The sequence below is a fragment of the Marmota flaviventris genome, chromosome 4 (assembly GCF_047511675.1).
Source record: "Marmota flaviventris isolate mMarFla1 chromosome 4, mMarFla1.hap1, whole genome shotgun sequence".
NCBI lineage: Eukaryota > Metazoa > Chordata > Mammalia > Rodentia > Sciuridae > Marmota > Marmota flaviventris.
Genome location: NC_092501.1, coordinates 86,956,087 through 87,244,444, shown reverse-complemented (window position 1 = coordinate 87,244,444; position 288,358 = coordinate 86,956,087). Strand labels below are relative to the sequence as shown.

At 35.6% G+C, this 288,358-nt stretch overlaps 5 protein-coding genes, 2 long non-coding RNA genes, 1 other non-coding gene and 1 pseudogene across 14 annotated transcripts; 4 read left to right on the top strand and 5 right to left on the bottom strand.

Moving 5' to 3' along the window:
• Window positions 1–21,902: 21,902 nt before the first annotated feature.
• Sap18 (Sin3A associated protein 18) lies at window positions 21,903–28,956 on the top strand. Its single transcript, XM_027941555.2, has 4 exons — window positions 21,903–22,066; window positions 22,256–22,365; window positions 26,837–26,959; window positions 27,330–28,956. Exons 1-4 carry the CDS (start codon window positions 21,938–21,940, stop codon window positions 27,484–27,486), a joined length of 519 nt encoding a protein of 172 aa, XP_027797356.1. The 5' UTR covers window positions 21,903–21,937; the 3' UTR covers window positions 27,487–28,956.
• A 2,714-nt stretch (window positions 28,957–31,670) lies between these two features.
• Window positions 31,671–52,976, bottom strand: Ska3 (spindle and kinetochore associated complex subunit 3). Its single transcript, XM_027941547.2, has 9 exons — window positions 52,767–52,976; window positions 46,299–46,360; window positions 46,031–46,196; window positions 43,466–43,877; window positions 40,995–41,077; window positions 38,567–38,652; window positions 36,442–36,645; window positions 34,356–34,483; window positions 31,671–33,092 (listed from the first exon to the last, which is right to left on the bottom strand). The coding sequence occupies exons 1-8, from the start codon at window positions 52,867–52,869 to the stop codon at window positions 34,358–34,360; spliced, it is 1,242 nt and encodes a 413-aa protein (XP_027797348.2). The 5' UTR covers window positions 52,870–52,976; the 3' UTR covers window positions 31,671–33,092; window positions 34,356–34,357.
• LOC114097587 (uncharacterized) lies at window positions 36,585–49,650 on the top strand. The gene is made up of 3 exons (XR_003583604.2): window positions 36,585–38,115; window positions 38,593–38,722; window positions 49,423–49,650. It is a non-coding gene; the product is annotated as an uncharacterized lncRNA (long non-coding RNA).
• A 34-nt stretch (window positions 52,977–53,010) lies between the features above and the next one.
• Mrpl57 (mitochondrial ribosomal protein L57) lies at window positions 53,011–53,927 on the top strand. 2 transcript variants are annotated; one of them, XM_027941548.2, is made up of 2 exons: window positions 53,011–53,106; window positions 53,324–53,927. In XM_027941548.2, the coding sequence occupies exon 2, from the start codon at window positions 53,329–53,331 to the stop codon at window positions 53,635–53,637; it is 309 nt and encodes a 102-aa protein (XP_027797349.1). In that variant the 5' UTR covers window positions 53,011–53,106; window positions 53,324–53,328; the 3' UTR covers window positions 53,638–53,927. The 2 variants fall into 2 exon arrangements, with proteins under 2 accessions (XP_027797349.1, XP_027797350.1); XM_027941549.2 differs by having other exon boundaries at window positions 53,021–53,106; window positions 53,321–53,927.
• A 4,499-nt stretch (window positions 53,928–58,426) lies between these two features.
• Window positions 58,427–137,492, bottom strand: Zdhhc20 (zinc finger DHHC-type palmitoyltransferase 20). Of its 4 annotated transcripts, XM_027941550.2 has the most exons (13): window positions 137,224–137,492; window positions 105,654–105,680; window positions 101,627–101,730; window positions 96,625–96,745; window positions 86,857–86,926; window positions 85,671–85,703; window positions 84,799–84,919; window positions 77,768–77,900; window positions 71,899–72,025; window positions 67,338–67,424; window positions 65,825–65,940; window positions 63,849–63,925; window positions 58,427–62,076 (listed from the first exon to the last, which is right to left on the bottom strand). In XM_027941550.2, the coding sequence occupies exons 1-12, from the start codon at window positions 137,339–137,341 to the stop codon at window positions 63,888–63,890; spliced, it is 1,095 nt and encodes a 364-aa protein (XP_027797351.1). In that variant the 5' UTR covers window positions 137,342–137,492; the 3' UTR covers window positions 58,427–62,076; window positions 63,849–63,887. The 4 variants fall into 4 exon arrangements, with proteins under 4 accessions (XP_027797351.1, XP_027797352.1, XP_071467437.1 ...); XM_027941551.2 differs by lacking the exon at window positions 63,849–63,925; XM_071611336.1 differs by lacking the exon at window positions 105,654–105,680 and having other exon boundaries at window positions 137,224–137,243.
• On the bottom strand, window positions 68,050–68,151 carry LOC114097661 (U6 spliceosomal RNA). The gene has a single exon (XR_003583614.1). It is a non-coding gene; the product is annotated as a U6 spliceosomal RNA (small nuclear RNA).
• Window positions 70,728–71,612, bottom strand: LOC114097599 (large ribosomal subunit protein eL30 pseudogene; annotated as a pseudogene).
• Window positions 137,493–158,391: 20,899 nt separating the features above from the next.
• Window positions 158,392–270,093, bottom strand: Micu2 (mitochondrial calcium uptake 2). Of its 3 annotated transcripts, none has more exons than XM_027941592.2 (12): window positions 269,857–270,093; window positions 229,548–229,689; window positions 206,119–206,150; window positions 205,801–205,876; window positions 198,200–198,247; window positions 197,057–197,139; window positions 184,391–184,456; window positions 167,603–167,700; window positions 164,194–164,365; window positions 160,689–160,797; window positions 159,947–160,104; window positions 158,392–159,057 (listed from the first exon to the last, which is right to left on the bottom strand). In XM_027941592.2, exons 1-12 carry the CDS (start codon window positions 270,064–270,066, stop codon window positions 158,953–158,955), a joined length of 1,299 nt encoding a protein of 432 aa, XP_027797393.1. In that variant the 5' UTR covers window positions 270,067–270,093; the 3' UTR covers window positions 158,392–158,952. The 3 variants fall into 3 exon arrangements, with proteins under 3 accessions (XP_027797393.1, XP_027797394.1, XP_071467434.1); XM_027941593.2 differs by having other exon boundaries at window positions 197,057–197,100; XM_071611333.1 differs by lacking the exon at window positions 198,200–198,247.
• Window positions 270,094–270,192: 99 nt separating this feature from the next.
• On the top strand, window positions 270,193–283,406 carry LOC139705371 (uncharacterized). The gene is made up of 5 exons (XR_011707242.1): window positions 270,193–270,315; window positions 278,065–278,132; window positions 278,566–278,685; window positions 279,464–279,547; window positions 281,501–283,406. It is a non-coding gene; the product is annotated as an uncharacterized lncRNA (long non-coding RNA).
• Window positions 283,407–288,358: the final 4,952 nt, after the last annotated feature.

Sequence of the window (288,358 nt, the reverse complement as noted above, 5' to 3'; positions counted from 1 at the left end):
CATCCTTGAAGCCCTGAGTTCTATCCACAGCACCGTCACCCCCTGAAAAAAGAAAACTCCAAACCAAAAATCATTGTCCTATTTGTTCTCTGTCAAAGGTACCCTGGTTTGAAATTAAACACATGCACACTGTGTGTACATGTATCCCCACTGGTTAATGATGGGGCTACATTCTGAGAAATGGGTCATTAAGTGTTTGTGTTGTGTGAACATCATGGAGTATACTTACCCAAACTGGAATAACTGCGATTCCATAGGTAATATAATCTCATTAAATCACCATTGAATGTGTGGCCTGTACTTGACAGAAACAGTCCTTATGTCACTGGTTGCATATACAAATGGGTGTGCTGTTTATTTTCTGACTCCTTGACCCAAATGTCCTTACCACAAGGGCAGAGAATTTGTCCTTTTTTAAAAAAAAAGCCTCTTAAGCATATCATGTAGTAAGTTGCCGTAGTCCAGCTGGGCAAATAACCGGGAGGTGACAAGCAACTTGAAGGTTGAAACGGGAACTACTTTATTGCGAGTGAACTCAGCAGGAACTGAGCGAGAACTCAAAGTAGCGGGCACCCGAGGTAGCAGGAGCCGCTTCTCTGCCAGGCAGCAGAGGTATATATACTTAACTAATTACACACAGCTTAACTCAATTAACACCATCTAGATACAGCAGTCAGCCAATAAGGAATCCTCATCATCTTAATGGCTCGCTGGAGTTGCTTCACAAACCACTCCTCCTGGCAAAGTGCCAGGCACCATCTTGACTTGATTTGCATCCCCAACATCTCCTCCCTTTTGTTTTATTAAACAACAAGTATGTGGCTTAGGGACCATGTCTGTTTTAGGTTGTCCAGTACTACATATGGTCCTTACCCGTCATTGGATGGTCTGACCTCAAATCGTCAATCTCCTGTCTTAGGTTGGTACCATTGTAATTGGATCTTACCCATCTTTGACTACGGGCCCAACACACTTAGCCATACTTGTGGATAACAACCATAGTGGTTTTTACACCATAAACAACCTGTTACAAGCGGAAGGAAGAGGATACAAGATGCCACAATATCAAGCCATTGACGGCTGCAAGTGAGAAACCCCTGGAAAAACTGTACCACCGATGACACCATCAGCAAAGATACCCTGTTACGATTACAATTTGTTGTATTAGTTCATAATGCATATAAGTGATACACAATCCAGGTAAGTTCTGTAAGCAGCTCAAAGCAGAGAAGTCCATTAATATGTCTATTTCTTCTCAAAACAAATCAACTGTTTGATTGAGCATTACTTGTTGAGTTACATTATTCATTGATGCATCAGTTTATACAGTTTGTGTGATAGCTATTGCAGAAGCTGTCGCGGCACCAGCAGAAACAGCAACAGCTGTGATGATGGTAGCTGTAATTCCGAAGTCTCATTTAGTTTTTCAGTAATACTGGAAATTCTTCTATTTTTGTCTTAGGGTAGGAATTCTGGCAATAATGGCTAAAGAAAATTGTGCAGTATTCCACCAAGCATTAAGAAAACAATTTTCTGAATAATTTAGTACATTATTCTGAACAGAATTATTAGATATGAAAAGGAAAGGTGAAAGTAAACAAACAGATCTGTTAACCTCCTTTTTTGTTCACATATTAAAACAATACCCAATTTAAATTAAACTATTTAAATCACGTGAATAAAATATATTTGGATCCAATTTTTTCATGAGCACTCCTGATATATGGACATATGCACATACAGACACAACGCATAACACAAGTGTGCACACATAACACAATAGTAAAGGCCTTGTAGCTTTTCACAGGTGAAATCTGCATTGCAATGTTTAAAAACTCCACAGTTGATTAAAAAATAAAACTGATCAGAAAAACATTAACCTAGGTCTGTATGAGCTCAAAAAATAAAATAGAAAAATTCTTCTTGTAACTTGCATATGGGTTTGAAAGTATTCCCACAAGTAAGCCTCAAGGTTTTTTGCATTTGAAATAGGCCTTAATGCGAGGATGTGGGGAAAAGGGTACACTTGTACATTGCTGGTGGGACTGCAAATTGGTGCAGCCAATTTGGAAAGCAGTATGGAGATTTCTTGGAAAGCTGGGAATGGAACCACCATTTGACCCAGCTATTCCCCTTCTTGGTCTATTCCCTAAAGACCTAAAAAGAGCATGCTACAGGGACACTGCTACATCGATGTTCATAGCAGCACAATTCACAATAGCAAGACTGTGGAACCAACCTAGATGCCCTTCAATAGATGAATGGATAAAAAAAAATGTGGCATTTATACACAATGGAGTATTACTCTGTATTAAAAATGACAAAATCATAGAATTTGCAGGGAAATGGATGGCATTAGAGCAGATTATGCTAAGTGAAGCTAGCCAATCCCTAAAATACAAATGCCAAATGTCTTCTTTGATATAAGGAGAGTAACTAAGAACAGAGTAGGGACGAAGAGCATGAGAAGAAGATTAACATTAAACAGGGATGAGAGGTGGGAGGGAAAGGGAGAGAGAAGGGAAATTGCATGGAAATGGAAGGAGACCCTCAGTGTTATACAAAATTGCATACAAGAGGAAGTGAGGGGAAAGGGAAAAATAATACAAGGGGGAGAAATGAATGACAGTAGAGGGGGTAGAGAGAGAAGAGGGGAGGGGAGGGGAGGGGAGGGGGGATAGTAGAGGATAGGAAAGGCAGCAGAATACAACAGACACTAGTATGGCAATATGTAAATCAACGGATGTGTAACTGATGTGATTCTGCAATCTGTATACGGGGTAAAAATGGGAGTTCATAACCCACTTGAATCAAAGTGTGAAATATGATATATCAAGAACTATGTAATGTTTTGAAAAACCAACAATAAAAATTAAATGCAATGCTTCTCAAAAAAAAAAAAAAAAAAAGAAAGAAATAGGCCTTAATGGTGCTATTATTCATTAGCCTCCAGGTGTGAGAACCATTGTCGCAGATGTAAAGATAGCTAAACTGGAGTTCTGGATATCAGCTGTTATGGATTTTGAGCCAAATAATCTTCTTTTTGGTCTGTAGAAATCGCTTTAGTTAGTCTCTCTGGAATCCAAACCGGCTGCTGTTCTCCCTGTGGAAACACACAAACAGACCCCCGAATCCAGACAATCACTGGGTCAGGACCTTTCCATTGTCCAGTTAGAATATCCTTCCAAAGTACCTTTGGCTTATGTACATTTTTTGGACACATGTGCCTTTCCACAGCACTAAGTCCTGATGAATCCAAATTTAAAAAGTTTAACGTAAAAAGGGTTATGTTAAGTTTATCTTTGGGGGATTTATATCCCTTCCCAATTCCCTCTTTTTGTTTTAGTAAGTACATTTTAATAGTTTGATGTGCTCTTTCAACTATGCCTTGTCCCTGTGGATTATACAGGATTCCTGTTATCTGAGTAATGCCAAATGATGAGCAAAATTGTTTAAAAGAAGCAGAAGTATAGCCAGGGCCATTATCTGTTTTTAACTGTTTTGGAATGCCCATAGTGGCAAAATTTTTTAAACAATGATATATAATATCTTTAGTTTTTTTCTCCGGTATGAAGGGAGCCCATTAAATATCCAGAAGAACTATCAACTGTAACATGCAAATATTTTAATTTTCCAAATTCTGGCAAGTGTGTGACGTCCATTTGCCATATATGATTAGGTATCAGTCCTCTAGGATTGATTCCAAGATTAACTTGTGGTAAAAAGGTCACACAATTTTGACATTGTTTTATTATATGTCTAGCTTGTTCCTTAGTTATTTTAAAATGCTTTCGTAAAGTATTAGTATTAACATGAAAGGATTTGTGAAAATTTGTAGCTTCTTCTAGTACAGAAAAAATATGTATGTCATGTGTTGTTTTATCTGCTAAATCATTGCCCAAACTAAGGGCTCCAGGCAATCCTGTATGTGCCCTGATATATCCTATAAAGAATGGATCTTTTCTGTCCCAGATTAAACTTTGTATAGCAGAAAACAAAGAAAAAACAGTAGAGGAAGGGGAAATCCTACCAGCATCTTCAAGGGAATTTATAGCATTAACTATATACAAACTGTCAGAAAATAAATTAAATACGGAATCTTTAAACATTACAAAAACTTGTAATACTGCATTAAGCTCTACCTTTGAGCTGATTGTTTGGGTACTAAAAATGTAAAAGCTTGATCAGGGGTAATTACTGCTGCTGTACCATTATTTGATCCATCAGTGAATATATTTAGAGCATTCATGATAGGTGTTTTTCTTGTCATTTTTGGAAAAATTACAGGATTTGAGGACCAAAAAGACAACAAAGGATTAGATGGTAAGTGGTTATCAAATGAAACATTAGATTTGCACATGATTATTGCCCAAGTATTTAACTCATTAGCTAACTCATCAATTTGATCCATAGTATATGGAGTAATATTTTTATTGGGAGAAATTCCAAACACTCCCTTTGCTGCTTTTATTCCTTTGAGTATTAATTGTCCTATAGCCTCAGGATACCTAGTAAGAATAGTGTTAGGAGAATAAGATAAATGTATCCATAATAATGGATCTTCTTGCCAAAATACTCCTGTAGGAATATTTTTTGTTGGTAGTACAATAAATAATAAAGGCAAACTTATATCAATTCTATCCAAATGTATATTTTCCATGTATGTTTCAATGAGTTTTAATGTCTTTCTTGCTTCAGGCATTAACATGCGGGGTGAATTTGGATCTGATGGACCTTTTAGGATATCAAATAAAGGTCCCAACTCTCCTGTTGGTATGCCTAGATAAGGCCTTATCCAATTTATGTCTCCTAATAACTTTTGAAAGCCGTTAAGTGATTTAAATTGATCTACTCATATTTGAATTTTTGGTGGACGAACCATGGTCAAGGATAATAGAACTCCTAAATAATTAATCGGAAAGTTTAATTGTACTTTATCTATTGCTATCTCTAGATTATAATTTTTTAATAAGTTTGTAAGTGTGGCATAACATTCTAGCAATGTGTTTTTATCTTTGTGTGCCAATAATGCATTATCCATATAGTGAAATATTTGTAGTTCAGGATTTTTATTTCTAAGGGTTGGATTGCTTTGTTAACATAAATTTGACACATAGTTGGAGCTGTGAGCCATCCCTTGAGGGAGTACTTTCCATTCATCTCTCTGAGCAGGACCTTTATGATTCAGCACAGGTATAGTAAATGCAAAACGTGGACTATCCTCAGGATGAATTGGAATTGAAAAAAAAAACAATCTTTAATATCTATAACTAAAACATACCAGGTTTTTTGCAAAGCAGACAATTGGGGAATCCCCGATTGAGCAGGTCTCATAATAACCATCTCATTATTAATGGCTCTTAAATCTTGCAATAATCTCCATTTACCAGATTTCTTTTTGATGACAAAAATGGGAGTATTATGGGGAGATACTGAAGGTTGTATATGTCCCTCCACTAATTGTTGTTTGACCAGGTCATGGGCTGCTTGTATCTTTTCTTTAGTCAGGGGCCACTGAGGAACCCATACTGGCCTTTTTTTTTTTTTTTAAAGAGAGAGAGAATTTTTTTAATTTATTTTTAGTTTTTGGCAGACACAACATCTTTGTTTGTATGTGGTGCTGAGGATCGAACCCGGGTCACACGCATGCCAGGCGAGCGCGCTACCATTTGAGCCACATCCCCAACCATATACTGGCCTTTTTGATTTCCAAGTAATTTTTATTGTCTCAGTGACCCCTCCTGAAAACCCAATCCATGTCTATCTGTTTTTTGATCTATTTGTATTGGTGCCACTATACCTTGTCCTTGTTCTCCTAATCCTTTTCCTTTCCTAAAACCTTGTCTACCCATAATGGTGGGTGCATTTGAATTGATGTTATTTGTTAATGTTAATCCTAATTAATCTAGAACATCTCGTCCCCATAAATTTATAGGAAGATGATCCAATACATATGGCTGTATAGTTCCTTCACATCCTTCAGGATCCTTCCAATCTAATACCATCGCACTTCTATGGGGATTAGTTGCCATTCCTAGGCCTCGAAGAGTTTGAATGGCTTGTTGTAACGGCCAATGTTTTGGCCATTCTTGAGGAGATATGATACTAAGGTCTGCACCTGTATCCAGTAGCCCATTAAATTCATGTCCTTGAATATTTAGTTTTAGCATTGGGCAAGAATCTAAATTTAAAGACAGCATAGCCCAATCTAAACCTGTGGAGCCTAATCCCCTGGAACCTCTTTCTACAGTACGACTGGAAAATTTATCATGTAGGCTGGGTATTATTAATAACTGTGCTATTCTATCTCCTGGTGAAATTACTGATATACCCCTTGGAGAACTGGCTATAATTTTTATTTCCCCTTCAAAATCAGGATCAATTACCCCAGGACTTATCATAAGTCCTTTTAGAGTAGAAGAACTGCATCCTTTAATAATAAGCCTACTGTTCCTTGGGGAAGAGGTCCTTTTACCCCTGTGGGAATGATTTGAACTCCCATCTCTGGAGTTAGTACTGCTCTGGCAGAGGTGCAGATATCCAACCCTGCGCTCCCTCTGGTTTGTCTAATGAGGGATCTAATGGACAATGTGTCCTGGGCACTACCCTGATGGTGTTGCTGGGTTCCTCCAATGCCCTGTATATTTGTGGTCATGGGCCCTGGAACATTGGGCCCCCTGTTCGTTTTTTTGGCAATGGAGTCCAATGTTTTCCTCCATGATATCGTGGGTAAACACCTGGTCCTTGTCCATTTCTTGACAATGGAGCACCCTCTACAGTAGTCTGAGAATTGCACTCATATGCCCAATGTCTCCCTCTATGGCATCGTGGGCAAATACCCAGTATTCTACCTCTTTGATACCCAGTTTTGTTAAACCCTCCTCCTATGGGGCAACTCCTTTTAAAATGTCCTGTTTGTCCACAATTATAGCATGTTTTTGGCCTGGCACCTAAAGCCTGTTGTACTGCAGCTGCCAAGACTTGCCCCTGTTCATTAATGTCTCTGCATAATTTAATATATGTGTTTAAATCTCCATGTTTCCATGGTCTAATGGCTTCCCTACACCGTCTATTGGCTTGTTCGTAGGCTAGCTGTTTCACCAATGGCATTGCTTGTTCTGCATCCCCAAAGACTCTGGTAGCTGTTTGTATAAGCCTATTTACAAATTCAGCATAAGGTTCATTGGTTCCTTGTATTACCTTAGATAATTGACCTTGTAAATCTCCATGTCCTTGTAAAGTTTTCCATGCCCTAACCGCAGCTGAAGAAATTTGTGAATATATGTCAGGATCATATCCAATTTGTTGCTGCTGATCCTCATAAGGTCCCTCTCCTAGCAACATATCTAGATTTCTCTTAGGATAACCAGCTGCTTCATTTCGCCTGGCCGTCTCCATACAAAATTCCTGATTGGCAACCTTCCACAGCAAATATTGTCCTCCATTTAGCACAGCTTTGCACATGCTAGCCCAATCCGCTGGCATCATATTCAAATTGGCAATGGACTCAACCATACTTACAGTGAAAGGGGACCATAGGTTGTTACAGCCTCTTTCAGCTGCTTCACAGTTTTGAAATCTAAAGCATGGTGAATTTGCTGCCCTTCCTCATTCTGAAATACAGGGCATGCTAATCTTCGAGGTCCTGTCTCAGGATCCCATCTATCAACCATAGGGGTTGAGGGCCACTCAGCATATGTTGTCTCCATAGGTGGAGCTGTTGGTTGAATACTTATGCCCTCTGGTGATAGAAAGGGGTTAGTAGCAACTTCCCATTGTAACTTCTCCCCTGATAGCCCTTCCTCCTCTAAACTTCTTTCCCTTGTTTGACTAACTCAAGAGACTTCCTCTTTTACTTGATGTAAGATGTCTTCTCCTAGACTAAGCAAACAAGATTGTACCAACGTCCATAATGGTAATGTGCCAACTGGCAGAGTTCCTGGGCTTTCCTTTTCTATCTTTTTAAAATCTTCACCATGATGGTCCCATTGTGATATATTTAACAACCCCTCTTTAATGAACCATGGGCTACACCTTTGTATCGTCTTAATGTATGCCCTAACTGTTCTTGATTTTACTGAGATGCCTACTTTCTCTAGCAATTTACTTAACGCCCTTTCAGTTTGGTTCTTACTAATTTTTAATTCCATATTTCCTTGATGAAGATACCCCTCACTAAGATAATGCAAAACAAAACCGAGACAAAACGAACCAAAAATGAAACAAAAATTCATTATATCAACCTTTCTATCCTCCTGAAATGTCCATCCGTCCTCTCTCCCTATCTGTTCCTCAGACGCAAATAGTTTTTCCTCAGATGTGAGCGGCTTTTCTTCTGTCCCACCCATCTCCAGGGACAGGCAGCTTGAAACAAAAATGAAACAAATCGACATAAGAACACACTGCCCCCTGAAATGGTCACCCATCTTCTTGCCCTGTCAGGAGTGAGCAGCTTACCTTGTCACTTACTCCTAGGCATGGAGGTTCCCTGTACGGGCCACCATATGCCGCAGTCCGGCTGGGCAAAATAACCTAGTGGTGACAAGCAACTTGAAGGTTGAAGCAGGAACTACTTTATTGCGAGTGAACTCAGCAGGAACTGAGCGAGAACTCAAAGTAGCAGGCACCCGAGGTAGCAGGAGCCGCTTCTCTGCCAGACAGCAGAGGTATATATACTTAACTAATTACATACAGCTTGACTCAATTAACATCAGCAGTCAGCCAATAAAGAATCCTCATCATCTTAATGGCTCGCTGGCGTTGCTTCACAAACCACTCCTCCTGGCAAAGTGCCAGGCGCCATCTTGACTTGATTTGCATTCCCAACAGAAAGTGCTGGAAAATATTTATTTAAATAAGTGTCACATTCCTTTTATTTGATCTTCACAATAATCCTGTAAGGTAGCTATGTGTCTTTTTTTTTTTTTTTTAATCATCTCCATTTTTCAGAGAGGACATGAGACTTGTCTCCAGTTAAAAGAAGAAAGAGCCAGTCTCAAATTAGTTTCTATTTCATTATTTTTAATACCCTTATGGAAAAAAAAACCTGATATTCTTTCTGCCATACTGTTCTTTATAGATGTTGAATATTTGAAGTCTACTGAGATTTTAAAATAAAAGATCGTATTTTTTTCCTTTGAAGTGTGCACTTCTTAGCAAAATAGCTAAGCACCAACTTCACTTATCACAATGTCCACATAGACAATGCCCACTGTACAAGCTGAGACCTGCACATTTATTAGATTAAAGTGACAGTGCACGTGGAAAGAAGTGGATGGAGCTGGAAATGAGTGGCAGGATCAGCATCACTTGCTGATGTGTTGGGTACAAAGATGAATGAGAGGCATGAAGTCTGCGTTCCTGGGTCTGCCTGTTTCTTCACAATAATTTGAAACTTTGTTTTGAGTCACTGGTTGGCCTCTTGTTTTTGATTGATTATTTTTCATGAAAGCATTATAAATTCTAGAGCTCAGCAAAACTCTTAGCTCTGCCTTTTTGCTTCTGATACTTGCAGTGTAGAAGAGAGCCCATGTGGAATGCTTAACTGCCCAAACAGATAGGTGCAAGCTTTGACTTAAAGAAAGAGTATATTTTTTGTCTAATAATCTTAGATTTTTAATTGTGGTGATAGTGTTAACTACTTTTAAATTAAACTGTTCGATAAAATGCAGACAATGATACTAAGATTATATGGGAGAGAAAAGAAATTTTGACACATTTACAAAATTTAAAAAATTCATATGAAGTACAGTAAGCATACCTAATTTTCTTACAGCACAACTCTTGTCTAAAGATTAAAAGTAGACTACTCAGGAGGCTGAGGCAGGAGGATAGCAAGTTTGAGGGCAACCTGGTCAATTTAGACCCTTTTCCAAAATAAAAAGAGCTGGAATATAGTTCAGTAATAAAGCACTTGCACAAGGCCCTGATTCTATTCCTAGTACTAGAGAGAGAAAGAGGAGAGAAGAGGAGAGGGGAGGGGAGGGAGGAAGAGGGGGATAGGGGGAGGGGAGGGACAGGGGAGGGGAGGGACAGGGGAAGGGGAGAGACAAAGTGGAACTATGCTTCTAAATACTGGAATTAATTTCACAATTATTTGATGAGATTCACAATATAAATTGTACTTCAGGAAAAATGTAGTAAAACAGATTTTGATTCAGCAAATGAATGTTGATGAATAATCCAAATTACTTTTTATGATTTCTTACACCTCATTGAGTTGAAACTCATGAGCTAAGAAATATTCTCCTCTTTTATTTTATTAAAGAAATTATAGATGGGCTGGGGATGTGGCTCAAGCGGTAGCGCGCTCACCTGGCATGCGTGCGGCCCGGGTTCGATCCTCAGCACCACATACAAACAAAGATGTTGTGTCCGCCAAATAAATAAATAAATAAATATTTTTTTAAAAAAAAGAAATTATAGAGAATTGATATGGTTTTTCCTTTAAATGTTTGATAGGATTCAGCAGTGATTCCATCTGAGCCTGGTGCTGTTCTGGAAGATTTTAAACTATTGATTCAATATAGACCTATTCAGATTACTTTATTTTTATTTTATTTTATTTCTTGCAGTACTGGGGACTGAATCTAGGGTCTCACAAATACCAGCTAAGCCCTCAGCACCTGTATCACCTATTATTCGTGTGAGTTTGTATGCTGGTGTAGATTTTTTCACTGGTGTACTTTAAAAAATATTACCTTTTAATTTCTTTTTCTTTTTGGAAAGTTTTAAACTATTGATTTAATATAAACCTATTCAGATTGCTTTTCCTTTTCAGTGCTGGGAATTGAACCTAAGGCCTCACACATACTAGACAGTGATTTATACCCCCAATGCTTACTTTTAAATTTCTAAAGATAAATATGTATTTATTATGAAAAATTTGGAAAATATATTTTAAAAAGGAAATTACAATTATCTATTATCCTCTGACTCAGAGGAATTGGCTAATATTTTAAAATATTTCCTTCCAGAATGCCTGCATGTGCACGTCTTTAAAACATAGTTGAATTACTTTATACGTAATATTTCATCCTGCTTTTTCACCTAAGATTCTATTGTTCTGCTATTGATACAGTTTTATTCATTAAGAACTCTTAATAAACATTTCCTTTATTAGAAACATCAAGTTACATCTCTGTTTCAGTTTTCTCATTTAATAATAGTCCCATCTGATAGGTTAGTTGGGGAAATTAAATGAGATAATACAGGCAAAACATGCAGTAACTGCCTACAGTGTAGATTGTGAAAAAATGATCACAAATTTTTCTCTGCTTTGCATGTATGCCCTTTTGAATTGTGTCCCAGCTATAGCTCCTACCAAGAAATGGTCTCCACTTTTCTTGGCATGGCTTGTTCTGACCAATAGAATGCTGCAAAAGTGAAGTTGTATAGCTAATGAAACAAGTCTTTAAGATGCCTTGCAGCTTCTGCTCTCACTTTCTTGAAACCCTGAGGTCATAATGTAAGAGGCAATTATCCTCTCTATCCCACCCCAAGTTAAGCTTTCAGATAACTATATTTGTATGAAGGAAGCCAAATAATGTCAGCAGACCTGCCTAGCTCAGCCAAGCCCAAATAAAATGGCTACTGTCTTAAGCTTTCATATTTTCAGATGTTTTGTTACACGGCAAACAAAAAACCCTGAAACAGTGATCAATAAATATTCACTATTATTATTACTATAAAATTTTTAAGATGAGAATATGATACTGAGATCATTATGTTAACATACTAAAATGTCTTTAAGTCATTTAACACATTTTAGTGTCAAGTAGATATAAGGCAGGTCCTTAGAATCTTATTCATGACAGTCAATATCAATGTCACAAAGACATCTATTCACATTCATTTCCTAATCCCAAAGAACTGCAAAATTATTGCACAACTTTCTTCATGTGCAGCCTTTGAAGCAGGGCCAGAAAAGCCACCCAAGCCTTCCCAACAGTTGTTCTTTACAAATTTAATAGTTAAATGCCTAAAATAAATAATTTCTATTTCAATTGAATGAATATGCCCTCAGTATTTTGCAATGACTTTATTTGAACATGCATGATAATGAATTGGCAAAGGTTTTAAATAAGTAATTATGACAACAGTGATTTTGTTTTTCAGGAAGATTTCATGGAATCAATTAATCACAGGCACTGAAGGAAATCAGTCTTTTAATTTGACTCTCTGGCCTCATTTCAAAAAGAGAATCTAAATGATAATTTCTACATGATGGTTATAATGGCTCTAAAATTTCTAATTGATTGATCAAGAATTCATGACCCAACCCAGGCACAGTGATTCATGCCTGTAATCCCAGCAGCTCCGGTAGCTGAGGCAGGAGGATTCCAAGTTCAAAGCCAGCCTCAGTAATTTAGCAAGGCCCTAAGCAAATTAGGGAGACCCTGTCTCAAAATAAAAAAATAAAAAAAGCTGGGGATTTGGCTTAGTGGTTAAGCACCCCTGGGTTCAATCACCAGTACCAAAAAAAAAAAAAAAAAAGGAGGGGGTGTAAATCAGGCCTAATTTTAATGTGCCTGTACTCTCAGCTACTTGTCTGCTGAAGCAGGAGGATCACTTGAGCGTGGCTAGAGTTCAAGACCAGACTGGGCAACACAGTGAGATTCCATCTTAATCATAAACAAATAAGGGGCAAAGTGAAAGACATTTCAATTCTCTGAAAAAGCAATATGACCCCTCATTTAATTTCTTGAGTTAAAATGTACTATAAATAAGAACAACTTAAGAAACCGGTTGCAAAGTGGATTCAAAATCTTACACTTTAGAGTCTATTTTAGTGGGAACAGCCTAGTAATTTAATCCATGTGTTCATTCATATTCTTTAATAGATGTTCACTGAGTAACATCTATGTGCTAGGCTCTGAGGACTGGGCTAGGAGCCAGGAGGTGCAGAGGTAAGAACCTCTACTCTCTTAGGGAGCTTACATTCTAGAAAGGGAGACTGACAGTAAGTAAATCAAAAAGGCATACTATGAGAACTATGTGGGTGACTGCTGAGAGGTAGAACTTTACCTTAAGGAAACCGGGAAATGCCTCTCTAAGGAGAGGACTTTGGTCATAATGTGAATGAGGACTGAAGGTAGGGCAAGGGTCTTCTTGGGAGGCCCTTTCAGGCTGAGGAAGTGAGAGTGGGAATGTCCTAGGCTGGTAGATCCATGAAGCTGCAGAGCAGTGAATTCTGGAAATGGTATGGCAGAAGAGGAGGACTGAGGGGTTTGCAGAACCTTAGCAATGAAATTGCTTTGTTTTGCTAAATTGCAATGGGATGCTTTGAAAGTTTTTGATCAAGGAATTAGGAATTTAAAGACACTACCCCTTCAGCTAGTATGAAAAGCTTTATAAGGGTGACATGGAAGACCAATTCGGAGCATCAGGGCCAAGTGTTACTTACAGTGCCAATGCTAACCAGGCATGTTTGCTCACAGTGGAAATAGAGAATTCCTAGGATGATAAAAAGCAACCTATCTTTGAAGTAAAAATCATCTACCAGTAGGCTTAATTCATCTAGAAATATAATGAGAAATTACATATTTTTTTCTACTCTTGGTAACAAGCAGATGCTTTCCCGAGACTGTTTATACACACACCTCTTTCTGAAACAGAACTCCATCAATATTGTGCTTATAAATTCTGTATACTCCATCTCCCACAGATATACTTTAGGCGTGTCATTTTAGGAATTTGAAAAGTTTTAATAATCACTCAGAAAGTGTCAAATATATAATCCATAACTTCTATTAAGAATCAGAAAATTGGGAGGCTGGGGATATAGCTCAGTTGGTAAAGTGCTTGCCTTGCATACACAAGGCCCTGGATTCAATCCCCAGCACCACACACACACACCCACAGAAATAAAAAAGAATCAGAAAATTGAGAGTAGGAAAGACGGTGGAATGAGATGGACATCATTACCCTAAGTACATGTATGAAAACTTTGTGTACAACCTCAGCAATGGCAATGCCCTAAGCAACTTAGTGAGGCTCTGTCTCTAAATAAAATACAAAATAGGGATAGGGACGTGCCCTCAGTGGTTAAGTGCCCCTGAGTTCAATCCTCAGTATCAAAAAAAAAAAAAAAAAAGAAAAAAGAAAAAAATCAGAAAATTCTATGAATGATATATATTCTGTGGCAAGGGTTGTAGCTCAATGGTAGAGTGCTTGCCTAGCGCATGTAAGGCCCTGGATTTGATCCTCAGCACCACATAAAGATAAATAAATAAATAAAATAAAGGTATTGTGTTCATCTACAACTAAAAAAGTTTTAAAAAATATATTCTATTAAAATTTACACAGAGGGCTGGGATGTAGCCCAGTGGCAAAGCGTCTGCCTTGCATTCGCAAAGCCCTGGGTTCGACCCCCAGTTCCAAAAAAGACAAAAAAAAAAAAAAAAAAAAAAAGAGCCCCACCAAAAAAAAAAAAAAAAAAAGATAAAAAAAAAAAAACTTATACAGAGACACATTTTACATGGTATTCATGAATACTTTTTTTCCTGTAGAGGCACTTAACCCCTGAGCCACATTCTCAGCCCCCAGCCTTTTTTAATATTTGATTTGGAGACAGGGTTTCCCTGAGTTGCTTAGGGCCTTGCTAAATTGCTGAGGCTGGCTTTGAACTAGTGATCCTTCTGCCTCAGCCTCCTGAGCTGCTGGGATTACAGGCATATGCCACTGTGCCTGGCACCATCCTTAATCTTAACAATGCCAAGCTACTAGTGACTGACTGAGGCATAGTATGTAAAATTTCACACTATATATTTATGATTTTTAATTAAGATAATCTCCCTTTCCCAATTTATAATGTTCAGACATGTAAAAGAGGGAGTAGTAAAAGAAAAGTGAAGAAAGTTTGATGGCTTATTTTCATATACTTTAGAAGTTCACTTTTTTAATTTTTAAAATTATGATAAAATTTATAACGAAATTTATTATTTCAGCCACTTCCAGGTGTATAATTTCATGGCATTAAGTCTATTCACAATGTTGTACAACCAACACCATAATCCAGATCCAGAATTTTTTCATCACCTCAAACACAAACTGAAAGGCCAAGGCTCATCGTCGGAGATTAAAATGCACACACAGATAGCAGTGACAAAGATGAAGCACCTTATTGCAAGCTGGTGCTAGCTTATATAGAAAGTGAGAGTCAGTTATCTTAAACCAGGAAGCTCCCGGGGCCAATCATAGTAAAGGTCGGGTCATCACCTACGGTGCACACACGTCCGCCCTGCATAAGATTCATGGGGGGCACGAACTGTCCACGAGTACGGAAGGCGGGAGGGCCAATTAGAAAATTTTCAAAATAACTTGTTATCCGCCCACTGGCAACTTGCCCGCCGCCATGTTGCATTAGGGGCTCCTTATCTGAAAGGCCCGGAGAGTTCTCAGGGAGACTCCCAACACAAACTCTACTCATTAAGTGGGAACTTCCCACTTCCCCCTTTGACCCCATCGCCCTTGATAACCTCTATTCTACTTTCTGTATATATGAGTTTGCCTATTCTATGTGCCTCTGTTCTTTTATGTCTGGCTTATTTTACCTTGCATAATGTTTTTATTGAAACATAATATTTGTACATCTTTCTGGGGTAAGTCACAGTCATTTGATGCATGTGTGATGTGTAGACTGTGTGATGATCACCAGGGTAATAAGCATTTCCATGTCTTCAAACATCAATCATCTTTATGTGTCAGGATTTTCATACTCTTCCTTTCTAGTTATTTTAAAATACAGAGTGTTTTAACCTGTAATTACTCTACCATACTAAAATAGTGATTCCTCCACTCTGTTTTGGTCCCTCATTAAACTTCTTTAAGCCCTCCCCTTTCCCAGTGTCTAGTGACTGCTATCCATTCCATTCCTCTGCAAGATTTGACTTACTAGTTTCTCACAAATGAGAACATGTGTTGTCTTTCTGTGTCTGACTTAGGTCATTTAAAATCCATGTAGCTACAAATAGCAGAATTCCATTCTTTTACAGTCCGTTTTGTAAATATAGCACATTTTATTTATCCATTCATACATTGGAAGGCATTTGCATTAACTCCATAATTTAGCTATGGTGAATAGTGCTGCAGTAACATGGGAGTACAAGTATCTTTTCTGTAAAATTTCATTTCCTTTGGATATATTCTCAATAGGGGAATTGGTGGATCATATGGTAGTTCATTTTTAGTCTTTTGAGGAGAAATGGCTTAACATTTTCAAAGTTTATCTGTGTTGTAGAATGTGTCAGAATTTCATTCCTTTTCAAGGCTGTATAATAGTCCATTGTGTTTGTGTTGTTTCATCTGTTGAAAGACATTAAGACTGTTTCTACCTTTTAGCCCTTGTGAATAATGCTGCAATGATCACTGATGTAAAAAATATCTGAGTTCCTGCTTTAAATCCTTTGGGGTGTATACTCAGAAGAACAATACTTTTCTATTGTTGTAAATTCCAAATACTTAAAAATTCCAAAGAAAATTGGAAAAGGTACATATATTTAAATATAATTTGTATTCAGAGTTGATCCAAAGAAGCCAAGTAGTAGACTGAGGGATGCTGATAAGCTACTCTAACCATTCTAAAATATACCTGCACTGGGCTGGGGATGTGGCTCAAGCGGTAACGCGCTCGTCTGGCATGCACGGGGCGCTGGGTTAGCTCCTCAGCACCCATAAAATAACGATGTCGTGTCCACCGAAAACTGAAAAATAAATACTAAAAAAAATTCTCACTCTCTCCTCTCTCTCTCTCTTTAAAAAATACAAATTAAATAAAATATACCTGCAGTTCTACTGCCTCAAAGGATTGGGAAATTCCATTTTGATAAGAACTGGTTATTTGGAAAGGTCCTGAAATGAGAACTTATATCTAAGAAATGAAATCTTCCCAGTAAAAGTTTGCTAGTTTATTTTCAGTTTCAATGTTTTTCCCCTAATTGATTGATTAGAGTGCCCTCGTGTGTCTGCATGCTAGTACTATGGAGGTTTTGACAAAGATTTAATGTTAGAATCACAGAAATGAGAAGGGAATTTAAATATCTCTTTTAAAAAGTTGAACACGTCAGGTCGCATCCTAAGCACAATTTAAAAAACAAAAATGTTTGAAGGTGATCTAAATTGAACATCAAATAATGTCTAAAATGTATAGTTACAATTTAAAGAATGAAAAACCATATCCCTCCTGAGGGTGTATTTCTAGTGTCTTAGAAGCCTAAAATGCCCTTCATTACATTGAATTATCTGAGCTTATACTTCAAGATAACACTAACCTGAGTTTCATCTTTCTCTTATTTCCCTTTATAGTTTTATCACTTGTGGCTTTTCCCCCCCTAAACAATATTTCGGGGAGTTCTCTTTTGTGTATATGTGTGTGTGGTACCATGGATTCACTGTGGTATTGAACCCAACAGCTCTTTGCCCCTGAGCTACATCCCCAGCCCTTTTTATTTATTAAGTATTTTGAGACAGGGTCTCCCGAAATTGCCTATGCTGACCTAAAACTCACAATCCTCCTGCCTCAGCCTCCAGAGTCTCTGTCACCATGTTTGTCTAAGTTTTTTTAAGGTTTGCATGAATTGAATCCTATTGTATGTATTCCTCTAGGATTTTCTCCTTTTATTCTATCATTTTAAAAAGTAATGTTTCATTAATTCACCTTTTTTTTTTTGGTACCAGGGGCACTTAACGACTGAGCCACGTCGCAAGCCCATTTTTGTATTTTATTTAGACACAGGGTCTCACTGAGTTGCTTAGGGCCTACCTAAATTGCTGAGGCTGGCTTTGAAATAGTGATCCTCCTGACTCAGCCTCCAGAGTGGCTGGAATTACAGTCGTGTTCCACCGCACCTGGCTCATTCATTTACTTTCAAATCTTTAAGACAGTCCTTGTATGATAGTCCTTGATAGTTTCTAGTTGTCATGAAGAAATGTTAGAACATTATCCAAAACGTCACCTTGTGCTTATAAGCAACAATTTTTGTAAGGTATATGAGAGAAATTCCCTTTTCTTCGTGTTCTTGCTTGTCAAACATCCTCGTTTTGGCCAATCTAGAAAAAAATGTTGTCTCATTGTGGTTTGAGGTTTGTGAGGTTGGGCATTTTTTCATATCACTTGTGTTTAATCTTCTGCGAATGCCTGTCCATGTCTTTTGTCAATTTTTCTACTAGATTGTCTCTTCTCAATTCATAAGCATTACTTTTTCTTTGAGGGGACTATCTTTTTAGAAAATAGCAAAGTATAGCATTGTGACAGTAAGGAAAACACAAAAATCTGCTCTTTAAGAGTAATTTTAATTCACACAACTATGTAACCACCACTTAGTTTAAAAAACAATATAATGTTGCCAAAGCTCTCCACTTGCCTCTTCCTTATCATAATACTATTTTACTATTTTTAAGGTTTGCATGAATTGAATCCTATCTTCTGAGTCATCATTCTGACTTTTGTGGTAATTATAATTATTTCATTACTTTTTTAGAGTTTTATCATATGAGAATCTTCCTGAACAATTTATTTTAGTATTGCCTGTTTTTGAATATTATAAAAATGGTTTCACACAGTATATTCAGTTCCTTCTCCTTCTCCTTCTCCTTCTTACCAGGGATTGAACCCAGGGGTGCTTAACCACCTAGTCGCAACTCCAGCCCTTTCTTATATTTGAGAAAAAGTTTCACTAAGTTGCTTAGGGCCTCGCTAAGTTGCTGAGATTGGCTTTGAACTTGAGATCCTCCTGCCTCAGCCTTCCAAATTGCTGGGATTACAGGCATGTAATCCTGTGGTTTGAGGTTTGTGCAGTTGGGCATTTTTTCATATCACTTGTGTTTAATATTATACACACACACACACACACACACACACACCTGGCTCGCAATATATTCGTTTGTCTTTGGTTACTCATATACACCATTATGTTTCTGATTCATGTTGTTTCATGCACCAATAATTTGTAAATTATTGTTCCTTTATAGTATTTCATTATTGTTTTGTAGTTTTGTGATCCCCCCCTACCTTTTTACTAGAGATTGAACTTAGGGGTGCTTTACCACTGGGCCACATCCCCAGTAATTTTCATTTTTTATTTTGAGACAAGTTCTTACTATGTTGCAGAAATTGATCTTGAACTTGCAACCCCTCTACCTTAGCTTCTCTGGTCAGTTGCTGGGATTTCAGACTGGCACCAGGCTTATTTAGTAGGTTTTTGTTTTTTGGTACTTGGTATTGAACCTAGGGATGCTTTACCACTGTTTTAGTCAGCTTTTTCACTGCTGTGACCTGACAAGAACAATTTTAGGAGAAAAGTTTATTTGAGGGCTCATGGTTTTAGAGGTCTCAGTCCATAGACTGCCAGCTCCATTCTTCAGGACTGGAGGTGAGGCAGAATGTCATGGCAGAAGAGTGTGGCAGAGGAAAGTGGCTCAGATCATGGCTAGGAAGCAGAGAGAAAGACTCCCCTCACTAGAGACAAAATACATACCACAAAGGCATTCCCCCCAATGACTAACCTCTTCCAGCCACACCCTACCCCTTCAGTTACCACTCAGTTAATCCCTATTAGAGGATTAACTCACTGTTTAATTTAATTCACTCATAACCAATAATTTCACCTCTAAGCCTTCTTGCATTGTCTCACACATGAGCTTTGGGGGGACAACTCATGTTCAAACCATAACAACCACTGAGCCACATCCCCAGACCTTTTTTTGTATTTTATTTAGAGACAGGGTCTTGCTCAGTTGCTTAGGGCCTTGCTAAGTTGCTGAGGCTGGCTTTGAACTCGCAGTCATCCTGCCTCGGCCTCCCAAGCTGCTGCGATTACAGTGTGCACCACTGCCTGGCTTTCATTTTTTATTTTGAGACAGGGTCTCCCTAAATTGCTGAGGACCTTGCTAAATTGCTGAGGATTCTCCTGCCTCAGCCTCCAGAGTTGCTAGAATTACAGGTGTGTACCACCACACCCAGTTTGTTTGGTATAGTATGCCACAGTTGAGTTATTGCACTGCTAATAGACATGTGGCCTGTTTCTAGATTTTTGTTCTTGAGAACTATACTACTAAGCACATTCTTGTAATGTCTCTGGATACACTTGAGCAAGATTATATATATATATATATATATATATATATATATATATATATATATATATATATATATATATTTACACACACACACGTGTGTGTATACACACACAAAGGAGAATTGTTAAAAGTATGCATACTTCAACTGTACTAAATAATCCCAACCTACTTCCCAAAGTGGGTATACCAGTTTACATTCTGACCAGCAGTATGTGTGAATTGTTTCATCTATCAACAGTTGCTACTGTCAGAGTTTCTAATTTTATGCCAATTTTTTGGGAATAGTTTTAAACCAATTAATCTCTATGGCTTTAATGTGAACTCCTGATTAATAATGACCCTGAACATCTTATATGTTTATTGGTTTTGGGGACTTCATTTTTAATGCACCAGTTCAATTATATGACCCATTTTCAACTGGGTTGTCTTTTTCTTTAGTTCTTACCTATTCTGGATAGTAGCTTTTGTCCATGACATGGCTCACAAACATCTTCTCCTGCTCTGTGGCTCATGATTTTCTCTCTTATGATGTATTTTGAAGGTTCAATTTTTCTTTTCCAGTTTTTTTATTTTTATTTTTTTAGTTGTTATGGAGCTTTATTTATTTTTATATGGTGCTGAGGATAGAACCTAATGCCTCACATGTGCTAGGAAAGACCTTTACCACTGAGCTATACCCCCAGCCCTCTGATTAATGAGTTTTGGAGCATATATTCCTACCCATAGGTTATGAAATTTTAGAAATCTGGGAATGGAACCACCATTTGACCCAGCTATCCCTCTCCTTGGACTATACCCAAAGGACTTAAAAACAGCATTCTACAGGGACACAGCCACATCAGTGTTAATAGCAGCACAATTCACAATAGCTAAACCTTGGAACTAACCTACATGCCCTTCAATAGATGAATGGATAAAAAAATATGTCATATATTCACATTGGAATATTACTCAGCAATAAAAGAGAATAAAATCATGACATTTGCAGGTAAATGGATGGAGTTAGAGAAGATAATGCCAAGTGAAGTTAGCCAATCCAAAAAAAAAACCCACATGCAGAATGTTTTCTTTGACATAAGGAGGCTGATTCATAGTGGGATAGGGAGAGAGAGCATGGGAGGAATAGACAAACTCTAGATAGGGCAGAGGGTTTGGAGGGGAAGGGAGGGGGCATGGGGTAATTCATGATGGTGGAATATGGTTATCATTATCTAAAGTACAGGTATGAAGACACGAATTGGTTTGAATATAATGTGTATACAGCCAGAGATATGAAAAATTGTGCTTTTTACATATAAGAATCGTAATGCATTCCGCTGTCATTTATAAAAAAAAAAATTCCAGTACTCGCTTGAATTTCTCTACATGGGGAGAGTCCAGTTCATTTTCTTTCCCAGTACAGACTTTCATCACCACCTACTGAAAATCATATTCTCCCCACTCTCTGCAGCGCCTCTGATCATAGCCCAGAGGTCCTTATGAATCTGTCATTCATTTCAGAAAGATCGACTTTTTGCTAAGGCTGTTGCTGTTAATGCTTGTAATGTTCTTAAGTGTTTTGGGTTCGTTAAGGTATTCATCATTGTGCATGAAAACACCACTTTCACCTTAGTCCATTGGTGAACGTTCAAAGTAAAAAATAGCTTGCCAACTAACCGCAGAGACACAATCAGAAACACTTCCCCCAGAGGCTCCTCCTTGTCCCAGACCGCGCTCTCCTTTCCCTAGGCTCAATGCGCAGACGCGCCAGTCTCAGGTTCCCGCGCCGCACAATGAAGTGCGCCTGCGTCTGGAGACGCCCCGCCCCATTCCTGGCGCTGTATAAAGCCTCGCGCTTCTCCTCGCGAGAGACTTCGTGCTCATGCTCGCTGCGGGGGTCGGAGGTCAGGGCGAGCGTCTCGGGGGCCGAAGAAGGAAGATGGCGGTGGAATCGCGCGTAACCCAGGAGGAAATTAAGAAAGAGCCAGAGAAGCCAATTGACCGCGAGAAGGTGAGGACCCCACTTCTGTGGGGTAAGGGAAGAAGTGAGGTGGGCCCGGCAAGGCATAGAGATGCGGCCTGTGTGCGGAAGAAGGCGGTGTTTTTGCTCCAGGGGCAGCCGAGAGGCCGCAACGCCTCCTAGCTCCGGATTCACTGCTGCTGTTTTAACTTTTGCCCTTCTTTTTCCTTTCTCCTCGAGACATGCCCGCTGCTGTTGCGAGTCTTCACCACCAATAACGGCCGCCACCACCGAATGGATGAATTCTCCCGCGGAAACGTACCCTCCAGCGAGCTGCAGATCTATACTTGGTGAGCTCTGCGGGGGTGGGGTCAAGGAACCTCTGTCTCCAACCCGTAAGGTTCAGCCTTTGCTAGGGAACAGCTGATTTTCCTTAATCTAATTTCTCATTTCCACATGGGGCCTTTAGGGTGACTCTCAGAGGTTTTGACTGTAAGGTAAAAGGGGATTTGTGCATCTTGTAGTTTATATGATTAATATTGAAAGTTTGAGGTTGCTGAAAGTTGACAGAATATTACTATCAGCATTATGGCTGCCTGGTACAAAAAACGATGTTTAGATCATTAAAATGCAGTAGCGCCCTCGAGGGATTCCCTTGAATAAATGGTGTTGCATGGTAAGGTGATGATGTTGAGCGATATTTGTTATGCTCAAAAATCGTTTCCATTTAATAACACTAGAAATGTATCACCACCGAAAACCTAGTGATATCTGACCTGGAGTTTAGTGGAAAAGCTTTTTGGTGTGTTTAGAGAAAACTGGCACCCAGATGTTTTATATCATTATACCTCTCCTGTGCCCTAGTCCAGAGTAGGACTTTACTGTAATCCCGTAATTGGTGCATGATCTGAACAGTTGGTAACATTTACATTTTTGTGCATCTATCACTGCTAAAACGTTTTCCTTCCGACAGAAAGTGTATTTATTAAGCATTAACTTTCTGTTACCTCTCCCCCAGCGCTTTAATCAACTTTCCATCTGTGTGAATTTGGCTATTTTAGATATTTTATAAATGGAGTTATTACAATGTTTGTCATTTTGTGACTGGCTTATTTCCCTTACATTGTTTTTAAGGTTCATCCATTAGAATTTCCTTTTCAAGGCTTAATGGTATTCTGTTGTTATGTGTACCCCATATTTTATCTACTCATTTGCTGAATGTTCAGTCTTTTTTTGCAGTTGTAAATGCTGCTGCTCATAAACATTGGTGTATAACTATGTGCTTGCATCCCTATTTTCTATTCTTTTAGGTTTATACTTAGGAGAGCATTTTTGGAAGAGCTTGTTAAATTTATGTAGTATTATGATTCTTTTACATCAGTGTCATTTAAGGGTAAAAGTTCCAGGAAGGTTCATATAACTTAACAGAGAAGAATTACTCAATAATGGCTTTATGGAAAACTTTTTTTCCAAGATGAAATTTTTTCCAGTAAATAAGGTTTCTAAATTTCTAGGTACTGTGTTGATGTTATAAAGAAAATACTTCCTTTCCTTATAATGAGTTCAGTTTATTAGAGGAGCATGTCATTCCTCTGTATCATATAAAATAGCATAGTATTTGCATAAAATCTCCACACATTCTTTGGCATACTTTAAGCGATCTTTAGATTTTATAATACATAGTGAAGTTTAAATGCTATGTAAATAGTTGTTATAAACGGTTGTTCAAAGACTAACGATGAAAAAGTAAGTCTGTGTTCAGTATAGGACCAAAATATTTTTCTGAATATTTTCGGTTTGTAACTGGTTGAATTGTGGATGTGGAACCCACAGATAAGAAGGGCTGACCATAAAGTAGGCAGTCCCAAGACCAGGTAAGGAGAAATTGGTAGAAGAGGATCCCAACAGAGGCAGTGCTGTGTAGAGTTTAAAGAACTAGCCAAACACCACAGAAGTAGTATATTTCCTGTGCTAGGTGCTCATTAAACAGGTTATTGGAAGAGAATTACACTTTTCTGTAAGTCATAGTTAAACCAGAAAATCAGAACCAGTAGGAGAGAGAGGTTAAGAGGATTATTGCGGAGAATTGGCTTAATTGACTGTGGGGGCTGGCTAGACCCCTGGGGCATTAATTTGTAGGGCGGGCGCTCTCCAGAAAGAAAGGCTGAATCCTTGAGTATGAACATGAGCTGGCATTGGTTTCCATAGCCAGAATTTCTTAGGTCTATTCTAAAGGTCTTTCTACTGATTGAATCAGGTCTACCCAGGTTATATAGGTTAGTCTCCCTAGTTTGAAGCCAACTAGTTATAGCCTTTAATCACACCTACAAAATATTTCACAGCAACACCTAAATTGGAATTTGGTTGAGTAATTGGGGGGCTATAGCTTTGCCAAGTTGACACATAATACTGAGCCTCACAGTCACCCAGCAGACATAAGCTCCAAGGGAGCACTTTGGCATTCTCTATCTTTGTCCTCAAACTTTAGACTACTAGTTAGAGAGTAATACATGGCACTTCACTTGTTCCTCTGAGAAGATAGGCCACAGAAGGTGGAAAGCTGTTCATGTTGTCAGAAGTTATAAAAGATGTGAACCATATTCCCCAAGTTGATTGTAAGTACTGTGACAGTATAGACAATGTTTTAGAAGGAAAATGCATGATTTCTGGTGTATATGATTAGTATACGCTGGGTGTTCAAGTCATTGATACAGAATAACATCCAAATATCAGGTTTAAAGAAAAGTCACTCCCAAGACAGGGTCTGACCTCAGAGTTTATGCCAACTTTGGAGTTCACTGGGGACAAAGTTAAAATGACCAGAGTTAATTATGATTATAGAATAGACTATGGACTCAGACAAATTAAAATAGGCTACAAAATTATATAAGAGGAAGGATAACTATGAATAACTGTGAATTTTTATCTGAAGTTTTGCCTACTGCTTCAATTTGACTTTATTTTCTTCTGGCAAAGTAAAATTAATTTTTATTAAAAGCATCATGTTAGCCCAGCATGGTGGCTCAACGCCTGTAATCTCAACGGCTCCTGAATTCAAAGCCAGCCTCAGCCGAAAGCTAGGCGCTAAGCATCTATGAAATCCTGTCTCTAAATAAAATACAAAATAGGGCTGGTGATGTGGGAAAGTGCACCCGAGTTCAATCCCTGGTGCCCCCTCCCCTCAAAAAAAGCATAATGTTTATAGCATGAATTATATTTTTGTTTTATCTCAGCATTAAAACATGCTTGATATCTTAGGAATTTTTTTCCTCTAACACTATAATATGTATATGCATGAAGAATGCCTCACAATGATGTTAATATTACTCGTTTTTTTCTTGATTGAGATTTGGAATATAATTTATTGCATATTTGCAAATGCCTTTTTCTCTTCTTTAAACAATGGGCACATATCAAGTTAGGAAAGGCAGTCATGCACAGCTTCTCCCTGCATGGCTGCAATAGTTTGGCCTTGTCTGAAAAAAACAAACTTTGAAAAACACAGATGGGTTGGAGGCAACGTATATAAGGTTAAATAATGAGGTTGAAATTAAGCAACAGGCAGGGATGGAGGAAAAATTAGATGTTGATCTGTATTTAGGTAGAAAAAGAACTGTAACAGGAAGGCGGTGGGAAGAATTGAACAGGCTCAGGATGATGACCTGGCATCTAAATGGGTGATTTTTTTTTTTTTTTTTTTGTACTGGGAATTAAACCCAGGGGTGCTTAAAATCACTGAGCCACATCCCCAGCCCATTTTTGTATTTTATTTAGACAGGGTCTCTTTGAGTTCCTTGGGCCTCACTAAGTTGCCGAGGCTGGCTTTGAACTTAAGATTCTCTTGCCCTAGCCTCCTGAGCTGCTGAGATCACAGACCAGCACCATCATGCCTGGCAGGTGATAGTATTTTTGATAGGAATATCAGAGAAAAAGATGTGTTTTGGGGAGAAGACTATTAAGTTCTTTATGCAGATATATTGAGAAAAATTCGGGAGCAATAGAAAATGGAAGATGATGTGGTCATCAGTATAGCTGAAAGCCAGTGCTTTGGTGTGGTGGTGATTTTAGAGTACAGAGCTAAAATCAAATGAACTATTTGATTTGATTTCCCTGCTTGATGCTGTACATCATAGTACTCATTCTTCACAAGTGTCCAGTGTCTTTGTGCCATTTTCTAGCATTCTTCTGGCATTATTGTTTCAAGTCCCAAACCATTTTCCCACTTGTCATGGAAGAAAACAATATAAAAATGTATACTGGATATTTTTTATTTCTAAGATGCTTATATATAAAGATTTTTCAAGAAGGAAAAAAACCACCACACATTTTTACGAAAATGCTTTCTTAGTACATTGATTCTAAAATGTTTTCCAGTTCCTGAGATTCTAAATGTGGAAGAGTACATGTTTTAGAAATGACAAAATACAATTATTTTGTGTATTTGAATTTGGACTAGCTGCTTTTAGATAGGTAAATCACTGAATCAAGATATTTCATAGCAATAGAAGATAGCATATGAACCTCTTAAAATCTCTTTTAGTATACACTTATTTATGTGTATTAGGCAAATGTTCTACCACTGAGCTACATCTCTAGCCTTAAGAGTCTGACTTGACTTGTCAAAAACAATATTGAGCTAGTATAGGGAATATTTGAGAGCAAATAGTATTTTTAACTGCTTTAAAATTAACTTTTAATATAAGACACTGGCATTTTCTAACGTAAGTCCCAACTCAGACACATGTAATAATTCATTGTCATTATCCTTGTTCCGTTATTGATGACTAATCGTACGTAATTGTCATTTTTAAAAAAATTCAGGATGGATGCAACTTTGAAAGAACTAACTAGTTTAGTAAAAGAAGTCTACCCAGAAGCTAGAAAGAAGGGAACACACTTCAATTTTGCAATTGTTTTTATGGATCTTAAAAGACCTGGCTATCGGTAAGTAATTCCTCACTTTTAATTCTATTTTTGTTGTTATTGATAGACTTTTATTTTATTCATTTATTTTTATGTGGTGCTGAGGATTGAACCCAATGCCTCACACATGCTAGGCAAGCATTCTACCACTAAGCCATAACCCAGCCCCAGTTTTGGCATGTTTTTACAGATAGGGATAATTCCTTTAATGAATTCCTTTCAGCATTGTGGGAGGGAGAGTATTTATGTTATCTTAATATCTGGTTTAGCTACATTAGTACTTTAATTTTTGAACTGTTACAAGGTAGAGCAAATTGAATCCCATGTTCAGTTTTGTAACACATACTCAATTGATTTATGGTCCAGTAACAGTTGATTTCTTTTCCTGCAGAGTTAAGGAGATTGGCAGCACCATGTCTGGCAGAAAGGGGACTGACGATTCCATGACCTTGCAGTCCCAGAAGTTCCAGATAGGCGATTATTTGGACATAGCCATTACCCCTCCAAATCGAGCACCGCCTCCTTCAGGGCGTATGAGACCATATTAAATTATATTTACTATCTCTCAAATTTATTTTTCAGCCAGTTATGTAAAATAAACTTACATACTCTTTCCTCCCCTGATTTTTGCCATTAAGCCTTTAAATTCTAAACAAATTGTAATGCATCTATTTAGAAGTTAGATTTGGATACACTATGGGTATGGATATTAATAGAAAGTCTGTATGTTTCACGCCTCTGTAAAATATGAAGAAAAGTGCTCTTAGCATTATGTGTACAACTGTTAAATATATATGTACAATCAGTCTGAATGTGAAAGTCAATGGAGGCATGGGAATAGGGTTTCATCTCTTATATGAAGTTTATACAAAGTAGTGCAGGCGGCTATTCCCAAAGGTGAAGAATAAAAATACTGAGATTATGAAATTTAGCATGAGTTTGGGCTGTAGACTAAGGTATGCAGTTAGAAAAATGACCTATGACAATGAGGCAGCAGAGGCTTTTTGGAATGGTATGAGCTTCAGCAAATTGAAGGAATTGTGTTGGAAGACATGGCCTGCCTTGGTTTGGGTGCTAAAGAATAGTGTTATGGTGAGGATTTATATGCTTTAAAATGGAGGCTAGGACATTGTGAAGGCAGGAGCCAATATCTTTAAGATCTGAAAAACTGAGAAAGGGACAAAAAAAGAACCTCTTACACATCCTGTGCTGGGGACTAGTGTATGATTTGAGAGGCATTATAACACAGTGATTAAAACCAATGTACAAAGCATTTAAATTCTGATTGTACCAGTAGCTCTGCAACCTTAGATGAATTACTTGAATCAAGTGGGGGGGGGGGTGGCTGGTGGTGGTTTTTAATAGACACACTAGTCTATAGGGTTATGAAAGTTAAAAAAAAGACCTAGGATAGTGCTTGGTGGATTAGAAACAGTAAATACTGGTTATTAGCCAGAAAAAAGAACTTAGTTAAACTGGAAAATTATCTTAATGCACTGTTTCTCATTTTGAAGTTTATGAACTAGATAACAATGTGTAGAAAGCCTAGTTATTTTTAGTCTGACAGTAGAAAATTGAAATCCCCAAATGATAAAAGTGCTAAAAATGTGCAAGTAGTCTCAGTAAAGTGAGTTTTATCTTGTGCATACAAAATAGTCATTTAAAATCTGATTCTGTCAAATTGGTGTCCCTGTTACAGTGAGTCAACATTTTCAGATGACTAGATCTTAGTGGTTCTTTGCTGTAGCTTACTCCAAACCCTTAGCTTATATATTCATTCAGACTAGATGGACTGAGTTACTCACCTTTTGGAGAATAGCCATGAGTATCTTCCTGTTTGTGGGGCATGAAAGGGGGGATGATTTACTATTTAGATCCAAAGGGTGGGAGTAAGGACTTTCAGAAGCCAATTTTTTCATATGGTGTGATCTCTTATCTTACAAGGGCTCTCCTGTTAATTCATGTTATTTTCCCACTAGTTTTAAAATAAAGTGGTTTAGTTGGTTTGCCCAATTCTATTCTTTGTTGGTTCCAACATGAAATTTTTCCTTTAAAGATTTCAGTCTTTTGGGGGCTAGGGATGTGGCTCAATGGTGGAGCACTTGCCTAGCAAGTGTGAGGCACTGGGTTCAATCCTTAGCATCACATAAAAATAAGTAAATAAAGATATTGTGTCCATCTACAACTAAAAAATATTTTTTAAAAAATTCAGTTTTCTACCAAAAGCATAAAGTTCAAGAATATGCAGTGAGTTTGTTATTGGCTATACTAAGAATCAAGGCTTAGCCCTTGTTTTCCTTTGACTTTGCTAAGAAGGTATGGTTTTAAGTAGTAACTGAGCTATTTTCTCAGAAATAGAAGTGGTTACCATTACAGCATCTTTCTCAGTTCTTTAGTGTCTTTCCTAACTGCCGCAATTGCTTATAGGTTTTCAGAGTTGAAATTTTTCCTTTAGAACGTGTGAATTACAGTATGCGACATTGCCCATGTCTTTTCAGTGTCTAAAACTGGAATGGTTATGCCCATGCTCATTGACTCAGGTAATGTTTCAGAGATCAGTTGTGTGTGCATGCATGTGCATGTGAAGGGCAAGTATGAGTGGGGGGAGAAAAAGTGATTAAACTGTTAGGCCACCTTGAAAAAATTTTAAACTCTTGTTATTCTTTAATAAAGAGCCAAACTCAGCCAATCTATTGTGTTCAATCAAACACAAGTTCCAAACTTGGTTTTTGTGAAACTAAAAAGGGAACACTCTAAAACCAAGCTTGTCATCATAATTATGATTTTTTGTGCTTAGCTGTGCCAAATACTTAGGGAACAACTTTAACCAAGCATTATCTCATTTAACCCTTACAACTGAGACACAATGACCATATGGGTTCCATCTTAGAATGAGATTGATGCCTACTTCAATATCTCCAAAGTAGGTAGCCAACAACAATTTGGTTGAAACTTTTCAAGAAATAAGTGTTCTTTTACAGTTTCTTTTATCCTTAATTCTTTAGTCTGTCTTCCACTCACTGACATGGTTTTTGTAGTGGAATTATCTTCAGTGATAAAATTCTGCCAAGATAGTCATTGAAAATAAATAGACCCGCTTTATTCGACTTTTATACAAACCACAAATCTCTTTTAAGATATCCAGGGTTTCCAGAATGAGTGGAAGAATAGCCAAATGACATCTGTCTACTTTGTTTTTTATTGATTAGAAACAGACCATTCAACGGGCGTTTATTGTACCTGTTAGTGCATGTTCTCTTGTACAGTAAGTTTATGACCATCAATTGTTATCAGTTGACATATGTGGCATCAGGGCCTTCATAGCCACCTCTCCAACCATTGTTCCTATGAAATTCTGCTTTGGTTCCACAGTAGGAACTTTAGTTGTTTTTCATCAACCTCACAGCCACTATAGCCAGGCACCCACCTGCTTAAGGGCTGCCCGCCCTCCCCATCTCCAACTTCCCTGCCTTTGTGGGTTCTGGGTCAGTAAAATGAATTACTTCTGCTGGGTCACAGCTGCTTTCTCTTTGCTGTTTTCAGTATTTCTATCCCCTTCCTTTGTGCCTTTGGCTGTTCAGACTTTTTAACTCTATAATTAAAATTACCCCAATTACAACCAACTAAGACAATCTTAACAGAATTTGATGAAATTAAAGCAATTTAAATTGTGAATGAGGTGAACTGCCTTAGGGATTTTTAAAATCTGAATTCTGAATAGTAATTATTGGGAAGTGGCAGAGAATTTACAATACTCCTGAATACTCTAATCCCTATCCTCTCGGTCTTTCCAGTAGCGTGACTATCTTAGGTACCAGGTGCTGTGGACCAATTACACAGATCAGATACAGATTTTTCTTTCCTCAGAAAAAGGTGGACAGAAAAGTGTCATGAGAAACATTGCTACTGAAAGTAGGATAACAAAGTATTCTGGAGATGACATTTGAGCTTGTCCAACTCCTGAAAGACAGGTGGGAATTATACTCCAGAATACGGATACAGCATGAACAAAAGAGGAAATGAGTTTATGCAACCTTATGCACTGTTGTCGGTTCAACACAAGGAGGTAGGAATGCCAAATGTACAACTTACTGTACATCATTCTCATCCTGATCAGGATGAGAATTGGAGTAATGGCAGAGCGTTAAGGTACATCTGAGATTAAATTGGAGATTATCAGGAAGACCTGGGTGGGAAATGGGAAAGAAAAGTGAATCATTAAAGCGTCAATTTCCTCATCTGAAAAGTAAAGTGCCTGCTTCAAATTTAAGAATTAAATAGTAATTCAATTATTACTCAGTAATTGTTTAATGTTATCACTAATTCATTCAATAAACATGCTAGATACCAGGGTAATGAACAAGGTCCTAAGACTCATATAAAGGTTGTAATCTAGCAGGGCAGAAAACATTAAATAAATGTATATTCAAATAAATACTACAAATTCTACCAAGTAATGTGAAGGCCAAACAAAAACAGGTGTTAAGAAAAAAACTTTTAAAAAAGGGGAGAAACTGGGGGCTGTGACACATGCCTGTATCCTAGTGCTTTAGCAAAAGCAAGGTGCTAAGCAACTCAGTGAGACCCCGTCTATAAAACAGGGTTGGGGATGTGGCTTATTGGTCCAGTGCCCTTGAGTTAATCCCTGGTACCAAAAAAAGGGAGGGACTCCTTCATAGTGGCAGGATACATAAAGTTTTTGATAAAATGACATTTAATCTGAGACCTGATAAACACATCATTCACAACTCTCTTACAAGTTTGAAATAACCAGAAAAGTTCAGCTAGTTTAATCATAAGGACTTTTATGGATCATTTCACTGAAAAGTCCAGGGGTAGAGCTAGCTGGTGTTAGCTTGGTTGACCATGGGGGTCCTCACACCTCATTCTTCTTGTTAGGGTCTTGTGTAGGGTTCCATGCTTGGCAGGCTGTTTCTGTAGTAAAAAGCAGCTCCAGGTGTTCCTCTACCTCCAGTGTGAAGACATGTGCTTGAAAGATCCCAACATTTGAAGCTGGAAGCATCACTATTCTAAGTAACAAGCTAGGATCATGGAAGGTAGTAAAGATTCAGAAAAAAATAAATTTTGAACAAAATAAATTTGAAGGCCCAAGGCCATCATAAAACAAATGCAGCTCCCTTACAGGCAAATGCCTAAATCTTTTTTTTGCTCATTTTTAAAAAGTCTTTATGCTCCATCTCTCTCTCTAGTGGCACTGTTTCTCTTCCCTTCATTAACAAGACCTCAAAGGAGCAGTCTAAAGCCATTGTCTATTTCCTCACCCCTGTCCTCTTAGATCCACCAGACTTCCCTCACTAGTACTCCACCAAAATTACTGTTAAATCAACTTTGCCAAATCTAGTGATCAATCCTCAGTTCTCTTGTTATTTGACTTGAGTAAAGTATTAAAGTAGTTGACCACTTTTCCCAACCCCCTTATGCTGTATCACTCTGCCTCTTTCTACTCTCTTTCTACTGCTTCCTCCTTCATCAATCTCATCTGGTTCTATGGATTGTTACATATAAGTAGTGAATGAAAAGCTGATAATAAATTTCAGTTATCAGCATACATAAAGTGCACTAGAGCAGCTTTACCTTGAAAATAATATTTTGAAAACTTACACTATATTTAGCAAAAATCATACTTAAAACTATAGCAATTCCTGGCCAAGAAATAAATCAGGTTTTAGTGACAATTTTCTGACAAAATTAACACAGGTCAATGTCACAGGTCTTTCACATGACTTTCAAAACACAATTATAAGAAGGCAATTTTACCATATTGAATTTCTTAAAGCCGAGCCTTTCAAGCACCTAGTCATAACTGTCAACTAATTTCAAGTTTTTAGCTGATCTCCAAAGTATGGTAGGTCCTACTTTCCTGTTGACTATAATTTGAAAAGTTCTTTGCTGTTTTTAATCAGATGGATCTTGAGCTTGATGGATGGGGCAGTTTGAATCTGCTAGGTAGTTTTAAAGGCTCCTGTGGCCCTAGCCAATGGTACATAGGAGGCCTGTGGGCCCAGGTCCAGACGTTGGAACCTTCCAGAGAGTGAGGTTCAGGATCTGCTGAGTGGCCAAGCTGGAGAGTAGAGCTTGAAAGGTCAGCTGCCATGTGATAGAGGAGCTGATGTGAGAGAATGAAACCAAAACCCTGTAAAACACGGGAGAAGAGAGAAGAAAAACACTGTAACAGTAGTGAATGTCTGACTTCAACTAAGACTTCCTTCCACCTTCACTGATGACAGTGCAGTTACCTAACCTGGTAATTTCCCTCTTTTTCTAAGTTTCAACTGTGTTTCTGTTATGTGCAAATAGCAGTAGTCTTAAAAGAGCACTGATTAAACAAAAGATATAAATGACTTTGAGAGTCACGAGATGACAAAATGGTAACAGCCACCTGGCCATAAGAAGATCAGGGGTGATGTGTAGCAAACTAGCATTTACATTTCTAAAATTACTTGTCCTATACCCTGCTATTACTTAGTCTATTCTGGTAGATTAAGTGGGGCAACTTAACATCAGTGACTGAACTAACTACATATCAATCAGACTCATCTTAAACCAAATCAAAATTTCATAAAAAGCATATAATGACATAAATGTCCATATTCCTCTTTAATACTGATCAGTTTTTAAAAAGGAAAGAAAGAGGAGAATTAATAAATTGAGTCCATCTCTGCTTCTACCTCATTCTGTTCAGTTTCTAAATTGGATAGATCCACTAGAGATTCTACAAAGATATAAATAAACATTAATAGCTTCCAACAAGACAGATGACACAACACTGTGGATGCATATTTTAATAATTATAAGAGAGTTTGGGATTAGATTCCCACTGATATTATCAAACTTGATAATTTGGGAATCTGAGATTCAAGAATCACAAATTCTATGTCAAAAAGACAATGGGCTGGGACATAGCTCAATTGGTAGAGTGCTTGCCTTGTATACACAAAGCCCTGGGTTCAATCCCCAGCACCACATACACACATACACACACACACACAGTAGAGACAAGCTATTAGCCTAAACTAGCGAATATTGATTCTGAACTATTTTTTAAAAAAATTTTTTTAGTTGTAGTTGGACACAATATTTTATTTATTTATTTTTATGTGGTGCTGAGGATCGAACTCAGCACCTCACATGTGCTAGGCAAACGCTCTACTGCTCAGCCCCAGCCCCAGCAACTATTTTTTAAAATATTTTTTTAGTTTTGATGGACACAGTACCTTTATCTATTTATTTTTACATGGTGCTGAGGATTGAACCCAATGCCTCATACATGTGAGGCAAGCGCTCTGTCATCAAGCCTCAATCCCAGCCCATAAACTATTTTTACTATCATTCTATGTTAGTTTTAAAATGTCCTCTCAAATAATACATATTTTCTTTAGAACAGTAGAATACTCACTTTCACCAGTTTTCTTTGTCGCCAGCATCTTGGGTATTCTGTCTTTTGTATTTGAGGAAACCTCTCCTGGGTGGCACTGCCTTCACTGCTACTGGAGTAGCTAGGTTTGAGTTGTATTTTGACAAAATCTAAAACAAGCAAATTTTTTTTTTCTGTCAAGTCATATGAATAACATAACAAATATAGAAAATGTTAGAAAACATTCAAGAAAAGCCATGGAAAATTAAAGGTTATTTAAAACACTTATTTAGCATGCCTGCAGACATTCAACAGCAATGAAAACATTGAGATATTAGAAATTTAACTGGATGTAAAGGTTTGAAAGACATTATCCTCATTAACTGAGGATAATGCAACCAATACATCCCCAAGAGCAAGTAAGCCTTTACAAGCTGAAGCTGTTAGGGAAAAATCTGAAACAATGTTTAAAAGAAAGCTCATCAGTTATAAAGATCATAAAAGGAAACTCTGAAATGTCAGCATCCTTTTCCTACACAAAGAAGTGACATTAAAGCTGGGCATGGTGGTGCATGCCTATAATCCCAGTGACGTGAGAGGCTGAGGCAGGAGGATCACAAGTTCAAAGCCAGCCTCTGCAAAAGTGTGGTGCTAAGCAACTCAGTGAGACCCTGTCTCTAAATAAAAATAGGGCTGGGGATGTGGCTCAGTGGTCGCATGCCCCTGGGCTGAATCCCCAGTAAACTCCCTGTCCCCAAAAAAGAAGTGACATAAAGGGGTTGGGTTTGTAGCTTAGTGGTAGAGTGCTTGCCTAGGATATTGAGGCACTGGGTTTGATCCTCAGCATCACATAAAAACAAACGAGTAAAATAGTTATTGTGTCCATCTACAAATAAAAAAATACATATTATTAAAAAAAGAAGTGACATTAAATACAAGGCTTTGTTCCTTTCAAATAGAATTGAGAAGAATGAACCATGGGAACATGCTATACTCATTCAACTATTGTAGGTATTGCCCAGAAAAGCAGAAAAGACAGGATAAGAAATAATTAAATATCTTATCCTGGGTCAATTCTGATGACATTTGGTTATTTTCCCAAGTAGCTCAATTCTGATGACATTTAGTTAATTTCCCAAGTGGTTATCCTTCTTATGGCTTTTCTTAAGCCAGGAACCTTTCTAGAGTAGTTACTGAGACTTCTATGTGCCAGCTGGGCATGTTGGTGCAGGCCTGTAATCCCAGTGGCTTGGCAGGCTGAGGCAGGAGGAGGACTGCAAATTCAAAGCCAGGCTCAGCAGCTTAGTGAGACCTTGCCTCAAAATAAAAAATAAAAAGGGCATGCGGGCGTGGTGGCACATGCCTGTAATCCCAATGGCTTGGGAGGCTGAGACAGGAGGATAATGAGTTCAAAGCCAGCCTAAGCAAGGTGAGGCGCTCAGCAACTCAGTGAGACCCTGTCTCTAAATAAAATACAAAATAGGGCTGGGGATGTGGCTCAGTGGTTGAGTGCCTCTGGGTTCAATCCCTGGGACCAAAACAAACAAAATTCACGTGCGTAAGCAATACCAGCCAAACACTGTTAAAGAAGAGGATTGTCAAAGAAATCAGACTGGTTATTTAGTACAGTTGGCAGTTAGAAATCAGTAGTAAGACTAGTGGCAAATTTACATTCAAAAATCAGATATTTACATGTAAACCAGTGTTTCTCAAGCTGAGGCCCAAGAAGCCTCAAGTTCAAGAAACTGATATGTAATTAATGATACCCTGCTCTGAAGAATTGAGGGTGAATGACATTTCTGACTTTGTCTGCAACACTTCTAATGGAATAATGGTCAGTGTGGAAATCATAGCTGAACAATATTGATAAGAATACATTTCAAAGGTAAAGAGAAACATGCCCCATTGGTATAACATCCCTAAAAATGTGGGAAGCTCATTAAAAATATGGGAAGTCACTAGCTTATACTAAGCTCAGAAACCAGGTGTTCTTAGGAGGGCCTATCTGCCTAGAATTTAGATTGTGTCAACACTAAAGCGCCAGCACATTAGCCTAATGACAAGACAGCTTACATGCAGTTTCAAGTCTTTAATATCAGAAAAAAATAAAATTGTCTTAAAAAATAACCTGGAGAATATCCTCTGGAATTGCAGTTATTTCTGGGGGTGTAGGTGTTCTAAGTAGATTCTCATAAGAAGAAATTGTAGGAGAAAAGGGATCCATAAAATTCTCAAAGCACTCATCTGATTTTAAAATTAGTGGAGTGTAATCTTCAACTTCCACATCATTTGATGAATTATTTATTTTTGGTAATGGATAATTTGTGGATACCTAGAAAATAAAAATAAATCATTGAGTTATAGCAGTAATTTAAAAATTAAACAGTGATAGTTCTGTTGGGGTCCCTGAGTAAGCCCCCAAATGACCCTCTTCTTCTATAACTCTGTTCTAAACAAAACCGAAGAAGACAAAGAAATGGCATAAGCTGGACAAAATACCATCTTCGTTACCAATAAAAGAACCAACGTAAGAACTAAATGGAATGTTGGCTAAACTCCAGATTTAGATGAAATGTTGCCATTTCAGGCAACACTAAACTGGGCCAGATGAGAATCCTAGCATGATAAGCAAGTGTTTCCACACCCCCTAGCAAACAGGCTCACCCCCAAGAAGAAGAAAGCAGATATGAAGGAAGCTCAACTTGCAGTTTTCATGCTAAATTAACTACCTGGGTAAATTACTCCATCTCCCCAGGGCCAGAGTTATTAATAAAAAAAGAAGTTAAGATTCTCAGGTCAGCAGGGTGCCTTCCACATGAATAGAAACATGAGAAGTAAATTCATTGTAAATGGCAAGTGCCAGCAGACAGATAACCTGACACTTCAACTGATAACCCAGCACTGCGTTTGTCTACAGCTGCACTGGCCAATATTTAAGTCACAGGGGCTAAATAAATATAAATTAACTAAAATTAAACAAAGTCTTAAGAAATTAAAAATCAGTTCCTCAGATCAGTAGCCATATTTTAAAGCCCCCCAAACTACATGTAATTAGTGGCTACCATATTTAACATCATAGATTATAATTTCCATCACTCCAGATAGTTCTGTTGGATATCCCACAACAGTAGTGGTCGTCTAAAATACTGGTTGTCTTAAGTGTTCATACTGACTCTAAAGAATAATAAGGTTGCGGGGCTGGGGATGTGGCTCAAGCGGTAGCACGCTCGCCTGGCATGCGTGCGGCCCGGGTTCGATCCTCAGCACCACATACAAAGATGTTGTGAACTGAAAAATAAATACTAAAAAATTCTCTCTAAAAAAAAAAAGAATAATAAGGTTGGGCTGGGGATGTAGCTCAGTGGTAGAGCACCTGCCTAGAGTGCGTGAGGCCCTGGGTCTGATCCCCAGCACCACAAAACAAACAAAAATAATAAACTGATGTGGTTTGATTATAATAAATTTGTTACCTAGAAAAATTTGGAGAGGAAAAAAAACCATTAAAACACTCATAAACCTGTTGCCCAGAGAACTATATTTCTACTCATTCATTTTTCTTAAAATATATACATCAATGTGTTGTATAAACAACACATACATGTAATTTTTCATATGATTAAATATTTCTTGAAAATACTCCTTAATCTGTTTTCATCTGGTTTTATGGAGATGCCTTATTGAGTTCTTCTTATCTTTCATTTGATATTTTAAATTGTTTCCCTTTTTCGTATTTCTTCCTATAACTTGTTATGAATCTTTATCCTAGGTGGCTTTAGGACAAATTCTGACACATGATTAAAAGGTATAATTTTTTTTTTAAAGTTCTTGATCTATGCTGGTAAAACACCCTCAAGAAATACATTGTAATCTCTCCTGATTTATCTAAGTTTCTAAAGTAGACTGAAATGAGAACCTCTTGGGAGTCAGGAGAGGGTTATCAAGGAACACAAGGAATCTTTTAGGGATGATGCATATATTCTTTTTTCTTTTTTGTGTTGGTAGTTTTATAAATGAATACATGTGTCAAAATATAATTCTGTACTCCAAATATATGTAGTTTATTTCATGTCAATTATTCCTTCCTAATGCTGATTTAAAAATAAATAAAAATCCTATTTCTCTTTAAGGAAGGAAAACAAAAACCTAGGTTTTATGTGAGTTAGAAAACAAACAAAAACAGACCGTTGGAGTCTGGAAGTAGTATCTGAGTCATTAGGAGAAAGATTAGAGCTTTCAATTCTATAGGCATTTACCACAGCTGTGCTGTTCTTTGTGGAAGGAATTTTCAAACCAGGAGTGCAGAATGTAGGTGCCAATGGGGAATTTGTGCACTCGACATCTAGAAGACACACAAAATGTTCATGAAAATGAAGATTTGAAAACAAACAGAAGATTTCAACTTTTAAATTGTAAGTATTGTCAATATAATTTGTGCTTTTGTGTGTGTGTGTGTGTGGTGCTGGGGATTGGAATTCAGAGCACTGTGTCATTAAGTACACCCCCCATGTGCTTTACTATTATTATTTTTTAAATATTTATTTTTAGTTTTAGGTGGACACAATATCTTTATTTTATTTTTATGTGGTGCTGAGGATCAAACCCAGTGCCTCATGTATGCTAGGCAAGCACTCTACCACTGAGCCACAACCCCAGCCCCATGTGCTTTATTATTAATAACTTTAAAAATGTAAGTGTAATCTAAGCATGGTGGTACACACCTGTAATCCTACAAACTCAGGAGGCTGAGGTAGGAGGACTACAAGTTTGAGGCCAACCTCAGCAACTTAGTGATACCCTATCTTAAAAAATGGGCTAGGGATGTAGCTCAGTGGCAAATCACCCCTAGATTCAATCCCCAGTATTAAAAAAAGAAAAAAGAAAAAGAAAGAATGCTCAGCAGGATATTAAACACAATATTGAAGAAAAATAACTCTCAATCTAGTGATCTTTACCCAACTAAATTATCATTCAAGAATGAGTTTAAGCCAGGAGTGGTGGTACATGCCTTTAATTCCAGCAGCTGGGGAGGCTGAGGCAGGAGGATTGCAAGTGCAAAGTCAGCCTTATGAAAAGCAAGGTGCTAAGCAATCAGTGAGACCCTGTCTCTAAATAGAATACAAAACAGGGCTGAGGATGTGGCTCAGTGGTCAAGTGCTCCTGAGTCCAGACACCGGTACAAAAAGAAAAAAAATATCAGTTTAAACCGGGTGTGGTGGTTCACATCTGTAATCCTAGCAACTCAGGAGGCTGAGGTAGGAGGACGGAAAGTGCAATGCCAGCCTCAGCAATTTAGTGAGAACTTGTCTCAAAAAACAAAAAGTGTTGGGGATATAGCTCAGTGGAAGGGTGCCCCCTAGGTTTGACCCCCCAGAACCCCCCACCACATACAAAAGGCAAAAACCCCAGCTAAATCCATAAGAAGTGAGTGGGCTATAGCAAACAATGTAAGCTATAAATAAACTACTGCATTTTATTAAGTATGGGCTATGAAAATGTTAATAAAGATACTCTTGTGGGATAAAAACAGGGTCAAACCAAAATACAATAACTTTAACAAAGTTCCCTTTAACTAGATTACTTTTTTCTATTCCCCCAATAAACACATTACCTCTGATTTACTACAGGATTTTAATAAGCAGTCTATTCTTTAATAAATCCATTCCACTTTCAGGAGTTCTTCATTTTCTAAAATGTTTACATACTTCATTGGGAATTGAGTTGAGCTATAAGCTACTATGAGTCAGTTATATTTTTTAAACCTGTTTAAGTGAACAGTACTTATTAATTTAATAACATAATTTAATTACATGTCAGTGAAATTAGTACAATAAGAACTTTTCTGAAAATATGTCCAAAACTTTGGAAAGATCTGATAAAGACATTTTAAAACTCTACCAATAAATTTGGTATAGATCAGACAGCAATAAATAATTATTCAGAGAAATCATAAAACTCTAGGATTTATTTTGTATTTTCTTTTTTTTTTAAATTTTTATTGTTGGTTGTTCAAAACATTACATAGTTCTTGACATATCATATTTCACACTTTGATTCAAGTGGGTTATGAACTCCCATTTTTACCCTGTATACAGATTGCAGAATCACATCGGTTACACATCCACTGATTTACATATTGCCATATTAGTGTCTGTTTATTTTGTATTTTCATTAAAAAAAAAAAAATCAATGTTTTTCTGGGTTCAATCCCTAGCGCACGCATACACACACACAAAACAAACCTGCATGAATATTTTATTTAAGTTATTGAACCATTTAAAAAAAATTTGAAATGATAGCTGGTGTATTCTGGGTGTGATTTATGTAAGAAAGATAATGTATAACTCTAACCAATAGGTTCAAGCTAGACTAAAAGAAAAAAAAGTACTACGGCTCTATATCAAGATTGGTGAAAGAATACATATGTCTTAAGTTAAAACATTAGAAACAAAAAAGCTGACAAATACTAAACATAATCCAAAATAATATTAAAAACACACCAGAAAATTTTATATTTCTCTTGCATGAAATCATGCTTACCCTGAATGGGATGGTATTTTTATAAAATTCGATATTACAAATTAAAAAGATATGGAAAACTATAAAGTGTCTAAGGTGATAGAACCATTTCTTTTTAATACTGTTTAAGTTGTAGATAAAAGTAAGCTTGATGTTTGCACTCACCACTTTTTTCCAGCTGCTGAATTATGGGGCCAGGAGTAACAGAAAAATTATTGGTCATGGGTTCTCTTTCTAGGGTCTTCTCACTGGTGTGGTTCAGAGGGAAATTATAAAGTAAAAAAAAATTAACATTAAACCTCTGGGATAAAACTTAATTCTTATTACATAACATAAATTTGGACTAGTTCAGTTCTCTTTTATGGACAAGATGCCCCATGGAACATTTTTCTTTCTCTTTTATTCTTCTATTGGGGAATAAACTTGGGGCATTTGACCATAGAACTACATCCCCAGTCCTTTTTCTATTTTTTATTTTGAGACAGTCTTTCTAAATTGCTGAGGCTAGCCTTGAACTTGCAATCCTACTCCCTCCTAATTCACTGGGATTACAAGTATATGCCACCCTGCCTGGCCCTTTAAGAAAATGAACAACAAAACTATTTAAGTATCCATCCACCCATACACTCGTCCGTCCGTCCATCCCCATGGTTCAAAAGAGGTTAACAACCTCTGACTTAAAGGAAAGCTATAAATTCTCATTACTTCAAATAAAGGAACTGCATACTTCATAACTTCAAAATCATAAAGTAGAACTTTACAACTAGTACACAGATACAGATTAAGAATTTGTTGCCAGGCACAGGTGGCGCATGCCTGTAATCCCAGCAGCTCAGGATGCTGAGGCAAGAGGATTACAAATTCAAAGCCAGCCTCAGCATCTGGAGAGGTGCTAAGCAACTCGGTGAGACCCTGTCTCTAAATAAAATACAAAATAGGGTTAGGGGTGTGGCTCAGAGGTCTAGTGCCCCTGAGTTCAATCCTTGGTACCCACCTCCCCCTCAAAAAAAAAAACTTGTCATTTTTTTTTTTCAAGACTAAAATTACTGGTAGATCAAGTGTATTTTCTTTGATTGTTTAATATATAAAATTGCTACTTCTACTTTTTAAGCAAATATTTACTTTTGATCTACCTATAATTTATTTTGACATGAGGTAAAAATTACTTGATCTTTTCCCACTTAACCAATTATCCCAGAATAATTTACTGAATAATCTTTACTTCAAAAATACCTTTATTATATATTTATATTATTTTGTCCTTAGATACTGTTTGCTATTTTTTTATTTATATTCGACAGCAGAATGCATTACAATTCTTATTTCATATATAGAGCACAATTTTTCATATCTCTGGTTGTATACAAAGTATATTCACACCAATTCATGTCTTCATACATGTACTTTGGATAATAAAGATCACCACATTCCACCATCATTAATTACCCCATGCCCACTCCCTTCCCCTCCAACCCCTCTGCCCTATCTAGAGTTTGTCTATTCATCCCTTGCTCCCTCTCCCTATCCCACTATGAATCAGCCTCCTTATAGCAAAGAAAACATTCGGCATTTGGTTTTTTGGTATTGGCTAACTTCACTTAACATTATCTTCTCTAACTCCATCCATTTACCTGCAAATGCCATGATTTTATTCTCTTTTATTTCTGAGTAATATTCCATTGTGTATATATGCCATATATTTTTTATCCATCTATTGAAAGGCATCTAGGTTGGTTCCACAGTTTAGCTATTGTGAATTGTGCTGCAATAAATATTGATGTGGCTGTGTCCCTGTAGTATGCTGTTTTTAAGTCCTTTGGGTATAGACCAAGAAGAGGGATAGCTGGGTCAAATGGTGGTTCCATTCCCAATTTTCCAAGAAATCTCTATACTGTTTTCCATGTTGGCTGCACCAATTTGCAGTCCTACCAGCAATGTATGAGTGTGTACACCCCACCCCATCCTTGCCAACATTTATTGTTGTCTGTATGCATAATAGCTGCCATTGTGACTGGAGTGAGATGAAATCTTAGAGTAGTTTTGATTTGTATTTCTCTAATTGCTTGTGATGATGAACATTTTTTCATGTATTTGATGCTATTTTAATCAGTGGCGTGTTCATTGTAACTCACATGGTTTTAATTAGCATTTCAACACTAATCACATCCAGATCTTTTAAATCTAGTACTGAATTCACATTAAGCTTCAAATTATTATTAAAATATTTAAGAGGAAATAAATATTTACAGGCACCTCAAAAATCAACATGCACACACATTGCCTTTTCCCACAAGCTGCAGGTATTCTTACCTTAGTTGCTTTCCCTAGCATCATCCCAAGGCAATAAACCAGAAATCTGGGGTTTATCCTAGACCCTCCGCTCTAACCAAAGCAATCACAAACTCTTATTAATTTTACTCCTTTAATTTTTTCTCCTTTCCTATTTCCATAAATATCATCTTTTTTCAGGCTTGTATCATGATTCCTTCTATGTAGCCTCTCATCTAAAGAAACCAACAGTTTGTAGTTCATTTTAAATGAAAAACGTTTGAAACATTGCATCGAGGACAAAAATTAATAAATACAAAATATTTAGGAAATAAAATTAAAATGTACCTTTTAATAAAGTTGCTTACCTTTTAATATTCTTCACATTTTTAAGTCCCATTGTATAATCTTCATTTAAACACAAAGTATGTTCAGAGATACCAAAATGTTCTACATTAAGAGTTATACACTCAAAATCATCCATTTTTAGAGCACATTTTGGAGTTTTTAGTATTTTAACTAGTGACTGACTGGTAGGTGGAGTTTGAATTTCAGGCTCTTCCTTATGGTTGTTTACTACCTGTGGAGGGTTTGGTAAAACTTGGGATATCATATATCGCTCAAGTCCAAAATCCGAAAGTTGTGGACTACGTGGAATCTTCTTAGAAACAGAACTGCTTGGAACAGAAGGATCAAACATATCATCCTTCACGTCAGGCTTTTCAAAATTCTCACATTTAGCCATCTCTTGGGTAGAGTTAGTGAGTTCTTGCTCACAAACTAGGAGGAAGAATCAAAGAGGTAACATTCTGGTAACAGCAGAACAGAACATCTTAAATTCTATTTCATGGGCTGGAGTTGTGGCTAAGTGGTAGAGCGCTGCCTCGCACGTGCGAGACCCTGGGTTCAATCCTCAGCACCACATAAAAATATATAAGTGAAATAAAGGTATTTTGTTCAACTACAACTAAAAAATAAATATTAAAAAAAAATTCTATTTCAATTATCCCTTCAGTAATTTTCTGGTATGTACCTCTTACTCATATACCATTTTGATCATGTATTAGAGAGGGAAAGCAAACTAAAGTGTTAAAGATGAAAAATCAATACTCCCAAATTAAAGGCCAATTTCCTTCTTCGATTAATGTGCTTTACCAGTTTTTCTTAATATATTCTGACACCATTCTATCATTAATTAGTGTGAAATTAATTAAGTGTAGAATCAGCTCTCTTCTAGATTTAACACAATGTATAGTGGTATTTTAAAACATTAATTTTCAGATGCTTAAATTAAAAAGGAAAGGCTACTACACAAAAATAATTTTATCTTATTTCAGTCTGGAACACCTTTATCAAAAAACCCAGTTGAGAAGATAATGGGAGAACATTTAAAACATACATACTATCTCAACCATCTATAGATTTTATACTATGATTACATGGCTTCTGAATCTTGGAAGAGTTTCTCATTCACTGAATTCTGTTCTGGTTTGTGCTTTCTGTAAATTCTAAGAAATGTTACAAGAGTTGCCAAAAATCTGTTGTATTTATCACAGAGCTATCATTGATAAGATTAATAAAATAAGACCATCACCATTATTAATGCTTAATCAATGATAGAACTATATTCCCATTTCCCAAGGGAGGAAAAACAATTCAGAGAAATTATTCAAGGTCACATGTTATACTGGGAGAGCAAATATTTGAATGTGTGGCTGTTTCACAAGAAATACTTTATACTTTGTATTATACCATATGCACTACTTAATACACCTTCCAAACATATCCTCCGATTTTTTTTTTTTGACATTGAACCCACAGCCTCATACATGCTAAGCAAGTACACGTATGAACTGCATCCCAATACATATTTACTGAATTTAATTAATGTTTTATTTATGTACAAAGACCATTTTTTTTTAAAATATTTATTTTTTAGTTATCGGCGGATACAACATGTTTGTTTTTTTTTTTTGTATGTGGTGCTGAGGATCGAACCCGGGCCGCACGCATGCCAGGCGAGCGCGCTATCACTTGAGCCACATCCCCAGCCCCCAAAGACCATTTTTTAAAAGAATTTTTTTGTTGTTGTAGATGGCCAGCATGCCTTTATTTTATTTGCTTATTTTTTTGTATGTGGTGCGAAGGATCAAACCCAGTGCCTCATGCGTGCTAGGCAATCACTCTGCCACTAAGCCACAGCCCCAGCCCCTACAAAGACCATTTTATTACAGAAATGAAGACAATGAAGCATATTAAAGTTAGTCATTTGTTCATCTAGAAGTATGAGCAGAACAATAACAGCTAATAATTGAATGATGGACAGGCCAGGCATTGTTCTAAGCAAATTTTATGTCATTTAGTCTTTACACAATGCAAACTCATAAAGCACCCCTGCCTTACAAATGAAAAACTGAGACACAAGGTTAAGTAATTTGCCAAGATAATACAGCAAGTAGTGGCAGAATAAAGATTTGCACTAAGGTAATTTGGCTACAATGTGCTATACTACCCTGCATTAGAATTTTAGAACTAAAAAAGGACTTTACTGATTTATATAGCCAAAATCGCTCATTAGATAGAAAAGGAAACTGAACATAGAAAAATGAAATAGCATGCTGTAAAGTTTCTCAGCTATTTATTGGCAGAATCGACTAGAAATTATTCTAAGTTGTACTTCTTCATTTACAAAGGTCAGAGGTCTTTCATGTAGCATGATGCTGGTTCTCATTTAGCATGGTGAAAAAGAGAGCAAAACCCATTTTTCTATTGTGTCACTGACCAGCACATAATGAGTACTGAATAAATGTTTATGAAATGATATTCATATAATGGCAGACATAGAACTAAAAATTATGGCCAAGCCTACAGTTGTTATCATGTTGCCTTTTTAAATACTAAGCCATATTCTATAAAATGAAAGTCAAACAAACCTGAACTTTCCTTGACACGCGGATTATATCCATACTTCTGGAAAAACTCTCTTATTTTTATGATATCCGCTGAATTTTTTTTCATCAATATTTTTGCTGCCTTTATGAAACCAATGTTTTCTTGACTTTCCAATCTTGCTTTATCAAGAAGAATATTAACATCATCCTTTCATGAGGAAAGAAAATATATTACAATTTCTCTAAGTTCTACTTAAGCTAAAAAAAATTACCACAGAAATACAACAAATTAATATCGTAGGATTAATACCTTTAAAGTCTGGACTTCTGAATGAAGATCATGTAAAATTCCCACTGGATAATCATCAGAGTCTTCAATACATGTTGAAAGAAAAAAAAAGTTCAAGAAATACAAGAAAAATAAGGAAGAAAAAATTAAAATAAAAAGATTAAATGTAGTTTCTTAAAATCCTTGTAGATATTTACTTATAATTTCTCTCTTGTCAACTGCTAAAAAAAAAAAAGACTATTCTTTAAAACCTTTATTGAACCATAACATAATACAGCTGTAACAAAAAATCTTAAGTATATAGCTTGAGGAACTTCACAAATTGTTAGCTGGATAACCAGCCCTCAGCTCAATAAATAAGAAAAGAAGAGAAGGGGAAGGGAAAGAGGATTACTAAAATTTGACAAGCCCACTTTTAGTCCCTCTCTTCCCTTGTTGAGAGCCATAGACAACTCAAGATGGCACTTTGCCAAGAGGAATGGTTTGAGAAGTAATACCAGCGAGCCATTAAGATAACGGAGATTCCTTAATGACTGACTGCTGTGTCTAGATTATGTCAATTAAATTAAGCTGTGTATAATTAAGATGATGAGGATTCCTTATTGGTTGACTGCTGTATCTAGTTTATGTTAATTAAGTTAAGCTGTGTTTTCAGTTGTGCATATATACCCCTACTGTCCTACAATAAAGCGGCTCCCGCTCCTGCTGTATCAATCTTCAAAGTTCCTTGTCACTCACCCCCCCTCCCCCAACCCGGTTACTTTACTGCAGCCAGACTGCAGCAGATGGCGGCCCGTCTGGGGAGCCCCGGGACACTTGGGGGTAAGACGGGAGCAAATCTGCTCATCCCTAAGCAGATAGGGTGAGAGGAAGAATGGCCATTTTGAGAAAAAGGAGAGGATTGATACAGTATATTCGTGTCTTGTTTTGTCTTGGTGTGTTGTATTGTCTTTGTGACGAAAATATGGAAGGGGTGTTAAGTAAATTACTAAGGGAAGGAGGCACCCCAGTGGAACCAAGGGCAGTTAGGACATACGTTGATAAGGGCCCAGGAACCTCTAGTCAGGAAGAGGAAGAAGGTTCAGAGGAGGAAGGACTATCAAGAAAGGAATTGCAAAAGGCTACTACTGAATACTTTTCGTTACCGGAGGATGCGTGAAGCGGCGCAGTGGCTGCTGAGTGTGCGAGCTGGTCACAGCACAGCAAGGACTTTCCAAGCGGGAGCTGGGACCCGCCCCCCCTACCCCCCACAGCGGAGCGGGACACCACTGCTGCAGCCCAAATCCAGACCTGACCCGGAGGCACGGTCTCGCAGGCTCTTGCTCCCTGTGCCCAGTGGCAGTTTGAGTCTGGGACACTCCCTGGGGCCGTCTGGGGCTGCCCAGGACACTACAGCCATGGCTCGGGGCGGGTTCCTCATCACCCCCCTCCCTTACTTTGCTGCAGCCAGACTGCGACATTCCCCCCAAGGGTAAACCTTACTCTGAATTCTAAAACCATGAAGTGTTTTACCTGCTTATGAACTTTCTTTAATGAACTCAGATAATATGTATGTTTTTGTGATTGTCTTTTTTCATTCAACATTTTACATGACATTCCTCTGTTCTTATCTAATCCATCCATGTTCGTTGCTAAACAATATTCCACTCTACAATATATCTATTCTATTGTTAAAACTATTATGAATATTCTTGCTTTGAATTTTTCTAGAACATCTTTTTTAAAAAAATATTTATCATATGGTTCTTTAGTTTGTTAATTGCAGTGTTTGGGATTGCGCGTGCTAGGCAAGTGCACTACCACTGAGCCACATCCAGCCTTAGCATGTCTTTGGGGTAAAGAATTGTGCATATATTGGCAACAAAGATCTAGAATATGTGCTGTATTATGGGTTATACATATATTTAATTCTAGTACATAATGCCAGATGGTTTTCCAACTTGCTGTTACCATTTACACTCCCAACAGCAGTGCATGCCAGTTCCAGTTTTTACACATCTTTACAAACACTTGGTACTTTCCTCTTTTCAATTTTAGTTATCCTAATAGCTATGCAATTGTACTATATTGGGATTTAATTTTCATTTCCTTGATGACTAATACATTTGATGCTTTTTCATATACTTAATGACTATATGAAGATAATTTGAAGTAAGGCTTGAATTTTTATATGGTATTATCTGCCTTTTTCTTATTAATTTGTAGGTTTTTTTGGGGGGGTGGGGGTACTGGGAATTGAACACAGGAGCACTTAACCACTGAGCCACATCCCCAGTCCTTTTTTTTTTTTAAATTTTGAGACTGGGTCTTACCAAAATTGCTTAGGGCCTCGCTAGATTCCGAGGCTGGCTTTGATCTCACAGTCCTCCTACATCAGCCTGCCCAGGCACTGGGATTACTGGCACATGCCACCATGCCCAGCTACTCTATACATTTTGGATATAAGTCTTCTGTCAGAAACATGTATTATAATATCTTCCACTCTTTCCACTCTTTACATTGCCTTTCCACTCTTTTTTTTTTTTTGTACTAGGGATTGAACTCGAGGGCACTTGACCACTGAGCCACATCCCCAGCCCTATTTTGTATTTTTATTAGAGACAGGGTCTCACTGAGTTGCTTAGCACCTCGCTTTTTTGCAGGCTGGCTTTGAATTTGCCATCCTCCTGCTCCTCCTGAGTGGCTGGGATTGCAGGCATGCACCATCACGCCTGGCTTCCACTCTCTTAATTTTAATAATGTGTGTGTGGGTGGGGGGGGCAGGGTTGCTGTCAACTAAACAAGGGGTCACACACTAATTAGTTAAGCACTCTATCACTGAGCTATATCCCTCCTTTTTTTATTTTATGAAAGGTCAAGCTAATTGGCCAGGTTTGGCCAAGTTAGCCTTAAACCTGTGATCCTCCTATCAGCCTCCTAAGTAGCTGAAATTACACACATGGGCCACCATATATAATTTCTTAATCCTAAAGTAGTCCTATTTGCCGAATTTTCCCTTTATGATGAATACTTTTTGTTTCCTACTTTAAAAATCCTTGCCAATTATAATACATGTTTTTTTCATGTTTTCTTTTAACAGCTTTATGTTTTTTTCTTTTGCATTTAGAGTTATAACCATCTGGAATTTTTTTTTTTTTTTGTACAGAATACAGTAAGGATCAAGATTCCATTCTTTTCTTCTATGTAGATAACCATCCAATCAACCTGACACTGCTTCCTCAAGACATTTTTGAGTTGGGAATGTAGCTCAGTGACAGAAGACTTGCTGAGCATGCATGAGGTTCAATACCCAGCATTGTGTAAAAAAAAAAAAAAGATATCCTGTACTCACTGCACTGTCTCTTTTGTCATTAATCAGTTGGTCACATAGTGATTAAAAGTAGTTTTTAAAAGAACTCTATTTCTCTTTTCCGAAACACATTCACTTTGATGATCTCTTTCTTTAGCTGTTAGGAGTTCCCAATTTTCATTAGGGAAATGCAAATGTGCAGTGGCCCAGGCCTGTCAACCCTGATACTCTTGAGGCTGAGTCAGGAGGATGCTGAGTTTGAGGTTCGAATCTAGCTTATGCAACATAACAAAATCCCCTTCTCAAAAAAAAAAAAAAAATCCCAAACAACCCCAACCATGATGAGATTCCACTTCATACACACTAGAGTAACTACAATCAAAAAGACAGATAATAACAAATATTGGTGGGGATGTGGAGAAACTGTAACCCTCATTGCTGATGCAAATGAAAATGGTGCAGCTACTTTGGAAAGCAAATTTGCCTTTCTTCATAAAATTAAATATAGGATTACCATGCAATTCCACCTCTAGATATATATATATATATATATATATATATATATATATATACATATATATATATATATATATACATATATACATACATATATATACATATATATATATATACATATATACATACATATATATACATATATATATATATACATATATACATACATATATATACATATATATATATATACATATATACATACATATATATACATATATACATACATATATATACATATATACATACATATATATACATATATACATACATATATATACATATATACATACATATATATACATATATACATACATATATATACATATATACATACATATATATACATATATATATACATATATATATATACATATGTGTATATATATATATATCCAAAAGAACAAAAAAATGTGTTCATATAAAAACTTGCACATAAATTTTTTTTTTTTTTGAGAGAATTTTTTAATTTCGGCGGACACAACATCTTTGTATGTGGTGCTGAGGATCGAACCGGGGCCACACGCATGCCAGGCGAGCGTGCTACCGCTTGAGCCACATCCCCAGCCCACACATAAATGTTTATAACTGCATTATTTACAACAGCTTGAAATAAAAACAACCCAAGTCTGATGAGCAGATGAACAAAATTTGGTATATCCATACAATTGAATATTATTCAGCAATAAAATGAAATACTGACACACATTACAACATGAATAAACATGGAAAAATTATGCTAAATGAAATAAGCCACTATTTCAGTCACAAGAGACTACATGTTATGAGATTCCATTATATGAAATGTTCAGAATAAGCAAATCCAAAACAGAAAATAGATTAATGGTTACCTAAAGCTAGTGTGGTGGGTGGGGATATGGTTATGGGGAAGAATGGAGGCATGGAGGATTGTTTTGGAAGTGACAAAAATTTAAACTTTTTATTATGACAGTTGCACAAATCTGTGAATATACTAAAAATCACCGAACTAATTCTTTTAGAGTAAGTTCTATTATATGTAAAATGACATCTCAAAGATATTTAATAGTCGATCAATTTGAGTAGGGTGTGGTGGTGCATGTTTGTAATCCCAGTGACTCAAGAGGCTGAGGCAGGAAGATACCAAGTTCAAGGCCAGCCTCAGCAACTCAGTTGGGTCATAAACTTAGCAAGACACTGCCTCAAAAAAAAAAAAAGAGAAATAATAAAAAGGAGGCTGGGGATGTGGCTCAAGCAGTAGCGCGCTCGCCTGGCATGCGTGCGGCCTGGGTTCGATCCTCAGCACCACATACAAATAAAGATGTTGTGTCCGCCGAAAACTAAAAAAAAAAAAAAATTAAAAAATTCTCTCTCTCAAAAAAAAAAAAAAATAATAATAATAAAAAGGTTTGGGAATATGGCTCAGTAGTTAAACACCTCTGGGTTCAATCCCAGGTACCAAAAAAAGTCAGTCAATTTGGGGCTGGAGGTGTGGCTCTGCACTGGGTTCATTCCTCAGCGCCACAGAAAAATAAATAAAGGTATTGTGTCCAACTACAACTAAAAAAAAAAATAATATTTTTTTAAAAAATCAAGGGCTGGGGTTGTGGCTCAGCTGTAGAGCGCTCACCTAGCATGTGCTAGGCCCTGGGTTTGATCCTCAGCACCACATAAAAATAAATAAAATAAAGGTACTGTGTCCAACTACAACTAAAAAATAAATACTTTTTAAGAAAGTCAATCAATTCAATGATTCATCAATGTAATCATAAAAGGTGAAATTGTGATCATTTTCTCTAATTACCACAATTTCATGTTTTCTATAATACATACCAACAGTAGTCTTGAGTGCTAGTGTTTGTGTTGGCAATATAATTTACTGGGGAAAATACAGACGTTTATTGTAACTGTGGACACTACAGGTAAGACAAAAGTCACTACACATGTATAAAGAACAATGCTAAATAGCTGCATTTTAAAAAAGAAATTAACTTTTTACATGGTTTTTACTGATAAGCACAAAACACGACTTGAAGGCACATCATGTATAAATGTGTGTACATTTATGAGCTCAACCTGGCAATTTAGGATTTTATTCATAAGGGCTGTTCTCTCTTTTACAATAATAGTAACTAACATAATAACAAGCTACTTTCATCACATGAGAAGAACACTACAGTGGGTTGGGGTTGTGGCTCAGTGGTAGAGTGCTGGCCTCACATGTGTGAAGCACTGGGTTCGATTCTCAGCACCACATACAAATAAGTGAATAAAATAAAGGTCCACCACCAACTAAAAAAATAATAATTAAAAAAGAACAGCACTATGGTTATCCATGGAACTAAAACCGGACACATCTATGCAATTGAGGAGCATAAGAATAAATCACGTCCCATAAATAGTTCAATTATTATGTGTCCATTAAAAAAGAAATCATAAATGTGGCACTTGCATCCCGCAGAGCTATGTTAACGACAAACGTTGAGCATTTCGATAGACGCAGCATCCGCACCGGTATCTCTCTCCAAGCACTTCTAGCCACTGTCAGTAAATAAGCTCTTCGGTCAATCGGTACATTTTTAGTAGCGGGTACCCTTCCGGCCGCCGCCCGGGGCCGGTCCGAGTTGCGGCGAAACTCACCAAATGCGGCTGAAAAGCGGAGACCCTCACCTGGCATGGCCTGCCCGCCCGCCCGCCTCACTTACCGCTTTCCTCTCCGTCCAGGGCTCGCTGCAGCCGGGCCGTCTCGCAGTCTAGTGTGCTGGCCAGAGACCGCAACTTGCAGTAGAAGCTCTGGATCGGGTCCATGGGTGAGGGCAGAAGAACAAGAACCTAGGCGCCAGCGGATAAACCTACGCTCCGGATCCGTCCAAACCCGCCACTAATTTGAATCTGTAAATGCCGGAAACGTCCTTGCTTCTGCGCAGGCGCAAAAGTCTTCTCTCGCGAGAGCTGAAGTATCACGAGAAGGTCCCGGGTGACCCCGAGAGGCTCACGTGCTTCCATATAGCGTTTGCTGGCCGCGGCAGGGGCGCCAAGTTCTTGGTGAGTGGCTGGGCTCTATGGGTGCGAGGAGAGGCCTTTTCCTCCACTTTAGACTGTGGTTCCTGTCGCTGTATTGCGGGGGCGGGGGTGAGTGCGCATTTTTGGCTGCCAGGACTAGAATCGCCCGTGGCGTGTGAGCCCGGATTGCGAGCCCTCTTCTCCTCTGGCCCGGCGGTCTCCAGCTTGTGTCTCTAGCTCTGTGCCCTTTCCTCAGCAGACACCATGTTCCTCACTGCTCTTCTCTGCCGCAATCGCATTCCTGGAAGGCAGTGGATCGGGAAGCACCGGCGGCCGCGGGGGGTGTCTTTGTTGGCGAAGCAGAACATGATCCGTCGCCTGGAGATCGAGGCGGAGAACCACTACTGGTTGAGCATGCCCTACATGACGGCGGAGCAGGAGTACGGCCACGCCAGCGTGCGCAGGGCACAGGCTTTCGAGGCCATCAAGGCGGCCAACACTTCCAAGTTTCCCCCACATAGATTTGTTGCAGATCAGCTCAACCATCTCAATGTCACCAAGAAATGGTCCTAACCCTGAGCCATCATCTGCCCTGTCTTTACCTGATCCTGGAACAAAAACCAAGCAAAAAAAAAAAAAAAAAAACCCTGTAGTTTCTATGTACATGTGAGACTTCAGGCCAGAATCTTTTTAAAACAAACAAACATGAGCTTAGTCAAAACGCCTTGATATTTAAAAAAAACCTAATCACTGACCTAATGTGTTTTGTTTCTTTAACCTGATAGGGAGAGATCAGGGATTTCCTGAGTCATTAATGATATAAACTATTTTACATGGAAGCTTAATAAAACTACAAACTATGATTTGGGGTCTTGGCTTCAGTGGATCTGATAGGGCTTTATTGTGCAACAATAGTTTGTCTACCTTCTGTCAAGAATAGTTGCCTCAACTTAAATGGAAATACGTGCTTTTCCAGTTAAACATACTTTAAAAAATAAATAACATGCTCTTAAAATTAGCATTTTCTGGTCCAGTACACACCTGTAATCCCCTGTACTGGGAGGTTGAGGCAGAGGCCAGCCTCAATAATTTAACCAAAAATAGAGGAGTGGGGGCTGGGGATGTAGCACAGGGGTAAAATGTCCCCTTGGGCTGGATATACACCTCAGTTGGTACAGTGTTTGCCATGAATGCACAAGGCCCTGGGTTCTAATCCCCAACACCACATAGACACATACACAAATCACCCCTGGACTCAAACCCAATAATACACCTCCATCAAAAAAAAAAAAAATTTTTTTTTCTTCTGGGATTTAACTACTAAAAGTAGACATTTAATTGGGGTAAAAGGTATTTATCAGGATTGTTGTCATACCATATCAACCACCAGTTAAAGATTTTTTTTTTTTTAAGTAAGCTTTTTTTCGGAGTAAAGGTAACCCCAAAAGGGGGGGATGGGGGGTGGGGGGTTGGGGAGGGTATAGTGGTGCATGCCTGTAATCCCAGTGGCTCAGGAGGCTGAGACAAGAGGATTTAAAGCCAGCCTCAGCAAAAGTGGGGCACTAAGCAACTCAGACCCTATCTCTAAATAAAATACAATAGGGCTGGTGATGTGGCTTAGTGGTTGAGTGCCCTTGGATTCTCTCCCCAGTACCAAAAAATAAAAATAAAGTCTTCCTTATAAATTTAACCAAAAAGTATACAAAAATATGTTCTATCACATGAAAATAGAACATACATTATTTAATATACACTATAAACAGCAATGCTAAATAAATGCATAATTAACTTCTCCCTTCTATTTACTCAGTGAAAAGTATTGTTAGATGTATTTTATTTATATTTATTTTAATTAGGTATATACAATAGCGAATGCATTTTTGATTCATTGTACACAATTGTAGCACAGCTTTGCATTTCTTTGGTTGTACATGATGTAGCGTAGTGTCACACCATCTGTGCTGTCATACCTAGGGTAATGATATCTATCTCATTCCATCATCTTTCCTGCCCTCATTTCCCCTTCCCGCCATCCCTCCCCTTTGCCCAAAGTTTCTCTATTTTTTCCATGCTCTCCCCCATATGGATCAGCATGTACATATCAGAGGGAACATTTGGGCTTTGATTTTTTGGGATTGGCTTACTTTGCTTAGTATGATATTCTCCAGTTCCATCCATTTACCTGCAAATGCCATAATTTTATTCTCTTTTAGTGCTGAGTAATATTCCATTATGTATATGTGCCACAGTTTCTTCATCCATTCATCTACTGAAGGACATCTAGATTGGTTCCAGTTTAGTTATTATTGTGAATTGTGCTGCTATGAACTTTAATGTGGCTGTGTTACCATAGTATGTTGATTTTAATTTCTTTGGGTATAGACTGAGGAGTAGAATAGCTGGGTCAAATGGTGGTTCCATTCCAAGTTTTCTAAGGAATCTCCATACTGCTTTCTGTTAGGGTTGCACCAATCTGCAGTCCCACCAGCAATGTATGAGTGTGCCTTTTTCCCCACTTGATTAATGTTATTTTTCAGAGTGGTTTAGCCCATTAGACAATCTAAGAAAATTGAAAATATTGACACTATTTCATGTTGGGACCTCTGCTGACCATGGAAGTGCAATCACTGGGGAAAAAGAAATCCCCAGTCTTGTGATTCTGGTTTTGTGATTCTCCATGTACATGACAGTTAGAGCTTGAGAAATGGCTTCCATATACGTGCCTGAACGGCCCCAAGATATGGCTTCTGCAAACATAAAGAATAACTCCCCAGCAACGGGGCACACATATCTAATGGGGTATTGTTTCTATAACTGGGGTAACGGGGCTGTTTCTGTAACTGGGGTGCCTAGGCTACCCCAACCTGGGGGACTCTCCGATCTCTGATTGGCCCCTGCTTTTGTCCCCCCCACCTTCTCCTCTATATAAATCCTCTCCCTCTGCTTCTCAAACTAGCCTTCCTTTCTGTATAAATCCCCCAAAGTAGGGTTGCTACAGAGGTTATGTACAGTAAAAACTTTGACCCTTATTGCCCAATTCCTTTTTTTAAAGTTAGATCATTCTATACTCTTACCAAAAATGCTTCTATGCCTACAACCTCAGCAATTATTCTAAGAAAAAATAACCTTAATTGCTTTCATATATTTATTTAATGAAAGTAAACATCTTTTCATATGTTGTACTACTGATAATTATTTTTTTGGTGTGAATTTTGTTCATTCTATATCCACTAAAGTAATTATTGTGGTTTTGGGGATTAAACCCAGGGCCTTACACAAACTAAACATTCTGCCCCTGAGTTATACTTAGACCCTCATTTTTTATTAGTGTACTGTTTTTTTGTTACCAGCATTATACACCTTTCTTATCCCACTATAAAAGACTTTACCCTTATTTTCTTGAAGTACCTTTCATCTTAAAATAATTAAGTTAGTGAGCCATCTGGCATTGTTTTGAAGTACCATTGTGAAAGACAAGGAGCTCTATTTTTTCCCAAATGGTTAGCAGTGGTCTGGCATCATATCTTTTCTTCACTGTTTCTTTTTAAATAGTATGCACATGGTACAAAAAGGAATATGGAGAAACAGAGCCTTTTTTTTTTTTTTTTCTTTTTTGGTACCACGGATTGAATTTAGGGGCTATTAATCCCCAGGCCTCTTTAAGAAAAAATAATTTTTTTTTGAGACAGGGTATTCCTAAATTGCTTAGGGGCTTGCCAAGTTGCTGAGGCTGCCTTTCAATCTGCAATCCTGCCTCAGCCTCCCATTGTTGGGATTATAGGCATGCACCACCCTGACCAGCTAGAACATGGTCTATTTCTGGTTTCCTTCTTTGGGGGCAACCTTCTTCATATTGACTGTATATCCTTTCAGATATTTAATTGCACGTACAACCATAAATTAAGGTGAGATATATATGTCATTTGCAATCTTGTTTTGCTTCATACAGTCCTGCGATGAATATCCTAATATAAAATACAACATATCTATACAACTCCTAAAAGTAGAATTGAGGTGTCAAAAAATATGGACATTTGAAAACTTGATGAATGTTGCCAAACCAAAGTGCTCTCCAGAGACTGCACCAACATGAACAACTACTAAAACATATGAAAATTTGATCAATTTTTTTCAAATTTAGGAAAATTTTGTAGGTTCTGGAACTTACTTTATTGAGAACCTAGGAACACTACAGGAAAATTTAATAGATATGAAATTCATAACAATTCCTTTCTGATCTTATGTTCATTTTGTGCGTGGCTACTACAAAACAAATCAGTCTTCAAGAATTTATTGTAGTTCACTTAAAAGTATGTATAATAAACAACAAAGTGAAATAAGTAATAGAAATACAGTGTTCTAGGTAGCACTGAAGGTATTAACCTGGCTTAGAGGCCAAGAGGAAGTACAACAGAAGGTTAATAGAGAGAGAAATCCTGATGAAAACAATCTCCTTATATTGAGAATAGAGAAGATAGAGGGTTTAAGAACCACAAGTGATGAATTACTGAGTATAAACATCACCTAAATCCTATCTCCTATCTGGTGGAAGGCACTGACAAGGTGGGGTCAAACACACTAACATTAATGTTACAAATTTGTTAAAACACCCATAAAAATCTGTTGTATTGAAAAACTTAGTTCCCATCCCTGTAAATTCTGGAAGACATAGTAAAACATATATATAAGAGAACAGCATTACTAATTGCCGGTGGGGCTCCAAAAAGCCAGTCTATAAGAAATGAGAAAAGTAAAGCCATATTGATGTTATTTAATGAAAGTAAACATCTTTTTTTGGTGTTAAATCAGGCTTTTGGCCATTTAGTAGTTACTCCTCCTCTCTAGTCCCAAAATAATGTTTTGAATGGATGGAGTAGGGAAAGGTTGGTTCATCTCTACTGGCCTCTATTGTTCTTGTGAACATTTTGAAATTTAACTATCCTGAGAACTGGGAATCAGCTCAACCTCAGAGCCTTCTGTTTTTATTTGTCCGTCCATATTAGAACTGAAGGGAACCCAAACACAGATGGCATAAAAGAATAAACAAGATAAAATCTATTACCTGGCATTTAGCCACGACTCAATAACTTCATAGTGATGTGAAGATACTCAAGATCCTAAAGTAACTTCTGAAATTATGATTAGTAAAAGCTAAATGAAACTCTTTAGGTATTAAATTAAACTAGTAAATACAACTTTATTGCACCGTGTACATATCATCTTAGAGGAGGTTTTCCTAAATTATTAGTCTATTTCTGTAAAATACTATAAGATTTTCAAATTGACCAAAATAATAATTATTTTTCTCATCTGGCAAATACCACTTTATAACAAAAACAAACAAAAAACTCAAAAACAAGACTGTATATATATTTATTTATTTATTAATAAAGTAAATATGATTTTTGAAAAAAATTGTTTAATTGTTCTGCATAAATGTTAATGTAGGTTAGGCCATCCAAAAGACAGAGTCAACATTAAGTAATGGTCCAGGATTATACAAATGAGAAATAAATACAAGGTTTATGGTTCTTCATAAGACAACCAAGGTAAACTGTATTTCAAATTTGTTTCTATAAAAGCATTATTAAAGATCACTTTTAAAATAGAGTCCATCTTTTCTTTTAAATGGGCATAGACTCATCTGCAATCATATACAAATATAATTAACTTAGCTAGTAGCTTTCTTACTCTTTTATTACAAATACAATTCCTTGCTTCTTTATGCAACCCAACAAAATAATATAGAGGAGTCATCAGAAAAATATGGACTTTCTTCATCTACACTGCATTTTAAATTGAAATTGAAAAAAATACAGTTTAGATCATTATGAAACATGGATTTCAGATTTACAGACTACCTGTATCTAACAGGTTATTAGATATGGTCTTTATTTTGGCTGAAATGCAAAAATATGATTAATTTCTTAATAACACATTATTTAAAAATATTTTTCATTGACAGCAGTGCTAGTCCTAAAACAAAATGTAAGTGAAACTTACATGTAAGTTACTGTCTATTCAATGCCCCAAATATGCAGGTCCTTTGTGTATACATTTGCAAGACAACTGAATGGAGAATCTCACATCTGATCATCTTAAATGCTCCTGTAAACATAGTCAAAATTTGCTTTCTAATAGAAATAAAATTCAAGTAAACACTGTATATTTGATTCAAACTCATCTTACAATTATACTCACTTGTGACACACTGGATCATAACCATTGAATATGTAAAAAGTTTTTTAAAAAAATCATTTTCATGTAAAGATGCACTAAGCTGTGTAAACATGTTCAACCACTAATATACTGCAGCTGCTCTTTGGTTTGGCATAATGATATTTTGTCAGAGGACTCAGGTATCAAATCTTCAAGTAAGTCTGTGCCCAGGTAAACCAAGACTCCTAATTTGTTTTTAATGGCAATGGCAAGACCTGAAATTCAACCTTGTTTTTCCTCAGTATCATCACAAATGTTCAAGTGTTTGAAGGATGAAAAATAGTAATAATTAGAAATTTTGGCAAGGCTTCATTTTGACCTTTCTCCTCAAACAGTTGATATCAGTAATCAATACCAGTTGAAATACCAAAGAGGCAGCCTTTTCCTCGTTCCTATACCACTGGTAGGCTCTTAATGAATTGTCAGTAAAATGTATGAATAAATTCAGCTAGATTATTTAGAATATGGCAAAATGTTGGCTGTAATTAAATCAAAGGTAACTACAGTAAAAGTCTTAAACTGAAAATTTCTGAAAAGGTGTTTGTTTACTATGCTATTAAAGATATTAAATAACAAATGAGAAGAATTAAGAAAGATTATAATTCCACTTTTAAAAGTGCCTGAATAGGTTAAAGGGGAAAATTAAGCTTTTGCAATTGTTAGCCAGGTGCATGCAAATCCTCTGATCTAAATATAGATATACAAAAAGGATCAGAACATTTCTGAAAATAGTGAAGTACAGATAAACATTTACTCACTCTTTATAATATACAAACCACCAAACTGACATGTTCTTGGTTGGTAACTGATTTCTCTTAACTCTCATTCTAGTTTTCCAGAATTAAGATTAAAGAATTGAAATGAAGATAGAAGAAACCATATTATAGGACTCCAAAGTGTTTTCAAAGCTTAATTCTTCCTTTGGTCTAAAGGGGAAAAAAAATTACTTTTTAAGATTTAATAGCCGGTGGGAATTAAGCAAATCCTTCAAACTATAATCTTGGAACATCAGCTATAAAATTTATGCTAGATTTAAACAGTTATCCCTAGTATACTGGTTAACATTAGAAGAAACTGCTAAAATATTTGTTAGAGGGATGAAAAACAAGGTTATTTTGCAAAATCAGGCATTGCAGAATGTTAGAAATCATCCAGTCCAAAATATTGAGGACCCATACTTCCATTTTATATATATGGAAATTACAGCCTCTGATACTTACTTAAGCTGCTAAGATTTCTCTCTACCCACCTACTGGAAGCAACCAATCATTTCAAGGATGTGTATCTGATTCAATAGTATAAATGAGAAGTAACATTTCTACATTATCTTTTAATATGATATTGTACTATTCTCTAGAATACAGCAATTCATGTCATTTAAGTTAAGATTTTAAAAGGAAAAGTGTATCTGGCGAGAATAAACTGCTAATAAGAAGTCAGATTTAAGATTTTGCAGTTAAGAGTAGAATCCACTTCTCAGAGACTGGGACTTTTAAATCACTACTCAGATTTAGAATTTCTTCCTAAAAGCAGTATTACTCTCAAGTATTGTTCCTACTTTATACTTTAAGTCACTGTTTATAAGTTATAGGATCACTATAAAAAGTTTCAAAGAAAAATTTAGTTATTACTTAAATTGAAATTTAAAAGTCAACTCAACAGCATGTTTTATTCTCAATACATTTAGCACTGAAAAAGAAAAAAAAAAATTTTTTTCCCAGTACTGGCAATTGAACCCAGGGCCTCATGCATGCTAGGCAAAAACTCTACTACTGCACTAAATCCCCAGCCCTTTTTATTTTATTCTGAGACAGGGTCTTGCTAAATTGCCTGGGCTGACCTCAAACTTGCAATTCTCTTGCCTCAGCCTCCCCAGGAATTGGGATTGGGTGTACTAATGCATCTGGCTTGAAAATATTTTTCAACACCTTACAGTATCCTGTCTACCTTTTTCTTTATTTTTCTTTTAGCCACTTCCATCTATCCCTATTGTGCCCAACTTTTCTATATCACAAATACCTTTGTGTTTCCCCTACCCATATAAATAACCCCTGACAGTTCAACAAAAAGTAATAAAAAAAGCATTGTACCCAAAATATTTCTTATACTTCCAAGATTTTTTTAAGCCTTTGGCATATACTATACTACATGGTTGTACTAATGCTTCTAAGCCATCAATAAATTATCCCCATGAATTCTATGTTCTAAATGATTAGATATCTGAATCATTCTGAGTGTTATTATAGCCAACAATAAAAAATTTTATTAAAAATGTTGAAAAGTATAAAATAGTAATTATAAATTAGCAAATACTCAATAAAAAAGCAGTTATTTTCTTTCTCTTATACAGTACAAGCAACAGTAATTTGGATATTATTCACTTTCAGCCACCATTTACCCTAGATATACTTCATTTAAGACAAGTTTTTAGTTTGTGTTTTTGGAGTGAGAACCTATCTGAATACCAAGAAATAATTCTAATATTGTAATTCAGATATCAAAAAAATACTTATGCACATAAGTGATGACAGCACATATTATAGCATGTCGTAACAGGTATTATTTCCAAAGTAAAATCAAGTCACTTTTGAGCTGTGAGTCAATGTTGCACAAATGGACACTTAAAATTAAGGCATCATTCTGCTTGTAGTGCTCCTGTGGATCCAGCGAACTGTACAAAGGCTTCCTTTTTTAAAAAATATATCTTCTGTTATACTCAAATTATTTCATTCCTTTGATCATTTTCTTGCAAATAAAATTGAAAATATCAGTCGACAATGTGTTTTTATACACCTATGAAAACAGAAACAATTGAATTAGTTAAAATTAGATTTTTTTATTTCTCAAAATATTAAATGGCTCTGTGGGCTAAGATATAAAGATGATACTATTATAAGATAGGAAATAAATTCTTTATTGTTACTAAATTTGTTTATTTTTTAATTAAAAAAACTTTTTGGTACCAGGTACTGAACCCGGGGTACTTAACCACTGAGTTACATCCCCAACCCTTTTTATTTTTATTTTGAGATAATATCTCACTAAATTGCTTTGGACCTTGCTAAGTTGCTGAGGCTGGTTTCAAACTCTGGATCCTCCTGCCTCAGCCTCCTGAGTTGCTGGGATTACAGTTGTGCACCACAGTGCCCAGCTAATGTTACTAAAGTTTTTTACTTTTTTTTTTTTTTTAGTTGTAGATGGATACATTTATTTATTTTTATGTGGTGCTGAGGATTGAACCCAGTACCTCACAAATGCTAGGCAAGTATTCTACCACTAAGCTACAACCCCAGTCCCAACGTAACTAAATTTAATAAAGATTTTTTAATAAACAGTAAGTAGGGAATAACCCTTTCTTTTCCTAAGGAATCAAGATTAACAGAGGGGGATTCTTTTTTAAAAAATTATTTATTTTCGGGCGGGGGATGTGGCTCAAGTGGTAGCACGCTTGCCTGGCATGCGTGCGGCCCGGGTTCGATCCTCAGCACCACATACAAACAAAGATGTTGTGTCCGCCGAAAACTAAAAAATAAATATTAAAAATTCTCTCTCTCTCTCTGGACTCTCTCTCTTTAAAAAAAAAAAAAATTTATTTATTTTAAGAGGGGAATTCATCACTTCCTGATGTTAACATGGGAATCATCAGATGAGGTATCTACCTTCACCTCTTCAGAGTTTGCTGTAGATGTGGGGAAGTTCCCAGAGTGTCCATTAGAGAAACTTCAGCTAGTGACTCTCAACAACCACAAGTTTCAGTCAGTATCCTGCCTACATTAAGAAACAATGTAGAAGCAGTACTGAGCGCCTCTCCAGGAACAAGGGCTGTTTCATAGCTACAGCTTTTGGTACAAGTCTATGTTTGCACATACACTTTAGTTCCTCTTCAGACCACAGCCTACTCTGCCCAATGTGACACTCTGCCAAGCCATCCCAAGCTTGTGATCTCATTCTGTCCTAGGTCCTAGGCTTCAGCTCTACTTGTGGACACAGGCACCAGGTCTGCTGTAAGGACCTGATTAGCCTCTGATGAGCCTGAAATCAAGTAAGCTGATGCTCTGCTAGTTGAGACTCCATGTGAGATACCTTTGGAAAACTGAACTGCTGGAAAGGAACTGGTAGTAACTGTGCACAGTTGTCCTAAGCAGTAAATTTGTGGTAATTTGTTACACAGCAACAATCTGTTGGTGTGTCTTTATAAAACTAAATAAATAACATCATGAACATCTTAAATCTTTTTCAGCCTGTAATCATTCTTCTCTGGATCAAATTGTGGGCAAAAATCATCTTTAAAAAAAAACTAATAAGGTACTGTTTACTGAAAAGTTAGTTGTCCACATACCAATCATAAACTATTTCTATTTTTCCTTCATTTATCTCTCCACCAAATGTTTTTTTCATTGTGCTAGGAGTAGTAAGAGAAACGAAATTTTGGCATATGTTACCCTCCAATCTTTTCTATACTATTGTATTGATATAATGAAAAAAAAAAGCAAATGTTTTGAGGTTATGAAATATGCAAATATAAACTACATTTGCTCAAGGAAATTACCTTTATACTGTCTTACCTTGGTTTTATCAAATGGTTAGTTATGAACAAGTGGTACTCAATTTTCTATTGCCACTGTAACATGATTATTTGTCCCTGTAAGCACATAATTATATATGACATGAAAAAAATATTAAGTTCCTGGCTAAATGATAAAATTGATTACAGTAAAGACAAATATTATGTAAGCACTAAATATGTTTATAGCACAAACCATTTGCCTTCTCTACACGGAGAAGTGAATAAAGAGCATTGTGTCAGAAGTCTAGTTTCATATTTAGCCCCATAGTATACAACGGCATTAAAGATGTTAAGCAGCAATAATTTAAAAGTCCATAAAATGAATTTTTCCACTTATACAAGATCCTAAATAAGATTCTAAACTTACTAATTTAAGAAAATGTTTAAATGCTGCTAAAAGCCAAAGAAATACTTCTTTCTAAAGAAGATAAATTCTGACAGCAAGTTTTTAGTATTATTTCCTAGAGTTGGTACAAATTGATTTTAAGATCTCAAACTTTTTTTTTTTAACAGTGCAGGAAGACACGACAATATTATTATTCCTATTAAGAAATACCTCATGCCGAGAGAAGGAAAATTGCATGGTAATGGAAGGAGACCCTCAGGGTTATACAGTGGAGGAGGTAGAGAGAGAGGAGGGGAGGGGGGAGGGTGGAGGATGGGAAAGGCAGTGGAGCACAACAGACACTAGTATGGCAATTTGTAAATCAATGGATGTGTAATTGATGTGATTCTGCAATCTGTGTATGGGGTGAAGGTGGGAGTTCATAACCCACGTGAATCAAAGTGTGGAATATGATATGTCAAGAAATTTGTAATGTTTTGAACAACCCACAATAAAAAATTAAAAAAAAAAATAAAATAAAATAAATGCTCCATTTATTCCCTGGAAAAAAAAAAAAAAAAAAAAAGAAATACCTCATGCCGAGCATAGTGGCGCATGCCTGTAATCCCAGTGGCTCAGGAGGCTGAGGCAGGAGGATTGCAAGTTCAAAGCCAGCCTCAGCAAAAGCAAGATGTTAAGCAACTCAGTGAGACCTTGTCTCTAAATAAAATACAAAATAGGGCTGGGGAATGTGGCTCAGTGGCTGAGTGCCCCTGAGTTCAATCCCTGATACTGCCCCCCCCCCCAAAAAAAAGAAACACCTCAGACATGTATTCAGCTAGTTAAGTAAACCCAGATCTGATTAAAAATCCCACTTCAATTTTATCAACTACTCTATAATTCATGAAATGAGTCATTAAGAAAGGTTAAAACAAGAGGGGGGAGGTGTAGCTAAGTGATAAAGCACTTGCCTAGCACCTGTATGGCCTTGGGTTTGAGCCTAGAACTATATAGAAAAATAAAGCACATTCAGTGTATCTTTTCTTTTGTGGGGGCGAGGAGAGTGTTGGGGGTGGAACCCAGGCCCTCATGCATGCTAGGAGAGTGCTGTACCTCTAAAGGTACATCCTAGTCCCCATATTCCTTTAAAATATTTTTGAGACAGGGTCTTGCTAAATTGCCTAGGCTGGCCTTGACCTATAGTTTCTCCTGCCTCAGCTTCTCAAATAGTTGGGATTACAGGTGGGCCTTACCACACTGGGTCCAGTGCACTCTTAAAGAGTACTATAATTTTTAAAAATTAGTTTCAATAAGTATGAGCTAGAATCCTGAATAATAGTTATTTAGAACATTATTTGAAATAGCGTATGTCAAAAGGACTTTCCACACTACTGAAGAAATGTGTGGTTGGAAAACAAAAAAAACAGCTGAATGCAATAAAAAACATTATACCTGCCTTTCTCTGCCCCCTTTCCTCACAGAAGCCGCCAATAAACACAAACATCCCATTTATAAGACATTTTATTACAGTTTCACATTTCAGTATTTCAAAATATCACATTGTTTTGTTTTTTTCAACATTTATTAAATCTGTTGCTTTTCATTTGAACCAAATAGGTGAAGCAGTGTTTTCAGGTGAGAATTATTACCTGATCTGACAACACCTTCTTCAGCTCCATTCTCTAGCCATTGAGATTCATTGTCCAACAAACGGTTTTTTGATTCACTAAGTGGTCTGATAGGAAAAGGTTGATTTGAGCCAATACTGAAAAGAGGAACAAATAACTTAGTAAATTGTTTAATGCTAAATTAAGGATACTTAATAAATTAATAAGCAGCATATTAGTATTCCTTCTCCTAAATATGTGAGGGCAACTCATGAGATCTCAGCCATCTGAAAAAGCCACCTTGAAAAGGAAAATATGCCCACGGACCCCCCCACCCCAATGAAATGGCTCTCTGGACCCAAGAATCTGTATTCTAAAACTGCAAATGAAACAATTAGACAAAAGAAAAAAGCTTCAGAGGCCAGTCTGAAAAGTTTTAACACTATGTTAATCAGGTGCCATAAGGTAGTATGAGGACAGGTGAGGAGCTATGTCTGTGGCCAGTACAAAAAAATTACCTGTCATTTCCCAAGTTTTCTGCTTTCTACCTCGCCAGTTTAGATCTAAGGGGAAAAAATGATTTAGTGATTTAGCGTTGACTTATTTTTCTAGCTAAGAGAACCAGGGAAGGAGGGGAATGGAGGAAGGAAAGGAGGAAAAGGAATAAAAATTTATTTGGTGTCTGATGTGGGCCAGAGAGTGTGCTAGACTCTATAAATGTGTATGTATGCACATCATTTTGACCCTTTCAGTAACCCCTGGAGGCAAGTCTCATTATCTTCATTTTACAGAGGTGGAAACTGAGGCTCAGACAGTTTCAATGACTTGTTCAGAGACTACAATAAATGTTAGAACTCTAAGTTCTAAGGCCTTAGGTTGTAGGTTCTAAGGCCTATGTCTTCTAATATTAATATGTTAGCTTGGAACTTATGACCCCTCCTCCCCTATAATCTATTTCTGTCATAAATATGGCTCAACTATTTCACTTTGGCAGAATTTTCTCTAGATTCTTTAAAATTTCATTTAAATTGAACTATTTCACGGAATTGATGAAAATTTGCTTACCATACAAATATTATGAGAAAAAATTCCTTAAGATGAATAAGAAAAAATTGTTTGAATCCTCATTATTTTGATAGTATAGCTAAAAACCTACTTATCATAATAAAATGTAACTAGTATAATGACTAATTTCTTTGAAGAATACCTCACTTTTTAGGAAGATGCACCATATTTACTTGCTTCCTAGTTTGCCCAGACATTTCCAACATTTTGTGATTGTCCTAGTTTAAAATTTTTTTTTTCTTTCAGTAGTGGGATTGAACTCATGGCCTCACATGTTCCAGTAAAGAGCTCTATCACTGAGCCACATCCCCAGCCTGCATATTAGGCACATATACATATTAAACTTCAGTTAAAAACTTTAAATAGATTTTTTTTCTTATCTATGGTGGCTTACTGGATTATTGTTGTATATATTCATAAGATATGTATGTATAACACAAGTATACAGTTGTTTAGCAAAAAAAAAAACTTAGGGACAAAAAAAGCACACCTTCTGGAATGTTCACTTTGGCCTGTAGCAGCTTGTTCTGGATCCATCCCAACAAGGCGAGTTGGAAAACTGCAACCATCACCCAAACTGCATAATGAGAAACAGTGATAACCTGAATCATATTAAGTTATTCAAAGTGGTCAAATTTAATGTCTTTCAGGAGCATGGGAGAAAGAAATGTTCTTTTCAGAGAATAATTCCTAGGATTTCTAATTTAGAAGGCTTCTACCTCTAATGAAGGCTCTTTTCTTTTATAATTTACACATAGTTAGAAATAATCTACTAAGATCTACTAAAGATCATGATGCCTAGTTTACACCTCAAACAGAACTATTCAAGTATGTGGATAATTGAGTTTTCATTATAATCATTTAAGACATCATCCAGGCTAAATGAAATTCAAGATATAAGTTCCACATGTTTATTCATTCAACAACATTCATTAAACAAATATTTAGGGCTGGGGATATAGCTCAGTACTGAACTCCTTGAATGGGTGAGTTCCTGGGTTGGTTCTCTAGTTAATATTGAGCACTACAAAACAATAAAAACCCCAATGTCATAGGTATCTGTTGAATACCTATGATATTCTGGGTAATATTTTACACACTAGGGTTATAACAGTGAACAAAAGAAAATCTCTATCTTCAAGAAGCTTACAGCCAAAAAAGGTTAAGTTATATCTTACTTTCACTTTTTTTTTTTTTTTTTTTTTAATATGGAGCTTCATGAATTTGTATGTCATCCCTGTGCAGGGACCATGCTAATCTTCTCCATATCATTCCAATTTTAGTATATGTGCTTAACATACCACAACTGTATACAACAGAGCAAAAAAAAAAAAACTTAGGGACAAAAAAAGCCAAGAGAGAATAACTGGTAAATTTGCCCATAGTCTTAAACAGCCAGAAACGGGACAGCATACAACATAACTTTTTAAAAAACAGAACAAGACTGTGGTCTCAGAAAGAAAAAAAAAAAAAAAAAAAGAAGTGAGTCCCAGCTTTTTGCCAGAACCTCAGCATCAGGAGGGGAATCCAAGCAAAGTAAGGTAGTTATATTGCATTGAGGTAACAGAGATAGGAGCTTTGAGAAGCCAAGTGGCAAGAATTTATAAGACATAGCTGAGAAAGAGGAAGACACACAGAGAAATGGCTACAGATATATCCACATACTGTACTTGAATCTTTTGATGAACAGTAAGCTACACAGGTGAACTGGGAAAAGAACATTGGGAAGTGTAAGTTGAACAGATTCACAGTTTCCACAAGGAGGCATTAAAATTGACCAGCCAGAATACAGAGATCTCACTGAACACATGGTTTTGAAAGAAACCCCACCTTTATTATAGCATTAAACTAGCTGCAGAGAAAATGCTATGCTGGATCCATCCTAGTGAAGCTTAAAATAAACCTCAAAAATCCCAAACTGAGCCTGACATGATGGTGCATGCCTGTAATCCCAGTAGCTTGGGAGGTTGAGACAGGAGGATCACAATTTCAAAGCCAGCTTCAGCAATTTAATGAGGCCCATCTCTAAAGTAAATACTAAGAAAAAGGTCTGCAGATGTGGCTCAGTGGTTAAGCACCCCTGGGTTCAATCCCCAGTACCAAAACAAACAGCAACAACAATCCCAAGCTGAAACATAAGTACCCACCTGCCAAAACAAAATTCAATTCTTTATACAGACAATAAAATCTAGATACTCAGCAAAATAGCATTCAAAATGTCACCAGCCAATAGAAAGTTACTAGGCATAAAAAGCAGCAGAAAATGTGATCTCACAGCTAAGGGGTGGGGTGTGGGGTGGAGATGCAAATCAATAGAAAAGAATCAGAAAATCAGCAATTTCAGTGAAAGACTTCAAAACAGTGATTATAAATGTGAACTTAAAGGAAAAGTGGATACACAGAAAATAAATATGAGATATAAAAAAGAACCAAACTGACATTCTAAAGCTGAAAAATGCAACATCTATAATGAAAAAGTTATTGGATAAGTTTACCAACACAGTAGACAATGTAGAAGAAGAGATCCATGAATTTATAGATAAAACAAGAGAAACTAACCAAGATGGAGCAAACACAGAAAAGAAGATGGGAAACAAGGATAGAACAGCAAATCAGAAAATGACTTGTGGGTCACTACAAAGCAATTTAACATATATATACTTGAGAGTAGGAAAAAAAAAGCTGTTGGGGAAAGGGAATAAGAGTGCAGTAGGCAAAAGAATAAAACCACACAAACAAAAATTATAAAACTACAACAGAACAACTAAAGACATAATCAATAAAAATTTTCGAATCTGATGAAAACCATAAATTTACAAATTCAAGAAGCCTTAAAGATCACTAGGTAGAATAAACACCAAGAAATATCATCATGTTCAAACTGCTTAAAACCAGTGGGGAAGTTAAAATTTTAGAACCATGGGGATGTGCTGACAGTAATTTGCAATTTGCAGAATAAAGTAAGAGGTTGGTTGGGCAGAAACCATGCAAAGCAGAAGATAACAGAAACATATCTTTAAAGAAAGGGAGGAAAAAAAAAACATGAATTCATTGATTAGAGGAAATAACAATTAGTCCTGTTCCAAACACTGGGAATAGAAAAATCTTGAACACATGAGACAATTCATAAAGTAAACAAAAGGAAGTAATGAATCTGAGTACATAGTAATAAGATCTATAAAAAATGAAACATACAAAGATGGAACAAAAATGTACATTAACTAAGCTGTGGAAAACCCTTCAGAATAACTCATATGTAGTTGATGTTGCTGCAGTAATAAGAAAGAAGATAAAAGAAAAAATGGTTAACAATTTTTCCGATATTGATGAAAACTACAAAACCAAGGCAAGAAGGTCAACTAATCCAAGCAAAAGAAACACGAAGAAAATTAAACCAAGGTTTGCCATAATCAAACTTCATCAAAGTAATAGCAACCAAAGAAAAGACACATTATATAGAAAGTGAAAAAGTAAGAGTGACCACAAACTTCTCAAAAGAAAAAATGCAAGTCAGGAGACAGTGAAACAACATCTATAATTCTATCAAGAAGAAATGTCCTTCACAAATGAAATCCAAATAAGTCATTTTCAGCCTCACAAAAAAAGGCAATTTGGTTAATTAAGGAAAAACCCTATGACTCAAACCAGTCTGCCACACTAATTTCAAATTTCCCTCCCTTTTCTATAATGTCTTTGGTATATAGATGGCCTAAAAGAGCTGGGAATTACAGGGAGAAATGAAAATTCAATCAACTTGAACATATTTTTCTTTTACCCTTGAGGTAAAACTGCATATGTGTTTGGTTTTCTTTTTCTTTTTCTGAATGAAGTGTTTTTAAAACAAGCTCTGCCAAGTTTTATTAAAGAAAAATTTTAAATGTTTTACTTTTCACCAGTCTGTTCTGGCATGCTTCTAATGATATAAGAATCACCTGGATCAATGATAGACAGTGTGCACACTCTGTAGTATTTTCCACATGCTGTGCCCAATTCAATATTATTGCCACTGTAGTGATGGACACCAGTTTTGGCCAACATGGCATAGTACTCTATTTCAGATTTCATCAAAGTGGACAATTGTTGGAGAGGATGACCAATTTCGCTTTGCCCTGTCTGATCATCTTCAGAGTTTGCTTGTAGCCCAGTACATACTTTCCTCTTTTCAAAACAAGATGGAGCCGAGAGTTGATCGACTCTAGAGACTTTTTCGTCTTTTTTGTGGCCACTATCTTCCTGCCTTAGATGTAGGAGGGCCCCCCACCAAGAGCAGCCATCAAGATGGCCAGAGAGCTAGAAAGGAAGGCGTGTTTGGTTTTCTTTAAGAATGAAAAACACATAATTCACATCTGTGATGGAATCTTTGTAGCTATGGGTGAGAGGTGTAAATTCTTAAGATTCTTTATTTTAGTTTCTTTCTTTTGATTTTTTTTAGTTGTAGATGGACACAGTAACTTTATCTTTATTTATTTTTTATGTGGTGCTGAGGATTGAACCCAGGGCCTCACATATGCAAGGCAAGCACTCTACCACTGAGCTACAAATCAAGCCCATGTTTTCTTTTTTTTTTTTTTTTTTTTTTTGATGCTGGGGATTGAACCCAGGGTCTTGTGCATGCAAAGCAAGCATTTTACCAACTGACTATATATCCAGCCCTTCTTTCTTTTTCAGTTGTCAGTTGACCTTTATTTTATTTATTTATATGTGGTGCTGAGAATCAAACCCACTGCCTCACACATGCTAGGCAAGCACTCTGCCACTGACCCATAATCCCAGCCCGCAGTTTATTTTCATTTGGAAGGAAAAAGTGATTCTTATTGTTTTACAAGTCATCTTTTTTTTTCCACTTACCATTCAAATATTTGTTCAAACTTTCCTTTACTGTTTATCTAATAAAAACATTTTATATGCAATCAATGTATTTGAATTTTCATTTCAAGGCTTGTAAAAATGTCACAATGTATTATATTCTCTGAATGAATCTTAAGATATTTTACCAGAGATATTGATTACACAGACTCCATAATTTCTCAGAACTACATTTTATAAATTACCTTGTAAATATTGGAAGTAACCAATATTTCTTTTCGTCACCAAAGACTTGTCTCCAGTTTTTACTGTATCCAAGAGAGAAACCATGTGCATCAACTCCATATGAAAATGTGGGTGTACGAAATGATTCTGTTAAAAGAAAAAAAAAAAAAACTACATATATACTAATTAACGTATTTAAAAAATTATAAAATAATATAATTATTTGTGTTTTTGACAAGAAAAACTAAAACTTCAACATAAAAAACTATAAATACCATTTAAATAAACACTTGAAGCAATTAAAAGAAAAACTAGAATAATATGAGGTGAGAGATATGGCAATTATCCTAATCTGATCATCATTATACTTTTCATACATTTATTGAAATGTCACACTATATTTCATAAATATACAATTACTATGTGTCAATTAAAAATAAAATTTTTTAAAAGATAAATTTCTGAAACTTATTTGGGAAAAAGTACATTTTTCATCAATCATATAAAATAACATGTCAAAATATAATTATCTGGTATTACTGAAAAATCTAATAAAGTATGTTATATCTTATTTTACTTGACTTCTATTTTTAAAAGATACTTCCAACTTTACTCACCATTTATGAACTTCTTAATATGTTCCTGATATCACAGTATCAAGTATTTGGGACTCAAAGATAAAATGAGACAAAATTTCTATCAAAGAACCTACAGTCTAACAAAACTACATGTGAGAAGCACTAGGGACACAGAGTTCCCTAGGGACACAGAGGTGAAAGAACCCAATTTTATCTAAATAGGGACCTATGTGGGTCTTGAGGGGTCTTGATAGAAGAAGGTGAAAGATGGAGATGGTGGCACTTGATCATGATTATCTTGAAAACCAAGTAAGGGAATGAAGCAGAAGGTGGTTACAGACCATTATTTCAACCTTGGTTGTAAAGTGACATAGAGTGAGGTCTAGAGAAAGATAAATGTTTTATGAGTTTTACATTTTTAAAAACATAATGTGCTTCAGCATATTTTATAAGCTAAGGATAATGAGAAGAAGCCATGGCACTGGGAGAAACTGATGAAAGAGTAAAATTGAAGGAAAGGATCCCAGAAGAGATGAGAAGGCATTTAAAAATTATTATTATTTTTTTGTATTGGGGATTGAACTCGGGGGGCACTCGACCACTGAGCCACATCCCCAGCCCTATTTTTTTTGTATTTTATTTAGAAATAGGATCTCACTGAGTTGCATAGTGCCTTGCTTTTGCTGAGGCTAGCTTTGAACTTGCAGTCCTCCTGCCTCAGCCTCCTGAGCTGCGGGGTCTAAAGAAAAATTTTGAACAAGAGAAAAGACATCTTTCCTCAAAAGTTATATGGAAAGTGACAATGAAAGGAGAAATGTCTGTAGAAGGCTAGAAAGGTGTGAAGACAAAGAGTTCACTTATGACTTCTAATTTTTCTGCGAAGGACTAACAAATGGGTAAGAAGAGTAGGAAGAATGGTGATAATCTGGAATTATATCATGGGTAACAGGTGAAGAACCTCACCAGAAATGCATGACATTACAGTCAAACAGATTTGAAGGTTCCAGTGAGATCTGAGACCTTCAATCTGTAATTATAATATTTTCTATGGAATTAAGGTTTCTTTGATCTGTCAACAGTCCTGTTTATCCATGTGGATAAAGTAGATGGTTAGAAAACCCAGGTCATGGATTAGCAAAGGAATCATGGGAGAAACCTAGGGACAGAAGATATAAGAATGCTGTGAAGAGTTGCTGAAGTCATTTTATCATAGGATATAAAATGGCCAATGGTAAGAAATGAAACTAGAAGAGAAAGAAAAATCTCATGAGAAGTGTTGGATAATGGAGCACTCAGTAACAGAAAAAAGGCTACAAGATGGTAGTCAGAAAATGAAATACTGAAGTTTAAAATTTCATATTCAGAAGTTCTTCAGTTCCATGTGATTAAAAGGTTCGATGTGTGCTTTATGGGAATGAGCAGCCAACAGAACTGAAGAGATTACTTTGCTTGTTTGAGATAACAGCATTAGTTTGAATATAGAAATTCATTAAATATGGAAAAATGGCTTTGTGGTGGGTAAGTGACAATTATGATGAAGGGCATAGATGATATAGCAGAATAAAGTACTCTCAAAAACAGAAGAATAGGGCTGCGGTTGTGGTTCAGTGGTAGGGCACTTGCATAGCATGTATGAGGCACTGGGTTTAATCCTCAGCCATCGCATGCAAATAAATAAATAAATAAATAAAGGTATTGTGTCCATCTATAATCAAAAAAAAAAAAGGACAGAAGAATAAAAATCTGGATGAACAGTAGAACACTAGCCAAAGACACAGGGTTTGGGAAGATGAGACTGTGAAGAAAATGGTATGCTAAGGCAATGTGTTTTTCAATGTGTGGTCATATAATCAATTTAGTTGATTACAAACTAGATCACAAAATATGAGTGCTATGTACGTAGTTCACATTAATGACATTTTGTGAAATTCTTGCTTATTTATATAATTTTAAGTATTTTATATATGTACTAAGTCAAGATATACAATGATGTGTTTCTTACTGTGGTCACTGACAAAAAATTTTGAAAAGGTGTCACTTTAGCCCTGGCCACCAATGGTTGAGAGGCAGAGCAGGGGTACCCTTGGTAGCCTTATGAACACAGTGCTGCAAATGGTGTAGAGCCCGAAGCTACGACCTAAGGCCTGCATTCAGCCCCAGGTCCACTGTGCCGTGCCCACCACGGCCCTGGTGGCTGAGGGTGGGCGCCGTCTAGATGCTGCACATGGGACCCACTCTGCCTCTCATGTGTAAATTCCCTGAGGAACATGAATGGATAACTACAGAAAATGGTATTGGAATAGTTAGGAATCAGCATTTTGGCACAGGAAGTTCTGGGAAATATTTACTGTAGTCTGCCTGAAATTGGAAGAAAACAGAAACAACAAAAAGAGTTTGGTGCTTTGAAAAGTGTGAAAGCTGCCAGAGAACTCTTTTTCCTCTATCAGAGAAGAAATTGAAATTAATGAGGCACCTGAAGAAAATCTAGAGTTTGTGAACAAATCTTAGATAAAGATGACTGGTTGATGAAGATAATACTGAGTGACCCTTCAGAACTAGATGACCTACTGAGTGAAGAAGCATATGAGAAATATGTAAAATCTATTAGAGTGAAAATGGTACCCCATTACTTCAGCATAGTTGTCTTAAATTAGTGGTAGAGAAAAGACTTAAAAAAGAAACTACTCTTAACACTGTAACTGGAAAAAGATACCCTGAACTTACCAATGACTGCACATAAACACAATTGTATCATTTTTACAGATCTTTATGATTTTTAGAGTAGGCTTTTAGACTCTGGTATCAAAATTCACATAATTATCTGTGATAAAAACTACTACGGTGGGCTGGGGTTGTACCTCAGCGGTAAAGTGCTCACTTAGTACGTGTGAGGCCCTAGGTTTGATCCTCAGCACCACATATAAAATAAATAAAGTAAAGGTATTGTGTCTAACTACAACTAAAAAAATAAATATTAAAAAAAAAAAAAGAAAGAAAGCATGTATGTGGCCTGGGGCTTTAGTTCAGTGGTTCCTTGCCTAGCATGTGTGAGGTACTGGGTTCGATGCTTAACACCACATAAAAATAAATAAAATAAAGGCATTCTGTTCATCTACAACTAAAATAAAAGTATGTACATCAAAGATAATCTTGTTATAAGTCTTCTATAATATTGTAGCTTGCTTATATCCACTCCTGGATTTGGGTCAATATACTTACTGATCTTTCCCACTGGAAAAAACTGGGAATGGAGGAAAGTATTTGTTATATAGTGTCAAAAGAACAATACTGTCTTAATTTTATAATATTCTGCATTTGCTGGTGTTATTTTTATACAGTCAAACAACAGGTTTGCAGCAAAATAATAAAGAAATATTCAACTTCAAATAAATTTTTTGAAAAAGATTATTCAGAAAGAACAGTGAGTTCCCTGGAAATTCCAATCCCTCAAATACTAAAAGGATGAGAAATGAAACAGGCTCAGTGAGAGCTGTAGCAAATTAAACTGTTCATTCCCCATCTATTAGCAGTTGGCTACTATTAAATTCTAAGATGTGCTTACCACTACCAGATTTGTCAATTTTAAAAAGAATAATTCTGGTTTTCTATGTGAAATCACTTAGTTTTTAATTAATATGGGGGTTATAAACTCTGAGCTTTGCATGTAGGCCAACTCTGTCATCTCTGATTAAGGGTAAGGCAGTATGAAGAAGACCAATAATTCTTCTATGAAGAAGACCAATAATTTAGTTAATAAATATAAGGAAATTTAGGGCTGGGGATGTGGCTCAAGTGGTAGCGCGCTCGCCTGGCATGCGTGCGACCCGGGTTCGATCCTCAGCACCACATACAAACGAAGATGTTGTGTCCGCCAAAAATTTTAAAAAAAAATCTGTCTCTCTCTCTCTCTCTTTAAAAAAAAAAAACAGAATGAGAGAGAACTGTGAGTCTTCCATTAAAAAAAATATATAAGAAAATTTATTTACACAGAAAAGGAATGCAGACATGATGGAACTGGAAGAGAATTCAACAATGGAGGTTGAGCTGGGGAAGAAAGGGCAAAGAAATCCTTACAATTGAAGACCACTGAAACTTACATGACCCAGTAACATAATAGATTAGAATGATCTAAATGCTTCTCTAAAATCTCTGCTCATTTTTCCGTATTAAAAACTATTTCCTTCTAATTCTCCTCACGGAGGTGAATTATTACCTTTGGACAATCAGATAGCATATGGTCTTTATTTTTCTATGAAACATTACAGAAACCACTATTCTTTGTCTTGGTATATTAGTAGTTACATAAATGTTTCAATTAAAACACATTAGGGGGGCTGGGGTTCTGGCTCAGAGGTAGAGTGCTCGCCTACCATGTGTGAGGCCCTGGGTTCAATCCTCAGCACCACATAAAAGTAAATAAATACAATAAAAGTATTGTGTCCAACTACAACTAAAAAATAAATATTAAAAAAAAAAACACATTAGGGTGGCTGAAATGCCATCTCCTTTAGTTAAAAATGTTTGTCCAATTACTTGAATACCTCACTGAATTCTTCCCCAATATTCTGATTTTTAAAAATAAGCCAAAAAAAAAAAAAAATGCTGATACTAGTGATACAGTGCATTAAGTTTCACTGACAACTGACACAAAGATGGAAATAATGACATATCGAAAACACTATTCTTCAGCTTTAACTACAGAACATCTGCCAGTTAAATGTGTAATTGTGAGGGAAAAATATAAAGAACATATGTGAAATATGTTGTTGATGAGTTTTAGCTAAAAGGTAAACTGTAATTAAAAAATGTTTTGGCTCTCGGTGGATGAACTTCCTTTAAGCATGAAAACTTTGTCTATCTTTCATTGATTTGTTTTTGAAAAGATACTGTATAAATGCAGGAGGTAAGTTTTTTTAAAAAAACATTTATATTTTAGAAGTAGTCGGACACAATACCTTATTTTATTTATTTATTTTTATGTGGTGCTGAGGATCGAACCTAGGGCCTCGTACGTGCTAGATGAGTGCTCTACTGCTGAGCCACAACCCCAGCTCCCAGGAAGTAACTTTTATTAAAATTTATAAAATAGTTTTATACAGAATGCATTACTGAAAGTATATATAAAAATCAATTTTACTTCTTCATCCTTCAACACAATGATCCTTCATATTTATTATATAATAAATGGATCCAATCAGTTTACTTAAACACAAAATTATTTGATAATTCTTTTACTCTCCTTCTCTAGATTACATATTCATTTGTGGTCCTTTTCCTAAATAGTTATAATAATTTATTTTAGCCTACTTACCTATTGTTGTTCTATTTTTTCCAACTAGCCAGCAGTGGTAGCTGAAGAGTGAAAGAACGCTGATGAAGAACATTGCAGACACAAAGAAAAGAAAAAGTACATGGAATTTTGCACGTGTATCTGTCAATTCATTCTGAGGAAAGAAAAAAGAAAAGTTTGAGGATACTGAACCTCTAAAATGTAATGTATAATGTATTAGTTCTGCCTACAGATTGTTGAATGTATCAAAAAGCCAGATATGAAGGATAATTAAACAGGTAATATATATTCCAAAACAATAATTGCAAAAGCAAAGAATTGGTATTATCAAAGCAGGCTGCTTAAATGTGATGTCAGAGAGAGTCATTTAAAAATTCCTCCTAAAAAAAAATTTTAGGAATACTTATAATAAAATGAAAAGATGGACTCCTCTACCCAACAATTTTCTTTTGTACTTTATATATTTAACTTTTTTCAACATCCAGAATGTACAGGTAAATACTTGTACATTTATACTAAAATATTTATTATTTTAATAATACTGTAACTGAAACTAATTGTGATATATTTAAGTTTATTTTTATGCTTCTATAATCTGTTTTTGGAACACCACTTTGAAGGTGCCCATACTTTTAGCTGCTCTGATTCCTACCTTTATAGGAAATTGAAATTTTTCATAAATAAATTTACTACAAGGAATTAATGACTGAAAACAGTTTCTCTGTTTTTCCTTCTTATAGTTTCATGAATTTTTGGGGGTGGTACCAGCAATTGAACCCAGAGGCACTTTTTATTTTGTGAATAGGGTCTCACTAAGTTGCATAGGGCCTCACTAAGTTGCTGAGGCTGGCTTTGAACTTGCAATCCTCCTGCCTCAGCTTCCAGAGCCGCTGGGATTACAGGCCTGCGCCATCATGCCCAGCTCTCAGCTACATGCATTTTAATAGAAGCAAAGTCTTAACCTAGAAGAAATTAGCATCTATTAATAGGAGGAAGAGGAAACCTTTAAATGCTATTAATTCTTAAAATGAAACTATAGGCAAAACACCTTCTCAATCAGAACAAAAGGCTTCCCCTTTTGATTTGAAAAATAACATGAAAAAAGTTATTTGCATTATTCTTTTTCATAAGTCTTTTTATTTTTTTTCATGTGTGCTGGGTATTGAACCCAAGGCCTTATGACACTCTATCACTGAGCTATATCTATATCCCCCCAATCCTTCATTATTGTGATATTTCTTTTTTTTTCCTGCCAAAGTAATCATTTTATCTTTTAAACATATTAAGTGATTCTTCTATCTTACCATGTCATGAAACAAATTTTTATTATATACATTCACTGTAAATGTCATAAAAGAGATCATGAGAATGTCATGGCAACAATGTGTTTTACCTTTGGACAATTGTCTGTAGATTTCCTGCGGCAAAGCTTGTATAAATAGAGACAATGTATTAAGAAACCAATTTTTATACAAACACTAGGTTTTATAAATCCTGTAGGTTTTAAAGGGATTCTAAGATGTTGCTCGTAGTGTTGCTCTCTCACAACATTTTCTCAAAAAACACAAGAGAAAATATCAAGAACACTTAGTTCTTTAAGAACATTTCAGGTACCCTTTAGATATGCACTTTTCCACTCAGTGTTTAAAATAACAGAGATTTGTCTAGAGAGAATAAAGCCAAAATATTTTTTTAAATATATATTTCTTTAAACTTCTGATTAACAAAAACTAGATGACTTCTTACCACCTTTGGTGCTACTATCTTGCTGTGACTGTGTTGACTCTTGCCCTCTACCATCTGGTGTCAGCTCAGTAATCAGAGTGACCCTTTTACAAGTCAGATCATGTCATTCCTTCTGTATTTTATCAGAGTAAAAGCCATGGTCGTCTTAACTTTCCAAGGCCCTTTCCCTTGGCCCACGGCTCACCTGAGCTTCCCCTTAGGTGCTTATTCTACTCCAGCTACATACAATAGTCTCCTTGCTGTTGCTCAAACATCCCTCAAATTTGAGGAAACTTAAGTTCCCTCAACCTGAAATGTCCTTCTCTCTGAAATTCACGAATCCCCTTCAAGTCTTTGCTCAAATTCTACTTTCTTAATGAAGCCCACCCTATGTTTCTTTAAAAAGACGTAATTTGCCTATCACCTGCCCCACAAACACAAAATCAACAGATCCCTCACTCTGATCTCCTTTTATTATTTGTTTCCCTTTTCTTAAAAGTAAGCTCTAAAAAACTATGATTCTTTGTTTTTTTCACTTACATATCCCAACTTCTCAGAAAACTGGCACAGAATAAGTACTAAATAAGTATTTGCTAAATGAAGAAAAAGGTAGATTTAAGTTTACTAGTATTTTTTTCTTATTCATGATTAATATTAAAAAAGTATCTCTTCTTTTTTTTTTGGGGGGGGGGATACTGGGGATTGAACTCAGGGGCACTTGACTACTGAGCCACATCCCCAGCCTTATTTTGTATTTTTTAAATTTAGAGACAGGGTCTCACTGAGTTGTTTAATGCCTCACTTTTGCTGAGGCTGGCTTTGAACTCACAATCCTCCTGACTCAGCCTCCTGAGCTGCTGGGATTGCTGGCATGCACTACCAGGCCCAGCCCTAAAAACATTTCTTCTTAAATAACTGCTATTACATTCAAATGCTACTGAATTTTCTCACAGACAAATATGAAATTATGCAATTTTGACTTTAATTATCTGGCACTGAATCCTCTTTAAATAGGGACACTATGTATGGCTAATGGGTTGTAAACTAAACAAACATGCCCAGCAAAGCAGGACAACAGAGGCCAAAATCTGGGTACTAAGACCACAGAGTTGGGATTGGTGCTCTCCTTAAATCCATACAAAGGTATTTTAAGTGCCAACAGCCTCTGGTTTTGTTTCCTGTGAGAGGATCAGTGCTGGGGATCTCAATAGTTCTATCACTGAGCTATAACCTCAGTCCAACTCCCTGGTTTTAAATACCCAAACTTTAAAAGGCTAATGATGTTTAAACAAAAATTCTTCTTAAATTTATTAGATAATTCCTGGAAACATAATTGTGCTCTGTGACTCAGGGCTTTAAATATGTTGACTACAGGGAGCAAGTAGACAGTGGATGCTGGGATGGACAGATCCAAGTGTCAATTCTGGCTTCCAATACTACTAAATAAGTGAACTTGGGTAGTTACTTAACTTCTCAATCTCAGTTAATAACTCTGAAAACCATAACTGATCCTCTGTATTAAACCACTTTTCTTGTTCTCTGTATTCCTGATGCTTTGCCTTATTAGAGTTTTGCTGACCTGGGGAGAGACCACCTTCCTTTCATATGCAAACTAACTAATCCAGAGCCCAAATTCCCAACTACCTCCTCCACCAGGCTACAGGGGGCAATACTCCTCTGTCCCATTTTTCAGGGCCAGGTCTAAGACAACTAGAGATGGCCAATCCTAAATCTGTTTTTGGCATTCCCAGAGAAACCACAAAACAGGTTCTGGCCCTCCCTCTTTATGCCTCCTAAATAACCAGGCCCTGAGAGGCTTCCCATCAAGGTGTGCCCTCTTTTGAAGACTATGAGTAAATAAATATCTTTGCAATGGCAACTGGCTCCTGATTTATGGGCCTTACTATACCTAAATTAAAAACAACAACAACAACCCAAAAAAGCCGCGCATTTTAAAACATCTTCACAGGGGGCTGGAGTGGTAGAGCGCTCTGTTGGCCTAGCCCTGGCCCTGGGTTCGATCCTCAGCACCACATAAAAATAAATAAATAAAATAAAGGCTTTATGTCCAACTACACCTAAAAAATGAATATTAAAAAAAAAAAATCTTCACAGGGTTTTTAGAAAGAACAAATGTGAAAGAACTTTTTAAACACAATAATTTCCCCTTCAAAAATCAAAGATTTAATTGTAAAAGTGAAAACAATAAAAAGTACCAGAAGAAAACTGGTGAATTTTTGCATAAACTTGCACTGAACAGGCAACAGTGAGAAATCATAAAAAGGCCATATTTATAAAAAAAAAAAGAAGAAATTTAATTTTGATTAAAACAAAACAGCAGATATCAACAAAAAATGTGGAAAAAAATATTTATGACATGGGGTAGAAAAAGGATTAATATCTTTAGACATGCTTCATTATTCTCAATGAATCCTTTGTGATACCTTGCAAATATCTTCTCCCAGACTTGCCTTTTCACTTCAAGAGCAGCTTTTTTTCTTTGCTGCACTGGAAAGTGAACCCAGGAGTGCTCTACCACTGAGCATCATCCCCACTCCACTCTTTTTTTTGAAACAGGATCTCACTAAGTTCCTCAGTCTGGTCTTAAACTTAGGATCCCTCCTGTCTCAGCCTCCTGAGTGGCTGGGGCAACAGGTATGAGCTACTGCATTTGGCTTTAAGAGCTGCCTTTTTTTTTTTTTTAATATACCTTTATTTATTTATTTTTATGTGGTGCTGAGGATGGAACCCAGTGCCTCATTCAAGGTGAGCACTCTATCCCTTGAGCCACAATCCCAGCCCCAAGAGCTGCTTTTTAATAAAAATTTATTTATTTATTTATTTTTAAGGAGACTGGATCTTGCTCTGTTGCCCAGAATGACGTAAAACTCCAGGACTCAAGCAAACCTTCTGACTCAGCTTCCTGAGTAGCTAGGACTAAAGGCATCTATGGTGCCTAACTAAAAGAAATTCTTAATTTTAATGGAGTTCAATTTATACATCTATTCTTGCATGGTTAGTGGTTCCTATATTCTATTTAAGAAATGCTCATATACACCAAGATCAATAAGAAATTATTTGCTATGTAAATATTTGAACCTACCAGAAAACAATGGGCAAAGAACAAAAAAGAGATTTCACAAAAAAGACATGCTAATGGCTAGTAAACACATGCTCTTAGGCATATGCAAAATAAAAGGAGATTTTATATTTTGTTCATAAATTAGCAGGCACTAAATTGAATAAAGGGAGAGGATAAAGATGGAATTACAGGACAGATATGGCTTAGGAGTAGTAACGCTCCAAGGCACAATGAATTGGAAAAAACAAATTCAAAGACATTTACTGAATGTTTTCTAGCTCATCAAATATTTATACTAATTTAATCCTCACATCAATTCTATGAGATAAGTATTACTCAAAATTTTAATAATAAAAAAAATAAACTAAAGTTTAATTATTTTAACTGGCTAATATTTACTGAACATCTGCTGTGTGCCAGGTAGTACTCTATATCAATGAATGGAGGAAAAAAAAAACAAACACCTTTTTTTCTTTTTGGTATCAAGGATTGAACCCAGGCGTGCTTAACCATTGAGCCATATCCCCCCAACACCCTGGGGGGGCACTTTTTTTTTTTGAGACAAGGTATTTAAATTGCTTAGGACCATACTAAATTCCTGAGGCTGGCTTTGAACTTTCTATCCTCCTGCCTTAGCCTCCAGAGCCACTGGGATTACAATTACAGATGTGTACAATTACAGGTGGGTACCACAGTACCTAGCAAGGCAAAAATACTTGCTTTCATGTATCTTAGATTATAAAAGATGTTTGTATTTAAACTAAGCCTGTTTCTTTTTTTAGTATACTACTTTGATTCTATGTTTAATAATGAAATAACAAAAATTCAAAGATGACATTAATTTTCCTACCCCAGCAATTGATAGGTTTATATAGGTTTTGTTCCCATTATGTCAGATAAACATAGGAAGAACAATGTAAGAAAATAACATGACATTGATTTGAGACATCTTCATCACGTCAATGTTTTAAAAAATAGCAACTAGAGATTGCTAGGAACTAGGATTCAGCAGTGTTAAAGCTAGGGCTGAGGTGTGACTGTGAATGCCACAGAAGTACACATGACCACCAGGAACAATTAGAGATAATCAAGAATGTAGCAGCTAAGGATGGAACCTACATTTACGGAAGCTGAGAGAAAAGTGATATAAATAATAGCGAGAAAGTCAGAGGTTTAAATGAAGGGAGAGAGTTTTAATGTATTTTAAAATTATTTCTAAATTTTAATAAAATAGTACATGAACAAACAACAACAACAACAAATCAAACAATGCTAAAAAGCTATCACTGGAAAATAACAGTTTTCTACAGCACGGACAACAGGCAGCACCTTTACACATTTCTGGCATTTCCCCCCACCCAAAGAACATAATTAAATACTTTAAAATATTTAAACTTTATTAATTATTTTAATTAGATTGCTATCTGTACATTGCATACAAAATTTAATGGAAAACTGTAAAAACTATGTCTCTCTTCCTTATTGTCCTTCCAGAGGCAACTATCATTAGCAACTTTATTTATTTATTTATTTATTTTTGGTGGTGCTGGGGATTGATATGAGGCCAACACTCTACTAACTGAGCTATATCCCCAGCCCCTATTAGCAACTTTTTAATGCTTTCTTTCAGAAGACAGTATATGCTTATATTTATTTTCATATATAAATGGGAGCATACTGAATGTGTTCTTTTGGGGTCTTTTTCCCTCCATATAACACATCTCAAAGATCACATCATTTGTCATAAAGAGCTTCTTTATTCTTTCTTAAGCTATACTACATCCTCTGTATAGATACATAATAACTTAATTAGTCCCCTGTTGATAAAACATTTGATTGTTTTCAGCCATTTGCCATTTTTAAAAATGGTGGAAAATTTATACAGATAGGAAGCATGTTAGTGGGTGCCTGTAGCTGAGGATACCACTTTTACTGTAAAACTGTAATAAGTCTCATTAAGTCCAAGAAAGGCAATTATTTCCTTAAATTTGATATGCCTTTATTACAGTGTGGTTAAGTACAATTTGGATTACTAAAAGAAACTCACTATTTGTGGTGTAACGTACCTTTACTTATGAATAAATGTGTATAAAAAGGTAAACTGTAGCCTTGCCCTCTATACCATTATAAATTCTAGCTAGTAAAATTAATTATATCTACTTATAATGAAGAATAAAGTTATTCTTTAGAAACCCAACACCTTAAAAATATTTAATATATGTTTTAGGATAGAAAAAAGACTTACCGTCCAAAATTTTATAAAGTACTCTAAAACTGATATAGCCACGTAAAGGCAATATATTAGGGAATACAATAAAAACAGCATGAAGAATTTGTAATTAGAAAATCCCACACAGTTATTCACCCTAGAAGAATAAAGAAAGTCACACTATAAAAATAAGACAAAACACAAATTCATAGAAATAGAAAGATTCTAGAATGGAGGTTGTGAAGGGGAAGAGGGTGAAGGAAATGGGGAACTGGTTAATGAGAACAGAGTTGCAATTTTATAAGATTTAAAGTACTGGAGACTGTACAACAAGGTAAACACTACTGAAATATCTACTTAGGTATAACATGTTACTTTCTCACTTGTGAATAAGAACTAAATTCTTTCAAGTGGTTAAGACAGTAAATTTTATGTTATGTGTTTTTTGCCATAATAAAAAAAAGATAAGTCAGAAAACTTAAATTATTATTACTTGGAAGTAGCCATTTGTGAAGCAGGAAGCAGTATCTTAACTATGGATATGTGTTTTTAATGAATTCTAGAAGAAATACAGGATTTTAATGTTAATTCTTAACACACCAATATTTGGGGGTTAATAATATTAAAAAATATTTTTAAAGAAAAATATACAAATAATGTCCCTATGCATATAGGCAAATATATAAATAGATCAATCATAATATTTATAATTAAATTAACATTCAAAATATAAAATACTGGGGCTGGGAGTGTAGTTCAGCAATAGAACATATTTGGTATGCATGGGACCCTGGGTTTAATCCCTAGCACCAAAAAAAAAAAAAAAATTTAAAATAATCATTCTAAAAATTCTCTCCTCCCACCTTTCCACCCTCTTATGCCATTTCCTCCATTTTTTTTATACATACCAAGGACAGTGATGATCCATCTTAAGAATACATCTAAGAAACAAATAAACATAAGAAAATCCATGCAGAAAAATTCCCTATTTTGTCATAATTTTATTTTATTTGACTTAAAAATTTCCCTTTAAAACTGTATCTTAGAGAACCAACAGAGAAACATCAGGGCAGAGATAATTTCTGGTATGGCTACAAGTACTTCTATGGTAAGAGGTCATAAATTTTTTACACTGGGAAGTAAGCTGAGAATATCCAGTTACACTGTATCACATTAAATGACATTTTACAATATATCAAAATGCATTCTATTGTCATATATAACTAATTAAAAAAAGAAAAAAAATAACATTTTAATATTCAGATCTGAGGAAATACTTTGATTATTAGAGAAGTCCAGCTTGAAAATTTGCTGAAGGAGATAAAATGGAAAACAGATTATCCCTTTGTTATTTAAACATCTGCAGGTCATAAAAATAAAACTTTAGAATCAAATATGTAAAAACATTAACAGTGATGGGCTTAGACATGGTTATTTTTTCCATGTTTTATAAAACCCCCAATTTGCCCTTCTACTGGGATACATATTTTGTTTATATAAAATTAGACTATAGATCATCTCAAATAATACAATAAATGAGTAATCTAATACCTAGAAAGTTAAGTAGTTTGTCTAATTAAAAGTAAAGATTAGTGTGATTCCCATTTAATGATCTTTCTTTTAACATATCACCTTCTCACTTATGTATTAGAACTAAATTCTTTGAAATTTTTCTAGTTAAGATGTTAGGATGATAACTGAAAACAATTGTTAAGTTATTTTGGTGGTTTTTTAGGTTTTTAATATCAACATCAATTTAAAAAAGAAAAGAAAATAATCAGAATAATCTTTCAAATCCAGGAAATAAAGTTTCTTTCTCAAGGGTATTATCAACTATTTGCTCATCAATATTACCTTAAGCACAAGCATAGAAAGCATACTTAAAAAAATCCTATAAACTAGACATGAAGCATATCAAAAATTACTTCTAGGTATATTCTAGCTTATATAAATATTTTTGTTAGTTCTCTGTGCATAGAAAATAAAGGAAGAGGATGAAATGCTTAAAGTATAAAATATGAAAAAAGTTCCTACCTCTCACTGTCACCAATATTCAGTGCTAGGTTTAAATAAACGCAAACGAGGAACACTTACTTGTCACATGCTGAGCAGTGATGTGCCCGATCAGGTTTAATCAACTGACATTTTTCACAATATCTGATAGCTACATGAAAGAAAAGGAAGATGCTGAAGAAGGCACGAGCTTAACTAATTTGAACACAAATCTTAACATTTTAAAATGAAAAACTTCGGGAAATCAACAACTAATAATTTTAACCTAAAGTAAAAATGGACTGGAAAATTTCTCAAATGAAAATGTCAAGAAATAGAAAAGAACCTCAAAACTGTGTTATCCCAGCAGTTTTCAAATTAAAGTAAATCCAAAACACATGTTAAATGCAGAGGTAAGCAGTGCAACCAGTACAAAACTCAGATTTACTAAGTCCTAAACCCAGTGTTTTTCCTACTATACCACAATGTCTAAGGTAAAATATCAAATTTATATTATAAGGCATTCTATGGAACTTGGGTCTTGAAATTCTGAAACAGCTTTAATTAAAAAAATATATTTTTTTTTCTGTCATCCCTACTTCCCCAAACAGAGAATACATTTTTAAGAAAAAACTGTTTCCCACTAAATTCTAATATATGCTACTATTGCCCAATTCATACATTCATTCATTCAAGATACTGAGCACCTTCTAGCTGCCAGATATTGTTCTAGGCAAAAACTCTGCCTTCCACCATAAACATACATTGGAGAAAAGATAGCCTCTTCAACAAATGGGGCTGAGAAAACTGGAAATCCATATGTAGTAGATTGAAATTTAACCCCTATTGTCACCCTGCATACAATTCAACTTAAAAGTGGATCAAGGACCTAGGCATTACACCCAAGATTCTGCACCTACTAGAAGAAAAATAGGTTCACCTCTCCATCATGTTGGTTTGGGAAATGATTTCCTCAATAAGAGTCCTAAAGCACAAGAAGTAAGATCAGGAATCAATAAATGGGATGGTATCGAACTAAAAAGCTGCTACACAGCAAAGAAAACAATCAAGAACGTGACAGAAAAAAAAAGAATCTTTGCCACCTGCACTTCAGATAGAGCATTAATCTCCAGGATATATAAAGAACTTAAAAATTAACACATACACACACACATCAAAACAAACACACAAACAACCCAACAACAACAACAACAACAAAAAACAACCCAAGGGGGCTAGGGTTGTGGCTCAGTGGTAGCGCGCTTGCCTAGCATGCGTGAGGCACTGGGTTTGAGTCTCAGCACCACATACAAATAAATAAAATAAAGGTGCATCAACAACTAAAAAAAAATACTTTAAAAAAAACCCAAATGACCCAATCAATAAATGCACAAAGGAACTGAACAGGCACTTCACAGAAGAACTACAAATGGTCAACAAGTATATGAAAAAATGTTCACTATCTCTAGCAATTACAGATATGCAAATTAAAACTACACTTGAGGGCTGGGGATATGGCTCAAGCGGTAGCGTGCTTGCCTGGCATGCAAGTGGCCTGGGTTTGATCCTCAGCACCACATACAAACAAAGATGTTGTGTCCGCCGAAAACTAAAAAGTAAATATTAAAAAAAATTAAAAAAAAAAAAAAAACTACACTGAGATTTCATCTCACTCCAGTCAGAATGGCAATTGTCAAGAATACAAGTAATAATAAATGCTGGGAAGAATGTGGGGGAAAAGTGGGTGCAAACTGGTGCGACCACTCTGGAAAGCAGTATGGAGATTCCTTAGAAAATTTAGAATGGAACCACCATTTGACACAGTTATCTCACTCCTTGGTTTATACCCAAAGGATTTAAAATCAGCATACTAGAGTGACGCAGCGCCCTCAATGTTTACGGCAGCTCAAGTCAACAAAAGACAAGCCATAGAACCAACCTAGGTGTCCCTCAACAGATGAATGGGACCAAAAGCATTATACAGATTCAATACAATTCCAATCAAAATCCCAATGACATTCCTCATAAAAACAGAAAAAACAATCATGAAATTCATTTGGAAAAATAAGAGACCTAGAATAGCCAAAGAATTCTTTAGCAAGAAGAGTGAAGCAAGAGGCATCAAAACACCAGACCTTAAACTATATTATAGAGATATAGTAATAAAAAAATGGCATGGTATTGGCACCAAAATAGACATGTAGACCAATGGTACACAATAGAGGACAAAGAGACAAACCCATATAAATACAGTTATCTCATACTAGACAAAGGCACCAAAAACACTGGAGAAAAGACACCCTCTTCAACAAATGGTGCTGGCAAAACTGGAAATCCATATGCAGCAAAATAAAATTAAACATCTACCTTTCACCTTGCACAAAACTCAACTCAAAGTGGATCAAGGACCTAGGAATTAGACCAGAGACTCTGCACCTAATAGAAGAAAAAGCAAGCCCGAATCTTCATCATGTCAGCTTAGAACCAGACTTCCTAACAGACTCCTAAAGCATAAGAAATAAAATCAAGAATCAATAAAATGGGATGGATTCAAACTAAAAAGCTTCTTTGCAGCAAAGGAAACAATCAAGAAAGCGAATGGAGAGCCAACAGAATGGAAGAAAATATTTACAATGCGCACATCAGAGCATTAATCTCTAGGATATATAAAGAACTCAAAAAACTTAACACCAAAAAAATCCCAGTAGGAGCTGGGGTTGTAGCTCAGTGGCAGAGCACTTGCCTCGCACACGTGAGGCCCTGGGTTCAATCCCCAGCACCACATAAAAATAAAGATATTGTGTCCATCTACAACTAAATAAATAATAAATAAATAAAAATAAAAAATAAAAAACCCAAATAATCCAATCAAAAAATGAACTAAGGAAATGAGCAGACACTTCACAGAAGAAGAAATACAACTGATCAACATATATATGAAAAAATGTTCAACATCTCCATCAATTAGAGAAATGCAAATCAAAACTACTCTAAGATTTCATCTCAGTCTAGTCAGAATGGCAAATATCAAGAATTCAATGCCCCCTCCCCCTGCGCCTGCAAGGTAGGTGGAACTGTGACCACCCACAGAACAGGCCAAGTGGCCCGCGGAGGGGCAGAGCTGCCAACCAGCCCTGCAAGGTAGGTGGACCTGCGACCCACCGGCAGAACAGGCCCAGCAGCCTGCTGAGGGGCAGAGCCGCCCCCTGCGCCTGCAAGGTAGGCGGACCTGTGACCCACCGGCCATTATGAAGTCAAACAACAACAAGTGCTGGCGAGGATGTGGGGAAAAGGGTACACTTGTACATTGCTGGTGGGACTGCAAATTGGTGCAGCCAATTTGGAAAGCAGTATGGAGATTTCTTGGAAAGCTGGGAACGGAACCACCATTTGACCCAGCTATTCCCCTTCTCGGTCTATTCCCTAAAGACCTAAAAAGAGCATGCTACAGGGACACTGCTACATCGATGTTCATAGCAGCACAATTCACAATAGCAAGACTGTGGAACCAACCTAGATGCCCTTCAATAGATGAATGGATAAAAAAAATGTGGCATTTATACACAATGGAGTATTACTCTGCATTAAAAAATGACAAAATCATAGAATTTGCAGGGAAATGGTTGGCATTAGAGCAGATTATGCTAAGTGAAGCTAGCCAATCCCTAAAAAACAAATGCCAAATGTCTTCTTTGATAAAAGGAGAGTAACTAAGAACAGAGTAGGGACGAAGAGTATGAGAAGAAGATCAACATCAAACTGGGATGAGAGGTGGGAGGGAGAGGGAGAGAGAAGGGAAATTGCATGGAAATGGAAGGAGACCCTCAGGGTTATACAAATTTTCATACAAGAGGAAGTGAGGGGAAAGGGGAAAATAATACAAGGGGGAGAAATGACTGACAGTAGAGGGGGTAGAGAGAGAAGAGGGGAGGGGAGGGGAGGGGAGGGGGGATAGTAGAGGATAGGAAAGGCAGCAGAATACAACAGACACTAGTGTGGCAATATGTAATTCAATGGATGTGTAACTGATGTGATTCTGCAATTTGTATACGGGGTAAAAATGGGAGTTCATAACCCACTTGAATCAAAGTGTGAAATATGATATATCAAGAACTATGTAATGTTTTGAACAACCAACAATAAAAAATTAAAAAAAAAAAAGAATTCAAGCAACAATGGGTGCTGGTGAAGACATAGGGAAAAAGATATACTGATTCGTTTTTGGGGGGACTGCAAAATTTTGCAACCACTTTGGAAAGCAGTATGGAGATTCCTTAGAAAATTTAGAATGGAACCACCATTTGACCCAGCTATCCCACTCCTCAGTCTATATATACCCAAAGGCCTTAAAATCAGCATACTACAGTGAGGCAGCCACCTCAATGTTTATAGCAGCTCAATTCACAATAACTATACTGTGGAACCAACCTAGAGGCCCTTCCAAAGATGAATGGATAAAGAAATTGTGGTATATATACACAATGGAATATTACTCAGCATTAAAGAAGAATGAAATTATGGCATTTACAGGTAAACGGATGGAGTTGGAGAATATCATGCTAAGCAAAGTAAGCCAATCCCCAAAAACCAAAGGCCAAATGTTTTCTCTGATATGTGAATGTTGATCCATAATGGGGGGGGGGGGTAGGGCAAGGGAAGAATGGAGGAACTTTGGATTGGGCAGAGGAGAAGGAGGGGAGGGGAGGGGAGGGGAGGGAAGTGGGTAGGAGGGAGATGATGTAATGAGATGACATTATTATCCTCTATGTGGGTATGACTGCACGAATGGTGTGACTACATCATGTACAACAAGAGAAATAAAAAGTTGTGCTCCATTTGTGTAAAAAATAAAATTAAATTTAAAAAAACGATGAACAGATAAAGAATCTGTTGTATACATACACAATGGAATACTACTCAGCCTTAAAGAAGAATGATATTATGCCATTTGCTGGTAAATGGATGAAACTGGAGAATGTCATGCTAAGTGAAATAATAGTCCCCTCGAAACAAAGGCCAAATATTTTCTCTGATATATGAATGCTAACCTACAACAAGGGAGGGTAGGGAGGAGAAGAATAGAAGCTCATTGAATTGGATAAAGGAGAATGAAAGAAAGGAAGGGAGTATAGGGCTAGGAAACACAGTAGAATGTATTGGACATAACTTTTCTTTGCTCATTATGAATACACGACCAATGTAACTTCACATTATGTACAACCACAGAATGGAATCCTAATTGGAATGGGTTGTACTCCAAGTATGTAAAATATGTCAAAAATACACTCTACTGTCATGTATATCTAAAAACAGTTACAATAACAAAAATCTCTGCCTTCATACAATTTACATTCTGTAAGAAGAGATGAGGAGCCAGGTGTGGTGATACACACCTGTAATCCCAGCAGCTCGGGAGGCTGAGGCAGGAGGAGTGTGAGTTCAAAGCCAGCCTCAGCAACAGCGAGGCACTAAGCAACTCAGTGAGAACCTGTCTCTAAACAAAATACAAATAAAGGACTGGGGGTGTGGCTCACTGGTTGAGTGCCCCTGAGTTCAATTCCTGGTACCCCTCTCCCCCCAAAAGATGAGGTTTAATGAATAAGTTAAAATAAATAGTGCATTAGATTGTGATAGCACAGAGAGCACAGAAGAGGAACGGTAATTTTAGAAACATCTGAGAAAACTGAAATTGAAGTGAGTTCAAAATTGAAAAGAAACATATTAGTAAGTGAGACATATTACTATCTGGGAAAAAGGGGATTCTAACCAGAGCCTGAGGCAGGAACATGCTTGGCCTATTTGAAGAAGAGTGAGGAATAGAGATGTTCATCATAGCATTGTTTTTATTAAAACAGAAATAATTTGATTTAGGAAAATGGTTAAGCATTTTTTATGGGATATCCATACTGTGAAATACTATGCAAACAAACATTTTCCATACAAAATACATTTATTTTCCATTAAGGAAAACATAGCAGGCTCAAAATATAGTCACTCATACTAAGGGTTCACATACCAAAGAGAAAGGCCAAGTGAATAATAAGCTCAGGATCAGAAATCAAGTATCCTATTTTCCCTTTCTCCTATATCCTCCACTAAACAATGTGACATTGTGGAAGTTTTAAAATTAACTGGGCTCTGGGTGGGAATAAATCAAATAGATCTTACAAAACAGGGATTGATTATGGATTTCCAAGTCTGAATTGAAGTGAAAGTTCTTGTCAAGGATGGCTTAGAAGAATGATAATGCCAAGGACAGAAATATAGCAGAATTTAGGTAGGGTGGGTGGGGGTAAAGGGTATTCCTTTATTCATTCAATGAATATTTAGAGAATTTACATGTGACAAATATCACTAGATGGCTGGGGGAAAAGGTGAACAAGTCAGACTTGCTTCCCACCCCTATGAGACAGCTAAGTTGCTGAGGTTGGCCTCAAACTCACAATCATCCTAAGTAGGTTTTAAATGGATGAATTTGGTTTTACATGAGTTTGAGTTTGGATAACAGGTCATGTAAGAACAGCTATCCTTAGAAAGATGGAAATATAAGAATGGAACTGTAGTTCAGTGAGCTACAGATAACTGAATTCAAAGGCACATGTCAAGGTGAATATGAAGTATAAATAATGGTTGCTGGATTCTGTGGGACAGAAGTTTGCAGTTCTCCACCTGCCCCCTGAAACAACAGAAAGAATATAGCTAGATCACAGGGTGTTCTGTAACATGTAATCCTTGTGTGTAGCTGCAACTTCACCCTTTGCCTGGCACAAAGCCAAGGTTTACAATGTTTGTGTTAGTATAAGATGCCTGAATTTGTTCTAATTAAAGAAGAAAACTATTAAATTATGAGGCACAATAAATGAATGATCACAATACTGTAGTATCAGAACTCCATGATTAAAAGTTATAGCTGAAAGGACAGTACAGAAATAAGAATAGGAACAGGGCAACCTTGAGAAGTAGAACATAAAAACTGGGAAGAAGAAGCATTTAGGACTCATTTCTGAGTAGATGACAGTATGTCCATATGGCTCAAAAAAGTACAAAGAGGAATTCAGTGCAAAGTCCCTCCTATCCCTGAACTTGACCCACAATTGCCCTTACATGAAAGCAACATCAATAATTTTACTAATCTCTGGTAAATGAAAGGTCCATTTCCTTCAATATGCATTAGGTCTATAATAAGAAAAAAGAAATTCCTTCAGAGTTTGGAATTCTAGACAGTAAAAATGTAGTATAAAATAGTATTCAAGGGAGTAGATTCCACTGAAAGTCAGAAGAGAGGATATAAAACCCACTCAGGGACTTTGGCCACCTTACTATGCCTTATTTTTTTTTTATCTCCAAAAAGGTGTTGTGCAAGTACAACACCTCTCTCAGAGTTGTTAAAGTGCTTAGCACAATTCTGGTGTAATAATGGGTATTATTTGGGCTAGAAGAAAGCCATTATATAATTAATAAATAAAAAGTGGTAAAGTTTTAAAAGCAAAGTTTTAGTGTTGATGGCTCTTTACTTTTAGAAGTACATGTACTTCTCTGAAAACAGATGATCTTGTTATGAACAGGATTTTCTGAAAACTACACTTACCCCAAATTTGCCTATGATCTCAGGGATTCAGAACTATAACTGCTAATAATTATTGTAAACCATATTTTTCAGAATTAAATGTAAAAATGTAGCAAAATGTAATTAAAATTTGAGATAATTTACTAGAAAAATTTCTGAAAGTAAAATCTGCTGAAAATTTATTATTACACACCAAGATATATACTGTATTTCACATACATGAAAAAGCTAGAATTTGATCTGCAGTCCATGTTATTATTATTTTTTATTTATTTTGGTACTGGGGATTGAAACCAGGGTGCTTTACCACTGAGATACCTCACATCTTTTTATTTTGAGACAGCTAAGTTGCTGAGGTTGGCCTCAAACTCACAATCATCCTAGTTCAGCCTCCTGAGTTGCTAGGATTACAAGCATGTTCCACTGAGCCTGGCTTCAACTTTTTATCCTATACCATAATATATTAGTTATGTAAAAGGGACAGTATTTAAGTGCATTTAAGTCAAATATCCCCTTCTACAGTTTTAGCACTTTAAACATCCTTGAGTCATAATTTGTCATAGCTACACAAAAGTAAAGATTCTTCTAGTTCTCCCTAGAGTTAGAGCACCTGGATTTAAATCTCTGTTTCCCCCCCACCCCAATATACAGTCTATATGACTATTATAGTTTGGATATAAGCTGTCCTCTTAAAATTTCTGTGCTAATCCAGGAATATTAGAAGATAAAATTATTGGATCATGAGAGTTTGTAACCTAAATAGTCCATCCTAGTTTGAACAGACTAACTGGTAGTAATTGTAGTGAAGTGGGGCATGGCTGAAGGTGGTGAGTCACTTGGGATATGCTCTTGAAGGGTTCATTTTCCCTGTGGCCCTTTCCTTTTCTGTTTCTCAGTTACCACATGCTGAGCAGTTTGTAGTTTTCCTCCATCATACCCTTCTGCCATGATGTTCTGACTCACCTTGGGCCCAGAATTGATGAGGATTTGGCTGACCATGGACTAAAACTGTGGGCCAAAAATAAACATTTCTTCCTCTAAATGTTCTTCTCAGTTATTTTGGTCACAGCAACAGAAAGCTGACTAGCACAATGATCTTGAACAAGTTACTTCAACTCTCTGTCTTGTATGAATTCAGTTTGATGATACTGCAGTCATTCTGAGTTCTAACTACCATGACTACCTCAGAGCAACTCTAATTGGTTTTCCTGCAGTTTCCATCATACTATAAATAGAAAAAAACATTAGTAGTATGTAAAGTTTTACAACTGGTCCAGGTGCCTGGAATGTGCCTGACTCTTAACATTAGCTTAAGATAAACTTGGTACTTTCCACCTTGGATGAAGTCACTTTGGCACAGACCAATAATACAAAACCCCTCATTCTTGACCCAACCCGTAGGGATCCACTTGGTATTGCAGCTACCTAGGACCATGCTTCTGTCACTTAAATTCCCCAATAAACTGCAATCTGGATCTGCAATCCCAGATCTGCCTGTTTTCTTCAATCTTGTAGCACCTTGGGACTAGTACTCATATAGTGGGAATAGGTTGTCCAGAAACAGTGTCTTAGCTTCTTCATCTGCAAAATGGGGACTCTGGTATCTACCTTATAGGGCTATTGTGAAGTATACATGAGTTCATATGTGTAAAGCACTTAGAAAATTGTCAAGTTTTTAATATTATCTAGTATTTGAACCAATTGATGAAGTATATAATACAATTTTTTTAAACTTTATGCATTTAAATGATCAGCTTGGCTACTCAAAATAGACTCCTATCATGAGGCTAAAAATCGTAGAAAAGGACACTGCTGTAACAGGCATGTATCTCAATGGAGACAGCACTGCAGAGGAACTCATAGTTTCATCTTAGAAGACCAGCTTTTATAATCTTGAGTAGGTTTCTTCCCCTTCATATTTTTTACTTCTCATTTTTAACACATTCCCTTTTTGTTTTTCTTTTATTACTCGGTGATGACACACAATAGTCAAATTCAAATCAGAATTTCTAAATGACAGTTTACTAGGAATAATAACTGAAATTTTTAGCTGTGAAGATTGAGTCTGGAGGAAAAGAATAGAGAAAATATTTTACATTAAAGTGAACACCTTAAAAATTGTATTACTATATTCATATATTCATCTATATCTGAAATACAAACAGAAAATCTTATTCCAGCAGATATTGCTTATGGTAATCATTATATATCCACACAATAGTTAAACCATAAAACATATCCTGTAAAAATAAACACATTTGAAAAATCATTTGGAAAGGAAAGCTTAAGACCGTTTTTCTTACTTCTTGAAGCTGATGTGGTATAGATAGGTAAGTCTCTTGCTGCTCTTCTCAAAATTTGTTGTTGTCTTTCATGGCTGAATTCCTTTTCATAACGCTCCTTGTCAGAATTGGACAAGTAGAACTATAAAAAGAGAAACAATTATCAACCCATCAATATTGTGTTTCATCAAGAGAAAACTTACCTTCAAACTGACTTTCAAGTATATTTTAATAAAACTACATAGATTAAAAAATATTTGCCTTCCCTATTAATAATGGCAAAGAAAATAAACACACTTCTGCATCTTTGCTTTTTATAGATAAAAAAATTAATTTCCTTCATCAAAAAGGCTTAGTACACATTTTTTTTAATTAATAAAAACTTTGCTGTTTAAAAGTTACTGTCAAGAAATTCTATATTTTTGGAAGAATTATTGGCATGTCTGACATTAAAATGCAGGTCTTCTGTGTTCCATTCTAGTATATTTTCCTCTATTTTGCTAACATAAAGGTTCTGGGTTTTTACAGATTGTTACCAGATCTAAATTAATAGTATATTTTATGAAGTAGAAGAGTCTATTTTAGATTACCTTGCTTGGCTTTCACAATTAAATGAACAGAACAGAAAGCAGTCAGAAAAGATTCACATGACCCCCCCCCCCCCAAAGACTTTAGAGACCACTTATCAACCACCAACTACAAGGCAGGGAGCTTCAGACATTTCTGACAGATTCATCTGGTCTTGAATACTTTTGGAGATAGAAAGAAAATCATATGGTATAATGTTAAAACTATACTTGGAAAGGAAAGGGTCTGATCAAATTTTAGTTTCCTATAAAATCTCAATAGACTCCCCTGGAGGAATCCATTCCTAGACTGTGGTAGTATCTCAAATCTCCACTTGCTACATCTTCTTCCACTTGACAACCATTCCTTCTCCTTAATAATTAAGGATATAAAATTTAAATCAAATGAAAATTTCTAGAGATACCAGAATTTTAATGGAACAAAACTAAAATTAAAATAGATTAGACTTTTGAAATTGCCAAACATAATTCAAATTACAAAATGCCATTACTATCTTAAATTCAGAGTTCAAATGGTTCCATTTAAATATGTGTTAGGCAATAGCTACATTATGAAACCAACCTAGGTGCCCTTCAAAAATGAATGGATAAAGAAAATATATACACAGTGGAATATTACTCAGCCATAAAAAATGCAATTAAGGGCTGATGTTGTAGCTCAGTGATAATGCACTCACCTAGCATGTGTGAGGCACTAGGTTTGATCCTTAACATCACATAAAAAGAAAGAAAGAAAGAAAGAAAGGCATTGTGTCCATCTACAACTAAAAATATATTTTTAAAAAATGCAATTATGGGGGCTGGGATTGTGGTTCAGTGGTAGAGCACTCGCATCGCACGTGCGAGACCCTGAATTCAATCCTCAGCACCACATAGAAAAATAAACAAGTGAAATAAAGGTGTTGTGTCCAACTACAACTAAAAAATAAATATTAAAAAATGCAATTATGGCATTTGCCGATAAATGGAGACTCTCATGCTAAGTGAAATAAGCCAATACTCCAAAACCAAAGGCCGAATGTTTTCTGATATACAGATGCTAACACATAATAAGGAGAGGTAGAGAAGCATAGAAGTATTTTGGATTAGACAAAAGGGAATGAAGGGAAGGGCAGGGGAAGAGAATAGCAAAGGCAGTAGAATGAATCAGACATTACTTTCCTATACTATATATGAATATGACCAGTGTAACTCCATATCATGTACAACCACAAGAATGGGGAGTTTTACTCCATGCATGTATAATATGTCAAAATACATTCTACTGTCATGTGTAACTAAAATGGTACATATGTAGTACTGATATGGTACGGTACATAATACTCAATACCCACTGACTAAAAAAATTAAAAAAAAATGTTTTATAACTTAAACTTTCCTAAATATTTATTGTTTTTTTTTAATATCCAATCAATTCCCCTAAAGCCAAATATTCCAAGCATTGCTGTAACCTTGGAGATAACAGTGATTAACACCAATCTCATAGCTTTATAATTACTTCTAAGGCACCATCTCAATCAGCATACTGTAAACTTAGAGAACCTTAAATTCCTGTTCTTGGCTGTCACTAGGGCTTTATTTGGTTGGTTCCCGAGAACTAAATAATTAACTAATTCAACATTTATTGAATCTGACACTAAGCGTCAGATTGTGTATGGGGGAGGTACAGTGGTGAATACAATGGAAATACCATCCTCCTCACAGAATTTACATTTAATAAGGTGATAGATGTAAGTAAAGAGGCAATTACAGTGCCAGATGATAAGTTCCACAATAAGGTAAATGGAAAGTGTAAAGTAGAGCCACCAGATAAAATCTTGGGCACTTATGTAGAGTGCATAAAAAGGCTTAAGGTCTGGACTGAATGCTAAATGGATGAAAAATGCCAAAATAACAATCAAAGAGGAATACATAACTTTAGAGAGTATTTATTATGTGGTAGACATTGTCTTAAGAACTGTACATATCTAGATAAATACACATATATATAACTAATTTATTCAATTCTTACATTCTGTGGGGTATATATTACTATTACCCTCATTTACAGAGGAAATTCAAATTCATACAGCTAGAAAATGGCAGAGGTACAAGTTAAATCTGGACAGTTTGGCTCCAAAATTCAGAGTTCTCAGCCTGTACACTATACTGCTTCTCCAAAGTCTTACAAATTGTTTTCCCTTTCAATTTCCTATTTTCTATAATGGGAACTGTTTTCTTTTTACACATGCTATGTTTTCAACAGCGACAACTACTAGTAATTGATAAAATTAGATCCTTTTAAATTTAGAGTTAAGAAATGGATGGTATTTTGTAATTTAAGTTTAAGGATTGACTAATAATTACCAAAATGTCTAAAAAATATATTTGAAAAACCACTTGGGGCTGGGGATGTGGCTCAGTGGTAGAGCACTCAACTAGCATGTGCGAGGCGCAAGATTCAATACTCAGCACCACATAAAAATAAATAAATAAAGGTATTGTGTCCAACTTCAACTTAAAAAAAAACAAAAACCTTAAGCTCAATTTATGGCTGACTTTAACTCTTAGAGCAAAAGTAAAATAAAAATACAAGCTAAGGACTATGTTTTTCTACTAATATTGAACGTACATATAACATTATATACCAGTTCTATTCCTAGGGACCTATATAAAAGAACTATAATGTATATTTTCCATAAGACGTGTACTAGGATATTTAAAGAAGCCCTATCTGTAATAGCCCTAAACTGAAATCCTCCCTAAATGCCTATCAATAGGAGACTTAGCAAATAAATTTGTATTATATACCACAATTAAACAACAAACAATAATGAAAATAAATGATCTACTACTATACGCACCGACATAGCTGAATCTCACAAATAAAATGCCAATGAAAGAAGCCAGACATACAAGCATATATTACCATGATACTATATATATACTATAACATGATTCTATTCATATTATGGACAAAATCAGGCAAACGTCATCTATGCTATCAGAAGGCAGAAGAATACTTTCTCACAATGTGGGTGGCTGGAAGGAAGCATGAAGTGACTGATGGGGTTCTGGGAATGTTCTGCTTCTTAGAGTTGGGGATTACACAGGGGTATTCAGTTTGTTAAATTTCATCACATACACTTATGACATGTATACTTTTCTGCATATATGCCCTCCACTAAAAAGTTAAACAGAAGTTGATACTATTTTTATATATTTGGATATGATTTTTAATGAATTGAAAAATTTAACATGCAAGGAAACAATATTACCATCATCATCTAATATCTGAGTACTAATCATGTGGCAGGTACTATGTTAAAATTTTTACTTGGAAAAACCTCTCTTAATCCTCACAAACATTCTATAGAAATGGGTATAACTGTTAGCTCCATTTACTGATGAGAAAATTGGAAACTCAGGGAAATTAAGTAATGTGCTAGAGTACAAAACAAAGTCAGATAATTCTAACTCTAGAGAATATATTAACCATTTTGCTATACTAAATTTTCAGTGAAGAATTAAGTTGGATACATCAAGCCAAGAGAGAGCCAGGCACAGTGGTGCATACCTGAAATCCCAGCAACTTAGGAGGCTGAGGCAGGTGGATTGAGAGTTCAAAGCCAGCCTCAGCAATGGGGAGGTGCTAAGCAACTCAGTGAGACCCTGTCTCTAAATAAAATACAAAATAAGGCTGGGGATGTGGTTCAGTGGTCGAGTGTTCCTGAGTTCAATCCCCAGTACCAAAAAAAAAAGTAAGAAATATTCGAAAATGTTTATCTATATTATATTAGTTCAAGTGGAACCTCTAATTGGGAGGAAAAATTAGTCATAGTATGGTGTGCCAAGCAAGAGCCTAAACAACTTTTTCCTATAATCAAAGTACTTTCTTTAGTTCAATGTATTTATTCATGCCTAAGAAAATGTAAATAAATGTGGAGGGTTTTTTTTTTTTTTTTTTCCCCTTTCTTTTTTTTGGACCAGAGATTGAACCCAGGGGCCCTCAACCCATGAGCTACAGTCCTAGTCCATTTTATTCCTTATTTTGAGACAGGTTCTCACTAAGTTGCTGAATCTGTCTTTGAACTTGCTATCTTCCTTCCTCAACCTCCAGAGCTGCTGGGATTACAGGCATGTGCCACTATACCCTGGGTTAAATTTCTAAAAATCAACTCTACTTCCCTACTCAATTTTATGACTTTTTTACTCAATAACATAATGTATTTAAGATACCACAGCATGTGAGGTAAGTATTATTGCAGCTAAGCTATGTCAGTGAATGGTATCTGAGAATAGGTTGATGATTCACATTCACAGTACAGAGTTACCAAAAAATTTTATGAATGGAAACAAAACAAATGCATTATGTACAGTTTTAACATAGGTAACACAAGGGAAAACAATTCCATAATCAGTTAAAGCATTTGGTAATTTACCAACATTAAATTTACCTCTTTGGAGGGGATAGCGGGAGACGTGAATACTGTCATCCAATAGGACCACACAAACATAACAAAGAACAGATGGAAAGCCACAAGGTAAACAACGGTCTTTCCTGGTAAATAAAAACAAATAACATTTCATTGAATTCAGGTGAAAACAGGAAAAAGCATTACATTAAAACACAGTATGTGGGTCAGGAGACCTAATCCAATAAAAAATTTAATTAAGACATACTAAAACATCAAATATATAAACTCTTTTATCTTTATGATGTAATATTATATTTGAAGAAATATTCTGTTCCTGAATTTAAGGACTATCAGACTGGTTTACAAATAAAGACCACAGCCAGAGAAGAGATTTGATTTTATAAAGTTGCTGAGGATTTGAGCTAAAAAAAACTTCATTTATTCGCTATATTTCAGTTCTCCCTAAACAATAATTTTAAATGACTTAAACATTATTTAAAATGATCCATCACTATAAACATTAAATCCAAGGAACTAAAAACTGAAAATAAATAACTTATAATCCCCAAGAATAATAAGTAAAATTGAGTAACTTAATCCCTGTATTATTTGCAAAAAGTATTCTAAATTTCATTTTGCTGTTCAACATAGGCTAATAAGAAAACTTTTTAGTCACTCTAAATTTCTACCTTAACTGTTTCCCAAGTTGATGTAACATTTCAACATCTTTATCTCCAAATGTTAACTCGATGATATAACTTCTAAAGCTTTTTGTTGTGTTCTGGGAGTTTTTCTATTTGAAAGAAGTAGAACTAGTTTACAATAAGCAAGAGCTATGTACCAGGTAGCTGAACTGTTTTTCAGTTTGTAATGCAGCAACACAAACCCACTGAAGATAACAAAGTATAAAGTGTAAAAAGTCTGAAATTCTACTCATTTTTAAAGTTCAGATCAAATAGTATTTCTTCCACAAAAAAAGTCTTCTCCATTATTTTCAGAATTCATAGTTACGCTGCATTTTTCCAATCCCTTTCCTTAGACTTCAATTAAAACCCCTTTTGAATAAAGTTAATTGCCTAATACTGATGAACAAATATATGCAAACACAGTAGTGCCTGGTACATAATAAATCCTCAACAAATACTGGCTGTTATTATCATTACTGTCCAAGTATCTTAATTCTTATTATAAAGCTAACACATATTATAAAGCTAGCACTGACCTTCCTTTTCTTTTAGTCTGAGATTATTTTTCCTTATATTTTGGTTTTAAATAATGTTCGTTCTTTTTAAATTAAAAAATAATAAAACTTGACAACCTTATTAGAACCCAGCCTTTTTTTTTTAATTATACTGGTTCATTTCAGAGACTGGACGCTGGGGTCACACAGCTAATTGATGCAGGGACCCAAGCCTCAAGTAGCTCCCCGTATCTTCTGGGTAATCAGTACAATTATTTTCAACTCTAATTTCTTCTCACTGTTTTCACTGCCAGTGCCTACGCTGCCCATCTCATTTGGATTGCTGCAAAAGTAAAACTGGTCTCCTTGCTTCCTGTCTCTTGCTTACATCTTCACGGCTAATGCTAAATGTGTTGCTCTAGTTTCTTCTCCCCCTGGACTCTGAGAATTCCTGGAAAGTAACTCCATCTGCAGGGCCAATGCATCCTAATAAAACTCTGGGATTTTATAGTCACCATATTCAACTTCCGCTACTCAAATAATCATTCCAACCAACTTAGAACACATATATTGTATGCTTTGTTTCCAATCCTCACAGTAGTCTTTTACGATATTTTTTGAGTTCATAAACAAACAGTGAGGTTCAGAGAATTTAGTAATTTGTGCAATGTCACTTATTTACTAAATGATAATGCCAGAATTCAACCCCATATCTGTTTGATAAGAATCCAAGGTCCTTTTCATTGTCATCCCTGAAACAGAATTCTCCTCCACTTTTTTTTTTTTTTTTAACCATTATCTAAATGGTCATTCTACTTCTGAGCCAACATTTGCCGCCAAAATAAAACTCTAACTACAACTTCCTTCTATTTTAAAGTGTGCTCTTTTCACTTCTGCTATTATTATTATTGACAATGAAAATTCTGGCTTCTCAAAATCTGCATTTCTCTATGCTTTCAGCACCCTCTAGCCCAAACCAAAATATAATGAACCCAAAGGACTCCAAATCAGCATTTTATTTGTTTTTTCTTTGGAAAAACACGAGGGAGCTTAGGCTTCTATTGTGACACCAACTATGAGGCCATTTATCAATTTACTCTGCATGTTATCTTCACATAGTTTATTTTTTGCCTGGCCCCCATATTCAACCAAGCTTGTCATTCCTCATTTAAACACTGTTATATAGCTTAAAGATAAATAGCAACACTAAGGTCCTCAAACTTCTTAAGCATTTACTTACAACTAAGACAGGCATGCAAAAAATATTCTTGAAATATTTTAACATTTAATATCTTTTTACATATTTCTGCTCTATAGGACAATAAAGCAAACAGCTTACTTTAAAATATATTAATTCTCAGTTAAATAAAAAAAATAGATATTAAGTCTGTAGTACAATGTTTGGAATATAGTAAGTATTTAAAAGATGGTAGTTATTAAATTATAACCAAGTAAATATAATATTCTTTATTATGTTAAAAAATGATAGAGACCAATGCTTGTAACTGAGTTCAATTCATGTGACTGTTAATAATTACTTGTATAAGCTATTGGTTACAAATAATAAATAGGGTAAAATTTTTGTTAACTAAGCATGTTAAAGCTCAAAGAAAAAATCTGAACTTATCAATCAAAAGTCTGGGTTCAAAAGTCAACCTATAATTGAATTAACAAACATAAAAGTTTATAACAGGATTCTTTAAGAGACATGGTAAAAATAACCCATACTTTCAATATATAGGAAATAATTCTGATGTAACCGATAGGCCTACCAAGATGGACTCTGTTTCTTCCGTTACTGAAAAATTAGATTTAAGGGCAAAAATTTGATTTATATGCTTAATATCTAATTATCTCCAGTAACAAGAATAAATCTTTATTCATAATTTCTAACTGTCCAACTGTTTAAGAAATTCTGTTTTTTTCTATTAAAATCAATTTTTATTTTGAAATTTGATCCTCAATGGATTTCTGAAGTTTTCTTTTATTCTGGCAAAATTGTAAGAAAGGATTTTTTTCCCTCTAAGTATTGTCTCTTTGATTATTCATTATAAAAACTTTAATTTCTTTGACTCATAATACAATTTATATCTCTTTGATTATTCATTATAAAAACTTTAATTTCTTTGACTCATAATACAATTTACAAACTTATTATTATTATTTTTTTTTTCTAATTGGTCTATTCACTTGAATCATGCCTGCATCATCAAGGAACAAAATGTGCCCTTCTGAATAATCTGATGCAGGATTTCTCAAAATTACATGTGTATGGATATCCCTTTGAAACCTTATTAAAAGGCAGAATCTGATTTAATGGATGTGGAATAAAGTCTGAACTGCTTCATTTATAAGCTCATACATGATGCTGATATTGTTTTATAGATCACATTCTAAGAAGCAAGGATCTTGGCAAAACCTTAATTGTTTATGTGACTCATTAACAATTTATAATCTTAAAGCATGGTTATTTTACTAAATATCTTTGAGTTGGAAAGTGCTATTTTCAACAAATTTGTAAGCAAGAATACCATCAATGAGATTTAGTCATAATAAAAGCAGAATTCCCTCTCCTCAACTAAAATTCATATTAAGAATTTAAATAGAGAGTTCTGAAGAACATACAACACAAATTTCAAAATTTACCCAAAGAAGTTTGAGTTCTAGGAGCCTTACAAAATAATGGCTATCTCAATTTATACAAATAATACAAAATGAGAATACACCGAGTGGGAATAAACCCAATACTGCATCTCCTTTAATTACTTAAAATTTAAAGATACAAATTTTCTTTTTGAAAAGCAAAAATAAGTATTCATTACTAAAAACTATGAGGAGTGCAATTAATATACTATAAGTCTTAAAATAATACTATAAGTGCCTTACCAGTTTCTTCATTTCCAGAAATAGTAACTAGAATAGAAGAAAAAAGAGTGAATATACTTTAAACATTTTGTACATAAATTTAAATTCAAGTTGAATATTCATCTTAATATCATTTTCATAAACTTCAAAAACATTAAAATAATGTTCAAAATTTTTTTAATATTTATTTTTTTAGTTTTAGGTGGACACAATATCTTTATTTTATTTTTATGTGGTGCTGAGGATTGAACCCAGTACCTCATACATGCTAGGAGAGCACTCTACCACTTGAGCCACAACCCCAGCCCATCAAATTCTTTATCATCAACATTACAGTTACTTAAGAACTTTTGTCAATTTTTTGCAGGGGGAGGGTACCAGGGATTGACTCAAGGGCACTTGACCACCGATCCACACCCCCAGCCTATTATGTATTTTATTTAGAGACAGGGTCTCACTGAGCTGCTTAGCGCCTCAAAATTGCTGAGGCTGGCTTTGAACTTGTGATCCTCTGCCTCAGCCCCGCAACCACTGGGATTACAGGCACACGCCACTGCACCAACTTAGAACTTTGTTAATTTTAGGTGCATTAACATAGTTAATAGCTGTGACATTTTCTTTAGCTCTTTGCTTAATGAAACCTTAAGAATGAACAGAACCATCCTCTATGGTACTCATAACTTATTCACTAGTCTGTGATGCACCTTACCAACTTCTTTGTGAAGGCTATATTCAAGATAAATTTCCTTTTTAGGAAAACTGATGCTTGGCTGGGGTTGTGGCTCAATGTACAGCACTTGCCTAACACATGCGAGGCCCTGGGTTTGATCCTCAGCACCACATAAAAATAAATAAAATAAAGGTATTGTGTTCAACTACAACTAAAAAATAAATATAAAAAAAGAAAACTGATGCATATTAATTATATTTAGGGGTACACTGCAATAATTTAATACATATTTATGATGAAGAATGATCTCAAATCAGGGTAATTAGCATTTCCATCTCCATCTTCTTATACATTTATTATTTCTTTGTGTTTAGAGCCTTCAAATTCCTGCTTTACAGTTCTTCATAAAACATATAATAGGTTGTTGTAAACTATAGTTATCATATTGTGCTGTAAAACACCAGAACTTCTATCTAATAGTGTTTTGGTATCTGTTATACAATGTTCCTCTCTTCTCCCTCCCCTCTACCTTTTCTAGCTTCCAGTAATTACAATACTACTTTCTTCTTTGAGATTAACTTTTTTAGCTTCTACATGAGTGAGAACATGTTTTATCAAATTTCTTTTTTTTAAAGATCTTTATTTTGTTCATTTAGGTTTTTTTTTTTTTTTAAATTGTGGTACTCAGGATGAGGCATTCTAGGCAAGCGCTCTACCACTGAGCCACAACCCCAGCCGAGACAGACAAATTTCTTTTTTGACAGGAATAAAAAGTAGAGGAACTTATTCCTATAATTTTTAGAGTATTTTCTCTGAACACCTAAATACTTAAGAAATTAAACTAGGCACAGAAAAGTTAATTTATTATCTACCGCTTTTATGCATTTTCCATCTTGTATTACTATTTTTTTTTTTAAATACCAGGGACTGAAAACCAGAGGTGCTTAACCACTAAGCCACATCCCCAGCCCTTTTTAATTTTTTATAATTTTGAACAGGGTCAAAATTAAGGCTGGCTTTGAACTTGTGATCCTCTTGCCTCTGCCTCCCAAGTCATCGGGATAACAGGCTTGTGCTGCCATTACTGGTTGTTATTACTATCTTGATGAATACAACTGCAGTCTAACCCTGACAACTCGGGAAATTACTATTTTTTCTTTCTTTCTGGATGGTCCAAAGTTCTAATGATTCTAAATCTATTTTAAATTTGTCAATTCTTCTTTAGTCCCTACCAATGCCTTCCTCAAATGCAACAGCTATAGCATCTTCCCACTATCAGTTTAATACACCCTTACCACTAGCAAATAGGATAGTTTGAATACTCTTCAATACCTGAGTCACTTTCAGAATAAAGTGCAAAATCTTCAGGGTAGCAAACATTACAGGTTTGCCATAATCTCTATTGCTTTAGTCTCATTATGCCGCACAATTTTATTTTCTATTTTGAGCAATTTCCTGAAGATATCAAGCAAGTTTACACGTACAGTGTGCTATCCATTTTCAGGGCTACCCCCCACCCCCAATATTTTATTAGTTGTTGGTGGACCTTTATTTATTTATATGTGGTGCTGAGAATTGAATCCAGTGCCTCACACATGCTAGGCAAGCACTCTACCACTGAGCCACAACCCCATCCCCTTCAGGGCTCATTTTGAATACTACCTCCTTTGTAAAACCTTCTGGAGTCCCTCTTTAGGAAAAAACACTCCTTTGTATCACCACTGTTCACTCTTCCATGTCAGGCACACTTTATCACTTTACCATACCATCTCTCTCACTTTTCTTTCCCCCCAATTACTGGTGACATATTTGTCTCACTCTACTAAAGAACTAAAGTGTGGAATCATACAGTAGAACAATAACAACCCTGGAACGTTATAGTTCCATCTCATAAATAGGTAAACAAAGGCTCAAAATAGTTGAATGATTTGCCCAGGGTCACAGAGTATATTAAGTGTGGACATGATTTGAACTAAAAATTTGTTTGCACTTGTATTTCCTATAATGTCTCTCATTATTATTCCTTATCTCAATGCCTGATGCACAATAGCAATGCTTAAGAAATGTTTATTGTTTCAGGTACAGTGGAGCACGCCTGTTATCCCAGGGACTCAAAGGCTGATGCAGGAGGATTGCAGGTTTGAAGACAGCCTCAGCAACTTACAAGGCCCTAAGCAACTTAGCGAGAACCTGTCTCAAAATAAAAAGGGCTGGAGATGTAGTTCAATGGCAAAGTGCCCCTGAGTTCAATCCCCAATACATAAAAGAAAGAAAGGTTGGTTGTTTGACTGCCTCAAAATTCAGTTTTGACTAAAATCTCTTGATAAAATTAGAGAACACAACTATTTCCTTAACAAAACAAAATATATCTACTTCAATCCCAAGCCAGCATAATTTATAACACTAAAAAAATATTCCTACTAAAGTCAGGTACAAGTTTTTGATTACTTTTTTCTTTTAAATGATGTTTTAATTCAGATATCTTAGATTTGTCAGGCAGGGCCTGGGATAGTTAGATCTTATGTATATCATTTGTATCCCATACAGCATTTCCTACCAAAGTGTACACTAAAAACATTATCATTTCCTTACTGGTATAAAAACTGAAAAGAAAACAAATGTTATCACATTGTTGTTGTTGTTGTTTTTGGTATAGGGGATTTAATTCTGGGGCACTTCACCACTGAGCCACATCCCCAGACCTTTTTATTTTCTATTTTGAGATAGGGTCTCATTAAATTGCTTAGGGCCTTGCTAATTTGCTACGGCTGGCCTCAAACTTGCAATTCTCCTGTCTCAGTCTCCTGAGTCCCTGGGGTTATAGCAGTGTGCCACAGTACTCCGACAAATGTTGCAACTTTTTTTTTTTTTGAGGGAGAGACAGAGAGAGAATTTTTTTAATATTTATTTTTCAGTTTTCGGTGGACACAACATCTTTATTTTTTATGTGGTGCTGAGGATCGAACCCAGCACCCTGCACATGCCAGGCAAGCGAGTTACCACTTGAGCCACATCCCCAGCCCATGTTACCACTTTTGGAAGCTAAAATAAGTTTATTTCTTGCTGGTCAAAGAAAATAAATTGAACAACTATTATAAACAAGAGGTCATAGTGTACAAAATCTGATATGCAGAATCAACACATTTCCTATCAAAAATCCGATAAGCAGAATCAACTCATTTTCTACTACTTGCAATCATTAGAAGTGACAGTTGATCTTAAGTTTTACTTACAAAGGTGTCTAAAATATAAAATATATAAATGAAAGAAATGAGCAAGACTTACATAGGTAAAAACATTTTAATTCTTCAGAGGGACACAAAATAAAATGTAAACAAGTGGAAAAGTAATGTTCTCCATAGGATGAGTCATCATTCAAATGTTAATTGTCCCTTAATCTGCTTTTTCACTTTTTTTTTTTTTTTTTTTTTGCATCGCTAGGATTTTTTGCAAACTTTTTTTTTGAGAGAGAGAGAGAGAGAGAAAGAGAATTTTTTTTAATATTTATTTTTTAGTTTTCGGCGGACACAACATCTTTGTTTGTATGTGGTGCTGAGGATTGAACCCAGGCCCCACGCATGCCAGGCGAGCATGCTACCGCTTGAGCCACATCCCCAGCCCAGCAGTGCTAGGATTTAAACCCTGGTCCTCATACATGCCAGGTAAGCACTCTACCACTAGGCTTCATTTCTGGGCAAATCTTCCCTAATCATAAGTTTATCCCAATAAAGATTTTTTAAAATAATTTGATGGACTCTAAAGTTTATTTGTTTAAAAAAAAACTTGCATAAAGAAGTAGGAAAATGCTGAGTACAGAGAATAATGAAGTAAGACTAATCATGCCAAATACTAAAGCATGGGCTGGGGTTGTGGCTTGTCTAGCACGTGTGAGGCCCTGGGTTCGATCCTCAGCACCACATAAAAATAAAGGTATTGTGTCCAACTACAACTAAAAAAAAAGTATAGTCATGTGGGGCTGGGGCTGTACCTCAGTGGCAGAGCACATGCTACTGGGGCTGTAGCATGTGTGAGGCACTGGGTTTGAGTCTCAGCACCACATAAAAACAAACAAGTAAAATAAAGGCATTCTATCCATCTACAACTACAAAAAAATAATTTAAAAAAGTACAGTCAAGTGTTGCTTAACAATGGGAACATGTTCTGAGAAGTAGCAATTCCAGTGTTATGTAAACATCGTAATATAGTGTTTTAATACAAATCTAGATAACACGGGTCAATCACTATGTGGTCTTTTGATGTAATCAAGAGATGCAATAAGAGCCAGGTACAGTGTTTCATGCCTATAATCCCAGCAGCTCTGGGAGGCTAAAACAGGAGGATTGTGAGTTCAAAGCCAGCTTGTCTCTAAATAAAATACAAAAAAGGGCTGGGGATATGGCTCAGTGGTCGAGTGCCCCTGAGTTCACGGCCCAGTACCCCCCCCAAAAAGAGAGAGAGAGAGAGAGAGAGAGATGCAATAAGGTCAAGGTGGTGCACACCTATAATCCCAGAGGCTCGGGAGGCTGAGGCAGGAGGATCGGGAGTTCAAAGCCAGCCTCAGCAACTTAGCGAGGCCCTAAGCAATTCAGTGAGACCCTGTCTCTAAGTAAAATATAAAAAGGGCTGGAGATGTGGCTCAGTGATCGAAGTGACCCTGAGTTCAATCCCTGGTACTCAAAAACAGAAAAAAAAAAAAAAAAGAGAGATGCAATAAGGATGAGATATGTGAGGCTGTTACTGATATAACATAGTATACTGCTGGGTAGCCAAGATTATTTTGTAAGTAGGACTCTAAAAATATTAAAAAGTATAGTACAAGCCAATCATGGTGGCACACGCCTGTAATCCCAGAGACTTTGGAGTCTAAGGCAGGAGGGTCACAAGTTTGAGGCCAGCCTCAGCAATTTATGAACCCTTATCTCAAAATTTTTAAAAGGTGTGGGGGAAAGCCTCAGGATGAAGAGTGCCCCTGGGGGTTCAATCATTAGTACTGTCTTCACCCCAAAAAAAGCTACATAGTACAGTACGTACGTAAACCAGTAACATTTATCATTAAGAATTAGGTACTATATATAATTTATGTGTTATCTTTCATATGACTGGGAGTACGGTATATTCATTTACACAGCATCACTACCATGTGACTGATGTACTGCATCAAGATATATTCATGGCATGACATCATTAGGTGACGGGAATTTTTCTACTTCCTTATCATTTTTTAAAATATATTTTTATTAGAGAATTATAGTTATACATAGTTGGGTTCATCCCAACAAAATCATACATACATGGAATCTAACCCACTCCATTTCAGCCATCATTCCTTCTCCCATCCTTCTACTCCATGACCCCCACACCAACACCCCATGGATCCTCACCTTGCTCATCCATTATCCATCCTTGCTCATCCATTATCCATCCTTGATTGGTGCTTTCACACACATAAAGGTAAAATTCTCTGTGGTATATTTATTGCACATAATGTAATTTTCTTAAATTCATTCTATATTTCCTCTCTTCTCCTTTTCCATCTCTCTCTTCCTTCACTCTCAATCTCCTTCTTCTGGCCTTCCCTATATCTTTATGATATCAAGCCCTCCCCAGCCCTATTTTCTTTTCCTTAATTTGCTCCACATATGAGAGAAAATACCCAACCCTTGAGTTTCAGAGTCTGGTTTTATTTCACTTAGCATAGTGTGCTTAATTTCTATCCATTTACCAGCAGATGCCATAATTTCATGCTTCATTATGGCTAAGTAAAACTCTATTGTGTCTATGTTTTTCTTAATCCATTCATCTACTGATAGATGGGCTGATTCCATAATGTGGCTATTGTGAACTATGCTGCTATAAACATTGAAGTGGCTATTACACTACAGTATGCTAATTTTAGTTCTTCTGGATAAATACCAGGAGTGGGTTAGCTGAGTCATATGGTGATTTTATTTATAGTTTCTTGAGAAATCTCTATATTGCTTTCCAGAATGGTTATACAAATTTGCAGTCCCAGCAACAATGTATGAATATACCTTTTACCACCACATCCCTAACAGCATTTATTATTATTTGTATTCTTGATAACTGCCATTCTGAGTGGAGTAAGATGAAATCTTGGTGTAGTTTTGATTTATATTCCCCGATTGCTTGAGATGTTGAATAGTTCTTCATAAATCTGTTAATTATCTGTTTCTTCTGAGAAAGTCTATTTAGTTCTTTTGCTCATTTATTGATTGGATTTTTTTGGTGTTAAGTTTTCTTGAGTTCTTTATATATTCTGGATATTAATTGCCTATCAGAGGCAGCTCCCTTATAATTTTGTGAAACCACCACTGTGTATACAGTCTGCTGCTGACCAAAAAGTTATGTGGCACATGACTTTATCATAAATGCCCCAATTATTAAAATAGCTGTACTAGTTTGTGAATAAACAGATAAATGAAAAAGAATAGAAAGTCCTCAACTGGACCCAAATTCATATAGAAAATTAACATGATAAACAGAAAAATATTCAAAATTCTTGTGATAGCATAATAACTAATTTCCTTAATATATGAGTATTGACAAATCAAGAAGAGATCTTTCTTTCTTTCTCTCTCCTTTTTTTTTTTTTTTTTTTTTTTTTTGCAGGGGTAGGGGATTACCAGAGATGGAACCCAGGGGCACTTAACGACTCAGCCACATCCCTGGCCCTTTTTATTTTGAGTCAGGCTCTTGTTAAGTTGCTTAGGGTCTTGCTAAATAGCTGGGGCTGGCTTTGAACTTGCTATCCTCCTGCCACAGCCTCCCAAATCACTAGGATTAAAGCCTGTGCCACCAGACCTGGCACTTCAAACATTAAAAAAAAAAAAAAGATGCTCAACCTCATCCATAAGACAAATCCAAAGTAAAAATAAGATTCCATTTTAAATAATTACATTGGTAAAGATCAAAAGTTGAGGGCTAGGAGCCGGCTGTGATGGCACATGCCTGTAATCCCAGTGGCTCAGGTGGTTCAGACAGGAGGATCGAAGAGAGTTCAAAGCCAGCTTTAGCAAAGGCAGGGTGCTAAGCAACTCAATGAGACCATCTCTAAATAAAATACAAAATAAGGCTGGGGATGTGTTGAGAGCCATAGCCAAAGGGGCCCCAGCAAACTTTCAGACTGCCAGCTGATGATTGGATCACAGCGGCCCCAGCAACATCTAGCTGATTGGCTCCTCTGCGGTGATGCTCATTGGGCTGTTTCCCTGCCCTTTCAGACCACGGAGCTGCTCATTGGGGGACTTTTTTGGCTCCGCCCATGCGACCCAGCCAATCGGCCTCAAGAGCAGGAGGATTGGGGGAGGTGGAGAGGCTTGTGGTTGGGAGAGAGGCTTGTGGGAAGCCAGTGGTGGCAGTTGGGCTCTGAAGGTTTTCCTGAGGAGCTGTTTTGTTTGGCGTGTGGTTCTAAAAATAAAGTTCGTTTCTTTTGACAAGTGGCTCCTGAATTGTGCCCAGCCAGACTGCGGCAGGGATGTGCTGGGGGATGTGGCTCAGTGGTTGAATGCCCCTGAGTTCAATCCCTAGTACCAAAAAAAAAAAAAAAAAAAAAAAAAAAGTTGAGGTCTAGGGTTGTAGATCAGTTGTAGAGCACTTGCCTAGCATGTACAAGGCACTGGGTTTGATTCTCAGCACTGCATATAAATAAATGATTAAAATATAGGTCCATCAACAACTAGAAAAAAAAAGTTGATAACATAGTGTTACCACATTCCTCTGAATAGAGTTCCAATTTAAAATTTTATCTGGCAAACAATTTTTGGTGATTTTCTCTCCTAATTTCTAAAAAGGTATTCATATAGTTACTGGAAAAATAAAACTGTTCTGCATTTTAAAAACCAAGATAGACAAACCCATAATGGCCAGAGTCACTTCTTCACAGAGGACTTACCTAACCACAAGTGTGGGCTAAATAAATCTCTTTAGTATATATTTCCATAGCACCTTTTCACAACACTCCTGACACTCATAATTATTAGTTTACAATCTGTACTACATTTTAGATTTTTCTCTTGGAGATTGGGAATATTAAAACTTCACCAGTACTTAGAACAGTATAAGGAATAGAACATATTTTCAATATTTAATTGTATTTCTAACTACAAAGAGATGGTTACAAACAGCAAACACTGGGCTACCTGTAGAATCTCTCAAAGGGGATCCTGATACTTCCAAAAATTCTTTTGATGACAAAACCAAGGTTAAAAAAAATAATAAGCATACTAAGCATTTACACATCATCTTTAAAGGAATGATGTCATATTTTACTCTTGTCAGTAACTATACATAATCTCATTTAGATATAATAGTGTTATTCATTCTTTAAATGGGTTGCCCAAGCTGGACCCAACCTATTCTCTGTAGTTTCCCAAATAGCTGGGACTATAGGCAAGCCACTGTACCTGGCTCTGGATCTAAATTGACAGCTCTCTGTGTATATGAGGACTAGTCATGTCCTATTCTATTCTTCTTGCCTATCTCCAACTTACTGAGACTGAAAATGCCAGATATTCACTTTACCAATATCCTTGAATCTACTGTGGCCATGGGATTCAGTTCTTACAAATATGTATGTGTGGGGAAAGGATTACTGAAAAAAAAAAAAAAATCAACAAATCAGATTTAGAGGAAAGCCCTTATTCTCTTTATCCTATTTTTGCTCTGAACGATTGAGGATGTGCTGTCTAAATGCACAATTGCCAACTTTCAATCTATGAAAGGGGCCAGTATTTGTTAGATATGGGTTCTGGGTTGAGTTCTTTTTGTTTAGCACTTAAAAAAATGTGCTACTTCTTTCAGAATTCCATGGTTTTTGATGAAAAATCTGCGGTTACTCCAATTTTTTAAATTTATTTATGTGTGAGGCACTGGGTTCAATTGAAAAAATAATTTATTTAATTATTTTTAATGTGGTGCTAAGGATCAAACCCAGAGCCTCCTCACACATGCTACGCAACTGCTCTGCCACTGAGCTACAGACCCCAGCCCTTCTATTTATTTTATGTAAAATATCCAGGGTATTCAGCTGTACATGGCAAGAGTTCGAAGAAGTCTACTTCATCTTACCATAGAACTACAATTCCCACCAGCTTGACCTTTAACTGCTGATACTGGTCTAATTCATGGAGGTTTCACAGCTTGTTTGTACATCATCAGTTAATGGACATTTGAGTAATTTTTGTTGTTGTTGTTGATTTTGAATACATATTCAAGACTTCAAGGGGATGTAAATTTTCTTTAGTTGGGTAAACACCTAGGAATGAAATTGCTGGATCCAACAGGTATATTTAGCTTCATCAGAAAGAGCCGAACTGTTTTCAAAAGTGACTGTATTGTTCTATATTTCTACTTACAATGATTCAAAAGTTATAGATGCTATACATTCTCATCAATATTTGAACTGAGTTTTAAAATTCTAAAAAATGAAAGTAGTAACTCATTGTACTTGTTTTCCTGATGTCTGTTGAGCATCTTCTCTTGTGCTTATTAGCCACCTCCTCTTATCTAGTTTATTTTTTTCTCTTATTACTCATGCTTTGTGTCCTATTTGAGAAATCTTTGCCAACCTCCAGTCACAGACTTTTCTCATTTTTTCCCTAGAAGTACTGTAAGTTTTATATTTAGATATGTAATCAATTTTAAAAATTAATTTTTTAGGGGCTGGGGTTGTAGCTCAGTGGTAGAGTGTATGCCTAAAGTATGAATGTATTTAAAGTGTTTTAGGGGCAGGAGTTGTGGCTCAGTGTTAAAGCACTTGCCTGGCATGTGTGAGGTCCTGGGTTTGATCCTCAGTACAGCATATAAATAAATAAATAAAATAAAAGATCCATTTACAACTAAAAAAATAAAAATAAAATTTTAAATGTTTTGGCTATTTATATGCATTTCCATGTGTGAGACACTAGGTTTGATTCTCAGCTCCACATATAAAAAAATAAAATAAAGGTCTTTGACAACAACAAAAAAAAGTTAGCCATGTTGTGCCACCCTCCTTCGAAAAACATTAATTTTTTATACATGGTATTTATTTATTTTTTTGCATAGAAAGGTTGAAAAAACTCTTTATTCTGTCTCATTGGCCTCTCATGTCCATTCTACCTTTCCTCCTTCCTTGCTTCCCCCCTTTTTTTCCTAATTTTTTTTTTCAGTTGTTGATAGACCTTTGTTTTATTTATTTATATGTGGTGCTGAGAATTGAACCCAGTGCCTCATACATGCTAGGAAAGTGCGCTACCGTTGAGCCACAGCCCCAACCCCCTTCCTTCCCTTTTTCAGTGATGCTTAAGATTGAACCCAGGGGCACTCTACCACTGAGCTACATCCCCAGTCCTTTTTATTTTCAGACAGGATCTTGCTAAATTGCAGAGGCTGACCAGTGTTACTCCATACCATGTACAACCACAAAAATGGGAAGTTATACTCCATTTTGTATGATGTTGAAATACATTCTATTGTCACATATAACTGAAAAGAACAAATAAAAATTAAAAAAAAAATTGTAGAGACTGGGGCTTTTAATTTGAGATCCTCCTGCCCTCACCTTCCTAAGTCACTGGAATTATAGGTGTGCACCACTGCATCTGGCTTATATCCATTCTTACCTACCACACAGTTCATTACATGTAGTATTTTTTTTTTAGTTGTAGATGAACAGAATGCCTTTATTTCATTTGTTTATTTTTATGTGGTGCTGAGGATCGAATCCAGTGCCTTACATATTTGAGGCAAGTGCTGAGCTACAGCCCCAGCCCCATTACATGTAGTTTTAAATAAATTCTAATAACAGACAGTATGAATCTTCCAACTTACTGTTTCTTAAAAATATTTTAAATTGATTACTGATTACAGATTTAATTTGGGGAGAATGGGTATCTTGAAAAGATTATCTTACATTCTATAAATATATTTCTTCATTTTAGATTTAATCTTATTAGCACACAAAACCTTGCATATATTGTTAATCATCCCTAAAATGTCATGTTGATGCTATTATGAATAGTATTTTTAAATTTCAATTAAAAAAAATTTTTTAGTTGTTGATGGACCTTTATTTTATTCATTTATTTATATGTAGTGCTGAGAATTGACCTCATTGCCTCATAAATAAGAAGCAAACACTCTACCACTGAGCCACAACCCCAGCCCTAAATTTCAATTTTTAATTGTTCACTGCTATTATTCAGAAATACAATTGAATTTTATTTATGGAGCTTGTATTTTGTGACCTTGTTAAATTCTAGTAGCTTTCAGTATAGTCTTTGGGATTTTTTATTAAATGACTAGTACTCAGTGGTTCCCTACCCTGCACCTGTGTGTGTGTGTGTGTGTGTGTAAATACTTCTTTTAAAAAAGATAAAATGCCTCACAAGTTTATACTGATATTTTGAATTTGCTCATAATCTCAAAATAACAAGACTAACAATGTTGCTGTTAATATTAAAGTGTAAAAATTTTTTTTCACAAAAACTCTCTCCATTCCCTAACACTTACACTGCATCTACATCATCAAAGTATATATGTATTACAAATTTATTCTTTCTCATAACCCTCATTTAGTCTTAGGACTAGATAATAATATTTAATGTTCATGTTAAGAGTTTAAGTTGTCCATTTGGTTGTCTGAATCTCATACTCATTCTCCAACAAACTATAGTTTTATTATTACAGATACTATTGGAGTTTTGTTTTTAGGCAATGATTTGCAAGTGAAGAAAAAAATGCATCACTACCAATCATATTTCCAGAATCCCACGTGAAGATGACTTTTTTTTTTTTTAGTTGTAGATGGACACAATATCTTTATTTTTTTATGTGGTGCTGAGGATCAAACCCAGTGCCTCATGCATTTAAGGCAAGTGGTCAACCCCTGAGCTACAACCCCAGCCCTGAAGCTGACATTTTTAAAGAGATCATGCCAGATGACTTGCGAAATGGCCTACAAAGTCTAGAAGTCATAACACATCACACATTAGTACACAGAGAAAACTTTTTTTTTTTAAAGCACCACACTTGTGTTCCATTGTGTGGGTGTTCCATTTCATAATCAGGCTTCTATTGATAAGACATTTGGGTTGTCTCCAAATCTTTACTATTATAACATGGCAATAAATACCCTTGTGCATGTGTCATTTATTTGTGGAAGTGTAGACTCTTAACAGCAGGACTACTGGATCAAAAGTAAATCTGTCCCCAGTATTTTTAGCTTTTCCAAAAATCCCTGTTATTGAGATTTCATACTGCTATGAGCAATGCATGAGACTGCCTGTTTCTCTACAATTTACCCAACAAAGTAGTTTCAGCTTTTGGTATTACAAAGTAAGTTTACCTTGCATATATAAGGGAGTGTCAGCTTCCTTTATAAGCCTTCTTCATTTTTTTTTCCGTGACAAATTTTCTTGGGGGGGTACTACTAGGGTTTGAACCCAAAGGTATTCTTTCTCTGAGCTATATCCCAGACTTTTAAAAATTTTTTATTTTTGAGACAGAGTCTAAGTTGCTGAGATTGGCCTCACATTGCTATCCTCCTGTCTCAGCCTCCCAAGTTGCCAGGATTACAGGTGTGCACCACCACAACCAGCTTATTTATGTTATCCATTTTATGCTACTGGGTTTGGCAATTCTGAATTATAGTTTATATTAGCTTTTCATTACAGCAATGAATACCCAAGAAAACCATTTATAAAGGGAATTATTTTGGTTCATTGTCAGCCAGCTTCAATGCTGTAGGCCTGAGGTAAGGCAGTATATCATGGCAAAAGGACATGGTGGAAGAAAGGTACTCAGTTCATGACAGCCAGGAAGCATCGAAGAGGAAGGGACCAGGGACAACATATACAGTCTGAAAGGACATTCTCCCAAGTACCCACTCCCTCCAACTAGATACTATCTCAGACAGTTTCCACCACCTCCCAACAGTCCATTCAGATCATGGATTCATTAATGGGTTAATCCACTGATGAGGCTATTGCTCTCATGATCTACTAACTTCCTATAAGCCCCATCTATGAATGCTGCTGCACTGGGAGCCAAATATTTAACATATAAGCCTTTAGTGAACATTCCAGACCCAAACCAAATACTCATTATAAGATCATCCACTCCTTTTTTCTACTAGTGTTTGAATGTTTTCATTTTGAAAAATATTTATATTAAGCCCATTTTGAATGAACCATTCCACAAGTACAAAAAGTACCAGATGAGCCTAAAAAAAAAAAAATGTCCATCTAGGTTGGTTCCACAATTTGGCTATTGTTGGTTCCACAATTTAACTATTGAAGGGACTCATCTATCCCTTCAATAGATAAGTGGATAAAGACATTGTGGTATATATATACAATGGAATACTCAGCATTAAGAGAATAAAATCATGCCATCTGCAGGTAAATGGATGGAATTGGAGAATATTATGCTAAGTGAAGTAAGCCAATCCCAAAAAATCAAAGACCAAATGTTTTCTCTGATATGTAGATGCTGATCCATAATGGGGATAGGAGGGAGCATGGGAGGAATAGAGGAACTTTTGATAGGGCAAAGAGGATGGAGGGAAAGGGAGGGGGCAAGGGAATAAGAAAGATGGTGGAATGAGATGGACATCATTACCCTAAGTAATGAATGAAGACTGGTGTGACTCTACTTTGTATACAACCAGATAAATGAAAAATTGTGCTCTATATGTGTACTATGAATTGAAATGCATTCTGCTATCATGTATAACAAATTAGAGTAAATAAATTTTTTAAAAAGCAAAAAGTGGTATCAAATGGAGGGAGCTGTCAAAAGGATAATAGAAATCAGATGAAAGGAGTTCCTATTGGTCAAATCTGGGACAATCAGAGCAACAAAATGAATGTTAGATTTTAACCAATAAAAAGCCGAGTGCAGTGGCGCATGCCTGTAATCCTAGTGGCTCGGGAGACCGAGGCAGGAGAATGGCGAGTTCAAAGCCAGCCTCAGAAATTTAGAGAGGTGCTAAGCAACTCAGTGAGACTCTGTCTCTAATAAAATACAAAATAGGGCTAGTGATGTGGCTCAGTGGTCGAGTGCCCCTGAGACCAATCCCTGGTACCTGCCCCCCCAAAAAAGATTTTAACCAATAAAATAGAATCTATAACTGCATGCCAATGTAAGCAAATGAATCAAATGACAGTAGAAGGATAAATGATTCTATTCTATTAAATATTACATTAATAAATGTAGAAAAAACTATGGAATTAGAAAATGACCATTTGACTATTTGTCAAATATTTGAAGCAAGAATACTCAAAGTATGCTAAAAAGAGTAAATGAAAATATCAAGGAACAGGTTATTTACAGGATCTGAAAACAGTACCTCATAAGCTACTTGTTGTCCAAGTTGGGTTCCCTGAAAACCCATGATGAACAGAATTTGAGGTGCAATGTATTTACTAAGGACCAAAACACATGAAAGAAAAGGGGAGAGAACAGAATTGTCTTGAAGGAGAAATCTAACTGCAGTGCAGGTCTTGCTTTGGCAACTGACAGGGAGTTCTAAAATGAGTGGTCAGGCCCCATCTCAGGTGCTGCATGAAGGCTGTATCAAGAAAGGTGTGACCTCAGGTGAGATGAGTCATGTTGAAAGAGCTTAGCAGTTGGAAGTTATCTGCTGACCTCACTTTCCACAATTGAGTAGCAAGTCCTTCCTTGAAGGCTTATTATCTTCATGGTGTATCTAAGCCTACTAGAATCTTCAAAAACTGCAAAGAAAAACTGTATCTTTACAGATGAAAGAAACCTGGCAATACCACATTAACTGGTATACTAAATGGTATACTCCAAATGGTATACTCAATGACACAGCATTACTTCTCAGATATTTTTGCTAAAAATGTATGCTCTGAATTTAATCATGAGGAAACATCAGATAAGCCCAAATTGAGGGACATTCTACAAAATAAGCCTGTATCTAGAAACATAAAACACAAAGATGAGGAACCATTACCAGATTAAACGTCACTAGAGACACATAACTATAATATGTAATCCTTGATTGGACTACGAAACAGAACATGAAAGTGGAGGAAAACTGAAGTTTGAATAAGTTATACAGAGAATAGTATGTTATCAATACTAATTTCCTGATTTTTATAATTCTATTCTGATTATGTGAGAAAATGATTTTGTTCTTAGGAAAAAACAATTTATAAATAAAAACCCATTATGTCCACAAATTATTCTCAAACTTTTAAGAGAATGAATAAAGGACAAAGCACCCAGGGCAAAATAACAACATTTGGGGTGTGTGGGTAAATGACATATAATTATTTGCACTATTTTTCACTAGTCTGATATTATTTAAAAAAAATAAAAATATATAAATAAGACTTTATCCATCTGTAGTTTATCCTGGAATACAGCATGAAACACAGGACTGATTTTATCTCTTACCAAATATTTACTCAATTGTCCCATCTTTTCCCCCATGATTTGAGGTGCTACCTTTATCATAGTCAAAATTCCTATAATTCCCATCTATTTCTGAACATTGTTTCTTATTCTGTTCTGCTGGCAATGTGTGTCCATGTTGAAGAATATACAGTTTTTAAAAAACAAATACACTAATTTTCAGAGCAGTTTAAAAAATATGGCAAAATTGAAGGAAAGGAGAGACTTCTTATGTGTCTCCCTTACCCCTCACTCCCGGCCAAATCCCAGAGTTTTAGTAGCCCTGTGGTTTAAAATCTGGTGAAGCCTGCCCTCCTTATTACTCTTCTTTTTCAGGTGTTTTCTAGTTGTTCACCCACAGGCCACCTTCATATGTTCTTTAGTATCAACTTGTCTAGTACCAGAAAAAAATAATATTGGGATTAGAATTCACTTATACATTAACTTGGGGAAAACAAGCATCTTTGTAATGTTTATTTATTCAAGACAACTTTTATTATTTCTAGGAATGTTTTCTTCTCAAGGCTCTAGCATATTTTAAGTATTTTTCTGTTTTCAATGCTACTAAATATAGACTTCTTTTCCACTATATTTTCAAAGAAAAATATTATATATATACATATATATGTACATATATATATATATATTTGGTTTTATTTGCTTATTTTTATACTTTTGAGGTGAGGTGTTATGGTTTAGATGTGAGGTGTCCCCCAAGAGCTCACATGTGAGACAATGCAAGAATGTTCAGAGGAGAAATGATTGGGTCATGACAGGTTTAATCCAATTAGTGAATTAATCACCTGATGGGACTGAGTGATAACCAAAGGCAAGTGGGGTGTGACTCGAGGAGGTGGGGCATCGGGGGCATGGCTTTGGGGTACATATTTCTATCTAGTAAGTGATCTCTCTGGTGCCTGATCAACATGTGACCTGTTTTTCTCTGCTGCACTCTTCTGCCGTGATGTTCAGCTGCACTTCCGAGCCCTGAGGAAAAGAGTCTGCTAAGTACGGATTGAGAACTCTGAAACCGTGAGCCCCCAAATAAACCTTACCTCTCCTACAATTGTGCTAGTTGGGTCTTTTAGTCGCAGCAGCAGAAAAGTTGACTAAGACATGGGATCTTGCTGTACTGCCCAGGATGGCCTCAAATTCAGAATCCTCCTACCTCAGCCTCCCACGTAGCAAGTAGCTGGGCTTATAGGCAGATGCTAGTCTGCCTGGCTATGTTTGCTGCCCTTTTACTCAATTCTTTTTTTTTTTTTTTTTTGGCAGGGGGGCGGTACCGGGTATTGAACTCAGGGGCACTGGACCACTGAACCACATCCCCAGCCCTATTTTGTATTTTCTTTAGGGACAGTGTCTCACTGAATAGCTAAGTTCCTCACTGTTTCAGAGGCTGGTTTTGCACTCATGATCCTTTTGACTCAACTTCTGAGCCACTGGGATTACAGGTGTGCATCCCAGCCTGGCTACTCGATTCTTTTTGTTTAGGTTTTCTGTTATTCTCTTGGCTTACTGGCCCTTCCCAAGTACTGGGAATTGAGCCCAGGAACCTTTTACCAGTGAGTGATATCCTCATTCCTTTCTAGGGCAGGGTCTTGCTAAATTATAAATTACCCAGGCTGGCCTCAAACTTGTGAGTCTCTTGCCTCAGCCTTCCAAGTAGCTAGGATTATAGGTATGTACCACCATGCTCAGCTCTCTTGGCTTTTCAACATACACTATCACAAAATTGGCAAAGAAATAGCTTTCCCTCTTCCTAATGTCTTATGCTTCTGATTATTTTCTCTTGGTTGAATGTTATAATTCTGTCAGTGCAGTGTTACACAGTAATGATCACAGTGAGCATCTATTTCATTCCTGGTTTTGTGCTGAAAATTTTAAAAGTATCCATTTATTCCTATTTTATTAAGTGTTGCTCAAGAATGGATGTTTGGCTTTTCAAATACCTTTTTGGTCTCTACAGAAATAAGATGTTTTTTCAAGTTGTGTTAATATAGTGAATTATAATAGTGAATCTTTTTTGTCTACCTTAAACAGCCATCTTTTGTTCCTCCAAAACTTCTACCTTACCTTTATCTTGATTGCTGCTTCTTGGCTCTTATAATTTAGTCTTCACTTATATTTTCTTTTTTTCCTGAGTTAAGAAGGCTGTCATTTCAAATCTTCCTGCTCTTTGACTGTTTCTGTAGTACTTTTGGAATTTCTGACTTACAGGTTCTTTAATTCAGCAGTTATTCATATTTACATTTTATGCTTGGGTATTTATAATTTTCACTTCTTTGTTGACTTTTTTGTTTAAATGCATTTTCTTCTACTGAAAAGTGTTGGTTCTCATTTTCTGATTTTTTTAATCAGGAATTTATTTGGATGCTATTTTAATTATTGTTCATGCTGACGTATATTGGATTTTTATGGACCTTCAATAGCAAGCAATCCCATATGGGAAAGACATATTTAAATAACTTGCTTAATTTCTTACTTTCTAAGAGCACCTTCCATTGCTTCAGTGAAATACAGTTAATAGTCTAATTTTTGTTTGTTCTCTATTTCTTTGATACTATTTTGTTTGATATGATTTTGTTTTAATTTGTTGTTTCAGTTGGGTACTTATTTCTACCCATTCCTTCTTTCTCTTTACTATTAAGTCTTCACAGGCTACTTTCAGTTTCCAAGGTGTCACCTTCTCCCCTAGAAAGGGTACTTTCTCAAGGCTACCATCTCTAGTCCTAAATCACTTCAAAGTCCCTTTCTTTGGACATTCAATTGCTATATTCTGACCTACCAGATTTCAAACCTGTTTTCAGAATTTCCCACTCAGGATGGCGTTCTCTCCTAAGAATTAATAAAGAATATACACTACATAGTCTGTTATGTTTTGCACAGTCCCCTCCTAATTAGCAATGCTCAAATGCTATTCCTTATTTGCATATAAACTGAGGTTTTAAAAATTCACTATATCCCAGTTTTGCATAGATTTGAGTTATGATTGATTTTATTTGCTCTTACTAATTTGTATAGTTTTTAGAAAGATTTATGAAAAGATCTAAATTGAGGAACTAAGTCAATTCCTCCTCCATTCATTTATAAGTTGGGGAAAATATATACCTCCTTAATAGAGTTTAATGATGATTAAAAAAAAATATGGACAGACCACAATAAGTTACTAAGTGCATTAAGTGCACAAACAATAAAGATAATTATTACCATACCCTGGGTGCTTTCAATGGGGCTCAGAATTATTTAAAATATTAACTTCCAACTCTCATTTTTTTAAGAGTTAACATATTGTTAGCTACTCTATCAACTTACAGTTAGTCTGAGCTCTAAAATTCTGGTGTCCAAATCAGGAATACCTAAGCTTCCCGGTTTCAAGCTGGGATTTTAGGCTCTAAACAGTGCATGGAGTTAAGTAGTGTTAATTGTTATAGGGAATGTGTAGATTCAGACAGAAACTATAGTTAGTGTCATTAGTGTGCCAAGGCAATGATTCACAAATCCAAGCCAATGAACGAGGCCACAATGAAGCAAGAAACGTAAGTAAAAGAGAATTTTTCATAAATGACACTAAATTTAAAAGGGCAACAGTCTTTATGAGAATAATCCCTTTCACTGTTTTGATATTAAGATACACTTTTATGAAACGATAGCAACTTATGAGTACTTTTATTTTTAAAAATGCCATTATATCAGATAAAATTAGTAAATTTATGTTTTATCCTCAAATTTCTTGTATTGGTCCATGAAACAGGGACTGCCTGAAATAACTATAACTATAAATAGCCAATAAATAAACTCTATAGAACGTTAGTAGGTACATCTATCCCTACCTTCATCGGGATTTTTTTCCTTCTTATTCTTCTTGATTAAATTTCCACCTATATAAAAATATAGGGAAAGGATTGTCTTATTTGCATCACAATGCTCCAAATATAAATCTGAGTAGTTAAGTTAAAGCAAATATGATGAAGGACTGCAAATAAAGCTTATAAATTATTAAATATTCTAATAGAGATATACAGTGGAAAGGGCAAAACTTGTAGAGTTAAACTTCGTGAATTTTAATTTTGATCCTACGTACTAACTGTATAAATATGAAAGAGATAATTAACTCCTGAGTCTCTATTTATCCATAAAATGATGCTAATAATCTTTCTACTAAAGGTAGAATTAAATACAACTAGTGCCTTATACTAGATGTTAGACACATAGTGGCATACATAATAAATGGCTGCCATATAGAACATTCCTGGCTGACCATTCAAGACAGTTTCTTCAATGACTAATGAACAGGCTGTTTAAAGCCAGAGGAAACTTTGGTATTATCAATGATACTTCCCTAGGAGAACCTCTTGGGTCCTACCTGGGCAAGTTGAGAGGGAAAGAGATTGTTTAATAGGAAGGGGAAAGAGAGAGGGTAGGAAAGAATAAATAAACTGTTGAATGAGGAAAGATGAAGTGACTTTACTATTTGTAGCTCAAAAATGAGTTTTTCCTTTTCTGATAAAAAGCAGTATTTACTAGTAACACCACTTTCTTCAAAGGAGTTCCTGCACTTTGACCTCTCACCCCATCCTGACCCACTATTGCCACTAGACAGTTTTGTTACCAAAAACCAACAATTCTCTAAGTCAAAAAGGATTTAAATAGATTCCTTATTTAAAAAAAAAAAAGAAAAAGAAAAAGAAGCTTTACAAAAATGCTGGGTTAAACAAAATAACTTACTGTTATGGTAGGCCTTCCTAAAACTTGTTATATGCAAATGAGAATTGTGAACATTAAAGATGAGGACTATTGTATGAAGTCCATGTGTATTGGACCATGGATATTTATAGATCTTTTTATCCCCAGTGTCACATATAGTACCTGGAATACTAAACAATCAACAACTAAATTAATATGTAGATTTCTTAAGACCATGAGAGTATCTGTATGTAAAATTAACTGTATTATCTACAACACAAAAACATTCCAATTCTTCCTCTTCTACTAAAACGAGAACTGGCAACTATAATATCAATTCATTCATTCAACAAATACCTATTGAGAACACACGCTAGGCCCTATTTTAGATTCTAGAAATACAAAAGTGAATATACTATTAACGGGAGAAACATAAATAACTGTATGCCAATAAGTATTATGAAGAAAAACAAAGCAGGGTGACTGTAAGGAGATAGTGAAAGAGGAAGTATTTATTTTAAAGAGGCTTAGTCAGAATGCCTCTCTGAAAGGTGACTAAATAGTAAAGCTAGCCATGCGCAAATCTGGGAGGAAAACATTCCAGATTAAAAAAAAAAGAAACAAAACTGGAAGCACAATAAATGGTCCTCAAGTAGGACTATGCAGACTTTTAAGGTGGCTTGTTTGGCTGTAACAGAATGAATGACAAGATGAAGTGGTGGGCCACAGCATCTAGAGCCTTGGAAGCTGTGAACAACTGGATTTCATTATGAGCAAGACAGAAAGTCACCAGAGAATGCTAAGTAGAGGAGCATTAATCTTGATTTTAATTTTTAAAGTCAAGGGGGATGGGGAAGGACTCCCTTACCAAGACCGTCTAGTTCACTATGATTTAGTATGCAATCAAAGTCATAAACACCCCCATTCAGCATATGTACTTAAGGTCATAAATATCTGCTTGTAAGCATGCATTCACTTATAATCTGTTAGCACTGGGCCTTGTTGGGCCTGCACATAAAAAAAGGCCTATGGATGGGGCTGGGGTTGTGGCTCAGTGGTAGAGTGCTTGCCTAGCATGTGTGAGATGCTGGGTTTGATCCTCGGCATCACATAAAAATAAATAAGTAAGATAAAGGTACATGTCCAACTACAACTAAAAACTAAAAATAAAAAATAAAGGCCTATGGAAAAGACCTAAGGGGCTACTGCTGCCTTTGAATAAAGCATGTCTACTATCCCAACTGTACCTCGCATCTCTTCTACCTGCCAGGATCTAGAATTTTTTTCTTAAGAGTCTGAGCCCCAGCAAGACATGTGTGTTAGTCTTTCATTGCCATGACCAAAATACTGGACACAGACAAATGAAAGGAGGAAAGATTCATTTTGGCTCATAGTTTCAGAGGATGTAGCCCATGGTCGGCCAGTTCATTACTCTGGATCTGAGGCAAGGCAGACCCCTCTGGCAGAAGAAAACTGCTCAGCTCAGGGTAGCCAGGGATAACATGCAGTCCCCAAAGGAAGGTCCCTGGGAATCATGCCCCATCTGCCTATAGTTTCCACCACTCCCAGTAGTCTATTCAGCGAATAATGGATTAATCCATTGATAAGGTTAGAACCCTCATAATCCAGTCATTTTCCAAAAGCCCCATCTCTAGACATTACTGCATTGGAGACCAAGCCTTTGACACATGAGCTTTTGAGAGACATTCCAGATCCAAACCATAACACAGTGTATGAAAGCTTCCTATTAGAGGTTATTGAATATGTATACATGATATTTATCATCACTGTAACATCTTTCTATTTAATGTTTATATCAGTTATCCATAGAAAAAATGAATTATGGCATCTGAGACAGAAAAAAACCTCTATAATGTCACATACCCAAAGACATATACTATTAACATTTTAGTATATTTGCTATTATTCCCTTCATGTACTAATGACATCCTAAGAAGCCCTCTTGATCATAAACAGTATGTTCAAATGACTGAGAGCATACTGTGGGTCAGCAATTTTTACTGTCCAAGGTATTTAGGAACCTTCTGCTGCTGCCTTTTAGGAGAAAACTACCTTACTTAAACAAGACTGAAATCTGTGAGTCCAGATTTCCTTTATTCTTAGAATGCAATAAGGTTAAGAAGATCTTCAGAAGACTTTAATATCTGTGTTTTTACATGCTGTTCAATTAGTATGTTAGTGAAAATTAACTCTTCCTATGATTTCAATGTGTGGTTCAAAGTTCATATTAGTAAAATGAAGCAGTGGGAAGAATAAAAGAATGTAAAAGAAATGTTTTTAAACAATTAAAAAAAATTTTTCAAGACCTGTGGATCTTTTTTTTTTAATATTTATTTTTTAGTTGTAGTTGGAAACAATACCTTTATTTATTTTTATGTGGTGCTGAGGTGAGCATGTGCCAGGTGAGCACCCTACTGCTGAGCCACAACCCCAGCCCAAGACCTGTGGATCTCTATAACAAAGAAATAAAAATATTAAAAAGAACACATTAAAAATAAAAGTCACTTTTATTTTTAATGTGTTCTTTTTAATATTTATTTTTTAGTTGTAGTTGGACACAACACCTTTATTTCACTTGTTTATTTTTTTATTTATGTGGTGCTGAGGATCGAACCCAGGGTCTCGCACGTGTGAGGCGAGCCCTCTATTGCTGAGCCACAACCCCAGCCCCTCTTTGGGTGTTTAAATGCCTATTTATTCAAGAATATGTTACAAATTTGAGCAATACCTCAATCTGTGTTGCTTATATGCTTATAGGAATTGTATTATGTATTACTATTCTTAAAACAGCAAATGAGGGTGACAAGGAAGGCTCCCTCCCTTAGACAACATACCCTCTCACACACATACTCCTGACACTACCAGCAGCTTATAGCAAAATAGGGTATAAGTTTTGGGAATATGATCTTCAGACAGTCAGTTAAGGAAAAAAAAAATGAAAAACTTAGTGAGACTTTGGAAGAGAAAACACAACTTTAACAAAAATACCAACTCTTGCCAAAAAGGGAAGGCCAGAATAAGTGTACTAGTGGCTATTAAATCTTTTCTCCATCCCCAATAGCATTTGAAAGCCCACTCTGCCAAAACCTTATTCTGTAAGCTAAGTACTATTATCATACATTATAGCAAGAAAACAAATTTGTAAGGCAAAATAATTTACTAAGATCATTCAACACTAATTAAGATATAACAAGGAGGCTAGTGAGGTAGTGGGAGAGTGTAGCAGGCTTCTGTACGTGTCAGGAATATGTATGTGGGAAGGTATGTTCTTTAAGGGAAGGAGCCCTCCTAGTCATCATCATGTGAAATTTTGTAAGAAGAGTGTATCTGACGCTTTTCCTATTAAGCATCTAAGCAACACAGATTTAAGTGCTGCTATAATATGTAACACATACACCAGAACAGATGGGCACCTACACTTAAATGCTGAAATAACACAGCAAAAATAAAGGCAACAATAGTTTTACAGCGAATAGATTTCTTTTAGATAAAAAGAGTAGAAATGAAATTATTTAAGAGAAGAAATAAGAGAAAGAGTATATTATGCCTGCAACACTATAGTAAGGCTTTTAAATTAAAAGAAAAAAAAAACAGCCAAGTTGTGAGGAGTGATATGTCCGGTGCTAATTTAAAAGGGAACATTCTGGCTATTTTCTAGAGAACAGACTGGGATAAAATGAGAAGAGATGTTACAACCATAGTATAATGTATATAGGTGAGAATGTAAAATAGCAAACTATCCCAAACAGTAGTGCTTTTAAACAGAACCATTTATTATTTCCTATAATTGTGAGGGTTAGCAGTTTGGGTCCTAATCAGCTGGGCTCTTTCTACCACCTGCTGTCATCTAACACCTCACCTGGGGCTAGAGCCTAGGAAGGTCTCATTCACACATCAGAGGCTTTGGCTCTTGGCTGGCCTCTCAATCCAAATGATCTCTCACTCAGCAGTCTACTCTGGATTTCCTTACATAACTAACAGAATGTTCCAAAGAGATAAGGCAAAAAATGTATTATGTCTTGAGGCTTAGGATTTAGGACTCAATATCACTTCTACCTCATTCTGCTGGTCAAATCAAGTACAAGACATGGCCAGATTCAATGACTGGGCAAAAAGACTACTGATGTGAAAAGGTGCAAATTATCGCAGACATTTTTACACAAGGGCTTGAAGAAGTATACTTGTAGCGATGTACTGAGAAGCAGCTGGATTTTAGTTCATTTACAACACTTGATGATTAATTGGATGTGGAATGATTTTTTTCAGTGAAGAACCGTGAAGGATGCAACTATTATTTACTGAGGTAGGGTAAGAGGGGCAGCTTCAAGAGGGGAAAAAAAAGAAATCAAGAATTCTGTTTTGGACATGTTAAATCTGAGATGCCTATTAGACTCCAATTAGCATACTACTAATTCTATTCCATAATGTGGAAGTGGCCAAGGTAGAAACAAAGCTTATTTGCAGGACTAAGGCATATAATTTTTTCAAATAGTCTGACTTGGTTTCTAAGTTTTCCAACATCTTTACCTTTTATATGTCTTGTTTTTCAAGAAAGCAGTAGAGAGCCAGTCACTGTGGTGCATGCTTATAATCCCAACCACTTGGGAGGCTGAGGCAGGACTGTGGGTTCAAAGCCAGCCTCAGGCAAAAGAGAGGCACTAAGCAACTCAGTGAGACCCTGTCTCTAAACAAAATATAAAATAGGGATGGGGATGTGGCTCAGTGGTTGAGTGCCCCTGAGTTCAATCCCCGGTACCAAAAAAAAAAAAAAAAAGAGAGAGAGAGAGAAAGAAAGAAAGAAAGAAAACAGTAGAGGGGCTAGGATGTAGTTCAGGGGTACAGCATATGCCTAGCATGTGCGAAGCCCTGGGTTAAGTCCCCGCGCCACCCAAAATAAATAAATAAATAAAAGGAAGCCGAGGAAGTCCTGAAGAAGATTCAGTTCATATGGAAGAAAATACATTTGGATTTTTTGTGTGTGTGTGTGTGTATGTGTTTAAGTATATATTTATAGAGTACTCTTAAACCAGATTGCTATATGGTAAACAACTCACCAGTAGCTGTAAGGAAAAAACCTGCTATCCAAAAAAATAAAACAAACAAAGGGCTTGGGCAATTGTAGAATGCAAACAAAGAGATTTGCAAAGCACTACAGCTTTCAAAGTCAAGTTATCTAGAAAAATCATTACATTTTACAATATGAAAACAAATAGGAAATAGCAAATTAATAGTTAAAAGATTCTGATTCATATTTTAAATTTTTTTCCATAATTATGCCAACCATTGTAGATGAGATCTGGGGAATCAGATTTTTAAAAGACTATCAGCATAATTTGAAAGAATCATTGTTTCACAATCCAAAAGAAAGAATACAGAACCAGTCAGCCATTAGTAGCCTTTAAAAGCAAAGACTATAAAATACATGTTTTGTAGGTATAATTAGTATTATTATTATTCTGGATGTTCCTGTATTCTAAAATTCCAACATGATTCAAGAGAATTTTTATAAGAGTATGACGCTATTCAATTTAACATATATTAATTGAAAGTCTACAAGCACGAGGCTCTCTAATGAATACAAAGATGACAGGATGCAACCATACTACTAATATTATTATTCAAGTACTTAAACATGGTAAGAAACTTCATACTTTTTTTTAATATTTATTTTTTGGTTGTAACTGGACACAATATCTTTATTTTATTTATTTATTTTTTTTATGTGAGGCTGAGGATCGAACCCAGGACCTCCTATGTGCCAGGCGAGCACTCTACCACTGAGCCACAATCCCAGGCCCCATACTTTTTTAATTTATATTCTAATTTGACTTATAAATGTAAGTATAGTAGAAATATATTTGTGGAAGTATACTAGAAATATATTTCTAAGTAAAACTGTAAATATCTTTAAAAATATATTCATACAAATCAAAACTACTTTAAGATATCATCTCACTCAAGTCAGATGGCAGCTATTATGAAGACAAACAACAATAAGTATTGAAGAGGATGTGGGGGAAAAGGTACACTCACACATTGCTGGTGGGACTACAAATTGTTACAGCCAATATGGAAAGCAGTATGGAGATTCCTTGGAAATCTGGGAATGGAACCACCATTTGACCCAGCTATCCCTCTCCTCAGACTATACCCAAAAGACTTAAAAACAACATACTACACACAGCCACTTCAATGTTTATAGCAGCACAATTCACAATAGCTAAACTGTGGAGCCAACCTAGATGCCCTTCAGTGGATAAATGGATTAAAAAAAATGTGGCATATATACACAATGGAATTTTATTCAGCATTAAAAAAGAATTAAATCATGGCATTTGCAGGTAAATGGATGGCGTTGGAGAAGATAATGCTAAGTGAAGTTAGCCAATCCAAAAAAAAACACAAATGCCGAATGTTTTCTCTGATATATTTTCACTCATAGTAGGGTAGGGAGGGGGAGCATGGGAGGATTAGATGAATTCTAGATAGGGAAGAGGGATGGGAGAGAAAGGGAGGCGGAAGGGGATTAGCAAGGGCAGTGGAATGTGAAGGACATCATTATCCAAAGAACATGTATGAAGACTTGAATTGGGTGTAAATATATAAACAAATTTGAAAACTTGTGATATATATGTAATAAGAATTGTAATGCCAAAAAAAGCAAAGTACATGTATAAAGGCATGAGTTGGTGTGAACATACTCTATATATAAAGATATGAAAAATTGTACTCTATATGTTAAATAAGTATTGTAATGCATTCCACTGTCATGTATTTAAAAAAAATAAAATCAATAAAACTAAAATATATATACACACACACACACAAATTAGAACATAAAGTGGAAAATAAGGGGGAAAACACTGAGACATACTATAACACAGATGAACATCAAAAACATGCTCAGTAGGGAGCTGGGGTTGTAGCTCAGTGGTAGAACACTTGCCTAGGATGTGTGAGACACTAGGTTCAATTCTCAACACCACATATAAATAAGTAATAAAAATAAAGTTCTATCAACAACTAAAAAATAAAAAAACACCACAAAACAGACACAAAAGACCAGTTATTGTATTATTCCATTTATATGAGATGTCCAGAAAAGGCATATGGATCCCGAACATGGACAGTGGTTGCCTTAGGCTGGGGGAAGAAAGACGGAGTAACTGTAAATGGGCATGAGGGATCTTACTGAGGTCATAGAAATGTTCAAAAAAAGGACTATTGTGATTACTACACAACTTCATAAATTTACTAAAAGTCATTACATTGTACATTTTAAATGAGTGAATTTAATGGAATTTGAACTATACCTTGTTAAAGTTACTTTACAAACAAACAAACAAACCCCCCAAAAAACCCAGGAGGCTGGGAATATAGTTCAGTGGTAGAGTGCTTGCCTAGCATATGCAAGGCCCTGGGCAATCCTCGTCACTCCAACAAAATCAGAAAAGTCTAAAGGAGGCTGGGGTTGTAGCTCAGTGGTAGAGCTCTTGCCTCATATGTGGAAGCACTGGGTTCGATTCTCAGCGCCACATATAAATAAATGAATAAAATGAAGTCCATCAACAACTAAAAAATATATATATTAAAAAAAGTCCAAAATAAAATTTTACAAATATATGAAAGCTGAAATTGTTCATCTCCAGCTGACCTAAACCACTTTTAGGCATGAAGTGATAACAACAGATGGAAATATGATCTATAAAAAAAATAAAGGGCACTAGAAATGGTAATTAGATGAGTACATGTATTTATCAATTTTTAAATCTTCACAAAAATTGTTCAAACAAAATAAGCAATATAATGTGATGTTTGTAACACAAAATACATGACAACAACATAAAGATTAGGAAGGAAGAAACAAGTGTTTTTATAAGGTACTGTTTGTGAAAAGGTATATCACTTGAAGGTAGACTATATAATATATAGTTTTTTTCAGTTATTGAAGCTAAAGTCATGCTATAAATATGAGGCAACCACTTAAATAACAAAAAGAACGACAGATAATAAACTAACAAAGGAAATGAAATAATCAAAAAATTTGAAAACATAAGTTCGATTAATTCAAAAGAAGAGAAAAAAAAAGGGAAAGAGAACAAAGAACAAGTTGGGCTAGGATTGTGGCTCAGCGGTAGAGCGCTCGCCTGGCACTTGCGGAGCTCCAGGTTCAATCCTCAGCACCACATAAAAATAAAATAGATATATTATGTCCACCTACAAAAAAAAATAAATATTAAAAAAAAAAAAAAAAAATGACAAGCCAGCCCGGTGGAACACACCTGTAATCCCAGTGGCTCAGGAGGACAATGGTGAATTCAAAGCTAGCCTCAGCAAAATTGAGACATTAAGCAACTTAGTGAGACCTTGTCTCTAAATAAAATACAAAATAGGACTGGAAATGTGAATCAGTGGTAGAGTGCCCCTGAGTTCAATCCCTGGTACCAAAAAACAAACAAAAAAAAAAACAACAATAACAAACAAATCACTGTCTTAAATTTAAATATATTAATAATCACATTAAATGTAGTCAAACACCTGAATTGAAAGGCAGAGATTTTCAGATTACATGAAAAGGAGGAAAAAAAAAGAAAAGCAAGACCCAAATAGATGCAGCTTAAAAGAAACACACTTTAAATACACAGGCATAAACAGGCTAACAGTAAAAGGACAGAGAAAGATATACCATTCTAGCACTAATCAAAAGAAAGGTTAATAACATGTTAATATCTGCCAAAGTAGATTTCAGGGCAAATAGTATTGTGAGGGATAAGAGAATCATTTCACAATTATAAAGGGACCAACTCATCAAGAGGACTTAACAATTCTTAATATTTTATACACCTTATTACAGAGCTGAAAAATACATGATGCAAAAACTGATAAAAGTACAAGGAGAAATAAATACATGATAATCATACCTCTCTCAATAATTTAAATAACAAATAGAAAAGATTTAAGTAACATTACCAATTTGCCCTCAATGATACTTATGAAGCATTATGACATAAATGAATTCCCAGCAACAAACAGTAAAATACACTGCTGATTACAGAATATATCTTTCTCAAGTGTATACAGAAACTTGAATACATTTTAAAGGCTTTAAGTCTCACAAAATACAAAAGCTGGTTCTTTGGAGATCAATATAACACTTCAGAATCAACTATGTGAACAGAGTATACTCAATAATGGCACTTGTTATGTGTATCACTCTAAATCTGAAGATGTTGTGAAGAAGACACAAGGATATAGACTCAGGTTACAGTCCCACTCTACATATTTCTATATGAAAAAAAGATTAAAATGTCTACCCTTGGACAAACCACACAGGTCTTCTGAGTAATAAATTTCCTAGAAAATAATGAATTAGACCAACTCTAAAAACTCTAAGATCTTCTATATGCTAAAAAAGAGATACAACCCTACTATAAACAGCTCAAAATGACCCAAGTATTCAGATAAAAACTCTAGAAATCTGAATTAGCACTTTCCTCAAAATTAACCAGGTTGACCAGAGAGGAAAAGTTGTTCAGTTCACCCATAACTAAATATTTTCAAACAGAAGCTTTGGGGGAAAAAGCCAACGAGGTATTTCAGTCTTATTTAAAACCAAAAACTAATAGTATTATTTTATCTTTTCTGTTTATCACTCACCTAAGATGGCCATGTTAAGTGTATCTATTTTATCCTCAATATTAACTCCTAATAAGGCTGATATTGTGCGAGCCTGTGCGTGTGTGTGTATAAACAAAATGAAGAAATAACAGAGCCTGCACTGGAACGAAGCCCTCTTGATCATAAACAATTTGTTCAAATGACTAAGAGCATACTGTGGATCAGCAATTTTTACTGTCCGAGGTATTTAGGAACCTTCTGCTGCTGCCTTTTAGGAGAAAGCTACCTTACTTAAACAAGACTGAAATCTGCAAGAGTCCAGATTACCTTTATTCTTAAAGGCAACCTATTCAAACCAGTATGTTAAATCCTTGAGGTGTACTGCAATCCTTTTTCCTAGGAGTCAGGTGAAAATCGGTGCTAAAAAATGGAAGATAGCAAAAATAATGAAGACCCCCAAATTGAAGATAGTGAAAAAAATACACCGGACTGGGATGTAGCTTAGAGGCAGAGCACTTGCCTAGCATGTGTGAGGCCTTGGGTTCAATCCCTAGCACCGCAAAAAAAAAAAAAAAAAAAAAAACGTCAGAATAAACAGCCAAGAAAAATAAATAAATAATGTTATTCTCCCATTCTGTCTTCATTTTATAGGTCGCTGGATTCAGACTTGAAAGAAATGAACTTTAAAATGGGCCAAGTACCACCCAAAATCAAAGCTGGGGCTCACTCATCCTCCAGGTCAGAGCACCAAAAGACACACCTCCCTTCCCCCAACCCCAGCAGCCGGCTTTACTGGTGACAAGCGTCTTGCGCTGTTTGGAAAAACAACCTGGAAAGCACAAATTTGTTTTTAAAAATATTAACAAAAGCAAAAATAAGGGCTACACACACACACACACCCCTAAACCTACGAAGGTCGACTGGCCCCGCCTCGGAGAAAAAGCATTTCTGAACATTCCGTCATAGAAGACAGAAGGATGGGCAGCCCCTGAGCGAACACTAGAACCAGGAAGCCGCGGGCTAGCTGGGCCGCACCGCGGCCTTGGGCATCCAGGCTCCCGAGCGTCAGGCGCCGCGGCTCTAACAAAGCAGCGGGCGCGCGGCCTCGGCCTGCAGCCGGGTCCCGGCGACGCCCCAGGCCCCCGCCTTCCGCCCGCGCCCTCCGGTACTCACACGCGCAAAGCTCCACCACGTACGCGTAGTAGGACCAGATGATCACGAAGGAGATGAAGAGCACCGGCACCCATCCCACCACGCGCTGGCAGCAGCGCCACACCGTCCAGGGCGCCATGTTCCGCGGGCTACGGTGAAGCCCCGTACTCGCCTCTGTAGGGAGACTCCAGATCTCCGGCGGCAGCGACAGGGTTTCTCTGTCCGGCTCCGGGCCAAGATCTCCCGCCTCTCCCGCAAGGGTAATCAAAGATAAAGTCCGAAGCTTCTCCTCGACTCCGCCCCTCTCAGCCCTCGGGCTGGTCCCGCCCCCACTCCACATCCTGTCGCCCCTCCCCCGTCCCTCCCCCACCCCCATCCCGCCCGAAGCCGGTCGCCTCAAGTTTCCGCGCTACCGGGGCGGGGCTTACGCAGCCGGAGGGGATGGGCGGGCCCGCCGCTTGGGACCGCCCATGGGGCGTGGCGGGTTGGGGCGGGCCGGGAAGTGGAGAGAAAGAAGTGGAAATCTAGAGGCTAGGTAGTGGCTGGCAGGGGTGTGTGTGTGTGTGCTTTTTCAAATATGACAATGCTGTGCTGTACCACAGCATGCAGATGAGGAATGTATTCACTATAGGGTTCCTCCAGTTATTCTGTGTATCTCTGGTAAAGAACCCCTGGGCTGGGCTGGGCTTGGGATATAACTCTGTGGTAGAGGTCTTGGCTAGCATACATGAGGCTCTGGATTTAATCCCCAGTACAGCTAAAATAAAATAAATAAAAAATACCTTTACTTTGAAATAATTCCATCCATTATTCAAGCGGAACTTATCTTTTGGAAGATGAAACCTGTAGGAGCATGTGATTTAGGATAGAACCATTACAGAATCCATCAGATTGATTTGAAACTCATACTCAAGGTTGAGTTGTGAAAAAAGGTGCAGGTAAATGGCTCTTTCCCTGCTTCCCCAAAAAGACTACTGAAATTTCAAGAATTTATTTACAACTGGAGATTGCTGAGCGTTGACTATAATCATACTAGAAGCATCATTGTGAATACATCATAATGCAAGGTCAAAGCATGAGAAGTTTAATTCCAGTCAGCCACCTTAATACCAGTTCCTGCTACTACTATTTTTTAGTTAGTCTTGAGATTTTAACTAGCAACTGCTTACTAAAGTTTCCAGGAAGAAGACTTGCCCACTTTTGTAGTGTGATGATAAAAGCAAGTAATGATTGTTTTACCTCTGCACAGTACTGCTTGAAATAATAAAGCATGGTGTCTCCAGTTTTATACCTTAAAAATCCTGTTAGTGACAAAGTTGACACTAGGTTCAGGACATTAAAGTGAATTACATACAGCTCGTTTTCCAGAGATATTGCTTAGAATAACTAAGCTTTAAGATGCTATTTAGATTGACATGGAAGAATATAAAGCCCTTTCTCCTCCTACCACATCTACACAACAGAATCATATTAAAGCTTAACACGAATACCATGTCATCCAGAAGCTCCTTGTCTGCTGGAAATAATTTCTATTTGTTATGCCATTTTGTTTATAATGCTAACTAAGAAACTATATAAGCTCGTTTCCTAGAGCTGCTGTACCAAAGTACCACAAACTGGGATCTTAAAGCACCAGAGATTTATTGTCTTAGAGTTCTTGGAGCTAGAAATCCTAAATAAAGGTGTTGGCAAGGCTGTTCTTCCTCTGAAACCTGTAGGGAGGATTTGTCCTTGCTTCTTCCTAGCTTTTGGTGGTGGCTATCAGTCCTGGGCATTCCTTGGCTTGCAGTTGCATCATTCCATTATCACCTGGCATCCTCTTCCCTGTGTCTATCTCTGCATCTCTATTAATACTGGATTAAAGGTCTACCCTATTCCAGTATAACCTCACCTTAACTAGCTACATTGATAATGTTTCTATTTCCAAAGAAGGTCATATTCTGAATTATGAGGAGTTTGAACTTCCAGAGACATTTTGGGGACATACAACACAAATTTAGTTTTAATTTTAATTGAAATGAATCACCTTGCCTCCTACTTTGTAAGGTTCTTGAAGGCAGAGTATTTTTTACATATCCTATTTCCCCTGCAGTGTCATGCAAGTAGGAAATATTTAGTAATAATTGAATAGACATTTGAAGGTTTTTGTTATTTAGATGTTATTCCTAACTTTTGGAATCACCAGCCAAATCACACTACTTTCTGATTCCAAAATTACCACTGTGTGTCTAAAAAGGTTTTGATTTTTAAATGGAATCTATAAAATATTTCTGATCTATTTCCTTGTCCTAAAGTCATTCCAGTGAAGATATATTTGGGGGGAGGTGGTAACATTTTCATTCTTTTGGGAATGTTTCTATCTTTAGTGTCTACAGACATGAGTTATTCAATGTTCTTTTTCTTAATATATATTTTTTAGTTGTTGATGGACCTTTATTTTATTTATTTATATGCAGTGCTGAGAATAGAACCCAGGGCCTCACACATGCTAGGCAAGCACTGTACCACAGATCCACAACCCCAGCCCCTTCAATGTTCATTTGCTATAAGCTAACATCTAAACCCCTTTCTTTTCCATGTTGGGCCAGTGATTTAACTCCATCTCTGCTACTGATTGTAACAAAAGGGAATCCTTAGGCAGAGCCATTATGTAAGCAGGATTATATTGTCTGACAGTCACTCTGGCCATGGTGAGAAGAATGGATTGGAGGAAATAAAGTCTAGAGGAAGGGAGGCTAGTTGAGAGGCTGCTGTAGTCACATAAGTACAGGTTGATCATGGCCTGAAAAAGGATGGTGGAGGTGAAGGTGACGGAAAAGAAAAAGCTGCTTCAGATCAGCTTTGGTGCACCACTATGCCCCAAAACAGCAATGGCAGATAAAATGGAACACCTAAAAGACAAATGGAGATTCTGTCCTGCATTCCCAACCTCTGTCCTCTCCATCCCCAACAAAGGAAATAAAATATTGTGCTGATCCATCTCTAGGATTGTGGCTTTCAGTGAAGACTGGAGGACTACAGACCCCTAACCCAAGAGTGCCAAGCTGTCAGCTGTTCTGGTGACTAATCTCTGATTTTGCCATTATAACCACCAGCCAGGAACCTCTAAATACCATTTTAAGTTGTAGTTCTGACTAAGGAATAATAAGGGCAAGTAGAGGCAATTATGAAGCCTTATGGAGGGCTTATTGAAACCGAGTAGATACAGATATGGAAAAAATAGAGAAGAAAAAACAAATTTACAAATTTTAAAAATTAAACCACAGTTCCAAAACACATGAAGAAACCCAATACTAAGGACACAAATAGGGGCTGGGGTTGTGGCTCAGGGATAGAGGGCTCGCCATCAAGGCACTGGATTCGATCCTCAGCACCACATAAAAATAAATAAAATAAAGGCATTGTGTCCAACTACAATTAAAAATTTATTTTTTTAAAAAAGGATGCAAATAAAAATCAACAATCAGAACTTGAATCCACATGACATAGAATTAATTACAGGAAGTAGCCTAACAAAGACTTTTACAAACAGTATTTGGTATGCGTACTCAAAGAGGTAAGTGAAGAAATAACTTCTATCTAAAAACATGAAAATTTGAAAATAATAGACAAAAAAATGGAAAAAAGAACAGGTGTGGGCTGGGGTAGAGCACTTGCCTAGCAAGTGTGAGGCACTGAGTTCAATATTCAGCACCACATAAAAATAAATATATTGTGTCCACCTACAACTAAAAAAAATTTTTTTAAATTAAGAACGGGTGGATTTGAAAAATGACCATTTAGAAAACTCAAAAATAGGGTATAGCTCAGTGGTAGGGCCTAACATGTATGAGACTCTGGGACCTAAGGTTAATCCTCAGCACTGCCTGATCCTTATTCTCTGACCTTCCTCTTTTTTTTTTTTAATTAGGATTTTTAAATTTGTTCTTTTTAGATATAATGACAGTAGAATGTATTTTCACATATTATACATACATGGAGTATAACTTATTCTAATTATGATCCCAGTCTTGTGGGCTGATCTTTCTCTTAAGTAAATCAAAAGACCCTCACTTAAGATGTGCCCCTGATGGGCTGGGCACAGTGGTGCACACCAGTAATTTTAGTGACTCCAGAGGTTTAGGTGGAAGGATTTCAAATTGGAGGCCAGCCTCAGCAACTTAGTGAGCCCCTAAGCAACTTCATGAGATTCTATGGCAAGATAAAAAGTAAAAAGGGCTGGGGAATCATATCAATAGTAAAGCACTCTAGGGTTCAATCCCCAGTATAAAAACGATTTTTAAAATTCTAAAAGAGGTGCTGGGAGGAAAAGAACCCAGAGGAAAGGAACATTCTTATCCCAAAAGACACAGAAATGCTGAGAAGAATTGAAATATACAGGCCTTGTAAATTTCCTCCAGTTTATTCCATTAGATCATATCCTTTGCCTTCCAGTCACACCATTGCATGACTGTCCATGAAAACATATTGCTTTCCCTATTTCTTTGGGTTTTTGTTTCTGAAGGCTGTCACATAAAACATAATAGTAAGTAAATTTGTATGCTTTTTTCCTTGTTAATTTGTCTTACTATAGGTACCTTAATGAGGAAATTTGCAATGGGTGAGAAATCTTTTCTCCCCTACACTACCTACAATAAAAACATTCTTTGAGAACTTCAAAAGGACTGTGTCTTGCTTTAGGACCAAATGAGTACTAACTCATTTTTGGAAATGCTGTCAACTTGAAAGGCAAGCTGAGGTACACTGAGAATGAGAACAAAGAGTTTTTTTGAGCCAGTATGAAGATGATTACCCCAGGGAGGGCGGGGGGGGGGGGGCCAGGGGACAAATATCCACTTAGAATCAGTGCTTTCCCAAATGGCATCTTGGGGGCGTGGGAGGTAGTTGTTTTTGTTTTTTTTTAATTTTTTAATTTTTTTTTTTTGTGGTTGTAGATGGACAGACTGCCTTTATTTTATTTGTTTATTTTTATGTGGTGCTGAGGATTGAACCCAGTGCCTCACACATGCTAGGCAAGTGCTCTGCAACCAAGCTACAGTCCCAGCCCTGGGGGCTAGGTTTTTAAAGATTAAGAAAAAGGGAGATTATAGTAAAACTGGTTGTTAAAATTGCATTCATCAACAAAAAAAGCACAAGTCATTGATTGGTGATTGGTCATTTATATTATATATTCCAGGTAAGAACTGTGATAGGGCCTGGGGGCAGAGCTCAGTGGTATAGCACTTACCTGGTGTTCAAGACCCTGGATTCTATCCCTAGCACCTTTCGGGTGGGGACCAATAAGGAAAAGGCTGTCACTGAGGATATTTGTTACCTTTATGCTTTAGGGAATCTGTAGAAACCTACATTGCTAGGTCAGAATGATCTAGGTGATTGCAATCTCTTGCCTCTTGATTCCCCCAGACTAACTTTGTGTGTTTATGTGTGACATTTTAAAGTCTTTCTCAGTAGAAGTCTATATTCTTGGGAGGAGAAAGAGTGAGCAGGAGCAGGAGCAGTTTGGGGGCAGAATGAAGGGGAAAGAAGGGAGTTGGGAGCACTTTCAAAAAGCAGAGGCTTGGGGCTGGGGCTGTAGCTCAGTGGTAGAGTGCCTGCCTAGCACGTGTGGGGCACCGAGTTTGAGCCTCAGCACCACATAAAAACAAATAAACGTATAGTGTCCAGCTACAATTTTAAAAATATATTTTTTTAAAAAAGCAGAAGTTTCAGATCTTGCTTCCTCCTTTGTTTCACATTTTGCCAGCAGCTCTTGCCTGAATTAGCTCAAGAGTCTACTGCCTGCTGCCCCCACCCACTGCACATGGACACTACCCCACTATCCATCTCCCCTCCATCCACAGTCTGCTCCACAAATTCATCCATCCCTTCATTTTCTCAACACCAAACATGTTCTGATCACTGCACTGGGGAACAGAGACAAAATCTTTCCTCTTAGGTAGCTTGTTTTTTGTTTGTTCTTGTTTTCTTTCCTGTTTTATGCTATAGTTGGAGTGAGCCTTTAGAAAATACAATCTACTTTATACACTTGGATGATTTTAATGATGTTTAACATGACTGCAAAAGGTTCTGCAGCTCTGCTGTCCCCTACCTCCAGCCTCTGCTGCACAACCTTCCTTCCAGAATTGCTCTAGGCTTGACCCCATGGTTTCCTTTCTTCTCCTTGAAACTCTCTGCATACACTTGCTCATGGATACTCTTCCATCTGTGCACTCTGCCTATAAAGTTTCCTCCCCTCCTAATCCCTTCTCAGACCTGGCTCTGTCAAGAAGTCCAGCCTGACACAGCTGATTCTAAGGGGGTAGGTCCAAATCCTGGTGGTAGACCAATCTCTCCTCTCCAGATCATGACTCTGCCAAATGTAAAACTAACATTCCCCACTACCTATTGTTTAAATAGCAGAAATACTGTATGCATTAGTAGAGATGGTTCCAGCTTATGATTTTTCTTTTTTAATCTTTTTATTTTTGAAATAATTTTAGATTTACCGAAGTTAGAAAAATAGTAGAGAGAATGCCTGTAGTCTTCACCAAGCTTTCCCAAAAGCCATTTTATATAAGCATGATGATGTGCTTATCTAATCTAAGAAATAAACGAGGGTACAATATTAGCTAAACTACAGACTTTATTAGGATTTCACCAGTTTTCTCACCAATGTCTTTTTCTGTCCCAGGACCTCCCATTGTGTTTAGCCATCTGATCTTTTAGCCTCCTCCACTCTCTGGCTGTTGTTTCTGTCTTTCCTTGTTTTGTATGGAAAAACACTTTGGAAAAGTACTGATTAGAGGTACAGAAGGACAAATACTGCTTGTTCTTATTTATATGTGAAGTCTAATATGATCAAACTCAGGGAAGCAGAGAGTAGAATGGTGGCTTCCTGGGATAGGAGGGGGAATGGCTGTCAGGGCCAGAGGGATAGGGAAGTATTAGTCAAAGGGTACAAAGTTTCAGTTAGACAAGAGGAATACATTTTATCCATCTATTGTGCAGCATGATGATTATAGCAATAATAGTGTATTGTATGTTTCAAACTGCTAAGACAATAAATTTCAAATGCTCTTACCCCCAAAACAATAAGTATTTGAGGTGATAGATATGTTCATTAGTTCATTCTTTTATTTGTATGTCATATGTAACTATATTTTGTCAATTTGCAATAAAAAAAGATTTTAAAACCCCCTCAAAAGCCAAAGTTCCTTTAGTAAAAATACTTTCTTCCACTGTTACAAAGAAAGAACTATAACAGGGTATGAAACAATTCCTAGGGCAGGAGAAGGGGGTAATTTAAAGGCCCTGCACAGTGGCACTAGCCTGTAATCCCAGCAGCTCAGGAGGCTTAGACAGGAGTTCAAAGTCAGCCTCAGCAAAAGCAAGTTGCTAAGCAACTCAGTGAGGCCCTGACTTCTAAATAAAGTACAAAATAGGGCTGGGGATGTGGCTCAGTAGTGGTTGTGTGCCCCTGTAACACCCACCCCCCCTAAAAAAAAAAGTAATTTAAAAAGTACTCAATCTCCTGTAACACCCACCCCCCCTAAAAAAAAAAGTAATTTAAAAAGTACTCACTGGGGGCTGGGGGTTGTGGCTCAGTGGTGGAGCTCAGTGTGAGGCACTGGATTTAATCTTCAGCATTACAAAAAAATAAATAAAATAAAGGCATTGTGTCCATCTACAACTTAAAAAAATTTAAAACAAAATGTACTGGTTGAGTATTTTGTAGACTGTCCCTCAGTTTGGATTTGTCTGATATTTTCTCATAACTACATTGGCTTATAAATTTGGGAGAAGAAAAATCACAGAGGTGATGTGCCTCTTTTATGATATTGTGACAGGTTGTACATCATGTGGACATGACTTTTTAATGGGTAATGTCAACCTTGATCACTGGGTTGAAGGTCCAGTGTCTGCCATGAAGTTACCATTTTTTCCTTACTCTGCATTTTTCATTAGAAAAAAAAAAGTGATTAAGTCAAGCTCTACTCAAAAGCAGAGGAATTAAATTTCACCTCCTGGAGGGAGAAGACTGTGCAACCATTACATTAATTAATAAGCATTTAGGGAAGAAGCACTTTGAGACTATCAAAAATCCTGTTTCTATGTAAAATTTCACCCACTGCTTTTAGTATCCATCAGTGGACCCTGGTTGCACCACTGTCTTTTCCTTTTCCTTTCCTTTCCTTTCCCTCCCTCCCTCCCTCCCTTCCTTCCTTCCTTTTTTGCTACAAGGTTATCCAATGGTCTGTTTCCTAACAGAGGAAAGGCATCCAAAAAGAGTTCAGAGATTTAGTTGACATAGTGGAGCCATAAATACCCAACTCTGATTACTACTTGAATTTCTGGTTTGGTTAGATTTATTGTTTTTGCATTTCTGGAAATCTGTCCTCAAGAAAGCTTCCTGGCCACTTATTTATTGATCAGTCCAGGCACATGTTATTGATTGCATTTAGGCTATGGGGAGAGTCTGGCTCAGCAGCTGCCAGTGGAAACACTGATTGGTGTCACAAATCATGTGGAAGGCAAGGAGTTCAATGACCAGAGAATAGCAGGTTTTTTTTTTTTTTTTTTGGAACAAAGCTGCACTGTCTCTATTGCTATGACATCTTTGTAAGATCACTTTGGATTGAGAACTGATCAGTTCCCAGTAAACAAAGGCAGAGTGCACATGCATCCCAGACATTGAGAAGGGCAGATGACATGCTGTTGAGTGTGCTGTTGGGTGTTGGGACTGCCTTTGGAACACAATGTGTTGTAGTTACATATCCTGTCTATGGTAAATCCCTGTATGATATACTTAAGTACTTCTCCTATGTATGATTATTCAATTAAAGACGGTAGCTTTCCTTAGACTGTAAGCTTTTTGAAGGAAGGACTAGTTCTGTTTCCTTCACCATTGTGAGCCCAGCAGATTGCCAGGCACATAAAAGGCATTAATAGTAATTGAATAAATGAATGACAAGAAACTTGGAATTACAGATGTTCATGTTTTTCCAACAGTGTTCTCAACCTTCCCATAACTTTAGTCATGGAAGCAGTCTTGTATATGGTGCTTCTATTCCTAGTATTATTAGAATAGTGTAATGTTATATTTATATTATTAGGTAAAAAGGTGTTTATCACTGAACCACACCCCCATCCCTAGAACAGAATTAAGGATAAATTTACTTTGAGGTTTGAGGATCTCAGGAGAAATACTTTAATTCTTTCCAAGGGCAGCACCCCAAGTTTCCTAAGTAATTCCCATTAGGGCTCACTTCTTAAAACTCCTACCACCTCTTGACATTGCCATATTGGGGACCAAGATTCTAACTCATGAACCTTTGGGAGACAGACCACATCAAAACCATTAAAGATCTAAACAACTTCAAGGACATAGTGGGAAAAAATACAGAGTGTGGAGTCAAGGGGATTTGGATTCATATCCCAGCTTCATCACTTACTAGCTAGTAATATTGTAGAATTTATCTAACCTCCCTGAGATTCAGTCTCCTTCTATATCATGGGAATAATTGTGTTCTTTTCATAGCATATACTGTGAGGATTAAATTTTATGTGTAATGTATGCATATATAAGGGCAAATATAACATATGTAAAAATAGGGCTGGGGTTGTGGCTCAGCAGTAGAGTGCTTGCCTAGCATGTGAGAGAGCCCTGGGTTCGATTCTCAGCACCACATAAAATAAATAAATAAAATAAAGATATTGCGTTCAACTACAACTAAAAAAATATAAAAATATGTTAAAATATGTATATACACATTTACATGTATATGTGTACTTTATATACATATATGTATACATATATATATTTTTGTGTGGTGCTGGGTATTAGAACCCAGAGTCTTGTGCATGCAAGTCAAGCACTCTACCAACTGAGCTATATCCCCAACCCCATATATGTATATTCTAATATGTATTTGTGTGTGTGTCTATCTAAATATATCCCACGTATTTGTATTTCTATTTCCTGGCATATGGTCATTGTATCAGAGTTCACGTTAAGTATTTTAACAGCAATAACAATAAAAGTAATTGGTTAAATATATATTAGGAAACTTAAAAATCAAAGAGGGCACTGTAATGATTTGGAGGATGTCACTGCTGGAAGCACTACCACTGCCAGGGCCTAGGCATAAAGGAAGGAAGTTGAGGGTATTAAAGTCCAGAAGCTAGAAGGAATAGCCCAGCCTGCTCAGGGAGTAGAGGCTGGTACTGTCTCCCTAGGGACAGGGTGGCAGGGAGGAAACATAATGAAGCTGGTTCTGGCAGTGCCAAAAAAAAAAAAAAAAAAAAAAAGCCAGAGACTGGTACCAAGGGTTGCAGAGATGAAAGCTGGGAATAAACACAAATCACAGTGACAGTACACAGCAAGAGTGAGCCTGTTTCCGTTCTCTAGGCTTATAACTTCCCTACTGCCCTCTGTGATCAGAGCCTAGCATGCTGCCAGGAGGCAAGGAGAACAGAGTATTGCAGGGTCCTTGTCCCTGCATCACAAAACCCGCTGTGTATGGAGGGGAAGGGTTGGAGCAGAAAGACAATAGCTTAGTGACCAGCAATATTATGTAACTTATTCATTCACCATTTAAACAGCTGCCTAGATAATTATACAATAGTACAATTTTAGCACAATTTATCCATTGTCATGGTGCCAGACATTCATATTGTTTCCAGATTTTATTATTTGAAATTATGCTGCAATGAATATTCTTTTAATTCTCTTTGGTTGGTTCATCAGAATTTGTAGCTGGGGAGAGCTCATACAACATTTTTCAAAACATAAAGAAATTAACATACTTTTAGGAGATAATATTAATAGTCTTTATTTTCTGGGAGTTACTTTTAGGGGTTACAATATTTTTTCTCCCAGTACTGACTATTTTTCGTAAATATTATGTAAATTCAGATGTTATAAACAGAATACTTGCTCTCATTTCATTCTCTTGGAAAAAGAGCTCTCCTGGAATGAATACTAGCACCTAGCAGAGTTCATCAGACCAAGCAGGTTTCAGTAAAAAGTTGCTACTGACAATGCTAAAGACATAGCCTCACCAATAACAAGGTGTTATCTAGAGATTCCAAAGGTTAAATTCCTTCCTTACCAAATACAACCAAACAGCACTTGCTAATGATAAATGTGGTAAAGCTTTGTGCTTATTTTTCTAACTGGTAAGTATTGAACTAAGGTATTTCAGTTCAAAGTCTTTCACATATTTCCTTTTGTGTTATCTTTGAAACATTCTGTAATTTTCTGTATATCTTTCTTATCCTGTGCTTGGGTTTTCTGTTAAACATTCTCAGGGTCCAAGCAAGATAAAAAGGTTTTGGAAATGCAAGAGTGCCATCTTGTGGACATTTTGTATTTAATGATTTTATTTTAAGTCAACTGTAACATGGCTCCAAGTGATTTGCAAGACCCTTTTGTGGTTTTTCCTTGCATTTCAGCCTTTTGTCTCATCAATTCTAAGACACCCCAGTGGTGTCATTGTCAATTTGTACCCCAGATTTTGAGGATATGCAATTTCTATTAAATAAAACTTATTACCTCACCTGTATTATGCTGCTTTTTTTTTTTTTTTTATAGATCTGAGTGCTTATTTGCATAAAATTGACTTTGTAGTGTGCCTTGAACTTCCCCAGGGGAATATCAGGAAAACGTATTCACAAATCCACTTAACTGTTAGAATTTAGAATTAAATATTCTCTGCTTAAGAGGCAGAGAATGGGAAAATGTGGGATTAAATAAATCACAGGTGATGCCAGTTCTTCAGGGGTCAAGAAGCCTCCTTTTGAGCAAGGAAACTTCTCACCTTAACTGGCTGGAATCCAACCCAGCTGCTCAACACGTGCATTTGTTGATGGTGGATCTTTATTTCTTTGGCATGAAATGCTCAAGGCAATACCCCTGCAGGGCGCTACTTTTCCTCTCCTCTTATCTTTCTGCTTATCCATTACATCAGCAAGAATGTGGGGCACTCTGCCGGCTCAGAAAAGGAAAACCAGATTCAAAGGGCTGGCAGCTGAGGGTCTTGCTGGCCCCTCTCTGCTCATCTAAATCCTATTCTCATTGCTTAGACATAATGTCTAACATTGAGCTTATTAGTGGTCAGAGAAGTGTGAATTAAAACAAGATACCAGTTCATGCTTATCAGATTGGCAACAAAACAAAACAACCCAGGAATACCAAATATTAGTGTAGACTTGGAGAAAGAGTATCTCTGCGTACTGCTGGTTAGAAAATAATTTGACAATCGTTAATGAAATTAAGTGTGTATTCACCCTGTGATTCGCAAGTCTCACTCTTGGACAGATGCATAACTGTCTAAATGCATGATATCATGTCTGCATAATAAAGGTTTAAAACGTGCTCTAGGAGGAGGAAAAAAACTCAAAATATGCAAATTGAATTAAAATATTTTGCATAGCTTTCAAGTGTACTGATAAAGGAAGGGTTAAGTATATAGTTTTTGGAGCAACTTGTGGTGTCCTTTTTTGTGACCAGGCAGCCAATTATATTTGCTGTAAATTTTGCTTCACATGTTTTAAACTTACTATTATATTTTGAATATCTATTCATGTTGCTCCAATTCAATTTTTTCTCTATCCATTTGTGTGTGTGTGTGTGTGTGTGTGTGTGTGTGTGTGTGTATGGTGCTGGGAGAGAACTCAGGGCCTCTCACATGCTCAGCACATATTCTATCACTAAGCTACATCCCTAGCTCTAAGGCAGCTACCTTCTTGAAAGTTTTCCTGAAAATTATTTGTGACTTTCACCCTGAGCCTCTACTGATGAATGTAACTTTATCTCCTTGTCTCTAGAGACTGCAAACTAGTTTTAACCTATAGCGTTTGTTTCACGTTGGAGAGTAAGAACCTAGTGTGTCTGCTTAGCACCTTTGCCTTCTTCAAGGAGTAGTCACCACTTCTGTTGGAAAGTGCTCCTCCCCTGCCAGACTCCTACCAAGTGGGGTCAGGAAGCTGTCTTGTTCTTATAACCCCCAGTCCAGATGGTCTAGCCATTGGCGAATTAAAAAAAAAAAATCCTGCTCTCATGAGACTTATAAACCAATTATCGACAAATTAAAAAGTAAAAATATAAACTGATAGGTGATGATAAAGTTCTATGAAGAAGACCAAAATAGGGCAAGAGGATGGAGAGTAACAGAATTGATTGGTGTGTGATGTTCCCTTTGATAAGGATAACTTTGAGCACAGACCTGAATGATATTGAAGATAAGTCCTACCAAAGATTCAGAGTCAGAACATAGGCCAAGTGAATAGCAAGGGCAAAGGCAGGAGAGAGACTGAGGGTTCCAGGAAAACTAAGATGGCCATGGTGGCCACACACGTCCATATAGTTGGCTCCCTACACCCATGGCTTCCACATTCATGGATTTACCCAACTATGGATCAAAACTTCCTCTGCTTTGAGCATGTACAGACTTTCTCTCTTGTCATCATTTCCTAAACAATACAGTGTAACAACTATCTACATAGCACTTATACTGTATTAGATATTATGCATCATCTAGATATGATTTCAGGTATACAGGAGCATAAGTATAGGTTCTATGCAAATAATATGCCAATTTATAGAAGGAATTTAAGCATCTGCAAGTTTTGGTATTCATGGGAGTCCTGGAATAAATCATCTGTGTATACCAAGAAATGGATCTCTCTCTCTCTCTCTCTCTCTCTCTCTCTCTCTCTATATATATATATATATATATATATATATATATATATATAATATATATAAATTTTTAGTTGTTGATGGATCTTTATTTTATTCATTTATTTATATGTGGTGCTTAGGATTGAACCCAGTGCCTCATATATGCTAGGCAAGCCCTCTACCACTGAATCACAACCCCAGCCCCAAGAAATTGCTATATATATATATTTTTAAATTTTAATTAGTTATACATGACAGTAGAATGCATTTATATACTTTGATATATCATACATAGGTGGGATAAAATTTCTCATTTTTATGAGTGTACATGTTACAGAATCATATTGGTCATGTAGTCACATGTATACATACATATTGCAATAATGTCTGTTTCATTCTACTGTCTTTCCTATCCCCATATCCCCTCCTCTCTCCTCCCATCACTTCCCTCTACCTAATCTAATAAGGTAATGCTGTTCTTTCCTAGTGCCCCGCCCCCACACCATATTGTGTATTAGCATCCACATATTAGAGAAAACATTTGGCTTTTGGTTTTGTGGAACTGGCTTATTTCGCTTAGCATGATATTCTCCAACTCCAACCATTTACTGGCAGATGCCATGATTTTACTCTTCTTTAAAGCTGAGTAATAGTTCGTTGAGTATATATATGACATTTTCTTTATCCATTAATCTATTGAGGGACACCTAGGTTGGTTCCATGGTCTAGCTATTGTGAATTGAGCTGCTATAATCGTTGATGTGGCTGTGTCACTATAATATGCTGATTTTAAGTCCTTTGGGTATAAACCAAGGAGTGGAATAGCTGGGGAAAATGGTGGTTCCATTCCCAGTTTTCTGAGGAATCTCCATACTGTTTTCCATAATTTGCAGTCCCACCACCAATGTATGAGTGTACCTTTTCACCACATCCTTGTCAGCATTTATTGTTGCCTGTATTCTTGATGATTGCCTTCTGAAAAGAGTGAAATGAAATCTTTGTGTAGTTTTGATTGGCATTTCTCTAATTGCTAGAGATGTTGAACACTTTCTCATATATTTGTTGATCAAATGTTTTTTCTTCTTCTGTGAAGTGTCTGTTCAGTTCCTTAGCCCATTTATTGATTGGGTTATTTATTTGTTAAGTTTTTTGAGTTCTTTATATATCATACAGATTAATGCTTTATCGAAGGGGCATGTGGTAAAGACTTCTTTGAATCTGTAGGCTATCTCCTCACTTCATTGTTTCCTTTGCTGAGAAAAAGCTTTTTAATTTTAATCCATCTTATTTATTGATTCTTGATTTTATTTCTTGCATTTTAGGAGTCTTGTTAAGGAAGTCAGATTCTAGGCTGACGTGGTGAAAATTTGGGCCTATTTTTTCTTCTATTAGGTGTAGGGTCTCTGTTCTAGTGCCTAAGTCTTTGATCCACTTTGAGTTGATTTTTGTGCAGGGTGAGAGATAGAGGTATAAGTTCATTTTGCTACATATGGATTTCCAGTTTCGCCAACACCATTTGTTGTATAGGCTATCTTTTCTCCAGTGAATGTTTTTGGTACCCTTGTCTAGTATGAGATAACTGTATTTATGTGGGTTTGTCTGTGTTTTCTATTCTGTACTATTGGTCCTCCAATCTATTTTGGCACCAATACCATGCTGTTTTTGTTACTGTAGCTCTGTAGTATAGTTAAGATCTGGTATTGTGATGCCTCCTGCTTCACTTTTCTTGCTAAGAATTGCTTTAGCTATTATTCATGATTGCTTTTTCTATTTCTATAAAGAATGTCATTGGGATTTTAATAGGAATTGCATTAAATCTGTATAACGCTTTTGGTAGTATGGTCATTTTGACAATATTAATTCTGCCATCATTCAGGAGCATGGGAAATCTTTCCGTCTTCTGAGGTTTTTTTCAATTTCTTTCTTTAGTGTTCTGAGTTTTCATTGTAGAGGTCTTTCACCTCTTTTTTTTTTTTTTTTTAGATTGATTTCCAGGCATTTTATTTATTTATTTATTTTTTGAGGCTATTGTGAGTAGTTTTCCTAATTTCTCTTTCAGTGGATTCATCACTGATGTATAGGAGTGTGTTTGATTTTTGGGTGTTGATTTTATATCCTGTTACTTTGCTGAATTCATTTATTAGTTCTAGAAGTTTTCTGGTGGAAATTTTTGGATCTTCTAGATATAGAGTCATGTTATCAGCAAGTAGTGATAGTTTGAGTTCTTCTTTACCTATTTGTATCCCTTTAATTTCTTTCTTTTGTCTAAGTGCTCTGGCTAGAGTTTCAAGGATGACGTTGAATAGAAGTAATGAAAGAGGACATCCTTGACTTGTTCCAGTTTTTTAATGGGAATGCTTTAAAATTTTCTCCATTTAGAATGATGCTGGCCCTGGGTTTAGCAAGTATAGCATTTACATTGTTTAGGTATGTTCCTACTATCCCTAGTTTTTCTAGTGTTTTGAACATCAAAATGTGCTATATTTTGTTAAATGCTTTTTCTTCATCTATTGAGATGATCATATGATTCTTGTTTTTAAGTCTATTAATAATGATGAATTACTTTTATTGATTTCCATATGTTGAACTAACCCTGCATCCCTGGTCCTACTTGATCATGGTACACTATCTTTTTAATATGTTTATCTATGTGACTTGCCAGAATTTTATTGAGAATTCTTGCATCTATGTTCATCAGGGATATTGGTCTGAAGTTTTCATTCCTTGATGTGTCTTTGTCTAGTTTTGGTATCAGGGTGATATTAGCCTCATAGAATGAGTTTGAAAGTGTTCCCTCCTTTTCTATTTCATGGAATACTTTGTTCTTCTTTGAAGGTCTTGTAGAACTTGGCCGAGAATCCATCTGGTCCTTGGCTTTTCTTGGTTGGTAGGCTTTTGATGGTGTTTTCTATTTCATTACTTGAAATTGATCTGTTTAAAGCATGTATGACCGCCTCATTCAGTTTGGGTAGGTCATATGTCTCTAGAAGTCTGTGGATGTCTTTGATATTTTCTATTTTAGTATACATTTTCAAAATGTTTTCTAATTATCAAGAATGGCTATATTTGTGACATAAATTTTATTTGATATAAATCTTGCTTTACATGTTTTAAACTTATTATATTTTGAATATTTACCCATGCTTCTAAAGTTCAATACCTAGTATTTCATAGCATGCACTCATCACATTTTCTGTTTCCTTAGTGAGGAACATTTGAGTTACTCAAATTCCCTCTACTGCAATCAATACTGAGATGAACTTCTTTGAACCTCATGGGATTTGAACTTATTTTTCTGGGGGCATCTGTCCAAGAGTGAGACTTCTGAATCACAGGGTGAATACATACTTAATTTCATTAAAGATTATCAGATTGTTTTCTAACCAGAAGTACACAAGGGGTACTCTTTCTCCAAGTCTACACTAATATTTGATATTACCTGAATTTTATTTTTTGCCAATCTGATAAGCATGAACTGGTATCTTGTTTTAATTCACACTTCTCTGATTACTAATAAGCTCAACTATTTTTATTAGTCACTCAGATTGATCTCCTGTCTACTATCTCACCTCTCCATGGTGAATGATCCAAATTCATAGTATTACCTGGTTCTTTTTCTCTTTTCCTTTTATCTCCTCTCCTTTCCTTTCTTCCTCTCCCCTGCCCTTTGCTCCCCTCCTGTGTCCTTCTCCTCCCTCCCTTCTTTTTTTGAGATGGGGGTGAAGGGTGTCTCATAGTGTTGCCCAGGTTGGCCTCAAACCCCTGGGACCAAGTGATCCTCTTACCTCAGCCTCCCAAAGAAGCTGGGATTATAGGCATGAGCCACTGTGCCTGACCTATTATTTTTCTATAGAGGTCCTTATTTATTATTATAGATTTTAGATGGCACTGACCCTAGAGTTTTGGAAATGTATAGGGATTTATTTTGGGGGTTCTTCTAGAATAGAAGCAATAGAACATATTGATTGCCAGTTATTTCAATACAAATTCCTTTAAAAATTATATGTTCATGTTTTATCTTAAAAAAATAAATGCAGAGGAAGTTTATTTTACCTATGGAGTCAGAATAGTAAAAAGGACTTCTGTAATTTGGATCTTAAGTGTCCCCTAATGATCCATGTGTTATAAAGGGCTAGTCCTCACCTTGGTGTTACTAGGTGGTGGTGAAACCTTTAAGAGGTGGTGCTTAGTGGGAGGCCTTTTAGGTCATTGGGGTGTGCCTTCAGAGGGCATTGTGGTACCACCATTTTGGTAAATTAAGACCAAAATAAGTATCCAAAAATAAATGTATTGTCAATGAAGTGTTTTAAGATTAAAAAAAAAAAGGGCATTGTGGGACCCTGGTCTTTTCCTTTTCCTCCCTTTCTCTTTCTGGTGAAGAGGTGAGCAGTTTTTCTCCCTGATGCCCTCCCCATCATTACCATCCCCCAAAGGCCTAAAAACAATGAGTCTGCCTGATCTTAGACTGGAACCTGAAAACTGTGAGCCAAAATAACCATTTTCTTTTTATGAACTAATTATCTCAGTTATTTGTTATAGTAACAGAAAGTTGACTAATACAAGAATACAAAGCTTTTGTTAAAAATAGTTGTGGGGAAGATATTGGGTGTCATTAGGCTGAGAAATGTTAATTCAGATATTAACCTTTTGTTGGCTTTTGATGTTTCTAAAAACTTTGTATTTTAATCATCTACTGGTTAATTTTTATCTATGTTGAGATGTATTTCATATACAGTATAGTTCACTCATTTCAAGTGTATAATTGAGTGGGTTTGGTTTACAACATTGTTAATTTTTAAAAATTGTAGTATAATTGACATAATATTTGCCATTTTCACATTTTTAAATGCATCACACAGTGAAATTGTATTCATCATGTTGGGCATCTATCACCAACTCCTGTTTCTGAATATTTCCATCAATCCAAACCAAAATTATTTAACCATTAAGCAATAATTCTCCACCCTGCCAACTTGGCAGAATCTATTGTCTCAGGAATTTATGTATCCTAGGTACCTACATAAGTGGAATCATACATTATTAGTCCTTTTGTGTCTGACTTATTTCACTTCTCAAGGTTCATCTAATAATGTGTAACAGAACCTCATTCATTTTTATGGACTATCAATATACCATTGTATGTGTATAGCACATTTTGTTTTTCCACTTTTTTAATGCATGATACAATGAACACTGGCATCAAGTACTTGAGTCCCTAGGAGTGGAATTGTTGGGTCATAAGAATATGAGCTTACAGTGAAAATCAGTCAATCAATTAATGGGGCAAGAGAAACATCCCTTATAGATGTTAAAGGCTAAGCCCTTGAAATATGTTAATCTGCATAACTGGGAAAACTCTTCCTTTACAGCATAATGTTTTAGGCTGACAAATGGCCAAGAGCTTTTATCCTATTATTACCAAAAACTTTTGCAGATTAAGAAACATCAAGGGGCTGGGGTTGTGGCTCAGAGGTAGAGCACTCACCTAACATGCGTGAGGCCCCGGGTTCAATCCTCAACACCACATAAAAAATAAAATATAGGGACTGGGACGGTGGCTCAGTGATAGAGTGCTCGCCTAGCATGCATGAGGCACTGGGTTCGATCCTCGGCACCACATTAAAAACAACAACAACAACAACAAACTAATGTATTCACCTAAAACTAAAGATACATAAATAAATAAATATTAAAAAAATAATATATATTGGGTCCACCTATAACCAAAAAAAAAAAAAGAAACATCAAGCTGAGCGTTATGGTGCATGCCTGTAATCCCAGCCAATTGGGAGGCTGAGACAGGAGGATCTCGAGTTCAAAGCCAGCCTCAGCAAGGGCAAGGCCCTAAGCAACTCAGTGAGACCTGTCTCTTAATACAAAATTGAGCTGGGGATGTGGCTCAGTGGTTGAATGCCCCTGAGTTCAATCTCTGGTACCCCCAACCCCCCTAAAAAGAGAAACATCAATTTGTGGCTCAGTGATAGAGCTCTTGCCTAATTTATGTGAGGCACTGTGTTCAATCCTCAGCACCACATAAATAAAGGTATTGTGTCCACCTACAACTAAAATTTAAAATATATATATATATATATATATATATATATATATATATATATATGAATGAAACATTGGGCTGGGGTTGTGGCTCAGTGGTAGAGCACTTGCCTAGCACGTGTGAGGCACTGAGTTTGATGCTTAGTACTGCATATAAAATAAAAGGTCCATAAACAACTAAAAAAAATTAAAAAAAGAAACATCAATTTGCTCTAATTGCAAATTGATGGAGGACTAATTGTAAAGTTGGAGACTTATACTTTCTGATATCACTACTTCCCTGAAAACTGCAATAATCAAAACCGTGTGATAGTGTCATACAGATATTCTTATAATCTATTACTGGCATTAATTTTTATTTTTGGTACAGGGATTCAACTCAGGGGCAATCGACCACTGAGCCACATCCTCAGTCCCTTTTTGTATTTCATTTAGAGACAGGGTCTCACTGAATATCCTTAGTGTCTTGCCTTTGCTGAGGCTGGCTTTGAACTTGTGATCCTCCTGTCTTGGCCTTCCAAGCTGCTGGGATTATAGGTATGCTCCACTGAGCCTGGCTGACGTTAAATTATTTTGATGCTCAAACAGTACCAGATTTGGCTGGGAAGGTCCTTCAAGTTGGCTTTGTTCATTTGACTCCCTGTTTTTTCATGAGCCCTCCTTTTTTTTTTTTTTTTTTTTGGTATTGGGGATTTAACCCAGGGGTGCCTTAACCACTGAGCCACATCTCAGCCTTTATTTTTTAAAATATTTTTAGTTGAAGATGGGACACAATATCTTTATTTTATTTATTTTACTGTGGTGCTGAGGATCAAATCCAGTGCCTCACACATGCTAGGCAAGTGCTCTACCATTGAGCCCCAACCCCAAACCTTTATTTTTTATTGAGACATGTGCTAAGTTGCTTAGTTGTTTAATTCACAAAAGACATTACAGACCCGGCCATGGCCCTGGAATGAGCAGTTCTCTAGAGGTAAAACTGGTTTTAAATACATTTATTTTATTTACTTATTTTTATGTGGTGTTGAGGATCAAATCCAGCACCTCGCTAGGTAAGTGCTCTACTGCTGAGCCACAACCCTAGCCACAAGAAGCATATTTTTTTTTTAGTAAATTTTATTGATCATTTATTTTAAAAAGAAGTAACCATTTTACACAATTTTATATTTGCTTTAATGCCTGTTAATTTCTAGTATCACTTTAAACATTTCCCACAACCCAGTATATTTCATGATATCCTGATCTTGTGATCAAAATTCTCCCCAACCACACTTTTTAATTTTTTCCTCCCAGTGCTAGAGATCAAACTCAGGGCCTCCAGCATGCCAGGAAAGTGCTCTACTGCTGAGCTACACCCCCAACCCTACACTAGTTTTTAAGAACATAAACTAGCGAAAGTGGCAAGGAATTAAAGTATTTACATTTTTAAAATGTGGTACTAAAATATATGTAAAATAAGAAGCATCTGCATATTTTGTATGTGTGAATATTTTATTCTGCTTCCAGATATAAGATACAAACATTTTTTACATGTTATTTTAAAGACACCAAATGTACAGCTAACTGAAATAAAACAGACATGAGATACGATGCAAATGAGAAAAGTCTCAAGTTTTAACTTCATTTACCCTATTAGGAACATCACAACTTCTGAAATCAACACTGGCCTTGTGAATCAAGTACTTTTTTCCCATAAGCACTTATCCACTCTTCCAGAAAGCGTATCATGCTTTTGTGTCTAAAGAATCAGTGAAGAAGTAAGCTTTTCCATCTTCCCAAAGCACTAAATGTTACTTGGAATTAGGTCTTTGGACAGAATCCAATATCTGATTTTATAAAACAATATTTTCCTTCCTAAAAAGTTCTTTTCTGAAAACATATCAAGAAATTATTGAATTAGAGAGCAAATATATGGCATCTCTATATTACAAAGGAAATCAGTGAAGACTTAAAAGGAAGAGCAGCAAGTATTTTTTAAAAAATATCAAATTTTGACATTTGGAGCAATATAATTGCCTTATTATTATTTTAATTTAAAAAAGGCCTTTTCCAGCTTGTTTCCAGGCTTCTTTTACTCCTTTAATGCTTTCTTTTTTCACACATTTCCAGTATTCTTGTATACTCTGTTGTTGTGGCACCTGTTGACCAACAGTAAAATATACAGTCATTTTCTTCAAGGATAAACATTATTTCATGTGAGCTTTATGGTTTTGCTTATTTCCTTCCCACACTCCTCCCTAGAAAAACTGAAGGTGAATTATATTGTAAAACTTACTAATGAAAATCAAATTTACTAATTTTCTACAAACTATGTTTGTTGCAGAAAACTGAGCTTACTTTTCTAAGTTGTAAATGAATAGCCTTATCTGCAAGAACTTGGACACTGTATATTCTATTATCCTCTTTCTTCCAGCCTAACTACCTCCCTATGTACCATGTAGATTCTCTTTGGAACCTAGTTTTGGAAACCTTTGCAGATATCTCTCATGAGTGCTTCCAGCAGATACTAATCTAAATAAATTCCAAGTTTATTTTATAGACCAATAGGTGAAGATGAGTGAATAATTATAATAGCTAATATTTACTTCATGTGTCTCAGTTGCGGTGCTAAGTATTTTACACTCAATTCTAATAATTCTTTCTGGTAGATTTTATCAGTATTCTCATTAGACAGATGAGAAATATGACTGGAGGCTCAGAAAATTAAGTTATGCAAAATTCAGCAGTTAATAAACGATAAAGCCAGATTTGAATCTAAAGAGGTTGTATGACTATAGAGCCCAAAGTCAAATCCTAGGCTGATTTCTGAATAGTGGTATCTATTAGGTTCAAATTTTTTTAAAAGCAAAGAAAAATGCTGAAATTCATTTTATGAAAAAGATATTTCAATGTTTCAACTATAGCTTATAATTGCTTTATAAATGGTTAAAATTCCATTTAAGACTCTGTAATTTGCCCATTGATAATAACATTATCAATATTAGTAACATATAATAAGTAGTTTTTTAAAAACTCAAAATATGTTACCCATAAACCTCGATGCATCCTGTTTTTTAACACCCCAAGAAACTCTTCATGGCTAAGGCATTCATCATCATCCAAATCAAAGATCTTGAAGACCGTGTCCAAAATATTGTTTGAGAGCTCTTGTCCTGTTGCTACTTTTACAGCTCTCTTAAACTCCGCTTTAAACAAACAAACAAAAAACAACCCATCAAATAGGTGAAACAGTGTAAGTGGAATTATCTAAATTTTCATTATATGAGAAGTAAAAAGAAATCTAAGGTTTTATTATTTGGGAACTAAAATACAAAAATACTCATAATGAATTTATTCAAATAATAAATTTGGTTTAGAAATGACATAAGAGTAACTATAAGTCTAAGTAAGATATTTTAATTGAATTGAAATGTTAGCCACATATTTAAATATTTCCTTTCCTTTTTAGGAGAATGAGAAACAAAAGCAAAACAGTAACTGTTGAATAAATCTTTTGATATTGTAAATCTAGAATAACTATATAGAAATAAAAGGAAAATTATTTTGCTGAAAACTGGTTCCTTGGTTGGTATCATCTAGTTGAAAAACAGAAATAGCTTATGGATGATAAAAATTAAATGATTTAGGGGCTGGGGATGTGGCTCAAGTGGTAGCGCGCTCGCCTGGCATGCGTGCGCCCCGGGTTCGATCCTCAGCACCACATACAAACAAAGATGTTCTGTCCACCTAAAAAATAAATATTAAAAAAAAAATGATTCATATATCTTACCTAGTCTGACAGGTCGATTAGCTAAGCTAAACATTTGCATGGCAATAGCAAAGTCTTCCAAGTGGGTTGTAAAATGGCAAAATGACTTGAACTCATCCAAACTAATGCTCTAATAAAAATAAAGAGGTTTTATTACAATTTTATAAAAACATTAAGCAATCTTATGAATATAATTGTGAGTCGTCTTTTCTATCATAAAGCTTATAAAGTTAGATCTAAGCAAGCCTATTAAAAAGTTCAAGACGCAGAATAATACTAGAATTAAAGGTTTTAGAATTTAAGAACAGTGTGAGAATAACTAGTAGGGCCACAGACTCTGTGACTGTATAGACTGGAGACTGTGTGAATGGGGTCTCCTCGAGTTGTACATTGTAAACCTTGGGGCGGCCCTGAGTTATGGACTGAATTCATATTTTGAAGCCTTAATCCCCAATGTAACTTTATTTTGGCGACAGGGCCTGTAAGGAGATGAATATATAATAGGAATTGAGCCCTAATTCAATAAGACTGGTGTCCAATAAGAAGAAGAGATATCAGAACTCATTCACTCTTGTGAATACTAGGTCTCCTTATGTGTGCACAAAGAAATGGTCGCATGAGGACAAAAAGAGATGGCGCTGTGAGCAAGCTGAGAAGGAAGACCTTACCAGATAATAGCCCTGCTGGAATTTTGACTTCCTCCTGAATAGTGAGGAAATACATTTGTATTGTTTAAGCTGCTCAGTTGGTGTATTTTCTTATGGTAGCTCAAGGAAACTAACACAGTCTGTTAAGTGGCCACTTCTGCTTAGTTTTACTAGTGAACATAGTACTGAATAAGAGAATTTAGGTTTGGAGATGGACTTAACGTTGAAATTCCAGTTCTGCCACTTACTCTGGTGATCTTAGCGAAAGTTTTAGGTAAGTAATCCTTTAGGAGTTAAGTAATTTGACCAGGTCTATTAAGTGGAACAATTAGATGTGGAACTCTGTCCATCTGACTTCAAAATCTATGTATTTCAAATAAAAACAAAGGTCTGGGGATATGGCTCAGTGGTAGAATGCTTGCCCAACACATGTATAGCCCTGGATTCCATCTCCAACCCTATGAAACAGACAAATAAAAACCCCAAAGAAATCCCTCAAAACAAAACAAAAAAAATATTAAAAGATAATTTTTCTATTAAAAGTAAAAAGTATAGGGCTCAGGCTGTAGCTCATCAGCAGAGCAGTTGCTTTGCATGTGTGAGGCATTAAGTTTGATCCTCAGCCCACATAAAAATAAACAAAGACATTCTGTCCATCTACAACTATAAAAAAATTAAAGTAAAAAGTATAAAAATTCATAACTTAAAAGAAACATTTTCACTATTTTTAGAAAAGTGAAGGGAACTTGTAGGGAACTTCAGGATGATGTTCTTTGCATATGTGTGGTCTTACTCAAGTTTCTAAAGAAGTAATATGAACATGTAGCATCCTTTAAGAAAAGGGGGATGGTAAAACACTATGTCCCTTAATGTCCAAATACATAGTATCTTGAAGGACACTGGCTTTTTCTTATGCATACTGAGAACTGGGGCAAGTTAGTGTTATCTGTAGAAAGCTACTTGCCTGCATGTACATCAGGGTAGTTACTCCTTGGGATACTGGTCATAGAAGCAAACTAAGCAAGCTAATGCTGATTATGTCACTGCTTCTATACCCTAATATATAAACTCCCTGAGTGAGAACTAGTGTAGAACTGAGGGCATTGTGGAAAGGATATGTATTATTCATCCAGCTGGCTGCCACTGGACAAAAAAAGATAAGGGAGAGGAGAAACTATTTGGCAAAACAATGAGGGACAGAGGTGCTATGTGTTCAGTCAATTGCTACTGAACTCTTCTTGAAGCAGTCACTAAACTCTCTTAAGCTTTTCCCAGTAAAACATATGTCTTGCTGCGCTCTGGGCACTTTTTTTGGCCTTTCTGCAATCTACCCTAATGTTCTGGCTCAATTTGGCTGTGAACATCATAAAAATTCAAGCAGTACAAAGTATAAATAATGAAAAAAATTTTGTTACTCTTCTAATCTTCAATTCCTTTCCCCAGAGATAAAGCACTGACACCTGTTCATCCTACCAGAAATATTCTACTTGTATACTATTTCACGTGTACATACACATACACAAAATCTTGTTTTACGGTGGGAACATCCTCTTCACACATTTCTAGACTTTGCTTTATTTTATTAACAGTCTATTAATCAGGGGCTAGGGTTGTGGCTCAGCGGTAGAGCCCTTGCCTAGCACATGTGGGATGCTGGTTTCGATCCTCAGCACCACATAAAAATAAAATAAAGGTATTGTGTCCAACTACAACTAAAACAAAATATCTTTTTTTAAATAACCAGTTAATTTGTAACTGCAGTAAATCTAGGATGTTCTAAGTAATAAAATCATTATATTTATAGACCTATTAAAGGAAGAGTGGCCGTTATTATATATATATATATCCCATATATAATGTAGATAAGTTTTCTTTGATAGCCATCAACATTAGAAAGCTTTCTTCATTTTTTTTCTTTTTTTTTTAGTTGCAGATGAACACAATACCTTTATTTTTATTTTATTTTATTTTATTTTTGTGGTGCTGGAGATTGAACTCAGGGCCTTGTGCCTGCAAGGCAATCACTTACTAAGCTATGTCCCCAGCCCTTTATTTTTTTAATGTGGTGCTGATGATTGAACCCAGTGCACAGTGCCTCATGTGTGCGAGACAAGCACTCTACCACTGAACTATAACCCCAGCCACTGTTAGATGTATTTCTAATTGTTATATATTTATATTTCAGTTATAATGGGATCTTTATGTTTAATATTTTCTTTCACATTAGAAATAGTGTTTTTAAAAAAGTTATATAAAATTATATGTCTGCCGCAAAATGGTTTTTGGAACAATACATAAAAGTATTAAGAGAGAAAGTAAAAATCACTTGGAATCTCACTACTGTACAGTAATCATTACTAATAGTTTGGTGGTCATCATTCTATACTTCACACACACATACACACACCCCATTACATTTTCTAACTTGAAATTTGTATCTAGGACAGGTACTTCTAATATATTAGCACTGCAATAGGCATTTACTTGAATTATTGTTTCTAATGATTTTTTTGACTGGATTCTCTGGGCACAAAATCATATCAAGTGGAAAGACAATTGTTACCTTCCAATTTTTATACTCTTTAAAAAAATAATCTTACTTACTTGCAATGGCTAAGGTCCTCCAACATATATTTAATAACAGTGGTAAGAGGAGATTCTTGTTCCTAACTTTAGTGGTAATGTAAACTCATGATTACTATACTAATTCTGTCTTAGTAGTTCATTCATAGGAAAACAGTATGTGGAAAATATTCTTCAACTTGATTTTATAGTTCCATAAAAGAACAATCTTGGTTAACTTAGAAGTTACTTTAATAAAAAAGAAAATGCTAACTTATTTCATCTTTATCACATGCAAATGAAAAGGGCATACGAACCTCTCCTGCTGACAACCTCTCTCTAACGTTTTTCCAATAAACGTCTTTATTTTCAGTGTTAGTGAAAAAAAGTAGCCACTCTGCAAAGTCTTCTTTTCTCATGAAACTCAAACCTTTAGAAAACTGAAGGAATTCCATTTCTTGAATCTCTGTTTGTAAATTTTCTGTAAATCTAAATATTAAAATACAAAAAAATTGATAAAAGCAATTAATAGCATTCGACCATAATATTGTAAATAGGACTTCAAAGTGCCTTCATTATTCCCTCCTGATTGACAGGTGTCTTGATATAGTGAGCAATTATAGTGTTATTGCTATAAAAAGGCTTGTGGGGAAGAAGATGCAGAGAAGTTGGTAAGGTTCAATGCCTGCTTCATTTAATCTCTGACTTCCCATACTCAATTTATTTGTGTAAATTATATCTGGCAATATACATTTGTGTGTGTGTGTGTGTGTGTGTGTGTGTGTTTTAATTAGATGTTGATGGATGTATTCATTCATTCATTTATTTATATGTGGTGCTGAGAATCAACCCAGTGCCTAGCACATGCTAGGGAAGTGCTCTACCACTTGAGCCACAACCCCAGCCCTGGCAATCTACATTTTGATAAATATTTTAAAATTATGTAAATTGTTTTGATATATCCAAAGAAAATAAAATTCCATGGAAAACAATTTTTCCAATATAGAAACATTATCAATGATCAGACAAGTTTAAGGGGCACTGCTTTTAGAATGTTAATCATAATTAATAGTTTCCAAAATTTTTCAGATATCAAAATTTATACGTAACCAATGGCTTTGAATTGAAAGATCTTCCTAAAGATATCGATAATCTTTTGGACAATAACATATGTCTATATGATCAACATTCCTTTCTCATAAAAACAACATGGCACATTGATGAAACTTTCATCAATAGCTCCTGGGAAAGGTACAAGTTGAAAGGATATCTGAATAGGACCCAGAAATGCTGCACTTGTTTTATTACTAAATCATGTGAAAAGTATTATTATTTCCATGAGTTTTAATACGTTACAGATCTCTTTACTCACTTTTCTACATGTTAAAATTTCTTTACTGTCATGTCACAATTTAAATAAAAATAAATGGGGTGAAAAAAGAGGTACATTCTAATGCAGTGGGAGAAAATTTGTCACTGTAAACAATTATTTGCTTTAAAATTCCCTCCAAACCTTAAAAACTTGTTTTATCTTGGGCTTCTTCCTATGTGGTAGGCAAAAGTCTGTTATCTACATTTTCTGGATGTAGTGGATATACAAATTTTTAAATGCCATGTTTATTTGTCAAAGCAGAATATTATCTAAAACTGGAAGCATTTCAAGTCTGCACTGATAGATCTGACATGAAGCAAAGAGACCTGTCAGAGGCAAGAAGAATCCAAGAGATTATTGATGAGAAAAGAATTAACAGTATTTGGTGACTGGATAGAGAGAGAGAAAGTGCAAGTGAGAGTGATAGAGACACACAGATCAAAGACAACATCTTATTTCTAAATGGAGCTGATGAATGGTGTGATACATATTCACTGGTTCCAGTAATAAAAGGGAAGAATACCTATCTCACCTTACAAGGACAGGCAAGATAATATATATAAAACGCTTAGAAAAATGCCACACATGTCATAAGTATTCAACAGTAGCCGCTAACAGTGCTGAGGTTGTTATGTAATCATCTTTTCATTTTCCTCATTAATTAAGCCCAGGCAGACTTCACTTTTTGCTAGTTTGAGCCACTTTCTTGCTCATATTCTCAGTATGAGCTTTCTTGCTTATGTTCCCTTGGGATGCTAATAGGCTTCTTCAACTGACTTGAAGAACATCATACAATAGCTGCACATATTAGTATCTGTTTAAATTCACGGTCTTCCTCTTTAATGGGGTCCTTCCCTGCTCATTTGCTCCCAAACTTCAACACAGGGAGCACTAAATGATTTTCTGCATTACCAAAATACCTCTTAATCTATGAAAGCATTGATTACAATGCATTTAAATGTTTCTGTATGTCCCTATAAGGGACTGTTCCCAATGTCTGAAACATGGCCTGACAAATAGTACATAGTATGCACTCAATAAGTCTTTATTAAACTCCACTGAGTTGAACAAGATGCAAGGCTTGTGTTTCCCAAATCAGTGTTTTCCCTACTATACTGTACTGCTTTCTGATATCTGTTTTAGGACTTTGGTTAATGGAGTGGCACAAGGAGGCACGTATCTTGTTTTGTATGTAGTTACTCTCATTGGGAAGAAGTTAAGCAGGATCCTATATTTAAACATTCATGTGTGTGTATATGTATATACATCTATATATACATATATATGCATATATGTATGTATATATATGAATATATATATATATATAAAATTATTCTCATTCTACAGATAATGAGAAGTTAAATAAGTTGTTTAAGAATAAGGTTCATGTAAAGTTTTACTGAAATTTGGACATGTCTGTTAATGTATTATTTTTGGCTGCTTTCAAACTACAAGAGTAGAGTTGTGCAATTGTGACAGAGGCCATATTTACCATTTGGCCCTTTGCAGAAAAAGCTGGCCAGCCCTTGTGCTAGAGAATCAGAGACCATGTGGAGCACAGCTAAGTTGTTTCAGCAGAGGTAACCTATCAGCAGACTGCAAATGAGTAAGTCCAGTCAAGACCAACCTAACCTGGCCCCCACTGTAATTACATCCAACTGACCTGAGGACTCATGGGCATAATAAATGGTCTGTGTTTTAAGATGGGTTGCTTTGTTTTGCATTAAGAATAAACTGACACCAAGGGCATGTCTCTTAGTTGCAAACACAAAATTACTAAAAAGAATTATTATATTCCATAAAACAGATTACTTTTTATAATAGATTAGAATATTTTCAGCATAAGTAACTTTATGCTTCATAGGTTCATTTCTCAGAGACAAAATGCCATATAGACCCATGTATAGTAGTTTTTGGTCTGCAGTGTTGAGAAATGAATATATTCAGTTTCTTCATTTCTTTTTTTTTAATATTTATTTTTTAGTTTTAGATGAACACAATATCTTTATTTTACATTTATGAGGTACTGAGGATCGAACCCCTGCATGCTAGGCGAGCACTCTATCACTAAGCCACAACCCCAGCCCCAGTTTCTTCATTTCTTATGCTTAACATTTTTTTCCCCCTAGTACTGGGGATTGAATTCAGGGGGACTTGACCACTGAGCCACATCCCCAGCCCTGTTTTGTATTTTATTTAGAGACAGAGTCTCACTGAGTTGCTTAGTGTCTTGCTTTTGCTGAGGCTGGCTTTGAACTCATGGTGGTCCTGCCTCAGCCTCCCAAGCTCCTGGGATTATAGGCATGTGCCACAGCACTTCATAACATTCTCCTAAATAAATACATTTATATTACCTTCGAAATTCTTTATAGTGAAGTTTTCTTTCTCCTCTTTTTCCAAAGAAGTACATCTGAAGGGTTGTGTTAATTTCAGGTTCTTTCATTACTTGTTCCTATAAAAAATTAAATAATTTCAAATAAATACTCACAAGAACAAAAAATGAAACATGTAGACTAGAACTCTTGGTATAATGTCCAGAAATGATTCTTGCAGGAAAAAATAAAAGGTGAAAAAGAGCGATGTAGTCATTCCTTCTGTATGTTACTTTGCCTGACATTATTACATTATCATCTTTGTTCAAGCAGGAGAAAAATAGTAAAGACTTGAAATACAAGATGGACTTCATCAGGAAGCAAAATCTTAGATCAGGCCAAAATGGGGGCTTAGAACAGAAAAGTAAATATCATTTCAAAATGTGATCTCTAGATATTTTCTAATATCACTGAAAATTAAAGCAGGAGTCTTTGAGCTTTAGCTGAACCTTAGAAATACTTGCAAACACTTGTTTTTCCTAATTACCAAATCAATAGGTGAAAATTTGAGCTGGGATTGTGACTCAGAGGAAGACCACTTGCCCAGCATGCATGAAGCACTGGGTTCGATCCTTAGCACCACATAAAAATAAAATAAAGATATTGTGTCCACCTATAACTAAAAAATAAATATTAAAAAAAGGTGAAAATTCCATTAAAGGTAATAAATGAAGTAGATTGTGTTATTTATTAAGAAACTGAAGAAGAAAGAAACAAAGGAAAATAAAACCACTAATAAATTTATCAGCAGCAAACAAACACCAAAAGGGGGTACAATTTTAAGTGTTCTTTGGAAAAAAGAGCAGTCAGAGAAAGAAACACTAATTTCAGGTATAGAATCTCCATCATGTCTCCTAATTCTACCTCTATAACCTACTTCTCAGTAATAGAAGAGAACATGAGATTATTGCATTAAAACCTTCAATTCAGCGAAAAGTAGGTTAATGGGGTGAGAAGACAGTCCTAAGACAAGTTAGGGAAAACCTCCAGTAGACGCTCCTACCCAGCTGGGAGTGACTTGAGCAGCATTAGGAAGGGCTTCAAGGGCTTACAAGCTCCTAAATCACTGTTTAACTAAGGGAATAAAGTCCTCAGGGCGGAATATGCCTTGGAGGGGTAGAGCAGGTGTTGGATATTTAATGGGATCAGAGAGAACAGAATCTACCCTTTTTTTAAAATGCCATTATACATGTACTCTTTTTTTTTTTTGCATTACAATTCTTAATACACATATATACCAAAATTTTAATCTCTCTGTTTGTATATAAGGTATGTTGACACCAACTTCAAATCTTCTTACATATATTTTGTATAATGATGAATCTACCCTTTCATTCAAACTCTGCATTTGGCTGAGGAAACTCCTCTATCCCTACAGTCTACACACAACAGCGGATCAAAATGCAGTACCTGCAGGCTGGGGGAAAAAGATAAATTAGTTCCAGGTAATATGGGCAATGTATGAAAGAGAATCTCATCCATGTTCTACCAGAGTATAAGCCTAAGGAAAAAAATATGGCATGGAAACTTAGCAAAGGCACTAGAGCAGGAAACAGAAAAAAAACAAATTAGGCAAAAGGTGCAAAAAACTCGCTGTAGATAAGAACACAACCCAAGGAATAAATACATATTTCCCATGCATTTGTTCTCATACTTTTATTAAAAAATCTTAGCTCTTTATTGAAATTCTAAGTAATGATACACAAAGATCCCTGGTATCATTTATTCAGTTTCTTCTAAGGGTGACATCTTATTATTATTACTTTTTTTTTTAGAGAGAGAGAGAGAGAGAGAGAGAGAGAGAGAGAGAGAGAGAGAGAGAGAGAGAATATTTTAATATTTATTTTTTAGTTTTTCTCGGCAGACACAACATCTTTGTTTTGTATGTGGTGCTGAGGATCGAACCCGGGCCGCACGCATGCCAGGCGAGCGCGCTACCACTTGACCCACATCCCCAGCCCCTAAGGGTGACATCTTATAAAACTATAGTACAATATCTCACCTTGATATAGTCAACAGAGAGACTTTCCTTCCTCACTTAATCTTTTATAGCTTACGGCAACTTCCCTCTAGCTCCACCCTCTAACCTCTAAAAGCTTTTTTTTTTCTTTTTTCTTTTCCTCCTGTTGCTGATGATAGAACTTAGGACCTAGCACAGGTTGGGCAAATGCTCTACCACTGACCTGTAACTCCAGCCTCTCTGGCAGCTATTAATTCCCCATATTTACAATACGATCATTTCAAAAATATTAACAGGTTGGGATAGAACAACTACTTGCCTTGCCTAGCATGCATGACGCCCTGGCTTTGACTCCCAGCAACAAGAAAAAGAAGCTATAATACAGTACATAACGTGTAATGTTGGCCTTTTTTTTTTTTTTTGGTGCTGGGGATTGAATGCATCGCCCTGTGCATGCAAGACGAGCACTCTACCAACTGAGCTAAATCCTCAACCCTGGCTTTTTTTTTTTTTTCCCCCCCTCAGCACAATTCTCTGGAGATTATCTAGGTTTTTGCTGGTTTCTTTTAATTGCAGAGTAATATTTCATGGTATGGATTACCATACTTTTAAACCATTCACCTGTTGAAGAACATTTGAATTATTTCTAATTTTAGACTACTACAAATAAAGCTGTTAAAAATTTGTGTACAGGTTTTGGGTGAACACAGGTTTTCATTTTTGTGGAACAAATACTCAGGATTTTTCAGACTGGCAGTTATCACTTTACTTTCCCACTAGCAAAAGATAAGTAACCTGCATCTTTGCATTTTTTTTTTCTCTGCATCTTTACAATCTTTGGTGTTGTAAGCATTTTAACATTTTAGTTATATGGATTAGGTATGTTGTGATAATCTCACTACAGTTTTAACTTGCACTTCCCTAATGATGGTGCTGAGCATCTTCTCATGTTTTGTTTCTGTTCCTGTGTATTCCTTGGAGAAATGTCTATTCAAGTCCTTTGGCTGCTTTTTAATTGGGTTGCTTTTCTGGTGTTGAGTTGCAAGAGTTCTTTAAGTATTCTGATACTAGACCCTTATTAGATATATGATTTGCAAGGTTTTATAGGTTGTCTGTTTACACTTCATAGTGTCCTTTGGTGAACAAAACTTTTTGATTTTGATGAAGTCAATATCTTATTTTTTCTTCTGTTTCTTTTTTTCATATTTATTTTTTAGTTTTCAGCGGACACAGCATCTTTGTTTGTATGTGGTGCTGAGGATCGAAGCCAGGCGGCGCGCATGCCAGGCGAGCGCGCCACCACTTGAGCCACATCCCCAGCTCTCTTTTTTTTCATTCTTAAGCCATTTGTTTGTCTCTCAAAAGATAATTGCAGTTTAATATTAACATATTCTTTTTTCCTATTATACCTAATATTTTAATCTTAATTATTTATTTTAATTAGGTATATATGATAACAGAATGTATTTAATTCATTGTACACAACTGCAGCAAAACTACATTTCTATGGTTGTACATGATAAGGCAACACATCATATGTGCAGTTATACATGTACCTAGGGTAATGATGTCCATCTCTTTCCACCATCTTTCCTGCTCCCATACTCCCTCCCCACCTCTCCCTCCCCTTTGCCCCATCAAAGTTCCTCCATTTTTCCCATGTCCCCCCTCCCCCATTATGGATCAGCATCCACTTCAGAGAGAACATTCGTCTTTGTTGCTTTGGGATTGGCTTACTTCACTTAGCATAATATTCTCCAACTACATCCATTTACCTGCAAATGCCATTATTCTCTTTTAGTGCTGAGTAATATTCCAGTGTGTTTATATACCACAGTTTCTTTATCCATTCATCTATTGAAGGGCACCTAGGTTGCTTCCATAGTTCCACTATTATGAATTGAACTGCTATAAACATTGAGGTGGCTGCATTACTATAGTATGCTGATTTTAAGTCTTTTTGATATAGACCAAGGAGTGGGATAGCTGGGTCAAATGATGGCTCCATTCCAAGCTTTCTAAGGAATCTCCATATTGCTTTCCAGATTGATTGTACCAATTTGAAGTAGCACCAGCACTAAATGAGTGTGCCTTTTCCCCCACATCCTTGCCAACATTTATTGTTGTTTATATTCTTGATAACTGCCATTCTGACTGGCGTAAGATGAAATCTTAAGAGTAGTTTTGATTTGCATTTCTCTAATTACTAGAGATGTTAAACATTTTTTCATATTTGTTGATGGAATGTATATCTTCTTCTGAGAAGTGCTGTTTCTTGTTTTAAATGTTATATCTAAAAAGCCATTGTCAAATTCAATATCATATGACATTCCCATATATATATATATTATATATATTATATATATATATAATACATATATATTTTCTTTTGGGGGGGTGTGGGGATGTGGGGGTGAGGGTGGGGCTGGTAACTGAGAATTGAACTCAGGGGCACTTAACCACTGAGCCATATCCCCAGCCCTATTTTGTATTTTATTTACAGACAAGGTCTCACTGCGTTGCTTAGAGCCTTACTGCCTCAGATCCTTCTGCCTCAGCCTCCTAAGCTGCTGGGATCACAGGCGTGCATCACTGTGGCCGGCTCCTGCCTATATTTTTAAAGGAATTCCTTAGCTGTAGTCCTTATTTTAAGATATTTGATCCATCTGAGTTTTCTTTTTCTTTTTTTTTTTGGTGTGAGGAAGGAGTCAACTTCAATTTTTTTTCCATACAGATATCCAGGTGTACTAGCTATTGCTGAAGATACTTTATTATTGTTTTAGAATTGTAAATAACATTGTATTTTAAATTTTGGTGTCTAGATAGTCATTGCTAGTATACATAAATGTGCTTGATTCTTATACAGCTGGCTTATATCCTGTGAACTTCCTAAAATCAATGTTAGTTACTGTTCTATTTGGGGGGGTGCATGATAAATTCCTCAGGAGTTTCTAGAGAGACAATGTCATCTACAAGTACAGGTCTTTTATTTCTTTGTGTTCCCTTATTGTAGTGATTAGAACTTTCAGCACTACTGTTGTGTAATAAGAGTCATGAAAATAAATACCCTTACCTTAGGGGACAGGAAATAAGTTTTTCATCATGTTAGTTTTTTTTTTTAATTGGTGCTCTTGATCAAGTTGCCTATATAGAATTCCCATTTATATGTGTGTGTGTGTGTGTGTGTGTGTGTGTATACACACATTTTTTAAAAAAAATTTTATTTTATTTATTTATTTTTATGTGGTGCTGAGAATTGAACCCAGTGCCTCACACATGCTAGGCAAGTGCTCTACCACTGAGCCACAATTCCAGTCCCTCCCACTTATATTTTAATGAGCCCTTTTAATATAAAAAAACCTAAACATGAATGACTGTTAAATTTTGTCAAATGCTTTTTCTACACAGACTGTTAAAATTGGGTGATTTTTGTTCTATAGCCTTTAAATATGCTAGGCTACATTGATTGCTTTTGGAATACTGAACCTTTCTGGAATAAGTCATACTTGATCATGATATATAATTATTTTTTTACTATCTTGATGAATTCAATTTGCTAATTCTTGTTACGGATTTTGGTTTCCCCATTCACGAGGTATATTGGTTTGTCATCTTTCTTAGTTTAACTTTGTGGTACAGGGGATTGAACCCAGGGCCTCATGCATGCCGGACAAGTACTGTATCACTGAGTTACATCCCCAGTCCACTCTGCTCCCCACCTTTTAACTGACTCATTCCGGTGTGGGTATCAGGGTAATCCTAGATTTACAGGAAGAATTTGGAAGTGTTCTTCCTTCTATTCCTCTTAATTCAATAATTCTTCTGGAGGCCTAGAGATTTTCTTTTAGGGAGTTTTAAAATTAAAAATTAAATTTCCTTAAAAGTTATTCATATTTGTATTTTATTAGGTGAGTTGTGGTGGTTTGTGCTTTTTGAGAAATTGGCCCATTATCAAAGGTGTCAAATTTATGTGTAAAGGGCTGGGGTTGTGGCTCAGCGGGAGAGTGCTCGCCTTGCATGTGCAAGGCGCTGGGTTCAATCCTCAGCATCATATAAAAATAAATAAATAAAATAAAGCTACTAAAAAATTTATATGTAAAACTATTATCCTTTTGATGTCTGCAAGGTTGGCAGTGATAGCTCCAGTTTCATTCCTGTTATTAGTATTTGTCACTCTTCTTAGAGGTTTGCCAATTTTATTAATCTTTTTTTTCATTTTACTAATCTTTTTTTAAATATTTATTTTTTAGTTGTAGTTGGACACAATACCTTTATTTTATTTATGTTTTGTCATACTGAGGATCGAACCCAGGGCATCAAATGTGCTAGACAAGTGCTCTATTGCTGAGCCACAACCCCAGCCTTTATTTTACTAATCTTCTCAATGATCCTGACATGTGTTTCAATGATCTTTTTTACTGCTTCGATTTTAAAAATTTCACTGATTTCTGATGTTATTATTTACTTAATTTTTGATATTAAATATATACGTTTCATACTACAAATTTTCCTCTCAGGAATGCTTTGGTTGTATTCTACAAATTTTGATATGCTGTGTTTCAATTTTCAGTCAGCTAAAGTATTTTTTAGTTTTTCTTAAGATTTCCTCTTGGGGCTGGGGTTGTGGCTCAGCGGTAGAGCACTTGCCTAGCATGTGTGAGGCCCTGGGTTCGGTCCTCAGCACCATATAAAAATAAATAAATAAAATACTGTGTCCAACCACAACTAAAAAGTAAATAGATATTTTTAAAAAAGATTTCCTCTTTACTAATAAATGAATTCAGCAAAGTAGCAGGATATAAAATCAACACCCATAAATCAAAGGCATTTCTGTATATCAGTGACAAATCTGCTGAAAGTGAAACTAGGAAAACCACCCCATTTACAATAGCCTCAAAAAAAAAAAATGCTTAGGAATAAATTTAATGAAAAAGGTAAAAAAACCCTCTATAATGAAAACCAATCAAAATACCAATGGTATTCCTTATAGAAATAGAAAAAAATAATCATGAAATTCATCTGGAAAAATAAGAGACTCAGAATAGCTAACGCAATCCTTAGCAAGAAGAGTGAAGCTAGTGGCATTAGTATTCCAGACCTAAAATTATACTACAGAGCAACAGTAACAAAAACAGCATAGTATTGGCACCAAAACAGACCTACAGACCAATGGCACAGAATAGAGGACACACAGTCTAACCATATAATTTCAGTTATCTTATATTAGACAAAGGCACCAAAAATGTACTGGAGAAAAGATAGCCTCTTGAACAATTGGTGCTGGGAAAACTGGAAATCCACATGTAACAAAAAGAAATTAAATTCTACCTCTCACCATGCACAAAACTCAACTCAAAGTGGATCAAGGACCTAGGAAATAAACCAGAGACTTGTGCCTAATGGAAGAAAAAATAGGCCCAAATCTCCATCAGGTTGGATTAGGCCCCAACTTCCTTAATAAAACTCCTGTAGCGCAAGAATTAAAACCAAGAATCAATAAATGGGATGAATTCAAACTAAAATGCTTCTTCTCAGCAAAAGAATCAATGAGGTGAACAGAGAGCCTACAGAATGGGAGCAAATCTTTACCATAAGCACATCAGAGCATTAATCTCTAAGATATATAAAGCACTAAAAACCTAACACCAAAACCACAAATAACTCAATCAATAAATGGGCCAAGGAACTGAACAGAACTTCTCAGAAGAGTACATACAATTAATCAACAAACATGAAAAATGTTCAACATCTCTAGCAATCAGAGAAATGCAAATCAAAACTACTCACTAAATCAAAACTCTCTCTCACTCCAGTTAGAATGGCAGCTATCAAGAATACAAACAACATAAGTGTTGGCGAGGATGTGGGGAAAAACTCACACTCATACATTGCTGGTGGGACTGCAAATTGATGCAGCCAATATGGAAAGCAGTATGGAGATTCCTTGGAAAACTTGGAACCGAACTGCCATTTAAACTGGTTATCCCACTCTTCGGTTTATACCCAAAGGACTTAAAAAACAGCATACTACAGGGACACAGCCATACAAACATTTATAGCAGCACAATTCACAATAGCTAAATTATGGAACCAACCCAGATGCCCTTCAGTAGATGAATGGAGAGAGAAACTTTGCCATATATATACAATGGAACATTATTCAGTATTAAGAGAGAATAAAATCATAGCATTTGCAGTAAATGGTGGAGAATATAATGCTAAGTGAAGCAAGACAATCCCAAAACACCAAAGGCCAAATGTTTTCTTTGATATGAGGATGTTGATTCATAATGGCAATGGCAGGGGAGCATGGGAGGAATAGAGGAACTTTATATATGGGAAAGGGGAGGGAGGGGAAAGGAAGGGGCTAGGGGATAGGAATGATGGTAGAATTGAATTAGACATCATTGTCCTAAGTACATGTATAAGACACGAATGGTGTGAAAATACTTTTTGTATATTCAGTATCTCGAAAAATTGTGCTCTATATGTGTAATATGAAATGAATTGTATTCTGCCATCATGTATAACAAATTAGAATAAAAAAATTTCTTCTTTGACCCATGGATTATTTATTTAGACATGTGTTTAGTTTCTAAGTCTAAGCATTACTCTTGTCTGTTATTGATTTTTTAGTTTGATTTCATTGTGGTGAGAGAACACATTTTGTAAGGTTTTAATTCTAGTAAATTTGTTGAGGTTTGTTTTGTGGCCCAAGACATTCTTACTGTCTTTGTTGATATGTACCATAAACACTTGCAAAGAATGATTATGGTTACTAAAAGAATGGTTATTCTGGGAGGAGTATTCTACAAATGTCAATTAGATCTGGTTGGTTGATGGTATTGTTCAGTTCTTTGTCTTGGGTGATTTTCTGTTGTTCTACTTACTGACTATTGAAAAAGAGTTGTTATAATCTCTGGGGTTGTGGCTCAGTGGTAGAGTGCTTGCCTTGCATGTGTGAGGTGCTTTCGATTCTCAGAACTGCAAGGAAAGGGAAAAGGAGGGAGGGAGGGAGGGAGGGAGGGAGGGAGGGAGGGAGGGAGGAAAGAAAGGAAAGGAAGGAAAGAAAGGAAAGGAAGAAAGAAAGGAAAGGAAGAAAGAAAGGAAGAAAGGGAGAAAGAAAGGAAGAAAGGAAGAAAGGAAAGAAAGAAAGAAAGGAAAGAAAAGAAAGGAAAGGAAGAAAGAAAGGAAGAAAGGAAAGAAAGAAAGGAAAGAAAAGAAAGAAAGAAAGAAAGGAAGGAAAGGAAGGAAGGAAGGAAGGAAGGAAGGAAGGTCGGTCCATGGACAACTAAAAAGATACTAAAAAAAAAATCTCCAATTGTAATTGTAAATTTGTTTATGTCTATTTTTAGTTCTATCAGTTTTGGCATTTCATATTTTTTTAAGGCTCTGTTGTTTGGTTATATACACATTTAGGAGTAGCTATCTTGTCTTGATGTATCGATGCTTTTATTGTTATGTCACTTTCTGTCTCTGGCAGTTTGTTTTGCTCTGCAGTCTACCCTATCTGTTATTAGCCACTCTTATTTTTCTTTGATAGATGTTTATATATTTTTTCCTCTTTTACTTTCAAAGTACAGGTGCCTATATCTTTATATTTGAAGTAATTTGAAGTAGTTGGGTCATGTCTTTTAGTCCACTCTGCTAATTTCTATCTTTTGATTGGTACATTTAGAATACTTACATTTAATGTTTTTAGTGACATATTGGGGTTTAAGTCTGCCATTTTATTTTTTATGTTTAGTTTGCTTTCTTTTTCCTGCCTTCATTTGGGTTAAACATTTTTTAGAATTTGAATTTTATCTATAGTGTTTTTGAGAACAAGTTTTTGGATAGACTTTTTTGTGGTTACTCTAGCTATTGTATTATTGTATCCTTTACCTTCTTTTTTATTCTCCCACAGGATATCTATGGTCTAATATGCTCTATCAATCACTTATTTTCCTGTGTTTATTGATCAGTGACATATAATTGCAAATCAAAATGTAGTCTACTGGTGTGACAAATGTTAGCAGTTTGAGCAAAGTAAGAAAAGTTATACTTTAAGTTCCTTTACCTTCCTTGCCTTAAATATTTCCCCTACAGACATTTACGTCAAATTAGTCAATGTTATAATTTTTGCTTCAATCTCAAGAAGTCTTTTGTATTTACTCCTATTTTTGCTTAGTGTATTCTTCCTTTCTGATGCTCCAAGGTTTCTTCTTTTATTGTCATCTTTCCGTTTAGAGAATTTTATTTAGCCATTCATTTAGCGTAGATCTATTGCTGACAAATTCTCTCAGTTTTTATTCATCTAAGAATGCCTTAATTTCAGCTTTATTCATTTTTGCAGTACTGGGTATAGAATCCAGGACCTCACATATCCTAGGCAAATACTCTACTACACTATTAAGCTACATTCCCAGGCTGCTGCTTTATTCTGGAAGGATATATTTTGGGTGTGTGTGGGGTGGTGGTGGGGGGATTGAACCCAGGTGCACTTAACCTCTAAGTCACATACTCAGCTCTTTAAAAAAAATTATTAGTTATTGATGGACCTTTATTTATATGTGGTGCTCAGAATCAAACTCAGTGCTTTACACATGCTAGGCAAGCACTCTCTATCACTGAGCCACAACCCCAGCCCTCTCCAGCCCTTTTTATTTATTTCTTTTATTTTGGATAGGGTCTTGCTAAGTTGCTTAGGGCCTCCCTCACTAAGTTACTGAGGCTGCCTTGATGTGCCATCCTCTTGCCTTAGCCTCTTGAGTTGCTGGGATTACAGGCATGTGCCACCATATCTGGGCTTAAAGAATATCTTTTTTTTTTTTTTTTTAAGAGAGAGAGAGAGAGAGAGAATTTTTTTTAATATTTATTTTTTTTTAGTTATCGGCGGATACAACATCTTTGTTTGTATGTGGTGCTGAGGATCGAACCCGGGCCGCACGCATGCCAGGCGAGCACGCTACCGCTTGAGCCACATCCCCAGCCCCTTGAAGAGTATTTTCACTAGAATTTGGATTCTGTTTTGACATTTTTTTCCTCTTTAGCACTTGGAAAATATTGTGATACTTCTTTGTGGTCTCCATGGTTTCTGATGAGAAAAATAAACATGAATAATCAAAGAAAAACCAAGCTGAATTAATAGTGATTTTTAAAAATGTGTTTTCCTACCAGATTGGCAATGATAAGAAAGATTATTCTAAATGAGCCTTTTTATTCTCCCACAGGATATCTGTGGTCTAATATGCTCTATCAACCACTTATTTTCCTGTGTTTATTGATCAGAACATAACTGCAAATCAAAATGTATGATCTATTGGAGAATACATTTAGCCCAAAGCAAAGTTAACATCAAAATAGGCTTTGAAGCTCTGTAGGAATAAATATGATTTCTGTCAAGTATTTTGAAATAATATACAGCTCTCAAACTGGAAACCTCCATATTCAGAACTTTTTCTCCTAAAAAAAAAAAGGAGGAAGCAGAGTAAATGTGTGTTTTAGACAACATGACAGGGAAGCATTTGCGTATATAATGCAGAAGTAGTCTTTTTTTAGAATCAGAGTTTAAAAGATGTTAGTTCTGTAGAGAGTTATCATTTGGGTTAGATTTAGGACTAATGAATATCTTTTTGTTTGATGTTTTGACATATGAGTTAGCCAAGGATGCCTGCCATAATGTAATGAACTCATTTTCTACTAATGGATATTTAGACTATTTCCATTTTTTAAAAAATATAAACACTGCTGTGGGAAATACTGTTCTTTATTTTTATGTACTTGTAATTTTAAGTCCACAGAAATGAAACTTCTGGGTCAAATGGCATTTGCACTTAAATTTTATTAGATATCTTTGCAATTTAATTTCCTGTCAAGAGTGCCACTGGGGCTGGAGTTGTGGCTCAGTGGAAGAGCGCCTCATATGGGTGAGGCACTGGATTCGATTCTCAGCACCACATATAAATAAATAAAGGTCCAACAACTAAAAAAAATTTTTAAAAAAAGTGTTCACTGACATTTACCTTAGAGAATATAGATTAGTAATCTTTCTTATCATTGCCAATCTGGTAGGAAAACACATTTTAAAAAATCACTATTAATTCAACTTGGTTTTTCTTTGATTATTCATGTTTATTTTCCAACTGAGATGTTAGTCATTAAAAAAATAATAATAGTCACATCTACCAGAATTTTCCTCTCTGTTTTTAGAACATTACCTGCCTCAAAAACAAAAAACCTCCTACCTCAACAATCTAAAACATTAGTTTCTTGTAGTACTTTTATAGTATCATTTTTGACATTTAAATCTCTGATTCATCTGGAATTTATTCTGAAATAAAAAGTGACATAAGCTCAGTATCGTTTGGTCAGTTAGTCCATTAGTCACCGACGAGGATGTAGTGAAGGCCCAGTATGTACCAGGCATTTTAATAGTCCTTGAGGATTCATGGTTTTCTATTACTGTGAGACAGGTGGGCAAGTTATTAAAAACAGTAAACATACAGGAGCTGGAGGTATAGCTCAGTGGAAGAGCACAAGTTTAGCATGCTTGAGGCCCTGGGTTCAATCTCCAGTGCCTGGAGCAGGCACACACCCCTTCTCCCTCCTACCCCCACACAAAGTAATCACAGCATGAAAGTACTAGGAAGATGTATAGGGAGTTATGGGAGTATGAGATAGGATTTCCTTAGGAGCTCAGGCAACGTATCCCTAAGAAAATGCCATTTAAACTATGATTTGAAACCTTAGCAAAGTTTAGTAAGAAATAAGTGGGAATAAACATTCCAAACAGGGAGCATGTGTAAAGGCCTGAATGTGCAGAAAGCATGGTGCTCTACGGCTGAGATGTAGGAAGCAAAAGTAAGTATAACAGCAAACTTGGGTGTTAAACACAATTCTAAGAGATTGTAATGTATTAACTCATTTAATCTCCCAAATTTCCCAATGGAGTAGACTGGTAGACAGGTATGCCCAGGGTCATATAGCTACTAAATGTTGAAAGCAGCATTAGAACCTAGGTAGTTAGACCACATACTCTGTTGCAGAGGAAAGTGGTACAGCAACAGGCTGGAGGAAGGTCAGAGACAGATGACATAGGCTTATAAGGATTTTTCATGGGGCTGGGGATGTGCCTCAAGCGGTAATGCGCTCGCCTGGCATGCGCGGGGCGGGGCGCTGGGTTCGATCCTCAGCACCACATAAAAATAAAGATGTTGTGTCCACCAAAAACTGAAAAATAAATATTAAAAAATTCTCTCTCTCTCTTTAAAAAAAAGGATTTTTCACACTGTTGAAAAATTTTTATTATGTTACTGCTGATGGCTAAAATGTATATATTTATGGGTACGATGTGATGTTTTGATCCATGTATGAAATATGTAGTGTTTGATTGAAGAATTAAGTAGTAGTCACATTATATTTGTGCTTAAGTCATCCCTGGCTACAGCCTGAAAATGCAAAGACAGTGAATACAGGGAGATCAGTTAGGAGGCCACTGTAATATTCAAAGTGAGAAAATGATAGTGGCTTTCTCAAATGACAGTAGTGGAAGCAGAAGAAAAAAACGTGGATTTGGAAATATTTAAGAGGCAGAAGAGATTGGACATAGTGACTTAGCTGTATAGGAGGAACAAGGAGATGTCAAGAATAACTTCTAGGTTTTTGGATTATCAACAAGTAATTTCACAATATTTTCCCACCAATTTAAAGTGCTACCTATATTACATATACTAATAATTGTACGTATTTGCATTTATATTTTTAACTTTTATTTCTCATGATACCACTTTATTTGGATAAGTACCTCTAATGAGAGGTACTTGTATTTTTCAGAAAGTTTGTGACTGTTCTCTCATGTTTATTCTTTATGACTTTAGAATCATTTTGCTAAGTTTGAGCATATCACCATGTCCACATCCACTTTCTCCTTCTCCAGTGTTTGTCAAAAATAATGATCAGGATGCCTGCCATTAACACTATTATTTAACATATTTTCCTGTTAATTTTGTATAATATATAAGATTAATATTAGAGATAAAATGATTTTATACAACCAAGAAAATCAATAGAAAAAAATCGAAATCATGAGAAAATTCAGTAAGGTCCATCAGAACACAAACATTAAAAATCAAATAGACTTCCTATTTGGTAGTAATAAGTTTTCCCTTGAGGGAAAAAAGAGTCTACATAACAGTAACAATACAAAGTTCCCTGGGTTTACCCTTACAAAATGAATTTTGATGAAGGAAAAAATTAAATGTGAAGAAATGAAACCAGAACTAAGTAAGAATATGTTAGTATTTATTGGATAAAAAAACCCACAGAGGGCTGGGGATATAGCTTAGTTGGCAGAGTGCTTGCCTAGAATGAACAAGGCCCTGGGTTCAATTCCCAGCACTGCCAAAAACAAAAACAAAAACAAAAAAACAGAACTACAGTTAAAAAAAAAAAAACAAAAACATAGCCAAAACATGACAATCAAAACTAATCTGAAAAATATCTGAATACTTTTGACAGATCTTAGTTTAATATCTTTAAATATAAAATACTTGTAAAAGTATATGTGAAACAAAAACCTAAGGAAAATTTCTCCCAAAAAGACAGAAAAAGAAAACTTGCAAAATAAGAAGTACAAAAGATCTATAGTTATTCGAAAAAAAAAAAAAAAAAAAAAAGATTATGTGAGATACCTTCTTCTCCTACCAAACTGGCACAGATTAAAAACGAAACAAAATAAAGAGATCGATCCTAGAGAGATTTGAGATGGCAGGCTCACTGAATGCTGCTGGCACTGTCAATTGTTAAAAAACCTTTCCAGAAAGGAATCTGGCAATAGGTATCAAAAACCTTAAAAAATATTCATGCCTTTTGATCCGAGAATTTCACTTTTAGAACTCTAGGATAAATTTATGTGTTTAATAGATATTTATTAGTATTTATTTATTTAGGTACCAGGAATTGAACCCAGGGGCACTTAACCACTGATCTACATTCTTGGCCTTTTTTATACTTTGAGATAGGGTCTTGCTAAGTTACCTAGGGCCTCTCTAAATTGCAGAGGATGGCTTTGAACTTGTGATCCTCCTGCCTCCCGAGTAGCTGGGATTACAGATGTGTGCTATTGTGCTCAGCTTTATTTTTTTGAGATGGGGTCTTGCATGTTGCCCAGGATTGTCTTGAACTCATGGGCTCAAACAATCCTCTTGCCTCAGCTTCCTGAGTAGCACCATGACTTCTAATAGCAATACTGTAAATAATTTTTTTTTTTTTTTTAAAATTTGGTGCTGTGGATTGAATCCAGGGCCTTGTACATGCTAAGCACATATTCTACCACTGTGCTATACCTTCATTCCAGAAACAATCTTAATATTCTGTAACATAGAGTATGGGAATGTAGCTCAGTAGTAGAGGACTTGTCTAGCATGTATAAGACCCTGGGTTCAATCCCAGCAGAGCAAAAAAACCAAAAACATTAATTGAGCATATGATATATGACTTGTGTTTTACCAGGCCACATGGACACAACCTGTATAAATAAAGAATTAATCTTACATAAGAACAGGTCTAGACTTTGTCCAGGGCCGCTGGTGGTTCCTAAGGCAAGGGTGTCTGGGGTCTTGAACCACATCAGATAGTCTAACAAGGAGATTTAGGGTAGGGATGTTGGGTAAAGGGGTTCAGCCTTATTTCTGGACGGGCTGGATACTAAGGTTCAAGTATGTTGGCAGCCAACTAGGTTTACATGATTGACTCCAGTAACATCTCTGGACATCAAGGCTTGAGTGGGCTTCCTTAGTTGTCACGCACGAGTCCATACATACCATTAAACAAACAATTATATTAAATGACAATGTGCTATGATGGGGACATTCAGGGTATTATGAAAACATATAGGTTATATACATGTAGGAAAAGGATATAGCATTTAAAAACTTAGATGTGAGACAAAGAAGTCCAGTATAGGATTATTCAAAGGGAATAAAATGTAAACAAAAACCACACTGCTAATAATTTTACAAATTTTGAAACAGACATTCTCCAAAAGATGATATACTCTGGAAATTTAAGAAAATTTCATGAAAAGCATAACATGGAATTATGATTAATTGAAAGATTATTAATTAAAAATTTGCTTACATGCATTTCATGGGGAATGAAAATTGGTTCATATTCTATAGAAGTTATTAGTCAATCTTGAGCGAGTGCGTCAATAACCTTAGAAATACTTATACCTTTTGATTCAGCAACTATGTTTCTGTAGTTATCCCTTAGGTACACACACAAACACATATGTAATGGTGTAATTATAGGATTATTTATTTAGTATTATTTTAATATGCAAAGATGCAAACATGTTAAATGTTTTCCAAAAGAGGAATGAAACTGCTACAACCATACAACAAAGTAAATATAGTCATTAAAAAGAATGAGATATCTAGATATATTAAGCAAAAAAAGAAAAGTGTGGAGCAATGTATAGCATGCTACTGCTTTTATAAACATGAAAAACAGATATAGACCTATTTATTAAACTAATTTTACATATGTGGTTTATATGCATAAAATTTCTCTTGAGGAATACACAGGAAATTTATAACACTCTTCTCCTTAGGAAGAACTGGGCAGAAAGGGGCAGAGGGAATACCAATCTATTTATATATTCTTGTGTACCTTTTGGAGTTAGGACCCCATGTTAATATAGCACAACTATTTAAAATATTATTATTTACAACTTATCAACTATTTGTGAATACTTATTTGAACAACACAATAGAGCAATTACTATAAATATTGTCTGTTTGTAAATTTTAGATTATGAATGTACATACCTGACAGTCTATTTCATTAGTTTTCATTGTCTTTAAGTCATCTTGTTTACTTATGATCTTCTGTAGCTAAAAAGATTGCAAACATGAGTTTACATATGTATTTACTGGATTTTTCAAAACAATCTAAAAAAATGGATAAGTTGTTATTATAAAATATATACTAGCTATTTGTTAAATATTAATTAAAATACTTTTTACATTATAAGACATTTTTGACCATGTAGGAATCAAAGGAGAAAATGGATAACAAAAGCATGAGCATTTATTAGTAATAATATTCTTCTAAGAAAGCTAGCTTACTTAATAGATACGTGTTCTAAAGTCAGCAGTTATTAAAAAATTTTAAGATTATCTAGTACTCCTTTCAAGAGAATTTCTATTCATAACAATATTTTATATCACTGATACTTTATAGCCACATTTTCAAGTATATATCTCTTAAAAAGCTATATATGTAGGGGGTAGGAGGGATAGTAGAATGAACCAGACATTATTACCTTATGTACATTTATAACTTTACGAATGGTGGGATTCTACATCGTGTGTAACCAGAAGAATGAGAAATTATACTTCATTATATATATCAAAGTGCATTCTACTACTGTCATGTATAACTAATTAAAACAAGTAAAAAAAATTAAAAAGCGATATGTAAACATATATATATACATTTTCTCAAACACACATAGTGTTTTTCCTTCTCCTTTTATGTACTTACAAAGCATTAAGACATTTTTATTAATTATAAAGTCGTAAAAAAAGCCTTGAAACTGAGTACATTAAAAAACCCACCTACCTTTCAGAATCATTTGTATAAATCTTCATATGGAAAGCAAATTAAAAAAAAATTAAAAAAAAATCAGATGCAGACAAAATCCCTAACTATGAATTCAAATCAATTAGGAGACAAATTTTCCCTTAGGTTATTTAATAGTTATTAAATTGCTGCAATTAAATTCCAAATTATCTCAAATTTAGCCACCTATTTATACTTGTTTTAGCCAAATGCTTTATGTTCAGTTCTCTAAATCTTTTACCCATTTGTAAATGCCCTCTCCGTACTTAAGTAGTTTAGGGAAAGGAATGGAAAAACTTTATATTTGTTTCACTGTTTTTTAAGTTGACAATCAAATGATATAACACTAAGTTCAATACCCAAATATTTCTCCTTCTACTTACTGCTCCTACTTCTTTATGAAGTTTTACTATACAAAATTTCAAATACAAAGTGAACAGAATTTTATAATAAATCATATACAATTATAACTCAGCTTCAGTGATTATCAATACATTCTTGGTTTACCTATACTTCTACCCACTTTGTTCCCTTCAGTTATTTTACACTCTTCAGAAAAAAAATTAGAGATACTAAAATGTACAAATCTTAAGCCATATAATTTTCATAGTTTTGTGTGTCTCTTTCCAATCAATCCTTTCTCATTGTATCCCCATGAAGGCAGTTCTGATTTTGCTTCTTCCTAAATTAGCTTCACCTAGTTTAGAAATTCAAGTTAGTGGAATCACATACTACATATTATTTTGTGTCTGCCTTTTTTCATTCAGCATCATGGTCTTCAGATTCATCCTTGTTGTTCATTTATCAGTAGTTTATTTTGATTCACTGTTAAGCTGTATTACATTGTAAGTTCATTTACCCGTTGACAGGTGTTTGTGTTGTCTTCATGTTTTGGCTACTGTGCATCAAAGTGCTATAAATGTTCTTCTACAACTAAGCTGAACTTTCTCTTGGATAAATACTAACAGGGTAACAGGTCTGTTTAACTTTATAAGAAACTGCCAAACTTTTTTCCAAAGTGATTTTCAGTTTCTTCACATCCTTGTCATTTGTTATTTTGGTTAAGACTAATTTATCAGTTTCATTTTATTGCTTTCAGGGATACAGATGTGGCTTAGTGGTAGAAAATTAGCCTAGCATGTTAGAGACCCTAGTTTTCATCCCTAGAACTGCAAAAACCAAAATACCCCCCAAACAAACAAACTCTGCCTCCCCTAGATCATAAAGATATTGTCTGTTTATACCCAAAAGCTTAGTAGTTTTAGTTTTTTGGATTAGATCTAGAATCTGTATCAAATATATTTTTACATAGGCTAAATTTTTCATATGTATTTGTTGAAAAACATTTCTTTCCCAATTTACTGATTTGGTGCCTTTGTTGAAAATTAAGTGACCAGGACCTATAGACTTTATTCCACTTATCTACTTATCTGCCCTTAGGACAGTAGTACAGTGTCACTGATTATCACCATATCTTCATAAGTCTTGAATTCAGCTAGTGGGAGTTATACAGCATGTTCGTATTTTATTTTATTTTAAAATATTTATTTTTTAGTTGTAGTTGGACACAATACCTTTATTTTACTTATTTTTATATGGTGCTGAGTATCGAACCCAGGACCTTGCACATGCTAGGAGAGCATTCTACTGTTGAGCCACAACTCCAGCCCTCCAGCATGTTCTTACTTATCAATATTATTTGTTTTAGGCCCTTTATGTTTATATATATCTTTGAAATCACTTTGTCAACATCTACTAGAAAAAAAAAAAAGCCTGCTGGGATTTTGCTTGGAAAGTTTAATGTATAGACTAATTTGGGAGGAAATGACATCTTCACACCAAATCTTCTAATCTATTAACATGCTATGTATCTTTATTTAGGCTTCCTTGAGTTTCTATCAGCAACATCTGAAGTTTTCAATGCATTTTTTTTGTTAATTTGTTTCTAATTATTTTTGATATTTGATACTCTACTCAATTAAGAACTGGTCTTATTTTTGTATTCTTTTTTTTTTGTGTGTGTGGTACTGGGGATTGAATCTAGAGCCTTGTGCATGCACTCTACCAACTGAGTTATATTCCCAGCCCAAAAATCGATCTTAATTTAATTTTCCGACTCTTTGCCACTAGTGTATGGAAATATATTTAATTTCCGCATACTAATCTATCCTGAGATCTTTCTAAATTCAGTTATAATTTGAGAAGTCTTTGACTTTTTTTTGTTGGTTCATTAGAATTTCCTTAAGGTTCTACCTCTCTTTCTAATCTTTAAACCTAACATTTTTTTTCTTGAATTGCTTTTATTTAACTTCCAGTAATGTGTTGAGAAAAGAGGTAAACAAAGAGCGAGGTGTGGTGGCATACACGTGTAATCCCAGTAGCTCATGAGACTGAGGCAGAAGGATAATGAGTTCAAAGCCAGCCTCAGCAAAAGTGAGGTGCTAAGCAACTCAGTGAGACCCTGTCTCTAAATAAAATACAAAATAGGGCTGGGGATGTAGTTCAGTGGTCCAGTGCCCCTGAGTTCAATTATTGGTACTCCCCCCAAATCTGCCTTATTCCTAGTCTTAAGGAATAAGTATTTCACCCTGTAGTATATAATCCCATTTAGTCAGTGCTGGGGATTGAAGCTAGGGCTTGTGTATGCTGTACTTACTGAGCTATAATGCTAGCTCCTCATTAAACTTTTTATAAATGCTATCAGATTTAGGAAGTTCTCTTCTGTTTCTCCTTCACTGAGTTTTATCATAAAAGGGTTTATTTTGTCAAATGCTTTGTGCATTAACATGACCTTACTGGTATTTCCTTTATTCTGTTAATATGTTGTACTGTACTGTTTTCTCAACCATTAAACTCATTTAATATTCCTTGTATAAATCTCACTTATATTATTTTATATAGTATTGGATTAGATTTTCTCTGTAAAGTATTTTTATACTTTTGTTCATGAAGAAAATTGGTACACTATTTACTTTTCTTGTTAGGTCTTTGCCAAAATTCAATTATCAGAGATATACTGGTCTTATAACACGAGAAGAAGTTTTCCTTTCTTGTGAATTTTCAATTTGGCACTACATCTTTTTTAAATGACTGACAGATGTTACCAATGAAACCATCTGGACATGAACATTTCTTTTTTTTTTTTATAATTTTTTTTGTAATTGTAGATGGGCAGAATGCTTTTATTTTATTGTTTATTTTTATGTGCTGCTGAGGACTGAACCCAGTGCCTCACACATTCTAGGCAAGCACTCTGCCTCTGAGCTACAGCCCCAGCCCACTGAACATTTCTTTCATAATAAATTTGATTCCTTTGACAAAGACTATTCAGATTTAGATTTCACCACTAATTAGTTTTGTTTTATGAGGCATTTTTCATTTCATCTGAGCTATCAAACTTATAGGCATGAAAGAATTAATTGTAATAGTTTATAATACTACATTTTGAACCTATTGCTATCTGTAGAATTTGTGGCATTATCTCCTTTTTAACATTTTTTTTGGTACCGGGGATTGAACTTAGGGGCACTCGACCACTGAGCCACATCCCCAGCCCTATTTTGTATTTTATTTAGAGACAGGGTCTCACTGAATTGCTTAGCACCTTATTTTTGCTGAGGCTGGCTTTGAACTTGCGATCCTCTGGCCTTAGCCTCCCATCCTCCTGCCTCAGCCTCCCAAGCCACTGAGATTATAAGCATGCGCCACAGTGCCCGGCTCCTTTTTCACTCTTAATGGTAATCTGGATCCTTCAAGAGAAGGAAGACCTCCACGTTTTTGATAGTAAAATTTATCATATAAATAACAATTTAAAAATGATATTATTCATAAATACTAATTACAAATTTTTATAGAAAGTTTAAAATGTTTTGCTTTTATAAGATATTTAATGTAGTTGTTACAATCATTTGTCTTATTGTCAAATAATTATAAACAAAATAAAATAAAACAAAAAGGCAAATAGAATTATTTTGTTGAAATAGAAAAAATTTCCCCTTGGTACTAGGGATTAAAACTGAGGTCACTTTACTATTGAGCTATATTCCAGCCTTTATTTTTTATTTTGAGATAGGGTCTCACTAAATTGTTTCAAACTTGTGATTCTCCTGTCTCAGCCTCCCCAGTTGCTGGGATTACAAGAGTGCTGAAATAAGAGTTTTTAAGGAGGTTTATTCCAACACGGTAGAAATTCAGAGCAGCAAAAGATCTGTTCTATCCAAGTGGATTCTGTCCTAGATAAATCTTGCCATGGCAGATCTTTCTATAACATTTCAGTCTGGACTCAAAGTGAGGGTTCCTTCAAGGTTCTTTGTGTACTATGAAGTGTTGTACATTTAGTTCTGTACTAAATCTCCATTAGAAAAAGCATATAAAGATTTTCCTCTAGAGACCTAGGTCAAAAGATCTCTCTGATCTCCTATGGTTTTTTTTTTCATTTTATTTTTTAGTTGTAATTAGACACAATACCTTTCTTTTGATTATTTATTTTTATGCGGCACTTAGAATCGAACCTAGTGCTTTGCTACTGTTGAGCCACAACCCCAGCCCCTCCTAAGGTTCTTTTTAAAATGGTGGTACATGACACTGATTCAAGATGATAAGCTACCAAGTGTCTACTATGTGATCAGTGTTCTTCTGGGAAAATAGTGGTAAATGATAGATAATGTATTTGCTCCTACTGAACTTACATTCTAATAGTCTAGAGAAAATAAACAAGTAAACAAAGTCATTTCAGATAACCTCAAATGCTATGACTAAAATAAAATAAAAGCAGGGTAACTGGATTGAGAGATTGCTGAGGAGGGGTTACTGTTAGACTGATTTATTCCAGGTATTTTTCCTGAGGGGATGACATTGGGGCAGAGATATGAATGATTAAAAACTATTAAAGGAGTGGGTAAAGGAAGAAAATGTTTCTGGTGGAAATAGGGGTGTTATGTTAGACAAACAAAAAGATGACGAAGTTGTTATATGGAAGTTATAAAAGATTCAGGAGGGTATCTATTTGTAAATACAAATTCTGAATGATTTAGAAAGTACTGCCAAATTGACTACTTAAATTTGTGTTGGTTATTATTTTCAATTTCAGGCTGAAAATGAAGTATGTAGAGTTTAATCTCTGGAATAAGATACAAAATCAAAAAGAAAAAAATTCTACTGAGGGTTTTTATATTATTTAGTAATAACTCTAGCAGATATATTTAGCATGATAAAATTATAAAACACCATCATATTAAGAATATAGCCTTTCCTACCCAAAAGGACCACCTAAGGAACAATTTATAACTGTAAATAGACTTGTCTCTAATCTATTGTTTAGAGAAGCTGCATTTAAACCCTGGCACTCATCCCACATAAGCAGATGAACCATCTATCAAGGTAAAGATTAAATGGTTAACTACTACTGGCTTTGATCACTGTCAGCTACGTTTATTATTACTTGACAGAGAAAAATTCATGCAGATTGCTATTATTTTATGAGTTCTTGGGATAAAGAAGTAAGCAATACACTTGCAATGTAGTTTTTAGATGTGGATATTAATAAAATGTATATGTAACCACAAAATACAAAAATAACAAACTGAGACAGTTTGTATTTTAGGACAATATCATGGGACTCTGCATTAATATATTTCATTATTTTCACATTTGCTGTTCAAATCACTTTGTTACATTTATTTTGTGTGTGTGTGTGTGTGTGTATGTGTTTTGGTACTAAGGATTGGATCCAGGGTGCTTAACCACTGAGCAACATCCCCAGACCTTTTTTATATTTTATTTAGAGACAGGGGTCTGAGTTGCTAAGTGTCTTGCTAAGTTGCTGAGGCTGGCTTTGAACTCACAATCGATTTGCCTGCCTCAACCTCCCAAGCCACTGGGATTATAGGCACACACTACTGCGCCCAGCTTCCATTTATGTTTTGAGTATGAAAGTAGTTCTTATGACTTTTTTGGCATTTATGGTGTGGAACACATAAGTAAAATTTACGGGGGAAGCATTCAGATATATTAAATAACCCCTGTTCTTTATGCTTTTCTGATCTGAAATGAACTGTTTCTTTCAAAAACATTTCAAATATAAGATGCTACATACTTAAATTTACTAATATAAGGATTGTGGAAGTGAGATCACTATTCAAGTAACTAATATGAATGTAATTTTCTTCTCAATGCTTTAAAAAAAACCCCTGACATACATATCATACTCTATGAGTTATCAAGCTTAGTGTTTCATTTCTATGATCAGCAAAAAGAACCTTTTACAGGCTTACAAGATTGACTTTCATAACTTTAAACTTAAAAAAAAAAATCAGTGATGTATCCTAACATATTATTTTCTTGTTTTCTTAATTATGAGCTGATCCTGAGATTTTTCAAACATTTAGGGAGAAACCAGCCATGTTCAGAAACTGTTCTATAACTGTATTAAACTGTTATGTAAAAAAAGGTTTTGAAAAATCTTAAAGTAGGTATGAGCAGATGCAGAAGCTATACACTAAGGAAAGACGGTGTACTGAAAAGGCACACTAACACTGCTGTGTGAACACGGAAACAACATACCCTCCACTGCCTTTTTTTCTCAGTTTAATGTTTAGTACCTCTTTTATCTATAGGCTTACGACTGGGCCTCCTCTTCCCACCAAAACATTTGTAAAGTGCATCAAAACTGTAGTCTTAGTTAAGTATGGCAGTAATATCTGGGGCTCTGCCAAGTCCACTTTATAAAATTACCTCTAATTTTATTAGTCTGTGGATATAAGATTTCGCTCCCTAGGCCTGTCTTTCTCAGGAATAAAACCAGAAAGCTCACCCAAGTCTAGGGAAATTAATGGTACGCACAAATTCTAACAGGTTAATTAACCTAAAAGAATCTCACCTTTATGCATTATGATCTTTCCATATGAATTACCTCTACCTGAATAATGTCAAAAATCTGTTTCTTGTCCCTGAAGCCCTGAGATAACTAGAAAGTAATGGTACTGGTATTTCAGGTTCAGCTTGTGCAAACACATCTTTTTCCTTAGACTCAACTTAGATAACTCCCTTTAATTATTAGATATTGCAAAAGAGTATTTTTTTTATCTACAGCTACCAGTTTTGGACTTCCATTCACTCCTCTTCAGCTCTTTGTTTCTTGGTATTCATCCCTACCACTCTTTTTGAAATGATTCTGTAATGCTTCCTACTGACCTACAAAATTTAAGGGGCTCTCTACTCAGTCTCTATCCTATTAAGCCACTTTTAAAAGAGTTTAGTTTAAAAAAAATTTTTTTTTTAAAGTTGTAGTTGGACACAATACCTTCATTTTATTTTTTTATTTTTATGTGGTGCTGAGGATTGAACCCTAAAAAGAGTTTGTTTTTAAACACTCTTTTTTTTTTTTTTTTTTGTTACTCTTTTCTTTCCAAGATTTGATTACCCTCACTCTGCTTACTATTTTGTTCCTTGTTGATTTCAGCTTGAACCTTGTAAATGATACTGTTCCAGGACTGGTCTTACTCCTTTTCATTGTACATTCTCTCACTTTGAGGCCATATAGTCTCATGATTTAATTACCACCTCTATGAAAATGTTTCCCAGTCCTGGCTGAATTCTTGGTGAATCTCCAGTCAGTCAACTATATTTGTTTCTCTATAGGGATGTCCTACTAGTTTATCAAGCTTAACATTTCCAAGTTCAGAGTTAAGATCTTTCTCAACCCAGTGTTTCTTTGAATTCTCCTTCAAATGAGGTAGGTAGACATTGAGGAAAGAGCAGAGTTCTAAAAGTGGATGCCCTGGATTCAAATTATGGCTGTAATATTGACTGCATATCAATTTGCTCATCTTTATTTTGTGTATGTCAGATACAACCAATCCTCAATCAAGTACGACTCTTCTCTTTGATAAATGAGTGCTATCATTATTCCTAGTAGGTAGTCTGGGAAAAGGATTGCCTACTAATTTTGCTTTTCCCCTCATTAATCTAAATGGAAGCCAGGTCCTACAGAAGCTATTCCATAATAACTCCTGATTGTATTTCATCCTTCCCAAAGTTGTAAACTCTACTATTTCAATAGCATAGGGAGGCTCCTTGCCTTCAATCTCATTTAATTCATTTTCCATACTGCAGCCAGAGATGGATTTTGGAAGACTGTGATTAATTCTTAATTGTTAAAATATTAACAAAAGTGTGATTAACTCTTTATTGTTAAGTCTGTAATAACTGTCTGCTGGTTTTTCCTGACAGTACAGTTCACATGAGAGATCCTACTTCTTAGGTATAAACAGCTGAAAGAGGTTCACACTTTAGCTATGCTGTACAAAAGCAGCAATGCTGCTACAAAAGTTTCAAATTTTGTAACACTAAAATCTCCAAGAGAATATAAATAAATAATAATAATGTTCTTTCTAATCACTCTTCATATTTTTCTGCTTTCTTCAGCATGAATGCAATTGAATTCAAAGATAAACTTATGTCTGTCTAGTATTTCCTTTCCTCCTTACTTTTTGAGTATTATTTTTTTTTTTACTTGTAGTTCTGAGTAAAAGCCATAATATCTGAAATTCTTGGTTCTTTCCATTTAGTCTACTCATATATGTATATTCAACCCTTGAAGGAATTCTAGGCTGCTTTTGATAGGATAAACTTTATTCACACTGCTTCTTTAGCAATATCTACATTTACTAGCATTTGCTCACACTGACTTTCTAATGAAACAAATATTTTCACAACCATATCTCTTACATATATTTTTGAATACATTCACATATTCTTCAAGTAGTTAAACAGTATGGTTTTCTCTATAGCCTTCTACTAAATTTAACTTCTACCACTTTGAGAAAATGAATTCTGTAATAAGATTACTACCTTTTTAGGGGGACTGGGGCCGTAGCTCAGTGATAGAGGACTTGCCTCGCATGTATGAGGCTCTGGGTTCAATCCTCAGTAAAAATAAAATAAAAATAAATAAATAAAGTTATTGTGTCCATCTACAACTAAATATATATATATATATATATATATATATATATATATATATATATATATATCTACCTTCTTATCTGAATAGTACAGTGAAACTTCATATATCCAGAGGTATATTTCATGTAACTTCAATCCAATGGAATTTCTTAAGCTTTCTTTCTTAAGCTGCAAACCCAGGAGTACAAAAATCTTTTTAGCATTTAGAATGGTTGTCATAAAGGGCATGTAATAAAATTTGTGTAAAAATTTTTCTCAGTCTATAATCTTGAAGTAGTTCTGACCAAAAGAAATATAAGTTTTCTAAGCAATTATACTACAGAGGAAGGATTCCAAGTTCAAAGCCAGCCCCAGCAATTTAGCAAGGTCATAAGCAACTTAGTGAGGCCCTGTCTCTAAATAAAGGGCTGGGGATGTGGCTCAGAGGTTAAGTGCCCCCATAAGCCCCAGTACCATTCCCTCTGAAAAAAAAAAAAAGAAAGAAAGTAAAACAAACAAAAAGGTGAAACTAATTAATTCAGATTATTATTTCATCAAATATTAATATAAAAACAAGAATATTTTACATTTCTTTCCTCCTCCTTCCAAAGCCAATATATATTGTATATTTATAGGATGTCTCAATTCAGATTTCCACTGGAAAAACTTAAATCTTTATTTAGATTTTATAAAATTTACAATTGAAAAAGTAGATTCACATACCCAACTTGTTTCATACTAAGTTTCCCAATAACTAAAGTAAATGTCAGTGTTTCAATTTAAATTTTAAATTAATTAAAAAATTAAAAACTCAACTCTCTCAGCCATACTAGCTTCATTTAAAAGGCTCTGTGCATTTAAAGCTGTTGGCTAATCTCAAGCAGGTTTGCACTCTGGCTCCTGGCAGTTAAGCTTAATATTTGTGTAAGTTTTGTGTTTGCACACCAATTTGCTTACTGAATTTGCCATTATAATACTGCTCTTATAAGAGTTGATTTTATTATTACTGTAAAATAATATGTTTTTCTGGAAACACTAGAAAGTTGGAGGCAGAACTTAACTATTTGGAGACATTGAGACATTGGATTTCTTTTGTGACCTATACCAGAGTGGGGCTGGGATGTAGCTCAGTGGCAAAGTGTTTGCCTCACATTCGCAAAGCCCTGGGTTTGGTACCCCCAACTCCTGTTCCAAACCCCCCCCCCCAAAACCCAAAAACCCAAAACCCAAAAAACAAAACAAAAAAGCCCCAAACCACCTGATACTTACACAAACCAGAAGAGCCTGAAATGAAAGTGTTAAGCAGAGAGACTATAATTTTTTTTTGAAGAGTGATATAAACTCCAAATAAATAAAATTAAGTCTCTTAGGTCTGGCAAGGCTCTACGTTAGAGAAGCACAGCATTATTATCTGGCCCTACCTGACCACTCTGCAGTGCCAAAGAACATGCTGAGATTTCTGCACCTGGTCCTGTTTTAGGGGGCAACATCGTGCTTCACTGAGTTTATGTTTCTTGGTTAAATATGAAAGTTCTGTGTCTATTTTTCAATCCTTCCCTTGTCCCACCTCTGTGTGTGTGCATAGGAGGCATTTTAGTTTCTTCCTATCTGTAGCCCAATCTTAAGTAACACAACTGCTTACATTTCTGAGAAATGAGACTGAAGAGAGGTATTTCTTTTCTTTTTTTTTTTGTGGTGCTGGGGATTGAACCCATGGCCTTGTACAGGCAAGGCAAGCACTCTACCAACTGAGCTATATCCCCAGCCCTGAAGAGAGGTATTTCTGAACATTATAGTTGTGTGATAAAGGTACATTGCTAAAAAAGTGCTTCTAATTGGTTAGGGTAAGATTATACAGGCAGGAAAAAAAATATAGAAGTCTACATTCAGATTGCTTTGCATTACAGTTACACATAAAAATGAAATTCATTGTGATATATTCGTATGTACATACAGCATAATTTGGTCAGAATGCAGTTCCTACCCTTTCCTATTTCTTCTCCCTCCCTCTCAATCCCCTTTAACTACTTCAGTGTTCTCCTATTTTGGTGAGATTTCTTTTGTTAAAATTCCTTATGCATATGTGAGAAAATATTCATATTTTCTTGACTATCTGAATATGGCTTATTTCACACATCATGATGTGTTCTACCCATTCACTGGCAAATAATATAATTTAATTATTCTTTATGGTGGAGGCAATCTCCATTCTGTATGTATACTAGATTTTCTTTATCTATTTATCTATTAAGGGAGACACCTAGGCTGGTTCTATAAGTTGGCTACTATAAATTGAGCTGTTGTATATATTGGTATGCATGTAACACTATAGTATGCTGATTTATGTCTTTTGGATAAATACCAACAAGTGGAATGGCTAGGTCATATGGTCAGTCCATTCCTAGTCATTTGAGGAATTTCTATACTGCTTTCCAAAGTAGTTGTACAAATTTGCAGTACTATCAATAATGTATGAGTGTACCTTTTCCCCCCTGTCCTCTCCAGCAATGAGTGGGATGACTTCAAATTAAAATGCTTCTGTACAACAAAGGAAACAATTAAAAAGAGTGTGAAGAGAGCATCCAAAGAATGAGAGATCTTTGCACCTCCTTCTCATATAGGGCATTAATATCCAGAATACATTACAGAATTCAACACTGAAAAAAAAAAAAAACACCCAAATCAATAAAGGGGCAAATGAACTAAAACAGATCTTTCCCAAAAGAAGAAATGCAAATGGCCAACAAATACATGAAAAAACATTCAACATTCTTAGCAGAGAAATGCAAATCAAAACTACACTAAGATTTCATCTCACTCCAGTCAGAATGGTAACCATAATTTTGATTATTTTAGAAATGAAAAATTATTGTACAAGTATCAAGTGTTTTATGAAAATCTAAAATAACTAGCAGCTATTTACTTACCTTAAAAAACTCCTTTTTCTCAATCATCTCATTGCCATCTGCATCTAGCATTTTAAAAGCAACATGAAACCCAGTATGAGGTTCTGCAATGAAGTAAAAATGAGTAATTATGTAAATGTTGGTGAAATGCAAGCTATCTGCAGATAATGCTCAAATCTGAAACAAGCCATCTGAGACTATATGAGTAAGTGCTTAAACTGAGAAAACAATGTACTCTTTCTCAATTTTCAAAGGTGGATATTTGGTGTGAAGGCTTTGCCCCTGCTTTGTCTAGCACTTTTTTCATGGGAGCTTCTGCTCTACAGCTCTGCCTTTCAATGCAAAATTAACTGAGAACTTTATTTCATTAGCTTATTTATTTATTAAGGATTTATTTATCTATTTATTTATTATTATTTACTTATTTATTAAGAATATAAGAACTTTATTTCTTATATTCTTATATTTTCTTGGCTATATTACTAATGATGATTACTTCTCTTTCTCAGAGTAGTTTTAAAAAAAAATCTTTTAACTTTGTAATCCTTTCAAACTCAAAGAAATATTGTAAAGATAGTAGAAGAGTCCTCACAGATTTGCTACCCAGCTTTTTCTAAAGCCAACATCTCACATAACCATAGCACATTTATCAAGATAAAGAAATTAATATTGATATGCCATATGAAATAAACTAAAGACTTTATTTGAATTTCATGTTGCCCCGTTCCCCACACTTATGCTACTTTTCTACTCTAGGATCAAATATCATGCTGCATGTAGTTGTCATTTGTCCTTACCCTTCTCCATCTGTAGAAGTTTCTCATTCTTTCTTTGTTCTCTATGACCTTCACACTTTTGAAGAGTACTGGTCAGGAATTTTGTATGTAATGTCAGGTGAGGGTTTTTAATGTTCACAAGTGAAGGTTAACTATGACTCGTGTGTTCTACAAGGCTTCTATTTAGGAAATAAAGTTCTGGGATGCCATGGTGCACGGGAGGTAGAAGGGATAATCTAATATAGTGTTTACATTTTGTAGATATAGAAGCTAAAGTTAATGCACCAGTATTTTTTAATGATTAAGACATAAATGTCAAACTTCAAAAATACTGTTTGGTAAGAAGAGAGAATTCACAAGATTGCTGTAAAAATTACGGGATACTTACTAGTGAGGATTGTAAGCAAGAAAAGATACTCAGTATACGAAATTAGCCCTGAAAGACAGAAAGTAAAAACATACTAAGAAATACATTTTAGATGGCTTAATAGTATCCTCATGGAGGTGTTAATAATGAAACTTCATCCAAGTAAACAACAACAACAACAAGACTCCCATAATTTTTACTTTAACTCTCCTAGACATAGAGGGAAAATTTTATAATAGTGTTGAAATACAGTCCTCCTGCTTGGAGCGGGGGGAAAGACCTGTTTTATCAAGTTACTAGTACAGAGGATGTGAGAACTGTCAAGCAGTGTTCAATTAAACACTATTTCTGAGTATCTCTATGATGGTGCTTCTGGTTGATATCAGCATATGATTAAATTGGTAGATTCAGTACAGTAGCCTGCCCTCCCAGATATGGGTGGGCATTATAATCTGTTCAACAAAAAAACAGAGGAAGAAGGAATTCAGCTTTTTCTCTCCTAAGCTCAGACTGAGGTTTACACTATAGATTCCCCTGATTCTCAGATCTCTTGGCTTGGACTAAGTTACACATCCAGCTGTCCCAGGATGACTCTATTTTTTCCCCTTTAGAGGTAGGTGTTGACTGGCCTAAGTCAATCACTGATTCTTGTAATGTAGAAACAGGTAAGTAGCTCTGGCCCAAGCTAGTGAGGGGGGTATATTAGCCTGGTGCCAGAGCCTGGTTTCGGCACAGGCCATGATCTAAGATGGGTCACTCAGAAGTTATCATAGGATTTCTGTTGAGAATGCTAGATCACTGACTTATGTAAGAAAGTTCTTAAACTTAGGAACGTTGAGGAGATGAAGAGAGTACTTGAAAACTGCCACAAAGCCAGCATTTCAAAAAGGAGAATGTAGTCATTTTTTAATTGGCAGGCCTGAATAAGGTTTTCACATTTGTCCTATAGTTTCCAACATTATAGGAAATTTTGATGATTACATGTCCTCCATAAAATTTTACACATACCTCTAACTTCTCTATTTCCTACAAACTGACACTTAGATCCAGAGGTGTGCTGAGATTCAGGTTTTTTTTTAAATATACTTTTTAGTGCCAATGGATCTTTTATTTATTTATATGCTGTGCTGAGGATCAAACCCAGGGCCTCACACATGCCAGGCAAGTGCTCTACCCCTAAGCCACAGCTCCTGAGATTCAGGTTTGATTTTTGTTTTTGTTTTTTTTGTACTGGGGACTGAACTCAGGAGCACTTTACCACCAAGCTACCTACAATCCTTTTTGATTTTAAGAGATGGTCTTGTTACCTTGCTCAGGGGCTTGATACATTGTTAAGCCTGGTCTTGAACTTGTGATCCTTCTGACTCACCCTTGGGAGTTGCTGGGATTATAGCCTGCGCTACCATACCCAGCAAGAATTCTTTTTGGCGAGAATTCTTCAGAGATGATAATTTATATTTCCATTAAGAGACCAAAACACAGAAAATGCTATATACCACTAATATGTACTATGTTAATCAGTTTTTCATTGCTTTAAGCAAAATATCTTAGAGGAAGCAAAATTTGTTTTGACTCATAGTTTCAGAGGTCCATGGTCAGGTCAGCCTACTTCATTGCTCTGGGTCCAAGCTGAAGCAGAACATCATGGCAGAAGGGTATGGGGGAAGAAAGCTGCTCATCTCATGGTATTCAGAAAGTAGAAAAAGGTAGGAGCCAGGGGTACAAGATATAATCTCTAGGAGAATACCCACAGAGACCCACTTCTTCAGCTATGCTCCACCTCCCTATAGTTCCCACTCACTTAGTCTGTTCAAATTAGGATTAGAGTACAGATCTCATAATCATCTAATCATTTTACTTCTGAACACTCCTGCATTAACACAAATCATGTTCTGATAGTAACAGTTAACAGTTAAGAAAAAATGTGAAATCATTTCCAGATTTAGATAATCATAGATACTGTAGAGGAACTAATTTTTAAGGTAATCTTTGAATGATCCAATTGAGGAGAGAAGATGGGTTAAAAAGGTTTTTTTGTTGAGATGAGGTCTCACAAATGTTGCAGTGACTATATGACCAATGTAATTCTGCAACCTGTACAATCAGAAAAATGAGAAATTATATCCCATTTGATTCAAATGTATGAATTGTCAAGATCATTGTACTGTCATGTGTAACTAATTAAAAAAAAAAGAAAAGCTAGTCTTTTTAACAAATGGAGCTGAGAAAACTGGAGATATATATATATATATATTTTTCTCTCTTACCCTGCACAAAAGTCAAATCAAAATGGATCAAAGACTTAGGAATTAAACCAGAAACCTTGCAATTAGAAGAAAACATAGAGTGCTGGCATTGACTTCCTTAACGAGAAACTCAAGAAAACTCAAGAAATAAAACCAACAATAAATAAGTGGGATGCCATCAGACTAAAAAGCTTCTGTATAGCAAAGGAAACAAGAGTGTGAAGAGACAGCATACAGCATGGTACAAAATTATATCAAGAATATATATCAAGGATTAATATCAAGAATATATAAACTCAAAAACTTTAATACTTAAAAAAACATGTAATGAATAAATAAGCAAAAAGAATGAAACAGACATTTCTCAAAAGACAGAGATGGCCAAAAAATATATGAAAAAATGTTCAACATCTCAAGCAATCAGGGAAATGCAAATCAAAACTACACTCAGTTCATCTCACTCAAGTTAGAGCAGCAATAACCAAGAAAACAAATAATAATAATATGCTGGTGAGGATGTGGGGGGAAAGGTAAACTCATACATTGTTAGTGGGACTGTAGACTAGTACCACCACTCTGGAAAGCAATATGGAAATTCCTCACAAAACCAGGAATGGGTCAGGCACAGTGGAGCATGCCTATAGTTCCAGTTAATTTGGGAGACTGAGTAGGAGGATGGCAAATTCAAGGCCAATCTCAGCAACTTAGGGAGACCCTGTCTCAAGAAACAAAAACTAGGAATGGAAACACCATATGATCCAGCCATCCCATTCCTTGGTATTTATCAATAAGAACTAAAATCTCCATAGTATGTGTTACAAACCATCTCAATGTTTATAGCAGCACAATTCACAAAAGCCAAATTATGGATCAGTCCAAATGCCCATCAATAAATAAAAGGATTAATAAACTGTTGTATATATACACAATGGAGTTTTACTCAGCCATAAGGAAGAATGAAATTATGGCATTTTCTGGAAAATGGATAAAAACAGAGAACATTATATAAAGTGAAATAAGTCAGTCTATGAATTTGTTGAAATGAAACTAACTACTATGTATACCTATAACGCTCTAATAAAAAATATAGATACACACATACATACAAGTGTTTTGGGGCTAGGGATGTATCTCAGTGCTATAGTGATAGAACACCTGCTTAATTAGCATGTAATTTGATCCCCAGCATCACAAAAAGAAAAAGTTGTCAAAAGGAAGTGTTTTGATAAAAAATAAAAATCAGATGATGATAATCCATGTTTTATTATGATGTTATAAACAGCTGATGCATTACTTCCAAAATTTACTAAAACATTACTGCTAAATGGATTTGATTTTGTTGATAATACCAATTAATCCTAACCTGGGAAAAATCTATATAAATTACTGAAAACTTTTAATTAAAAATATTAAAATAAAATTTAGTCCTTATGCTTTCATTACACAGAACCCCTAACTAAAATTGCATTCTGAAATAGAATAGTTTACAGTTAGCATATAATTAGTTTTAGATGAGTATCCATTATTTTCTAGAGAACATTTAGGCAATATACTGGGCAACCAGGAATATAAAAGTGACCGCATAAATTTTTTGTCTCTGAGAATTTATGATTTAATTAGCAAAGATTAGTATAGCAAAATGCAAAAATGAGAAAGAGCACAAACTCTAGTAGATTTGGATATCAGTTTCAAAGAGTAGGGTAGCTACTGAGTAGGAAGGTGTTTAATGGGTGATGGGAGTATGGATGGTGTTCCATATAAAAGTGACAGGCAGCACATAAAGGCACTACCAGTATTTAGGAAGGTTAAGGCACAGGAGAGGGCTGTATGGGTATTTCTTTTCTGAGTAAAGGGTGCTTCTAAAGTCTCTTAATCACTTACCTCATGTTATGTTTTGGATATGGAATAGCCCTCAAAAGCTCATGTATTAGGCAACAAGCAATGTTTAGAGGTGAAATTCTTAGACTGTAAGGACTGTAACCTCATCCATCAGAGGACTAATCCATTTGATGGATTAATAATCTGAATGGACTACCTAGTGATAATTGTAGGTAGGTAGGGCATGGCTAGAGGAAGTAGGTTACTGGGTGTGTGGCCTTAGAGACTATATCTGTCCTTGGTCTCTTCCTCTCTTGCTTTCTGTACTTTTGAGCCACCATGAAAAGTTGAGCAGCTTTTCTCCACCATTCCCTTCTGCCATTAATTTTATGCCTGTAAACAGTCAACCATGGATTGAGACCTCTGAAACCAGGAGCCAAAATAAATCTTTCCTTCTCTAAGTTGTTCTCGCTTTGTATTTTGTTCAGAGATGAAAAGCTGACTAACATACCTCAAATGCTCTTTTCTTAAAATGACTTCAACTTTCAGTTTTTATTTTATGAACGTTTCTTGAAAATAATTTTTAATAGAATTTCTAAAATCTTATTGTATTTACATAGTGTTTTATACAATAACTACATCCAGTTCTAATATTCTGCCATTAGATGAAAACTATCATAATGCTCTCCTTGTCCTTCCTTCCTTCAGGAAAAATAATTATAAAACAAATGATTGTTTATACTTCTATCCATAAAAATTACTCAAGCTTTCGTAACCAGTAAATATCTTTCTTAAAATCTCAGAACATTGTCAGAAAAGTCATGAGACAATACCTCAAAGCCATAGCTTTAGAATTTTGGATTTAAAGAATGTGCTACAAATTTACCTTGAAGTGCCAAATTAATAAGAACTTCCTAGAGCAAAGCCTTATAAAATCTTTAGCAACAGAGATTTAAAAGGTACTACATATTTTAGTTTACAAATTCACTAACAAAAGGTCACGATCCAGTAAATATTAAGTCTTACAAAAAAACAATAGAAATTATTTGTAAAGTGCTAGACACATGGTAAGAAAACTAAGACTAATTTGCCCAAGGTTACATAGGTAATAATGCTGAGAATACAAATCAGGCTTAAAGCTCATCTACTTAATCATATTTTTTTAGGGCTATGTATCAGATATTACTAATATTTAAAATATCTTATTAAATTGCTGACTCTAAAACACCTACCTAGTCTTCATCATTACATCCCAGACTAAATCCCAGTAAATTCCTATTGTAAACAATTTAGGAGTCAAACTCTTACAGTATATAGTGATACTCTGGTGCTAGGACTGAAAGGAATGAGGTGAGGTGAAGTGTGGCATGGTGTAAAAATGATTAGTTTTTGAAAGAAAATAATACATGTAGAATATAATTATATTCTATGTAGTTCACTAAATAATGATGCACTGAAGAATAAAAGAAATGGCTATTTATCAACAAGAACTGTAATTAATTGTCTTAAGTATGGAGTTTTACATTTTGTCATTGTTTTCTTTCTCTACATAGCACTATGTGATATTTTCACTTTAAAACTGTTGATTTGAGAACATGGTAAATATTTGAAATAGCTGTAAAAATTGTCTACATTCAATAAAGAGTTATGAACCATTGATTTAGAAATTACATTTGTTTCTTAATTCTTCATTCCTTCTTCAGACAACAGGAGAGACTATTACCTGTTATTGCTTTATCATTAACCTTAGGTGAACACCTTTTCTATACTTGTGGAATAAAGAGAGGTTGTATTAATCAGCATTTAGCCACCATGACTGAAATGCCTGACAAAAACAACTTAGAGGAGGAAAGATTTATTTTGGCTCATGGTTTCAGAGGATTCTATCCATAGTCAGCTAACTTCAAGGCAGAAATATTGTGACAGAATGGCATGGTGAAAGAAAGCTGCTCAGGTCACAGCAAAGGGGAAGAAGGGGATTGAAGGGGAAAGGGGGAGAGGAAAGAAAGGAAGGATGAGAGGGTAGGGATAGGCCAAAGAGAACACAAACCCTTCAGGGCAAGTCCCCAGTGACCAACTTCCTCCTACTAGATCCTACCTCCCAGTAGACCATTCAGCTATCAATGGATCAATCCACTTGATTATCAAATGAATTAATCGACTGATGAGTTCAGAGCCTTTATAATGCAATCACCGCCTAAAAGCCCCATCTCTGAACATTTGTGATTGGGGACTATACTTTCAACACACAAGCTTTTGGGAAGACATTCCAGATCCAAACCATAACAGGGGTCTTTAGATAAGAAGTAACATTATAGCTGGGCATGGTGGTAAACCCCTGTAATCCCAGTGGCTAGGGAGGCTGAGGCAGGAGGATTGCTAGCTCAAAGCCGGCCGCAGCAACTTAATGAGGCTCTAGGTAACTCAGTGGAACCCTGCCTCTAAATAAAATATGAAAAAAAATGGGGATGTGGCTCAGTGGTTAAGTGTCCTGGGATTCACTCCCCAGTACCAAAAAAAAGCCAAATGATAATCAAGTCTCATCATCGAAACCAAACCAACATTCCTTCAGATTTCTGCTCCACACCAACACCTACCTTCCAACTCCTCTGCTCACAGGTCTCTCAAGGGGTCTGTATTTAATTTTTTTTAACATCCCCACTCACTTTCTCAAAATCCTGAAATATGGCTTCAGATACCATTCCCTTACTGATCTGTATTTGCTAACGGGTCAAGCACTTCCAGCTGCTATATCCAATGGGCAGTTCTCTGTCCTAGCTTATTCAACTTCATTAATTTACTTATTTGACAGCTCCTTCTTTAATATGTTCTCCTCTTGGCCTCTGTGGTAAAATTCTCCTGGTTCTCTTCTACTTCTTGGATCTCCTGGCCCTGGTTTCTTTCATGAGCACTTTATCGCTATCTATTCCCTTATATGTTGGTGCACCTCTGAGGCCTTCTCATCTTCTTTAGACTCATGTCTCATCCTTACTTTTTTTTTTTTTAAAGAGAGAATTTTTTTTAATATTTATTTTTTAGTTATCGGTGGACACAACATCTCCGTTTTGTATGTGGTGCTGAGGATCGAACCTGGGCCGCACGCATGCCAGGCGAGCGCGCTACCGCTTGAGCCACATCCCCAGCCCTCATCCTTACTTCTCTTATTCCACCTCATCTCTTCTCTCCAGTTTTTAATTAACAATGATGTTTTAATAATTTACCTTAAATTGTTCAAAGAATGAGAATAACTTTTTCATTTTGTTTTATTTTTTTAATTAATTTTTAATTTTTATTTATTTATACATACATATATATTTTTAGTTGTTGATGGACTTTTATTTTTTATTTATTTATAGGTGTTTCTGAGAATTGAACCCAGCACCCCATACATGCTAGGCAAACGCTCCACCAATGAGCCACAACCCCAACCCTTATTTGTATTTTTGTTTTAAAAACACCTGTTAAATAACATGGTACAAATCTCATACCTTAGTTCTCTAATAATACGTCAGTTAAATTATACATGCAACCAAAAAATTAACAGCAAATTAAAATTACCTTTATCACCAAGGTCTCTAAAAAAAGTTGATCCACAATTAGCTGTACGGATTCCTGCCAGTACCTCCTCGATATCCTATAAATACATATATTAAAATCTTTCAATTTGATTTATAAAAGTTCACTATCTTTTTTAAAAAAATATATTTTTAGTTGTAGGTGGACAGAATACCTTTATTTTTTTTTCATGTGGTGCTGAGGATTGAACCCAGTGCCTCATGCACGCTAGGCAAGCCCTCTATCATTGAGCCACAACCCCAGCCCCAAAAGTTCATTATCTTACCAAAAACAAACAACACTTCCCCTCCTTTCCCTTACCTTTTTTGCCAGCTTCTTGACTAAAGTTTTACCTGGAGCAAAGAAGAAACAGTATTTAGTACTCATATTCCTTGATAAAACTCAACTGGCATTAATGATTCACAAGACAAACAACTGAATGCTTCTAAAAAGTTTGCAATTTTTAGTCAATATCCTTAAATCAAAATTATGACTAAAGAATTCTAAGTATAAACACAAAGATGCTATAGTTTTTTTTTACAAGTCAATTCCTTAACCATCCTATTTCATGCATATAAAATCTTCTTTGACTTATCGGAGTTGTCTGCATCAGGCATTAATCCTTTTTTTAAAGTATTTTTTTAGTTATAGATGGACATAATACCTTTATTTTATTTTTATGTGGTGCTGAGGATCAAACCCAGTGCCTTCCACTTGTGAGGTGAACACTCTACCACTGAGCTATGACCCCAGCCCCTCAGACATTAATTTTTGCCACACATAATTTCTTTCTTCACGTGATTATTAAATCAATCTCTTTTTGTTTTTATCGATTAAAAAAGAAATATCACACTTATGTTTTAGAAAGCTGCCTTTTTGGAAACCTGAAAAATCCTTTATGCTAACAACTTGCCAGTCAAATTTAAAAGGCTAGCCAACATGACTGTCCATGCTGAGGTGATATTATTTTTCACAATTTCCTACTGGATAACAGAGATTTCTTTCAGGTTTTTAGCCACTTTTTTTCCCCCTCTGCCTACAACTTTTTTTTTTTTTTCTTCCCACAGTTCTGATGATTGAGCCCAGGGCATCAGGCAAGCCAGGTAAGTATGCTATTACTAAGCTACATCCCCACCCCATAAAGCTCTATAATTCCAAAATAACTACATCGTTTCTTTTACACATATAGAACAGTATTAAAAATTTTGTCTTTTACAGAAGTCATGGGCATCACAAACTTCACCTCTTGTTCTCAAAATTATTGTTATTATTGTTATTGGGCACTGGAGATTGAACTCAGGGGCAAGTGCTCTACCACTGAGCACAACCTTAGCCCTTAACTTTATTTATTTATTTATTTTTTTGGGTACTGGGGATTGAACTCAGGGGCACTTGACCACTGAGCCACATCTCCAGCCCTGTTTTGTATTTTATTTAGAAACAGGGTTTCACTGAGTTGCTTAGCACCTCATTTTTGCTGAGGCTGGCTTTGAACTCAATATCCTCCTGTCTCAGCCTCCTGAGCCACTGGGATTATAGGTGTGCACAACTGTACCCAGAGATTTTGTTCTCAAAATTATTATACAATTACAAGATCTGTAAAAATTCAGGTGACAAGTTAAAAAAATGAGTGCTTTTAGATGTGCCTTTTCTGTAGTTTCGGTTGCTTAACTCAAGACTATAAATTACTAGGGATGAATTCTATTACAATTGTTGTTCATTAACTGTTAAGATTTTGTTTTTACATTCATCAAAATACTAGTTGTGAACATAACTATATAGTTTTTAGAAATATCTATGACCATGTTTGTGAGCTAAGGTGTTAACTATTTTAGGACACTTTTTGTTAACTGTTAAACTATTATGTGCCAGCCAATGACAACTCTAATTTCTTTTTTTATTAACTTTAAAAAATTTACATGACAGTGGAATGCCTTACAATTCATATTACACATATAGAGTACAAATTTTCATATCTCTGGTTGTATACAAAGTATATTCACACCAATTCGTGTCTTCATATATGTACTTTGGATAATGATGACCATCACATTCCACCATCATTTCTAACTCCATGCCCCCTCCCTTCCCCTCTGCCCTATCTAGAGTTCCTCTATTCCTCCCATGCTTCCCCTTCCTATCCCAGTATGAATTAGCCTCCTTATATCAGAGAAAACATTCGGCATTTGTTTTTTTGGGATTGGCTAACTTCATTTAGCATTATCTTCTCTAACTCCATCCATTTACTTGCAAATACAATGATTTTATTCTCTTTTATTGCTGAGTAATATTCCATTGTGTATAAAGGCCACATTTTTTAATCCATTCATCTACTGAAGGGCATCTAGGTTGGTTCCACGACAACTCTAATGTTAGGCATTATCATATTATTAGATTATCAGATAGAAAAAATACTATTTAATTTACAAATCTAAGTGTTTGTATGACAGGTATCTTACCTATCTTTATATACAGATGTATATGTATTCTATTAACTTAAAAGAAATTGATCATGATCAAATGCCTCATAAGGCTTTTCTTAAAGTTATGTCACCCTTATGTAATTATCATGCACACTTTTACTTTGAGACACAGCTAATCTTATCAGTTTTTTAAAGAGAGATTAATCTTTGCACAGTACTCAGAAGGCTTATGTCAGTAAGCAATAATTGACATTTTGAAGGTAGAAGAGGACTGAGAATTTGAGAGAGCAATACAGATGGTTTGTAGGGGGTTTTAAGAAATAAGATGATTTCTAAGAGGTCTTATATTTGCTAAACCAATCTAGGTCTTTTAAAAATCTTTGTGCTTAAAAAGAAAAAAATCCTTCTCCTTGAAACTGAGCAAGGAAAGAAGGTAACTTTGCTTCTTTGCAACTAGAAGGCCAGCTATCAAATAATTAAGCCATGGCTCAGGAGGCTGAGGCAGGAAGATGGCGAGTTCAAAGCCAGCTTCAGCCACTTAGTGAGGCTTTAAGTAATTCAGAAAAACCTTGAATAATATAAAATATTTAAAATATGTAAAATATTTTATATTTAAAATATAAGAAAGGGCTGGGGACATGACATGGCTGAGGGGTTGAGTGCCCCTGGGTTTAATCCCTGTTAACAAACAAACAAACAACAAAAAAAGCCAAAAAATTCAATATCATGTAAATGTCATACAACAATAAAACCATAAATTAACAAAATAATATAATGCTGGATTGTAGGTAAGAAATAAATTATAAAACATACTGAGGCTGATTCCATATCTGTCTTACTGTTATACAATACAGTGTTTAGCATTTAATCATTTGCTGAATAAATAACTGAAAAAAATTAAAAAGATTTCATGTCTTCTTATCTGGATTCTAGCCTTCTGGTGGTTATTAACTTCATCTTACATTAGGAAAAAAAATAACAAGAGGAGTTAGGTCATGATATCAACACTGGAGGATTTGTTTTCTCATAGATTTTTCAAAAAAGCAACTGAGCTCCATGAAAGTAGATTTCAGCTCCTTGTACTTACTTTCAACTATAAAGAGAGCCAATTAAGCATGATATTATAAAATCGATCCTTTTTTTTTAAACTATAATTCAAAATAGTAACAATGTCAATTACAAGATGTTTGATACTTACATATGGGAATCTGATTATAAAAAATGGAGAAACTACATAATGCAGCTTAGTTTGTGAAAAGCATTTTCAAGTGGAAATCAATTAGAGAAATGATGTTAGTAAGAAGTTTGGCAGCACTCTCTTACATGAACTTCATTTTTAGATTAAGGGGAAAAAAATGGCAGAAAATACCTATTATAAAATACCTATTATAAATACCTATTATAAAATACCTAAATACAATCTTTCTTTGTCCTAAGTTAATACACTTTCCCCAAAGTAAGAAGAAGGGATGTGGTGTTTCAAATCCAGAATGGTCTGGGAGGGTTTTTTGGTAGATGGTTGTCTACTTTTATCCCACCTGTTCAGGAAGGAAACTTAAGCAGCAAAATAAGTGGCCCAAAGTCTGATCCACTACACCAGGAGCCATGATCTTTGCCCTCCTGACAGCAATAACAAGGCAAGGTCATAAGTATTTGGGGGCCACTTTCTGTATTTAAGAAGAAAATCCATCTGTAAACAATCTAATTTTTGTGTGGGGGGGGGCAAAAGAAGAATTTCTGCTTCTTTGGCTATTTTCACATCCACACACATTAAAAAAAATTCAATCATCTTCATACTTTAATTTGTGTGTGTGTGTGTGTGTGTGTGTGCGCGCGCGCGCGCATGCGCGCGCACGCAGGGCAGAAGAAGAACTCCTACTTCTTTCTTTGGTTATTTTCATATTCACACATATAAAAAAAATTCTGTCATCATCTTCACATTCTTTCTTTTTGTGCACTCATATTATTACCAAAAGTATTTTTTAAAAATATTTTTTAGTTGTCAATGGACCTTTATTTTGTTTATTTTTATGTGGTGCTGAGGATCGAACCCAGTGCCTCACACATGCTAGACAAGCATTCTACCACTGAACCACAACCCCAACTCCTACCAAAAGTATTTAATTCAACTTCATTATGCTAAGGTAAATAGTTTTTTGACCCATAAACATTCAACAATAGAGATATTTTCATCATTTTCTAAATTTTTCATAAATATATGGAATAATTTGACATTAATATCAGAATTAGTGTGTCAAAGTTGATTACTCCAATACTTGTTTTTATTCAGTCATAACTATTGTGGAAACCAAGGCAGAAATGATGCATTAACAAAACATCTCAACTTCCTTGTATCACTAATAAAAGTGGCAAATAGGAAAAAAAAGAGGGAAATTTAATGGTGCTACTTTCTTTACACAAAATACATGGCATATTTTTGCTGCAATATTTAAAAAAGTGCAAAAGCATTCTCCAGTTGTATTTTTTTTTCTAGAGGGAGAAAAATGGTGAACTCCTAAAGATGCCTAAAACTGGCTTCCTTGCCAAGTAGGGTCTTGAAATAACATTTAAATGGTTTCAAGAGATAAAAAAGAGACCCTGTTTTGCAACTGTAAGTAATGTGAAACAATTAATACAAACAATATTAGACACAGCAAATTAATTTTAATTTAAAAACTGATCTAAAGTTGGGCATGGTGGCCCACCTGTAATCCCAGTGACTTACGACTCTGAGGCAAGAGGATCATGTTTGAGGCCAGCCTTGACAATTTAGTGAGGCAGTCTCAAATAAAATAAATAAGTAAATAAAAAGGGGAGGGGATGTAGCTCAGTGGTACAGCATCCCTGGGTTCAATCTTCAGTATCACAAATAAACAAGCAAAACCCCAACCTTACCTAAAGATGAAATACAGAAGCTAAGAAATTACATAGCTTTCTCCTTCTTGGGCGGAATAGATAAAGGAAAGCTTCTCCAAGTAAGGGTTGCTTAAGTCAAGATTTGAAGAATTAGTAGGACTGGACAGTAGGTCCTGCCACTCTTTTCTGTGATGAGAAAGATGCTGAGGTAAATCCTCTTAATGATTTCTATTTTCCTGGGGAGTAGGGGGTTGGTAATTTGCTAGAAAGTGGGGATAGGCATAGGTATAGAGACTTTCAGAAACTCAGCATGATGGATCTGAGATTGCTAAAGAAATAAATTGATTTTGATTTTTGTATAGTGATGCTGTATGCTGTGACTCTGATAAACTACTTAGTACTTCTAGTAGCTTTATTATCTATAGATCTTTTAAGAATTGCTACACAGCAATCATGCTGTCTACATATAAAGGCAGCTTTATTTCTTCTATTTATATCTGCAAATCTTACCTTTTTCTTGCCTTTCTGTCCTGGCTAGGTCTTCCAGTTCAATGTTGAATACTAGTGAGAACAGCCAGCCTTTCTTAGTTGCTGATCTTAAGCACACAGCATTCAATGTTCCATTATTAAGAATAATATTGGCAACTGGATTCATATATATACTGTCTTTTAGGACCCAGTTTTTTAAAAAAAGTTTTTTTAGTTGTAGATGGACACATATCTTTATTTATTTTTATGTGGTGCTGAGGATTGAACCCAGTGCCTCATGCATGTGAGGCAAGTGCTTTACCACTGAGCTACAACCCCAGCCCTAGGACCAGGTTTCTTAAGAACCATAATGTCACTTCTACTCATACTCTATAAGTTGAGGTAGTCAAAAAGGTTCCTGAGGAAGAAACACAAGCTCTACTTCTTGATGGAAAATGACAAATTTCTGGAAGAGCATGTGGGGCCAGAAATATTACTCTAGTCATTTTTGAAAATACAATCTATTATAGCATTTAACTGATTTATCTCCTCATATGGAATATTCTTCCTTTAGTTCTAATGAAATTCTATCTATTCTTCTCAAACTTCTTTGAAGTCCTGACTCTCATTGCTCTCTCTGATGAAACCTTACTACCCTTAAGATAGTATAATACCTAAATCTTACACTAGACTGTGAATTCTATTAATATAATAATAGTATTTGTTTTATTCACCATTGTGTACCCAAGGCTTGACAGTGAGACCAATAAAAATTATAATAAAATTATAATTTTAATAATTTGTACTGATATATTTATTATTAATTATTAATCTACTCCAATTGTGCCAGGAATTGTGCTTGGTTGAGTAGTGTGTCAAATAAGACAGGTCCCAATGCTGTTATACATTAATAGAGAAACTGTACATAAAGCAAGTGTGTGTGTGTGTATGTGTGTGTGTGTGTTAAGACAGTGGCAGGAATAGGGCATCTGCAGTTTATTTCAAGTTGCTGACTTGAGATGCCTTAGGTATTTCCTAGAGATGCCGAAAAGAGGCAAATACATGGGTCTGGTGATTAAGTGAGAAGTCTGGTCTGGAAATAAAAAGATACAGATATCAGTGTTTGGGGAACAGGGATATCACTGATGTGGATAAGATCATTAAGGAAGACAATAAAAAATGAAAGAAGACTGCATGAAGACAGAACCTTAAGAATTAACTTTTAAATAAAGACTGGAATTAGTTTTTTTTTTAATTTTATTTTTTGTAGTTGTACACAATAACTGCATTTTATTTATTTATCTATCTATCGACCTATTTATTTATTTATTTTTATGTGGAGCTGAGAGTTGAACCCAGGGAATTGCATGTGCGAGGCTAGCGCTCTACCACTGAGCCATAACCCCAGCCCCAAGACAGGAATAAGTTTTATCCCTAAAACTAAAGAAACTTGAGGGCCCACATCTTATTTATTGCTTATATCCCAGGGTATTTATTATAAATACCAGACTGATCTGAGTTATCTGTTGTATCAGATATGTTTACATATCTATAAACTCCAATCAAAATCCAGCCATTGTAAAGCACAGAGTTAGAACATGTTACTTTTGTAGCAGCCTCTGTTTTATAAATATATTATAGAATTAACTGGGATCTAAATGAAATGCTTCAACTGTGAAAGAGGAGAGGCTGGTATGCTTTTGGCACTAAATAAATCTTTTAGGTAAATGCCTCTTGATGCCATATTCTAAAATAGTATAAATTGGTATAGATTAATGATCTTTAAAAAACAAATAGTAAACAGTTCTTTTGGTTTCTTATTAAAACAGAAAAAAAAACCCACAAAAAAATAGAAGCCATATGTTTATGACTATTAGAAGAATCCAAAAAAAAGTTTTATTTTTTTCCTATTGAAATTGGGAAGATGAATCATTTTTTTGTATTAAATGCTTTATCTTGTTTTACTTTTTATTTGTTATATATAAATCTAATAAAGGAGGATTAAACTTGATGGAATCCCAAAGAATCTCAAATTTAGAATTATTCCATAGGGATTATTGGAAAAGTAATAATGTGTCTTAGGGTTAGACTATGAAAATAATAATTATTTAAAAACTTTTATTCTATTACAGTCTTTCCTGTAACTCATCTGTTCTTTTTAGTGATTTTGTAAATAGATTCATATAATATGCAGTCCTCTGTGCCTAATTTTATATCATTCAGAAAGGAAAGCATGGGGTTAGAACTTCTTACCTTTGCAGAAGTCTCTCAGCAGTGAAAGCAGAAATGAGTAAGTTGATAAATAGAAGTGTGTCTGAAGAATACAAGAAGAGAAGAGGCAGATTCTTTCTAAATCTCCCCTAGTCTCCCCTAGGTGGGTGGTGGTGGTAAAGTCCACCTCCAAGAATGAAAATGAGATTCTATGCGCTTTAAAAATCTGCTCTTTTCTAACTGGGATTATGCATACCTTCCAGCTGGGGGTAGGTTAGTGATGAGCCAGGGACAATTAAGTTTTAAGTTATCTGCCACCCTGTGGTTTGACAAATAAGAAAATCTTTCTTGGGCTCCATGCCAGATATGTGTGTGTATGTGTGTGTGTGTGTGTGTGTATGTGTGTGTGTTTACAAGAAATCCCAGAGTAGAAATCATTTGTGTGGAGTGACTGGAAAATTGGATACTTCTGTATAGTGCTCAAATGCTGTGAGAGAGCCAATGATGCCCATGATACTGGTCTATCCAGGTACTAATTTTCTGTTCAACCGGAGGAAGGGGAAAATGGAATTTCTTAGTGTTCTGGAGGCCTACACGGCTAAATTTTTTGGGGGGGGGTCATCAATTTATCACAAATTTGTGCTTTTAAAACTTCTGAATATGTAAAAACTATCTGGCTCCTACACATTAGTTGCTTTCCTGTTTGAATTGTACTACATATATGTTTTAGTTTACCTACCTGCTTAGATCCACAATGAGTTTTCAGATATTAGAAAAGCATATAAAGAATCATGTTTTTATTTAGGGTCATTCTCCATTTATTTTCTAAAGTAAAACAATTTTTATTTTTATTTTTTTGAGGTGGGTTTGCTATGTTGCCCAGGCCAGCCTTGAACTCTGATCCTCCTTCAGCCTCTCAAGTAGCTGGGATTACAGGTGTGTTACCACATCTGACTAAAGTATAATAGTTTGAAAATGAACATTTTCCATTGGGATCAAGGTTGTTTCTGTGTGTGTGTGTGTGTGTGTATGTGTGTGTTGGGCCTCAAGGCATTCTAAGTGTGTGCTCTACCACTGAGCTTACACCCTTAGCCAATGATTAGTATTTTTGTAGCTTTACTGCAATATATTTATAATCCATAAAATTCATCCATCTAAACTGTATAGCTCAGCAGTTTTTAAAATATTCAGAGAGTTGTGCAACCATCACCACAATCTAATTTCAAGATATTTTTTATCTTCCCCAAAAGAATGAAAAAGTCTTTAACAGCTACTCCTCCTCTTCCTCTAGTACTCCTAGGAAAACACTGATCTACTTTCTGTTTCTCTGGATTTGCCTATTCCAGGCATAACATATAAACAGAATCATACAATATGTGGTCTTCTGTGCCTAATTTTAACCCTTTTCAGAGTCAAGTGTTAATGCTAACTGGTTAATCTGAATATGATGTCTGACTTGCTTTCTTCACTTGTTTATTACTTGCTACTTCCAATAAAATATCCCATGTTGCAAGTATAAATAGGGGTATGTGTTAGACTGGGTTTTTCTTTCCAGTCACTCACTGACATCTATTCTGTAGCAACTTTTGCTTACACACTTGGCTAGTAATTAAGAGGTTAACAGAGGCTTAAAACTATGACCTCACTCTAGGGGACAGAAATTATGAAAGGGATCCTGGATGGGGGAAAAAAGCTTTCAAGGAACTGAAACTAAAATTATAGCCTAATAGGCAGTAGAACACAGATTTTAGAGGGTGGGGTAGCACTGTCTTTTAAGTTTTCTCTTTAACATTATTACCAATAATGACAGTAAGGTTTAGCGGCACACATAGGAGCTACAAACATTTTAGAAAATAGTTAAGGTGGGCTGGGGTTGTGGCTCAGCAGTAGAGCACTTGTCTAGCACACATGAGGCCCTGGGTTTGATCCTCAGCACCACATAAAAAATAATAAACAAAATAAAGATATTATGTCCATCTACAACTAAAGAAATATTTTTTTTAAAAAAAAGAAAATAGTTAAGGCAAAAACCTACTCTTCTTCACCCAGATACGTTTTGTTTTCCAAAGTTACATAAATTCATTAACTTTTTGTTTTCAGCTTTTAATCATTCAAACTTAGGCTGAATTGTACTTAAAAATAGTACTTGGGCTGGGGATGTAATTCAGTGGTATATATAGAGCTTGCCTAGTATGCTTGAGGACCTAGGTCTGAGCCCCAGAATGCAAAAACAAAACAAAAACTTTTTTTTGTGCCTCAAATACAGAAATAATATTGCTCATTGTGACATCTTTAAAAGACACAGAAAATAATTAAAAAACTAAAATCACTCGTAATAATTCAATAACTGCCAATATTTTTGCATTTTCTCCTAATAAAAAATTACATAAAACTAGGTAAAATTTCAGAGCTTCTTATGTGCCAGCCCCCCCCCCAATGTTTTACCTGTATTATATTACTGAATATTTATAACACTATTAGCACTATTACTAGTCAGTACTATTAGCACTCTCATTTTATTTGGATGGAAACCCAGGCTTGAAATGCTTAGATAACTTTGCCCACAGACACACTAGTACAAAGAGATATGGCCAGTAGTCAAACTCAGTTTATGTCCTACTCTGGGACCTGTGCTTTCAATGATACTATTTAATTATACCCATTATATTTTTTGCTCATTTACACAGGGTAACTCTAACCATTCTTTGATCCTACTGGGTCCTGTGATTTATATGATTCTACCATCTTTTCATTATTCCTTACTTCCTCATGTCATAATTTCCCACCTGGCTGAGTTTCCATGGTCAAGATTATCTTTCCTTTTTTCACAGGTTCTTGGCTAATCCCAGCCCTACTTAAAGTCAAAACTCTGCCTAATCCATGCTGACACCTGTGCAGCTGAAAAATAGCCACAATCATGCTGAAGTTCTGAATATAATTTTATATTCAGAACTAATAACCTCAAGCGGAATTTAATGAATCTATTGGCAAACATTATGTTTCTCAGTCTATCAACTCTTAAAGCTTTAGAAGGCTATTTCTGTAAATCTGCAGTATTTCCCCTTTCTTACTCTCAGCTGATGACTGCTTCCAATTTCACTGGGGAAAAAAAGAAAAAGAAACAAGACTGAACAACTTCTACATACTCTCATCAGACATCCTTTTTTGAAAAAAAATTTTTTTGTAGTTGTAGATGGACAGCATGCCTTTATTTTATTTATTTATTTATTTTATGTGGTGCTGAGGATCGAAAAGTGTCTCATATGTACATGTTAAGACAAGCGCTGTGCCAATAAGCTACACCTCAGCTCCAGACATCCTTTTTGATGAGCATGAATATGGATGGTTAAAGAATGAAGATCACTGTAATTTAACTATAGCCTATAAAGATAAAGGAATTCAGTAGAAAAAAACTTAAAAAGAAGGGAAAATGGTTTTAGCTGGATAACCAAAGTCTCAAAGGAGCATGTTTCTATGGTTTTTAGTGTACACAATGGAGGATTCCAATGCCTATCAAGGAACCAGGGAGAATGACCAGCCACTACCCACTTGAAAGTACCTTGGAGAGATGGTTTTTACATAGCCACATCTATTGCTATTAATAAAGTGTATTATTTGCAAAAGGCCAAAAAGATAAATACCAGGTAAAAATGAATTTAAGATTTAATAATTCTTAGATTGTTTTGTATCTTTCTGTTCATACACTAAGACCATGGGTCACTGGGTTGGCCCTGTTTTTCTTTGTTTTGTTGTTCATCATGATCCGTAGGAATGCAACCAAGATTATTATCTTTCTTATCCATGATGAAAAATGAAGATGAAGTACATCATATGCATAAAGGATGTATTATGTATCCTGCAAAATTACTGAATTTTTGATTTGGCTAAATAGCGTCTGATAGTTTAATTGCATTCCAATGAATAATAAAAGCAGAAAATGCTATAATCTTTAATCATGATTTAGTTTAGTTCTTTGAACATAATTATAAAGGCAATAGTCTTTTTCTGCTAAATCTGATACCTGGTTGCGGTCACAAGTAGTTTCTGTTTCCTGCACTTGTCCAGTGGAGTCATACGTATTTTTTTGCTTGTCCCATAAATTTGTTGGAAACTGAACTTTTCAGATAATGTGGTAACTCTGGGATTAAATTTTTCCCTCCCCCTGGGGTTTGTTCATGTTATTTGCTTGTTTGTTTGTTTATTTTAGTGACAACTATCCTTGATCCTACCCACTCGAAGTGTTAAAGTCTCTGAGGATGCTCTTCAAGACGGCATAGTTCTGGGTATGCCTACAGTCACCATGGGATGACAGTTTCGGAAGCTTTCTAGGTCTCCTTTTCTGTCCAAGATGTTGAATTCCACTAAGTGTCTGATTATCCCACTGTTTTCATTAATGTCTTGGGACATAAAATGCCGTAAAGATAATCAAATCAAACATGGGTTCCTCTGAAGGAATAATTCCCATGGTTGGTTTTTAATATTTGTTATGATCGAAGGCTGGTTCCTTACAGCTGTCTCCCTCCTTCTGTAAAGTAGCCTGTCTACAATTTAGCCTATTATCCTATTCAATCTATCAATGTCCTCCCAATTATCTTCCACCATAATGTATGCCTGTTTTTGAAAGTAGATTTAGGCTTGAATTTCTCCATTTTCTGTTGAAAATGAAGTCAGTTTCTTTGGGAAGAGAGAGGAGTTATTTGTTTTACCCATGCAAAGTTATTTGTTTCTCCCATGCAAAATCTCTGAAGCCAGGGGTCTGGGGCTGGAAGAGTGGATAACAGTGCACTTCCTTTTGAGTGATGACCCCATTCTACGAGGTGGCTGGCATTAATCTCAGGTCTTCTTGACTTGCCTTACTTAGTGTGAAAACACTGTCTTATGAGTTGAGACAAGAGCAGTTAGGTCCCCAGTATTCTCAGTGGCACAGAGCCAAGGCAGGACCTCCATTCCACAAGTGAGGACTGGTGAAAGAAGGGAACTTTCTCTTCTCAGCTGCATTCTGCAGAACTTTGCTGCTGCAACAAGTAGTTTAGGGGAGGATAAAAAAATTCTGAAGCTCTGTTCCTCCCAGGAGAAAAGCCCACTGACTGGGGCTTGGTGGAGAGGAAACCCTGTGTTTTGGGCTGCTGCAGTATGGAATGAGTTTCCACCTCACTGAGCTGGGATGGGGTTGAGAAGGGTCAGACTTAGTTCAAATACCCCAGACTCTCCCTTTTATTACCCGATTTTAGATTTTTTTGAAAAGATATTTATAATTTGCTGTATAACCTTAGAATCATTTCCAGAGACTTTAAATAATATTATTAAGTTTTTTTTTTCACCAGTTTCAGTGGGCAGCGGATCCATAGAGCGTCTCATGCTGCCATGATGGAAAATCATTCTCCTCCATTTATTCCCTTTTACTAAGTAAAATTCCATGGTATGAATATACCAAAGTTTATTTATTCACTCTTTTACTAATGACGTTTGAACAATTTCCTTTTTTTTTTTTTTGCTAATAAAATAATACAACACTGCTGCTATGAGCATTCTTATACATATGTACTCCTACACAAGGGGCAAGTGTTCCTTTTGGGTATAGAGACCTGGGAATGGGAACATAGGTAAAAAATTGTGGTAATGTTTAACTTAACAAGGTAAAAAATTGTGGTAATGTTTAACTTAACAAAGTAGCTTCAATTTATATTTCCAACTAACAGTGTATAGAAGTCCTTGATGATGTCATTATCAATAATTTATATCATCATCAGCCTCTGTTAGTAGACTTAATTGTTGCCATTCTAACAGGTGTAAAATTCTACCTTTTTGTAGTCACTAATAAAGGTAAACATGTTTATGTTCACTGTTCTTATGTTGCCTCTTCTGTTCATGCCTATTTTATCTCTTCTGTCAAAAAAATTTTTTTTTTTTAAATTAGATTGTATAGAGAAGAGATTCTCTTTATCTCCCTACTTGGTTCTTATGTAGACTTTTTTCTGTTGTTATTGTTCTGGGGCTGGACTTAGGGCTTTGTATATGCTAGGCAAGCACTCTGCCACTGAGCTATAGTCCCCAGCCCTTATATGGGCTCTTTGTCTGGATCTAGGAATTGAATTAATAATAGAAGAGCTGATTAAGACAAAGCATCAAGTTTTACTAAATTTACATGTACTGAATGGAGATCCTCACAGGGTGATATCTGAAGAAGTGACCAAAGCAAAGTAGTTTTATAGCTTATAGACAAAGAATAATGAATCTGTAGGGACTGGGGATGTCCAGTCCCCAGTTGGTAGTGTCTGCTTCACATGCACAAGGCCCTGGGTTCAATCCCTAACACCACCACCAAAAACAAAAAACAAACAAACAAAAAACCCCAGAAATTTAAAAAAAAAGAAGAAGAATGACTCTATGAAAGAATGACAGGACAAATGGATCTTTGGACCAAGGTCATTAAGAGATATATTGGGGGGGGGGGGATATAAAGAACTCAAAAAGCTAAGAACCAAAAAAACAAATAACCCCATCAACAAATGGGCCAAGGACCTGAACAGACACTTCTCAGAAGAGGATATAACAAATAACCCCATCAACAAATGGGCCAAGGACCTGAACAGACACTTCTCAGAAGAGGATATACAATCAACCAACAAATAAATGAAAAAATGCTCATCATCTCTAGCAATCAGAGAAAGGCAAATCAAAACTACTCTAAGATATCAATCTCACTCCAGTCAGATGGCAACTATTATGAAGACAAACAACAATAAGTGTTGACGAGGATGTGGGGAAAAAGGCACACTCATACATTGCTGGTAGGACTGCAAATTGGTGCAGCCAATATGGAAAGCAGTATGGAGATTCCTTGGAAATCTGGGAATGGAACCACCATTTGACCCAGCTAGCCCTCTCCTCGGACTATACTCAAAGGACTTAAAAACAGCAATACTACAGGGACACAGCCACATCAATGTTTACAGAGAACAATTCACAACAGCTAAACTGTAGAGCCAATCTAGATGTCCTTCAGTAGATGAATGGATAAAAAAAAAATGTGGCATATATACACAATGGAATTTTACTCAGCATTAAAAAAGAACAAAATCATGGCATTTGCAGGTAAATGGATGGCTTTGGAGAAGATAATGCTAAGTGAAGTTAGCCAATCCCCCAAAAAACAAATGCCAAATGTTTTCTCTGATATATTTTCACTCATAGTAGGGTAGGGTGGGGGAGCATGGGAGGATTAGATGAATTCTAGATAAGGAAGAGGGGTGGGAGGGAAAGGGAAGAGGCAGAGAATTAGCAAGGATGGTGGAATGTGATGGACATCATTATCCAAAGTACATGTACGAAGATACGAATGGGGTGTCAACCTACTTGTAATAAAAAAGTACATGTATACATACATGAATTGGCGTGAATATACTTTATATACAAAGATATGAAAAATTGTGCTCTATATGTGTAATAAGAATTGTTATGTATTCTGCTGTCATGTACTTAAAAAAATAAAATCAATTAAATACAAAAAGAATAATGAATCTGTGAAAGAATGACAGGACAAATGGATCTTTGGACCAAGGTCATTAAGAGATATATTGGGGGCGCGTGGGGGGGGGGATTTGATGTAGAAGCTAATGGAAATAAAGGTGTCTGGAAATTCAAGGAGTCTGTTAATAGGGGCTACAATGAATCACCTCAATTACCAGTCTGGTGATCAAGGCTATTTTCTGGGCTTGGTTTGTGAAGAACACCTCTTCTAAGACTCTTTTATGGTTTGCTGCCTGTAGGAAAAAAACAGGCCAACAGCCCTTCCTGTAGTTAGTTCTTCAAGTGATTTCAGCTTGAAATAATTAATATAACATTCAGCATATCTTAAGACATCATGTCCTTAAATCCTTCATTTGCCTGTCTTTTAAAAATTTTAATTCTATATATAAATGTTGTCCTGACAATTATATGTGTTATGATAAATTCTGCCAGTTTTTGGCTTGTCTTTTCAATTTCTATATGGCAACCTGTGATAAACAGAAGTTCTAATTTCAATATAGTTGAATTTTATCAATCTTCTGTTAGTGTTTTTCATGCCTTTAAGAAGGCATAACTCATAGAGACAGATTTTAAATTATCTTAAAATTTTTAAAGCATTCATTTTTTTCATATTAATATCGAATTGTCCTAATATCATTTACTGACTAGTTTTTCCTTTCTCCAGTGATTTAGATTTACATTTGCCATCACTGTCATATTATATAAGTTATATTTATGCTTGTATGTTCTGGCTAATTTGTTTTGTTGGTAAATTTGTCTACCCCTGTGCCAATGTCACATCATATTAATTATCTTTATAATAAGGCTGGGAGGGTAACTTCCCCATTTTGTTTCCATCCCCTTTCAGAGTGTCTTAGCTGGTTCAGGCCCTTGTTTTTCCATATAAATGTTCAAATCAGCTTGTCAAAAAACACACACACACATTCACCCACCCTACTTGCATTATCAATGAAACTGCAATTAGTCTACAGTTAAGAGCTTAAAAACTAGGGTTTCTAGGCTCATTCATGTTTATAGAAATGTGTTTTTTTTCTCATTTATATATTTAATTTCCCTCTAAGTTCTGCATTCATTCCATCTTGCAAATTTTGATAAGATATTATCTTCATTTTTCACTTAATTAAAATATCTTTAAATTTCCCTTATAATTTCTTTTTTGACTTGTGTTATTCAGAAGTGTATTGTTTAATTTCCAAATATTTTAAGATTTTTCAGCTGTTATTGATTTCTAGTTTAATTCTATTATGGTCTAAGGCCATATGTTGTGTAATTTTATTCTTATTATATTAGAATTATATTATTATTATAGTATATAGTTATATAGTTATACACAGTAGTTGGGTTCATTTTGACAAAATTATACCTGCATGGAATTTGATTACAAGTCTTGTTCTTCCCCTCTCTTTCCCTCCTCTCCTCCCTTCCCTTACTCTTCTTCTATTCTACAGACCATTCCTTTTCTTATTTATTTAATGGATTGGTACTTTCTGAATATAAATAAAGGTGAAATTCCTTGTGATATATTTCTATATGCATATAACATGATTTTGTTTAAATAATTCCATATTTTCTGCCCTTTCCCATCCCTCTGCCCTCCCTTCTTGATCTTCTACTTCACTGATCTTCTCTTTATCTTTATGATATCCGATACCTGCTACTCTCACTTTATTTCCCTTACTTTGTTCTAGTTTCACATGAGAGAAAATATCCAACCCTCGATTTTCTGAGTCTGGCTTAACTTCACTTAGCATGATATGCTTCATTTCCTTCCATTTATCAGCAAACTCCATAATTTTGTTATTCTTCATGGCTTAGTCAAGCTCCACTGTGTATAGATACCACATTTTCTTGATCCATTTATTTATTGATGAGCATCTGGGCTGATTCCATAATAGCTATTGTAAATCATGCTACTATAAACATTGAAAAGGCTATAGTAGTATACTATAGTATACTAATTTTAGTTCTTTTGCATAAATACCAAGGAGTGGGATAGCTGGGTCATAAAGTGCTTTCATTCCTAGTTTATTGAGGAATTTCCATATTGCTTTCCAGAGTGGTTGAACTAATTTTCAGTCTCATAAACAATGTATGCATATACTTCCCCCCCTCATCGTTGCCAGCATTTGTTATTATTTGTGTTCTTGATAACAGACATTCTGACTGAAATAAGATAAAATCTTGGTGTAGTTCTGATCTGTACTTCCCTGATTGCTAGAGATGTTGAACATTTTTTCATATATTTATTGCTTATCTGTATTTCTTTTGAAAAATGTTTAGTTCTTTGCCCATTTATTAATTGGGTTGTTTTTTGTGTGTGTGTGTTAAGCTTTTTGATATTAATCCCTTATCACAGAAGCAGCTGGCAAAGATTTTCTCCCATTTTGTAGGCTCTCTCTTCACACTCTTAATCTTTTCCTTTGCTGTACAGAAGCTTTTTAATTTGATGGCATCCCACTTATTGATTCTTGATTTATTTCTTGAGCTTTAGGGGTCTTGTTGAGGATGTTGGTCCTTACACATGATTCCTATTCTTGCAAAAGTTCCCATCTATGGTCTATCCTGGTAAACGGTTCCAGGTTAGTTAGAGAATGTATATTCTACTATTGTTGGATTAGATCCAGTTGATTGGAGGTGATGTTTTGTTCAGATATATCCTTGGTTTTCTGCTTGATTTGCCCATTACTGAGAGAGAGAGAGTGAGCCCTTGTAGTTTCTAAGGATATGTTTATCTCTCTTTAGAGTTCTATCAGTTTTTACCTTAATTTCGATGCTCTACTGTTAGGTGTGCACATACTATGGATTGTTATGTATTTTTAGACAACTATCCCTTTTAAAATCATTTTGCAATGCCCCTTTTTATTGCTGATAATTTTCCTAGCTCAGAAAATCTGTTTTGTCTTAAAATAATTATAGCTACTTTGGCTGGCTCCTTCCTTCCATCCTTCCATTCTCCTATCCTGGTACTAGAGATGAAAGCCAGGGACACTATACCACTAAGTTACATTCCTACATTTTCTAATTGATAAATTTAGATCATTCATATATAAAATGATTATTAATATAGTCAAGATTAATTACACATCTGTAATGTTTTCTATTTATTACCCTTTTTTGTTTTTCTTTTTGTCTTCCCTTACTTTCTGCCTTCTCTGTTTTTTTTTTGAGACAGGGTTTTATTAAGTAGCCCAAGTGGGCCTTGAATTTGTAATCCTCCTGCCTTAGCCTTCCTGGCTGCTGGGATTACAGGTATATGCCACTACCCACCCCTGGCTACTCCAGCTTTCCTTCCTTCTTATACTGGGGACTGAACCAAGGGGTACTTTACCACTGAGTCACATTCCCAGCCCTTTTTAATAAGTTTTTATTTTGAGACAGTGTCTCACTAAGTTGCTTAGAGCCTTGCTAAATTGCCAAGGCTGGTACTGAACTTGCAATCCTCCTGCCTCAACCTCATGAGCCACTAGGATTGTAAGTGTACACCTCTACACCCAGCCCAGTGTTGTTGTTGTTGTTCTTCTTTTCTTTTCTAAAAAATATTTTTAGTTGTAGGTGGACACAATACATTTATTTTTATGCAGTACTGAGGATCGAACCCAGTGCCTCACACATGTGAGGCAAGTGCTCTTTCTACCACAGAGACACAACCCCCAGCCCTCCAGAGTTCTTTTGATTACTGTTAGTATTGTATATCTTTCTTTATCCCTTCACTTTTAATCCAACACATCTGTAATGTTTTCTATTTATTGCCCTTTTTTGTTTTTCTTTTTGTCTTCCCTCACTTTCTGACTTCTGTTTTTTTTTTTTTTTTTTAATATTGGGTTGAACCCAGAGGTGCTTAACCACTGAGCTACATCCTCAGCCCTTTTAATTTTTATTTTGAGACAAGATATCACTAAGTATCTTAGGGCCTTGCTAAGTTGCTGAGGTTGGTCTCAAGCTTGCAAGCCTTCTGCTTCAGCTTCCCGAGTTGCTGGGATTATAGGCACGTGCCACCATGCCTAGCTGCCTTCTCTGGTTTTAACTGAGCATTTAACATAATTTGATTTTTTTTCTCCTCTTAGCATGACAATTCTATATCTTTAACAAAATTTTTTAGTGGTTGCAATATACATTTACAACTAAAGAACACTTTGATGGACCTTTATTTTATTTATTTGTATGTGGTGCTGAGAATCAACCCCAGTGCTTCACACATGCTAGACAAGCACTCTGCCACTGAGCTAGAACCCCAGCCCCACGTATGAGTACCTTTTAATAGGGTATTCCCTATTATTATTTTGAATGAACTGCTATGTTAGTTCTCTTCAGGACAGAAAAATAAATAAATAAATGATTTGACTTCATCTGATTCTCTTCCTTTCTTCATGTGGATCTAAATTCCTAGCCTATGTTATTTTCCTTTTCTCTGGAGAACCTGACAATTTCTTATAAAGCAAATCCTATTGATATTAAATTCCCTCAACTGCTGTTTGTCTGAGAAAGCCTTTATTTTGTCTTCACTTCTGAAGGATAATTTCACAAAACATAGAATCTAGGTTGGTGGATTTTTCTTTCCATGCTTAAAATATTTGATTCACCCTCTTCTTGCTTACGTGATTTATGAAAAGAAGCAGAATATAATTCTTTTATTTATTTATTATTTATATATCACAGCGAAATGCATTACAATTCTTATTTCATATATAGAGCACAATTTTTCATATCTCTGGTTGTATACACAGTATATTCACACCAATTCATGTCTTTATACCTGTACTTTGGATAATAATGATCATTACATTCCACCATGATTAATAATGCCATGCCCCTTCCCCTCCCACCCCTCTGCCCTATCTAGAGTTCTCTATTCCTGCCATGCTCCCGCTCCCTATCCCACTATGAATCAGCCTCCTCGTATCAAAGAAAACATTCGGCATTTGTTTTTTTGGGATTGGCTAACTTCACTTAGCATTATTCACTTGAACTCCATCCATTTACCTGCAAATGCCATGATTTTATTATCTTTTATTGCTGAGTAATATTCCATTGTGTATATATGCCACATTTTTTAAAATCCATTCATCTATTGAAGGGCATCTAGGTTGGTTCCACAGTTTAGCTACTGTGAATTGTGTTGCTATAAACATTGATGTGGCTATGTCCCTGTAGTATGCTGTTTTTAAGTCCTTTGGGTATAGACAGAGGAGAGGAATAGCTGGGTCAAATGGTGGTTCCATTCCCAATTTTCCAAGAAATCTCCATACTGCTTTCCATATTGGCTGCACCAATTTACAGTCCTGACGGATATAATTCTTAACTTTATTTCTCTCTAGGTAAAGTGTTTTATTCCCTGCTGACTTCTTTCAATACATTTTATTTTCCTTTAATTTTCTGCAGTTTAATATGCCCAGGTATTTTTTGATATTCATTCTGCTTGGAGTTTGGTAAGCTTTTTGACTCTGTGGTTTACTGTTTGTTGATTATTATTATTTCCATATGCCTTCTATTCTTTTTCCTCTTTCTTCTGGTATTCCCATTATGTCGTACCTTTTGAAATCATCCATAGTTCTTGAAATTTCTGTTTTTCCTCTTTGCTTTTCAAGTTGGGAAGCTTCAACTGACATATCTTCACGCTCACAGATTCATTCCTCATCCATTGATTATACTGATGAGCCAAAGACATCCTTCATTCCTGTTATAGTTTTTGATTTCCAACACTTCTTTCTGATTTGTTCTGTTTATTCCTCTCTGCTTACCTTACAGTGTTGGTCATTTTTCCATTACTGTGTTAAAAATAACCTGACACAATCAACTTATAAAGGGAAAGGTTTATTTTGGCTCACAGTTTGGAGGTTTCAACCCATGATCAATTTGGTCTCATTTCTTTCAGGTTTGTAGTAAGGCAGAACATCACGGCTGGAAATACACAATGGTGCTTCCAAAGCTGCTTAATGGTGACAGAAAGTGAAGAGATAAAGAAGAGGGGCCAGGGTCCCAATATCCTCTTCAAGGGCATGTCCCCAATAGCCTAACTTCCTTCCACTAGACCCTACCTCCTAAAGGTTCTACCACCTTCTAACAGTGCCTGAAACACATGTGCCTTTGGGGGACATTCAAGATCTGTTTTTGAACACTGTGCACTTTTTTCATTAGAGCCCTTAATATATTAATCACAGTTATTTTAGATTCCTGGTCTGATAATTCCAAAATGTCAGTTGCATTTTCATCTGGCACTGATGTTTGCCTTGTCCTTTGTGTACTTTTTATCTTTCAGCAAGGTTTGTGACTTTTTCATTGGGTCGGTCAGACATGGTGCATTGGGTAAAAATTACTGAGGTAGAAAGACTTTTGTTTATCTGGCTAGGATTAGATTATTTTTACTGTTTGCTGTATTTACATATAGGGCTCCACTGATGTGGTGGTAAGGTGTATGGATATGTTATACAGCCTAGATGACCAGCTCTCAGTGTTTTAGTAACTAAAACAGTTTCTATGTAGGCTTTTGTTAAGGAGAATGAAATGCTTTGGGGGAATATTAAAAAATGGCCATTTTCCCCATCCCCTGAAAGAAGGAAGAGAGGTTTTTTTCCCTTGGATTTTTCTTCTGAGAACCTGGTGGGGCTCTCAAAGTAAAACTGAAAAGCATATGGGTATCTTTACAGCTAGGTCTTCAGGAGCTTTTTATCAGTCAAGCTGGTCCACACTCAGTAGTAGTCAGTCAATTACCCTTTAATATTCTTGCCTGACACTGTTGCAATGGTGGGTTCTGGGTGGTTTCTGCTCTAGGCAAACTCTGATTCTCTATATCTGCTTGTCTGTACTATTTACATCAATGTGCCCTCAATTTTCTGACAAATCTGAGGAATTGTTGATTTTCTATTTTTAAGCCTTTTAATAATTTTTTTTTGCTGGGCGGGAAACACAAATGTCTGAGTTCGTCAAGTGTTAGGGAGATTAAACTACTTTTTTTTTTTTTTTTTTGGTACTAGGGATTGAACCCAAGGGCACCTAACCACTGAGCCACATCCCCAACCCGTTTTAAATATTTTATTTAGAGACAGGATCTCACTAAGTTGCTTAGGGTCTCACTAAATTGCTAAGGCTGGTCTTGAACTCATGCTCCTCCTGCCTCAGCCTCTAGAGCTGCTGGAATTACAGGTGTGTACCATTGCGCCCAAAGATTAAACTACTTTTTAAAAGAAATCTTTTCGCATCTCATTATTTACTTAGTGAACTTACTGCACTGATGTAGGTCAATATTTTTTTTTAAAGTTTTTGATATATACTGCTAACCTTCCCTCCAAATAAGCCAGAGTAAAATAACCTAAACACATGTTTACCAACTTATTTTCCTATTCACAAACTTTCATTGTTCCCTCATTGATTCAAGATGAAGTCCACAAATCCCTGCCAAATACACATTGCTCTGAGGATCAGAGAGGATCACTGAAATCTTTGGCCCTTATTTGTTTTTCAGTTTCATCTCTCATTACTGCCAAAAGTAATCCTTTAGTTTCGTGATTGGTAAACTTATTGCCCCTAGCATATATTATGATGTTTTTTCAAATCACCCCAAAGTATTTATAATGTCTTTCTAAGTCCTCTTTATCTTTTCCAATTTGATCTATACTTCTCTGACTGCTCATCTTGCCCTCACCCATTTCAGTTGTTGCATAGATACCTATTTATAGGGAGTACTACAGAGCACCTTGAAAAGTTTTCCATAGACTACTTCTGCAACATATGTGCACAAATCTGTTCTCTACAAAGTGAAAGGGATTAGTTTAGATACAGAATTAAGAATTTGATACCACTTGGAATAACTGAGTTTGTTGTTTATGAAATAAAATTATACAATTAAAGGTTTTGAATTTTTAATTCCCATTATATTTCTTCAAGATTTTCTACCCATATCATAATAACTTAATGACTCCATTAAGTGGTTCTCCTAACATCTCTAATCTATTTTTATTTCTTTTTGCCAATTTAAAACATAAATACCACCAAAACTAATAACTAATGGATGTTAATTATTAAGAATAAATTTAGGGGCTTTTAAAAACTTATGTATTTTTTTCTCCATAGAAAAACCCATAGACAAAACAACATTTCTAAGATAGATAAATATAAACATTTGCACTTGAAAAATCCATAATAAGTAAATGCATGGTACAAAGAATGACAATTAAAATAAAGAAAAGCTGTTACCAATTCTGAAAAGCAGGTTTTCTAGCTCTGCGGTTTATTTTTTAAATGTAAAAACAAAAAGCAAAAACTCACGTTCCATTTGCTCAAACATTACTGAAAAGAGGAAGTCTCGTGGTGTCATATAATATTCTCCTTCATGTTCTAGTGAAGAAAACTGCATGAACCGCTGTTTACGAAGAGACAGTTTTTCTATTGCTCCACAGTCAACATTTTTCTAAAGGAAAAAAAAAAAAAAACTTTTTTAAGATTTTTTTTTTTTAGTAAAAAGAAGTAATTCAGTTACTTCTAGAATAATCTTTACAGAGTAATTTTCATGTGTAGGTTTGACAACCCCCAAACCTTTAAATCATTCATTTAACAAATACTAAGTGCCTACTTTGTACTGTTTTAGGCACTGGAGGTAGAACAGTGAACAGACTAATTTAAGGGAAGTTACATTACAGAAAGGGAGAATGACAGGGAATAAATGCAAAAAATAATGTTAAGATGGTGAAAAGTGATATGAAGAAACAGAGAGGAAAAGTAGGTGTAAAGGTAATACTTTAGATAGAAGCTCTTTCTGAAGTGATGGACATTTAAAGAGGCTAAATGATGTGGGATTCGTGAATCATGAGTTTCATGGGTCTCTTTTGAGGGAGAACATTCTAAGCAAAAGTCCACGAGGTAGGCATATACTTGGTGTGCTCAAGAAATAGCAGGGGGACCAATGTTACCAGAGGAAAAAAGGGAGTGGCAAAAGGTAAGTTCAGAGAAATAGTAAGGCAACAGATCATGTAAAGTTGTGTTTTCATAAGGAAAAACTATATCATTTGTAATAAACAACTCTGCTTTCAGAAATACAAGGGAAAAATCGTACACAGAAAATGCTAGAAGAACAAAGATGTATAAAATATTGTTAGTGTTAGTCTATCTGAGGCAACAGGACATAGATCTTGACCAACTGCTGAAAAGAACAATAATGAAATCTTTCTTGCTAACCTTTCATTGAGTACTTATTACGTGCTAGGCACTTTTACTAATTTAGCATTTTATACAGATTATTAGTTAATCTTCATAATAACTCTGACAATAGATGTATAGTAGATATGGAAACTGATACAGTAGATATAGCAGAGCCATGCTAAAATATCAGGTCTGTTTGACTCAAAGGGGTTTCAATCTCTTGAAACACCACACTATCCTCCCAAACATGACTGGGCACTGTGGCTAGGCAGACTGGAGGAAGATGATACAGCAGTTAACATGGATACCAATGTCAGTGCAGGAATCCTGACACAAGAGTGTATTATGAAATGTCTGAAATCCAAAAGCAGACTTTCATCATGGGTTGCTTTCCTAAGGCGCAATGCTTGCTCTTAATTGGACCACACATTCTTCCTGGACCTACTTCTCACACTTAGTACTAATCCTATGATCTACCCTGACACATGCAATGTTTAGTGATTGCTAATTAAATAAAATTGAGAAAAAGATGAATTTCAGTTGAGTAAAGCTCTTCAAATTCAAAGCCATCAACAGCTCCTTTTGGGCTGATCTAAGTCTTTTAATATTAATTCTCTTCTGAATTAGACAATAGGTTGGCAGTCTTTTTTTAATACCTTTTTGCATTCTGTGAATACATATTCTCTACCAGGATACAGGACAAATACAGGTTATTTGGTAATATTGCAAAGATCTGTACCCAAATTCAAAATCTTTAGCCTTTGTTTCTTTTTCCCCTTAAATTTATTATAAAACGTCTAGAGGATGTGACTCAGTGGTTAAGTGCCCCTGATCAATTCCCTGTTCCCTTGGGGGGAAAAATTCATTAGAAAACAACTAAAGAGGCACGTTTTAATTATAAGAGTCGATACTCATCCCAACAATTGGAAAACTGAATTTTATTAATATTTTCTGAATATTTTCCACATGAGGCAGATATGTACATAGTAAAAATTGATATCTGCACAAAGAAACAGAAGATTGTATTTTAACAAACCATTATTAAGCATCTGCAGAATAACAATGGTAAATAAGACAAAAATTAATTCCTATGAGAAAGTACTTAGTGCTTTAGCAGTGAATTTACAGAACGTATATGGCTAAGATAGCGAAGAAAGAGTGGGTTAGAGTGTTTTCAGTAAAGGTCATAGAATGTGCAAAGTCCTAGATATTAGAAAAAATTAAAGAGGATGAACATGGGCATTATTATATGAACATTATTAGCTTAGAGACTGTTTATATTTATTATACTAATGTTAATATACAGTCTATTAAGAGATTAACAAAATTGAAAATCTATGCAGAAAAAGCATTCTCAAATTCTTAAAGGTTGGCTCTTATATACTTTCTAATGTTGAAGTTCAAGACTTAGGAAAAAAAAAAACAACAAAAAAACAAGAACGGAATTCTTTCTGTATAAATAAATTCTTCTTTCCAAACCTCAACCAACTAAAGGGATCAACTACTCATTTGAGACCCCTCTTTTAGTGGTCTCATAACAAGATGAATCACTGACTCTGTTTTTTTTTTTTTGTTGTTGTTGTTTGGTTTTCATGCGGTCCTCTACCTTGTACTAATATTACTCTTTCCTGGTCTTAATATTCACCCCCACCAACAAGTAAATACGCAAATCTCTCATCTCTCATTTTTGAAAAAAACCTAACATTAATTAATTAATTTAATGTAGTGCTGAAGATTGAACCCATGGGCAAGTGCTTTACCACTGAGCGACAACCCCAGCCCCCTCTCATTCTCTTAAACCAAGACATAAAAATTGTTTTCTTTCTTTTCAAAAATTAATATAAAGTAGATCAAAGAAGTTATCATAAAAGCTAAAAGTATAGAACTGAAGAAGAAAACAGGGGAAAGCTTTATGACACTGCATTAAAACATTTTAAAATTAATACATGTTAACTGTACATACTCACAGATATACCATTTTATTTAACAAATTTGCATTTCACATATGAATTCAGAGTACACTGATTGCATCCAGCCTCTCCCTGCCAGCACAATCTCCAGTAATCACTATTTTATCTTTAAGACAACTTTTTTTGGTTTCCATATGAGAGAGAACACAAAATCCTTGTCTTTCTGTGTCTGACTTACTTCATTTAACATAATATTCTCTAGTTCTATCCATTTTGCTACAAATGACAAGATTTCATTTTTCTTTATAACTGAATACTACTCAATTATATGTATGTATATATACAGATGTATCTATCTACATATATGTGTATATAGATGTCACATATAAAAACTATTCTGAAAGAAATCCTTTTATTTCCTTCTAGAAGGTTTAGGCCCTAAAAATTCCTCTATCTCCTGTTATTTCCTATATGCCTATATGTAGACTATTTGTAACTCACTTAGGATTATATTCTTGAGGAGTCATGAAAAGAGTAAACTGTTCAGCAAAGTGTCATTTTATTGATTTAGATGATTGGGTGGTATGTCATCCTTTTCAGTTTCTTCTCTAGTGAACAAGAGAAGGTGGAGAAGGTGAAATTAAAGCTCTCTTTCACTGGTTAATTTCTAAGACGAATCCTGTCAGAATTGAAGACCATGAATTTGTAGTCTGCATCTACTATACCATTAGTAGATGGTATGGTATAAAACCTTAACTTCAACCCTTCTACCAGCACTCTCTCAATTCCATTTAATACGGCAGCTTTTAATTCCTCCTGCTCCCTGGTATAAACAAACCTTTTCTACTACCTTAAAACCTTCTGACTTTCATTGCCAGCACCAATAATACCTCACCTTTTCCTAATCCTCTCCACTGTTCCTCACACTCTTATTACTGAATACAAAATAATCCCTCAGAGGTTATTACCATAGTTGATTTTAATCATACCACTTCCCTTATGAAATATGTAGTAGATGCCTCATGTCACCATACTACCTTTCCCTCTTTAACCTCCATCCTCAGTAGTAAAACGTGTGTACTTAACTATTTACAAATTTCAGAACACTCTAGGCAGAGACAAAACATATGAATTAAGGAGGCAACTGTATAGTAGTAAATACACACAGTAATAGGTAATGTTTATTAAGTATATAGTATACATAATACAAATTTCTAACAGCTGTATACAAATGTTCTCAATCTTCACAATGGCCCTAGGAGCAGACACTGTTTTTATCAACATCATTTTATAAAGATTATTAAGGTCAACTAGCTTGCCAGATTAACATAGCAAGTAACGACACCAAACCAAATGACAGAACAGGTAGTATAACATTAACCCCAGACTCATCCACTTCTTACCCTAGTGTTTCTAAGAAAGATGTAAATTCGAAAAATAGAAAAAGCAGTGTGGGTATTGACAGTTGAGGATGTTTTCGTGAAAATAGTAGGATTTAAGCTAGACTCTAGAGAATAAATAACAAAGAGTAGAACCAGAATTAACTATTATTTAGGTCCTGGACTAAGTGTTGTCCATTTCCTAAACAGTATGCATTATTTCTCCCATACAAATTTAGGGTAAGTAGGATGTTCTGAATATGTTTCTTTGCCACCACAACAAAATTTATGTAGAGGAAAAAAGCATTGTTCTGAAATTACCAAAACCTTTCTAATTCCAGGCTGATGAACCAACATAGTTTTATTTGGGTCACCTTTATCACACAGAACTTGAATTTTAAAAGTGTATATTAAAGGACAATAAGAATAGTCAATATGTATTTATATATTTATGCTTATCACATACCTATGGTTCATAGAATTTGGCAAATTAATTTGCCAATGATATTTAAAATCCTTTGTAGGCCTTATCTTGCTTTACTTCATTTTAATAACCATTTTTATCAAATCTTAGATATACTAGATGAATCTAATGGTCAAGAATGCAATAACCCTGATATTATTCCTTAAAGGAAAAAAAGATGCTGTATTATATCATCTCTAGGAATGTACTGTAATAAAAACCAAGTCATTTTTGTCTAATTTTTCAAATAGACTGTAAACCCTTAGAGCATACATTACATTTTGGTTTCACCATACTGTGCTTTGCACACAATGGAGTGTAAGTGATACTAACATGGGATTTCAAGAGTTAAAAGGGACGAGATCATCTACTCAATAGCTCTAGGCAAAGGACCAGAAGTCAGTTGAGTTCCACTCTATGCTTGAGTTAACTAGTTTACAACAAGTGGCTATGTCCAAATGCTGCGAATTTATGGCACACAGTAATGAATGCAAAATTAAAAAGCATAGTTTACAACCAGCCTTTGGTGGAAAATGTAAACTTCGTCTTAGCCTCTTCTTTTCCTTTCTCTGTTTCTTCTTTCCTTTCATCTGTAGGCTTTTCCTGATGACATGTGTGCACACTCTCCTTTTTTAATTTTCTGTTGTTCCTTCCTTCCTTTGCTCATAGGTTTCAGGTGACTTCTTTTTCATTACTGCTGCTGCTGTTTTCATATTCTGTAAACTAATCATATTGTTTTGGGGGATGCTGCTTTCCTTTTTTTCCAATTTCTGCCTTTTCTTTCCTTCTTTTTCTTTTTAAAAGTATTTTTTTAGTTGTCAATGTACCTTTATTTTATTTATATGTGGTGCTGAGAATCGAACCTAGTACCTCACACATGCTAGGCAAGTGCTCTACCACTAAACTATAACTCCAGCCCTGCCTTCTCTTTCTTAAAGTGGCATATTTGTGGTAGGCTGGGTTTGGTAAATCGAGCTAGGCAAAACAAAAACAAAAACAACAACCAAACTGTTTGTAGTCTTAAGTAAATACAATTAGAAAGTAGTTTGGAGACATGAGAAGGTATATCAAATGTCAAAACATCAGATATATCTAAAACAAATACAAATGCCTAGCTTAGGCAGAGAAGTTCATTGATTCAGTCTCAAACATTGAAGAATCTATCATGTGTTATTGTTCTGGGAATCATTAGATGGATACCAGGAAGTATCAGCTCTTGTGGAAATTACAAAAAGAGAGCTGGACAACAAATAAACTGTTAAGAACCCTAGCTCTGAGGTCAAATTGCTTGGGATTAAAATTTACTTCTGTCATTTACTAGGTATGCAACCTTGGATCAATGATTCTCTACATCAGTTGACTCATGAAAAATGAGTAAGCTGGAATAAAACTGCTTAGATTTAAATTCTAGCTCTCTCACTTGGGCAAGTCCTATTACCTTCAGTTAAGTGATCTGTAGAATGGAGAAAATAATAGTATCTATCTCAGAGTGTTTTTTTTTTTTTTTTTTGAAACAAGCCTTCAATAAAATAATACACACAAACCCTTGCATAATGCCAGCACATTAAGTTGATCATTAACAACATTAACAAAAGTTCTACGAAAGATATATACAAAAAAATGTATATGTGTGTATATATGTATGTATATATATGTGTATGTGTGTGTATAAAATTCTATGAGAGGGCTGGGGTTGTGGCTTAGCATTAGAGCGCTCACCTAGCACGTGCGAAGTCCTGGGTTCGATCCTCAGCAACACATAAATAAATAAAATAAAGGTATTGTGTCCAACTACAATTAAAAAAATATTTTAAAAAATTCTATGAGAATAGTATCATTACAGGATTTCAAAGGATAAATAGGAGTCTGCCAAGATAGAGAACAATAGTAGAGCAAATTATACTAAAGTTAGTTTTGAGATGTGAGTTCATGATGTAGACAGTCTTTGGGGTGTAAGACAAAAATGGATGGAAGTGAACTGTAGAATACTGTAGAATACTGCAAAGATCATCAGGAATTTTGACCTTTTCTCTTGTTAATCCATACAACTGCCACAATATATGTAAGAAATACAGAAATAGGCTATCTGACACCACAGTTCAGCCCTTACTCAATCTATATTAACTTGGTTATTTAGTTTAAAAACACAGCATATTAAAACATTAAATTATAAATGCTTATTCTCTTCTGGTCAGAACATGTTTTTTTTTGGAAAGCATGGCTTTTATATCTAGAGGTTCATTATCTCCTGCAATATTCCAGAATATTGACCTCCATGTCCTGAGAGTCAGACTCACACATTTTGAAAACTGGGAATCCTGTATGGTACATTGAACCAAGCCACAAAATAGTGAAATATTTCCTCGCCTCTACCAGTTCAACACTAATAAAGGGTGTAGGCAGAGAAAACTTATATATGGTTTAAAAAAATAACAATTTTGTCTCCCTTTCCCTCCCACCTCATGTCTCTGTTTAATGTGAATCTTTTCCTCCTGCTCTTCCTCCCTGCTTTGTTCTTAGTTGCTCTCATTACAAGGAGAGAAATGAATTACAGTAGATGGGGTAGAGAGAGAAGATGGGAGGGGAGGGGAGGGGGGATAGTAGAGGATAGGAAAGGTAGCAGAATACAACAGTTACTAATATGGCATTATGTAAAAATGTGGATGTGTAACCGATGTGATTCTGCAATCTGTATTTGGGGTAAAAATGGGAGTTCATAACCCACTTGAATCTAATGTATGAAATATGATATGTCAAGAGCTTTGTAATGTTTTGAACAACCAATTAAAAAAAATAAAAAAAATAACAATTTTGGTTTCTATAAAAGGAGACGCAGAAAGAAAAATGAAACAAATGTTATCAAGTGTCCTATTACTGATTCCTAAGACCAGAACTTCACAAGAAGTCCTCCCCAAGATTTTAAAAGGCTAGCTGAGCAAAACAAACTTACAAGTAATTATGATTTCTTCCTTTTGCTTCTTCATTGGTTGAGATACAGAATCTCAAGGTTTAGTTCAATTGATTAAAAAACTGTTTTTGAAACCATGAATATGAAAAAGCCATGCAAGAAAATGAAGTCCTTCATCTGTCTGTATACACAAGAGTAGGAGAAAGTAAGGTGGCTAGGAAATTCTGGGCCTGCTGCATCACTTTTTCTTTTTTGTAACTGAATGCACTGCACAAAATGGAATACTTTTCTGTGAGTTAGTTACACATGAATTTTAATTTCATACAGTGTTTTGTTAACTCATCAGCATTAGACTGGTCCTGACTACACCATTCTACTCTCTAGATACTGAACAACTTTTCTGTGTATTTATTGCAACCGATTACATATGATCATAACCTGATTTGCATATTCATTCATCAAATGTTTATTTCCAAATGTAAGGGAGTTTTTTTCTGCCAGAAAAACATTTAATAATCTCATGCTGAATGTATTAGGCCAGTAGAACTGTAGCAGTGACACTTGTTTCACCTCTAAGGCCCTTCATTTTCCACAAGGGTAAGCTTTCTAAACTTTATTTGATACTTAGGTCATATTTATAATACTCTTTGGGAATTAAAGTTGCCTTGTTCACTACTCTTCCCACATGAAGTATCAGGGAGAAAGAGGCCTTATCTGGTCCTCCAACCCCTCTGTTTTGACAGACTGCTGAGAATACCTTAGGACTTCCTATGATTGGGGATTTCAATTCCCAAAAGACTGATATAATTCATTTCAGGTGCAGAAAACTTTGACCTAGTGCTATGCTTCAAGTCTAATCAGAAGCAACCTGGAAACAAAAAAGATAGATACCTTGACTTTTGTCTTTGTTTGGGGATTAAGGTATTTATTTATTGCCAGAGTTATCAAAAGTTCTGGTTTTAACTCTGTAGAGTGGGAAGGGAGGGGAGGGAGGGAGGGGCTTTTCTGTGAAAAATTTATAAATTCTTTATCATAGTTTTTATTTTTCAGAATGGAAAGCAAAACTAGCAATATACAATTGATTTTGGTCAACAGTCTGTCTCCCTCTCCTTGTCACTCTTGATCATCAACTGAGTTAGGATGGATGGGTAATACAGGGATGGAAAGAAGTAAACTCTAATTGTAAATTGATTAAAAGAAAGAAACCAAACAGTTACTCCAAGGATTATTTTGTACCATTTTAAATTCAGGTAGTTAAACAACTATTCAGGATTCCTTCAAACTCTCTCCAGTAAGTTTGAAGGGGGGGTATATCTGCCAAGTTTGAGGGGCATGGTGACACTGAGACCTTGCTCATTCTTAGAAGAAAAAATAGGGATAAGCCAGAGTGATGTCACAAATTTGTAGCTGAAGAAGAATCAGTGAAAATTCTTAACTGCATAAGACTATATAATCTATTATATTAAGTATAATTCCATACTTTTTACATAGGACGTAACATGATTGGTAATCTTTTTCCTTTTAAAACCAAATTGAATTTAAAATGTTGAATAAATTTCTTACAAGTTAATTAGCACTTGTTTCTATAACTCTTTGCATTGTGTGTTGGTACATTTTATGAAGATTTTTTTTCCTGGCATTTTTATCCCATTCTAAACTTCTGCAAATTTTCAATTTTTGCTGAAAATACAATATCTATTCCATGGTAACCTTCATTATCAGCATGGGATGATTTTTATTGAGCACAAGGTATTTTTGAATGTATCTTTCCAAATGGCTTTAATAAAATGTATATTTTGCACTGAAAATATATAAATACTAGAATCAAATACACCAAGGGCAGAAGGGAGATCTAATAGCCTGATAGTGAGGCAGAGGAGAAAAATAATACAGGCAGACATGCTATCAATGGTCTGAACCAATCAAATTTGTTACAACTCATTAATGGTTCCTTGGTATATTCATGGTGATGATCTTCAGTCACTGAGAAACCAATTATGTAGAGAATATTCTGTTCAAAATGTAGGAAAATGTAAAATATAGTTTTAAATGTAAGTCTTTCATAAGAAAAACATTTCTTGCTTAACATTGACACAGCACACCTCTGACTCCACTGATGCAGTAAGTCAGCACTACTGTATGATTTATTAGACATCCAAAGTACTTTGAAGAATGCATGTTACAGAAGAGTACCAATGTTATATTTATATAAACTTAAAATGATTAGAGATGTGAGTGAAAACAGAATGTCTTTCAAAAAAATACAAGTAGGCATAGTTTGGAGTTGTTATAAACACTATTACATGTCAAATAAAACTACAACACAAGATGCAAATGCTTTCATCTTTCCAATAACATCCACACACACTTTTTAAAGAGCTTACCACTAGTTTAATCCTAGTCAAAATGAGACACCATAACAAAAGCATCTATATTCAATGTGCTGACACAGATTTGGCTATTTCAGGACTTCAAGAAAAATGATTGTTGTTATCTTTTATCTTCTAGGGTTAAATCAGTTGCTCACAAAGACTAAAAAGTACCATAAGGCAAACTGCAATTTTAAGCAATATATTAAGGATACAAATTTCAGTATAAATGTTGCTGCTTATGTTTAAAATCCTTGTTAAGTATCAAGGATTGTTTCAAGGCTATGAAGAATGTATCAACACTAGAAGAAGCTGGAATCTCCAGGTATTATAAGATTTGCTGCATAAACCAAGTTTTTAGTATATCCCATTGGCCCTTTGGATTTTTGGTTTTTACTCTTAATTTATATAAGAATATATAAGAACTCACTTGGAAATAAAATCTTGGAAAAACTTTTCTCTATGCTGGGTTTCTCAAAAATAAGTAAATAAATAAACAACATTATGTACCTTCCTGAAGAGAGTTAACTCTTAATTAAATTAAATCAAAAGATCATACATATATATATATATATATATTTTGGGGTGTGGGGGGGTGGGTAACAGGGACTGAACCCAGGGGCACTTAATCACTAAAACACATCCCTAGCTCTTTTTATTTTTTGAGACAAGGTCTCGCCAAGTTGCTTAGGGCCTTGCTAAACTGCTGAGGCTAGATTTTGAACTTGTCATCCTCCCGCCTCAGTCTCCTAGGATGACAGGTAAGTGCCAGCTCTCAACAAATTTATGAGAGCAGTAACTGAAAGTTTTTAAAACATACCCTCTTCCCACAACCTGGCAAAAACAACAACAAAAAACAACAAAACCCAAAAGAACTAAAAAGTCATGCTGAAATTTTAAACTTGTTCCAGAGGATTTTTTGGGTACTGAAAATTTGGATCAAACTGTAAGACAACACCCAGACTGAAAACCAGTTTCTTCCTCCAGAGAGAACAATGTGGTATAATGAAAGGGAAGATAAAATTCTGTACTGCCTTAGTGGTTAGGGCTACCATGTACAGTGGTGTGCACTGCATGATTCTAAGGAGCACCACTGAGATTGTAGTGATTATGATCATCTAGCAAATGGCAGTAGAGTGTACTGAGGAATGAGTATTTGTATCTAATTTGTACAAAGGGACCATATGGGCTAAGGTAGCGCTGTTACTGATAACTTCCTAATGTGCAGGGGCTGGGTAAGCCACAGAAAAGTACAAAATGTCTTACTTGAAGTTTTAATCATTCATTAAACTTGCTGACCAGCATCAGCAAGTTATATCTTGATTGGGCAGAGCAAAATACTGTATTTATGGCTATACAAACTTAAAACCTAAAACTGTAAGGATATTTCCCTGAACTTGAAGGTACCCCCAAACGGAGGAACAAAATGAAACTAAAAGCCCATCCCCATGGGATGGGATAAATCCTAACTTTGTAGAACAGACAGAATTTCCAAACAGTAGATGTAGGCCACAGACTTCTTCCCAATCCTTTAGGCAGCTGAATGACTGAACAGTTGATATAACATTTTCTTCTTTAGCTAATATTTTAATAGATAAAAAAGAGCACTCAGATTAAAACTGAAAAGAGTAAAGAATATATATTCACATTATTTTTTGGCTAGAATGTCGGTTTAAAAGCCTATGCAAAATTTTCTGGGGAAAACAAAGGCAAGAACAAGATGCAACAAATAACAATAAAAACCACATTCTAAAAGAAAATGGGAAAAATTTAAAAAAATCAAAGAGGCAATGGATTTTTTTAACACCAGAGAGCAAAGACACAAGAGAAATATTTGAATAGGGAGCTGTCCAAGATAAATACCACTATAAAACTTAAAACACTCTAAATAAACTGTAAAGATTAGAATCAACACTACAGAAAATATATGTACCATCTGAAAATATATACTTATACAAAAATCACATAGAAGGCATAAGAAAAGCAATTAGGGAGAACATTCACCGTGTAACTGACCCTAAAGACTCAATATACGAATAACTGCTGTGCTTTAGAAAGAGAAAGCAAATAAAACATCTATTAATTTGTCATTGCCCTATGTGTAAGCATCTTAGGTTTGGTTAATCCTGAACCTCAGGAGAGACCGATCAATTTTAGTCTCTTTTAGTTTTGGACTATGCTGCTCTTATTGCTGTATTCAACCTTTAAAAAAAACCTGTTCTCTCAGGAGTTAATACCAATAAATAAACAGTAGAGAATTAGAGTTTACTTGAAGATTTATCCTTATATATTATGTGGGGAAATAAAAGTAGTGTGGGTTGAGAGGTAATAGCATTGAAGCTATTCAACTTAAGACTGGGAGAGAAATTTTTTGTCTCTCACTCCAACCTATTTGTGGTAAACAGTACTATTCCAGAAGGAATGAAATAAACACTATTAATCTTAACTTTCATCTGAATAAGATTTCATAAAATATTTCTACAAATCTTTTCTGTTGGCTAGTGTATACAGTTACATATAAATAACCAATGGACTGGCATGAGAAGCAGCTGCTTGAGGAACTAGCTCCTCAGGAAGAGAGGAAGGGTATGGAATGCAGTGGCTGAGATCAAAGAGCAGCTAAGGGACTGTTGATGGCTCTGTTATCTTAAGCCTACCCAAAACTGCATTTAGAGCCTTCCTAGGTGGAAAGTGGTGACTGGGGGATGAAGTCCTCCTATTACGACAACGATATGCTTCTCAAACCTGCATCTAATATGTGGGAAAGGAGGAACAGAAGAAATGTTGGGATTTGAGGCTACACTGAACATGTGAGAACCATCCACATGGTTCTAGTTATATATAAAATGCTCCATGGATTTCAAGGATTACTTGTAATGCAGTAAAAAATGTGACAAAGGAATTAAGAGCAGTGAGTGATGTGAACTGGATAAAAGAGATCTTTGAAAGCTGATGACTTCTGTTAAAACATTTCACTAGTTTATTGCCTTTAAAGCAACAGGTGCTTCACCATTCTGTCTCTACTTTTTATCCATGAAGTGACAAATTGGAAAAAAATTAGTTCTCTGTTCTTTGTTGAACATTCTTTTGTCTCTGCATTTCTCAGGAAGAAAGTGGGAAAAAGAAAGGGCTTTCTTTATAATGTTATGGCTTCAAAATGTTCACTACGTATAGACAAAATATAGTAAGACCTTCACATTTGTGGTCTTTATTTTGGAATTTCTAATGCTCTGGATAAAATATAATTGCTTTGTTTTTGAACTTTCTGTGGTGTGATTGAAAGAATATCTTTTCTTCTTAAAGAAAACTTTATAAATGGAAATTTTCACTCATTAGACAGAACTTTCCAACTTTTTTTCTGACCGAGGGAGATTTATTCTATATGAAACAAAAGACTGCTACACTAAATTAGAAATATTCACTACATATACTATGCCTTATGATAAATTCTACAAAATGTCACAGTATTAGCTAAGGAGACAAAGATTTCCTGGGAAACCTGGCAGCTCTGGAAACTATTCTCTCTTGACTTATGAATGCTGTCTGATATAGTGATGGTCCATTATAGACATCTTTCCAGAGGCTGGAAGGGAGGAAGGGTGGCTTTTCTTAGATGAGTATGGTAAGATGAAACGGTATATGCTTATATACAGTATTTTTCAAAAATCCCATAGAGTTTCTTTCTCTAGAAGGGTGGCCACTGTCAGAAGATGCTGATGAAGTAGGAAATAAATATCCACTCTTTTAGTAACTGCTTTCTTTCCTAACTAGCTCACTAGGCAGAAGACTCATTTTCCCTTCCTGCATTGCTACCAAGAGACATGTCATAATTACATGTTTTTGTTTATGCTCTAAATGAAAAGTTAGAATTAGGTTTCAAGTGATTACAAACAAACAAACAAACAAACAAAAAACCTTTAATTTAAAGTCTCTCAACATCCCTTTCCCCAAAAAGCATCATCAGTATCATTTACTGCAAACTTAACTAAGTAACATTTTTCTTAAGAAATGGTTTCAGTTACTTTAGCTGGTTTCCCTATACAGGAGAAGGTAAATACTACTTTGTGAATTCTTTCTGCAATTATCCAACATTAACTTACTTAATAAACATTATGTGTTCTCCTATGACCAAGAATCCTATAGAGATAAAATGATAAATAAAGAGCATTTGCTTTCTGGAAAAGCATTACAGAAGGTGGTGTTAAGAGTAGAAGTATGAAAGAAGCAAGGAGCATTTAGCAAATGTGTATATCCCAGAAGGATAAATGCTTAACTCTGATAATTATTTTTCTATGCTATTTATCAACCATGACATTCTGATTTCTTAGTTTTCACAATGAGATGTGCTCCAGACCAATACCTTTCAAGATTATATAATTAAATTTGAATAACAGATCTGGAATCAATCAATTTATCTGGATTGTAATCTCCCCTCTTTGGGCAACTGAGAAGTAGATACAGAGAAGTAACAAGGAACTTTTGTGATAGAAACTATGATCTAATTTCAGGAATCTATATAACCCAAGCAAAAAGACTTCCAGGAAACAGAACTTTAAGGAAGCCTGGAAAAAGAGCTACTATCAGAGGGCTGACTTCATAAATGGAGGCTGTACTAGGAATAACAACATTTAGTACATTATATCATACAGTATGACACAGTATGAAGCAAAGAAGGGATGGCTTAAAGGATCCCTCTCTTCCTCCCATCTCTTCTTGAGGAACAGCTACAGTCTATAGCTGTCTTTCTTTCATAGGTACTATAGAGGGAAAGCAATTTATTCACAGATTATTTTGTCCTGCTTTCCCCCATGATCTCACATTCTATGACCCACTCAGACTGTCATATCCCTATCCCCAGAAAATGGTTGGCACCTCAATTACTCCCTCAGCCTAAAGGAAATGCATAGAAAAATGGCTTTTTAAAGCTTGCTGAATAGTAATGGCAGTTTGTCCCTCTTACAACAAATCTCCAAGCCCTTTGCAATAATCCTACACAAAATTTGGTTAAAGACTGATTGTTTTGATAAATCTGCAATGTATGTTGATTATATATAAATGAGAATTTCATCTGAAACAAATAGAACACACTTTTATAAAACTTTCAGATAAATGGAAAGATACTTAAAGTTTGAATGCAGAGGCAGATCTGCAAATTCTTATTAAAAACAAAAACTATTTCTTTTTAAAAATTTCATTGGTAATATTTTTCAACTGGTCTTTATACAAAATAAACATTACCTTAATTTAAAGTGACAGTCTTAGTTCTGATTATTGCTTATTTCCTGAAATGGATCTGAATTGCTGGGTGTCCTTAGCTTCAGGATTCACTTGGCTAACTTTGATCAACTTCAGTAAACTTTTCCAGAAGACAGATTAACCACTTACTTGCTTCTCATTGCAATTATGACACTTTACAAGGCTACAACAAACATGTAAATAGTTAGTTGCTTCTTGTCCCCTTTTCAATTATACTTATTTTAAAAAGATAATTCTGATAGTTATCTTCTCTAGGAGACCTTCCTGGAATACCCATATGAGTTAGCTGCTTCCCCTGTGAAGACACAGAATCTCAGTAAATTTTTATCCACTGTAATGACACTCTGCTGGAACTGTCTGTCCCTTACTATACTGAATTACTCAAGAACAGAAAGTATCTTTTTTTTTTGTCTCCATGGTTAACACTATGAAACAGTTCTTAAAAAGTGTGCCACAAATGAATGGACAAATGAAAAGGGAATCAATTCCAAACTCATAGTGTGATATTAAAAAACAATGGCAAGTTTTGTTTTTATGCTTATATATTTTAAATTTTATCAATAACATTAAGAATCTTCAGATACCTAGCTATATCCTCTGTTATGTGCAATTTCACCAAGAAGTACACACATGAACACAAAGACCCTTTATTTCCCTTTATTGCAACCACAAATTACTGCACACTGCTAATTATTTTAGAGTTTAAAAAATGCCTTCATAAGAAGAGGAAAGAGGTAAATCTATCGACAGGTGGCTGTGTTAATTGTACCAAAGGATACTGCCTTGTTTTTCGCCTGGCATGAACCTTTCAGAAACAGAATCTGCTCTGAAACTAGATTACACCAGCTGTTTCACACTCTCCTGTAAATCTGAATGAATTATCTGATGGATTTCAGGCCTTCTACCATGGCTGGTTTAGGTTTTAAGAGATTTTTTCCCAGCTTCATTTTGGAGTTCATTGAAAGACTGAAATACAATATTGCTAAGATAAAATTTTGCTATCAAAATATATTTGTAGGAAATGAGCAATAGATGTGACAAGTATTTTACCAAAATACACAGTATACCAGCAAAAAAAATATGCTAAGATGTGTGCCATTCATATTCTTTTGTAAATTAAATCACTAGTAAATGAAGTAATACAAAGATTACATACTATAAATACATAATTCAAAGAGTAACGCACAGACAGGATAATATAATATTTAGGAAAATTAATTTCTTGTTCAAGCAAGCTATGTTTTTTATCTGTTTTTAATGAACAAACGTAGAGAAATCATTTAAGACCTGGTAACCATTTGCCAAATCCTGTCTGCTTTTACTTTATTCATATATAAATATATACATCTAAAATATATATATATACACATACATTTTAGATGTTGGTAGACCTTTATTTTATTCATTTATTTATATGCGGTGTTGAGAATTGAACCCAGTGCATCACACATGCTAAGCAAGCGCTCTACCACTGAGCCACAATCCCAGCCTGATACTTTATTCTTCTCAAAGTATTTCATGATAAGATGCCCATATTCTCATTTAGTAGTTTCTAAAGAATTTGTAAGAATGAAAATTTTTAAAATTCCATAACAGCATTTGCAGTATAATCCCTGAAAAAACAGACAGATGGGTTTTTTTTTGTTTGCTTGCTTTAAGGCAGCACCAAGCACAACTACTGATTCAGTGAAACAGAATTTTTTACTTTATAGCTTTTAACTGCTCCCACTACTAATTCCCTGAGTCACTTATTCCCTTCAACTGTCTTTGCCCTTTTGTCTTTTATAATAGTCGGTATAAAATGGGGAAATGTGAGTTCCATATGCTAACAACTCTGTGAATCACATACCAAGTTAAGCATGTTCCCAGGCAGCATGAGGTCTGTACCAAATATAATGTTCTTTAGGTGCACGTTAAATAAAAATCTTTATTTTGACCCTCCTGAATATTAAAATCTTCTTATACAAGAAAAAAAATCAGTGAAAACCTGTAATTCATAAGTTGTTATATACTTATGTTAGAGGTAAGCATAGACAGCTAGTATTTTTCTTTTAAAATTTATTTTGTGAATCTACTCCTATGGTTTTATATAATCAAGAGAATAATCCAAGAGTCTGCGAAGAGAGTAGAACAAATATCTGTAGCTTAGTAGAGTCACTTCTGAAATAATTCAGGCAACTCAATGCTCCAAATCTGAATTGCCAGGGAAGCATCAAAAGGTAACTTGAATATTTGCAAGTTTGGATAGATTTTATCACTTTGTGTAGTTTAAATTAGTTTCTAAACATTTATGAGCTACTATTTAGATATTTTCTTAATTTATAATTTGTATAAAACTTTATGAAAGTAGTATATGTATATGTACATACACATGGCCAATATCAACAATGGATCTGTGAATGTATATTATAGGCAGACTTACTCCTTAGGCTGTGAGAACTTGAATAACCCAACTCTGAGGCTAAACTGTAAACAAGATAAAACCTGAAAAAGTTCCCTTGAATAATGAGGCTTGGTTTTAATAGACAAAGATGTCTTTTATTTACTAAGGTGTAAACAGAACAAGATAGTAAAATAAGGCTCACAGAATGTGCACTGGGTTAGAATAGTGAATGTACAGTCAGAACAGAAGAGAAAAACTGCTAAGGGATAAAAGGCAAACATCACAAATTATCTGATCTGAAGGAAATACCATCCAAAACCTAGGAGTAACACAGTGATGTGATCAAAACAGTGAAGTGGAAAATAATTTCATATATAACATTTAAAATCTTATAATGGGAAGAAAGATAAATATTAAGAACCAGGAAGGGACAAGGATGTATTCTAACAATTAAGTGCAGAGACCCTCAACCTTACACTACATAATTGTACTTCTAGTGTTCACAACCTTATGAAATCATATGGGAAACATATATGCATTTTTTTTTGAGGAGAGGACATTAACTTTTATTATATTATCAAACAGATTTACTACCTATTCAATGATTAAGAAAGATGACAAAATGAATCAGGCAATATGAGTGACAGCATAGTAAAATACAATAATGATTAGTAAAATAAAATGCCTCAATTTTAAACATTGGGCATATATGAATAGTGTATATAGCTTTAAATAACAGATAAATATTAGACCCAAACCCTTTTAGATTTGTAATAGTAGAGATCTCTTTTAAAATATTAAAAAGCTTCCAACATGACTAAGTAGGAAATGTGAAATCTATTCATTTCAGGTCTTCTAAAATTGTTTTATATTTTCCACCAGCTAAAGCAGGTTAATTAAAATTAAGAATAAATACAATTACTGTTTAGCCAGAATAAAGCAAAGTGCTAAAGGAAATCACTGCTACATAATAATTTCAAGGGCTGGGAGTGTGGCTCAGTGGTAGAACACATTCTTAGTACCCAAGAGGACCTAGATTGAATCCTCAGCACCAAATAAATAAATAAAAATAAGAAATGAAAGAACAAATGAATCAATCAATATAGTAAATAAATAACATAAAAGTAAGGGAACAAAATGCCCCAAACTAACCAAGATACTCCAATAACAGAAGGCATCAACATCACAGTGGAAGAAATGTCAGAGAAGGAGTTTTGAACGTACATAGTTAAACTGATTTGTGAAGTAAAGGATGGTATAAGGAGTGAAATCAGAAAGAAAATACAGGAAGTGAAAGATCACTTCAATAAAGAGATAAGAGATTCTGGAGAGAAAAAAGGAGGAATCCTTGAAATGAAGAAATCAAAAAACCAAATTAAAAATTCATTTGAAAACATCATCATGGACTAGATCACTTGGAAGACATAGAGTTTCAGACAACGAAGACAAAATATATAATCTTGAAAACAAAGTCGACTGTGGAGAAAAGATGTTAAGAGACTATCAATAACTTCAGAGAATATAGGATAACTTGAAAAGACCAAATTTAAGATTTACTGGGATAGATGAAGGCTCTGAGACCCAAACCAAAAGAATGCAAGTTTTTCAATGAAATAATAATATCACATAATTTCCCCAAACTAAAAAATGAAATGTAAAAAAAAAATCAAGTACAGGAGGCTTATAAGAACACAAATATACAAAATTACAACAGACCCACAACCAAGGCACATTACAATGAAAATGCCTAACACACAGAATAAAGATAGAATTTTAAAGGCTGCCAGAGAAAAACAACAGGTAACATTTAGAGGGAAACCAATCCAGATCTCAGCTGATCTCTCAAGCCAAACCCTCAAAGCTAGGAGGTCTTGGAATAATATATACAAACTTCTGAAAGAAATTGGATGCTAGCCAATAATACTATACCCAGCAAAATTAAGCTTCAGATTTGAAGATGAAATAAAATCCTTCCATGATAAATAAAAGTTAAAGAATTTGCAACTAGAAAGCCTGTACTACAAAACCTACTCAATAAGATATTTAATGAAGAAGAAATGAAAACTTAAAGTGAAAATCAGCAAAGGGAGAAACTATACTGAACAAACAAATTAAAAATCAGAAATAAATCAAAAGGACAGGGAACAGAAATCATATCTCAATAATACCACTGAATGTACATGGCCTAAACTCATCAATCAAAAGACACAGACTGGCAGACTCAACAATACGCTATCTCACAGGCAAAGACATCCACAGACTGAAGGTAAAAGGATGGGAAAAAACATATCATTCACATGAGTCTTGTAAACAAGTAGGGGTTTCTATGCTCATATCAGATAAAGTGATTTTAAGCCAAAGTTAATCAGAAGGGACAAAGGAGGACATTTCACACTGCTTAAGGGAAATATTCATCAATAAGACATAATATGGAGCACAACATAATAATACTAGGTGATTTTAACACAACTCTCTCACCACTGGATAGTTCCTCCACACAAAAACTAACTAAATAAAGAAGCTATAGAATAATAATAATAATAATAATAATAATAATAATAATAATTTAGACTTAACAGATATATATATAGAATATTTCATCTATCAGTGACTGAATACAATTTCTTCTCAGCAGCACATGGATCCTTCTCTAAAATAGACCTTATCTTAGGCCACAAAGTAACTCAGAAAATACAAAAAAAAAAGATATAATACCTTGTATCCTATCAGATCATAAAGGAATGAAATTAGAAATCAACAATAAAATAAAAAATAGAAGCTACTCTTAACACCTGGAGACTGACTAATACACTACTGAATAATGAGTGGAGAGCAGAAGAAATCAGGGATGAAATTAAAAAAAATACACAGGTAAATGAGAATAGTGATACATCATATAAAAATTCCTGGGCCCTATAAAGGCAGTGTTAAGAGGAAAGTTCACTGCACTGAGCTCATTCATTAAAAGAAGAGAAAGTCAACAAATAAATGACTTAACATTACATCTCAAAGCCCTAGGAAAAAAAGAACAAATCAACACCAAAGGAGTAGAAGACAAAAAATAATGAAAATCAGAGTGGAAATCAATGAAATTGAACCAAAAAAAAAAAAAAAAAAAAATCCAAAAAATTGACAATTTTTTTGGTGTTGGGGATTGAACCCAGAGTCTTGTGCATGTGAGGCAAGCACTCTACCAACTGAGCTATATTCCCAGCCCAAATTGTTGGTTCTTTGGAAAAAAAAAAAATCAATAAAATTAATAAACCGTTAACCAAGCTAACAAAGAAAAAGAGAAAACTCAAATTACTAAAATTCACAATGAAAAAGGAAATATCACAATGGACACTATTGAAATACAGATGCTACTCAGAATCTATTTTGAAAATTTATACTCTAATAAAATAGAAAATCTTGAAGACGTCAACAAAATTCTAGAGACATACGACCTACCCAAACTGAATCAGGAGGACATACAAAATTTAAACAGATCAATTCCAAGCAATGTAATTGAAGATGCTATCAAAAGCCTATCAAGAAAGAAAAGTTCAAGCCTGACAGATTCTCAGCTGATTCCTACCAGATTCTGAAAAAACAACTAACACCAATCCTCCTCAAATTATTACATAAAATAGAAAAGGAGGGAACCCTTCCAAACTCATTCTATGAAGCTAGCATCACCTTGATATCAAAACCAGACAAAGACATCAAGGAAAGAAAATTTCAGACCAAAATCCCTAATGAACATACACAGAAAAATTCTTAATAAAATATTGGCAAATCGCACATAAAAACACATTAAAAAGATGCACTGGGCTGGAGTTGTGGCTCAGTGGTAGAGAGCTTGCTTACCATGTGTGAGGCATTGGGTTGGATCCTCAGCACCACATAAAGATAGATAGATAGATAGATAGATATAGATAAATAAATAAATAGATGTGTTGTACCCATCTACAACTAAAAAAAAAAAAAAAGATAGTGCACCATGATCAAGTGGGGTTCATCCGAGGGATGCAAGGTTGGTTCAATATACGGAAATCAATAAACATAATTCATCACATCAACAGACTTAAAACAAGACCACGTGATTATCTCAATACCTGCAGAAAAAGCATTTTACAAAATACAGAACCCCTTCATGTTCAGAGCAGTAGAAAAACTAGGGATAGTAGGAAAATACCTAAATATTATGAAAGTTATATATGCTAAACCCAAGGCCAACATAATTCCTAAATGAAGAAAAGCTGAAAGCAGTCCCTCTAAAACTGGAATAAGACAAGTTGCCCTCCTTCACCACTTCTATTAAACACAGTCCCGGAAACTCTAGCCAGAGCAATTAGAAGAAAGAAATTAAAGGGATACGGATAGGAAAAGAAGAAAGCAAACTACCCCTATTTGCTGACAACATGGTTCTATATTTAGAAGACCCAAAAAACTCCACCAGAAAGCTTCTAGAACTCATAAATGAATTCAGCAAAGTAGGATATAAAAATCAACAACCATGAATCAACTGCATTCCTATACATCAGTGATGAATTAACTGAAAGAGAAATTAGGAAAACTATCCCATTCACAATATCCTCTCAAATAGATTTGGGAATCAATCTAACAAAAGAGGTAAGATCTTTACAATGAAAACTACAGAACACTAAAGAAAGAAATTGAAGAAAGACCTTAGAAGATGGAAAGATACCCCATTTTTCTTGGATAGGCAGAATTAATATTGTCAAAATGGCTATACTACCAAAAGTGCTATATAGATTTAATGCAATTCCTATTAAGGTTCTGATGATGTTCTTTACAGAATTAAAAATCCAGTCATGAAATTCATTTGTAAAAATCAGAGGCCCTGAAGAGCCAATGCAATCCTCAGCAAGAAAACTGAAGCAGGAGGAATCACAATACCAGATCTTAAATTATACTAAAGAGTTATAGTAACAAAAATGGCATGGTATTGGCACCAAATCAGATATGAAGACAGAACAAAAGACACAAACTCACATAAATACAGTTATCTCATATTAGACAAATGTACCATAAACATACATTGGAGAAAAGACAGCCTCTTCAACAAATGTTGATGAGAAAACTGGAAATCATATGTAATAAAACGAATTTAGACCCCTATCTCTCACCCTGATTTCAAAAACTGAACTCAAAGTGGATCAAGGACCTAGGCATTGTATCAGAGAGCCTGCAACTACTAGACAAAAAAGTAGGTCAAAATCTCCATCATGTTGGCTTAGGAGCCAAATTCCTCAACAAGACTCCTAAAGCGAAGAAGTAAAATCAAGAATCAATAAACGGGGGTTGGGGATGTGGCTCAAGCGGTGGCGCGCTCACCTGGCGTGCGTGCGGACCGGGTTCCATCCTCAGCGCCACATACAAACAAAGATGTTGTGTCCGCCGAGAACTAAAATATAAATATTAAAAATTCTCTCTCTCTTAAAAAAAAAAAAAGAATCAATAAACGGGCTTGTATCAAACTTGTATCCTTTGCAGTATGGCAGTTACAGCTCCATCTATGGGCACCCACTGAGGCTAGGTACAAAGGAGTGTTATACCACCAAAGAGCAGTTCTTTATCAAACTAAAAAGGTTTTTAACAGAAGGGAAACAATCAAGAACATGAAGAGAGAGCCTACAGAATATGAGAAAATCTTTGCTACTGTACCTCCAATACTGTATTAATCTCCAGGATATATAAAAAACTTAACACTGAAAAAAACCAAATAACCCAATCAGTAAATGGGCAAGGGACCAAACAGACACTTCACAGAAGAAGTATGAATGGTCAAAAAATATACGAAAAAAAAAAGTTTAACATCTCTAGCAATTAGAGAAATGCAAGTTAAAACTACACTGAGATTTCATCTCACTCCATTCAGAATGGCAATTATCAAGAAAACAAGTAACAATAAATGTTGGTGAGGATGTGGGGAGAAAGGTACATTCATTCATTGCTGGTAGGACTGCAAATTGGTACAACCACTCTGGAAAGCAATATGGCAATTCCTCATAAAACTTTGAATGGACTATCATTTGCCCCAGTTATCTCACTCCTTGACATATACCCAAAGGACTTAAAATCAGCATACTATAGTGACGTGGCCACATCAATGTTCATAGCAGCTCAATTCACAATAGCTAAGCTATGGAACCAACCTAGGTGCCCTTCTACAGATAAATGGATAAAGAAAATGTGGTATACATGCACAATGGAATATTACTCAGCCATAAGAAGAATGAAATTATGGCATTTGCCAGTACATGGATGGAACTGAATACTGTCATACTAAGTGAAATAAGCCAAAACCAAAGGCTGAATGTTCTCTCTGATATTTGGAAGCTGACTCACAATAGGCGGGGGAGGGAGGTTCACTGGATTGGATGGGGAAATGGGCAGAAGTGAGGGCAGATGGGATTGGGAAAGACAATAGAATGAATAAATTATAACTTTCCTATATTCATATAGGAATACATGATTAGTGTAACTCCACATCATGTACAACCATCAGAATGGGAAGTTACACTCCAGGTATGTATGATATATCAAAGTACATTATACTGTCATGTACAACTAAAAAGAACAAATTAAAAAAAAAAGACCAAATTAAAAAAAAGACAAAAAAGTAGTATTAAATAAATAATTCAAGCTTCTATCACTGATAAAATATGATTAGTGAGAAATGAGTTTTTGAAAAAACCTGTCTTTGGTACATACTAATGATTGTCTTCATTCTATTACAATGGTTTCATTGTTAAATTCCAATGCTTTCTTATTATCACTCTTTTCTGACTTGCTGTTAAAGTATCTTACACTTATCAATAAGCCTTTCACATATATCTCAACTTGCACAGGACACTAGATCAATTATGTGATAATTAAATGAGCCTTTAGGAGGAGCTCAGCTGTTTGCTTTTTCCTTTGCAGTATGGCAATTACAGCTCCATCTATGGGCACCCACTGAGGCTAGGTACAAAGGAGTGTTATACCACCAAAGAGCAGTTCTTTTGACTTGTTCTTCAGTCCTGGAGCAATTCTAGAAATTCCCAGGACCATGGGTTTGAACAGAGGCAGAGAAGCCTTACTAAGGATCTGCTTCTGATTTAAGCTGGTTCTTGTTGTTCTCTCTCTCTCTCTTTTTTTTTTTTTTTTTGTACTAGGGATTGAATCCAAAGGTGCTCAACCACTGAGCTGAGCCACATCCCCAGCCCTTTTTATTTTAAAGCAGGGTCTCACTAAGTTGCTTATGGCCTTGCTAAATTGCTGAGGTTGGCTTTGAACTTGCAATCTTCCTGCCTCAGTCTCCTGTGCTGCTGTGATTACAGGCGTGTGCCACTGAGCCTGGCTTAAGGTAGTTCTTAACTGGGCAATTATGACCAAATTAAACTGAAAATGATTTTGTCTTTAAAACATCCAACAGTGTGATTCAATCTCTTGGCATTTACACTACACATACAAAAACACAGGAACCAACCCATGAATAGCTTCCTGTTAGGTATTATGTTTTAACTGTATATACTAGGGAATGAGGAAATGATGTGATAATCCCAAACAATAGATATATTAAATCATCCATGTTTTGTTTTAGAATCCAGAAGAATTTAGAATAATACCTAGAACAGCTTGTGAAAAAATCCTGTGCTTGGGCTGGGGATGTGGCTCAAGCGGTAGCGTGCTCGCCTGGCATGCGTGTGGCCCGGGTTCGATCCTCAGCACCACATACAAACAAAGATGTTGTGTCTGCCGAAAACTAGAAAATAAATCTGAAAATTCTCTCTCTCTCTCTCTTTAAAAAAAAAAAAATCCTATGCTTTCAAATTTAAGGTTCATTATTCCTAATTTTAAAAATTGTTTGCGTTTCCAGGATACACACTAGTCAAATGATGAGGACAAAGATGCTTGAAATCTTAAGATATAAGACTTCTAGTAAATAACACATAACATATATAATATATATGGGGAGAGTTTTAAGATTTTATAAGGCCTTATTTCTTAATAATAATCACAACTTTTACTCTACATACCACACATTCATGGAACTTTCATGAATACCAAATGACTAGGCTATATTAAAAATATAATTCATTAAATATTACTTTTATATTGCAATGGTCTTGAAAGCTGAAAACATTTGATAATCTTATTAGGAGAATATATTTGGTATTTATTTACTCAATTTATACTATGAATATAAATTTAAATTTTACATGTGATTACTATTAGCAGTTTAGGTAATATTTATGCAGTTGTAATTCATAAAATCCCAAAGGTCAGAGTAACAAAAGCACTTATTTGGATATATTATCTACTTAAACAAATGGTTTATAGAATAAGATAAAATAAAGTTTTACTTGGGTTCAACTAAATAAATATCATTGCAAAAGGAAGATTAAATATTCTCCAGCTTTTACGTGACAGTTTGTTTTTCTTTTCTCCTTGTCCCCTCTGAAAAGTACCTCCACAGATTTACAATTGGATATATTAAGTACTCTCCTATTATATAAGGAGGGAAAGTAAGACAGTCTCTCATTCATGCAGGACAAATAGTTATGCCAAAAGCACAAATTACATCTAATTACAAGGTATAACTTTTTCATAATCTAGCTATTTATATACACTTTGATTTTTAACTTCCATTTGGGTTTATTAACATCAAAGCTTTGTCATCACTTATCTGTTTCCACAGACATTTTTACCTGAGGCAATAAAGCTAAAAAAATAACTCCTCTGCATTCTTGCTTTAGTGTTGTAAGAAAGCTTTGGTCTTCATTGGGCTTACAATGTTTCATGGTTATTAAACTTCTGTATGTTGCTATAAAGTTTATTGCCCTTGGCATACCACTTTTAAATATAGTATCATTAAACCCAGTGCACTGCACACAAATGCCCTAGCAGTATGCCCCAATAAGTACCTAAGTTTTACCTACTGTTTATGTTTTAACATCTTTTTTCCCCAAAATAATCACCAAACATAGGCAGCTTGAAATAAAAGAAAGCAATGCCATATAATGTTTAGGGCTCTAAAGATTAAAAGTTCCACCTTACTAATTAGAATTTTTAAATATTCACTGAAATGTAATAGAAAAAGAGAATTACCTAAGTGAATACATTTTTGTTTTGACTGTTTAAACATGATGGTCAACCTTCCTTGCTTTTATTTAAAATTTGTGACAATTTATTTTAGTCACAAAATGCAAAATATGAATTCAAAATATGAATTTAAATAACATCAAAGAAAAAAATCATCTTTGGTATTCTCTTAATATTTCAGAATTTTAATAATTTTAAAATTTAATGCCTCAATATATTACTTGCATTAAATTCATAATACCAAGATTTCTGAAAAATAATGGGTTATATTAATACTTTACAGTAATATTAAAAAAAAAAACAGGGCTGGGGGGTGTGACTCAGTGGTAGAGTGCTTGCCTTACATATATAAGGCACTGGGTTTGAACCTCAGCACTACATAAAAATAAACAAATAAAATAAAGGTATTGTGTAGATGGCTACAACTAAAACTCTTATTTAAAAACAAACAAACAAACAAACAAACAAAAACAATAGGAGCTGGGGATATGGCTCAAGTGCTTGTTGGCATGTGTGAGGCTCCTGGTTTAATCCCCAGCACTGTAAAACAAAACAACAACATCCCAACAAATATAAAAACCCCAGCTCACCAAAAAAAGCCCAACCAGCTGACTCACTACAAGAAAGCCATTAGAAGTTGTGGCAGTTGCACTACACTTATCATATTTGTTGCATCCAAGCTTTCATAACTCATGAACGCTCCTAAGTTATCCCCTGTTCCCTAACTTTATGGGTCACTCTCCATTAGCAGTTATTACAGATTCCTCTGAAATGGCCAAATTTCCCTGATTCTACTGCCTTATTTTCCATAACAATTCACAATTAGGTTTTGTTTTTAATAGAAGGAAAGTATGGAATGGGTCTACAGACAGCTTCTAGGATTAACTAACTATACCTTCTACTTTCATTCCCACTGAAATGGAAGAAGTATCCTTGCTGCTAAGAAATATCAAACCTTTCTACTTGTGGCCTTGACTCCATATATCTCCTTTCTCAAAAAAAGCAACCTGTTATTATTCTCCCTTGTCTTGTAATAATTTGTCTTCTTTTGACATCATTTTATCAGCATTCAAATGTTCTTTTTTATCTGTTAACTTGAAATAAAAACAAAACATAACCTGTCCTTGGTCTCTTACCTCTTGCCCATTTTTGCTTTAAAAACCCTTTACAGCAATACTTCTTAGAAAGAAATAACCTCTACTCACTTACTTTGCTTACTTCACAATCTCTCCTCAAAATATTCAAATTAGATTTCTGCTGCCAGCATTTTATGGGCCCCTGTCTTGTCAAGGTCACCAACAATTTCCCACTGCCATACCCAAAGCTCAATTTTTTCCTATCACCATCTGAGTGGCAGCAGATGTGAACACTCCTTCATTCAAGTTTTCCCATGACCATATGATGATATTACATACATCATTTTGCCCCTGTCTAATGTTTTTTGGTTAGGCAAATATCACACTTTAAGAGATGAGACATTTGCTATATACGACTTTTTCAATATTTATTTCAAAGTTGCTACAACATACTCATTATGAAATAGAAGAAAACACTTTTATTCACAGAATCAGTTATGTTTCTGAGCAACTGGCTACTAGGAAGCATGCAAAGAGTGTGTTCCCCTTTTTGAACCTGCTGCTAAATTTAAAATCAAATTATGACTTGCTTCAAGCATAATCAGAATATTACAGCATATATTCTAATTTTCTTTATGGCCTATATTTTTACTCTCATTTTCCCATCTTTTTTTCCATTTAAGAAGTGTAATCAGAAATTTTTCAAGACATTCTAAATTTTTCTAATACTAAGGTCAGCATAAATATACAACCATTCAAACATAGTAAAAGGGAAATGCCAGCATTAGTAGTTAGTAGGGATGATATTTACTTTTGTCTTCCCAGTAGCTATTCTTCCAGGCATCTTTTCTCCTCTTTCCAATTATTTGTTTGACGTTTCAGAGACTATGATTTACTGTATCCTATTATTATATCTGTCATTTTGTGTTACCTAAGCCAAAATCCCTCTTCTTTCAGTCCAGCTAATAAAGCGTTGGCTGTACCCTCCCTTCCTAAATCCCTTTTGCCAGAGACAAGGGAAGCAGGGCACAGCATTTTCAAGGTATAGCATGCAGAAGTGTGGTTGTATGTAGAGATCAAATATTAAAATACATCGTGGTGGTAATGGATTGAAGCACTATGGGTAAAACTGTAATCCATGAGTCCAAACAGATATAAATGAATAAACAGTGCAGAAAAAAAGGCTCAAAGTATTTCTGCAAGAATTCTTACTAATCAATGATTCTGAAATACTTATTAACTTTATAAAAAAGAAACTTGGCAGATACCATCTTATCATGTGATAATAGTAAATATCACCAGTAGAAATTTACATTGTGTGCCTCCTGATACAATGCATTTAAAAGAATACAGTAAAATACATAAACGAAAGAAAACATCACCTAATCCTAAATGGAGACATTCTACAAAGTAACTAGTCACTGTTCAGAGATAGGTGAAAATTCTTTAAAACTGTAAGCATGCATAAGATTTACAAATGGATTAAAGCATGGAGGAAAGGTACATTGGATCTGAACTGAATTTAGTCATTTTAAGCACAACTTTAGCTAAGCACTCCACTCATTCATTCATCCATTCACTTACTCATTTAACAATTATTTACTGAGTACCTCGTATCAGGAAGTATTCTAAGTGTTATTAATAAAATAAAAAAATAAAAAAGCCAAATAGTGATGTGTAAGAATTTTACAGTGGTAGTTGTAAGATATTCATAATTAAATGTGGGATTAAGGTAGATGGAATTTCAATGAGTCCTGGATCTTGACTTTCCTTTTTGACAGATTCAATGAAGCCAGACTTAGAACTGTATAGTTGGGAGACAACTGATTTTCTCTCAGTATGAAGACATTTAACTCAAATATGATAATATAAAATTCAGCATTTATAATTAATTTCTATAACAGAATTAACTAAAAATTAATCTAAACATGTCAAAAGCCTCAAATCCAAATGCTAGGCAGGTTATAAAAATAAGTAAAATATAAGAAGACTCAATAGACTTTTAAGTCAGTCTTGATAATCAGAAAGAGCTCAATACTATTTATTAATCTTCTAATTATGGTATTTTATCTACCATGATTTGACTATTATGAAAAAATAGCACTTTTTCTTGACTACTCTTGGCCACCTTCACTTTTCTTTCTCCTGGGCACTGGGGAATTCTCCTTTTGATCTAAGGGAGATGCTGTTCCTTTTTTGAGAGCTATGTCCATGCCCGTGATTTCCCTTCTCCTAAGGATGAAGATTTTGTTAAACAATGAATGTATATCAATAGAAGTAAAAAAAAAAAAATTATAATTGACTTCTCACATTCTCAGACAAGGTCATGCCTGCCACTGGGCAGTATGTATTGAGATTTCAGATATGTTTAAAATGTTATGTGTTTGGTAGAAATATCCTAAAATGAATGGAAATGTAAAACTGTGACACTCTAATGAAATCTACTTTTAAAACAATATTTAAGAGTTATTTGGTATTTTTATAAATAGTATTTAAACATTCAGCAAAATGCTATGGGTCAGAATATAAAAAATAGTTAAAGGCTAGTAATGCTGGTAGAGACACTAGATATCCTCGTAAGAAAAACACAAATGCTAATTAATGGCACAAATCAAAATACTAATAAAATTTAAAGAGGATTAAGAAGGCTTCATGGAGATCAGATCCATGGATGTGATTAGAATGGTCAGAAGGAGATGATGACTCTCTTCAGAGAGGGCTGATAAGCAGTAATTGAGAACAACAGAAACCAAAAGTCAGCATGGATGTCAGTCTTAAAAGTAAGAAAAATGAAGTTGTTCTGAGATGAAAACATTAGAACGTTTCTAAGAGTTATGACTGTTGCTGTAATACAAGGTTCTAATAAATAATCTAATATTGCTACAGTCTGCCTCAAACCTATTAAAATGTTTAATAAAAGATGAGATGCTTTAAGTCTACTAAAAATGGATTCATTTTAAAAATATTTTTCTTCTTTCTTCTTATTTAAATAAAAGCGAACAAAATTGAAACATCAAAAAACACGCAAACATAAAATGCCAACAAAGATTACATGCCAAACATTAAAATTAAACTTGATAACTAAAGTGGAATTGCAATTACACACAAAAATAATTTTACTTACTTCGGAAAAAAACATAATACCTCAATTTACAAAGTAACCTTCTCTTAGGATATCAAAAGTGATTCTCCCACAACAAGCCACATTTTCATAAAGTATGAAAGTGTAAGTTTTGCGAAGTATTGTTTTAAAGCATGTTTTCTGAAATGCTTTCTGGTCATAAAAGAATTAGTCATTTACTAAATTTTCTCACTAAGTTTTACCGAAAATTGAGACAGTGGCTAGAAGATGATATTCTACTATATTTTATTGTAATACCTGATGTGTACTGAACTTTAGGGCAAAGATCACTAGTTTATAATCTAATATTATTTTCAAGTTTTATTAGCATTTTGTATATGTAAAACATATAAAAATGGGATTTCTTAAAGGGTGACTATTCAATTTTGTTCTAGATGTTAAGAAAACTTTTCGATAGAATAGACCTGGAAACCACAGCTGACCCTATGAGTTTTTTAGATCTGCCATAAAAAAAAAAAAAAACAACCCCACAAACTGAGTGGTTTATCAACAGAAATTTAGCATCTCACATTCTGCAGGCTACAAGTCCAACATTAAGGTATCCCCATGAACATGTTTCCTCTGAAGGGCCTAAGAAAGGGCTGAAGACTCTCTGACTCTGACTTAGACCACTCTCCTAGCTTCTGATAGTTCTTGGCTTGTGGTAGCACAATTTCAATCTTTACAGGGTGTTTTCCTTGTGTATGCATCTTTATGCCTAAACTGCCCTTTTAAGGACACCAGGCATAATTAATCAGGGGCCCAATATATTCCAGTATAACTTCATCTTAACTAAAGCATTTGCAATGATCTTATTTCCAAATAAGTCTCATTCTGAGGTAATAAGGGTTAAGATTTCAACATAAAAATTCTGGGGGAACACAAATTCATGACAGTTTACTCTCTGCTGTGCTCCAAATTCATGTCTTTCTCACATGCAAAATACATTCATCCCATCCCAATATCCCCCAAAGTCTTAATTATTCCAGCATCTGAAGTTCAAAACCTTAGCTACTTATAATCAACTGAGTCTCAAATCTCATAATCTACATCATCCAAATTAGCTATAGGGAAAATTCTATTCCTTTTTGTCAACCTGTGAAACCAAAGAGCAGGTTCTATGCTTCTAAAATACAATGGCAAAACACATTGGAAAGACATTCCCATCTCAAAAGGAGACACTTGAAAGGAAAAAAGGGAGTCACAAGGTTCACACAAGTCTGAAATCCAGAAGGGCAAATTTCATTATTTTAAGGCTTGATAACAAACAACCCTTGTGGCTCTATATTTCCTTGAGGATTCATCAGGGTGGTGGCCTGCCCTCAGTCATTCTTCCTTTTTCTTTCTATAGAATTTTTGAAGTTGCTCTCTTTCATATTTCATCTCTTCTATGTCCCTTTAGTTATATCTGGCAGCACTTCTGCTGAGCTGGTTGAATCTGTGAATCACACATTTAATCTCTGCAGAAAAAGGCTGTCCAAACACATCTATAGTATGTGTAGGTCATACTTTTCTCATTTTTAAATAATTTGTACAGGTCAATAATTTTCCAAATATTCAAGTTGTTACCTTTTTTGTGTAACAATTCTTTAATCTCTCTGCTCACTTTTACTACATTGAGCAAGGATAAAAATGGGCAGAAATTTCCTCTGCTAAATATCTAATTCAATCACAAGTTACATTTTTTTACACAACAGGAAATAATGCAAGTAGGTTGTTGACTACTTTATAACAAGGACTGTCTTTCTCCCAGTTTCCAATAATTGTTCCTCATTTCCATCTGAGATCTCACCAGAAACCCCTAATAATAGTCTGTTACAGCAGCATACTACTTCCTAGTACCAAAATCTGTTTTAGTTAAGGTTCTCCAAAGAAACAGAACCCTTAGGATAGATAGATACGTATAGTCTTGCCCACCCTCCCAAAGGGGGGGAAAAAAAACCCAAGAGGAGACATATGGTAGAGCAGGGAGTGGGGGGGATAAAGGAAAGAGATATTTAAGGAATTGGCTCATATGATTGTGGAGATAGGCAAATTCGAATTTGTGAGGCAGGCTGGCAGGTTAAAACTTAAGTAAGAAATGATGTTACAGTATCGAATCTAAAATCTGCAGTGCAGGCAGGGAAGGCTGGGAATCCAGTCAGGGTTTCTATGTTGCAGTTTTGGAGGTCAAATTCATTTTTCCTCAGGAAACCCCAGTCTTTGCTCATAAAGCCTTCTAATAATTGGATGAGACCCACCTACATTATGGAGGTCAATCTGCTTTAATCAAAGTCTACTGATTAAATGCTAATCAAACTAAAAAGTATTCTTACAGTTATTAAATTTAAACTGGTGATTGATCATACAATCAGATACCATAGCCTGGCCATGCTGACACTTAACATTAGCTATCACATTGAACTTACCAAGGCTTTCCTGCCATCAATAAAGATATGTCTCATAACCATAAAAATTCATAATTTCATCGATATTGCTATAGTTTAGATCCTGAATGTTCCCTAAAGGTCCAAATGTTAAAGTGTTGAACTAAAGAAAAGTTCCTTTTATATATTTATTTATTTTGGTACCAGGGATTGAACCCAGAAACACTTTACCACTGAATCAGATCCCTAGCCCTTTCTTAAATTTTTTAGTTTTAAGTCAGGGTCTCACTAAGTTGCTGAGGCTGGCTTTGAACTCGCTGTCCTCCTATCTCAGCCTCCCAAGTTGCTGGGATTACAGATGCATGCCACCACACCCAGCAAAAGTTCCTTTTATTGGGCTGTAAAAGAATTATTTGATAACTGCAGAAATACAAGGGACAAATTGGATCATATCAAGTGCCCACCTATCTTTAGTTCTTCGTATAATGCAAATATGAAAAAAGCTTACTTTGTTCCCTTTATTATATGTAAGTAGTCAAGTGGGGATTTCCCTGTCCCACAAGGTGAAACTCTCTTGGACTATACCAATTATCAGTGTATTAACTCTCAGCCCCTAATCCACCCTTCTTTCCTCTGTCTTTCCAATCTTGCCTCTCTTTCCTGTCTCCACTCTTACAATTCACTTCCTCACCTTTAAAGCCTGAATCAGCCACATTCAGATTCTAATGTGGCTCACTCTTTACCTAAAATACTTTTCATAGTAAATCAAAATCCTTCTCTCCCTAAGAGAATTTATAGTGAATTGCTAAGGCACAGACCTTGTTATATTTATATCTTCAGTTGGTGTAAGCAATATTATACAAAGTATGTACCATGAATTTAACTACAACATGAAAATACAGTATTTATTAGTGCAGTTGGTTTTTGCCATATGTTGGGACTATTCTCCAAATTTAAAAATAAATCAGTCAGAGGTTTACCAGTTGAAGCATCTCAATAATTGGAGTAAAAATGCAATTGATTTTATTAATGCTCTAAAACTGATATTTAGTATTTTTAATGATAGTCAAGGACAAGGCTTGCTATATAAAGATACGTGTAAATGTTAATAATATTAATTAAAAATTCAGTCTCACCTGGAGTTAATATGTGAAATATGCCCATCTTTTTTTTTTTTTTTTGGTACTGGGAATTGAACTTAGGGGCACTTGACCACTGAGCCATATCCCCAGCTATTTTGCATTTTATTTAGAGACAGGGTGTCACTGAGTTGCTTAGGACCTTGCTTTTGCTGAGGCTGGCTTTGAACTCAGGATCCTCTTGGCTCAGCCTCCTGAGCCACTGGGATTACAGGCATGCGCCATGGCACCCAGTGAAATAAACCCATCTTTAAACTTTTGAGACAACAGTAATAACTACTATTAAAATTAAGATTTCATTAACTCATTTACTCATTTAGTAAATATTTACTATACCTTCTATGTAGCAAATACATAGTAGTCCTTTGGAATACAGCAGAAAAGGACATGGTCTCTCTCTCTCTCTTTTTTTTTTTTTTTACTAGGCATGGTGTGTCTAGTTCCAAGTGTGTAACTGAGTATATTTAAGACAGTTAATAGCTTAGCTGATCTTAAATGATCTTATATACTGATTGTTTAGTAGTTCCATAAATGCCAAACAAACTGAAGATAGACAAGGTCATTTTGTTAAATAATAAGTTCAGTTCATTTATTTTGCTAAACATTTATTATGTGCCATTATGTGATGGCAACTGTTCCAGACACCAAAATACTGGCATGAAAAAGAGAGATGAGAGTTCATTCTGGGGAAGACAAAATAGAAGAGTAGCTAAAATAATTCCAAAGAATAGTAAGGGGGAGGGAAGGGAGGGAGGAAGGAAAGAAGGAACTAGCGAACCAACCAACCAACCAATGAGCCCAACTAAATAACAAAAAATGTTAAGGAGTTATACATACAAGTGTAAATAAACCTATCAAAGGGAATTGAATACAAATGAATTTATATAATAAGGAATTTGGACTTATTAAGAACATGGAATACAGCATTATACACAAAGATATGCAAAATATTTTTACCTTTTTAATAGCAGTCAACAAATTTTCTGTAGAAAAGCAAATAAACAAAAACCTCTCATGAAATCATGAAGTTACAGTATTCAATAGTACATATAAATTAATGCCCAAAATGCAAGAATTTGGGGAATAAATGAAATTAACAAGTGAATAAGAACAAATAAAATATTATCACTGCTGTCAACTATAAACTACATCAACTGTGAACTATATTATACTTTACTTTGGCCTTATTTTCTTCTTTTCTCCCCCATCCCCCCAGTTTTGGGCCCTATTATTACAATGATTTATATGTAACACAAATGGTTCAGAAAAACTGTATTTTTACTCTGACCTTAAATGCTGTTGAAGGTATATTAAATGACAAGGAGCTTTGCTTGTTTTCCTTAGTTTTGGTTTACCAACGTATTTTTTCTAGCTTGCAACAACAAAATACAATGATAGCCATAACAACTTTGTTGTAACTTTCTATTATAATCCCTCCCCTACTGAAATAATTTTTTTAATATAACATAGTTTGTCAAGAATGATGTTATCTTTTCATAGCAGAATGGATTAAATGATACTTTCTTTGTCTCATCCCTTCTGCCATTTTTATTTGATTTTACTAAGCATGAATCACATATGAAAATATTGTAATGACAGTATATTAAAATCTTAAAATAATTTTCAAACATTATTACATGTTTTAGAGGAAGTTTACACAGAGTAATTGAAATGTAGATGAGCTCTAAAGTAAGTTCCAATAAGGATTTTTTTTATAGGAGGTAGTTTATTGCCCACTATATATTTCTGAATATATACAATACATTTTGGATAAGACTTCTGTAACTCAGACTCCTTACAAATTTATCTTTTTGAATTCATCTACTCATCTTCCATCAACTTTCCTGAATTATTCCAATAGCTCTGTAGCTCTGTAACTCCAGTTCTTAATTCATTCCTTTTCCTAAAGTCTTGATACTGTTTCCAAAGGTCAAAAACAATATAGTAATATATGTACTTCTCTCTCTCTCTCTTTTTTTTTTTTGAGTAGGGGGTTACTGGGTATTGCATTCAAGGGAACTCGACCACTGAGCCACATCCCCAACCCTATTTTGTATTTTATTTAGAGACAGGGTCTCACTGAGTTGCTTAGTTCATTGCTTTTGCTGAGATTGGCTTTGAACTCAGGATCCTCCTGCCTCAGTCTCCCAAGCCGCAGGGATCAAAGGTGTGCACCACTGTGCCTGGCACATGTACTTCTTCATGCATTAAATAACATGGTATGGTGGCAGTTTTAATAAGTAATTTAGAAATGATACTTTGAGATATCTGTAACTATGATAGGAAGATATCTGACACTTCTATTGATGACAAAGTTGGTCACTATAATACTATGGTAGTTTGTTGCCTACATTCATTATTAAAGAAAACTTTAAATTATAGGTGAATGAAAACAAAAATGCAATTTTTTTTTTTTTAAGCTCCTAGATCCCTTGCATTCTATGCCTGGATCTGGGGTGGAGATGGTAGTGGTGGGGCTCCATCAGGCTTTAAAACTACTGAAATAGTTCCTACTGTCCTAAAGGTAAAATTCCTGTCACATGGCGATTCCCAGTTATTACTCATATCTATCTTTTGCAGCTCACTTCCTGCTGAGTTAGTTTTTCTTTCAGACCTCTGGAAAGCTATCCCCTGTGCTAGCAACACTCTTTCTCTTTTCTTCCTGGCAAATTCACAATCATCCTTCAGGTGACCATTTACATATCATTCCTTCAGGAAACCAAGACTTTTAGGTGCTTTCCTAGTACATACCCACAGCATCCAGCACTTATACATGCCACAGCATTTATGACACTGTATTAAAACCACCCTCTCCCAAAAGAAGAAATAAAATTGGCCAACAAATATATGAAAAAAAAATGTTCAACATCTCTAGCAATTAGAGAAATGCAAATTAAAACTATACTAAGATTTCATCTCACTCCAGCCAGAATGGTATTTATCAGTACAAGTAATAATAAATGTTGGTGAGGATGTGGGGAATGGGTACATTCAGACATGGTTGATGGGACTGCAAACTGGTGCAAATACTTTGGAAAGCAGTATGGATATTCCTCAAAAAATTAGGAATGGAATCACCATTTGACCTAGTTATTCCACTCCTCAATATATATCCAAAGAAGTTAAAATCAGCATACTACAGTTATACAGCCATATCAATGTTTATAGTACCATAATTTACAATAGCTAAGCTATGGAACCAACCTAAGTGCCCTTCAACAGATGAATGGATAAAGAAAATGTGATATGTGTTGCCATTTACTGGCAAATGTTATAATTTCTCTTATGGCTGAGTAATACTCCATTATGTGTGTGTATATACGTGGAAGCTAACATTATCAGAGACACATGTGGGGGGAGGCGAAGAAAAAGTACAGTGAGTAGGCAAGGGAATGAAAGGATAGGAAAAGGAAAGACAGTGGAATGAATCTGACATAACTTTCCTATGCACATATATGAATACACCACAGTGAATTTCACCATTGTGTACATCCACAAGCCTGGGGTCATAATTAGAATAAAATATATTCCATCCTTGTATAATTATATTAAAATGGATTATACTATCATGTATAACAAGAACCAATTAAAATAAATAAGTAAAATTGTCCTCTCCCATTAACTGAAAACACATAAGCTGTCTAATTCCTACTTCTTTCATACAGCCTGGCACATAGTAGGATTTCAATAATTGTGGAAAGAAGAAAGGAAGGAAATTCCAACTTATTTACTTTTTCTGACCTGGAATTATACCCTTAATTTCTGTTTGACCTTCACAAGTGCAAGCTGCTGGTTGCATGGGAATCAAAAAAGTGTAGTACTCTATTTCTATATATTCACAATTTATACTAGAAAAATTATTTAGTATGATGATTGAAAGTTAAGAACAGTGTCACTATTATTACAGATCCCTATGTGATAATAAATAAAATAACAATCAATAATAATACTGATAAATAAAATTGTATCAAGAAATGAAAGATTATTAATCAAAACCAAAAATATCTATCTCAACTATGCACATATGCTCCCAAAGTTGTGGTGGTGAAGGATTAAGAGGACTCTCCCTTAGGGATATCTATCAAAATCAGTGAGGTAGACAGAGTTTTCAAGTTATAGATATACTGAATATCCCATTATTCAGTCACTGTTGTTGAGAGGAAATGTCTACTGTGGCAATCAAAGGATGAGAGCCACTGTTTTAAACCGATCCAATAAGCACATTAAGTAAATGTTCTTGGGGCTGGGTTGTGGCTCAGTGGTAGAGTGCTTGTCTGGCATGTGTGAGGCATTGGGTTTGATTCTCAACACCCACACATAAATTAAAAAATAAACAGAATAAAAGGTCCCCAACAACTAAAAAAATATTTTTTTAAAAAAGGTAAATGTTCTGCCACAAGACGTTACAAGACAATTGATAAAAGTGGTTTCTGTATCACTTTAGCTAAGCTGAAAGTCACAAAGTTGCAGGGGTGAGAGAGAGAGAAAGAGAAAGAATACAAAGTACTATGGATGATGGTATGAACTTTTAGGGTCCAGTCAGGAATTTAAAACAAAAATAGGCTAGAAGTGTGTCAGAAAACAATACAAGACAAGATAAATGGAGTGAAATCAGTGTACAACTGCTAAAAGGGGGAGGAGAATTCAACTCATCTTCTGGGGAGAGTCTGAATCACTTTGGTTGGAAGGTATCTAAGTAGTAATAGGTCAGAATATGACTATAGGGGTTCTGAGCAATCAAGTTTAGAAATGTTGAAGGCTGGGGTTGTAGCTCAGAGGGAGACACTTGCCTACCAGGCATGAGGCTCTGGGTTCAATGTTCAGCACTAGAAAAAAATGCAGATTTTATTCTAGGCAAAATGGGGCACTAATGGTTTGAAGAAGGGTACATTGTAGGATTAAACTGTGGGGAAGATTAATCCAAGGGTTCTAAATAGGGTGAATTAAGAGATTGAGAAGGGAAGCAGAGAAACCAAGGACGGATCATAAACAGAACTGCTTGACACAAGATTAGCTGACAAGAAGTCTATGATAATCTACAAGACGGATTCTTCAGCCTTCAATGTGCTGCTGAGGGTCGAACTCAGGGCCTCACAAATGCTTGGCAAGTGGTCTACCACTGAGCCACAACCCTAGCCCCGCTATTTGGTATCTTAAATATATTATCAGCCAATAATTAATTCTATTTCACAAGTTCTGCTTTCCTCTTTTTGTTATATTTGTTCCTTAAGATTTTCATTAGAAAGGCACAATATAAACATAACAAAAATAAAACAGTACTTTTAATTTCCAAAAATTTCACATATATACACTTACACTTTATACGGTATCGGCAAAATAGTAGTGTTTCAAATGTTTTACACGGCAATATCATTTACCTTCAAGTAGGGAACTTGATCTTTACCTTTAACAGATGGAGGTCTTTTCTGCTTAATATTCACGGTCCACTAAAACATTAAGTTTTATAAAAATGTAATAGGATTTCTTAAGAGTTGATAATGAAATCGGGAAATTGTTAACCAGCTAATCTTTAGGGTTAATATTTGAAAAAAGTCATCTACTAAGACAACTTCATACTATACAAAAGAGCGATCCTTTTAGTTATAAAGTTATAAGCTATGTTCGGGTGGGGTATATGACATGCACACCACCTGCAAATTCGAATGTCATTTCACTGACCAGGGAGGGAGTGAGGGGCGCGATGTACCCAGAAATCCTGCTATAAGAGCCTTGGACTTAAGACACGCCCACACTTCTATCCACCAAATTCATGGGTTTGAAGGTGATGGGTTTGAAGTCGGTTGCCTTCACCTTCCCTGGAATCCTCCCCAGCATGGCTGTGTATAGCTTGCCACCGGCCTCGAATTTTCTCTGGGGCCATGGCCAGAAAGGAGCAAGTCCCACCTATCGAGGGACCCCGCGGAGATGTCAGAGGGAAGAGCCTGGGTAGCCTAGCTGAAAAGGCCCGTCGCATACCTGTGCTAAGGCGGGGAGGCTGCTGTCGCGTGCCGCGACATTCAGGCGGCCGTGATGCCAGGCCGCTCCTGCCCCTGCCAGGGTCACGCCGGCCACTGCTGCTACCAAGGGGCCAGGGCTTGGCACGGCTCGGCGGCTGGCAGCGAGTCCCTGCCGCAACCTTCCGCCCCAGGCCGCTAGCCGAGCGCTTCTCCCCGCAGCCGCCGCCATCTTTGCGGAAGCACTAGAGTGCCGCGCACCGCACCACCCCCCACCCTCTGATGACCTGCGAACTCTCGCGTTGTTAGCTATCGCGAGATGTAGGCGTTCTCAGCCTCGTCTCTGGGTTCTGATCCTTGGGTGCACCTAGGGAAGCAACGCTGGGAGCAGTGAGAGGCTATCCTGGGTACAGGGGCCGCATTCTTTGGCTCAGAATGTCAAAACAGTTCTAACAGGCTTTCCTAATCCAAGCAAAACAAGGTAATACCATCATTGTGTAGATTAGATAATCTGGCTAAGAGAAAATGGATCAAGGACTAAGGGTTGATAATTACAGTGATTCAAGGAACTTCCATTAAGTAGTCAGTCTGATGTAGAGTGTGACCTTTTTTGTTTGTTTGCAAAACTTGAAGATGGCGGTGATTAAATGGCCATAGACTTGGCACCTTTGACCTACTTAAAGGAAAGCTAGTCATCCTTTGGTCCCAGGAGAATGCTGTGTTTGCTGGGCACTGTGGAAGTTGGAGAGGACACATATTTGCAGTGTAAGATAGGCACTTATGATAGTAAGTGATTTGTGATCAACGACGGGCATAATCTTTATAGTAGAATCACATCCCTGATGTGGTTGGGTTGTGGAACTGAAAAAGTCTGCATCTTTCATAACACTATTTGTTCCAACTCCACAAACCTGCCTATGTTAAGAACAACTTTAAGAAAAAAAAAATTTATAGTTGTAGATGGACAGCATGCCTTTATTTTATTTATTTATTTATGTGTGGTGCTGAGAGGATCGAATCCAGTGCCTCACACATGCTAGGCAAGTGCTCTGCCACTGAGCTACAGTCCCAGCCCAAGAACAACTTCTTTTTAAGTATTAACTCATATTTATTGTACAAATCAGTGGATTTCACTATGACATTTTTATACATGCATATATTGTGCTTTAATAGCATCCACTCAGTCCCCCCCTTCTCTAATAATAGTAGTCTCTCTTCTGTTTGCAGGCCTTTCTTGGACTCTCCACATGTGAGAGAAAACATAGGATATTTGTCTTTCTGTGTCTGGCATATCTCAGTTAACATGATGATTTCCAGTTTCATCCATTTCCTGCAAATAACATGATTCCATTCTTCTTTATGGATGCATAATATTCCATTTGGTATATACACACTATTTTCTTTATCCATTCATCTGTTTATGGTTACTAAGGCAGATTTCAAAACTTGGCTATTGTGAATACTGCTGCAATAAAGATAGGTATGCTGGTATCTGTCTTTGGGGTGCTGATTTTATTTTCTTTAGGTATATACCCAGGAGTGGTATACCTGGATCATATGATAGTTCTGATTTTTTGAGGAACTTTCATACTTATTTCCATAGTAGCTTAAGAATTTCTTGACAATCAGGATTTATATCATGCTATTCAGAAATTTACATGAGCTGCAGATACCTTTTTAAAAATATTTATTTAGTTGTAGATGAACACACAGTATCTTTTTTTATTTTTATGTAGTGCCGAAGATTGAGCCCATTGCCTCACACATATAAGGCAAGCACTTTAGCACTGAGCTACAGCCTCAGCCCCTGGAGATACCTTTTTAAAGCCCATTTTAAGTAATATCTATCAGCTTGCCTAGCCTCTGATAAACTATAGTTACTTTTATTTATTTATTTATTTTTTGTATCGGGGATTGAATTCAGGGGCACTCAACTATTGAACCACATCCTTAGCCCTATTTTGTATTTTATTTAGAGACAGGGTCTCACTGCATTGTTTAGTAGCCTCACTTTTGCTGAGGCTGGCTTTGAACTCTGGATCCTCCAGTCTTAGCCTCCCAAGCCATTGGGATCACAGGTGTGTGCCACTGTGCCTGGCTATTGCACTTACTTTTTAAAAATGTGTTCTATTTATGCCACTTTTGTAGCAATCAAATTTTAAAATTTATTTTTTAACTACAATAAAATATACAAAACTTTATCATTTTAAGCATTTTAAGATCAGTGTCAGTAAGTTCAAATCACTTCATTGTGCAACTCCATCTCTAGGACTTATTTCATCTTGCAAAACTGGTAAACATTTTTAAAAATGATCTCTTCCACATCTGTCTTGTTCACTCCTTCCTATACTCATAGTCCTAACTGTTCTTTCATTTCTGCTAAATCAAATCCTATCCTGGCCTTTTAACTTTGATTTTCTTATGAACTCCCTGACAAAGAACTTGATTTCAGACAATCACTATTTGCTGGATGCTCAATTTAAATTTTGTTCCAACAGTGCTTGATGGTAGCTATTATTCCACTTTGGACTGAAAGCTGGCATCAGATGCAGCAGCACACCTACTCCATGTTCTTATCACCAGGAACCCAGATGTTTTCCCTACTGCAGGTGTGGATGAATACCTCAGTCTTGTTTGTTCTTTTGGTGGACAGACAACTTGGCTTCATTTTGTAGCGTCTGATCCTTTATTCTTTGCTCTTCACTTTTCCTGAGGAAATTTAATTAACTCCTTGTTCAGTCTCTTAAAGGTTCCAGGCTATTACAGTCCCTACTAGGAAATGTAGTAACGTGGAGCCCACCCAAGTCAAAGGTGCCAAGACTTCTGGTCATATAATCACTGCCATCTTGAAGTTTTGCAAAGCAAAAGTAACAACAACATGACAACAAAAGGCTGCCACACTAAATCTAATTTGACCACTTAATGGAAGTTCCTTGGATCACTTTGTTATTATCTATCCTAAATCATTGCTGCCTTCTTCTTGGCCAGCTTATCTAAATTTATCTGGAGTCAGAGATGCCTCACTTTTTTCCCAGCTGATGAAACCACTTTCAGTGTTTCTTTCCAGGCAGGATGTACATGGACTCAACTTACAGTGACTTGTAAAGCAAACTTCCAGATTTGAATCCTGGCTTTACCAGGATGATCGCTGTGATCTGGGGCAGGTTAATCACTCTGAGTCCCAATTGTTTCATCTGTAAACAGCTCTCTCACAATTTGGGAGATGATCACTGATTTGGGGCAAGGCATTTAATCTCTAAGTCTCAATTTTCTCATCTGTAAACAACCCTCTCACAGTTAGGAGTGAGGCGATTAAATAGCATTTATATGAAGTGACTAGCCAAATACCTGACACGTGGTGGTGCTCATGACAGATAAGAGTTTATCTTTTTCAAGGTTTGGCTTACTTCTCCTCTGTGCTCACAGATGAGCTTGAGTGAATATTCAGGATTCCAGGCTGCTAGCCCACCTTTACTTGACACTTCCTGGTGTTTCTTTCTTTCTTTTTTTTTAAAAAGAGAGAGAGAGAGAGAATTTTTAATATTTACTCTTTAGTTTTCGGCGGACACAACATCTTTGTTTGTATGTGGTGCTGAGGATCGAACCCGGGCAGCATGTGAGCGCTACCCCTTGAGCCACATCCCCAGCCCCCTGCTGTATCTTATCTATCCTGACTGTGTAGACTTTGGTCTGTTTTCATCTCTGCTGACTTTGGTAATTGTTGGCATATGTTCTGTTTTTCTGGATTATTGAAATCTAGCTTGTTTCTGTCCTCTGCTGATTATAGGACTTCTGGATATGTTTCGATACCTTGTGGATGTCTTATCTTGTAGTTTATTCTTGGCTTCCAGAAACTACAGTCTTTACCTATTTAATTCAAAGTGTGTAATTCACAGTTCCTCTACCCACTTAATGATTCCCAACATCTAACATTCAGTCATGATCCCAAGCTCAAAATAGATGCATATTCCTATTAGCTCATTTGACATATTTTAAAATATTCTCCCTCAGTTTGACATACTTGTGGATGATAATGTCTTTTTCTTTTTTTCTAGCACCTACCAAGCACAATGCCCAGCACATGTTAGACATCCAATGAATGACTATATGAATAAACATATAGCACAAGAGAAACTCTGTGGTACTCATTTCCAAATTTTTGGCATCATATGTAAAGAAATATATTATTCCTTTGGTGCAATTTATTTTTTAAGACCAAAGCCTCATTTTAAATCATTGTCTTTTGCTGAAAATCTTTGAACTTACTTGGAAAACTGCTTTGTAATTTGTTCTCACGTTATGTGCCCAGGCTTCTTCTATAAGTCCCACTTAAAATTTAATTTTTTCAAACTTTTCTTCTGCAGAGGAAATAAATCTTTTAATAGAACCAATCTCTAGCCAGCTAACCATTCTAAGTATGAAAATTTCCCTGACAGCTGCTGACATTTGTCTAAGCACATTGACTATCTTGGTCTTTTTGGGCTCTGGCTTTGTTCATTTCTTCCTCACCAGCTGTAGAGAAAGTCCTGGGCTGGGATGTATTTTCAACCATGCAGTTTATAAACTAATTCCCAAATAAGGAGCTGCTGCTTCTCAAGAAAGCTATAAAATCTATCTAGGCTGTTTTAAATATTAATTAAAGAAAACCAGAATGGAAACATGGATAGTTTCAAAATATCAGTCTTAATTCACTAACTCTGTGCCCTTTTCTGTGAAAGGAGGACAAAAATGATATGTCAAGAAAACTACCCTCAAGGAGCTTTATTCCTATTGGAGGGACTAGATCTGAATTTCGAAACAATGCCAGGTAGTCTTTAATGATTGGGCTGCACAAAGGAGGAAGGGTGTGGAAGGCTAGAGCAGTGGAAAAAAGCATGTAGGGAAAAGAGCAAATCTGATGTGGATCTTAGTGGAGTCCATGGGAGGTTCCAAGACAGGAGGAGAGATAGGGCTGAGAGTGTGGGGAGGGCTAGTTATGGTGTGTGTTTACCAGGCTTGGAGTGTCTTGGTAGCCAGAAGGTGCCGTGCAGTGATTTTTCACAGCAGGGACAGTCATGCACCACTTAAAAATGAGACACATTCTGAGAAATGCATTGTTAGACGATTTTATCATGTGAGCATCAAGAATGCCAGATAGTTTAGTCTTCTACACATCTGGGCTATATAATATATACAGGGTATAGCCTGTTGCTCCCAATGTCATGATGAACAAAACAAAATGAGATTAAATCATATGCAAGAGAAAATGATTCAATGAAGAGATGTGTGAAGTACAAGATATTTGAAGCTTCTGCCAGTGTAATAGGGCATACTGTTTACATTAAATTTTCTCTAAGTAGGAGTAGCACTCTAAAATAACAATGAAAATATAATAAAATAAATACATAGGAGCTAGGGCTGTGGCTCAGTGGTAGAGCACTTGCCTAGCATGTGTGAGGCACTGGGTTTGATCCTCAGCACCACATAAAAATAAATAAATAAAATAAATGTCTATCAACAACTAAAAAATTTTAAAAAATGAATACATAAACCAGTAACATAGTTGTCTTTATTATCAAATGTGTACTGTACGTAATTGTGTGTGTTATACTTTTATACTACCAGCAGCATATAGGCTTGTTCACACTAGCATCACCATGAACATAATGTGGATAATGTGGGGCAATATAGCATCATTTGGCTACAACATCACTAGGTGATAGGAATTTTTCCATTACAATCTTATAGGACCATTGTTGTACGTGTGGTCCATTATTGAAATATCCATGCACATGACTGTATATGGAACAGGTGTCAGTTCCTTTGACACTTTGCACATTTGATTTTGGACTCTGATGTCTCCTTTCCTGCATTCCCATCCACCTGTGGCTGATCTCCTTTGCATCTCACACATTCTGTTCCATGTTTGTCTTCTGCCTATCCAGACTTTATGTTGGCCTTTCTTATACACTTATTCATGGGCTTCTCTAAATTATCTTCCCACCTTTTGGGCAACCAACACTTTGATTCCCTGAGGATTACTGGTCTTGAACAACAGAGATCAACTAGTTCTTACTAAGACAGTATTTTTGTATTTCCATTTTAAAAGAAGTTATGAATTCAAATGTGTTTTTATCTTAGCATATGTGGGGAAGATAAACAAATTTATAGTCTGATTCTGAAAGATTGCTTACTGTTATAGTACAGAAGAGTGTACATTAAGATTAATTATCTTTGGTGGAGGAGGAAAAAAAATCTCAGAAAGATATGTTTTGGAGATTGAATTCAGTCCTGTATTAATGGAGTAATCAGCACATGAATGGACACTATATAGAGCCACTGCTTAGAATAGACAGAGGTTAAACTATATTTGTGGTGGATAATTGTGTAGTGGAAGGTATGAATCACTCTCAGAGGCCCTAGATGAGTCAAAAGAATTGCTAATTATGTCTTTCTGTGCAGTTTGGGGCCATGGGTAAAAATATCTGGGGATCATGATTGATACCAGCATGTGTAGAAATAGGTCAAGATGAAATCTCCCTGACAGTGAAACAGAATTGCCTAGAGGAGGCTTTTCTGTGTCTTTCAGATCCTCCTCTGGTTCTCATTCCCTTCCCATCATCCCAGTTTACACTCTCATTACCTTGCACTGTGATGATTGCAAGTGTCTCTTAACAGGTGTCTTTACTTCCTGTCTTTTTCTCCTCCCAAGCATTCCATAGGTGGATGTCAGCTCAGTCTTCTTAAAACATTTCTTTCACCACACATCCATTAACTGTGTGATTTCACCTTCCTAGGTCTCTGTCTCCTTGTGAGAAAATGAGGAGATTGGTTTCGGTTTATTTTTCCAGTTCTAAAATTCTTACTCTGGGCCACTCCAAAGTGGCTTTGCTTTTTCTTTTTTCATTTGACAAACTGTATTGAGTGTGAAATATGTGCTAGGCATGGTGCCATGCCTTGAAGATGCAAAGAGAAATAAGATTGAGTTCCCCTCATGGTGCCCAGTTCTAGGATGCGGTCCCACATGTTGAAATGTGCTCCCTTTGTTTAAAACATTAAAAAGTACATAGTCTCAGGTTGGGCATATAGCTGGGTCGTAGAGTACTTGCTTAGTGTTAAATCCCCAGCATTGCTTGTCCCCAAAATTATGTAGTCTCCATTTATATATGTTTATTTGTTTCTCAAATCTATACGTTTACAACTAAATGTTAAAACATAGTAAAAATTTATTTATTTATTTTTTAGTTCTGGGAATTGAATCCAGGGCAAGTGCTCTCAGCACAAAAATTTAAATTTTATATGAAGATGAAATTGTTTTCATAAAAATTTAAAATTTATATGAAGATGAAATTGTTTTCACAAAATAAAATTTAAATTTGTCATTAGAGGTTCAATTAATGTTTTCTTTTTAACGACGTTAATACTATTATGGTGAGATCAATGTGATCAAATTGGCTTCTTTTGCTTGGAAACATTTTCTGAGATAGATAAACAGCGGTCTCATATTATGTTCAATTAACTTAGACATTAGTTTTGAATGACTGTCATAGCTCAAAATACATTGATCCAAATGCAAGGAGTAAATAGTTAACTGAAGTAATGAAATCATAATAGGGAATAATTTCTGCTTTTTATTATGAAAAATGCTGAATATAGACAAAATTAGAAAGATAAAAATGTTGAAAATCTATGCATTAAACATCTAACCCAACTTCCACAATCACCAACTCATGGTTAATCTTCCATCTAGACCTTCTCCTTTTTACCTCAACTAGATGATATTGAAGCAGTCTCCAGAATCACATAATCTTATTTGACATATTTCATCATGCATTTTTACAAGATGAGAACTCAAAAAAAGGAAACTTATATACCATTTTTTTGGCTTTTGTATTTCTTAAATAGACACATAAAACTTTATTCAGGAAAAAAATTATATAAATTGAATAAAATGCTAGGAAGTTGGAGTAACACCAAAGTTATGGGAAGAAGATTAAAAGTTTATTGTATAAATGTTGCATAACATTTCCACATTTCAGAGAGAGAGGGATCTGTTTTGTAATTAAGTATAATTACAAAAAATAGTAAAAGCATAATGTTTGAAGTTGCAAAAAGATGTTTTTGAAAAAACATTTAAGAAACAAATGTGTATTTCAGGAGAATTTGATTATTTTCATGTCAGTTATAATATCTCCAAAGTTCTGGATAGCTCACCAAGAAAGAAATTTCTTTTCTTTGTTTCTTTTCCAAGTAAAAGAAATATCTCAAGCAAATCAATGATGGTGACCAGAGAAGAGTTAGGGAAGATAGCATATCCAGGTGAGCAAGGGGAAGGGAGGGGATCAGAACTAAAAAAAAAATCTAAGGAAATGTTCCTTGCCAAGATTTCAGCATAAAATTTCAAGTCCATGATATGTATTCGTAGTATCAGGACATCCAGAATATCATAGGCTATTCTTAACTGTGCAAAAAACTAAGTTACTTAGTTAGTGCAAAAGCTTTGGTATTATGTTGTTTATCATTCCCTAAAAGAAAAAAAAATTGCATGTCATTGTTCATTCCTTTCCTCCCCAAAGCAGGTCCACCATTTAGTTATCTTTCGGCTTCCTCTAAGGTAGTACCACTGCCGTGAGTTTATTTGTCTGATGGAGGCGGACAGGGAAAGACACTGGTGTCTGACAGCAGAATCTGAATTCCCACAGAAATTACTCTCCAATTGACTTGGTTGTCCTAATTTTGTTTTGTGCTTCAGAGACTCAGAGAAATATGCTGAAATGGTCACCATTCACTGGTTGTCACAGAAATGACAATGATTACAAGGTAGGAAGGATGTTGAACACCAGACAAGGAAGATGAGGTCTCAGTGCAACAGGTGACCCTCTAATAACTTACAAAGTGGTCTGTACCTTGTGTATAAGCAAGTTGGTGGCTGGGGGTGTCGATTACTGCTACCTACTTAGCTTGCAGATAAATGATGCAGGTAGCTTTGATTCAGTCTGGCTCATCAAAGGACCACATCCTCTGGTCATGACCATGGTGACCTCTTTCAGTTGTGAGGGCTTCAATTGCAACTTTGGGGTGTTGAAGGGTGGGAATGAGAAGTTTCAGATGAGAGAAAAGACCTATCAACCAGGACATTTTTGACAGAGACAAAGAGAAGTTGCATAGAAACTATATCATTTGAGATCTAGAAATGCAGATATATCAAAGATATAAAATGCTTCCTTTAAGTGAACAGGTGAAAGTTCTTGAATTAATAATGAATGAAAATATTTAACACTGAAGTTGCTAAGAAAGAATCTTCTATATGTGAAATTGTGAAGAAGGAAAAAGAAAATAATGATAGTTTTGCTGTCACACCTCAAATTGCAAAGTTATGACCACAGTGTATTATAACTGCTGAGTCAATATGGAAAAGGCATTAAGCAATTGGTTCAGTATTATCGCAGTTTTAGACATCTGTTCTTGGGATGTGTCCCCTAAGAATAAGGAGGAGCTACTGTATTAACAGTTCCATCTACCAGTTGGGAGATATTTTTGTTGGAATTTGGTTCCTAAAGTCTCCAGGTTAATTGACATCATCCATTTGTTCTTTTAGACTGATTAGACTTAAAACTCACCCAAGATCTTTCTTTTGAATATTTTCTAAGTGGGTGTGGTGGTGCACATCTGTAATCCAAATTGAGACTCAAGCGAGAGGATCACTTGAGCCCTGGAGTCCAGCCTGCAATCTGGTAAGATCATGGTCAGATTTTATAAAAGTATAGAATAAGAGCCTTTTTAGATCATGCAATTACATCATTTTTTGGCAATGAAACCTTGTAGGGATCCAAATATCTCAAAAATACACCACAAGCACAAATTCCTTAAAAAAGCAGTAACTTTCTTAACCATTAGTGAAACATCACCTTGGCCTTGAAGAGAGAGAGTCATTTTTTTCAGTAAGTATATTACTAACAGCTACTTGTCATAGAAATGGGCAACATATACAAGCCACTTATTTTGTAAAAGAAAGTCACAGAACTCACTTTTCAATGGGACAGTTGTTGACCGGGGTAATTACTGTATGTTCCAAATAAGTTTCATGGTCACATTCTGTTTCATTGTATAGTATATTAAAGCTTCTACAATAAATTAAATATCTTTAAATATCTTGTTCTTATGAAATTAAGCATTGGTGATTTCTTATTCTCAGCACTACTGACATTTTGAGCCAGAACATATGTAAATATTCATTATTATTTGGTAAGGGGCTGCCCTATGTACAAAAAGCCTTTTTGGAAGAGTATCTTGCTTCTACCCAGTAGATACTAGCTACTGATATTATCTCCCAACCCTGCCACATCTCAACTGTGAAAAGTGAAAGTGTCTCCAGCTGTTGCTAAATAGGCCCCAGGGGCAGAATCAGTCCCAATTGAGAACTGCAATACTGAAAAGTCTGCTCCATGAAGACAGTGGATTTTGCCTGTTTTGTGTGTTCTTTAAATTCCTGATGCTTAGAACTATGCCCAACCCATAAAGACACTTAATTAACTGCTTCTTGAATGAATGAATGAATGAATGAGTGAATGAATGAATGTAAATATTACCTTTTATCATTTTTAATATGATAGGAAAAGCAATGGCTTTTGTCTTTGTAATTTAGTAACAAATATAAAAGGGAGCTTGTGAAAATTTAAAGTTTAGTAAATTTTTATCAAACACTGGATTGAGTATTGCTGAAAATTTATTTGAAGAGCCTTTATCTTTGTGTTGTGGATTGTTTACCTTGAATTCTTGTCATGGCTCTATTTCATTAATAGCTAATATCTAAAGGCACAATATACAGTTAGCATTTTTTCATTGTTAATGATAGTGGATCTAAATTCTCCAGTTTTTTTCAAATAATCCTGAGAATTATCTTTTTAAAATTAACTTTGTCTGATTAGCTAATTGACTTCATCTCATAATAAAACTAGAGAATGAAGCAGGAGCCCTGCAATTTTATCCTTGCTCAGTGATATTTTAGTATCATTTTCAGTCTGCAGTGCTTTTGCAGGACTCTTTTCAAAACCAGTTATCCATCATTGTCAGCCTTATTTTCATGAACACTGGATAATATAACTAGTGAATCCACTTTACCAGACCCTCAGAAACTACTACGCCTGTCAATACACTGAAAGGTCACAATCAAGTAAGAACATCTCTTGCAACTCCTTTGGGTCATAGAACTCTTTGGTCCAAACACTTTGCTTCTTGTGACATGAGGCCATCTTATCCAGGTGTATTTTTTTCCTTTTGTTGTATTCAAATATAACCATACAAATTCTAACATACTGTTCCTGTATCACATCTAGTGCATTCTGTGTGGTATGTACACTCCTCTTTGAGAACCACATAGTTAGTGTATAGTGGATCACATCCAGTCTTCTCAGACTGGCATTCTTAGTTGTAGCAGAGGCACTGTTTATTTATTTAGGTACCTGTGGTTAAACTCATGAGCACTTTACTACTGAGCTACATCCCCAGTCCTTTTTACTTTTTTATGTTGAAACAAGGCCTTGTGAAGTTGCTGAGGCTGACCTCAAACTTGTGATCTTCCTGCCTCAATCTCCAGAGTCTCTGGGATTATAGGCATGCACCGCCATGCCTGGCTAATGAGAAAATAATATAAGCCCATCAAATCCCATTTTATTTACCTTTTCTAGGGCACACATAAATGACATTTTTCAGCTTCCCTTAAAGTAATGAGTAGCCACGTCATCATGTGCTGCTGGCTAATGGTGTGTATGGAGAATTGGTTTGTAACCATCCTTGAGTCAAGAGCCAGTGTAACTTCCTCCACCTTTTGCTTCTTCATCTGCTGCATTGATATCGGGTAGCCATGTGTACCAGACAATATAGCTGGAGTAGAAGCTGTCTACAGGAGGAGAACTTCCAAGGAGAAACACACAGCCTGCATTTTACTGTTTTTTCTGGCTTTAAGAGACTAAAACTTTGTGTTTGGTTGTTACAGCAGCTGTCATGAATTACCATGATATATTGGTAATCTATTAATATGTCTTATCTAAATTCTCCAATGTAGTGCTCAGTTATTTACTGTATTTCATTGTTATTATTCTGAAGAATGTTTTACAGCAAAATGAAACTCAATATTATATATTTGAAAAGATTATCATAGAGATTGTAGCTTGGTAAAGTGTATTGTATGCCCTATTAAGAATTCAGAGAAGAAATTTCTCTTAGTTCTATTAATAATAAAAGATCACTTACTTATGTTCTTGATCTGCTCTTATCTCATGGACACTCTAAATCTTGTAACCGATTGTGTTTTCCTCAGGGCCAACTTTGTGGCTCATGTCTAGTAACCAGATAAGCTTTGTAATATACAGGTGCTTTTTGACTTGCAGTGGGATTATATGCCAATAAAACCTTCATACATTGAAAATATCATTAATTCAAAATTGTACTTAATGCTCCTAACCTAAGGAACCTCACAGATTAGCAACACAGCATACTGTCAGTGGCTTCCCCTCATGATTATAGCGCTGACTGACAATCACTGCTGCTACCCATTATCAAGAGACTGGAGGATCAGACCACACAGCACTAGCTCTGGAAAAGACCCAAACTCAAAATCCCAAGTACAGTGTCTAGTGAATACATATCACTTCTGTACAGGCTCACACTACCATTCCTGGCTGAAAGAAACATTTTATATCTCACTCAAATACAGATATTGAGAAGCATAATAACCTATGTTATTATTTAGGCAGAATACTGTTGGCTGTCTATATAGTGGGTTCTGAACCCACAAATCCAACCAACCATAAATCAAAAAAAATTTTTTTTAATTGTAACTATATTGAACATATAGACTTTTTTGGACAATATTCCTTAAACCACATACTATAACAACTATTTATATTATTATTATTATTTATATTATATTGTACTAGGTAATATAAGTGATTTAGAGATAATTGAAGTATTTGGAAAGATATGCAAAGGCTATAGGCAAATACTTTGTCATTTTTTATGAGACATGGGCGTTTGCAGATATTTATTTCTGTGGAGAAAAGAAAACCTGGAGTCAATCCCCTGTGGATATTCAATTTAGTTCTCTTTCCACAAATGTATAGTGTTTACCAATTTCATTGAAAATCTTTAATGAAGTGAAAGGAGATAGGTCAGAGAGAGAGCACATGGAACATATTTTATTAATATACAAATTATTATTTTTCCCTGGTGCAAATACCAAAATTATCAACGCTGCAGAAAAAGATAATATTGCAACACTGTATTGTGATTTTTTTTTTCAGAGATGAGACAGTGATGAATTACAGCTCACTCTAAGTGCAGATAAGGCTGTGGCATTAGCCCTATCTGAAGCCTGGCAGTATTAGATGGGAAGGTAGCTATGTATCCTACAGGCCACCAGTTCAGACAGAAGGTGCTGTTAGACTAGATCATTTGCATACTTTCCTGTGGATCTGTGATGTCTCCCTGGGATAGGCTTTGAAAAATCACTATGGCTCCGGGTCCTTATTAGCCAATAACTCCTAAAGGGCTGTCAACAACTTCAGAAAGATACACTATGTTCAAAAGCTTGATTATAATGGGTAAATATATGGCCCCATATATGTATGTTTGTAACATTTGCATATGTGTGGAAAAATAAATATTTACTTGAATTTGTTTGTATTAAGTATCTTTTTGTCATGATCCTAGATTTAAAATTCAGAAATAAAGGACTAATCTTCCATGTATAAGACAGTATATAAAGAATTAAATTGTATAGTATAGATCTGAAGCATTCTTGGTGGTGGTGGGGGAAGTGACTCTTTGTTAAAATTTCACAGAGCTTCTCACTTTCTGAAGCTTTATCTAAGTTTTAAATCCTTTTCCTAGCATGTGTGAGACTCTTCCAAACACTTTCTTCAGAGATCAAAATTCTAAATTTCAGATTGAGTTAAATACATTTTATAATTCGTCCGGCAGCTGTTGGGAGTAAAATGAGAATTGCTTTTTAGGGCATTTTTCTCAACAGAACAGTTTTGAAAATGAAACCAAATCTTCACGCTCCACTTGACATGGGAATTTGAAGTTATTTTTACAGGCTCCACAAGCAGTCACTATGTGAAACATTAAAAATGTATTCAAATACAGTAAGTTCATAGTTAAAACAATTTTTCTTCTAACAGCTTGTTCAGTAAATAAAAAACAGGAACACAAATTATATCTTGTTATCACCTTTCATGGTTTTTCATATTTGTGCTTTAACCAAATAACACATTTTCTTGTATAAAATGTTTCTTCCCTTTTAATTATAGCCAGATTTGCTGCCTTGGCAGGTAAAGCTTTTATTAAACTTGAAAGTATGTTTGGTGTAAGTAGGGGATGTGGGAACAAACTCTTAAAGGAAAGTCACATTTTCTATGAAACGCAGTGTGGTATTTAAATATAGTCTTTACTAAGACCTTAGAACATTGAGGGACTGGAATGTTTTCAGGTATTCCTAGTGGAGACAAATATGTTTTTGATTTTACAAAATAGTGACTGTATGAAGTCACTGAAGTCAAACAGAAAAAGGAGGTTAGGGGCTGAGGGCATAGCTCAGGGTAGAGTGCCAAGCATGAAGCCCTGGGTTGTATCCTCAGCACTGGTAAACTTTTTTTTTTTTTTTTTTTTGGTAAACTTAAAAAAAAAAAAGCTTCACATTCATAAGCAGATTACGGGAAAGAAATAAGCTAGACAAATATGTAAGCAGAGGAAAAACTATCCATTTTCCTTTTTTTTTTTTGGTCTGACTGGAAAGGACTTTGACTCTAGGCAATACTGTGAAGTAGATTACCTTTGTTTTTTGTTATATTTTACTTTCTTCTTCTATTGCATTCCCTGCAAGTAGCCTGTGTACCATTCCTGGAGGGTCTTCTCTGGAGCTGACTGATAACAAATCCATGGTAAAGTCTGTATAAAAGACTCTTTTCAGAAAAGGGTGACTTGCTGTTCCTAATCTCTACTGACTGAGAGGACTCAGGCTCAAACAACAGTTTAACAATCCAGGGATTTAGGTTCATTTACAGTCAGGACTGTTAAATATCAGTTCCATATTAATTCCACAAGTCTTAAAATGAGAGAATTTCTCCTATGTCTGAAACAATGTAAACTTTATGTGAATCTGGTGAAGCAATGAAAACGTGGGAGTTAAAAAGACAATTTGGGCTGGGGATATAGCTCAGTTGGGAGTGTGCTTGCCTTGCATGCATAAGGCCCTGGGTTCAGAGATATGAAAAATTGTGCTCTATAGTGTAATATGGATTGTAATGCATTCTGATGTCATATATAACAAATTAGAACAATAAAAAAATGTTCTGGATTCAATCCCTAGCACCAAAAAAAGAAAAAAGACAATCTGGGTAACCTCATCATGGTTAAATGTATAATTCCAATGTTGGGCTTTTTTTATATACAAAAGATGATTTGAGGAATTATCATAACTTTTGTGAAATTCTAAAATGTCGTGGACCTTGGTTTGAGAGAAACTAGTAGAAAACCCTCATTTTATATTCATGAATTAATAGAAATTAAAAAAAAAATAATGAAACCTAACAAAATGAATGGCATGCTCAAAAGTTACATAAATAGATAATGATTAAGTCCCCTAGAAAATTCAGGTTTTACTAGTCTCAATTTAGCTTTCTTTCCACCCAATACATTACTTCTAAAATTTAAATTATAACTAATCAGCTAATTGATGAGCTTTTTACAAATAATTTAAATATTCCATAAAATATAATACAAGCTGAAGACCAGTTTATCACTACCTTTCTTTTTTTTTTTTTAAATTTTATTTATTTATTTATTTTTTTTATCACTACCTTTCTAACAAGCACAAATACTTACTGGAATCATTGTGGACAATTCTGAAGAGTTTAGATCAGTTTTTTTAAATAATGTAATATACATACATGCGATTTGGCACCTTGTTCAAATACAAATTCAGGTTCTGTAAGAATAAGGTGGAGATTGAATTTCTAAGAAGCTCCGACAAATGTAGCAGGGGTTTAGACTGAGAATAGAAGATTCTATAAAGGCATGGAGTCTGCCTCCTAACTTAAAGCTTAGTTTATGGGGATGAAATTAATGAGCAAAAGTAAGATGACAAATAAATACACTCTGAATATTTCATTTTTATGTCTTTGTGAGTGATGGATTTTTTTCCCAATTAGAAGGAAGCCCCTCCTGATCAGTACTTTTTTTCTTTTTAGAATTTAGAAATCCACTCTGTACACAGTGGCTGTTAAGAAATGCCAACTGACTGACATTATCATAGGCCACTGGAATATCAGATGAAAATTCCAGGTGGAGTCAGGGTAATTCATACTTGTGATAAAATTCCTTTCAGCAATGGATTATCCGAATGGTTTGATGATGGGTTTTTTTTTTTTTTTTTTTGCAACTTTATAAATTCCCCAAATATTTTCCACTAGGTAGAGTAGGGGCAACAATGCTTCAACACCTGGGACATTCTGCAGATTTCAAGACCAATGGACTGAGTATGTGTAGATTGATGTCTCTAAACGATCTTTGGTCACACTGGCATCTGCAGGAAAGGAAACAGAAGGTGAGGGGACAATGAAAAAGTCTGAACTTTTCTCAAAAATAGTCTAGCACAGTGCTGTCCAATCAAGTAGGCAAGATTTTCTTGTGGCTATTTAAATTTGAATTAATTACAATTAAGTAAAAAGTTTAAATCACGTTCTATAGCTGCATTTGCTACATTTTGAGTGTTTGGTGACATATGGCTAGTGTCTACTGCATTGGACAGTATAGACAGAACATTTCCATCATTTCAGAAAACTCTGTTGGACAGTCCTACTCAATAGTTATAGAAAAAGTGTAAGCTTGATTCCAGTGATGGCTGGAAGTCATAGGAGAATCTTTAAACAGTGATTGCTCTATAATCGTATTTAAACAGGAGGAGAAAGAAATGGAATGGGCAAACATAGCCAGGGTGGTGCAGGTCTTTGGGTACAGGGAAGTGGAGATCTCAATTCCCTGCCAATGAGGGGTAATGAATGTCCTAGCATCTCATACATAGTCTTCTGACAATTAAATACATACTTTCTCTTTAGAGAGGCAACACATGAATACTGAAGAGATGAAGTGTGGGAATAAACAAAGATATTCGGCATATTATTTGCTCATATCATAACCAGTTCTTTCACTTCATTACTTTTTGTTTTCAATGAGCACAGGGTACACACTATGTTACCATACAGATCCAACCTAGAACCCACCTGCTTAGGAAAATTCTTTATTTACCTGAGCATGTAGTGCTTGCTCCAATGCCACATACAATATTGCTTCATGCACATTGTGTGTTAGGTGTACTATTCTTGAATTTTGTGGCTCCTCTGTGGTAGGTCTATGTTCTTGAGTTACTCAGCTCCGACTGTGGATGTCTCATACTCTGGGGATCGGGATCAGAGGTTCTGCTTTTAAGTCTTATAACATTTTCTGATAATTCTATTTCCATGTATTCATTCAACAAGTATTTATTATACCCCTACTGGATGCCAAGCATTGGCTGACTCTTCTACTTTCTTCTCTTCAGTGATAGCTTCTTTGTTCTGGTTAGGATTTCAAACATTAATAAAACAAAATTGTCCAGCCAGAACTTAATATTACAAAATATTTTCTAAGTAGAGCAGACCACATTGTTTAGTGTTCCGGGCCAAAGGGGATTAACTTCTATCTCAGAAGGAGAGAACTTGTATAGTTTTCTTTTCTGGTCTAAGATCTCTGATTACTCAACACCCTTAGTCCCTATATCAGTTTCCTAGGGCTGCTGTACAAATTACCATAAACTGGGTGGCTTAAAATAACTGAAGTATATTCTCTCATAGTTCTGGAGGCTGAAAGTAAGGGCAGAGCTGGTTCTGAGGACTCTAGGGAAGAATCCTTCTTGCTGGTTCTCATTCCCACTGATGTCTGGCAGTCCTTGGATGCTCCTTGGCTTACAACTGCATCACTCTGATCTCTGCCCCCATCATTACATGACTCTGTGTGTGTGTGTGTGTGTGTGTGTGTGTGGTAAAATCTCCTCCCTTTTCTTATAAAGATATCGATCACTGGATTAGGGTCCACTTTAGTATGATCTCATCTTAACTTGATTACATCTGCAAACTTTATGACATTTGACCCATTTCCAAATAAGGCCACACTGACTAGTACTGGGGGTTGTGATTTGAACATACCTTTTTGGAGGAGATAAGTCAACCCACAACAGTTTCTTCAAATCTCCTTCTCCATATATTTTTGCAGTGCTGGGGATCGAACCCAGAGTCTTGTACATGCTAAGCAAGCATTCTGCCACTGAGCTACTTTCCCAGTCACCTTAAATCTATACACACAAACATGTATATGCAGGCCATCAATTATAGCTCGGATTCCAGTAGTAAGGAAGCAGGACTGCCGAGAGACCCTGTGGTTTAACAAGAGAAGAAATAACATCCGACCCTTGGTCCTTCCATCTCCTCCAGGCAACAGATGAGACAAGC

What these genes read in the sequence shown, in the direction of transcription:
- Sap18 (XM_027941555.2), top strand. Translation starts at nt 21,938, where the DNA reads ATGCTCGCTGCGGGGGTCGGAGGTCAGGGCGAGCGTCTCGGGGGCCGA. An exon ending in GAGCTGCAGATCTATACTTG is followed by an intron (nt 22,366 to 26,836) that starts GTGAGCTCTGCG and finishes AAAAAAATTCAG; the next exon opens with GATGGATGCAACTTTGAAAG. An exon ending in CTTAAAAGACCTGGCTATCG is followed by an intron (nt 26,960 to 27,329) that starts GTAAGTAATTCC and finishes CTTTTCCTGCAG; the next exon opens with AGTTAAGGAGATTGGCAGCA.
- Ska3 (XM_027941547.2), bottom strand. Translation starts at nt 52,869, where the DNA reads ATGGACCCGATCCAGAGCTTCTACTGCAAGTTGCGGTCTCTGGCCAGC. An exon ending in AATGTGAAGAATATTAAAAG is followed by an intron (nt 41,078 to 43,465) that starts GTAAGCAACTTT and finishes GAACCACACCAG; the next exon opens with TGAGAAGACCCTAGAAAGAG. An exon ending in TCAGCAGCTGGAAAAAAGTG is followed by an intron (nt 38,653 to 40,994) that starts GTGAGTGCAAAC and finishes TGTGTCTTCTAG; the next exon opens with ATGTCGAGTGCACAAATTCC.
- Mrpl57 (XM_027941548.2), top strand. Translation starts at nt 53,329, where the DNA reads ATGTTCCTCACTGCTCTTCTCTGCCGCAATCGCATTCCTGGAAGGCAG.
- Zdhhc20 (XM_027941550.2), bottom strand. Translation starts at nt 137,341, where the DNA reads ATGGCGCCCTGGACGGTGTGGCGCTGCTGCCAGCGCGTGGTGGGATGG. An exon ending in CCGCTATCCCCTCCAAAGAG is followed by an intron (nt 96,746 to 101,626) that starts GTAAATTTAATG and finishes CTCTTTTTATAG; the next exon opens with TTCTACTTGTCCAATTCTGA. An exon ending in CACTGCTCAGCATGTGACAA is followed by an intron (nt 85,704 to 86,856) that starts GTAAGTGTTCCT and finishes TTTGTTTCTTAG; the next exon opens with ATGTATTCTTAAGATGGATC.
- Micu2 (XM_027941592.2), bottom strand. Translation starts at nt 270,066, where the DNA reads ATGGCGGCGGCTGCGGGGAGAAGCGCTCGGCTAGCGGCCTGGGGCGGA. An exon ending in GCCTCCCCGCCTTAGCACAG is followed by an intron (nt 229,690 to 269,856) that starts GTATGCGACGGG and finishes TTTTTCCTTTAG; the next exon opens with AAAAATGTTGACTGTGGAGC. An exon ending in TAATCGACCTGTCAGACTAG is followed by an intron (nt 160,105 to 160,688) that starts GTAAGATATATG and finishes GTTTGTTTAAAG; the next exon opens with CGGAGTTTAAGAGAGCTGTA.